The sequence below is a fragment of the Phyllostomus hastatus genome, unplaced genomic scaffold (genome assembly GCF_019186645.2).
Source record: "Phyllostomus hastatus isolate PE091 unplaced genomic scaffold, TTU_PhHast_1.1 phas_scaffold_93, whole genome shotgun sequence".
Lineage (NCBI taxonomy): Eukaryota > Metazoa > Chordata > Mammalia > Chiroptera > Phyllostomidae > Phyllostomus > Phyllostomus hastatus.
Window position 1 is genome coordinate 19,193,563 of NW_025334042.1, and position 266,560 is coordinate 19,460,122.

Consider the following 266,560-nt stretch of genomic DNA (forward strand, 5'->3'; position numbering starts at 1 on the left):
TGTGGAGACCTCCCGCTAAGCGCTTCCACCCCCGGGGGGCGGCGGGTCACAGCGGTTGTGTCGTCGAGGCCGCCGCTCCCCCTGGTGAAGTTAGTGGGAAGTGCACTAGGCCTGGACTTCAGCCTCCCCAGAATCTGAAAGTTGTGAAAACCATTCATGGAACAGTTAAGTGAGAAGTATGGGGAAGGCGGTGGCGGAATGTGAGTACACATAGCACAGTTCCTCCTGTTCAGTTAAGAAACAGGTTAAGAGGCAGACACCCACTTGATAATTATAACACAACCTGTCGGTGAAAATCAGGCTTCATCAAAGGAAAGTGGAAGTTGCAGGCACACGCCATAGGGATTTTTCGGGGTTTTCTTGGAGTTGGATGGTGTCACGACTGAGGTAAAAGAAAAACTTTGTGATGGGTTCTCAGTGCTTTCCACTAATCTGTCAGACTCACTGACTCTCTCTACCTTCAAACCTGTCTTGCTCCCCCTTTTCAAGGACAGCTTTCCCAGCTAATTTCCCCAAAGGGTTTTATGTTATTCTCTTTAAGTCTTCTGTGACCTACCAGATGACAGTGAACAAATCTAGCAAACTAAACGGGGGTGGGGGGCAGCTACTCAAAATGTGGTCTGGGCAGTATCACCTGGGGGCATTTTAGAAATTCAGCTTCAGAGGTCCACTTAGAATCTACAAGAATTCACTTAGAATTTTAGCAAGATCCTCAGATGAGTCCTATAGCCATTAACATTCTAGAGCCCCTTGTTTTCTAACCTGGGAATAACCTTCTTGGGGGGAACTTTTCATGTAGAAAGGAGCAGCAGACATAGAATTTAAGAATGCTAAACTAGAATGCTCCATATAGTCTCCCAGGAGACTGGCAGCTCTTGGGAGCGGGGACTATGCCTTAAACATTTCTCTATCCTGAGAACATGGTGCTTGGAGTTTGCTCATTAATATTTGTTAAATGAATAAACAAATGCCCAAGGTCAATTATAGCTAATGATGTCTGGTATCTGTTTAGCACTTTATAACTTATTAAATGGCTTTATTCCTATTATTTTGAATAGAAAACAACCACGTGAAATAATTAGAATACTGCAAGTGAGGAAACTGAGGCTCAAAGAATTAAAAGATTTTTCCAAAGTCATGCAGCTGTAAGCCAAGGGGTCCCCATTTTGCATTAGACTCCAGTTCTAGTTCCAGCCCTTGGAGTTAGATAGAATAAGATCAATTTCACTTCTATTCTGAAGTCAGAAAGCCTGGTTTTGGTATTTTTAGGTTAAATGGGTGTGTCTCACTCTCCTTACAGTAATAACAGTACCTACCTCACGGGGTTGTAAAGATTATAAAAGCACTTATAATAAGTGTTCAGGAAATCTTACTGTTTTCCGACAGTTCCTCCCGTTTCTTTCTAGAATGTTTAACCCTATTGGCCCTAGGTTCAGGCAGGCGCAACATTGACTCTCAAGGCGCAACACTGACTCTCAAGGTCCTTTCTGACTTGTCTTCTCCTGGAGGTTTTCCAGCCAGCTGTCGTTGTCACAGTCTATATTTTCCTTGGGGCGATCCACAGGCCTGGGAGGGTTTAATTAGGTACTTCCCTGAACGTGGCTTATTTTGGGGATTTACAAGCGCTGAGAGAGTGGGAGAATGTGTTGGGGAATTTGGAACTCGGAAAAACAGCAGACCCACAGGGAAAAAAACCTGCCGGACCCTTAACTAGGAGTTGGCCCTACTGATGAGTCCGCGCCGTTCCCCCTCCAGCCGCCAGGTGGCGCGCGAGGAAGCTCTGAAAGTCTGTTTCCGGACTACGCACGCATCTTTCTCTGTCATTCTCTTCATTTGCGCTGAGGTTTGCGTCGGCGTTTGTCCTAGGCGGCTATCCGTACCTTTCCGAATCTAGCCCGGGAACTAAGAGGAGCAGGCTCCGGGAGTTCATCGATTCCAGACGTCTTCCGGCCTGGCAAAATGTGTTCGCTGGGGTTGTTCCCTCCGCCTCCGCCTAGGGGTCAAGTCACCCTATACGAGCATAATAACGAGCTGGTGACAGGCAATAGCTACGAGAGTCCGCCTCCTGACTTCCGGGGCCAGGTGGCCTGGGCGAGAGGGGGGGTACCTACTGGTGTGGGGCGTAGTCTTAGAGAACGGGGGACCTGTGGCTGCGTGGCAGGAGCGAGGTCGCGGTCCACACCTTGGCTGACTCCAAACAGCTTGGCCGCGGCTGGAGAAGGATGGAAAGGCGGGAATGTATTTTAGGGTTGTGATTGGAGGATGAGGGATGATGACCTGTGGGGAGGCCTAGAGGGAGTGGAGAAAATGAGAGCAAATCGAAGGGCTGTGAGGGTGCAGGGCAGGAGAAGTACTGAAAAGTTGGGGACAGTCCTTGGGAGAACTGGGAAAGCACAACCTGAAGCCTTTTCCCTCCGTGTTCCTGGGAAGGAGAAGGAAGAAATACTGACATTTACCGAGCGTTTGCTTTGTAAGAAGGATATTCTGAGTCAGATGTTCACAAGTATTATGTTTTAATAATCACAGCAACCCTATGCAATATTATTGTAGTTTTACAGATAAGGGAGCTAAGACCTGTTTTCTGGTTTCTGAAGTGTTAAATTTGTGGAAATGGGAAACAGCTCCCTGGAGCCTCTTACAGTTAGTCCAGCCATGGGTTGGAGATGGCAGGGAGTTCAGCGGAGATCTGGGGAAGAGACTGACTCACTTTCACACCTCTCACTTCTCGGCTATAGTGGATCAACTTTCCCGTCCTAAACTTGTCTAAAGATCCCCTGAAGACCCCTGGGAGACTGGACCATGGCACTAGAACTGCTTTCATTCATCATCGGGAGCAAGTGTGGAAGAGGTGCATCAATATTTGGTGAGACGTGGCAAAGGGTCTCCTGGAGAAAATGAGGTCACCACCCCTCTAACTTGGGCAGCTAGGCTCCCTCTAGTTCAGAACCGTATATCATGCAAATTATCAGTCCTTATTTTAGAACTCTATGCCATGTAACAGTATTTTCATTTCATCTCCGATGACTTGCCTTGCTTTATGATTTGATTATGTGAACCTGCCCCCTACCCCCACCTAATGTTATTAACACTTCCTGAGCCTTTACCTGAAGCTCAGCAAGGTGAGGTGTAAGGTTGCAGTGAATAATCTATGTAAGTCATTCATTTTGCACATGTAGAAGTGAAGCAATAATGCCTGAATTCAGTTCCTGGCTGTGTCACTTTTTAGCTATGACCTTGGGTAAATTAATCACTCTGCCTCTCAGTTTTCATCATCTACAAAATGAAACCTGCCTTACAAGGTAGTAGTAATGATTAAATGAGTTAGTAGATGTTAAACACTTAGAGAACAGTGCCTGGCCCATATTAATTCCTTCAAAAGTTAGCTCTTATTATCATTGCCATGTGTAGAGTGAATTCTACAAATGAAGTAGCTAGGTTCAAAGGGTGTTTTCATTTGTAACTTCAGGTGGTGTTGTCAAATAGTCCTCCACTGAAACTGTGCATATTTACAGTCCTAGCAGCAGGGTATGTGAATTCCTGTTTCGCCACCCATGTGCTATCAAACTTCAATATTTGGTATTACAGTATGGTTTAATTTGTATGTCTCTATGTAGGAAGTTAAACATCATTTCATTTCTTTTAATTAATTTTTTTGCATTTAATCCTTTTTGCATTTTTCTTCCATTACCATGTAGTCCACTTATGCCCCCCTCCTCCCAGCAATCACCACACTGTTGTCCGTGTCCATGAGTCCTTTTTCTTTTTCTTTCTTTCTTTTTTTAAGGTTTTATTTATTTATTTTTAGAGAGGGAAGGGAGAGAGATAGAGAGAGAGAGAGAGAAACATCAATGTGTGGTTGCTGGGGGTCATGGCTTGCAACCCAGGCATGTACCCTGAGTGGGAATTGAACCTGCGACACTTTGGTTCGCAGCCTGCGCTCAATCCACTGAGCTATGCCAGCCAGGGCCATGAGTCCTTTTTCTAAACATCATTTCATTGTCTGAAAGCCATTCAATCCTGGACCCTTTTTCACTTTCTGCCTCTCCAACTGCTGCTTCTCTTCACACTGTCCCGTAAATACTGGTGTCCTGGGCTGGACTTGCAATTGCTGCTCCACACCTGGGTGTTCACTTGTCTGTCAAACAGCCCCTCTAATATGCAGCCACACTGATCTTTCTGAAATGCCAATGTGGTTAGTCTGTTCTCTACTTAATGTCCTGCCATGGCTTTCCACTTACTGTCTTAGGGCAAATCTTCACTCCTTGACCTGCTCACAGAGCCCTGGGAGACACCTGAGCCTGAGTTGCCTCATTGGTAAAATGGGCAGGATACCCATTTTAATGTGATAATTAAATGACAGGACAATCTTTAAAGTGCATGGCAAATAGTTGCTACTCAATAAATGTGAATCCTCTTATGTGTACACGTGTTTATTGAGTGAATGAATGAAATTTGTAGAAGGTAGCCTGAAGAGATCAGAGAAATTTGACTCACAGCTTCCTCTCCTCACCAGGCGAGACATGGGTCTATTTGGGGTGCTGAATGAAATTGCAAACTCGGAGGAGGAGGGTAAGTATTTTTTCCTCCAGCCCTCTCTAGTTTTGCTGTTGGCATCTCCCCTCCATATTCTCCCTACCTTGTCCTGGTACCTGTTGGCCCAGCCCCTTTCCTTTTATCCCTGTTCGTCCTGGCCCAGTTGTCTGCATTGCAGCCATCTTCGCTTCTCCCCTCCGCCTACCTCACATACCCCAGAGTGGGTGTCCAGAAGCACTTGTTGGGTGGAAGGACCTGGGGAGTGCTCATCTCTCACCAAAGAGGGTGTGCAGTGGGAACCCTGTGAATGGTTTAATCAGAGCTGCTTCCTCAACCCCACAGTATTTGAGTGGGTGAAGACTGCATCCAGCTGGGCCCTAGCACTCTGCCGATGGGCCTCTTCCCTTCATGGGTCCCTGTTCCCACACCTGTCTGTAAGTTTGGCTTCCTCCCCTGGCCTTTCCCACTCCCACCCCTCTCTCCACTCTCCATTTCCTACCCCTTAAGGGCAGAATGGGGTGGGAAGCCTGTAGAAGGTGGGAGTGGTCCAGGGGGAACACAGAGGGTATGCGCTCCCTGTGTCCCCGTGCATCCTCTATCCGATTTGATCTTACAGCTCAGGAGTGAAGATCTGATTGCTGAATTTGCCCAGGTCACAAACTGGTGAGTGTACCAGCTCTGGGGCTGTTGTAGGAAGCAAGTCCTGAACCTTGCAACTTCTTCTGGGGAGAGAGAAGTCTGTGTATAGACTCCTCCCACCTCTCTCCTGACTGCTGCCCACATTCTCACTCCTTCTACCTTCCAAAAAAAGAAATAAAAGAAAAAGTGGGGGGGGGGAAGTAATGTCCTCATATGAAAGGGAACCTGAGTTTCTAGGCCGGAGTAAGGGTAGGTGTAGGTTTGGACTTTTCATGCTCATTCCCGCCTCAGGTCCAGCTGCTGCTTGCGGGTCTTTGCGTGGCACCCCCACACCAACAAGTTTGCAGTGGCCCTGCTTGATGACTCGGTCCGTGTATACAATGTCAACAGGTGTGTGGGGGCCTTCTGGGCAGGTTCTGACTCTTTAGTCTCCACAGCTTAGCCTCCACTTCCCTCTCCAACCTTGCTCTTAGGGGAGTCCTGCAGTTCCTGGGCCTGGCCCACAGGGCTCCTTCCAGACCTGGCTGTGTCCTCGACCCAGATTAACCATTATCTTATCCTTCTGTCCCACAATACTGCCAGTCCTTGGATGGTCAGCCTTCTTCTCTGTGGATTTGCCTCTCAGCTGTACTCAGTCTCCTGAGCCTTAGTGTCCCTGCTTTGACACAGTCCCCTACCCTTTCATTCAGCACCATAGTCCCCTCTCTGAAGCACCGGCTGCAGCGAAATGTGGCAGCTCTGGCCTGGAAGCCCCTCAGTGCGTCTGTCTTGGCTGTGGCCTGCCAGAGCTGCATTCTCATCTGGACCCTGGACCCCACCTCCTTGTCTACCAGGTGAGTCCCCACTCTGTCTTACCTTGGCTTGAGGTTGTGGCCCTGCCAAGGGCAGTGAGGAGGTTTGGAAGGAGAATTTCTGTGTCCTCACAGCAATTCCCATTGGAGGAGTGGACATAAGGTCAAGGTGGAGGTGCTGAGAATACTGTAATCTAGAGAAAGGAACAGAAGTAGAGGCTTCTGGGATTGTGGGAAGTGTGTATCTGAATTATGGAGTTAGAAAGACTCTCTTTTAGAGGACTATCAGATATAGGTTTAAAGGAAGGTGGGAAGGGAGTTAATATAGTTAGAAGTTGAAACCAATGAAATTGGAAAAATAATACCTAGGAGAACTAAATGTAAAACCAGAAACTGGTTATGAGAGTTCCAACTGTCAAAGGAAAGATAATCTCCATAGTATTTGAACTAATACAGATCATAGAAAAATTTGGAAATTCTCCTGATTTTTTTCTTTTAATAAACTTAATTTTGGCATAATTTTGTTTTATTTTATTTATTTTTATTTTTTTTAAAATCTGCAATTTATTCTTTTTTTTTAAGATTTTATTTATTTATTTTTAGGGAGGGGGAGAGACAGAGAGACACAGAGACACAGAGACAGAGACACACACATCAATGTGTGGTTGCTGGGGGTTATGGCCTGCAACCCAGGAATGTACCCTAGCTGGGAATCGAACCTGGGACACTTTGGTTCCCAGCCCGCGCTCAATCCACTGAGCTACGCCAGCCAGGGCTCTGTTTTATTTTATTTTTTAGATTTTATTTATTTGTTTAGAGAGGGTTAGGGAGGGAGATGAGAGTGAGAGAAATATCAATGTGTGGTTGCCTCTTTCTTGCTCCCCACTGGGGACCTGGCCCACAACCTAGGCATGTGCCCTAGACTGGGAAGAAAACCAGCAAACCTTTGGTTCACAGACCAGCACTCAATCCACTGAGCCACACCAGCCAAGGCTAATTTGGGCGTAATTTTAGATTTTTAGAAAATTTTAGAAAAGTTGCAAAGATAGTACAGAGTTTTGATCCTAGCCAGTATGGTTCAGTTGGAGCATCATCACATACACCAGAAGTCTGGGGTTCGATCCCTGGTGAGGGCACATGTAGGAGGCAACCAGTCTATGTTTCGTCCTTCTTCTCTCTCTAAAAATCAGTCTATCTATATCTATATCTGTATCTATATCTATATACACATTTTTTTAAGATAGTACAGAGTTTTGGTATACCCTTACCCAGTTTCCTCATATTTTTTTTGAAAAAATTTCTTTCATCCTTACCTGAGGACATGCTTATGGAAGGTAGAGAGAGGAGAATGGAGGGAGAGAGGGAGAGAAACATTGATGTGAGAGGAAAATGTTAGTCGGTTGCCTCTCGTACACGCCCCGATTGGGGACCAAACCCATAGCCTAGGTATGTGCCCTGACCAGGAATCCAACCTTCAACCCTTCAGTTTATGGGATGATGCTCCAACTAACTGAGCCATACCAGTCTTAGCTAGTTTTCCCATTTTTAACATATTGCCATGTTACGTGTGTCAAAACTAAGGAACTGACATTTGTACGTTATTAACTAAACTCCAGACCTTGTTCAGATTTCACTACTTTTTCCATTAATGTCCTCTGTTCCAGGATAGCTAATGTAACCCAAAATCTAAACTTGACAATAGTTAGTACAAGAAAGAAAATATTTGAGCATAGATTCAAAAATCCTAAAAAAATAAGAGTAAATAGAGTCCAAAAGAATATTTTAAAAAACCTTAACTAAGTAGGATATTCCAGAAATTAAAGACTATTTATCATTAGGAAATCTCTTCACATGATTTTTTATTACATTAGCAAATTAATGAAGAAAAATGCTTATATCAATAAGTGTCCTCTTCCAAAAGCAGATGTTCCAATTGAAAACACAAACAAAATAGGGATACAAGGAGACAACCTAAACATAAACATATGTACTCAAAATCAGTAGCTACCATATAAAACTGAAATATGAAATACTAAAGGTATTTTCAATAATGTCAAGATAAAGACAGAAATATCATTGTCACCATTATTAATCAACATTATTTTTGGAAGTTCTAGTGAGTACAATAATAAAAGAAAAATATAGGAAAGTCTTAAAAATGATAAGAAAATAATTCTTATTTGAAGATGGTAAGATTTTTTTGAAGATGATTCAATTTTATACCTTAGTAAAACAAGAGGTTCAACTCAAACTATTTGATCTAGTAAGATATTTATTTATTTATTTATTTATTTATTTATAAAAGAAATTCAGTGTGGTTTTTTTTTTTACATTTTATTTATTTATTTTTAGAGAGAAGGGAAGAGAGGGAGAGAAACATCAATGTGTGGTTGCCTCTCATGTGGCCCCCACTGGGGACCTGGCCTGCAGCCCAGGCATGTGCCCTGATTGGAGTTGAACCTGCGATGCTTTGGTTCACAACCCGCGCTCAATCCACAGAGCTACGCCAGCCAGGGCCTAATAAGATATTTAAATATAGTAAGGTGACTGGATCCAGGCTGCTGAAAATGTAATCACTTTCCTGTATACCAGCAATAATCAGTTGAGAAATTGAAACCAAGGAAATATTCTATTTATAATAGGAGCAACAGTTACTAAATTACTAGGAATAAATTGTTACATTTATTCAATGTATTAGACATTGGAAGAAAGTTGTTGAATATTAAACAACAGCTGAATGAATGGAGACAAGCTGTATTCCTGGATAGGAAGATTTTTGTCTGCTTGGATACAATTAAGTACCCAACAGACAAAAAACAAATGTAAAAATAAATAAAGGACTAGAAGAAAATATAAAGATATCAAATTAAGTGTACTTCCAATCAGAATTCTGCTGGGTTTTGTTTGCTGTTGTGAACTGGAGAGAATTAGAGTTTTTATGAAAGAATAACTGAAAAAACTGCTAAGAAAAAAGTGTGAAAAGGAAGACTATTGAGAGGAAACTTACCCTACCAGGTAATAAAATATCTCATGAAGTTATAGGACCAGAAGGTTACTGGTGTAAGAATAGGCGTACAGATCAATGTAACAGGGTAACTCTCAGGAACATATCTAAGAATATATGGAAATTTAACAGATCATAGATTTGGCTTTTCATTGCAAAAAAGTTTAGATTTTTTTTTAGTGGTGTTGGGATAATGGTTATCCATTTAGAAAATAATAGGCCTTGCTTCACACTTTATATATAAATAAATACCAAGCAGAATACATGTAAAAATAAAAGGATTAGAATATTTTTTTTTGCCTATTCGGAATGATAGTATTATTAAGATGTTCAATAATGCCTAGTACGAGCAAGGGTAGGAAAACAGGTACTTTTGTATACAGTTGATGAGAGTATAGTTGTGCAAACTTTTCAGAAAATAATTCGTTGGCATATTTATTTTTTAAAGGTGCAAGTCTATTTTTACCCCCAATTCCATGTTAGTACTATTCTGCACAAATAATGACGGGAGCAAAGGTACAGAGTACATTTTTGCAGCATTGTCTGTCATAGACAAAATCACACACAACTGAAACGTCCCTTTGTGGAGGCATGCCTGAATAAGTTAATCTGTTCAGTGGAATTCACTGGGGCCACTGAGGAGAATGAGATTGGTCTCTGTGAACTGGAAAGGTAACTATAACTTACTGTCAAGTTTTAGATCAGTGGCCTAGGACCTCATTGGAGCTAAAAGTGGTTATAGTTAAGTGGAAAAGGGAGAGGGTGGCACTAATTCAGGCAGTAGCCTGTACCCGTCAGGCCAAGTGTGTGGCTCTGGAGATGCAAAGCTAAGACACAGTGGTGCCCTCAGGGAGTTCCCAGCCTAGAGCTGGAGGCCATCCCACAGGCAGCATCTTTATGACAAGGAGAAAACAATGCAGGAGCAGGGGGGTGGGGGCTGATTTCTGACAAGGAAAGGCAGGCTTTGGAGCACAGGCTGAATTCTGGGAAGAGAAGAGATCGGACCCTTGAGGTAACCTCATGGATCATTCCAGGCCCAGACAAGATGGTCCTGTGGGGAGGGCTGTCATCTAGGGCAGAGCATGACATTACCCCAGCTCACCATACTCTAGCTGACAGATCAGAAAATTTTTTCCTCCTGGAGGGCTATAGTGAAAGCTTACTTCCTTTACTCATTGTCCTCCGTAGACCTGGTGGTGATGACATTGCCCTTCTTATTGATTTTTAATTTAACTTTCACAGTCCTTACTAATTTTCCCCAACCTGGATTAAACTCTGAGGGGCCATTGGAATTGGTAAGTTTTACCAGCAAGAGGCAAGGAAACAGAATCATGGGGCTTTCTTCTTGTCTTCTGACCCCACACCGTGTTTTCCCTGGCAGACCTTCTTCTGGCTGTGCCCAAGTGCTCTCTCACCCTGGACACACACCTGTCACCAGTTTGGCCTGGGCCCCCAGTGGGGGGCGGCTGCTCTCGGCTTCCCCTGTGGATGCTGCTATCTTGGTGAGCTGTTCCCCACCCCTCTTTCGGTCATTTCAGCCATCTCTCAGATTGAGGAAAGAGCATTCTTTGCCTGATGGTGGAGAGGGAAAATTATCCATTCAGTCTTTTTTTTTTTTTTTAATCCTCACCTGAAGCCTGAGGACATGCTTAGGGATGGAAAGGGAAGAGAGTGAAACATCAATGTGAGAAGGAAACATTAATTGGTTCCCTCTCACTCTTGGCCTTACTGGGGACCACACCTGTAACCTAGGCATATGCCCTGACCAGAAATTGAACCTGCTTCCATTCGGTTTATGGGAGGCCACTTTTACCAACTGAGCTACACCAGCCAGGGCTGTCCATTCAGTCTCAAATTTACCCGTGGAAGGAGCTGTATCCTCCAGACTCAGATTTCAAATTCTGCCTGCTATAATTGTAAAGATAAAACCTATTTCCTCCTATTAAAAATTTTGTTTATTTATTTTTAGAGAGGGGAAGAGAGGGAGGGAAACATCAATGTGTGGTTGCCTCTTGAGCACCCCCTACTGGGGAGGTCCCTAGGATTAAACACAGGCATGTGCCCTGACTGGGAATCCAACCAGTGACCCTTTGGTTCACTTAGTCCACTGAGCCATACCAGCCAAGGCTATTTCCTCGTTTTAACAGCCCTTTTCCAGTTCTTTGTACCTTAAAGAAGGGGAGCTCCCTGTGAGATGATAGGGGTACTTGAGTTTCCTCTCTCTCTCTTGCCCCCACTTTCCTAGGTATGGGATGTCTCAACAGAGACCTGTGTTCCCCTCCCCTGGTTTCGGGGAGGTGGGGTTACCAACCTGCTCTGGTCCCCAGATGGTAGCAAAGTCCTAGCTTCTACTCCTTCAGCTGTCTTTCGGTGAGTGGGAGGAGGACAGAGGGAGGGCAAGAATGACCTGTAGAAAGGCACTTGGCCCCTGGAACTTTCAGCAGGAAGGACCTTCTGTTCCCATTCCTATTCTTTAATGTGACCCTGGGACTGACAAAGGGAGGGAAGTTTAAGTTCTGGAACAAGAGGTCCTAAGCTGTGATCTGCTTCTCTCTGGCACAGAGTCTGGGAGGCCCAGATGTGGACTTGTGAGAGGTGGCCTACTTTGTCAGGGCGATGTCAGGTAACATTCTCAGAAGCCAGGGAAGAGATGGGCCCCTGGTCCCCCAAGCTTGTCTCCCCACCTCCTGTACTACTTTTCTTCCTACATTCCCCGATAGACCACTCTTCCCCTGCCTTTTGCTTCCTGATCCCAGACTGGCTGTTGGAGCCCAGATGGAAACCGACTGCTGTTCACTGTATTGGGGGAACCACTGATTTACTCCTTGTCATTCCCAGAACGCTGTGGTGAGTTGAGGGAAAGAATTTAGGATACAGACCTCTGGGGTAGTCAGAGGGAGGCAGGAATGCTCTGGAATGTTACTCTGAGGGATAAAGGGAAGTAAAGCAGCTTGGGAAATCTGAGGTGTGATGGAGAGGCAAGGGACTAGTCAGAGGCCCATTTCCTATACTTAAGAGCCTTTGTCCTTTATCTACAGGTGAGGGAAAGGGGCGAGTTGGAGGTGCAAAGTCAGCAACAATTGTGGCAGATCTGTCTGAGACAACAGTACAGACACCAGACGGAGAGGAAAGGTGAGCTGAGTGGGTGAGGGAGAGGCAGGGAAAGGTGGGAGGGACTATGCTGAGCTCACCCAACCCACTGTTCTGACCCCTAGACTCGGGGGAGAGGCTCACTCCATGGTCTGGGACCCCAGTGGGGAGCGTCTGGCTGTGCTCATGAAAGGTAAGAGGTGGGGAGGAAGGGCTATGCCCAGGCCCTGGCCATTTTCCATCGAGTGTGCCCATGCCCTGGCTGCAGTGCTCTGCCCCTGCCCCTGCCCCTGCCCCAGGATTCTGCCTCAAGTTCTTCCCGTGCCTGCATCCATTTCTTACAGGAAATCCACGGGTCCAGGATGGTAAGCCAGTCATTCTCCTTTTTCGCACTCGAAACAGTCCCGTGTTTGAGCTACTTCCTTGGTAAGTGCTAGGCGGGCCATTAGGTCTGGGCTCCTCGCTAGCCTTCCCTCACTAAACCCACATCTTGCCTATGTTCCTAGTTGCCTGCTTACCTTTTCTTTTTCCTTCTTCCCCTAGTGGCATTATCCAGGGGGAGCCAGGAGCCCAGGCCCAGCTCATCACTTTCCACCCTTCCTTCAACAAAGGGGCTCTGCTCAGTGTGGTGAGTAGGCCAGGCTCCGGGGGTTTGGGCAAGGTTTTTGAGAGTGGGGTGAAGGAGCTGAGGCCCTTGGTTGCTGTGTGGCTCTGCCATACGGCTGCCTTTGAGCCCAGTCTCTGATAAGGCTTTTCCCTCCCCTCTCTCTGCAGTGCTGGTCCACAGGCCGAATTGCCCACATCCCTATGTACTTCGTCAATGCCCAGTTTCCACATTTTAGCCCAATGCTTGGCCGAACCCAAGAGACCCCATGTGGGGGTGGAGGTTCTCTTCATGATCTGCCCCTCTTTACTGAGACATCCCCAACTTCTGCTCCTTGGGACCCTCCCCCAGGGCAACCACCTGCTTGGTCCCACTCCCCTCACTCCCACTTCTAATAAAGATTTCCTTCTGTGTTTTCCATTCAGTTACGAGACTCTTTTCAAGAGAATTGCACTGAGATGTAGTGAAGGAATAAAAGGCATGGACTTTGGGTTAGGTCTTGGTGCTACCACTTTTTAGCCACTACTGGTGAGTGTGGTCAAGTTGTTTAACTTTAGGAACTAGGTGGTTTTCAAAAGATTAGGAAAGCAAAGCTGAGAAAATATCAACAGGCCTGAAGGTCTAGCATTGGCTCTGGCACATAATAGATGTTATAGATGTTTCACTTTTCCCGTTTCAGCAAGTTCCCAAAATGGTGCAGGGTAGTAATGTGGCAAGGGCTTGGTCAGTAGGAGCCGGAAGAAGTTTTATTGGATGAGGGGACTTGTGGGAGGTTTACATGCTGGGCGCTGGGCCAATGTGGCACAGGCCATACTCAAGGCACCCTCTCGGGTGTGGTGCCCACCAATGAAGCCACTGGCGTGGACAAAGATGCAGCCAGGTATTCCACTGACCTGGTCCAGAGCCTCATCCCGAAGACCTCGCCATGACTCTGGGAGGGGCAGCCTACAAGTGAGCAGAAAGAGAAAGTTGGTGGGAGCAAATGAAGGCCTTGAGGAACAGAGCGAGGAGGAGTATACCAGAGGCCAAAGTTAGAGGCCTCCTCTGATAAGGAGGCAACAGGCTTGTAGGTCTGCAGGGTGGTTCCCCAAGGGCCTTACCTGCTCTGGAATGAATGGAGCTCCTTGGGCACACACTGTACCCGCCACTGCCCAGCCTGGTCAGTGTAGATAACAAAGGTGATGGTCACTGGGGGTGAGAGCCCAGATTCCAGGTGATAGAGGTGCTCTTTCCAGGGGCATCCACCTTTTGCCAGTTCTATTATCTCCCCACTTGGGTCCACCTGAAAGGGAAGTGGGGCATAGCTGGAAGGTTCCGGGTAGAAGCAGCCACCTGCCAGCATTCACTAAGCCCTGAGCCACAATGCCTCCTCCCAGGCCTATACCTGGAATCGCTGGGCCAGGGCCTCTTCTACCAAGGCCCGGGCTGGCAGCCAGCTGTACTGGTAGAAGTGTAGTCTCTGCAGAAACTCCTCTTGAACCAGATCCATTGCACGCTTGAACCCAGCCTGGGAATCATGGGAACCATGGCGCTGGTCTGAACGTTTGACTTTGCTAGGGTTTGATGGGTCAACCACTCTCATTTCCTCCCCTGAGGTCTTACATGCCTCATTATCTCCCCCTGGGGCCCTCCTTACCTCCGTGTCTTGGTTGGGCTGGTTCCAGGTGGGATTAAGCCGGGCAACCCGCGCACTCAGTGTAGTGGTCACTGCATATCGAGGCTCTCCCTCCTTCCACTGGGAGATCCCATTGTCTACTGCATCCACCTCTTCCACAAAGTTCTCATACATCTAAGGCAGCAGCAGGAGAAATGCTCGAGTGTACCTATAACTTGCATGGTAGTTTTACGGCTTCAAAGTTATGTGCATACACTCTTCAGTTTTCTCAATGCAGTGACCCAGTGAGGATCTCTCAACTGGGTGAGGAAAGGAGTAACTGGGGTGTCCAGCAGCTTGCTTAAGGTCAGAGAGCTAACAGTGCCAAGGTTGGAGATTGTATCATTTGTTTTCTTATCCAGCACTCATTCAACTACCATACAAAGTCGTAGTTGGGGCCAGCATGTGTGGGGAGGGAGCTGCCACCTTCTGAACAAAGGTCTCCAGTTCCATGCGGGGCCCTGTGGCCGAGGGAGGGTAAATCTCCACCAGGGCTGAGTAGGCTATTCAGTGGCCTGTTTAATGAGGTCCAGGAGGATCTGGCCAAGTGCACAAGTCAGGTGAGAAAGAATGGGTGTGGGACTAGACATCAAGTACTGGGGTGTGGTCCCAGAGAAACGCATGATGTGCCACATGGCGTCAGTTCCGCATCTCCTGAGCCTAAAGAAATGGTAGGACAATGCCTCAAGAGTTTGGGGGCAGAAACAACATGGGAGCAGTGTTTAATGCAATACTGCTCTACAAAATGGGCCTAAGTATCAACACACCTGTAGTAGGTAGAAAAAGTGCTCCTGTCAGAGCCAAAAAAGAAACTCGCAACCTGATGATCAGTTAAAACTCAGGTGTAAGGTGTAATTTAGTTCAGTTGCTTAAAAACCCCTCAGCAATAGAAGGGAAAACTAACCCAGGCAGCCTACAATCTTAATATTCCAAAATCTCCAATTTAACCATTCACATTTCTTTACTTTTTTTAGAGTTGTATGAATGCTGTGTCATAGGGGCAAAAGACAAGTAAGCTGAGAGAGAGAAAAGTGAAGTCTGTCTGCAAAAAAACAGCTGACTGAATCTGAAGTTTGACTTGTGCACTTCACAGGAGTAGAATCTAGTAGGTGTCCTCGGAATCACTGATCTGACATGCACGCCAGGGCCACTAGCTCTGTTCCTTCCCCAGCAGCAGGAATCTGCTGACCTGCTGTCAGGGGAGGCTGGTGGAATCTGAAGACCCTTCCCAACTGAGCTTCCCAACTCATGTGCCTCTGGTGAATTATAGTGGTACGTAGAATACGCTCCTCTCCCCTTTCCAGGCAGCCAGAACCTCTGAGCCATATGTTACCAAACATAAGCAGCCTCCGCTATCAAGCTGTTGAATAGTCATTCTTCATTTGAGTCAGGTCAAGACAGACTGGGAAACAACTTCTCACCACCCCAGGATGGAGGTAGAGTAACCATCCCCTTGTGAGATGAGCCTGACTAAGGGAGAGGGTGGTGGGCTAGCAATGGGCCAGGAACTCTGATCTGAGGCCTAGTCCTAAGAGCTACATGACTGCCACTCCCACTTGGCCTGATGGAGATGCATATGTGAGGCATCTCTGCTCTCAGGTCCCCACCTTGTCATAGAGGGTGCCCACCATGCTGTCCTCTTCACTAGTGCCCAGCAACTGGGCCAGCAGCTTGTGCCCGAAGTGCAGATAGACGAGTCCCGCACTGCTCAGCTTGGTCTGCCATGGCTTCCCAGGGGACAGGGAGCTCATGGTCTCTGTGAAAGACCTGAGGAGCACAGGGAGGTGGGGCTGAGGCAGTCACCCCAGTTAACCCACAGTGCAGGGGTGTCAAACTCATTTTCACTAGGGACCACATCAGCCTTGCGGTTGCTCTCAAAAGGCTGAAATAATTGTAGGACTGTATAAATGTAACTACTCCTTAACTGTTAAAAAGCTGAAATTACATTCGGTCCTTTGAAGGCAACCTCAAGGCTGATGTGGGTCCCAATGAAAATGAGTGACACCCCTGCCATAGTGTGTGTGTGCATGTGTAGGCACAAGTGGAGGTAGGAAGGCAGGGAAATACTGCAGGAGGTGGAAGGAGATAGCCCAACTGGAGAGGCTTTGGCTTTTCCTCAGGGGTCACAGAGATTGCAGTTTGGAGTCTCCATGCATGCATTTGATGATGGTTAACTCAATGCTTACCACATGCCAGACTTTGTAATTAGACATTGGGGATAAAAAAAACCCCAAGACCATGTCCCTGTCTTCAAGTTCATCTGCTAAAGGCACACAAACACAGAAACAACCAAGCAAATACTCTAAGTTATAAACAAGGAAATGGGTGAGATGGGGGAAGGAGTCAGGAAGAGAGCCTTCAAATCATACCTGAAAGATGAATTACTGGGTGTTTGTCAGACAAAAAGAGAAGGAGAAATGGCATTCCAGATAGAGGAACAACATGTACAATGGAACTGCAAGAAAGGCAGCTTAGGTGTGAGTGGCAAAAAAAAAAAAAAGAAGAAGAAGAAGAAGAAGAAGGGTAAGCAGGGGCCAGATCATGGCAGGCCTTGTGTGCCATACTTCAGAGTTTGGACGTTGATTTGTATGTAATGCGGGCCACTGGGAGATTTTAAGTAGACAGGTGCATGCTAGAAAGAATATTATCGTATCGGCAGGGAAAATAGATGCAAGGGGATTATCTGCACTGGTCTGGGTAAGTGAGGAAGGCAGGGATTTGAATAGCAGTGAGAGGGAGAACAGAAAGAAGGTGTGACAGCCGTCAGGGAAGTGGAAACCACAGTTGTAATGTGTAAATACCAATCAGAATCACCCAGGGAGCTCATTTTTTGTTTTGATTTTTATTATTAAATGTTTTTAATTCGATTTATTGGGGTGACACTAGTTAATAAAATTATGTAGGTTTCAGGGATACAATTCTACAACATCAATTGTGTACTATACTGTGTGTTTATTATTAAATATTGAGTAAATACAAAAACATTTAATATACATAAGATATAAAGACTAATAACGATAACCCCCAGATAAGTTTCAAAAAGAAGCAAAACTAAGTAAACTGAATGGAAACAGAAATATATGCTAAACTCTACTCTAGGGTATGATGAACACAAAACTGCTTTATTTCCAGAGGAGGTTGGGGGACGGGATAGGGATGAAGCACATGGGCATAGATTCAAAGGTGATGGTGATGTTCAAGTTCTTAGATTGGGAAATTAGTTCATGGGTGTTCACCTTATGTTTTATATTCTAGAAATATTAAATACATTCTTTTATGTGTCAAATACTGCATAATTTTAAAAAATGTATGTCAAATCATGAGGAAAAAGGAAGTAGTCAACAATGTCCAAGTGCCACAAAGAGGTGAGGTACGCAGCCAGGAACCTGAGCTTGGCATTAAAGTCACTGGCGCCCTATTCATGAGCATTTCCCGTGGAGAGAATGGGTGAGAACCAGCTGACTGAATGAAGGACAAAAAGAAAGAAATGAATACAAAGGAATGTGGAGCCAGAGTCAGCTCTTCTTTTGAAGAGTGGCTGAGAAGTGATGGTTGTAAATACCCTCCCAACAGCATTTATAAATAGGTACACTTAACAAAAGAGGGAGAAAAATACTTGGAGACTTAAAACAACATAAAACACTTCATAATCCCTCAAAGATAATCACTTTAAGCAGTGTGGTGTACATGAGGGAGGATTTCCTATATATTTATTTGTTTTCAAGATGAGAGATGCCTAAGCAGAGTTTTAAGCAGTTGGCAAGAAGTAGAAACACTGGTGGGAAGTCCAAGAGGAGAAAGTAATCGATTGGAAAGGGGAGAAAAAGAAGGAAGCTGTTTGCGGCACTGGAAAGAGGGAGCAAAGGATGTTTAAGTGGGAAAGAGGACGTGCTTTCGTAGGAAAAACTAAATTTCCTTTGAAAAGTAAGGTAGGGTTGCTCACTGAGGTAGGGCCTGCGGGGAGGGGAAAGGATTGCAGTGGTACTGTAGACAACCAGCTACATTTGGCAAAGACAGATTTCCCAAGGGAAGAGAGTAAATGGAGACCACATGCATCTGAACTGTTACCACCACCACAATCATGTGGGCCCAAAGAACGAAGTGGAGCAGCAAGAACACATGAATGGATTAACCCCTTAACTGGGGTGGTTAATAGTGCTAATGCGAGAAGAGTCTGAGCCAGAGAAGGTGAGCTGGGAGGGGCCTGAGGACTGACTGGCCAAGGGAGGCCTGCGCAGATTAGAGGGCTCGGAGGTCCTAGCCCAGGTAGGTGGGTGTAGAGCAGGTGCAGAGAGCTAGAAGGGTGAAGGCTCTATGTAGCCCACAGGACTCAGGAGTTTGCGTTCCAGCATGAGGCAGTCCCTTTGCTGACAGAGACCACCGCAGTGGATGGCTGAGTTAGAGCACCGAGGAAAGCTGAAGAAAAGGTATCTGGGAACCCACCTCTGGTGATGATCATATCGGTGTCTCTGAGGGTCGTACTCGCCACCCACGTCCACCACGATGTCGCAAGCAGCCAGCTTTTCAGGGTCGCGGGTCCGCACAATCTCTGCATCCTGCAGGGGGGTCACTGGAGGTGAGGGAGCTGCCAGGAGCCGTACGGGCACGGGGATTAATGTTGGGTTCCCAGGGGAGCCGGGAGGGTAGGAGAGGTACTGTGGCTGCCCGAGCTACCACAAGGGCTGGGTGAGGAGGGTACGCGCGCAGCCCTGGGCAGATCGTACCCGGTACTCAGGCAGGAGGCGGAGCAATGAGCATGCCAGGGCCTCGTCGCAATGGAAGGTGCCGTTGTGTGTCCCGATTCGGGGCGGTGCCATGAGGCTGCTGCGGGCTCTTTTCGGGGGCTGGGCAGACTCCAGGCTGACCAGGCGGTGCCAGACACAGACGGGTAGCAGGAGACCTCGCAGGAAAGAACGGCCCATGCAGCTTGGGGGCGGGCACCAACCCGGAAAAGGAAGTGCTCGCGCAGCCCCACTTCCGCCTGTCAGCTTTCCCGCGGCTGCGCCCGTGGGAGGGGCGGGGCACGCTTTGCAGCAAAGGCAATCCTTCCTACTCCTCCAGAAGTCCAGATGGAGACTCCAAGATAAGCACTGCATCAGGCTCAGGGGCGGGGCACACACTCTCGAACACCACCCTCCCATCTCTTCACCAAACCCTTACCTAATACAAGAAAAGACCAACATTCTGCCCACCTGGAACATTTATTGGCATTACACACAAAACCCTTCTCTTCCCCACCACAAAGTCCCAGGCCCTGAGGCAGGGCCCTTCTGCACGATTTCTGAAACAAGGTCTTAGGCCTTGGCAGCCTGAGTTGCTCCCAGGGCTGTGAGCTGCTGAATCTTCTGGCTCATCATCTCCATGACAGCTGTGGAGGGGAAAGAGTCAGACCCTAGTCAGGAGCTAAAGGGAAGAACCCAGAGTTGAGGAAAAGGAACAGAGATGTTTAAGTACCGGCAGACAACCAACTACAATTAATAAAACTTTTAACACAGTGATCCACTGTTGGGGACATATACTAACACAAATTTAGAATCTACAATGTGTCACTAAATATGATAACAACTGAGATATAAAGACGAACAAAATACAGTATTAAATGAGTCAGACATAACCAAAAATTGTAACGTGGAAGAGACTGTTGCTTTTAGAACAGTGGTTCTTGATCTTGACTGTGTAACACAGGGGTGTCAAAGTCATTTTCATTGGGACCCACATCAGCCTTGTGGTTGCCTTTAAAGGGCCGAATGTAATTTCGACTCCTTAACGGTTAAGGAGTAGTTACATTTATACAGTCCTAAAATTATTTCAGCCCTTTGAGGGCAACTGCAAGGCTGATGTGGTCCCCAGTGAAAACGAGTTTGACACCCCTGGTATAACAGAATCACCTGGGGAGTTTAAAAACAACAACACTGAATCCTGGAATCCTTGCCTACCCCCAGCCCCACCACTACCCAGCTTGATTTAGTTAGTTTGGAGTGGGCCAAGGCTTTCTTTTCAAATTCCCTTAATGAGTCTAATGTGTAGCCAAGGTTCCAATTGCTAGTACTTAGGGGTATATTTCTTTGGTGTTCATTTACATGTATTTTCCTCCACTCCCCCCAATTAAAAACAGAGACGTGAATTCCTTCCTCTAAATTTCTCAAGCACCCAACTCAAGAATCTACACATAGTGGGTATGTAATACACAGAATCAATCTATAGAATAACACATCAAGACACTAACGATAAAGATGCAGTTTTCATCCAAAAAGGAGACACCCTCATGGTTCACACTGCAATTCATGTTCTTTATCATCAAGGTAGAAAAGGTGAAGAGGTGTCCCGGGTCAAGCTTACCCTGTTTCATGGCATGCTTCTCCTGAAGGGCTGGCTGGATTTTCTCCATTTGCTTGGTGAGGAAGTCTATTTTCCTTTTGAAGAAGTCCTTGGCATCCTCAGCTGTCTAAAAGGTCAGAGGTGATGAGGGGCTAAGTGGAGATGCCATGCTACCTCTAAATCTTCCCCTAAACTTCCTTCCATTGCTCAGAGGGGCATCTACATGGCTCCTTCCACTCACCTTCTCTACATAGTAGCCAGTTCCCACATCGATGAGTACGTGTTCCACATCATGTAGCTTCCCAGGGACATACATCTGCGAAGGAAGGGTTAAGGGAAAACTAGCCCAGCATGAGTCATGATTCCTTGTCAGCCAGCCTGCTTGGCTTCCTAAGACTTTCTTTTCTAAAAAAGCTAGTCACAGGGACTGAATAATCTGGAAGCCTCAGAATTATACCTGTAAACTCCAAATGTGGAAAGATGGAGAAGTTGGTTCCTTATGGAGAAAATGACATACAAAAACACTCTCTTGTCCTGATCCCACTCTCCCACTCTAAGCAGGCAGTCCCTCCCAGGTGACTAGACACAATATTTTCCTACTGCTGTAGAGTAGGAAAAGTGGAAAGCCAGCCTCACTTCCCTGCAACACCCTTAACCTTGAACTAGCTAACTCCTGATGGATTTAAGGTTTGTTATGTAGCCAATCCCTGCTACACTATTTCTGTGTTTCTCTTTTAGCCTGTCAGCTCTCAGACTACAGTTTACAGGTACCCTATTGTCATAACTCGATCATTCAAGTAAAACACTCAACAGGTAGACACAATCCAAGTTTCTCAGTAATGGACAGTTTAGGACTAAGAGGCACAATTAAACTGAAACAGAACACACAGAACCAACCCACTTGTTTCTGTGCCCTATTCTATTGCTTATATCTTTTAAGTTATTAGTAAAAGTATAAACCACCAGTTTAAAAAAGGGAAATAATCACACCTCAATTATACATACTCTCTGGTGCTCACAAGGCAATAGTCAGATGCTGGCCTCAGGATATAGACAAGAGAGTTAGGCAGTGTGTGCAGTAAGAGCTTTTAGAGTCGTGGGGGCACTTTGGAGTCATCAAAACTACCCCACCCCACCCTTTTTATTAAGGGGGAGGGGGGAGGGAGAAAAGGGTATTTTCTGTGGAAAGGATACAGAACTCGTCAATGGGACAAGCAATTCTTTCCCTGTGAAAGCAATTTAGACAAACATCTGGGGAAGGTTGGCAGCTCCAACATTAAGACGTTAATGAGAGTGCCAACACGGCGCAGTGCAGATAGTATGAAAAGAAGGAAAACAGGGACAAGAGGAGCTATGTCCTGTACATTTCCATTCTAGGTAGGCAACATTCAAAATGCTCACAAAGTGGTACAGAATATGTAATGGATTGTTTCTCGTCTCAAGTAAGGAAGACTGGTTTAGTTTAGGAGGCAGGATGAGAAGCGGGCTCGCCACATCCCCTAGGCTGCCTTCGCGCGCCTACTCCATACCTTCATTGCTCTTGTTCAGCACGTTCAGGCAGTCCTTGGCTTCCACATACTTCGTTTGAACCACCTTGAGCTGGGCAATGGACGTGGACAAGAACTCCACTTCCTATAGAGTTCAGGAAAGAGAGTCAGCGTGGGCTGGAGGGAGAAGAGAGCATTGCCGGAGAGGGGGAGAGGGATTCGCAGGGGAAGGGAAGCCTCCCAAAGTGGGGAGGAATGGGGGCCGAGGGCGTACGTATGGGCAGGAGCGATGTGAGGCCGGAAGGGAGTGTCTCTGGGGCCCGTCCCCACCTGGTCCAGCTGGTTCTTGAGCATTTCCAGCTGTGGTAGATTCAGCTCGGTGATGTTGACTGACTGCGCCATGTTGGGGAGGAGGACTAACAAGGCGGAAGCCGGCCCTGCGAGCAACGCTCTAGCCATCCTCGGCGCGCATCTCGATGGCTGCGCCGGAAGGCCTCGCTGCACCAGACATCTCTATGATCCTGCGTCTTGAAAAGGAAGTCTTTCAGAGAGTCGTCTTCAGTTAAAGAGAGTAGCCCTTGCTTTTTCAAAAAACATCCCAAGTCTAGCGTAGTCAAGTTGTAGCAAACAGGACTCCTGTCTTCAGGGAATTACTATTTTTTTTTGCTTTTAAATGTAAGATTTATTAAGGTATAACTTACATACAATTAAGTACAATTGGATGAGGTTTAACAAATGCAGTCTTGGAACCATCATCACCAGTCTATATAAAACATTTTCATTACCCCCAAAATTCCATCAGGCCCCTTTGCTGCAAATCCCCTTCCTCGCACGCAGGTTTAACCACAGAAGGTTAAATTACCCACTGGACACAGTGACTTCTAAAGTACAGTAACTAGAACTCAGTCCATGTACAACAAAGAAACTAGTTTAATCCACCAAACACAAAATACAATGGGAAAATGAACTGTAATAAAGCAATTCTCAGTACATAAAATGTCAATTTGTGACCTTGTAGCACAATTACTGGGAACAATAAACAGCCTTTATTTCACAATTGCTGGGCCTTTTCACTTTCCTGGTTGAATCCACCGTCCATGAGATTTAAACTATCTTCACCTTTTAGGGGATTAAGTCCCAAATAAGGCTATTTATACCGAAGAATTTTTTAATTTTTATTTTTTGCACAAACATACTCCTTGGGCTCTATCACAGATCTAGTAAAACTTCAAAGATTCTTGTAAAAGGATCCTTTGGGCAAAGAAACACTGCCCTGTAACAATGCTAGTCTTATAAAATCTTTGAGGGGGTTTTTACTAACAGAAAGACAAAATAATGAGATATATAGAATTTGTTGTATTCTCCTGTTCATTTCTTGACCTCAAGAATACAAAAATAAGTTTGGCAAATGAATCCTCCAAAATATCTTATCACCCACTACATTTGAAGTACTTTTTATGGCTCTAATGTATTTATACCTGGCTGCTCTAGACTGAAAAACAAAACAAAACAAAAAAACCCAAACACATTTACACAACAAAGATAGCATTAACTGTGAATTTGCTAGGATACTTGCAACTTGGTTCAAATGAAGGCACTGACTTCTGATGTTTGAAATTCAAAAAACTTTTAATTGAAAATGCAATTCTTAAAACTGTACTACTAGTTAAAAATCTCTTGTTATAAAAACCCTAAAGAGTATTTCTAGATACAGCAGGAGTTCTAGGTTCATAAGACCAGATATGACTTGAGGCTATCCTTTAAATTGTAGAGAATGAAGAAAAAAATAGGTTATTTACAGAGAACATTATCTACATATGTATTCAGCTACAAATTTGGCGTCAGAAAAGACTTTTAAGGGCACATTGGAATCTTAGAAGCAATTCTCGAAAAGCTTAGTTTTATTTTCTTTGACTTTGGAAATGCCTAAGATCCTTCTTCATCCTCGATCTTGGGAGCCAGGTAGTACTTTAAATATCCCATATCAGCAATTTTATACTCTATAACAAGGGGTACATCTGCAGACATACTGAGTGTTACCAAAGGAGAGAGTGGAGTAGCTTTTGTAAAGAAGTTCAGATACCCCTGTGCAAAAGTTAGCTGAACTGGCTCATTCATCTCTATGCTGACAGCTTCCTCTTCTTTATCGACATTACTTGTTTGTGACAACTTAATATTTCCAAGTTCCCCACTTGCAGAAAATTTCACTCCATCTTTTGTGCAGGAAATTACAACAGCATCTCCAATATGACTGAGATCTCTGCATATATATGCAGATTCACCAGAAGGCATCTTTACTACACAGCTATACTCTTGTTCTGGAATTCCAAGTCGTTCAACATCTAAATCCATTAACTTCATTTCATAGTCTGAAGCCTTTTCTTGATTTGGGGCTTCGAATAGTAGTGACAATGTGTCCACATCATCTTTAGCCCTTATGGTAATAATGTCTTCATTGTCAGCACGTTTTAGTATTTTGGACATGCTGGTGAGGTTCACACCCATGGCCAGGTTGTGGTCACAGCAGTATGTTGAAGCCCTCAGAGCACAGGGTGAGCTGCACCAAAGACACATGGGACAAGTCCATGCTCTGCAGATTGACGCCGCTCTAGCTGATGCCCCAGCAGGCCTCATTGATGAGATATTTAAGTGCCTCCAGCACCTTTTTCAGGATGGAGCCCTGGACCAAGCATGCTTTGAACATGATGGCAGAGTGGACCCCACAAAGCCTGGGGTCAACGAGCTCCAGGTTTGTGGTACCTCTTCAACCTCCCGCTTTGAGGATAGAAAGTTGCCAGCCCAGAGAGTGAAAATGAAACACAATTTAAGACTATCAGGAGGGAAAGCCACCTTGTAGCCTGAAGAGAACTGCTTTAAGTGTGCCCTTTATTTTTGTTGTGGAAGTGACACATTCCTTTTTTAAAACTTAACTTTAGAAGGTGTAACAGGCATATTTTGAAAATAATGAGGTTCTTTCCAGACCACCGCAGGAAAGGCAGAGAGGTAGTAAGGAGAGTGGTGACCATTTTTTTGGAATTTAAAAACCGTAAAAGTACTTAGGCTATAACCACAACATTGCAAAGCAACACAGGCTGCTCCACGTGGGTGGTGTAAACCTAGTGACAGACAGGCAAGGAGGCTTGTGAAGTTCTCTGGTCAGGGGAGTAGCACCGGGAAACTGGTGCTTTGAGCAGGTGAAGCAGAAGAGAAGCTGGAGGTGGAGAGGACAGTAAGGAAGCATGTTATCAACCCACAAGCACAGCACAAGGTTTGTTAGCCAATACATATGTTATACTATGTGCTAGATGTGAGGGCTACATGAACGTATAAGATATGTGCTCTGAGGAAATAAATGTTAACTGGAGAGAGAAAAACCATACATCAGCAGCAGAACCCCACATAACTTGCTGCCAAAGTGCACTGCCAAGTGTTAACAGCTGTATGTAGGGAGAAAACAGAGGTCTTTAACATTCACCTGGGTCAGGGGCAGGGGAACTGAGGTATTAAGGCTGGTGTCACTCCAGGACACCTGAGGGCAAGAAGATAAGTCAGACCTGATGGTGCTGGGTCAAGGCACATTCAGTGGGTCTATCTCTACCCTTCTTGACAACTCTGTCCCAGCTTAGAGCATCTTGATGCCTTTCTTTCAGCTTTGAGGCCCAGCCAGGCCCAGCTTTGTCCTATGCTTTCGCCTTTCTTCCCAACGCCCTCAGACTGGAAGTCCTGCAAGTTGTTCTGTTTATTGTACCACACTGTGGGCGGTGGCAAAGTCTTGTCTTCAAATGTTTCTGATGAACTACACAAAATGATTTGTTAGAAATCTTTATTATATTAAGTTACAAGGAAATGTTTTACATAAAATATTGGGGAAAATCACTTAAAAATATTTATCCTGAGGGTTAAATCTAAGCATGGGAGGTATAACACAGTCTCATGGCTTCTGCCAGTGATAGGGCAGCTCTAAGGAGTCACCGCAGGGAGACAGGCAAGCCGTAGGCTACAGGTGCAGCCCCAATAAGATACTTGAGTCGGGGAGCCTGGCGGGCCTGACTGACATAGTAGAGAATGGGGGTTCCTGGGCCTGCTCCAAGCCAGCCCTGCAGCAGCGCCTCCGTGTAGCGGTCAATGTCACGGTCAGTCACATCCCAGAGGTTACCCAGAAACAGAGGACTGGGAAAAAAAGAAGGAAGAAATTCAAAGGTCTCTAAAACAGCATATATAGGAAAACACAACTGATGGTGGTGGTGGGTGAGCAGAGCTGATACAGCCAATGAGGAAGTCCCTTGGCCCATAGCTCTAGGAGGAGAGAAGACGGCAACCGGTTAATGGCCCTAGGGAACTAGGATGGGAGGAAGGTGGGGCACAAAAGAGGAAGGATTTAGACTTCAGACCTAGGAAAGAACCTGGGGGTAGGGACCTAACATGGGCCTTGCCCCTTGAGACTCACCAGCCAGCCATGATATACTTCAGCACGATGCCAGTCCCCTCTAGGTTTCCATGCACAGCCAGGGCTGCACTGCTGCAGCCAAACAGCAGTGCCACTGCCCGGCAGCTCAGCCGCAAAACAGCCTGCCCATCCAGGAAGCGGGCACCGGCCCCGTGCCCTGCGTAGCTAAAGCAGAAGGTGAGATGAGTTTGACCTAGCCGTACTAGGCCTCTGCTCTGTGTCTTGTGTCAGCCAGGGGCTTTAAAGCCCCAAAGCAAATCAAAGCAATACCCTCCTCTGGGGCTGTTTCTCTTCCTGCCCTAAGCACTCACATATATAGGTCACGCTCCGTCAGGGCTTCCTGCACCAGTTCCAGGCTCGGCACCTCCCCAACCACTCCTTTCCAGCCAGATTCACTGCCGGAGTTAAGAGTAGGGGTCATGCTGCAAGTTGGGCACAGGGAATACTAGGGAAAAGGTGGGCTACAACATTGCCTGTATGTTGTTGCTACCCTTCCCCATCCCGTTTTTCACTCTTATCCTCCTGACCTGCTAAAAGTGGCCCGAAACTGCTCCTCTGTGCTTGACAGGTTATTGTGAGGGTTCAGAACATAGAAGGTACTGCGCGGATCTACCCCTTGGCTCAGCACTGGTGAGGCCCCAGACTGAGGAGGAGACACTAGTGATTAGGATCCTGGTCTGACCGGAGGGCCAAAAAACTCCAAGCCCCATTCCATCTCTTTCCAAGACCCTCTCCTACCTTCCCAATCACCACCAATTATCTGCAGTCCACACTCCCTGAACCTTACCTCTCTGATGATAGCATAGCTGAGCAGGAAGCGGAAGGAGGGTAGCCGAGTGACAGACAGTGCTCGGAGGCTGGGCATGCTCTCCCATGGCAGCTTCTGCAGGTCCTGGGTAAAAAGCACTCAGAGGTTATGGTCTCTACACAGGCATACGCAGGAGTCAGATGGGGTGGGGGTGAGTTGGTGCCCACTGCCCAGTAGATACTGCCTCTCAGGTCCTTAGCTCCTTACCTTGTCCAGCACTAAGACAAGGTGCCTACTGCTTGGTATTGTTTGCCCCTGTAGACGTCCTATTGCCTCACTCAGGAGTTTTTGAGCTCGTTCTGGCTGGGCAGGGCACAGCCCATAGGCCAGGGCCTGAATGTCCTGGGGGGTGAGAGTACTGGCACCACTGAGCATGACCTGTAGGGGAAGACTGGTCAGTGAGTGCCATAGCTTCCATTTCCACTCGCGGTGGCAGGTGGGAAGGAGTTAAGTCTAGCTTCTTCCCCTTCCCTGATTTCTCAACTCACTTTCAGCAGAGTAGGGTCAGGGTATTTCCAGCCACATTCCTGCAGCAGCTCTTGCAGGTGGGAGGCCTCCTGGGCAGGGCCAGGGTCCTCAGTGAATGGCAGCAATAGCCCCCTCCAGCAGCCCAGCACCTCCTTCTCTAGGGAAGTGATGAGAACCTGATGCAGAAGAATAGGACCTTCAGTCTGAGATGAAGCTAAGTTTCTTCCCCCATGAGCACCAACATTTTGGAGATGAGGAAATGGGTTTTCCAATGTGTGGATTTATCTTACATATCTTTCTGCCAGTCATAAGAGACAAGGAGCTAGAGACATTTCTCATTTGCTGAGACTTGAGGGGAGTATAGGTGAGATCATCTGTTACATATCTGTGAACAGGTAGGCCATGAAAGCTAAAGCTGGGAAGCTGATACTTGGGCTTAAGTCCTTTTTCTTGTATGTACCTTTAAATGTTCCATTGCCTTAACCCCTTCAATGTGTGGGCTCTTGTTTAAAGTCCTTCCCAAGTGGCATAATTTTTTATTTAGGCCTACAATTCCAGAAAGATTCGAAGCAGCTTAGCACTGACCTGGCACCCCTGAGTGGGAAGACACTGGCACCCCCAGGTTATTTCTAGGCCTGACCCCACCCCACCCTGAGGGCACACACCTCCATCCTACGGTCCAGTTCCAGCCGCCCTGTCCACCATTCTCGCTTGTCAGTACAGCTGCTGTTTTCTTTCTGTTCCTTCTGGATGGCATCAAACTCTTTCAGGGCCGAGCTAAGAGGAAGCTTTGGGAGATGGGGCTGTGAGATTTCTGCTTGTTCACGTGATCACCAGTCACAGAATGTGAGCAGTTTGACCAGAAGTTACCCTAGTCCAACTTTGCTCCCTGGCCCAGGAAACGTACCTTGTTCTGGGCAGTGGGGATCTGTACAGTGACTGGGGGATTGTCTTTTTCCAGTCGGGTCAGCAGGAGGGTGTTGCCCACCGTTCCAGGCTGGAGCGTGGCCAGGGCCAATACACACACAGTCACCCCTGACACACAGAACACACCCAGAGTCATTTCAGCTATTACAAGGAATTCCTTTCAACGTCTTCCACCCTCAGTCCCTGTCTATCACTCAAGACAGCTCTAAGAAGTCTGCCTTGGTCACTAGAGTTCAAGGTATTCTCACTTGCCGTAACAGCTCCTGGGGACAGAGGCCATGTCTTGTACTTCTTTGTGTCCCTCACAGAGAATAACAAAGGGCCCTGCACAGAAGGACATGCTCAAACAGTCTGTTAATGTGTTTCATGTCAGCATGCGGAGCCCGTGGACATCTGAACGTACGCTGAATAAAAGACATTTAATTGGCTTGGAACTCAAAGTTAAAGTTAAAAAAAAAAAGCTTCCAGATGTAGGGGATGTCTGCTTGGTGAGAGTAAGAAAATGACTAATCAATGAAAAGGTATGACAGGCCCTTCCATAAGGATCATGAATCTATGTGAGCTAACCAATGCCTTCAACACTGTCACCCAACTCTTGAGTAAGAAGGTGAATGAAAGAACAGGAGAGCCAGCCGAAGCCTGTCACCATACCACTGGGGATCAGAGTCAGGCACTGATGGAAGCTCTCCTTCTCAGGCTGGGGAAAATGGCCAGATCCCAATGTCCTGAATGAGAAGAGGTGCTGGATGCGGGCCAGGGGGACATCTCCAGGCTTCTCCTGGAGGCTCAACCCCTGTAGCTGGTCTGTTACTTCAAGTGATCTTTGGTGCTTCTGGGCCTTACTGCAAGCAACACAAGGAGGGGTGAGTTCTCCCTCCTTCATAGTCTGGACCCTCCCTCTAGTCTGCCCCTGAATAAGCCTTAGAGATGGTGGACACTCACCTGAGCTGCCTGTGGAGGTGGGTGAGCAGCTGGTGGCGACAGGTGATAGAAACAGACTCGGTGACAAGGAAGGCAGTGGCATAGGGATCCTGCTGGCCCAGGCACAAGGCCAGGAAGCGACAGAGATGAGCGTAGAGCCCACTAGGAGGGCAGTGAATGACTCCACGGAAAGCAATGCTCAGTGAGTCACAGATGGAATCCAGGGTAGAGATACCTAGAGGAAGGTCAAGACACTTGCTACACACAAATCTACCTCCCAGCTGATAGGAACTTGCCAAGAAGAAATCCCTATCTCATCTCCCACTTGTAAAGTAGCAGCTGCCATTTACAAAGGGCAACCTGCCAAGTAGGATGCTACATAACTCACATGCATCAGCTTGCCCTGTCCTCCTCAAAACCACTTTACAGTTAAGTCAAAAGAAGCTCAGGGAGGTTGAGTAACTTGCACACAGGTAGTAGAAAGAGGGCTGGAATTCAAACCCAGGTTCAAAAGCTACCGGATCCAAAGCCAGAGACAAGGACAGACTAAAAAAGCATTGGCATCAAAAGACCCAGAGGCTCAGCCCTCCCCAAGTGACCAGACCTCACCAATGGCTACAGGAGCTGAGGGGTGTCGGAGCCGAGGACCGAGATCCTTGTCTCTCTTCTTGTCCGAGCACGGGATGCACAGCTCCTCTTTGCTGGAATCCCGTCTCAACACCTCACATTCCCCTATGGCTGTGTCAGGCCCCGAGGCTGGTGTTTTCCCATCTGGGGAGAGAGCAGGATTTCTCTGTGGAGCTCCCTACTCCTGCCATCCCCTTTGCTTTCCCTCCTAGGGTCCAGTCCAGCGCCAACAAAAGAACTGTCTTTGGTGCCATTTATTTCTTGCGCTTTGGCCCCAGGGCAGCCTCCCCCAAACATATGCACCTCCACCTCCCCACCCTGCCATTGTACCCGAGGCTGAGTCTTCGCCATCAGAGCCCCTGAGGATCTCAAAGCTCATTTCCATCTGGTTGTCAGTCAGCTCCTCCTCAGGAATGGTCCTCATAATCTCAGGGCCCAGTTCCTCACAATATCCTGATGCCACCTTCTTGGCCCTCCGGCTCCTGCCACTGGGACCAGAGTGCTCAGAGCCGCCACCTGAGGCAGCCACCACACCAGTCTTCAAGCTCCGGCCCTTCCTAGCCTGGCCTGAGTCTTGGCCCCGAGAAGCAGTGCCCCGCCTCTTGGGCCCCTCAGCAAGCTGTGCCTCAACTGGGTCTTCCAAGTCACTGTCATCACTGAAGTTCACCTGGGATGGGTATGAAAGGGAGAAGGACCAAGGGGCCTTGAGTGACAAGACATTCTCTGACAGCAGGTGGCGTTGTGGAGAAACCAACACAGAGGCCATGGGGAAGACTGAAAAATGAACCTCCCACATGCACTGCCACACTCAGGGGCAGCAACTCCTGGGGTGGAAGGAGGAAGAGGAGAGGGGAGGGGTCTAAAAGATGAGGAGGAAGGATGAAAAGGGAAAGGAACCCTAGAGTTAAGCAAAGTGCCTTCTGTCTAAGTAAAAGGTAGACTGGGAAGTAGTTCTTCCCATGGAACATGTAGGGATCCTGCAGACAATAGGAGAGCTAAAGGTCCCACCAGGCCCTGGGAAACGATCCCACAGACACCTGCTCTGCAGGACTCTTCCCCAGGACCAACCCCACCCAACATCAACACCAGCTAGCCGCTGTCCCACCTCACCTTCAGGCGCGTCTGGACCCTCTGTTGTACCTTGGGGGCCTTGGGAACCTCAGGTTTGCTCTTTGTAGGAGAAACTTCTTCAAACACAGTGAAAGGGACACGAGGGCCAGCCTGCCGAAGCCGGCCAGGGGGCTTAGGTGTACAGGGTGGTCCCCCACCTTCCAGACCTTTCAGAGAGGGATTATGGAGGGGCAGGGGAGCAGAGACCCCCTGCTGGCGCCCTCGTCTGGACTGTTTTTGGCTTTTAAGCTTAGAGGGCTCTGAGCCTGGGGGAGTCTTTATAGATGGTGGCTGCCAGCCCCAGGAGCTAGCAAAAAGTTGGGTAGTGCAGCAGTTGAGGCCAGTCAGCTTCGCAAGGGCCTGAATCAAGAGCAGGCTGGCTCGCCAGGGCTCCAGGTGGGGTATCCTTGCTGCCACAAACTTCAGCCCTGACTCCAGGACCTTCTCCAGGCTGTTTGATGGCCGGCTCAGCCCTTCCTGTGCCAGCTGTGTGTATGCCTGAGCCAAGATCTCATCAAAGAGGCTCGGGACAGGGTAGGGGGCTACTTTTCGATTCAGAGAAGCTTGTAGAGCTTGGGCTAGGCGCTCAGCGGCTGCAGGGCAACCCTTCAGTACAACCTGAAGGAGATTCAGACCCTGGGCCTGATGGCCCATGGCCAGGCTCACCCCAGCGGTGACCAGTACCCAGCGCAGACACACTGCTGAGAGGAGAGGGCTGACACAGAGTGAGCAGTCACAGGTGGGCAAATGGGTCAGGAAGCCAGGGCTGGGCTGGGGCTTTGTTTTTAGGACTGGGGAGGAGTTAGTGGAAGGTGCTATGGGGCCAGGTTCCTTGGCCACAGTGGCCACCAGCTCCAGAACAGGGCCTCTTAGGAAGAGCTCCTCCTCTGAGGGCTCTAGAGGACAGGGGACCCGGGCCTGCTTCTTCCCCTTCTGCAAGTGGATTTTCTTCACAGAATCTGGGTGCTGGGCTAGTCCACAAAACTCTGAGGAGAGAGCAGAACAAGCATTACAAAACTAGGAGAAATGCCAAGTTATTATTGAGCTACCCCAGGGCCCAACTCCCTAACATATGAGTTAATTACTTACTAATTACTTATGTATATTATTGTACTAACATACTAAATATTAGTACAGACTACTTTTTTGACAAAATCCCTAATACTTTCCTTTCTTCCAATAATGGACCAACATAGCACAAAACCCCATTATTTGCAGCTTAGAAGACTGTGTGAATCTGGAAAGCAGGCCAGCACCAGAAGGCCCCTATTTTTCTTTTCTTTGTTCTAAAAATCCTCACCCAAGGATACATTTATTGATTTGGGAGAAAGAGAGAGATATCAGTGTGAGGGAGAAACATCAATTGGCTGCCTTCCATACACACCCCGACTGGGGACCGAACCCACAACCGAAGCATGTGCTCTGACCGAGAATCCAACCCATGACCTTTCAGTGCACAGGACAGTGCTCCAACCAACCAACTGGCTAGGGCAGGAGGCCCAGTTCTTAATCCTGGCTTCTGTCCCAACTAGCCCCATGATTCTGGCCCAAAACATTGAATTTCTCAACTTTCTCATTTTACAAATGAAAAAAAAAAAAAAAATCTGTTCCTACTTGACTTACCAGGGTATTGTGTAGGTCAAATGAAATACTAGAGGTAGAAGTGGTTGATAAAAAAAAAAGCATCATAAATACAATATTTTATTATTAGCTTAAGCCTTCTGAGGACGCTCCATTTGTGCTGTCCAATACAACAGCCACTAGCATTGTGAAGTGTGGTAAATGACTAAGGAACTGAATTTTAAATTTTACTTAAATTTACTTAAATAGCCAGAGTATATTAGCACTGAAACTAGAACCAGATAGAGTTAGTCCTAGACAGGCTATCTGAAGGAGGGACACCAATGGTCTGACTGAAGTAAAGAGAGCTTTGCCCTGGGACCAGAAGTCTGTTTAGAAGGAGGCCAAACCCTGCCACATAAAGATGTGTTACATAGTGTGTGTGCCACCCTTACCATTGCCCATGGACACGGGGGCACGGCTGCTCACCTGTGCAAGACTCCAGCAAGAACAAAACCTGCCGCAGGTCCGACTGACAGAGGTCGATGTCATTGCGTGCCAGTTCTAGCTCCCCCTTCAGCACCAGGAACAGGGCACACCTTATTGGGAGAGGAGGTAACAACCACTTATTGGAACTCTTGCCTTCCTGGAGAGCCCCTTTCCTCCTTTCCCAGGCACAGCCATCTCATTCTCTTCCAGCCTCAGGCTCCCTGGGGAGAGGCCCCTATACTGCTCTCTCAAATCAACTCATTCTTGTGTGTGAGGACAGGATTTTCCAAACTGCATTCCTCAAAAAATAAAAATAAAAAAAATAGTAATAAAGGATCCTATGGGCAAAAAGATTTAGGGAAACACTGTACTAGATCTCCCACTTGGAGATTTATAATGTGTATTAGCATTCTGGAGGACATGCGAAGTCCTATAGGAAATGAAGAAATCAAACACTGATTCACTCAGCATTTTCCACTTATTAGGCCACAGAATGCATTCTTCCACCAGCCCCCACACAGGCTGACGTTATTATCTATGGAATACTCTAGGAACCCACAATCATGGGCATAGGTACTGAGGTTCCAGAACTGGCATCCTCTTGGTCTCTGTACTCACTGGCGTGGTATCTGTAACTTCGTTGTGAGTTTCAGAGCCTCCAAGCAAAAGGCCTTGGCTTCACTCACACTACCCAGGTGGCCCAGGCGGGAGACCAACTTCTCAGAGCATCTCAGCACCTCTGTAAGCACCTGCCATTTCTGTACCAAATTTTCACCTGCAGCAAAGGAGACAGGCAAGACCCTGATCACTTAGTCACAGCCTGGATCTTCTGGAGACAAAACTGCCAGGCCTACCATCTAGTTTCTTCATTCCCACATGGCCTTGCTCTCCTCCTCAGACTCACCATAGTCCAGAAATGGTGTCTCCGCGGCTGCTTTTTGAGCCGAGAGCACATCGCTGCCCATGAGCAGGAGGATGATGCTTCGGAGAAGCTTATGGGAGTCAATGAGTGCTATCTCAGGTGTCTGCCAGCCTGTGCAGGTAAAGGAGGAGGGGACAAGAAGGGAGATGATTGACCTGAACTTCCACCACCTTTAACTATTAAGATAGCAAATGCAAAGTATGCTGCAACTCTTCTGTTTGTGCACCTAAGGCAGACAGAGCTAATCAATCACAGAACAACCTGAGACCACATTAGGGTCTCAGAAACCTTGTCAGTATAGCATTTCAGGCAGTCACTAGGCAATTGATTAGAGTCAGTAGAATTGAAACTCATCTGCTATCCCAGGCCTACTCTATGAAGCTTCCAAGTAGGCTCATCCACAAAGCTAGACAGCAGAGGGGACAAGGTCTGAGAAGAGATGACAGTGCACAAACCACACACATCAACCAAGGATGGCCATTCATTCTATTCCTTCACCTTGGGCACAGAGCTGCTCCCACAGGGAGGCTGAGAGGCTGTCTGAGGAGAGGCTAAGGTAGACTGCCACCAGATGCAGGGTCTGGACACGCAGCAAGTACCAGGCCTTGGATGACCTCTGGAGGGCAGGGTCCTGAAGCACGGACAGCAACAGAGAGGCGCCCTCTGTCACCTGGAAGAGGGAGGGGAAACCAGAGCAGAGCAGTGAGGTCAGATGGGCAATTTAGAGCTTGAGACGCCCCTGGAGATCCCTTGGCCCAATCCCGGGCTTTTAAGAATGATAAAAGCTATAAAGAAAACTGGGACAAGAGAGGGCATAAGACTCAGAAAAGTCACACAGCTATTGTATGAGAAAACTCAGGCCTTTAGGATCCCACTGGATTTCAGTCTAGGGCTCCAGTGTCATCCCAGTTTTTATTCAGGGAGGCCTTCCCCCTTGTCCCTGAGGAAACTGAAAAAAATGAAATGGAAAGTATCTCTGTTAGAGGAGCACTGGTGTCCAGTTCACTGGAGGACAAAGCTGGGAAACAGTACTGCTTCTTAGAGTCAGGAATATTCTTCATAGCGCCAGGGAAACTTCAGAAACAAGACAAATATCTAGAAAATCCTAAAATCCTTCCAATACCCATGGCCTTTGGGTATAACAAAGTGAGAAATACCTTGTGGCATGCATAGTAAAGCTGACTTCTCAGTAGGTCACAGGTCAAGGAAAGGAGCAGGTACGTGTCAGTGTCATGATCCAGAAGCTTCAGGCTTGATTCTGCCTCTTCCAGGTGTAACTAAGGGAGCAATGAGGGGGTGAGCATGCTGGTGAGGACATGCCGTTTGAAGGCAGCCAGAGCCTTCAAATTAAAGTGGATTAAAGCATTCGCAAGAAAAATGCCAGACGTGTGCAATTAAATATTATTTCAAATATTATAATCTACATAGGAGTTACTCACTAAAATATTCATTGAGCACCTTTAGGTTAACCATTCTGAAAGAAAGACAAAGCAAATGAGGAATAAGCAGAACCTTCCAACTAAGGGCTCGCAATGCAGTAGGTGCACAGGCAATATGATGTAATCATGAAACAATGCTGTTGGTGCTGTGGGGGCTCAGGGAAAGTGGCTGATTCTGCCCTGGAAGAAGAGGACATGTAAAATGCTTTATGGAGGAGGGAAGAATTGAGCTCAGCCTTGAAAAGAAAGTACAGGTTTACTGAATGAAAAAAAGGGGAGGGGAGAGGGTGCCTTTAGAGTGGAGAATCTAATACAACCAAAGACAGAGAGGCATGCACGACGAATATAAAGTAATGGCACAGATCAGTGTAAGGTTCGTGGTAGACAGTGTCCAGGAAAAGTGTGAACCAGGATACAGAAGGTGTTGACACAAAGTGAAGGGTCAGGACTGCCGATTAAGATGGCAGTGTTGGCAGACACGACTCACCTCCTCTCACAATCACATCAAAATTACAACTGAAACATAGAACAACCATCACTCAAAACCATCAGAAACCAAGTTGAATGGAAGTCTGGTAATTACAGAATTAAAGAAACCACATCCATCCAGACTGGTAGGAAGGGCATAGACAAGAAACCAGCTGGTTCATCACCCTTGTGAAATTTGGGAAGGAAATCTTGGGAGCAAGATTTCCAGCCCCCCAGCCAAGGGTTCCAGTACCAGGAAGATAAGTCCCCACAACTTCTAGCTGCAAAAACCAGTGGGGATTAAGTCAGTGGAAGAAACTGCTGAAGTCCCAAGCAGTTCCTCTTAAAGAACCCACACACAGACTCACCTACTCACACTCACTCCCTCTGAGCTCCTCCAGCACCAGGGTAGCAGCTTGAAAGGCACCAGTGACACACAGGGAGAAACGTCAACACGAGCAGAGGCCACTGTCCCTTTTCTAAACCCTCCCCCAACAGAGCCAGCAAGCTAGTGCTGTATCTGAAACTCCATCAACCTGGCTAACACTATTTGACCCACCTTGGATATCCCCAGAGACTCCACCCTACCCAACTTATGGACCCCCCAAGCTGCTTTTCCGAACCAATGGCTGGTCTTGGCTCATGCTTCACAACTTCCTAAATCCTCTCAAACAAGCAACAACTGGCCTCAGGGAGCCACAAGCCTGGCACTAGCAGCAGCCAGCCTAGATTCACAGCTTGGTTTTGCCTGGGAATCTCCAAGCCCAGCATAAGTAGCAGCCATCTCAGATTGCTTTATATGTCAGGCAGGGGGGACCCCAGAAAAAACATGGGTGGGAGCTAACCTTGGTCTGCACCACCCAGCAAACCCCACGGCCAGTGCACCCAGTGAACAGCTACAGACCAGGTTGGAGCACCACCACGCTGTCCCTGCACAGCTGATCCTCCACAGAGGGCAGAGCTTGGTGGTCAGTGGTCACTGCCAGTCCTTGTAGCTGACTGGCCTGGGTAAGTTCATCCCATTGACCTGCCAACAGCAACCAAGACTCAAGTACAAGGGGAGGGTGTACTCAGCTCACACCAGGGGCATACCTTGAAGACCCAGCTTGGGTGATTTTGGAGGCTGTGCCACTGGACCCTACAGGACACCTTCCATATTAGGCCACACTACCAAGACACGGAACCAAAGCAGCTCTACCTTATACATAGAAACAAACACAGGGGGCCTGACAAAACGAGGAGACAAACATGGCCCAAATGAAAGAACACATCAAAATTCCAGAAAAAGAACTAAACGAAATGGAGATAAACAATCTATCAGATGCAGAGTTCAAAACACTGGTTACCAGGATGCTCAAGGAACTTAGTGAGGACCTCAACAGCATAAAAAAGATCCAGTCAGAAATGAAGGATACAGACTTCTGGCCAAGATGGAGGCATAGGTGGATGCACTGTACCTCCACGCACAACCAAGATTGGAACAACAACAATTTAGAGGCAGAATAACACCCAGAACTGACAGAAAATTTATCTGAATGGAAATCGGACAGCCAAGAAGTTAAAATAGACCCATTCATTCAGACCAGTAGGAGGGGCAGAGACAAGCAGCCGGGCACGGGGCACGGCGTGGAGAACAGGGAGAATTGGGCGCATAAGGCAACCAACCGGGAGCCCGTAAGGCATCTGGGACGCACAACAACGCAGCGAGCAGACCCTGAGTGCGCAAGCGGCAGCTGGCAGACCCAGTGAGGCAGCAATTGTGGACCAGGGTAGAGCGCGCAACCCAGGATCCCAGGGAAGGGACTGAAGTCCCACGGAGAACGGAGCTACAGCCATTGTTCCCTCTCGACTCCGCCCTCACATACAAGTCACAATCTAGCGACTGGGGTGCCCAGCCCTGGAGAACACCTAAGGCTCCGCCCCTCACTGTAACAGGAGCAACCAAACTAAAAAAAGAGAGAGAGAGAGAGAGAGAGAGAGAGAGAGAGAGAGAGATGGCTCAAACAGAACAAATCAGTGCCCCAGAACTCATCCTTTTGAGCGACCAAGAAATAGCTAACCTATCAGATGCACAGTTCAAAACACTGGTGATCAGGAAGCTCACAGAATTGGTTGATTTGGTCACAAATTAGATGAACAAATGCAGGTTACCATAAAAGAAATGAAGGAAAATGTACAGGGAACCAATAGTGATGGGAGGGAAACTGGGACTCAAAACAATAGAGTGGACCAGAAGGAAGAAACAACCAAGCAGGAAAGAATGGAGAAATAAGAATTCGAAAAAATGAGGAGAAGCTTAGGAACCTCCAGGACATCTTTAAACATTCCAACATCCGAATTATAGGGGTACCAGAAGGGGAAGAGGAAAAGCAACAGATTGAACACGTATATGAACAAATAATAAAGGAGAACTTCCCCGTTCTGGCAAAGGAAATAGACTTCCAGGAAGTCCAGGAAGCTCAGAGAGTCCCAAAGAAGTTGGACCCAAGAAGAAACACACCAAGGCACATCATCATTACATTAGCCAAGGTAAAAATGAAGGAGAGAATCCTAGAAGCAGCAAGAGATAAGGGGACAGTAACCTACAAAGGAGTTCCCATCAGACTGTTAGCTGATTTCTCACAAGAGACCTTATAGGCAAGAAGGGGCTGGAAAGAAGTATTCCAAGTCATGAAAGACAAGGACCTATATCCCAGATTACTCTATCCAGCAAAGCTTTCATTTAGAATGGAAGGGCAGATAAAGTACTTCTCAGATAAGGTCAAGTTAGAGGAGTTCATCATCGCCAAGCCCTTATTTTATGAAATGTTAAAGGGATTGATCTAAGAAAAGAAGATAAAAAAAAAAAAAACATGTATAGTAAAAGGACAGCAAACACAATTATTAACGACCACACCTAAAGCAAAACCAAAAGAAACTAAGCAAACAACTAGAAAAGGAACAGAACCACAGAAATGGAGATCATATGGAGGGTTAGCAACAGGGGAGTGGGAGGAAGAGAGAGAGGGAAAAGGTACAGAGAATAAGTAGCATAGATTGTAGGTTGAAAATAGACAGGGGAGGGTAAGAATAGTATGAGAAATGTAGAAGATAAAGAACTTATAAGTATGACACATGGACATGAACTAAAGGAGGGAATGTGGGTGGGAGAGGGTGTGCAGGGTGGAGGGGAGTGAAGGGGGGGAATGGGACAACTATAATAGCATAATCAATAAAATATATTAAAAAAAAAGAAATATTCAAAGTTATGAAAAGCAGGGACATACAGCCAAGAATACTCTATATAGTAAAGCTATAATTTAGAATCAAAAGGCAGATAAAGAGCTTCCCAGACAAGAAAAAAACTAAAGGAGTTCATCATCACCAAACCATTATTATATGAAATATTAAAGAGATTTAAGAAAAAGATCAAACTATCAACAATAAAATAACAAAAATACATATCTATCAACAGCTGAATCTAAAAAACAATTTAAGTAAACAAGAAGAACAGAGACAGAGTCATGGATACAGACAGTATTTTGATGGTTGCCAGATGGGATGGGTATGTGGGGGAGTAGGTGAAGAGGTGAGGGGATTAAGAAGTACAAATAGATAGCTACAGCATAGCCATGGGGATGTAAAGTACAGTATAGGAAATGAAGTAGCCAAAGAACTTACAGGCATGACCCATGGATGTGAACAATGGTGGGGGAATTGCCTGAGGGAGTGGGGGGTGTTGGCTGGAGGGGACAAAGGGGGAAAAATCAGGACAACTGTAATAGCATAATCAATAAAATATAATAAAAAAAAAACCAAAGTGAAGGATTTGGACAGCACCCTTCAATTAATGAAGAAGTCAATTAAATCCTTTAAACAGGAAATAGATTAAATCAGATCTGTGCCTAAAAAGACCCCCACAGGTAGTAGTCAAAAGTGCAAAAGGGAAAAACTGGAGGCAAGGAAACCAACTAGGAGACATTATAATAGTCCTAAGTGAGCCAGAAAAGATCAACCAGGGCAACAGAAATAAGTGGGGAATACAAGACTAGCATCACATTCCTGATGCAGAATCTGTAAAGCTCAATGAACTGGTTTTGCAGTGAGAAGGAAGACACCTGCCTCCCAACCAGCATACACTTTACAAGCCTCTAGCCAAATGTGGCAGCAGAAGGCACAGAAGCTGCCCCTTCAGTATCCTATCTCTTCAGGGAAAAGATGGGTTACTACAGCCATGTCTCCCCTGCAGCCCCACTGGCTAGGCAGGCTGGGTACTCACCTGGGCATAGCTGGGACAGCTGAGTGTCAGAAGGAGCTGGGTAATGTGGCAGGAGGAGCCAGCTGCCTTCGCGTGATCCTCCAATCTCTGGGCCACGATCCGTAAAAGCAGGAGGACCTCAAGAGCCTGCAGGGGCTGGTTGGCCAGGAGCAATAAAGTTACCCAGCTCCTGCTCAAACCTCCATTTCTACCCTTTGCTCCCCAGCCCTCTGGGTGTTGGCCTGATCTCAGAGCCTGACTGGAATGTGACTACCCAGGGAGTAACCATCAGGGAACCTGAGAGGAAAACAGTGAGGGGGTCTGCAAACCATCCTACCCCTTCTGTTGGAAAGCCCAGATGCCAGTCATCATCAATAGCTGGGACTTACTGAGTGTGCTTACTATGTGCCAGGCACTGTGCCAAGAGGTTTATATGCATCAACTCATTTTATCTTCATAGCAACCCTAATCCCAATTTAATAGATGAGGAAACTGAGAATCACATAGGTTAAGTTGCTTGTCTAAATTCACATAATAGGTATGTGGTAGAGGCAGACTCAAATCTAGGGCTGGGGCAGTGTCCCAGGCTCCTTGTGCTAGAAATACAACTTAATGACTCACAGTAACAAAGGTCCTTTAAGTACAATGTTCTTTTTCAGAGGTTCCTAATGTGGAGCCCAGGGAAGAGCTTTGGGAAGTCTGTGAAACCTTCTGACATGTAAAAATGTAGAACTATGTCTATAGGCATTTATGTGTTTTTTGAGTTACATAGGTATCAAATTATCTAATAATTAATATAATAATTATGGCTTACATGTGAGTGTTCTCTTTATGTGCAACATCTTCCATGTATTATCTCATCAAATGCTAACAATGCTATGAAGTAATTATTATCACCTTCATTTTAGTTAATTTTTAAAATTTTAATTTATTGATTGTAGAGGGAGGGGGCAGGAGAGAGATTTGTTGTTCCACTTAATTAGGCATTCATTGGTTGATTTTTATATGTGCCCTGACCTGGAATTGAACTGGCAACCTTGGCGTATCAGGACAACACTCTAAGCAATTGAACTACCTGTCCAGAGCTATTACCTTCATCTTAAAGATAAGGAAACTTGGCCTTAGAAAGTTTAAGTAATTTGCCTAAGGCCATGCACTAAAAAATGATGAGACTTGGATTTAAACTCAGAGAGGCTAGTGATAGAGTCCACACTGGGTTACTTGGCTTCTCAGCAGGAACATAGGCCAAAAAAGGTAGAAGGTGCTGGGTTTCTGGTCTTTGTCAATGCCTGCCCATTACCTTTGCCACCAGCTGATAGAGGGCTGCAAGGATCTGCAGTGAGGTTGCTGTCTGTTGGAGACTCCGCACGGTGGGGGCCTGACCCTTTGTAAGCACCTCTTTCCACAGGGCCAGGGCTTGGTCCAGGCATTTGGACTGAGCTGTAAGTCAGACGAAAGAGACCAGCAATTCTCTCAGCATGAGCCATTTGGGCAGAATGCCGCTTTCTCCATAACACCCTCTGCCCGTTGCCCACCATCTCCCAGACTACAGGGCCAGCCTCTCCCACACCTGGGGTACCCGTCTGGCTCTTAGGAAGCCTTAGTGAGACTATCCCACTACACTACGTCCGTGGCCCTCACCAGCATCTGCTGCCAGGTTGAAGGCAATGTTACTGTATAGGAAACGATCTTCCTGCAGTTTATCTTCATAGTTCAGGTCATTGACTTCAAATTCTTCCAGGTTACTAGGAGCCTGGGCTCTCCGATCCCGCTCGATACCCTGGATGGGAGATCAGAGTAAAAAACAGGGCCAGTGCCAGCTTACTTAGGGCATGGGGGGAACAATTCCTGTACCCAGTGCTGCTCAGCCCCACAGCAGCCACACGCACTTCCTGTAGTTTGGCCTCTAGGGTACAGATGTAGAGCCACAGCAGGGCCTGTGCTTTATCATCCAGGAGCTGATCTTCAGCCTGGGCCTCAGGCCTCACAGACTCCAGAAGCTGCAGGGCTTCCCGGATAGCATCCAGGGCAGAGCTATAGGGAGAGGATGAACTTAATCAGAGCCTTCTGCAGAAAAGCTGGCTTCACCCTTTGAATGGGCTCCCATGGCCACAAATGGAAGGGGTTGCTCAGGGACATGGAGAGGGAAAACAGGCTCCACAAAGGGTCAGAGGCAAGAAGGCAAGAGTGGGCTCCCCACCTTTGCTCCTTACCAGTCGGTCTGCTGGGCAAAGTCATGGTAGCAGAGCACCTGAGCCAGTTCCACCAGGTGGGTAGCTCGAGCCCAGGCCCCAGCTGGTGTCTCCTCAGGACTCAGTTCCAGAAGGTCACAGATGACGTTGAACCGTTCTTGCCCTGTGTTGGCCCGCACTGATTTGTAGGCCTGCAGCTCCTCCCTGAGCAGGAGAGACAGAGTCTCCGGGTCCCAGGTGCTCAGGCTGTCTCGCAGAGTCCTGAAAGAGAGTGGGCTCAGCACCTGGCAAGTCCTTGAAACACAGAGCCTCTGCCCCATGCTAAGAAGTCTCTGCTTTGGTTTGCTGAGAGCTCCGTAAGATTCCAGTTGTGAAAGCAAGAACACTGCCTGACACCACAGTTCCCCCAGTACCGAACACAGTGGCTGGCACACAGCAGACACTCAGTGAACAATGATGGAGGACTCAGTGCCTTTTTCAGACATGAGGATGAATGTGACCATGAGCACAAAAAGCCAGCCATAGCCGTGGGGCAAACATGGTTGTCTCACCTCCCTCCAACTCACCTCAGCTGTAGCTCCTTGTCTCCGGCTCTGGCCGCATCCATCTTAACCCGGACCCAGAAGGAGATTGGCTCAGCCATGTGTTTGGGGCCACAGGGCTGCAGGGCTGTCAGCCACAAAGTCACCATCTTGCATCCATCAGCCTGTTTACCCAGTTTCTTCAAACTCTCTACATGCAGCCGGAAGCACCTATGCAACTGACCAGAGAAAGGGCACAGACCAAACTAGAGAGGGGACCCAATGAATCTGTACAGTGGGAGAGGACATGCATCCACAAGTACAATACATATACCACCTGGTGGGGGTGGATGGGGGAGGTTTCCAACCAACACCCCTGCCCCAAGGCAGCAGACACCTAAGAACTAAATACCATAGGTGCTCACCACCGGAAGCTTCCATCGTCCCATCTACATATTCATTGTCTGCACCCCTGAAAACCTCCTCCTCCTCCTGTGATGATCTCAGCAAATCACCTGAGTCAGAAATGCAAGACTATCCTCTGACTCTTCCTTCTCCCTCCCCCACAGCCATTTAGCACATTAACCTTCAACTTCTTTCACCCATCAGTTCTTTCTAGCTATCCTTTGGGAAGCTGCTTCAGTTCAGATGCCCACCCTTTCCTGCCTGGTCTGCTAGGGCAGCCTGGGTCCCCAGTGTTGTCCTTGCACTCTGTTTATTCATCACAGTGATGCCAGAAAAGTACAAGATGCCAGTCTGTCGTCATGCCTCCACTTAAATCCATTAGAAGCTCATCACTGCCCTCATGATGAAACCCTTCTTCTATGACCCACCTTGCTTGCCAGTCCAGCTGACCCCTTGTTTTATGTCTTGCTTTAAGACAATGGTTCGCACTCTGGCTGTCCAAAAGACCACTTAGGAGGACACTTTAAATGTCTAGCTGCCTGGGTTCCAGCACCAGAGATTCTGATGCAATTGGATATGATTAGCTTAGGGCAGGCATTAGAGAGTTTTTTGTTTTAAAGTTCACTCAGGTGATTCTAATGTGCAACAAGGTTGAGAATCACTGGCTTGGGAAGAAGCTAAGTATAAAAAGTGAGTCAGTTTTTAAAAATGAAGTAAATGGCAGTATAGGTGAGGTCTGAGAAATACTGTCCCAAGTACTGGTGCCAACATGTAGCTGCTAACTCCCTACTCCAAGGCAGGGTCTTTGGCAGGGCCTTTTACGCTACTCAAGCCCCTTTCTTCCCCCAACACGACCTCCCTTCCTGTCCTCGTACCTTCTCAGGAGGCACCTCAGGACAGGTGCCTGGCTTCGCCAAGCCAAGGTGCTGACAGAAGGGCTCGGAGATGGCACAGGCCTCTGCATAGAGTTTGTGACTATAGAAACTGTAGGCCAGGTTACTGGTGTAAGAGGCTGCAGGAGACAGAAAGGACAGTTGACCACAGGAATGGTTCCCACTGCCCTCTCCTCTTGGAGGGGCAGTAGAGAGAAGCTTAACCCTTGGTCAGCTTAGCAGCTTCCAGATCAGACAGGAACCCCTATTGCTAGGGAATGAGAAAGAGGCAGCACTCCTCTTCCTGCTCCAAGTCCGCCCATGCCTCCCACACCAGCCGTGCCCTCTGCACTTGTTTTATAAAAGCAGAGTCCTCATTCCCAAACGGGGCTCATCTCTCCTCACATGCCAATCTCTGTCTTCATTTTGCTCCAAAGGTCAGCATTTTAGGGAAATACTCTGGCCTGCCCCTTACTTCTCTCTTCTTCCCTCATTCTACTGAAGCTATCTATATTGTTTCCTTGCTATTTTTTGAAGACACCAGACCCACTCCGACATTTAAGGCCTTGGCTCTGGCTATTTCCTCTGCCAGGGATGTCCTTTCCCAGGTGTCTATATAGCCAACTCCCTCACATCCTCCAAGTTTTGCTCATGTCACCCTCTCAATGAGGCTCACCTTGACCATTGTGTTTTAAATGGTAACTTGCCCCACTCACTCACCTTGAACTCCTAATTCCCTTATGCTGCCCCTGCTCCACTTTTCCTTTCCCCCATATTTCTGATCACTAACATGTTGACAATTCAATTATTCTCCTGTTTATGATCTTTCCCCCCAACCAGGATGTGGGAGAGAAGCTTTTTACTGTATGCCCTTTTATGCAATTTGAATTTTGAACCATGTTTCACCTGGTTTTAAAAAAAATAAGTTGTAAATATTCTTTAAAATTTAAATATGTAGAAAGATCATAAAGTTGCATTTCAGGTACAAACATTTTCATGAGACAAATACCAAATCAGATTTCAAAGTCAATGAGAAAAAAATTAGTGTCTACTATTTTAAGTTAGTCTCCTCACTTCTCTTCTGTTGTTAAATATAGAGTAACCAATATTTATAAACACCTTTTTCATTCCCTCCTTAAACCATAAGGAGTCCCCACAGGGGTCAGAACCATCCAGCAAGTGCTATTTGCCTGCCTCATGAGTGATGACCCTCCCAAGAAGCCTGTATCTGGGCCCTTGGGCACTGACCAGTCATCCCCAGGTAGTCAGTCAACTCTAGGCCTGACAGGCCCTGTAAGGCATCCAGCATCCAGAACACAGTAGATCTGCAACTTTCCACTAGCTGGGACAGATCAGCCAAATCAGTTACCTGAAGGCAAGAAAGAAGGGTTTGAGGGTGAGAGGAGACATAATAGGTACATGGTAACACCCACCCCATCCCAAACCCAAAGCCACCCCAAAGCTCTACTGAGGGCAGCTGAGCAACCCCAGACCCTAGGATGTGTCCAGGATTTTTCGTTCCCAGTAGGTACCTTACAGCCTTGAGCAAAGTCATAAACCACCACAGTATAGAGGTGAAGTCCCTGAAATTGCATCTGAACCAAGGACTGCTGCTGCTTGGAGGAGTCCCCACAGACCTGAAGAAGAAGGGGAAGGTTGGTTTCAGGGACAGAGATAAAGCGTGAGCTCCACGCTAAAGACTGGCACAGAGTCCTGGAGAACAGACACAGCCCGGAGAGTAGGAAGGACAGCAGGAGAGACCACTGCCCTCTCAGGATAGACTAGGCTGCATGGTCCAGAAAGCAGCTTGCCAAGGGGGAAGCCAGAGCTTCTAGATCTTACCAAAGATCCCAACCTGATAGTGAGTCCACAGAACCATATTCCCACCCTTTCTCCAGGTCAACTCACGCCATCCTGCAGCTGCCGAATGAGGGAGCAGTACCCGCCAAGAAAAGCAAAGAAGCCCAGAATAGCATCAGGTCCGAAGCGCCCCTTGGTGCCTCGCTCCAGGCCTGAGAGGAAGAACTGGCAGCTGTCATACAATGCCCGCAGTGGGGGTGACGGTGCCTCCATACTGCTGTTCAGGATAGCTGATGCCTTGATCAGAAGCTTGGCCACTGCCTGGGGTCCTCCCTCCCTGACCTGTAGCAGTTTTACCCCCAGCTGGCACAGCTGGAGGCTGGGAGCCAGGCTGGTGTTCCTTAGGTAATCTTGGGCCTTCTCTACCACCCTGACAGCTTTGGCATGGAGGTGGCTCCAGCAGAGGCGACGGCAGTGTTCCAGGGTGAGCTCCAAGAGACAGAGGGCCCTCTGGGGGGAAAGAGAACTAGGAGAGTTCCTTTTCTCATCCACTAAGGCTTTAATCACATGCCTGGAGAGCAGATCATCTAGGAAATCAGCATCTGCTTCACTCAAACCATGCCCACTGGCATCAAATTGCTGATGGGCAGCTACCACTCGACAGGCTGTTGGAGAAGCAAAGTGAGGGACCTCACAAGGGGTACTCTCATCCTCTAACAGTACTAGAAAGCTTAAGGCCTTCATCCGAGCTGAGTAGGCAGCTCGCCGCTCCGCCAGGGCTTCTGCCCCTTTCCAAAGCAGAGAAAAGCTGCCCAGAGCCACAGCCTCATAGTCCTGGGGAGCAGCTTGGCGAGAACACTGCTCCAAGCAGGCATGGAGGAGCTGAGCTAGTCGAAGTGTGGCCTCTGGGATTCCCTGTGCAGCAACATTCCGCAGAAAGATGAAGAGAATCCGTTCCAGGTAGAGGGGTGGACCCTGGGGGTTGGACACCAAGTAGCCATTGCAAGCCAGTTCTGCCAGCTCCAGCAGGCTATCCAAGTGCCTATGACAAGGCAGCTTGGCAGTCAGCTGCTGGTTGCAAGCCCTTAGGATGGCATCACAAGTTTGTCTCCTCTCCGCATCAAATCTGCAGTTGGAAGAACCGGCTGGAAGTTTGGACAGGAACTCCTAGGAGGAGAGGAAGATGTGAATGATACAAAGAGAAAGGGATGAGGAAGGAACTAGAAATGGAGTTGCTACCAATCGGTCAAAAAACAAACAAACAAAAAAACCGGCTCAGCCTGGAAAGCCAGGTGTATCCACAGCCAGACAGCACCCCTACCTTCAGGTCAGACAGCAACTCTTCAGCCTCCTTCCGGCTGCTTAGCAGTGTCCCAAAGTTGACTCCTTTGAAGTTCCTCATGGCACCGGGGAGAGGGTGGTGGCTAGGGGGAAGGAGATAGACTAGAGAGTGCAGAGAAGATTCGTAGTGGAGTTAAATGAAGGACACGAGAAGGGGTTAATGAATCCCTTCAGAAATCTTAACGGAAAAAAGCCCAGGCCAGGACGCCAGGCTCCCATTATAAACCGACACTTACGCTTTTTCTTCTTCCAGACCGACCCCTGGCCTCACTACCCTCCCATCACCCCAAGCCCCACACAGGAGGCCTCCACAGAGCTCTTCAACACCTACCAGGGCGTGCCGAGATCTCCCGACCATCCCTGGCAGAGCTGTCCCCGCCTTTCCCTCAAGTCAGTTTTGGGAACCCCATTCACCTCGGTGCGTAAACAGGCTCATGAGTTCCTCCGGACCTTACTGCTCCAGAAGTCCCCACCTTTCCAGGTCTAAGACTTACCCGCCAGACTGAGTACTCTGCAAGGATCCAAAATGCAACCTTCGTCTCCGCGCCAGCCCCTCCTTTCAAATATTCCCTGCGGCCAATCAGCAAGAGTTGCGTAACTCCGGAGGGCCGCGAGGCGCACTGGGAGTTGTAGTTCATCTGCCGCACTGACTGTGATATTCCTCAGCGGGGGGTGGGGGCGGGGCGGGGCGGTCTTGCCGCTCTGGGCGTTGAGGCCTCTTGGGGGCGCGGGTTTCTCCACTTTTTCTAGTTACGGAAGAGTGCCTCCGCTACCCGTCGCTTAGTAGCTATCGGGGAGTCCAGGCCTCCGCCTCTTTTGCACCTTTATCTTCAGAGCTCAGAAAGAATTTAAATTTCAAGAGAAGAGAAATAGGCTTAACAACAAAAAGAGCTTACTTGGAAACTCACCTGGTTTGGGTTGCTAGGGAAAAAGGGCATAGCTTTTCATGGAATTCTTTAAAAACAGAGATTCTGGGGCCACTGACATGAGTACCTTGGCAACTTCCATCTAGCTCTCTGTCTCTCTATGCCTTCCTGCCTGCTCTTTGCATCAATTGGATTACATAAGAAAGACAGAGGGTCTAGCGCCCCTTGATGGAGGAATGGAGGAGGGTAATGGGGTGGAATGGGGTTGTAAATGGTGGGAAGAACTAGGAAAACTCATTCATCAGGATATCTCATAGTCTGTTTTTTTTTTAAAGATTTTATTTACTTATTTTTAGAGAGAGGGGAAGGAAGTGAGAAAGAGAGAGAGAAACATCAGTGTGTGGTTGCCTCTCATTTGCACCCTTTAGTGGGACCTGGCCCGCAACCCAGGCATGTGCTCTGACTGGGAATTGAACTGGCCACCCTTTGATTCTCAGGCCCGCACTCACTTCACTGAGCCACACGAGCCAGGGCGATAGCTCATAGTTTTTAATGACATATTTGGTAAGTACTAACTACTTCTCCAAACATACAGATTCAGTTGACTCGGCTTCTTTTTCCTTCCTCTACCAAATAATTCAATTCAAAACTCTAGCCTTGGCAGTTAGCTTTTTCCTGATGAATTCTATTAAATAATTCATCTTTCTCTATCATCGTCTTTCTTCATCACCATTAGCTTCTTTTAGGAGCTTAGAATCTAGTAGGGAAGACTATTTAAACAAACAAACACCTATGACTTCTCCAAAGAGTCTCAGCATTGGAATGGTAATATTAATGCAGGTGCTAACTGTGTGTTATAGACACTATACACATAACCTCTTGTACAGTAAAGGGACCCAGCACAGAGTTCATAAATGATCAATAAATGTATCAGTTCTCTCAGTACTCAGTTCCTCTTGCTTACTCTTTAGCAATCAGTGCTATTTACATGTCATATAGCAAGTGTTCTAGGACTTTTATCCTATGAATTATATTTGATTGTAAACACCTGAAGGGCACAGAACTTATCCCATTTTATTTATCTTCTATTTACAAGAAGTAGAAAATTCTGTAAGTATCAGGGCTTTAAACTTGAGTCTGGACAAAGGAGATGCTTTCTAGTCCCAGCTCAATTTGTTAATAATCTGTGAAATGGGGATACTAATAACAAGCCTACCTCCCAGGAGTTCTGCCAGTCTCAAATAGAACAGCCTTGAAATGCTTTGCAAAGGCCCTAACAGTGCTTTGCAGCCCTTACAAAAGCATATGTTATATGTACTGACATATAAAGATGTCAGAGATACATAAATGATTGTTATAGTTTTCCTGTGGATTTTAATTGTTTTAAAGATAAAAACAAGATATACTGTTATGTTAAAAAAGTTATGGAATAGCATAAATAATTCAATTTTTGTTTAAAAAATATTAATCCAGACCATTTAATAATAGTATGAAGAGTGGAATTAAGGAAACCTGTCATTTTACATTTTATATTTCTGTATGTATATTTATAATATATTTATGTCAATATAAATATATGTATTTTAATATAACATTATATAAACAGATTTACATTTACATTCATATTAAGTATGTATTTCTGTATTTGCATTTGACTATTTTACAATGATCCCATGTAAATTTATTATTTTTAAGATTTTATTTATTCATTTATTTTAAGATTTTTATTTATTTATTTTTAGAGAGAGGACAGGAGGTAGAAAGAGAGGGGGAGAAACATCAATGTGTGGTTGCCTCTCACATGTCCCCTACTGGGGACCTGGCCCACAACCCAGGCATGTGCCCTGACTGGGAATTGAACTGGTGACCCTTTGGTTCACAGGCTAGCACTCAATCCACTGAGCCACACCAGCCAGGGTTATTTATTGATTTTTAGAGAGAGAGGAAGAGAGGGAGAAAGAGGGAGAGAAACATCAACGTGCAAGAGATACATGGATCAGTTGCCTCCTGCACGCCCCCAACTACGGACCCAACCCACAACCCAGGCATGTGCCCTGACTGGAAATCAAACCAGCAACCCTTCAGTTCACAGACCACATGCAATCCACTGAGCCACACCAGCCAGGGCCCATTTGAATTTATTGTAAAAAAAAAAAAACACCTTAGAGGGGGTGTGAAGTATTTTTGTAACATTAGATTTGATCCCAAGCATGACAAACTTATTTTATAATTCTCTTCTGTGGTTCTGTGGGGAAGTGGTGGCAAAAAAATAATAAAAGGCACAGGGAGAACTACGCGATTGGGATTAGGTGAAGAGAGATGGTGAATGGAACCTAGACCCAGCTAAAGGGCCATGGACACTAGCTGGGAAGCCCATCCCCGTACCGAGCAGAGACTAAATTTCCAGAAAGAGGTCATCCTCCAAGCTTCGGAATCTGGTACACTCCTCATGCCCTAATTTTCCTGCCTCTTGTCCATTGGCTCCTGGTTCTTTGTGATGTTTCTGCTCTCCTCAGGATCACTTAAAAGCTCCAAATCAAATAATCATGTGTCCAGCTGGATAGAAAGTTAGAAAATCAGGAGTCTCTTAGTGAAAGATGGTGGTGTGTATCAAGTCTGACACCAAAATAACCTTCCCACTTAAAGAGGAAATGAGTTCAAGTGGAACATACTAACATTCTACTCAGCTGCTCACATACCCCAAAGTAAAAGGCCTTTCAGATAGCTGGATACTTCTATCTGGGCCAAGATCAAGGATAAACACTGCTGAGAATCACCCAACCACTGGGATGCATTGAACAGTTGTACACACCATTTTATAGCCCCATCCACTCATTCTCACACCCAAATCTGGATGGGCTTAACTGGATTGAAAAAGTTAAAAAATAAAATATAAAAGCAAACATTTATGTAGTGCTTACACTGAGGGTTAAGTACAATTCTAAGCACTTACACATAGTAATGCATTTAATTTCACAAAAGTGCTATAGGGTAGGTAGAAATTACATTATCATCCCATTTTACAGATGAGGGTACTGAGGCTCACATTTGAACCCAGGTAGTCGGGCTTTGGCTCCATGCTATTAACTAGTTCCCCATGCTGCCTCTTAGCAAAGTATCATGGGCAGCATTTTGTAGGCAGTATGTAACTGCTAAACCAATCCCTCTTCTGACCCATATAGACAGACACCCAAAAGTGGACCAGATGGCCAAGGCTACACACTACCACTCTCTTGCCCTTCTCCAGGGACTGGGCTTGGGATAACGGAGCAGGGCCAGAGGGGGAAAGGCTAGTAGCTGAAGGCCCAGGAATCAAAAGTAGTATATGTCATAGAAGGGGCACTGGGCAGGCAGCAAAAGGCAAGGTTTAGTTTTGGATTTACCACTTATTTACTACATATTCTTTCTTTAAGGGAGTTTTCCTCATAAAAAAAGTCACCAGCACTTAGTAATATAATGTATGGCATACAGTAGGTGCTCAATAAAAATATACTTAAGGCCAAATGGACAATCTCTAATATACCTTTGAGTTCTTAACACCCTGTGAGTCTGAGAGGAAAAAACCCTCCCCACTCCCTATCACCAGCGCCTTTGAAGAAAGCTCAGCAGGGACAAAGTTAAAAGGATATCATTAATCTGCCTTCCCTACCTTCCAACTTCCTTATCACTTAGAATAATGGGACCCTCTCATAACTGTATCAGTAAATAATCACTGTCATCCAAAACAACAAATCATTAACTTGGCTCTAGATTCTAGTCTAATTGCTGCCAAAAGAGCAGCTCTTGAAAAGCCAGGTGTAAGCTAGCCCATCTCCTCTCCAGACATTCACTGAGCACAAGCATGGGCAAGGCCCCCACTTGTGTCCATACACAGGGAGACAAAGGCAAAGGAGACGTAATTTCCTCTTATCCTCACAGAGATTGGAGATCGTAGTATTGTAAAGAGAAACAAAGTCTGCAACTACCTATAAAATATATCTAGGTACAGCTCACCAGGGCAGAAATAGGATGTGGAGTTATTACAACAGACTCTGTCTTAGCCTCAAGATGGGGGAAAGCACAGGTATCTGTTTTTCCATATTTAACCTCAACTTCTATTCTCTGCAGCCTGGGTGGGGGTGGGGGGGGTTGTTTTTTCTTTTTCTGTTCTAAGTAGGGGCCTGAGACCACCATCCATTCATTTCCCCAGCCTCACTCTACAAAAGCCCATCCCTGCTGCATTCCTCCAGCACCAGCTGATGTTATCTTTCCACACAAGTTGGAACTTGCAGGTCTTGGAACATCTCTCATCTTCCTGTCTGGGAAGTAGTCTGGGACCCAAGGAAAAGTTGTCAATTCCTTTCCAGAACAGGTGGGTCTCCCATGCCCATCTCAAGCACATTCCAGGACACACCCTTAATTAAGCCTACCCTCCCTCCATCTCCACCCTTCTTAAAGTTGGCTTTGCTTCCCCTGAGAAGCCCAGGTGCTGGTGGGAGGAGTAAAGGCAGATACCATCAGAGGTGAGGCAGGGAGGGACCCACAGAACTGGTGTTCCCACTGGTACTGTTTCCTGTCCTGATGGCTCCCTCACCCTCACTCAGTCTGGGTGGGGAAGAGTCAGGTACAGACAAGATGTCCCCAGTCCCTCAGTCGTCACTGTTCTCTCCCCTTGGCAGCCCTTTATTTAGGTTTCATGCAGGGACACAGGACCTGGTGGGCCCAGGTGATGCAAGACAAATAGTGCATTCACAGCCACAGAGGCAGAAGGCAGGCAGCATGCATGTGCTGAGCTGCAGGCTTCTTCCTGTTGGATGGCCCTGAATTTGCACCAAGGGGTGGTCATAAAAGCAGCCAAAGCCGCTGGAATCTTTGCTCAGTGGCTTGAGCACTCACCCCCACATGCTCCAGAGATGATCTCATCATGGATGTGGAGCAAGGGTTTCACTTGGCTAGTGGGGAGGATGTCAGTCCCCAGAGGACAGACGTATGGAGGACCTAGGAGCCTCAGGCATTTCCCACCCATTCCTGCTGAGAGAAAATTCTACAGCTCTCAGTTTAAGCTGGATACAGTCTTAGGCTAGAAATGTAAACCTTCTGCTGGTAATTCTACCTCTATCCTCAAAACCTCCAGCTGCCTTCCTACCAGAAACTACTAAGGCAGGTACAGGTCAAGATGATCAAATCAAATCAATGATCAGTTAAAAGTGTTTATTTTTAAATGAAAAGGGAAAAGGGAGTAACACAGAGGCAACGTTTGGCATCTCCTTTCTAAGCCATCACCCCCATGTGCTCCCCAACTCAAAGAACTGGCAGGAGGGGCCCCAACAACAGGCTGAGGGGCCAGATAATTGCAGTCAGTCACAGAGAAATCTGTACAACCCTGGAAAGGTGGGATTCAAGAGTCTGTCCCAGCCCCCTTGTCCTGGAACAGGGTTAGAGCTCAGGGGAGTAGGGCTCCCCAGTGGGTGAGGGCACCCGCAGTTCGGCATCGTGCCTTACCACGGTGAAGAGCCCCACCACTGCCAGCAGAGCCATAACCATGACAGCGGAGCATATGCTGAACATGTTCCGAGTGCCTGTTTTGCGATCACTGTCATGGAGGACTAGGAGCCCCAGGCAGGCCAGTAAGTGCAGGGGCACCCGGAACCAGTTGAGTACACCAGCTTGCTCTGTCTCAGGGATCACCTTTCTTCGCAGGAAGCTCATGCTGGGAAAGTACAGTCCACAGGCCAATTCGATAAGTAGGAAGGCTATGAAGGACTCCACGGGACTCTCCTGGCCTGGACTGGTGGAGAAAGTCAGCATGAAGAGGGAGAAGACGACGATGAGGACAGCAAGGGAGAGTAGGTGCATAGGCTGAAGGTGGTACTTCTTGGAGGTAGCGATGCGATACAAGGAAGAGCCGAGCAGGCTGGCTGCCATGAAGCTGGAGAAGATGATGCCTAGTGGGGCCCCATGTGGGTCCAGCACAGGTGTCCAGAGGAAAACAAAGATGAAGATGACACTTTCAAACAGGGCCTGTATGGTACCCAGCAGTAGCACACGGCGGTCTGACAGGAGGCAGCGCAGGCCCCCAGCACAGGTCCTTGAGAAGGCACGCTGCCGATCATAGTTCTCTCCCCAGTTGTGAAGGACCAAGGCTCCAGCCAGAGCTAAGAGAGGGATGGCAGCCACAAAGGGCGCTACAGGCCCCAGTCCCATCCAGCAGGCCACAGCTTCAGCTGCCACACCTGCCACTACAGCCAGCACATAGTTCCAGAAGGCGGCTCGAGCAAAGGTAGCTGGGATCCACTCAGCAGGGAAGTCATGGCGCTCCACATGTTCATGGATGTACCAGGCCTCGAAGGCAGAGAAGAGCAGGGCAGTGGACAGCCCACCAAGTGCTCGCCCTACCAGCAACACAAAGTAGTCCCGAGAGAGTTTGGTTAAGCAGCACAGAGAGTAAGTGAGGGAGAAGAGGACACAAGACTTTTTTCGACCTAGCCAATCCACAAGGGAGGAGGCTACCAGTCCAAAGAGAACTGTGGAGGCAAGGCCACAGACATAGAGGATGGCAATTTGACCTTCCAAAAAGTGGTAATGCTGATAGAGTTTATAGAGGTAGGGGGCCTGAAGCCAGTCAGCGGCCAGGGCCAGGAAGTAGACCTGATAAAAGTCCAGTTGAAACCGAAGGAAGGAGGGGTTGCTGCAGGCCCTTCCTGGGGGCTTAGCCTGGCATCTTGACAATTCCAACCCCAGGCAGGAGACCAGGAGGACCACAAAGACAAGGTAGGCAGTCACCAGCATGGCGGGCCCCCGGACGACCTGGGAAAGAAGGGGCTTTTAGAGTCACATCCATTGCCCAGGCAGCACTGTCAAGGGGCTGGGTATTCAAGCAGAAGGCAGCTCCACCCTACCCACCTGCCAACTTCACTTCCCCACCCCTCAACTCCACTCCCCCAGAACTCAGACCTGAGGGACCAGTTGGGTGGGTGGGAGGAGTGGCCCGCCAGAGCGGTCTCCTAGGACACTGTGGGGCAGGAAAGAGGTAAGAGGATCGGGGAGAAAACTGAGCATTCGCGCTAACCTTGCCTGGCATAGCAAAGAAGTCCCCTCAATAATCCCGTCCCCTTAAATTAAGAGGCAGCTGCCCTGTTCCACAACAGCTTCCGCATACTTCCTTCAAATACCTCCCATCCTTTCTGGGGAACCCGTTCTAGCCTTAAATGTCCCGTCTTCTGTTCCGGGCATCCCTCCCGTTGGCGCGGGCCTCTACAGTAGTTTCATGGTCACGCGCGTGCATCTCAGATTCCCCATCCTCCAGGTCACGGGCACCCCCTTGCGCCCCCTAGCCTCGGCCCAGCGCCCCAGGGCCGCCACACCCGCTCGCGCCTTACCCAGACCCCATCTCACCTGCTGCCCCGGTCTGCGGGGACGCTCGGGGCACGTCCGGCTCCAGGCCGCCCGCTGCCCTGCCCGCTCTACCTCCGGCTCCGGCTCTGGCCTGGGTTCTAGCAGCGTGCCCGCCCCTCACAGCCTGCTTCCGGGAGCCGGGTAGGCCTCCGGTCGCCGCCATGATGGTCCCGTCACGTGACGGGGGCGCGACGCTCAAGCCCCGCCTCTGCTCCGTCCTTACCAGCGCGCTGCCGAGGTCCGGATGCCGGTGGCTGCACGGCTACAACGGGGAAAGGCTGCTGCTGTTTTCGGTACGGCCTCGTCCGCCGCCTTTCCGTGTTACCCGGTCCTCTGACTCCCATATACCTGTTGGGCCACCTCGAAGTAAGGGCCCATTTAATCTCTCTTTCAACGTGCCGTAGGTTAAAGAGCGCAGCTGTGCGAGGGGAAAATGCCCGAAGTCCCAGAGAACCCGGGGCTGGAGCTTCCCAGGGAACACCGCTGACCTGGGCTCTTCTGTTCTCCCCTCTTTCATCGTAGTGATCTCAAGGCCAGAAGTTCGTATGGCCCAGACACCTGAGGGAGGCAGTGTGGTGTGAAGGACTTGGACTCAGGCTGCAGATAAATGCTCAAATCCCACCTGTGTAACTTAACCAGCTGTCTGGCCTCGGGCAAACCACATAACTTCTCAGCATCCCAGTTTCTTTATCTGAAGTCAAAAGAGAGCAGTGCCCAAATAAAAAGGCTAAAGTTCAGCAAGAACTTCAGCCCTGGAGCGGACCGCTCACCTCCTGCTACTTACCAACTGTGTCACCTTGGAAATTTTTAGTATGATCTTGAGACCCTCCCCAATGACTTCTCATCTCACTAAGCATAAAAGCCAAAATCTTTATAGTGGCCCACAAACCCCTCTGTTCTGCTCTCTACTGCTTCTATGACCTCATCTACCATTCTCCTTCTTACTCCTACTCTGTCTGTTCTGGCCAACACCAGGGCCTTTGCACATTGTGCCCTGTAAGGTTCTGGTTCTCCCAGATACCCACATGGTTCCTGCCCTCAGTGCCCCAGTTCTCTGTTCACATGTCACATTATCAGAGAAGTGTTCCTTGGCCTTCCTGTTTGAAATAACAACAACACCTGCATCCACCATAGTAATCTATCTGCTTTCCTTCTAACTCTCTATGAGGTCTCCTTCGCTGCATTTTCTCCGTAGCACTTAACACCATCTGCCACACTATGTGTTTGTTTATTTATTCACTCTCTCTTCTCCCTACAGATTTTTATCTGCTTTGTTCACTTGTATTTCCAATACCTAAAACAGTTACTGGTACATAAAAAATTCTATGAATATTTGATAAATAAATGAATACATTAATCCATGTGAATTACTTTAAAAGTGCTGCCCTGTATTAGCCGTTAACACTTATCAAATGGGTTATTAGGTACCTAAGCTCTATTTTAAGAAGACCTGGGCCTATGGCTATAGGTGCATTATGTCATTTAACTTCCACAACAACCTGTAAGGTCAGTACTATTGTTATCCCCCAGAGTTGGGAAAGTTACGTATGTCCAGAGTCACATGGTAAGTAGAGTCAGAACTGTGACCCAGATCTTTCCAATTCCAAGTTCGTATGGTTTCTGAGAAGATTACAGGTGATTAGTACATGTTGGTTTTCTTTATACTAAAGTTTAGAAGGTAGAGGGTGGGAGGAACCAGGATTACATCTCGAGAAATTCCTGTGATAAAGCTGAGATTTATAGCCAAGCTCCAAAGTGCCTTCATCCCTAACTGGCAAACTTCTAGTGAGTAGAAAGTGTTCGTGGTTCCCATGCATTCATTTGAGAAACACTCAGACTCAAAAATCATGACTTCCCCAAGGTCATTCAGGGAGTGTCAGCATGAATGACCCAAATGCCCTCCATCCCAGTCCTGGGCTGAAACTCCTTGAACTCATGATGCCCAGTCCCTCACTTCTAGGTGGCCCAGTCCCTCACTTCTAGGTGGTCTTTTCTTTGAGGGTGGAGGTCATCCTAAATAAAGGTAGGAAGTGGGACAGGATGGTCTAACATCCCTTGCCTTCTGTTTCCTAGGACTGAGGCTAGTTATCTTCCATTACTGAGTTGCATTTTGTTTCAAAGCACCTGGCAGAGAGAGACTTAAAGCAAGATGACATCATTTTGGATTATTTCTGTTTATTTTAAGAACTATTCAAAATAGGTTTATTCTTTAAGGTTCCCCTGGCCCTTCAGAGCTGTGAGGCTCAGCTGGGAAAGTGCCAAACATGAGGAATGTGTCAGCAGAGAACTGGAGGGGATAAAGGGCAGCCTGTGAGCACAATCCATCCCTAGTACATTCTTCCAGAAGAGGGCATGGAGAGCTGGGGTCTGTGTGTGAGAAGTCACACATGGGAGGTCTTTCAGGGCAGGTGGGGAGGATGTTCTAGGAGTTACTAGGAATCATGTTTACCAGAGGAGCATCATTTAAAACATTTACTACAAAAATGTTCAAGCATACACAGAGGTAGAGAACATAATTCTGTGAACCTTTGTACACTTAATTCAACGTTATTGATTCTGCCACTCTTTCTGTCCTTTTTTTATTTGCCAAAACATTTAAAATTAAAAATGTCACTTCACTCCATACTTAAGTATGCATCTCTAGAAAATATCCTTTTTTTTTTTTTACAGGGCCCCAAAGTCATTTTTATATCTAACAAAATCAATACTGATTCCTTGGCCTCACAAATATCCAGTCCATAATTAACTGTCCCAAACTGTCTGAAAATGTCCTTTTACAGTTGGGTTGTCCAAATCAGAAACCAAACAAGGCCCTTATGTTCCTTGTGTTGGTCACCTCTTACCTACCCACCCCCACCCCACCCAGCCATTGACAACTTGAAGAAATTGGGTCAGATTTCCTTTAGAATATCCCACATGCTGGATGTGTCTTCTTACTTCCTCATTGTGTCATTTAACTTGTTCTTCCATCTGCAGTATTTCCTGTTAAATGGAGATTAGCTCTGGAGATTTGATTAGAACAATGCTCAGTGTTTTCATTTGGCAAGAGCCCTTCATAGGTGGAGTGGAATGCTTCAGACTGCATCCCATCAGGAGGCATACAGTGTGTGGCTGTGCCCCTTTAGCAGTGCTAAGATTCACCAGTGGGGGCCGGTGGTGACAACTTGATCCCTCCATTGTAAAGTTCTCCATCCACCACGATCCTTGTTTCATCCATTGAAAATTCTTGTTTGATCAGTTATTTCATTAGGGGTTGCAAAATGGTGATTTTTCTGATTCCATATCCTTCCATATTAGTTGAAATGCTTCTGTAAATAAGTTTTCTGTACCACTTACTGTTATTTGGATATCCTGAAATATAGTTTATACAAGAGAGGCAGTATAAATGCTTAATTCTTTTTAATTGCCAACTTGCAGAATAAGAAGTTGGGAGAAGCATTATTTTTTAAAAGTTTTGGACTTAGAGCTGAACAGAGATGGATGGCCTGGATAGTAGGTGGGGAAAGGAGGAACTATTCTGGCACCTGTATCCAGTCTTCACTCGCTCTAGTGTATACGGGGTGTGGGGGGCACAGACAGATACTAAAGTGCTTCGTGTCTTGCTCCTTGGACAGCATGAGACAGGCCTGGTGTGCAGGGTGCTACAAGGGACGGGGAGAGAAAGAGAGAGAGAGAGCCAGATAGGGGGAGGCAGAGAGAAAGGTAGGAAGTGAAAAAACAGCTAGGCAGAGAAGACTGGAAGAGAGAGAAAGACAGAAAGGGAAACAGAAATGAGATCACGAATGAAGTATACCAAGAAGCAGAATAGGACAGAAAAGCAGAGTGATGTGAGGTGCCTTGAAAGACAAAGGAAGAAATTAGACTTGAAGACACAAATTGAGACAGGAAAGGGGAAAAGAAAGAGATGCATATGTTAAATGTATTTTAAATTAGAAGGCGTAATGGAGGGAGAATTAGAGAAATAGAGAGTGGGGGAAACACATGTCAAGACACAAGATAGATGAAGGCAGAATGTCCCAGTGATAGAAAAACACAAATGGAGAGAATGACCTGGAAAGAGAGAAGGAAGGATAAACTGAAAGATAAACAGAGATAGAAAGAAAAAAAACACAGGGTTCCAGAAACAGAGGCTGAGAAAAAAAAGACCGAAAAAGACTAGAGTCAGAGAACTTGAGGAATGTGGAGGGGGGCTCAGCGGCTCTCAGTTTAGGACCCAGTCCTGGGAAGATACTGGACTGTCACTTGCAGCTTCTTCTTGGAGTCTTCTTCAAACCCCTACACCCCCAGGAACAGGGGACTTATGACTAGCTGTGTGTGAATGGGATCATTGGGAACCTGTGTCAAGTGTTCCCAGCTTCCCTCACCCCCACACCAGGTGAGCATAGATGTTGCAGATGGGACTAATCCTGGAAGATTGAGGTCATGAGGCTGAGTGAGCACTCAGAGATTTGCAAGATAAGACATTCAGGCAGAGAGCGCCAGATTCCTCGAAGTAAAGGACCATGTGTGATGCCATGATATCCAAGGGAAGGGAGGAGCCACAAACCCTCTCTGCTCAGCCTCCTCTTCTGGTCCAAGAACAACTGATCATCTGTGCCTGACTGCAGATGAGAGATAAGGGGTCCAGAGGCTCCTGGGTCAGCCAGGAATATGGGTGAAGGATCAAAGGGCAAAAATGGCCCCCAAAGGATCCCCTACCACCTCTAGAGGAAGAATCTATCTTATCTATGTGAACTGCAGAGAAGCCAGGAAGGGTCTCCAGGGGAGGCTGTCAAGAGGGGGAAAATGGCCAATTTGCTCACCTTCAGGGGCCTTGGAAGAGGATCTGAGAAGAATTTCCATTCCAAAAGCTGCAGAAGAGCAAAAGAGGAGTTTCTGGAACCAGCAGGAACATGCCCAGAAACTAATTTCAAAGCAGATGCCTGTTCTCACCCCCAGAACTGAGGGGGAAGCCAGAGGCTCTGAGTAACCTTCTGCCTTTACCTTCTGGGCGAGGAGTCTAGGTGAGCCCCCTCGCTCCACCCAGAGCTTCTGCCTCTTGCCTGAAAAAGCAGCTACAGAAGTGCCCCAGCAGCCTGACAGTCTCTGTAGGGGGCAACTGCCCACCTAGACGATCAGACAGTGCCTCTGAGAGGTGTGTTGTCCTGTGAAGCAGCAACTGCGGTGGCCAATGGAGCCTGGAGGCCCCCAGGTAGGTCCTTGGCCACAGCTACAGTTGTCACTGTAGCCCAGGCAGGAGCTGGGACAGGCAGATAGGCCCTTGGTACAAGGGTAAATGGGGCAAGGTGAGGGATGGCAACAAGGCAAGTGAGGGCCAGAGCATGGGACACAGGGCCTATGGGGATGTGTTGAGGGAGGACAGGCAGGGCAGGGAGGGCAGGTGCAGGTGCAGGGTGGGCCAGGGAGTCTGGGACAGGAGGGACAGGTGGTTGTGTAAGAGGGATAGGCAGTGCAGGAGGAACAGGTGGGAGGAGGGCAGCCAGGGCAGGGGCAGGCACAGGCAGAGGAAGGACAGGAGAGACAAAGAGAGGCAGCTGGAGGGCTATGCACAGGGGGTGCAGGAGGTTGTTGCTGGGTGGCCTTGTTTCGAGGCCCCAGACGTAAGCCCAGAGAGAAGTCCATTCAGTTGCAGGAGCAGCCAGGCTGGGGGTTGGGGAAAGGGGAGGGCATGGGAAGAGTAGAAGGGGCAGACAGGCGGGCAGAGGTGGGGGCAGGATTAAGCCTAAGACACTGCTGAGCTTGCTGAGCTTTCAGGGAGCTCAGACCTCCCCAACCAGCCCTCCCTTTCCAGGCCTGCCCAGCAGTGCTCTCCTGCGGCCCTCCTCTGCACTGAAAACCTTCCAACTACACCAGCCGGGAACACGTTCTTGAAATACAACATGCACTTTCATGCCTTCAGTCCTTTGTTCACACTGTTCCTTCTGCTTGGAGTGCCTTTTCTCTTTTCTCCACCTGGCTAGGTCCTATAATCTCTGAAGTCTTTCCCTTTATTCAAAAAGTATTTCTTAAGCTCCAGGCACCTGACACCTGCCTGGGTAAGGACCCCAGTCCATTACTCTCCAGCCCTGGTGGCCAGACCAGCAGCTTCAGTCTCCCAAACAGTCCCCAAGGGGACTTAGGGAAGCAGCAGCAGCAGCAGTGGCAGCAGCAATAGGAGCAGCAGCAGAAGTAGCACTCTGAGACTGAGCTGGGGATGTTGGTGGGAAGTGGAAGTGGAGGGAGGATGCCTGGGTCCTGGAAGATTCCAAAAGGGGCAAGTCCCAGGTATAGGGGTGGGGATGCTCAGCTGTCTCTGGGAAGCTGACAATCAGCCTGGATAAGATAGCCACAGCTAAGTCTCCTCTCTTATGGAGCTCTCATAAAAGTGAGGAGTGACATGGGATGGAGACTAAAACCAAACAGGTAAACGAACAAATGTATTAGCTTATTTCAGAGCATGCAAATGACAATGAAAAAAAGAAAAAAAAAACCCAGGATGTTGTGATAAAAAGTGACTCAGAGAGGTGGATTCATCTGACAGAATGACTAGACATTTCCCAAATAGGTATGACAGCCCTTAAGGGTTTCAGGGGAGATAAAGTCTGTCTAGCCCTGGCCAACCCTGGGGGAGCTGCCTGAGGCAGAATGGAACCCAGGTATCTGGCCCATGGAGAAATACAAAGCTGAGAAGGAGATAAGGAGTGCTGGAGATTGCAATCTAAAAATGTGGTGGTCAGGAAAAGTACCATTGAGAAATGACATTTTAGCAAAGATCTGAAGAAAGTGAGGAGTGAGTCATGGAGGCATCTAGTGGAAGAAAATCCCAGGGAGGGGAGACAGCAAGAGCAAAGAGTAGTCAAGGCAGAGGTATAGAGTGAGGCGGGGGCCTTGGGAGTCACAGTGGGACTTGGGTCGTATTTTAAGAAAGAGGCAAAACCACTAAGGGTTTCAGGCAAGAAAGTGTATGGGTCTTCTTGATCCTATGACTGCCCCTGGTTAAAATGTTTTTCTTCCTGAGAAACTGGTTCAATCATTTTGGGAAAATGTTTGGCCTTATTTGATAAAACTGAGACTGCCTGGACATATACTTTGACTCTTAGTTTTATCGTCTCGAAAATCTCTTGCATGTGTGTGCTGGGAAACAGGCACAAAAATGTTCTTAGCAGCATTATGATAGTCCAAACTGGAAACAATCCCAACATCCACCAACAGTTGGGTAAAAAACAATATCGGCTGCTATGGCAAACAGTATGGAGGTTCCTCAAAAAATAAAAATAGAACTACCATGTGACTCAGCAATCCCACTTCTGAGTATTTATTTTAAAAATCCAAAATACTAATTTTAAAAGACATATGCATTCCTATGTTCACTACTGTAGCCAGGATATGGAAATAACCCATGTCTCCATTGATAAAAGAATGGATAAAAAAGCTGTGGTACATATATACAATAGAATATTACTTGGCCATAAAAAATAATGAAATCTTACCATTTGGGACAACAAGGATGGACCTAGAGGGTACTACGCTAAGTGAAATAAGTCTGACACAGAAGGACAAATGCCATATGATTTTGCTTATATGTGGAATCTTAAAATCAAAATAAATAAACAGAAGCAAACTCACAGATAAAGAAAATAAACCAAAGGTTGCTGGATGGAAGCAGGGTTGGGGGACTGGGTGAAAAAGGTGAGGGGATTAAGAAGTACAGTTTGGCAGTCACAAAACAGTCACAGGGACGTAAGTGCAGCATAGGGAATACAGTCAATAGTATTGTAAGAACTATGTATGGGGCCAGGTGGGCACTAGATTTATCAGGGGGATCACTTTGTAAGTCATATAAATATCTAGTCACTGTTCTACACCCAAATGTAATATAATATTGAATGTCAACTGTAATAAATTTTTAAATAAATAAATAAATAAATAAATAAATAGATTGTGGTATATTCATGAGACTGGATGTTATGCAATAATGAAAAAGACAGTTATATGCAACAATTTGGGTATACCTCACAAAATAATCAAGACACAAAAGAGTAATACAACATCATTCCATTTATATAAACCTCAAAAACAGGTGAAGTTAAGCAATATTATTTAGAGAGACATACACAAGTGCTAAAATGATACAGAAAGATAGGAAATAATGATCACAAAAGTTAGGATGATGGTTACTTCTTAGGGGAGGGAAGGAATTATAGAACGGACTCATGGGAGCTTCTGAGGTGTAGGAAGTACCCTTTCTTGGTAGCAGTTGAATAGGTATTTATTTTATTCCAATTCATTCTGTACACTGTTCATAATATATTTATGCACTCTTTTAGAAAGAGAAAATAAAAGCACCACTTCTGTTCCATGCCACCTCATTCAAATCATTGTGTCTAAGTTAGACAGATATTCCTAGTCCACACACCTAACTTTCCCACCTGCCCTTGAGGATGGAGACCTTTCCTGTATTTCGGGCCCCTATCACTGCCGGGTATATAGCAGATGCTCAATAACTGCTGAATTGGATTGAGTTGAATTCCCCCAAGTCTCTCATCCCATGGAGAGGCGGGTGTCTGCAGAAGAGGATGAAGTCTGCTGTGGTGAAGGAAGCACAGGATTCCTCCTGAGACCTGGGTTCACATATTAGCTCTGCCACTTCCCAGCTGTGTGATATTGGGCAAGTCATTTAACCTCTCTGGTTCTCAGCTCCCTCTTCTGTGAAATGGGGATGATAACTGCTGCCTCTCTTATTCACAGGGACTAAGTGAATAATGTACACACTCAGCACAATGCCTGGAACATTTAGGTGCTCAACAAAGGTTGGCTCCTTCCCAACTCCCCACACCAATATCACTTTTTTTTTCTTCAAAGGAGTCCACTAGAAAGAGCAAACAAATATCAAAAATTATCCCAGAGTGTGGGCCAACACCCTCAGGGCCCAGGGGCTAAGGCGTAGATGTAGTCTGGTTCAGAGCTGGCAGATAGGGTGATCTGATGGGAGCTGAACAGATCGCAGGCAGTTGGTGGGAGCTGGCAAGGTTGGGAAGACACTAGAGTCTGGGAATTTCCATCTAGGGGAAGTCCCAGGTATGGGTGCAGGGGAGCCAGACTGGCTCCACCCAATACCGTGGCCTCGGAGCTGTGGGCACAGGGAGGAAAGTGGGTCACAGCAGGGCTGGAACTTAACTCCATTGGTCCCATGACCTCCTTGCCAGTTATGGAGGAGGCACAGCCTCGAAGAAGCCTGCTCCCTCCTTCAAAGAGCCCTCAACTGCTTTTCTTCAGAAATGAAGAACCTTGGATCCCTGGGGTCCAGGCAGAAGGAACTGGACCACCGCCTCCCCCACCCTGCCCAGGAGACAGAGCAGAGATAATTCCCTAACCTGTGGATGGAGATTCTGTACAAACAGACTGTTACACCCACCCACATGGTGACTGGCGCACACTTGGAGCACTCACCTCACACTCTGGGCACCTATGGAGGCAGACATGCTCCTTGTTCCAGGGGTAAGACAGGTTAGGGCTGGATCAGAGAGGGGATTGGGGCACATGGTAGAACCGCTCAATGGAACCTCTGGTGAGACTCCAGCTAGGCAAATTCACCCTGAGGGCTTTGCCAACAATGTGGGGCCTTGTTTTCCGTGTATAACCTGAAGCCTAAACCTATGGATTCCTCGTCCTTATCTGTGCCTCTGTTTCCCTTTCTGGAGAAGATAAAAGAATGGGTGGAGTCATTCCAGGGCAAGGTCACAGGTGTTCCAGGGTCTTGCTTTGGCCATCCCTCGTTTGTAGCACATCCAAAACTAGGTGGACAGCAGGGATGGAGGGTCCCTCTTCTTTCTGAGGCACCAGTGGCTGGGAACCAGGACCCCGATTGCAGGGCCTTTGCACATACTCTTCTGCTGCCCTCCCTTCTCTCCACTCTCCCCCGCGCTTCTTCCCAGAGGCCTTTCCTGATCTTCTTGGCTGGGGGAAAAATCCTGCTACCATCCATTCTCATAGTACCTTATGCCTCTTCACGCTGGTTATCACTTGCAATGTCATGGGTTATTTGGTTGACATCTGACTGCACCCCCAGCCTAGAGGTCTGCAAGGGCAGGAACCATAATTGGGTATTCCCTGGGCTTATATGGTGTTTGACATACAGTGGATGCTTAATAAAGATTTGTTGAATTCATGAAAGGTACATGTTTAGAGGAGTAAGGGAAGACATTTCTAGAGTTGTGTAGACTAGTTCTTAAAATCCTGTGTTTTACAATCAAGGCCTTCTTCTATGTGGGATCTGGGCAGCACTGTGGCTGTTAAGGGCCATCCACACACAAACTCATTCATCAGGAGAGCCAACAAACTGGCAAGCAGCAGATTAGGCCTGGCACAAGGGGTGGAATTGAGCAAGTACAGGGGGTAGAGCAGGCACCAGCCATGGCACAAGACAGGCCTAGGGGAGGAGGGGGGAGGAGGGGAGAGGAAGGGAAAGGAGAAGATGTGATGTACAAAACATGTTTTCATCACACTCTCCCTGAGTGCCCTGGTCTCCAGGCCCCGGTGGCACTTTCACGCCTTAATGATGTCCTTGGAGGTTGTAACAGAGCTCCCTCAACCTCATCTGCTAGCCCCCTCTGAACATGGCGTAGGACAGCACCCCCCCCAGCACCAGACTTGGCATGGGAAAATTATTTGTTCAGTGTCCTGATGCTGACAAGGAGGCAGGGAGGGTGAAAATGTGGGCTGGGTCAACACAGCAGAGTCAGGGCCGGTAGGATCTGGATACCTTTCCTCTCACCACCTCTCCTTCTGCTCTTCCGGGTGAGTGGTGTAAAGGAGGCACCGTTCTAAGACCCCCAAGATACCATTTCTCTAATTTGTCAGGGTGACCTAATAGAACCACCACAAACAACAAAACCTAGAGATAGGGGTGACCCAAGAGAAATAAGGGGAGCTCTCTCCATCAGTTTCCTGAGTGGGAGGCCCTCTTCCCAAGCCTCCTCCTGGAACTCCTGGGTAGAAGACCGTCTCTATTGCAAGATAGAGAGAAGAATCTGAACCCCTCACAATGCCCCTCTTCCTTGCTCCTTAGTCCTGTATAGGGTTTTTGTTTTGACTTCCAAACCGTTGTAGCCGCCAGACAGATAGATCCCAGTCACTGGGTCCTGGGGAGGGGCGGGGGCGGAGGCTCGGCAATCCCGAGGGGCGGGACCAGCACGGGGCGGGGCTTCTTGGGCATCGCCCCCTGGCTGCGGTCCGAGGCTGGGGACTGAGGCTGTCGAAAGGGCGGAGTCACATTTACCAAGACCGATGGATGGACAAACACCCACCAGAGACAAGGACAGGGGCAGACTGACAGACAAACCAGGACAAAGAGAAGAGTAAAGCCAGATGGGAATTCCAGACCTGCTCTCTCTTTCCAGGCTACTCCAAGTATTTTGTCCCCCGTTTTATCTTCCCGGTCCCCATCTGCTACCCTAACTGCACAGCCTTAGAGCTTTTGGTCTGGGGACCAGGCCTTGAAGCCCTCTAAGATGGAGAAAGGGAAAAGTTGAGAGAGGGAAGACCCAGCAAAGAGAGCGTCACGGGGATGGCGCCTGGTTCTGTGTCAGGATGCCCAGCCAGGGGCCTGGGAGGGAGTGGTGCCCTCGCCCGGTTCATGAGGACAGGAGACTCATTCACTGTAAACCAAGTACAGATGTGCCGGGAGAGGGCGGTGGGTGGGGAATCAGGGCCACAGTCACAAACCACAGCTGGGCCCGCCCTCTTTCCCGGAGCCGCCACCCCCAGGGCAGGAGGGGTTAACTTTGCGGCCTCCTGGCAAGATCCCTGCCACACAGGCAAGGCGCCATCCCACCCCAGCCGGGACGCCTGGGTCCAACTCCCTGACACCCACCCCTCCCACACGCTCAGAGCAGCTCCCAGGGTAACCAAGCAAAGTCAACAGCAGCCAGGCCACCTGGGGACGGCACCCTGGAGTACCTATTCCCAGCTCTTCCCACCCCTGGAGTGAAAGGGAGGGCCTTGTCTGTACCCCCATTGACGTCTCCTGCTCTCCAGAGATAACTGCAGCACGCCCCTTCTTTTCCTCTCTCCTTCATCTGACTCTGGCTACCAAAAGTGGTCTTCCCCAGGGAGAGAGGACACCTGGCCCCCAGGGTGGCAGCGAGGGCAGAGCAAAGTAATTCCAGTACGGAAAGTGTGACGTGAGCAAGAGTCTGTGTGCCCAGTGCTGGCCACCCCGGGATTGTTGCTGGGGAAGGTCCTCTGGGTGTGTCCCTGCAGCCCAGCCCAGCTCAGCCCCCGCAACTGCTCCCCTTCTACACTTTTCACTTCCCCTTAATGCCTGCGGGAGTGCCTGGGGTCGGTGCACAGAGCTTGGACTTCAGACCCCTTTTCTCTTGCTCTGTTCTCAGTAGAATGGAGGCCAATACCCTGGGTTCCCGCCCACTCTAGGACTGAGTCTGTGGTGGTCATGACGAAGTCAGCGAATGTCCCCTTCAGGCACCGACGTGCAAGTGTGTGCACACCCAGAGTCAACCACTTTCGTGGCACGTCTACCAGGCAGGCAGGCGCTGGTTAAGGAGGACACACACCCTCTGCTTTGGCTTTCTCCCTCACACTCAGCCTAAGACTCCTCCTACTCCCAGCACAGTTCCTCCTGCCCTCCTCCCCAGCCTCTCCCACTCCTGGTCCGAGCCTAAAGGTGGGGATTGGCAGCCAGTTGCCCCAGCTCCCCAGGCTTACTGAAGGAAGGAGGAGAGGGAGGGGGTCTTTGAGCCCAGAACTCAGAGCTGTCCCCCGACCCTGCCACCTCCCGCCTTCATACCCAATAGTTAAATCAGTTTGCTCCTGGGTCCAAAGGACCATCTGGGGTAGCCAAGGGGAAGCAGAGACTATGTTGACCTGCAGAAGAAGGCTAAGCAAAGGGCAAAGACTGTGACATCTGCCCCAGCACACTCCGGCTCCATCACTCCGCCCCTGGGAGCACGGGGTACAGCTCCCATTGCCCGCTCTGGGGAGGCACCAGAGACTGGCCTTAACTGAGTCACAGCCTGGCCAGAAAACTCGACCAGCCCCCCTAGACGGCTGGAAGGGGGAAAGTGCCAGAGAGAAAGGGTGGCATCATGGGCCCAAGACACTGACCTCTTCTGCCAGCCTTGCCCGGCCTCCCGGGGATGGAGCCACGGAAGCCCAGCAAATGGGAGGGGCAGAGACCCAGGCGCTCCGGCCGCCTCGCCCAGCCCCCCCTCCCACCCACCCTCCGCCCCCCAGCCCCAGGGCACCAAGGAGGGAGCTGGGCAGGGGCAGGCGGCAGGGGAGGGAGGAGCGAGGGCGGGAGGGGGAGGAGGGAGCCTGACTGGGAGGGAGGTGGGGGGGTGGGGAGGGAGAAAAAGAAAGAAAATATTTTCCGTGTCCCCGCCTGCAGAGTCAGTGTGCGGTTTGGGAGAAAATGTGTCGGATATTTTGGGGCGGTCACGTGGGCGGGCGGGCTCCGAGAGGCCCCGGGACAGTCCCAGCCTAGAGCCGGTGTCCCCCCCAAAGCCCCCCCATTACTGCTAGCCTCTGACACTGCGACGCTCCAACCCCGCGACCGCCAGACGCCGGGACCTCGGGGCTCCGCGGCCTCCCTTCCTCCTCCCTTCCCCTCCAGGTGAGTCAGTCGCGGGAACAGGCTCTCCCGCCCGGGACGCCCGGTTCCTCCAGTGAGGTGGGCTGGGGGCGGGGGCGCCGAGAAGCGCTGCCGGCTCCGTCCCTTCCAGGGCTGGTCAGGCTGTCTCGAAAGGTTTGAGGGGGACTTCCTGCCCCGACTTGGGGGTCAGCCCTGATCTGGGAAGAGAATGGGGAAGAGTTGAGACAAGCTGGCGCTGAGCTAGTCTTTATCGCCCCCTCATCTCGATGAATAGCGGGGAGGGCATTTGGGGAAATATTCGGCCAGGGGGCTTCTAGCCTACTTTTGTGCTTCCAGCGTGAGGGAAGACAGTGTTCCCTCCTGTGGGGAAAGACCACTGCCTGCCCTCCCTAAGCCTCCCCCTGGAGGGTCTGAGGGGTGGATTTTTGGACCAAGCTAGTCCAACTTGCTTCTTCCCCTGTGGAGTGGCACAGCTTGGACATGGGACAGCAAGGAAAGGGCCTCTACCAGAGTGATCCTTGCCTTCTGGGTCCCGGAGTCTGGAGAGACAAGTGGATGGGACAGGGGCCTGTGAAGTTTCCCTGAACCACAGTTCAGGGCTCCCTCTTGCATATCCCCAGCCAGGGCTGTGAGTCTTGGCTTCCTCCAGCTCAGGTGAGGGGCTTCTTGAGCGTCTTCTTGGGGGAGGCTGAGTGAACAAAGGAAGAGCAGGGAGACTTGGGCAGGGACCCAGGAGTCCTAGTCCACAGCCCCATTGACACTGCCTCTCTGTTTTTAGCAATTACAGCCTGGTCCCCTCAACTTGACCCAGTATGTAGGAGGGAACCTCTGCAGGTGGCCAGAGGGTAAGAATGTGCATGGTTGTGGGGGTTAGGGGACAGGGGGACCTGAGGAGAGGTCTGGAGGGCAAGAAGCCGAGATGACTGTGCCTCTTCTGGGCCCATGCCCAGGCATTTGCAGTCCCAGTCCACAAGTCTGAGGCTCCTGCCTTTACTGTCACTCCTCAGACGCAGAGTTAAGGTCGAGGACCACATGCAGTGCCCCATATCCTTAGGCAAGAAGAGACAGGGCAGGGGAGGGGGCAGGCGGTGGTGTGCCTGCAGCACGGGTGTCCCGGTTAGACACACGCACACACTCACACATGTGTGCCCACACTCTGTGGCTTACAGACTGGTAGGCAGCACAGGGCACACCCCCCACCCGGCACACCCCCACCCCTGGCTCAGAAAGCCACCTAACTGGCACCTCCAGTTCCCCCCTCTGCCCCACCCTGTCCGTGCCCTCCGTTGCCCACACACATTCCACTGGCATTGCCTGCCTGCCTGCCTCCTGGGCACTGCCCCTCCCTGGGGCCAGTGGGGTGGAGGGAGGGCACCTGGGGATGAGAGGTGGAGACTCAAGGGTCTGGACTGCCCCCAAGGGTGGCACAAAGCCAGGGAAAACCAGCCCACCGCTGCCTCCTGGGGAGCAGGCTGGGGGCCCAGGCTAGAGCAGAGGATGCCTGGGTTCTCCGCCCAGGCTGGAGATGGGGTCATGGAAAAAGGTGGTCGTGTTTATACAGAGGGGAGGGGGGCAGCGGGTGGAGAGCAGCCGACAAGAGCAGCTTTGTTCCAGGCTCTGGAGCCGGTAGGGCAGCAGGGAGACGCTCCCCCCCTCCATCCGGCAGCCCCCTTCATCCATGCCCTCCCCTCAACTCCACCTCAGCTCTAAGAGAAGCAGCTTTGTATGGGCCCCTTTCCCCTAGTCAGCCCCACCTCCTTCTGAGGTGGCATCTTGGGAGGAGAGAAGTGCTTTCTCCCTTCCACAGGTTCCCCAAAGAACCAAGGCACCCGGGTCCCTGGTTTAGGATTTTATTCTCACTACCACTGTCTTCCGTTCCTTGGTCCCTTGCTTCACCCTGGACTTGAGACCTTTCCGTTCTCTTCCCAGCCAAGGCAGAGAAACCGAGGCTCAGAAATGGGATGAATCTCCGTCCCCTTTCTGTTTTCACTCAACCCTCAAGTCCTTTCTCTGAAGCAAAATAGAAGGGAGGCCAGGTAGAGCTGGGCTCCTCTCTACTCCTTACAGCTTCATTCCTCATTAAGGATCAGGAGTCAGAGGCGTCCTCTCTGGGACTCCCCCTGACCCTCAGTGCCCCATGTCCTCCTGCCCCACCCTCAGGTCTCTGTTTAGCATCAGTAGGTGAGAAGCAGACAAGGAGGCCTGGAGCACAGAGCATGTCCCGATCTAAGTCTGTCTGAGTGAAGAAGATGGGGGCGGGGGGGGGCTCTAGTAGTTTCTCACCCTTGGCATTAGAGAGGTTAATCCACCTGGAATGTGGCCCAGCCTGTTGAGCTATGGCCCAGGGGCCTCAGGGGCCCCGGACTCCTGGTTCTACCCAGGCTTAACCACAGATGAGGATTTCTGGGAATAGGGGAAGGAGGACAGGGACCCTGGGGGCTTGGAGCTCAGACTTTTAGAGCCTGAGGAGACACTGGGCTGAAGAATCTGAGGCTGTTGGGGACAGGGGTGGTGTCTGGTGAGGGGCAGAGCTGCTTTCTGCATGGGGACTGAGTGACATGTGGTGGTGTTGGGGTCTGAGTTCCTCCTGTAACCCCCATGGCAGTCTACCCTCAGGAGCTTGAAGGCCAAGGGAGATGAGAGATAGGAAAAAAAAAAAGGGGGGGGGAAGAAAGAGAGAGAGAGAGAGAGAGAGAGAGAGAGAGAGAGAGAGAGAGAGAGAGAGAGAGAGAGAGAGAATAAAGGTACACAGGTTGAGAGATATGGACCCTGAAGGAAAGAGATGTAGAAATTCCCATCACCTACCTCTGGGCCCGCCCGCCCTGTGGTTTCCATGTGTGTTCACTTTCTCTTGGTCTTTCTCCACCCATTTTCACCTCAGTCCATGATGGTTCTGGCTGGCAGAGGAGGTACCCAGGCTGGGGAGGCTTTCCTTCCTCTGCCCCTAACTCTCCAGAGAGGTGGGTGTTTGGGGGCCTCCAGGGAAAGCCAACCTTTCCCTTGTCAGAGCATCAGGCAAAGAAATATCTGCCTAGCCTTAGATTCCCATTTCCTTTCTCCTCCTTTCTCTCTCCCCGCCCCACCCCGCCCCCACTGTCACAGGTTAAAAATCTCCCCGGAGTGGGGGCAGCTACATTTGAGAAGGGGAGGATTCAGGGAGGGCTTCCTTGAAGCAGAGGGCTCAGAGAAGAGAGAGAAAAGGAGATGGAGAAGCAAAGTGAGCTGAGAACAAGGAGAGGAGCTCTCTGGTGTCTTACCTGATCCACAGTGGGGCTTCCATCAACATCTGTGAATTTGAAGAAGAGGGTGCAAGAATGGTTAGGAAGTGAAGGATAATTGGAAAGAGAGAGAGAATTGGGAGGGGAAACTGGAAGAGTGAGTTTTGAGGAAGATAGAGAGAGAAGGAAATGCTAATTAAAAGAGAGATATGGCCCTGGCCAGATAGCTCAGTTGGTTGGAGCATTGTTGTGATATGCCAAGGTTTCAAATTCGATCCCTGGTCAGGCATCTACAAGAATCAACCAAAGAATGCATTAATGAGTGGAGCAACAAATTGATGTCTCTATCAATCTCCCTTCCTCTCTCTCTCAAAAATCAATAAATAAAATTTTGAAAAAAAGAAGAGAAATATGAAGAGAAGATACAAAGAGAAATGAGGAGACACTTAGAAAGCATTTAGTATGTACCCTATAGTATTCTAAACACTTTACATGTTACATTTTTAACCCTTACAACAACCTTAGGAAGTGGGTCCCATTGTTATCCCCAATTGACAAATGAGGAATATGAGGCACAGAGAAATAGAAGCAACACGTCCAGGGTCCCCCAGCTCAGCCAGCAAGTGACCGGGATCTGTTTCAGGTTGTCTGACTCCAGGGTCTGTGTTCCCAACCAGAGAGGGGAAAGGCCCCAAAGTTACAACTGAGATGTTTGCTCTCTCCAGGATGGTAGAGAGTTTGAGACTTGGCTGTACCACTTACAGCCTTGTGACCTTAAGCCAGTCACTTAACATCAGTTTTCTCATGTATGAAATGGGAATCATAATTCCCATTTCACAGGACTGATGTGAAGGTTAAATTAAGTGCGTAGTCCAGTTGTACTTAATGGTCACTTCTCAGCTCAGGAGTCCTCTCTGTCAGGAGTCCTAAGACTCTCCTACCTTGGAAACTCAGCTTACCCTTCCCCAGAGAGCTTCTCTGAGCTTGCCTAAGCATCTGCCCCGCCTCCTCCCCTGTGGGCCCTGAGTCAGGGCAGTACAAACCCTAGCAGCACAGACTTCAACAGAGACAGGTCCATGGGCTTGGAATGTCAGAGTGATCGTTCTCTCATTGCTTCTTTTCTTCTTTCTCCCTAGGACTCTCGGAGACCCAGTGGGCAGGCCACGAAGGGCGGGCACGGAGGCTCCCAGGCCTTTTAGGCAGTGGGCATGGGCGGGGGCTGTGGCTGAAGACCTCCCCCGCCCACTGCAGACCCCAAGGGATTCAGCCTCCCACACTGCAGCTGCCATGGCCACCAATAAGGAGCGACTCTTTGCCACTGGTGCCCTGGGGCCTGGATCTGGCTACCCAGGGGCTGGCTTCCCTTTCGCCTTCCCAGGGGCACTCAGAGGGTCTCCACCATTCGAGATGCTGAGCCCTAGTTTCCGGGGCCTGGGCCAGCCTGACCTTCCCAAGGAGATGGCCTCTCTGTGTGAGTCTCATGGATATTGGGGGTGGGGGACAGTGGAAACAGGAGGACATTTGGAGGGTGGGTGACATAAAAAACTGGCAGGGATGGGGGTTAGCTGACGGGGTGGCTAGGAAGGAGTGTTTACAAATGAGAGTCCTCCTGCCCAAATAGGATGGGAAAGTAGCATGCCTAAATTTTGGGGACGTCTAACAGTGCCTCCTGAGTGAGTCAACTAGCAGGGGAGAACACCTTTGTACACACAGCCAAGGGGGTTTTGGCTGAAGTTTGAAGGCGCTACTAACATGTAGTGGAGGGTGTGGGGAACCAGGCTGGGAAGTAGAGGAGCCTGGGAAGCCAGTCAGCTGACACTGTGATCAGGAGGTGAAATTGTTCTGAATGAGGGGAAGCTGCAAAAAGAAGACTGGAACCTAGTGCCGGGTGTCCAAAGATGTGTGGGGTCTGGAGACTCTCTTTGTTGGTCTGGAAAGGGGGGAAACAGTCACAAAGAAGGTGCACCTTCACCAGAAGTAATACAGGGAGGTGAAGGGGGTGTTCCAGAAGTATCCTCTCTTCTAGCCATGTGGGTTCTGGACTCCTCCCCTCCCTGGAGGTCTGGCTCAGTGCCCATGTGCTGTGCAGATCCCTACTTGTCCCTCAAGCTTGTCCTCTTTGGGTTAAGCCTTTGCATGCTGACAGCTGGCCAGCCTTAGGCCTCTCCTTTTCTCTGTGGATCCTCTCTCCCCCCGATTGGCAGTTGTTCTTTCTGACCAGGTCACTATAGGAGTGGGTGCCCATGAGCTGCAGTGCTGAGATGCTGAACTTTGTGGGCTAAAGGCTCAGCATGTGAGCTGGTGTAGAGAAGCCCTTACCTAGAAAGAAGGGGAGGTGATGGAAGGACAGACAGAGAGAGGAGCAATTCCAGAGAGACAGGAACAGAGACAAAAGGAAGAGACAAAAAAGACAAAGATACATCCTTTATAGCCCCACAAGCTTGGGAAGAGAGAAACAGGTGGAAGAGAAGAGGCCATGCCTTCAGGAGGGGGCACTTGGAGGGCTGTGTGGATGTGTAAAGGGGTGAATAGCCAGGGCTGGCTGGCGTCTCTACTGGAAAGAGTGTTCTCATCTGGAGATGGTGCATGCACGTGAGCCTGTGCACGTGTGTGTGTGTGTGTGTGTAGACCATATGCAGTTGTGTGTATACTGCATATCCCTCAGACTCCACTCAGATACAGAATTCCAGTGTGTGCAACAAAGAGTCAGTGTGCAGAGGGAGGCTGGATTTAATAGGGCTGCTGACGGTGTGTCTGGTGTTTGGTGAGGCCTGCCGGTGGCAAGTCTGTAGTCCAACGGGGGTTATTTGGGTGGTTTGCAGGTGAACGAGAGAACACAAAGCTCCCCTTTTTGGAAACCTCAGCTGGGCTTCCCCTACCTCACTTACAGTCCATGAATCTGTCCCAGGGCCTGGGGAGGTGCGAAGGAACCACCATTCCCACATGAATGTACTTCTTACAGAGAACCATACAGCTCAGTCCCTTGGGACTTGATTTTCCCAGGTTTTGGGAGGGGCAACTAAAGAAGCAGGAGTAAGGAGGGAGAGGAGAAACAGATTGGTAGTGGGGAGAATGCTGAGAGTCATAGCCAGTCCCCAGTGAAGTTCTCCTTGTGGCCCTGTGCCCTGGACACATTGAGGTCAAGGTCAAGGTTCAAAGTGAGGTCAAGGTAGTAGAAGGGGCCAGACTGGTCTCTAACACCAAGGGCTGCCCTGAGGAGGGGGACTGAAAGGAAAAATCCAAGGGAGGAACCAGAACCAGGGCAGGTAGCTACTGCGGGTGTGGCTGGCAGCTGGGGACAGGCCTGGGCAGAGAGGCGTGGTGGGGTGGGGAGGCGGTGAAGGCTTGGGTTCAGGCAGCTTGCATGGGAGTGGGGCATGGAGCACCTAGGGTAAATGAGAGGGTGGCAGAGGGGCGGGGAAGGCATCCTGGAGTCTGGGAGATCTCCCACAGTGGGAGATCAGCCAAAGGGTGAAAGAGTGTGGTCTGTCATTTCTCTGACCCATTGTCCCTTTTTGGCTAGGTCCAGTTAATGGAGAGGGCTTGGAGGACAAAGTCTGATGCCAGAGCTATGCTCACCTTGAGTCTGTCTTTCTCTTCACTTTCTTGTCTCTTAGTCTATGGTGGGGGTGGGGGCGGGGGGGAGACGTCCATGAAAGAGTCTGGAACTTCTCCCTGGGGCTAACTCCTGGACCAGATGCTGGGTCCCTAACACCTTGGAGACACCTTGTTGGTATGGGAAGTCTTGTTCCACCTCTTGGGGTTCTCCAGAGGCTTGAGTGGGTGAGGCAGGCATCTCAGAACCCTGTGGTGCAGGAGGGGAGAGGGAAGGGAGCATGTGCTGCCGAGACAAGCACAGGCCTGTGTGCATGGGAAAGCAGAGGTGGGTATGCTTGCTCACAAATGTGCATGAAACCCTGGTGTCTGTGTCCCCACTGTTGTGTTGTGTTATATGTTTGCTTTATTGAGACAGCAGGGAACAGAGTATGATAGGTGGGAAAGGAAGCTTTGCCCTCCTCCTCTTCAGAACCACAGGTGGTATCTGTGGTTCTGAAGACCTAGCCCTCTTTGTTCTCCGAATTTGGTGATAGTGTCCCTGGGGCAAGGAGCCCAGACTGTACCACACTAAGTCACATGGAGAAACTGAGGGCAGTTTGGCACAGGAAGTAATAGAATTCTACTTAAAATAAACTGACAAAGAGAGACTCTGAGACCTAAGCAACATGAGAGAGAACTACACAGGTCAAAAGGCACAGCCACAGAGAGAACCCAGATGCTGGGAGAGGCAAGAGGGGACAAGCAGGCAGGTAAGAGTGGCAAGCAGGAGGCAGCTAGTCCTTCTCCAGGAAAAAACCCAGCCGACTGCCTCTTTTCCCTCCCCTCCTGGTCTCTCCTGCTCAGGCTCGGGCTCCAGCTCCAGGCCGACACAAACGGGGCTTTGATTGCAACAGGAAACCTCTGGTGTGTGTGTAGGGTGTGTGTGTGGGGGGGGGGAGCTGGGCAAGCCGCCGCCACTGGGGCCCAGGCTGCACCCCCCTCTCCTGGCCCCCTACCCGGTCCCAGCCCCCATCCTGCCAGCACTCCTTACATCCCCGCTTTGGGCCTTGTCCCTCGTTCACACCTCTATTCCCTCCACTCTTCAGCCCCCTCCTCCAGCGGCCCCTCCCATTGCCCTTCAGGTGGGACTCCCATGTTAGGACTTACCCTTGGGGCTGGAACTTCTTTGCTTTGAGATGCCTCATCTTCAGTTTTTTTGAGGAAAGGTTTTGGAAGAAAAGGCGAATTTAGCATGAGGAATTTAGAACCAGTTATCCTCAAGCTCCATCCAGAAGATGGCAGGAGGCGGGGAAAGGAGGGGTGCATAAGAAGTTAGCTGTCCCTCCCTCCACAGTTCCTCGTTGGCTAAACTCATGCTTGTCAGGGTGGTAGAGGCCCTGAGGGGTGACCATGCAAGACTTTGAGGGCTAATGGCCTGGTCAGTGGGGGAGGGGTGCCCTTCTCTTTGCCTCTGGGGCCATGCCTTTGTGGGGCTCTAGCTGGGAGGGGCATGCCCACTGTGGTGGTGGGGATCATAGGGAAGGGGGTGAGTCAGGCAGCAGCGCCCCCCATACTCCCACCAGGCTGGCGGAGAACATCTGTTTCCCATGAAATGCTAGAAGGCTAATGGGTCTAATTGCTGCAGTAAGGGCTGGGGAGACTTTGGGGAAAAGAGGGGGCACTAGAGCCCCCCATTCTCTTACCTTCTCCTCAAGGTCATACTAAGACTGTCTAGAATGAGGGGTTAGAGTTCATGGGAATGGTGGGTCTGACACTGTAATGCCTGGTCCCTTATAAGGCCCCTCTCTCCCTTCAGTGCCTGGGAAATACACAGATGGGGCAATGAGAAGTGGGGTGCATCTGGTGAAGAGAAAGGGGGGCTATTCAGGACTCATGACTTCCTGGAGCCCTCCCCCAACTCCTCCTGTGCCCGACTCCCCCCACCCTCTCTGTGGCCTGGCCACTTCTGGTTCTAATTACTAACCAGGCAGGCCTGACTTAATTGGGACCTTTCAGATTTTGGAGGGGGAAGGGTGGGTGGGTGGAGACTGACAACTTGCAGTTGACTAATCAGGGCTCTTTTCCCCTTGTTTTTGAGGTACTCCTCATTTTGCACTTAATATTTATTTCATTTCATTCCATTTTTTGCCACTGGCCAGATTCTAATTCAGAAATTTCGGTGAGGGGATGGCTGGATTAGAAATGTGGTGTTTGGGGTTGGGGGCAAGAACAGGGGGCTCACACTGGGTTGGAAAGAGCCCTGCATGCCTCTTCATCCCTGCTTCAATCCCCTCCTCGGTCAGCCCTGCCACCTCGCGACACCCCCATCCGCAAGCCAGGCCCTGCTTCCCGGCCCCCCACCTCTCAGTCCCTGGCAGCCACCCGGGCCTCTCCTCCGGCCCGGTCTTCCCTTCCCTCGCCTACTCTGGCACCCCTTCCTGCTTTTTATTCTTACAAACTGGCGCCCCAGTCCTGCAGCACCCCAGTGCGCCACCCCCACAAGAGATTCTTAGAAAAGTGCGCCCCGCCCAGGCCCAGCCACAGCCGCCAGGAGGGGAAGGGGTCGGCCGGGCGCCGCTCCCGCTTCCCCAGCGCTCCCCGTTTGAGCAGCGCTGACAGAGCCGGCTGGGCCGGCCCGCCGGCCGGCCAGGCAGGCCGCGGGCGGGGCGCGAAGGAGGGGGCGGTTTCCGGGAGTCGCCGCGGCTGGCGCTGTCCCCGGGCCAGGGTTCCCATTCGGCCCTGCCCGGCGAGGGCAAACTCTTGACGTGGCCAAGTCCCCGCCTCCTCACCTTCTTCGCCGGGCGAGGGCGCTCAGTGCCTGGCAGGGGCAACCAAGGAAACAGAGAGGAGGCAGACTTTGGAGATCTGAAGAGCACTAAGTGTGGCAATGCGGGCGGGGGCGGGGGTGGTATTGCCCGTGGATATTTAATGGCTATGAGAATAGTTAAAGATCAGATTCAGTTATTTCCAAGAGTGACACTTGGCACTTTGGCCAGTTGGCACACTAGAAACTCGAGGAGAGGGGAATTGGTACTCAGGAGGGCAGCTTCGTCTGAGGCGCAGCTGGCTCTGTAGAAACAGTGTAGGGTGGTAGTTTTGTGCTCTAAAAGTGAAGTTAGGCTCTGACCGGCGTGGCTTAGTTGATTGAGCATCGGCCTGCAAAAGCGAAAGGTCGCAGGTTCGATTCCCAGTCAGGGCACATGCCTGGGTTGCGAGCGCGTCCCCCGTTGGAGTGTGTGCGAGAGGCAACCGATCGGTGTTTCTGTTTCATACATTTATGTTTCTTTTTCTCTCGCTCTTTCTCCTTCCCTTCCCCTCTCTCTAAAAATAAATAAATAAAATCTTAACAAAAATAAAAGTGAAGTTAGGGTCGAGAAAGGGGCATTGAGAGAGGTAGTGGAGGCGCTTAAGGAGTGTCTGCCGCAGGATGGGGCTTTGGAGACTTGGAGGGAGGCGGCCCGGGACACCGCGGAGGGAGAACAGCCCTGGCTAGGAGGGGCAGACTCCCGGCCCCGCTGGAGGGTGTGTGAGGAGGGGGGAACTCCGCAGAGGCGCTGGAGACTGCCTGGGCGGGGTGGGGCGGGGCCGGGTCAGGAGGAGGTGAGCGCGCCCGGCCACCCGCCCCGAGGGGGGTTCCCGGAGAGTTCAAGGCGGGAGCGCGCTCCGGCCCTACGACTGAGGGGGGGGCGGGGTGCACGGGAAGGAAGGAGGCAGAGCTAGCGGAGCCGCAGGAATGTTCTGTTGAGTCCTGAAGCGCAAGCGCGCGCGCGCGCAGCAGTGGGAGGAGTCAGGCCTGGGAACTAGGCGGTGGAGGTAGTGCAGGTCCCCAGGCTGTGGTGAAACACCAGGCGCTGGGAACCTCCATGTTCGCCGCTTCCCAGTCATCCTCGACACCCATGCCTGTATTTACTTGTGTCAAAAAGGGAGTGTTGGGGGAAGGGGGAAACTCGGAAGGAAATGCGTTTGCTTGGTTCCTCCACTCCTTCCCCCACCCCCGACCCAGGCACGCGCCTAAGTGCAAATGCCTGCAAAGCTTCCCGGTGTGGAGAATGCTTGCAAGCATTCTTGCAAACCAGGTGTGCTTGCAAAAACGTGTGCGCATCTATGATTTTTCTGTGCGTGCAGATATGAATGTGCACTATTGCAAATGTGCAAATCGTGGTGCCTGCCAGGATAAATGCATGCATTGATGTGTGTCTAAGCAAGCAAGCGCGCCGCTGTGCGAGTGTGTATATGTGTATGTGTGCACTCCACTCCCAGCTCTGCTCATCTTGGTGCCCGGCCCCCTTCGCTCTCCAAGCCCCACCCCCCACCCCTCAGGCTTCGCTTTTACAAAAGGTCTCCCCAGTGCTAGCTGCTGGGACGCCCAGAGCGAGCCGGACCGCTGCTGGAGCGGCGGCCCCGGCTTTGCGCCCCGCCCAGTCCCTTTCCCCTGCTGGGGATCCCCTTCTTCCCCGCCCACCCCATACCCCCCATGCAGCCCGGCGCCCTATGCTAGCCCTCCCCCTCCCCCCCTCTAGGAGCGGGGCGCCGCTGGGGGAGGAGGGGGAATCGGCTGCGGGTTCTTGGTGTTCCTAGCACCCAGCTTCCCTCCAAGCCGGGTCTCGATGTACGACTGCATGGAAACGTTTGCCCCGGGTCCGCGACGGCTGTACGGGGCTGTCGGGCCCGGGGCCGGCTTGCTGCGTAGAGCCACCGGCAGCTCCTGTTTCACCGGACTTGAGTCTTTTGCCTGGCCGCAACCCGCCAGTCTGCAATGTAGGTACCCGAGCCCCAGGGTGGGGTGTGGGGTGCAGGAAAGGCAGCGGCTCACTCTTTCCATGTGTAAAAGGTGGAATTGGGGTGCAAGTGGAGATTCTGACTCTGTGCGAGGGGCGAGTGTGTAGGAAAGGGAGACACTGGCCCTTTAAACGTGGGGGCCTCAGCGATTCCTTTGGGTGAGTGCAGTAGTGTTTTCAGTGTGTGCGGTTTTTATGGTGGGTGTTTAGCTAGGACATTTGGCTGATGCCACTCCAAAGTTCCTGGGGATAGAGAGAGACCGAAGTGTGTTGGTAGTTTGTGCCCGCTGTTCCATGGCTCTGGAGGGATATGGCACCCAGGACCGTGGGTGGTGTTTGTAAAGTTCATGTGGGAAGTTGGGAGTGTAAAAATATTATTCGCAGAGCGTGTGAATTCCAAGAGAGTGCAGCGCTTTGGTTAGGTGGTGTGGGTGCGAGTGAGTTTCTCTGCGCAATGTCGCCCACCGACAGCGTTGGCAGGCACGCATGACCCTGCGTAGGGATGTTTGTGGAGTGAGGCCCGGAGGGCGTGTGCCCTTGCGTGGCTGCGGGGGCGGCTTTGGAAAGTGCTGTGTTCGAGCGTGCATCCTGTGTGTTCTCTGTGCAGGGTGGAAGGGGTGGTGCACACAACCCAGCCAAGGCTGGGTTCTGGCGCTCCCCGCTCCTTTTTATAAAGAAATGTTTGGAAATGTGTATAGGGTTGTATACAGAGAGACGTCTTTTCCCTTTGGCTCCAACACACACAACTTCAGTAGGAAGTTAAAAGTTTAGAGCAAATTCTGTGTATAGGGTGGGGGTGACCTGGAGGTGGCAAAGGCCAGGGTGCGGGGCGGCAGGGGGTGGGTGTAGTACGACTACTGGGTCCCCAAATACCCATCTTCCTTCGCTGTGAAATGGGAGATGCCAGGCCTGGGGCCCTGGAACCCCTTTCCAGAGCGGTAATAAAAAGCTGGGGACTGAGAGGCAGTAAAAATGAAGTCCAGATGAGAGGCGGCTTTGAAGCCTGGGCCCAAGTGCCTGGCGGGGGTGGGGTGTGGGGAGGAGCCGGGAGGGGAGCCTGGAACCCCCCTTCCCCCAAATTTACCGGGGACTGGGACCGCGCTCGTACCCGGGTGCGGACGCTGGCGCGCGGGGGGTTGGGGGGCGGGGTACGAGCAGTTTGGGGCATGCTAGGAACGGGCGGGCGCTGGGCGCTGGGGGAGTGCGCCCGCGGGGTCACGGAGCCCCCGCCAACGCGCCTCGCTCCTTGGCACTCTGCAGCGCTGTTTACGAGTTCGGCTTTTTTTTTTTTCTTTTGGTTCCAGGGCAGAACTGCTCAGATTTAACAACCGGGAGACTGGAAGAGGGAGGTGGCAAACAGGAGACCATACTTTGGGGTGGGGAGGGACGAGAGCTAAAAGTGTGGCATTTGAAGGGTGGAGAAAGCATGGAACTACTGCTTTGCACCAAATCCTTGTGAATTCTTAATCTTCCTCTCATTGCCCAATAGGATGCTGATTTGGGGTATGCTGGGAGGGGGGGTGTTGAGGTGGAGAATATCTCCCAGGAAGGATTTTGTGGGGGCTGCGCTGGGACCCCAGTTTTTTTCAGGCTCAGGGAGGCCCTTTGCACTTGGCTGGCAGTATGTTTTTGCATTTCAGTTTGGATCAATAATTTTGGCCTCTAGGATCTTGGTGGGCTTCATGCCTGCTCCACACATTTCAGGAAAGTCGTTTAGACCTGGGTGTCTAAACCAGGGAAGGAAAGAAGTGCTTTGAGGGGAGGGCCGCTTGGTATGTTTGTGCATTTTGGCGGCTTCAGTGTCCTGGTGCTGCATTGGCAGGCCCGGGTGTTTGTCTGGTAGCTGAGCTGCTGGCTTGCAGATATGAAGTGGAGTTCTGGGTGTTGTGTGTCCGCTTTGTGACTCGTGCGTCCACTCCCACAGGGTGGCTGAAGTCAGTGTGCCCTTATGCCGCCTGTGCCAGGACCCAGCTGTGGTAAAGGAGCCCACTGATGCTATGCCTGCTTCGGCGTCCTATGTGTTGTTGATGTGTGAGTGTGTGTGTCTCCAAGGAGGTATGTGGCAGATTGTGAGTTCGGGCTTCTCAGCCCTGGGCCTCGCAGCTGGGAGCGTTTACAGCCGGTTATAAAGAGTTTGTTTGAAGCTCCGCTCAGCCTGGCCAGGAATTTCCTCAATTTCAGCAATTTGGGCTTTAAAAGGAAAAAAACCCAGAGCCCATCCCCTCCTCCCCAGCAGGGGCCCCAGCCTAGCCCAGGAGCAGCGTCTCGATGGTGGGGGCTCCACTCGGCCACGAAGGGGATCTGTACCCAGTTGGCCTACTTCCCTCTCCCTTGCCTTTCACCCACCGGGCTGTACTTTAGGGTTCAGAGGATGGAGGTGTGCCAGAGGGATACGGAGAAGAAGTGACAGTGCCACATAGATGGGAAAAGCTGCCCTGGGCCTGTCTCCCTTCGGCCCCCAGTCTTAGAATTGGCTGGCACTGCTCCATGCCAGTCTGACCACACCCAGGCCCTTTCACAAGAGAGGAAATGAGGCAGCGCTCTGTGGGCTGGGAGCAGTCAGCACCACCCCACACAGTGGCCTGTGGCAGCACTGCTGCCCTCAGAGGACACCAAGAGGGGCTCTGAAAGGCATTCCAGCCCATCCCACATCTCTCAGCCCCAGGCCCTCCTGGAGTCTCCTGTCCCCCACCCCCACCCCACCCCCTACTCCACCCCCCACCCATCTGAATAGACTCCAAGCACCCTTCTTTCCCCCCTCCTCTCTCTCCTTTTCTTTGGGGACTCTCCCTCCAACAGGATTCTTATGTTAATTGAGTGCCCTTGTGTTTGGGGGCGGATGGGCTTTCCTCCTGTGGGGTGGGTAGAGAGGACCCAGACCAGCATCCTGGGCATTCCTTTTGCCCTTCTGGGCCATGGGGTGGACTTCTGACCAGGTGGGCTGCTGCAGGTTAGAAGGAGGAAGGTGTTCATGAGGTGGGTGCATGGGATACTTCTTAGGGAGGGTATTAGGGTTTTCTTGTGTTGCCTGGGCCCTCCAGCTTTGGGCAACAGATCCTACAAGTTGAATAATTTATAGACTTTTCCATCCTCTGAACATGAACTACACGCCCTAAAAAGGTTTACTTAGCAGCCTGCTGAACAGAGGGCCTTTTCCCCACACACGCTATGTGGGGTAGGCCTAGACCCCTTCTGAGCTGCAATTGGTTATTTGTGGCAAAGTTTAGGAGTGAAGACAGAGGCTCAGAGAGGATCCAAAGATAGCTCCCCTCCCCCATCAGCCCTGTTTACTTAGTGTCACCTGACTTCTTTGGTTTGCTACACCCTCAACAGCTTCTAGACCTGAGAATCTGAGCAAATATCTCAGTCTCTCCTTTCCAGCTTTTGTGACTCTTGGCCAGTACACTCAGAGCCAGTCAGAAGACCTGAGAGAGAGCCTGGGCTCCACTGTCAAGTGGCAGTGGGGCTGGTCACGTCCCTCTGCTGGCCTCAGGTGTAAAATCAGGTTGTTGCATAGCCTTTAACCTACTTTCCTGATACCTGTGTCCCATTTGCTCCACTGTCTTTGGTGGTTTCTGGGGAAAGGACGGTGGTGGTTATTTGGCAGGCAGTATGAGAGGGGAGAGCTTGAGGATTATCTACCCTCTACTGCTTGAAAGGAAATGAAGTCCTATTCTACCTCCTGAGTATCCTAGCAGGTTATTAAGCCAGGTGCCAGCTACAGGTGGCTTGTAATAGCCTGTCACCTCCAGATCTATTGCCTCATAAGGAGGAGGATGGTGAGAGGGCCTGACAAGGATAAACCGATGTGACAGGGAGTGACTAGAGAGTTCAAAGCCATGGGCCATAACCCCTCCACCTACTCACTTTATAGCTGAGGAAACCAAGGCCCAGAGAAGTTAACTTCCAGTGTGGCCTTGACCTGGAATTTGGAGACTTGAACAGTGTCCCGTGAGCCTCTGGTTGGCATTATTGTGGGGGGAGGTGGCCAGACTGTGGGAGGTGCAGTGGGTGTTGGGGGTGTCTGGAAGTGTTTACTATGGGGCTGTACACAGGGACTTAAAATCACTCTGTGGTGATGATGTTGCCACTGCTGAGCAGGAGGAAGTGGGAATGGGTGTGTGTGTATGATGAGGACACCGGGAGAACTGAGGGGTTCTTCTCCCCCAACCCTCATCTCACACTGCTTCCCCCCCAGCGGTGGAGACACAGAGCACTAGCTCTGAGGAGATGGTGCCCAGCTCACCCTCACCCCCTCCACCTCCTCGGGTCTACAAGCCATGCTTCGTGTGCAATGACAAGTCCTCTGGCTACCACTATGGGGTCAGCTCTTGTGAAGGCTGCAAGGTGTGTACGTGGTGGGGATTGTTGGGGGGATGCATTTGGGCATCTGGAGTCACTTGATGAGATCAGAGACCAGGGCCCAGAGCAGAGGGGTGAGGCAGACGCCGTGTATGAGTAGGCATCCCTCTCTGAGGTGGGAGGGGTTAATAGGTTGGGTCAGGCCTGGGGCCACCTACAAGGCCTATGAGAAGCTAGTGCTCCCAGTATCCTGCTTCACTGACACTCTCCCCACCCCCTACCGCAGGGCTTCTTCCGACGCAGCATCCAGAAGAACATGGTGTACACATGTCACCGAGACAAGAACTGTATCATCAATAAGGTGACCCGGAATCGCTGCCAGTACTGTCGGCTACAGAAGTGCTTTGAAGTGGGCATGTCCAAGGAAGGTAGGCAGGCTCTGAGCCCTGGCCTCGGCAGGAGCACTCCTGACCTAGCCTGTGTTTGCCACGCTCTTTCTCCTTCTCTGACCTCTGAGATCTAGCTTGTGCTGGGGTGTTGCCTCCTTCCTAGACAGTCCTATTTGATTAGCTGCATTCACCAGGGAAGCTCTGCCCATTTTCCTGTCTCAGAGCTTAATTAACCCTTAAGTAAATGGGGGTTATCATCTCACATTCCCCTGTTCAATGAGAAGTGAGGGGGGCTTGCCAGTCCCCTCCCCTGCTCCCAGGACTGAGCCTGAGGTGGATCTGGGGTGCCCCCCTCCCCTGCGCCATTGTGCTGCCAAGGCTATAAGTGGATATCCTGCCGCTTGCATATCCTGCCCCCCCCCTCAGTTCCTGCAGGGTGACAGGAAGGGCAGGATGGAGCTGAATGGCCTGGGGAGGGAGCAGAGGCTGTAGGCCCTGGGTGGGGCTGGGGAGAACCAGCTTGGAAATGGGAGCTAATGTAGGAGATGGGGAAACTGAGGCACTGATTAGGGTTCCAGGGTGAGTAGATGTTTATGATAAGGATGAAGCACATTAAATCAGGGTGAGAGGGTATATCCAGAGGGAGGTTCTGAGGGTCCTGACCCTCTCCTTGCACCTCCACCCCCAAGCTGTGCGGAATGACCGGAACAAGAAAAAGAAAGAGGTGAAGGAAGAAGGGTCGCTTGACAGCTATGAGCTGAGCCCCCAGTTAGAAGAACTCATCACCAAGGTCAGCAAAGCCCATCAGGAGACCTTCCCCTCGCTCTGCCAGCTGGGCAAGTACACCACGGTGAGGAGTAGGCAGGGCCTCAGTGAGGGCGGGGGATTGTTCACCTTGGGGAATGGGGAGGGGCTGTGCTGGAGGCCATGGTCTGATGCTGAGGGCAAGAAGGGCATCAGAATGCAGAGGGGAGAGCTTGGCGTGTTGGCAGAAAGAAGAAAGCTTGCGGAGTGGGTCTTAGCTTGCATTCTCATCTGTCCTCCCTTCAGAACTCCAGTGCGGACCACCGGGTGCAGTTGGATCTGGGGCTGTGGGACAAGTTCAGTGAACTGGCCACCAAGTGCATCATCAAGATTGTGGAATTTGCCAAGCGGCTACCCGGCTTTACAGGGCTCAGCATTGCTGACCAAATCACTCTGCTCAAGGCTGCCTGCCTGGACATCCTGGTAAGTTAGTAACCCCATGGCCTGTCTTCCGCCACAGCCTGACCCTTGTATGAAACCAAGGAGTCAGTCCTCACAAAGATTTTATTTCTCCTCCCCGCCTCCAATCTGGGACTCCCCAGATCTCCTTTAAATTCCAGCCTTTTTTTGTCTTACCCCTTGACCCTAAGACCTGATCCTAGACTTCTGGAAGCCCTCCCTCCTTCTGACTTCTGTTTCCTCTCTGAGCTCCTGACCGTACACCCCTCTCTGCCTTCCTCCCCAGGCTGCTTCAGATTGCCCTCCTTTTGGACCTAACTTTCTCACTCTCTGCACATGCACCTCATTCCTTCTCTGCCTCAGCCCCAAATGTGCCCCTCTCCAGAGACAGCGTTAACCCTCCCCTCCCCCACCACTAGATGCTTCGGATCTGCACAAGGTACACCCCAGAGCAGGACACCATGACCTTCTCCGATGGGCTGACCCTGAACCGGACTCAGATGCACAACGCTGGCTTTGGACCCCTCACAGACCTCGTCTTTGCCTTTGCCGGGCAGCTCCTGCCACTGGAGATGGATGACACTGAGACAGGGCTGCTCAGTGCCATCTGCCTCATCTGCGGAGGTAAGGGTGCGCCCCCTGCTGTTTTCTCGTGTTCCTTTCCTGCCATGCCTCCTAACTGATCTCTCACCAGGCTGGAGACCTTTGCCCCTGCCCTTGGGATTGTTGTACTTGGCCCCATCCACAGACTCCTTAGATCCTGTGTAAGCTCCCTGAAGCCTGGAATGTGGGACAAAAGGGGGCAGAGCCAGGGGGAGCTAGAGAGACCCCAGATACTGGCACTGGGATAGGGGTTGGGCAGGAGTGACTTACCAGAGCCAGCCTCTTACTGAAGGGGAGAAGGTACAGGGCCTGGGCAGGGGAGATGGCCTGGGAGGGGTTCAAGGATAATAGTTGAAGGACTGATGGGACAGAGTTTTGTCGGCTGGAGACCCATAAGGCAGGCCATTTGGGAATCAGCCGCATGTCACTGTCCTCCCCACCTCTTCCTTTCTCCACTGTTCTTGTCCTCACAGACCGCATGGATCTGGAGGAACCTGAAAAAGTGGACAAACTACAGGAGCCACTGCTGGAAGCCCTGAGGCTATATGCCCGGCGGCGGCGGCCCAGTCAGCCCTACATGTTCCCGAGGATGCTCATGAAGATCACCGACCTCCGGGGCATCAGCACCAAGGGTTAGTTACGAAGGAACCTCCCTTCTCTCTTCCTAGAGGTGCTGGTCTTCCAGGTCACTCAGGTGGACAGGTAGAGATAAGAACAGAATGGGTGAGAACCAGGGAGCCTTCAGTAGAATCTAGGTGTGCCTTGTTCTGCTGTTTGTAAACTGAGCTATCCTTATCCCTGCCTCCCAAGTTGCTGTGTGGTCTAAATTAGTTAACATAATGGGCCTTAAACTGCACTGAATGAAAAACTCAGTTCCTCAGTGGCAGTAGCTGCATTTCAGGTGTTCAGTAGCTGTACGGGGCTACACCTGCTATTCTGGACGGAGTAGATATTTCTGTCACTGCTGAAAGTTCTATCAGACAGTGCTGGTTTAGAAAGATGCCTGGAAGATAGTTAGTGTTTGGTAAATAACAGGTATTGTTATAAGTGTTATTAACAGCAGGTATGTATTAGAGGGTGGGATCCCCGGGGAGTGGGGCTGGGTGTTGGGCATAGTGTGAGCTTTGAGAAGACAGCCTGAAAGAATGGGGTGAATGGGCAGCAGCCTGGCAGAGAAGACACACAGAGGCTCCAGGCAGAGAAGTGGCCCCCGGGAGCCCTAAATTAGGGAGAGGGTAAGCTGGAACAGAAGGGTGGCAGGCCTGTGCTGGGAGCCCCCAGAGGGGAGTCGTAGGGCAGTTAAGAAAGGTTGTGGTGGTGGCCTCATGGGGCATGCAACTTTGTCCCCCAAAACTCTTTGCCCTTTCATTGTAGGAGCAGAAAGGGCCATCACCCTGAAAATGGAGATTCCAGGCCCGATGCCTCCCCTGATTCGAGAGATGCTGGAGAATCCTGAAATGTTTGAAGATGACTCACCGCAGACTGGTCCCCACCCTAAGGCCTCTAGCAAGGATGATGTTCCAGGGGGCCAGGGCAAAGGGGGCCGTAACCCCCAGCCTGACCAGGGCCCCTGACTTCCCCACCATGGGGGTTGGGGCTCCAGGCAGCAGACTGACCATCTCCTAGACACTGCCCGTGACTGGGGGAGGACCTGCTCTGCCCTCTGCCCAACCCTTCCAATGAGCTCCTTGTTTTTGCCAAAGTTTCCGGGGGTGCCTCTGTGTTTGTCCCCTTCCTGCTCTAACTGGCTCCCTTTCCAGTCTTGGGGGTCTGCCCTGCTCCCTCCAGGAGAGAGGACAGAGGGGCGAGCCTAGGTTTGGACTCTAAAATCTCAGCACTGCCCCTCAGACTCCAGGGTCCCAGGCTCCCCAGGGCAGGAGGAAGACCCTGCCATTCCACAGCCCCTTCCTCTGCCAGGTGCTTAGGCTTCTGGGAGCAAACAGGAACACTAGAGACCAAAAGGAGGGTGTAGGGGGAGGGCTGAGCCCACCCTCTAGCCCCTGCCCTTGGTGCCTAATGCTGCGTAATGCACCTGCCAGGTGCATGCTACCCTTGTGCCCCATCCTGTGCCAGGTCAGGGTGGGGCAGGCTGGGCCCTGCATTTCTGGGGGGGACCAGAGGGTGAAGGCCACAGATGCAGGCCCATTCTGCACCTCTTTGCTTGGGCCCAGAGTTTACCTTGTGCCCTCCATTATAAGCCCCTCCCCAACCCTGTCACGTGCCTTGGGCTCCCCCTGCCCCCCATCTCAGCCATGGGGCAGGGACCCTCCTACACTACAGAGGGACCAGGGGACCCCTTTCCCCCTAGTGCCTTTCCCCCTGACCCACCAGAGCAGCTTGGCCCAGGGAGAGGGGGGGTGGGTGCTGCTTAGCTGATCCTGCCCTGACCCAGAGGAAGCCTCTATTTATTTATTAGCTTTTGTTTACACCCTGGAATTGACCCCTTCCTCTAGGGGTCTTGGGAGGGGAAGCCCAGGGCCCCTGTGACCCCCTCCCTTCTTCCTCCAATTCCCAGTTTGTATTTAGCTGCCAAATAAGATTCCCACTGGCTCCCCTTTTTCTCTGGGGGGTCAGGGTGCTGTCCCCTCCCCTCTGTTTACATTTCCCCTCCACCCCGCTGTATCGCGTATTGCTGAGTTTTCTATTTTTGCAAAATAAAGTGATGGAAACTCATGAGATGTGGCTCCCTTGAGGAGGTGGCGGTGGGGGAAAGGACCAGCGGGCCTGAAGAGGGACTGGGTGAGGAGGGTAAACTCCCAATCGACTGGATTTTTAGCTTTCTCGGGGGAACCGGGAAAACAGTGTAATGTGCCCGGGTGGGAGGGTAGTGGGGGAGGCAGACGGCCCACAGGCCCACCCTGAGTGTCTGGACCACCTGTGGCCACCAGTGTGGGCTCTTGGCTCTGACCTCACAGACCTGTGAGGAGGCAGAAATGAGCCTCGAAGGTCTTTAAACTGTCCCCACCCACAATTACGTCTATGTGTATCTCTGCCCTCGGGGGAGGGGGTTCACTGGAGTTTCATTTAGTTCTCATGAGGGTCTCTGGTCCCAGAAGAGAAGACCCACAGCCTGCATCTAAGTTAGTGTTTGTTTTATATCAACCCCTCACTCCACGAGCTCTCCCACCCCTTATGACTCCACTCTTATCTTAAGGGTCACTCCCTCTGTCCCATCTGACCCCACCCTTCACCCCATGACCTCCACTGAGCTTTCATGACACCAGGGTTATCTTCTGTCCTAATCTCCCCCTGCCCCTGTATGCCCCACTGCCCTTGGCCTCCACCACCGCACCGCTGCACTCCCTCATCATCACTCTCCCGCCCCGCCCCACCAGGGTCCACTTCTTCCCCGGGACAGGGCCTTGCCTACCTTCTTCCTGGCTTTCTTCACTGATGACCTGTGTGTATGGGAGAGAGGGTGAGGATGTGGAACAAGGGGAGGAGAGAAGAGTGGGGGAAAGCAGAAGAAGAAAGTGAAAGAAGCTCTAGAGGAAACCACAGGGCCTATGGGGTGGGGGGCAGTCATCACCATGATAATCTCTGCTTGTGGGGGAAGGGTACCATGTCCCATAGCCTGAGGCCAGTTCTCCCCAGTTGCCCCCACCAGCAGCTGCACTCCTACATTCCACCTGCCGTTTACCAAGCCTCCCCTGGGAGGTGGGCGCTTCGCTAGGTGCTGTGGCTTCAGTTAGTCCTGCCTGAAAGGAGTGCTCCTCCTGATAAAGGAGACACCTGTGAACACAGACCTCTTGTCCAGTTCCTTCTCAAAGCGCTCTCTGGTCAAGTGTGGGCGGAGGAGAATTTTTCCACAGCCCTGTCTTCCTACAGGCCTCCTCCTTGCTCCGGCTCCAGTCCCACCTGCCATCCTGTACCCCTGCTTCTCCTGGGTGGCTTCCTCCACCCCTTTCCCAGGCTCCCATGCTGTCGTGCCTCCTTGGCCCAGTCTCCTCCTCTCAGCCTGGCCTTGTGCCTCTCTCTCAACTTCCCAGATGTCTGGACCTTGAATTTCTCAAAGCCTCTCCACTTTTCACTCTGTTACTTCTCATTCACTGATGCTCTCATCAAGCCCCTAGTATGTGCCAGGTTCTCTTGTAAGCAATTGATATGAATTATCTCATTCATTCTCAGCAATCCTATGAGTTCCACTTGAGAGATGAGAAAATAGCCATGGGAAGGACAAACAACTTATCTAAGGCAAGTGTTACAGAGCCAGGATTTGAACTGAGGCCATTTGGCCCTGGAGCCAGTGTTGTTAAGCACCCACTATGGTACAATGGGCGCTGGGTTTTCAGAATGAACAACTGTCACTAATTTCCCCCTCTTTGCAGTACTTACTGCCTCCATATTTCTTCCTTCCTATCATCTTCCTCTATAACAAAGTGGAGAGATCATCACAGAGGGCAGGAAGGCAGGCAGACTTGGATTTGAATCCCAGACCAGCCAGTTACTAGCAATGTGACCTCTAAGCCTCTACATCTGTAAAACTAGGGGGACTGGGGAAATAGTACCACCTGTGTCTTGAGGTTCCTTTGAAGATTCATTATAATATCGTGATACACCAAGCACCGATTAGGTGCTCAACAGATGACCTTCCAGATCCCTGCATCATCAACTCCCTTGGCCCAGTTCTACCCCTATCTGCTCTACTTTCTAGATCAGTCACCCCCACCATCCCCAAGTCCCCCCCACCCTAGCGGGCGTGTCACTTCCTCCTCCGCAGCCTCCCAGAGCAGTACACAAAGGCTGCCGCTGCCGCAAGAGGAAAGGCTGCTCTGCTCCCACCTGTGAGTACCAGGGCACCAGCCCTCCCGCCTCTCCTTACTAGTCCAGGCCTCAGCTGGTTCCAGCCTCCTGGGGAGAGGGCTCTGACCCCAAGACACTCAGAATTCAGCTGAAGCTGGAAAAATGCTCTGAACTCCTTTCTGCATTCCTAGTTCCCCTGTCTTGTTCCCTCCTCCAGTTTCACAAGCTCTCCTCTCCACCTACTTCTGTTGCATCAGTTTCCCGAGAACGGGGCTGGAGGGAGGAAAAGGAGGCGAGGGAATGCATGAGTGCTATCATCTGAGCACCTGCCTCGTGTGGAGGATTGTGTCAAGGTATTCCCCAGGGTTGCCCCCCAGCCACACCTGCTGCTTCAGGAGCTCACAGTGGGGGTCAGGGGTGCTGCACAGCTCAGGCCTCCTCTGTGGCACCTTAGCCACAGATCCCACACTCCCGTGGGACTGTGTAGCCCAGTGGCTCAGCTGTCTTTCCTCCTGATGACTCCAAGTGGGCAGCAGAGGACTCTTTGACTTGGGAAGATCTGGATGGATTGGGAAGTAGCTCTGTTTCTTAGCTGCTGAGGGAATAGTAGGGTGTGTATTGCAGTCAGAACCGAGTCCAGGAATGGGACAACCATGATGGGGAGGAGGGAGGCTAAAGAAGACCTCCCTCCAAGGAAAGAGAAAGGGACTAGGTAGGGGCTCCTTGGGGAGAGGGCACTACTCTCGAAGATGATGGTGCATGGGTTGGAGGGAAGGACAGCAGCCCACCAAACATGGGGCCTAACCTGTCTCCATCCCTGCTCTGTGCATGGTGTGACTCTGAGCAAGCCACTCACCACTCTGGAATTCAAGTTTCTATTCACAGAATGAGGGAGTTGAAGTAGAAGATTCTGCCATGTTGTAGTTAGGATTGGAGAGAAAAAGAAGCAAAAGACAGGTTCGATTCCCAGTCAGGGCACATGCCTGGGTTGCAGGCCACGGCCCCCAGCAACCACACATTGATGTTTCTCTCTCTCTCTTTCTCCTTCCCTTCCCTCTCTAAAAATAAATAAATAAAATCTTAAAAAAAAAAAAGAAGCAAAAGAGAACTGTGAAAGAAAGTGCAGAAGAGAAAAGCAGCAGATTAAGAGAAGTGGCAGGTTATGTATCCACAAGGAGGAGAGAACACGAGGGGGGCGATTAGGAGAAGTGGGTTGGGGAGGACTGTCCAAGGAGCCCCAGGGCTCCCTTTACAGGAGATGAGGGGGGCCTGAGGTTTCTGGGTTTGTCCTATCTGGGGAACCAGTGTACCATGGGGGCTCCACCTATGAGAGATGAGTCAAAAGTGGGCTTTGTGCTTCAGTATCTCCAACCTCCCTGACCACAGACGTGCAGAGCAAGCAAGGCTGAGGTTACACTGAGGCTGAGCCCTTGGCTGGCCTCTCACGGGAGGGTGGAGCCTCTGTTATATATACATTCTACACCTGAGGTCACAGGTGGTAGGGAGCAGGACAGGGTGGCCAACGAATTGGCAACACATCCCTTCTCCACATTCCATGCAGAATATCAGAATTTAAGTCTAGGTCCAGGCAAGGAGGAGGCAGATGCCTCAAGTGGCAAAGAGTTAGCTGGCCTTTTTCATACACCACTGATGGGGATGTGAACTGGCATAGCCCCTGAGTATGTTGGCAATACTCAGCAATGTTACAAATGACACCTAGTTATTGACTTTACAAATCCTCTCCTGGGAATTTATCCTACAGATTCACTTGCACACATGTGACATAATAAATATAAGAATTTTTACTGCAGCATTATTTACACTAGTGAACAATTAGAAACAATTTATATCCCAATCATAAAGGACTGCAATACAATATATTCATGCAATGGAAAACTATATGGCTGTAAAAATGAATAAGGAAGTTTTTTATTTTCTTGGGTAGCAGGATCTCTAGGAAGTTTTAAAAAAAGGTAAGATGTAAAACTGTGTAAAGTGTTCTACCATTTGTAGAATTCTATCATTTGATTCTTCCATTTAAAGAGTATATATACTATATATACACACATATGTATATATATGTTCATATTAGTTTGTATATATATAAAACAATCTCTAGAAAGACTAGAAGCAACAAAATACAAATAAAATATGGTTCTTTATTTGGAAACAGGTGGGTAAGGGCTAGGACTGGGAGACTTCTGTCTTATCTACCTTTGATTTTTTTATTATGGTAAAATACACATAAAATTTGTCATTTTAACCATCTTAAATGTATAGGTCAGTGGCATGAAGCTCACAAGGCCGTGCAACCATACACTACCTAGTTTCAGAACCTTGTCTTCATTCCAAAATGAAATGCCCATTAAGCAGTTTCTCCCCATCCTTTCCTCCCCAGCCCCACACCTGCAAACCACTAAACTATTTTCTGTCTCTATGAATTTGTCTAGACAGGCTATTTCATGTAATTGGACCCATACAGTATGTGGTCATTTGTGACTGGTGTCATTCATTCAGTATAATATTTTCAAGGTTCATCGATATTGTAGTATGTGTCAATATTTCATTCCTTTTTATGGCCAAATAAAATTATATGAATATACCACATTTCATTATATGAATATACCACATTTTGTTTATCCATTCATCAATTGATGGATATTGGGTTGTTTCTACCTTTCAGCTATCAACATCCATTGTTTGAAAACCTGTTTTCAACTATTTTTTTTTAAAGATCTTTAGAGAGAGGGGAAGGGAAAGAGAAAGAGAAAGAAACATCAATGTGTGGTTGCCTCTCACACATCCCCACTGGGGACCTGGTCCGCAATCCAGGCATGTGCCCTGACAGAATCGAACCAGAGACTTTTTGGTTCACAGGCCAGTGCTCAATCCACTGAGCCACACCAGCCAGGGCTGTTTTCAATTATTTTAGGAATATACCTAGGAGTGAAATTGTCAGGTCATAGGTTAATTCTATGCCTTAACTTATTAAAGAATCACCAAACTGTTTTCCACAGTGGTTGTACCATTTTACATTCCCGCCAGCAACAACAAAAGTCCCATTTTCTCTACATTCTCATCAACACTTATTTTCTATTTTTCTGATTATAGCCATCCTAGAGAGTTTAAAGTGTCACCTCATTGTGGCTTTGATTTGCATTTCTCTGACTGCTAATGGCAATGAGCATCTTTTTATGTGCTTGTTGGCCATTTGTCTATCTTCTTTAAAGAAATGTCTATTTAAATCTTGTGCTCACTTAAAAAATAGGATTACCCTTTTGTTTTGAGTTGTAAGAGTTCTTTATATGTTCTGGATATTTATTAGATATATGATTTACAAATATTTTCTTTCAAGTTTTTTTTAATGATTGATTTTAGAGAGAGAGAAAGAGGAAGGGAAAGAGAGAAACATTGACTCGTTGTCTCACTTATCTATGCAATCTCCGGTTGCTTCTTGTATGTGCCCTGACCAGGGATCGAACCCACGACCTTGGTGTATTAGGACAACAGTATAACCAATTGAACTACCTGGCCGGGACCTCATATGCAAATATTGTCCCCTGTTCTGTGGTTGTCATTTCACTCTCTCTATAGTGTCCTTTGATGAACAAAAGTTTTAAATTTTGATGAAACCCAATGTATCTATTTTTTTCTTTTGTTGTTTGTGCTTTTGACGTCATAGCAAGAATCCACTGTCAAGTCCAAAATCATGAAGATTTACCTCTGTATTTTCTCCTAAGAGTTTACAGTTTAAGCACTTTCTTTAGGCCTTTGATTCATTTGCAGTTAACTTTTGTATGTGTTGTGAGGTAGGAGTCCCACTTCATTATTTTACATGTGGATATCCAGTTGTTCCAGCACCATTGGTTGAGGACTGTTTTTTCCTTGTTGAATAATTTGGCACCTTTGCTGAAAATTAACTGGCCATAAACGAATGGGTTTATTTCTGGACTCTCAATTCTATTCTGTGAATCTACATGCCTGTCCTCACACCAGCACCACACTGCCTTGCGGCATTGGGAGGTGTCAGTCCTCCTAGTCTGTTCTTTTTCAAGATGGTTTTGTTATTCATGCAATTCCATATGTGTTTTAGAATCAGATTTTCCACTTCTGTAAAAAAAAAAGGCCACTGGCATTTAACTTTTTGATTTTTGAAGCATGGTAATGGATTGCCTATTTAAACTTTGAATTAATAAATAAATATTTTAAAATCAGAAAATGACCTTCTGTAGAGGTCATGTCTTCAGGCCCGCTTTTTCCCACTCTAGATGCCCTTTGCGTAAAGAGAACATTTTACCACCCCCTACCCTTCCTTCCTCTGTTAGCCCAGACCTTGGAAAGTTCCTGTGATCTGCTCTTTATTCTACTTGCTACCACGTCAGTCATATAGCTAACCTTCCCTGCCTCTTTCCCTGCTCCCGCATCTGCTCCAGCTTTTTCTTCCCATTCTCACTCCCTGACTTCCTCCCTTACTTAGAGCCTCTGACCCTCTTCCCTTACATCCAAGATTATAAAAGCTACAAGAGCTTTCAATTGATTATTTAATGCTGTCACTTTACAGATGTGGAAACTAAGGCCCAGAGAGACTTTGACTTGCCATACAGCCAGCAAGTGACTGGAGCAGGACCAGAGTCTGGTCTGTTTCCTATGTGGCCGTATTCCCACTCTGGCTTGGAGTCTTGGAGAGCAGACCTGTGTGTAGACCTTAGTGCCTGCAGGCCCAGTCCCCAGACTCTTGGTTAGGCCATTTGCCCACCTTGGCTTCTTGAAGTCTGCACACAGGAGGGACAGGTCTTCTCCAAGGTCCCTACCACGGCTTGGTACTTGCTCCTTCCTGCCATTTTGAAGGAACTGCTGACTCCACATGGGGAAGTGAGACTGAGGGGAGATGAAGAGTTGGGGTAGAGTTTTGACAGTGACAACCACAGGCTACCTTTAGAGGTCCTCCATAATGACCTTTGTGTCCCCCTTTATATCCTATTGCAGACCATGGTCACTTTGTCAATGGTCCTTGTCTTCCTGCTGGTTCTGAGCAGAAGTGAGTGTGAACTTGACGCCAAGATATCACCCCCAGGGGAGGCCACAGAATGGAGGGATCCTGATCAGTCCCTGCCAGGATCCTGCCAGCCAGCCCCCTCCTGTCAGAAGTGCATCCTCTCACATCCCAGCTGTGCGTGGTGCAAGCAACTGGTAAACATGGGCCCATGGTCTTTGAGCCACGTGTAGGGGTATGTGCAGCCTGGAGATATACATGTATGAGGGTGTGGGCATGTGTGCGACTTTTCCTGGGTGCACTCTGCAGCCCTGTGTGAGACTGACTGATTTTGTACACATGGGACCCTTGTGTGTGTGTGTGTACAAGTATGTGCATACTGTGTATTTGCATATACATGGACAAGACTTGTGACTATGAGCTTGGAGGAAGTATGTTCTTGTTGGAACTCATTCTTGTGTATAGGTAGAGGGACCTACTGTACATGTATACATGTGAAAAAGTGTCAGCTTGGGCCGCTGTAACAAAATACCATTGACTGGATGGCTTAAACAACAGGAATTTATTTCTCACAGTTCTTGAGGATGGAAAGTCCAAGGCACAGGTGTCAGCAGATTTGGTTCCTGGCAGATGGGCTACAGATAAGCTCTCTTGTGACTTCTGATAAGGCACTAACCCCAACATGAGGGTTCTACCCTCATGACCTCATCTAACCCTAAGTTCTTCCCCGAGGCCCTACTTCCAAATACCATCACATTGGGGGTTAATTCATAACAGAAAGTGCATGACTGGGTCTCTGGCTCTGGTGTTGGGGGTGGCGGGTGTGTTCCTAGGTGTGTGTCAGCCTGTGACTGGGAGGGAAGAAGGGAAGGAATTGGAAATCCGTGGGTTTGGGTGAAAGGCATGAGCTACCTCAGTGGCCAAGAAGGATCCTGGGGAGTGAGTGTCTCTCTGGCTGGTCAAACAGAGCTGTTCTGTTTATGTCTTAAAGAGACAGGGCTCATGGAGTGGCAGAACATGAAGGGTGCCTGAGATGGGGATGGGGTAGAACACTAACAGAAAAATGGAAAGTTAGATAAGAGTTGAGAGCAAACTCACTAGGAGGCAGAGCTATAGAAGTTGAGTAGGCCCAGGAGAACGGCACACAGTGAATCTGAGAGGACCAGAAGACTCAGTCTGCAGTAGGCACAGGGCAGAGGTGCCAGGTGGGTGCTCTTGGGACACTGTGGTATATGTCTGCCTCCCCCAATCCCCAGACCAGAAGCTGGCACCTGGGCCAGCTGAGAAGCCACTCTAACCATTTCCTTCCCCTGTGGCTTCCCCGCCAGTCCCAGGGGTACCAGACATATTAAGAGGAATAGGGTTTCCTCTACTGTCCCTATCCTTTCCTCTTCTCAGAAACTGTGGGTCTTAGCCTGCTCCCCTTCCACTTTGGCCTGATCAAGCAGAGGATGTTGGACTAGGAGACAGGGCTCCTCCTTTTTTTCTTTTCTCTGTTCCTCTGTGTCTCTCTGTCTCTCTCTCTCTCTCTCTCTCTCTCTCTCTCTCTCTCTCTCTCTCTCTCTCTCTCTCTCTCCCTCTCCAGTGAGGTCTCTGAGATTTTGAAGAGGAAGTCAGTCTGTGGCCCCATTGGGAGGGAAAGGGTAGGTGGCTGGGGGAAGAGGGCAGTGGAGATAAGGGAGGAGAAGGGAGGGTGCTATAGGAAGTGGGTTCTGACAAGAAAGAAATGGTCAGGAGTTCAAGCATAGCTGTAGAAGGGAGGAAGGGGAGGGAATCAGAGGAGATCAAGGAGAGGAAGGGTTAGAAGTGGCTAGGATTGTAGGCTTGGAGCAGGGCTGGGGTTGTGCCAGTGGTGGGGCAGGGGCAGGGGGCTACGGTCGGACTCCAAATCCCTACCCTTGTGATGCAGAACTTCACCGCCTCTGGGGAGGCAGAGGAGCGACGCTGCGCCAGGCGTGAGGAGCTACTGGCTCGGGGTTGCCCCCCTGGGGAGTTAGAGGAGCCCCATGGCCAGCAGGAGGTGCTACAGGACAAGCCGCTCAGCCAGGGTGCCCAGGGCGAGGGGGCCACCCAGCTGGCACCACAGAGGGTGCGGGTCACCTTGCGCCCGGGTGAGTGAGGGTCAGAGGCGTCAGTGCAGAGGTCTGGGCACAGATCACAGCTTGAACTAGCCCTGCTGATCCCCTGCTCCCCCACCCGCCCCTAGGGGAGCCCCAGCAGCTCCAGGTCCGCTTCCTTCGTGCAGAAGGATACCCTGTGGACTTGTACTACCTCATGGACCTGAGCTACTCCATGAAAGACGACCTGGAGTTCGTGCGCCAGCTTGGGCACGCCCTGCTGGTGCGACTGAAGGAGGTTACCCATTCTGTGCGCATCGGTGAGTGCAGCGCTGCCCCTCCACCTGCCAGCTCTCTGCCTTTAACTTCAACCGCCGCCTTGGCCTCTGCCAAAGCCCTGGCCACATAAGGGCCCTACCTGCCCTCTCAGTTTTTAACGGGCCACAGGTTGCTGGCATCTCTTCCCAAAGACATCATCTTCTAGGTCAGAGCTGGAGGGGATTTGAGAGACTGTCCAGTAGGACCACTCATTTTACAGGAAAGGCATTTGTGGCGGAGAGTCTGGAAAGACTGTGTTCAGACAGCTCCCAGGGGCCAGGCAGTGCCCTGGACTTACCAACTCGATTGTTGCCCTGATGCCAGTCTCAGCCCTGCATCTTTCAAACAAGGTCTAAATGTCACTGTCCCTTTGCTGCACATTCTGTGCTCACCTCTTTTCTGTTCACAATCCCTTCCTTTCCTTCATGCTGCTACTAGATCCTACATCCCACCTTCTTCCTCAGCTTTCAGGAACCCCCTGCCTGACCCTCACTGTGCCCTCCTCTTAATTTCCTCCATTCCCCACTTCCCTGAGCTGGTGGACTCAGCCCTTTGCCCCTGCCGGGTCCTGGGCCCCTGCCCCTTAGCACCTCATGGCTCCCATCACTCCTCCAGGATCATCCCCTACTCCCCATGGTTTCCTCCCTTCCTAGTCCTCAGCAGTGGCCCTACCATCCCAGTGCTGCTGTCCAGGGACTTCTGGCACAGTTTTCACACCTCCTCCCTTCCAGGCTTTGGCTCCTTCGTGGACAAAACGGTGCTGCCGTTCGTGAGCACAGTGCCCTCTAAGCTTCGCCACCCCTGCCCCACCCGGCTGGAGCGCTGCCAGCAGCCTTTCAGCTTCCGCCATGTGCTGTCTCTGACCGGGGATGCTGCGGCCTTCGAGCGAGAGGTGGGGCTCCAGAGCGTGTCTGGCAACCTGGACTCACCTGAAGGTGGCTTTGATGCCATTCTGCAGGCTGCACTGTGCCAGGTGAGGAGGTGGGGCAGGAACCTGAATCTGCAGGACTGTTTTGAGCCAAGACTGCCACCTACGGTTGTGCAGTACACAGTTCTAGGGTGTGCCATTTGTATCACAGTCACTGTAGTTTGCATATCTATCTGGGCAACCTCTTAGTGAACTGGAGTGACATATCTTGAGGAAGAGGCATGTTTTTCTAATTCACAAGGAGGCCTCCACTACAGGGAAAAGAAGCAGGGGAGCTGGAGGCGGGGTATAGGCAAACTGACTCAGAACGAGGGTGCCCAAATCCTTGGCTCACTTTGCTGGCTAGGGTGGCTCAGGGCCACGCCCAAGTACACAGCCTACCCCCCACCCCACCCTAGGAGCAGATTGGCTGGAGAAATGTGTCTCGGCTGCTGGTGTTCACTTCAGATGACACATTCCACACAGCTGGGGATGGGAAGTTGGGGGGCATTTTCATGCCCAGCGATGGGCACTGCCACTTGGACAGCAATGGCCTCTACAGTCGCAGCCCAGAATTTGTGAGTCTCCACACTCCCTCAGGCCCTCCCCATCTGAGCCACACCTCCTTTCCTCCCGGGATCCCCACGCCTAGCCTCATTCTCCTGACTGGTAACCGCCCTGCCATCTTCCCCAGCAGTTCCACTCCACACTGGTTAGACTCCCAAACCCCTCCCTCCCATGCCAAGCCTCCAGGGCTCCTCTAGCTGGTGGAACCCCAGCTCCTGGATTTCCTGGGCTGAAAGCACCTTGCCGTGTCGTGGAGGACCTGCGGTGCTCACTTGTTCCCGCTCCCTGTTCCAGGACTACCCCTCTGTGGGCCAAGTAGCCCAGACTCTCTCTGCAGCAAACATCCAGCCCATTTTTGCTGTCACCAGAACCACACTGCCTGTCTACCAGGTGAGAGCTGTCTGGATGTCAGGCCCTCCCACCCTGAGCCTTCCTCAAAGGCCCATTCTCCTCTCCCCTACATACCCTCCTTCCAGGCCCCCAGAAGCCCATTTCTCTGGAGTCGTGACCCACCATTTCCCTTAACTCCTCATAATTCAGGAGCTGAGTAAGCTGATTCCTAAGTCCGCAGTGGGGGAGCTGAGTGAGAATTCCAGCAACGTGGTACAGCTCATCATGGATGCTTACAATGTGAGGGGCCAGGGTGGGGGGGAATGGTGTGGGCAGGCATTGGGAAAGGTGGGAAGGGGCCCTCAGGAGGGGCGGCAGAACTAAGAGGGAATAATCACTTTTTGGGCAACACTCCACAGCTCCAACCTGCAGTTTGCATATGGCTGTCATTAAAATAGTTCACTCACTCACTCAATCTTACTTACATTCAGAAATCTTAAGTGTCTGATTTGTGCAGAGAACAGAGCCCAGCTCTGGGCAAGGAAGGAATAATATTGATCGAGCTTTTATTACATGCCAAGCACTCTCCTAAGTGCACATTCTGTTGCTATCTCATCTGACCCCACTAAAACCCCTGCTTGGTAACTATACCACCCTTATTTTAGAGATGAGGACGCAGATACAAGGAGGCTAAGTGACTTGCCCAAGGTCACTCAGATAAAAGACAGAAGGGCTGGGATTTGCCCCCTAGTCAGTCTGTACATAAAGAATGTAACATCTGGAGCCTGCTTTCATTAAACATAAACAATTCAGATATTCTTCACAGGAACCACAGAATTTTATAGAGGGAAGGAACCATAAAAATTCCTAAGTGTTTCGTGGGTTTAGGCCTAATCTTTGTAACTAGACCACAGGCTTCTTGATGACAGGAGCCATGTCCTAAGACCATGGTCAGAAAATGTGAGACAGTATCAAATTTCCCAGGACAAAGTCTAGGAGAAGTGCCCCTTAGACCTTGTATGGCCGCAGGTTGAGTGTCCTGATTTGGGATTTGAAAACACAGCCACTGCACATGCACAGTGCCTGGCCAGCCCTGACCCCCAGCAGGCCCTTGCCACAGCTGCACTGAAATACTATTGGAGCCCTTGGATGCCCCTGTCCGCCCCTCAAGTTTCTCGAAGGTTCTTCCTCCAGAAACACCTCCAGAGTAGGCAGAATGGAAGGAACCCCAAGGCGGGCTGAGGGTGGGTTCTAGCAGAATCTGGAATGGCTGAGGGGGCATGAGGTGGGGTCAGAGTCCCACCTTTATGTGGTTACTCATTCTCTCCCCACAGAGCCTGTCATCTACTGTGACCCTCGAACACTCTCCACTCCCTCCTGGGGTCCACGTGTCTTATGAATCTCAGTGTGGGGGTCACGAGAAGAGAGATGGTGAGGCTGGGGACCGTGGCCAGTGCAACCATGTCCGAATCAACCAGATGGTAAGGCCAGTCAAGATAGGCGGAAGGAAGTGGGCATGCATGGGAAACTGAGGCAGGCATGACAAAGATGGCAGACAGGCAGAGAACAATGCAAAAGCACAGGACAGTCCTCCATCCATCCTCTCTGAAGGATTTAATGAGCGGCTTCCTCAAGCATGTTGCTAGGAGATGTGTGTTAGCATGACCCTGTCCCTTAATTTCCGAAGGAGTGGGGTTCTGGATGGTCAATGGGTTTGGTATGTATGCGTGTGTGTACACAGGCGCGTGTGATCTTAGTCTGATTTCAGCTCTTCCTGTCCTCAGGTGAATTTTTCGGTTACTCTCCAAGCTGCCGACTGCCTCCCAGAGCCCCATCTTCTGAGGTTCCGAGCTCTTGGCTTCTCAGAGGAGCTGACTGTGGAGTTGCACACTCTGTGTGATTGTAACTGTAGTGACAACCAGCTCCCAGCTCCCCACTGCAGTGACGGTCAGGGGCACCTACAATGTGGGGTGTGCAGGTGAGTGCCTCTTGTTTCCCTTCACCTATGTGGCTTCCCACAAATACAGCCCCTGTATTCCTCTTCCTTCCCTTCTTCCACTGGCATCTCTAGGCAAGTTTTACCTAGACATCCCTAGACTGCATCCTGATTTTCATCTCAGATATGCTGAGACCTTCCCCTCCACCAGGACTCCCTTTGCTTTTACTCCTTGGTGCTTCACTATATTCCACATGCCTCCAGCCACTCATCTATCTTCACCTCTTGTGAGATCCTGGGAAAGACAGGTCAAGGGATGGTCGAACTGTCTGACCCACCTTTTGCACCTCTGCCTTCCCCTCCCAGCTGTGTTCCAGGCCGCCTGGGTCGACTCTGTGAGTGCTCCGAGTCTGAGTTGTCCTCCCCAGATCTGGAATCTGGGTGCCGGGAACTCAACGGAACAGGGCCCCTGTGCAGTGGGAAGGGGCGGTGCCAGTGTGGACGCTGTAGCTGCAGTGGACAGAGCTCTGGGCGCCTGTGCGAGTGTGATGATGCCAGCTGTGAGCGACATGAAGGCATCCTCTGTGGAGGTACTTGGGAACTTTTGGGAGGGTTGGGTCAGAGTGGCTCTTCCAAGAGTATTTATGCTCTAGCACCTTCCAGGCACTAAGGGCAGGTATTAGAGATTCTGGTATTAAAAGTTGGAGCATGCACCAGCATACTTGAGGGAACTGGATGCACAGGACAGATCAGCTGTTAAGCCTGTGATGTCCATTGTCTGCGGGGAATATGGTTGTCACCGTGTGCATGATTCTGCCCCAGGTTTTGGCCACTGTCGATGTGGCAAGTGTCACTGTCATGCCAATCGCACAGGCACAGCATGTGAGTGTAGTGGGGACATGGATGGCTGTATCAGTCCTGAAGGAGGGCTATGCAGTGGGCATGGCCACTGCAGATGCAACCGCTGCCAGTGCTTGGACGGCTACTACGGTGCCCTATGTGATCAGTGCCCAGGCTGCAAGACACCATGCGAGAGGCACAGGTGAGGCCTCAGATCTTGCATTTTGGGGGAAGGGGCACAGTGGGGCTCACTTAGCCACTGCCACCTGCTTGCTTTCCTGCACGTGGAGTGGGTGATAATTGCCCAGTTGGTAAATTATTGGCATACACTGCACAGGGACTGTGCAGAATGTGGGGCCTTTGGAACTGGCCCCCTGGCCACCAACTGCAGCATGGCTTGTGCCCATGCCAACGTGACTCTGGTTCTGGACTCTATACGGGATGATGGCTGGTGCAAAGAGAGGACCCTGGACAACGAGCTGTTCTTCTTCCTGGTGGAGGATGAAGTTGGAGGCAAGGTCACGCTGAAAGTGAGACACCAAGAAAGTAAGTGGGCAGGAATGCCTTGGATATGCCAAATGGAGCCCTGGAAGTCTGAAGAGTAGGGACTAAGAGCTCAGGCTGGGAACCAGGCTAGGGGTTGAGGTAGAGCTGTGAATCCAGGCAAAAGTGTAGGTAAAAGGCCTACTGAACAAGGGTAAGGAACTGGGCACTGAAGATAACCCTGCTGGGTTCCCTTTGTTTTGAAAGGTAGGGCTGGGAAGGCTGGATTGGGCTGCGTGCAGACTGTGGACAACTGCTGATCAACTCTATGCCCCAAAAGTCTGTGTTGTTTCACCCCCACAGAGGGAGCAGACCGCACCCGGGACATTGCGCTAGGCTGTGTGGGGGGCATTGTGGCAGTGGGGCTGGGGCTGGTCCTGGCTTACCGGCTCTCAGTGGAAATCTATGACCGCCGAGAATACAAACGCTTTGAGAAGGAGTGGCAGCAGCTCAAGTGGAAGCAGGTGAGACCACCTCACAGCCCACTGGGCTGGGTTTTACTTGCTTCCCTTGGTTAGGTCCTTTCCTCTGCTTTCCCACTGGACCCTCAGCCCCCTCACCCTCAGCAGATCCTCCCACTGAGGCCCCACCACCCCTCACCTAGGTGTATGGGGCCTGTCCCACCCCTCTGCTAATATCCATAGGTTCCTGGGATCTGGCTCAGGTTCTAGGTTGGCTCTTATGACTAGAAAATAGAGTCCTCAGACTTTTCCTCATCATTTCCAACCTTTTCCCCCCAGGACAGCAATCCTCTCTACAAAAGTGCCATCACGACTACTATCAACCCCCGCTTTCAAGCAATGGAAAGTCCCCTTGCCTGAAAGGAGGTACGGATACTCACCCAGGGTTGTTCCTACTGGGAGGGTGGTGGGAGTTGGGGGTATGGGGTCTGTCAGGCAGCAACCTGGCAGAGGACTAACCACCACCTACTTCATTTTCAGAGTGACACCCTGCTGCCTTCTACTGCAACCTTGCTTCCCTCCCTCACAAGGATTGGGGGTCACCCCACCCACATACATGATAAAGTCTTATTTCAGACTGCAGATGTCATTTGCTTTACCCCAAAGCCAAAGCAGCCCTTGCCTTTTGCCACCTAAGGGCAGGAAGAGGAGCTCAGTCTTGAGTGTGTGGGAGAGCCACTATGTGGCTACCTGGGAAGCAGCTGGTGGGCTGGGAGAGTGAATTCCCAGCTAATGCTGGTGGAGCACAAAGCACACTCTAAGCAGCACTGTCTAGCCCTGGCTGGTATAGCTCAGTGGACTGAGCACTGGCCTGTGAGCCCTGGGGGTCGCCAGTTTGATTCCAGATGGGGGCACATTCCAGGTTGGGTCCCTGGTTGAGAGTGAGAGGCAACCACACATTGATGTTTCTCTCTCCCTTTCTTGAAAAATAAATAAAATCTTAAAAAAAAATACACTGTCTGTTTTGGTTGCTGTTACCTAACCTCATTATGTCTTGTTTTGCAGGGTTTTTCCCTTTTAATCAGAATTTATACCTGTTTTTAATTCTACTTGCTAATCACCTATGGAGAATTTCTGAAGTACCAATCTGTAGAGCACTGTAACTTGTAGGACGAACGGTTTTATTTGGGGGGAAAAAAGGAAGGCTTCATTGGCCCCAGAGAGAAAGCTTTGCCAAAGAATGTTCTTCTCAAAGATAAGATAGTACGTAGAAAAGCCCCATTTTCTTTTTATTTAAATATTCTAAATATATCACGAAGGAACATACACTGCACTTTAATGGTAAAAAGATACAAGTTTATAACATCTTATAAAAACTACCATTTAAAAGTGATCTTGTTCATTTGATATCCCCCCCATAGCAAAATAAGTGTATTAAAAAAAAAAAAGAGGGTGGAGAGAAAGAGTAGGAGGGATTGTTAAGATAAAAGCCCCAGAGCTACAGCAGAGGCAAAGAGCATCTAGGCAGAGAGTTAAAAGTTGTGGCGAGACTCTGCGCCTCCTTTAACCCTCCAATGTCAAGCCATGGGGCACAATCAGTAGCTAATGATGAAAAGAGGCTGTTGGGGGTGGACAGAAAAGACTTGGGGTGCTGGGAAGGGCAGGGCTGGTAGGGCCTGGTACAGCAGCTCATCCAGGAACTGGTGCTACTCTTTCCCAGGTCCCCAAATTCCATGTCCTGGTCTCTGAGAACCTGCCCTATCTCCCTTTCCCTTCACTCCAAACACACCTGAGGCATCTTTCCAGTGCTAGACCCTGTCCCAAAAAATGAAGGGTGGGGTATCGGGCCCAGGAGCCTTCACAGCGGTCTTTGTCTGTGGCTTCCCTGGGGTATAAGTGGGGCTCCTGGACCCTCTGGATGCTAAATCACTCCTTTCACCTCTTTGCTCCTCTCTCCTTACACATCCATGGCCCCAGAACATCAGCACCTGGACAACTGAACCACCTGCTCCTGAGTCTTCCCCACACCCAATCCTCGGCAGGGGTGGTGTCCTCTCCCCCACCCTCTCAGGCAGGAAGCTGAGGCCTGCTGGGGGCCAAAGCACATTTTGACCTAAATACACATTCACTCAACATGATTCTCTCCACACCCACCCACCCCAACCCACGAATTAGCTGCAAGTGGCAGGGAGCAAGGCCTCCCATTTTCAAAAGCACTCTTGGGAGGAAGTTTTCTAAATGTATCCTCCCCAGAATATATTCCTAGAGGTGAATGACAGACAAATTCCAGCCTGAAGAGCATTCTCACAGGAAGGGGGCTGGCTCACATGCAGAAAGGCGCCCTGCTTACAAGGACCACAGGGCAGATCCAAGGACTGAGGTCTAGGTCCTGGACACAACCAATGGAAGTGCCAGCCTAAAGCTAGAAGAGCAGAGGGCGGCAAACACGTTCTCCAGTTTCCCCCAAAGGGCTTCAGATGCTGTTAAGGAAAACCTCAAGGGTTCCATGCCTCTTTTCTTTCCCTGAAATCCTTACACCTCAGAGGTATGGAGGACTGGGCCCCATCCCTCCCTGCTGTTTCTTCCAGAACAGGTAACAGCAAGGAGTTTGTTGCTACTGTTCCCTACATTTTCTGGGAAAAGAAATCACATTTCCTAGAGGTTGCCATCTCAGATCCCCACTGACAGCTTGGTCAGGTTCATCAAGTCTCCATGATTACTCCCCACCCCACAGCTCAGGGCAGGCCGCAGAACACAGGCCACAAACCCTAGAACCTTCTTCCATAAGGATCCTCTCCTTATCAGGAAAAGGGTTTTTTATTTCATTTTAGAAAATTCATGTTCACAAACCCCTGGCTTGGGTTAGAAACACCCTAACCACCAGTCTGTTGAAATCAACCTTAAAAAAACAAAACAAAACAAAACAAACAACCCTCCAAAACAAAGCCCTCTAGGTTCCCTAAACTGAGTTCCTCGGCTCCTGCTGGAACCACAAGCACCCTGTGGGTTGGGGGCAGGGAAGGCTGCTTTATGCTTGTCCTACCCTGCACAGAGGGCCACAGAAGGGTTTGGCTCAATAAAATGCCATCTCCAAGCATACAAACATGAAACTCACATACCACACACACACACACCCCCGATCACTTTTTTGAGGGTGAGCAGGCTAGTGGTGTTAGAGCAAAGAGGAGCAAAAAACATGGTTAAGAATAAAACCCACATTAGGTTTTTTCCTCAGACCTTTCTCTGTAGCACCTCCCCCCCTAATTCTTCAATGGGTAAGAAAGGCCATCAAAAAGGAAGCCAAGATCTTGTTCTTTGGGACCAAAGGCCAGAACCTCATTTCCTCTACCTAAATACAGTGATAGGACTTGGACAGAGTGAACAGCTCCCACTGCTCGACAGTCAGGTCAGGGGACACCAAACTCCTGTTTCCTGAACAGTCGTTACTCAACTTAGGAGTAGTCTTGGGTGGTTCCTAAGAGGGTACAAGGAGGAAGAACCTACTTTGAGATCCATGACTCCCCTCTGTCTGGCTTAGGAATCAATGGCAGCGAGGTAGCCACAAACTATTTCCAAGGTTAACTGCCCAAAGAGAGAAGGAAAGGGTTTCATCAGCCACCCTCACCCAAGTTTCCTCCAAAAGGCACTTAGGCTGACCCCATTAGGTACCTGTGTGGCATGGGCCATTACAACACCCACGGGCACAATTCTTACTCTTCCCCAGAGGAAATAACAGGTACCTGTCCACTCTTCTTGGATCCAGCCCTCGTCTGCTCCTCCTACTGGTCTTCCTTTTGTCCCTACAGTGTATAAGGAGGCCAAAGTAAGCTCAGCTGCCACCCTGATCCTGTTCTCCTTCAAACAGGAGGTGAGGAGCAGGGCTGTGGGACACTGAGGATCAAATGAAACTAAAAACTCAACTCTGGTGGAGGGCTGGACCACCCATAGTCCCTGTGACCGTGGCTCTATGCTCCAGATGACCTGTATCCACAGTGCACCTGCTGAGATTGCTTTTGGATAAATAAAAACAACAGGACAAACAAATAAACAAATCCCTCTCTCCCAATCTCTTCCATTTTAGCTGCCAGCTGGAGTCCAAGGTTGTGGGAGCCACACTTCAGTCTTGGTCCTGTACCTTGAATCCCCCACCTATGATCTCAGCCAAGGGTCTAGGGACTAGCTTTCCTACCCAGGAATGCTGTAGGAACTTCCCCGAGATACTCATAGTCTCAGATTATTTACAGAGCTGAGGCTCTGGGGCTGCCGTCCCCTGGTGCACTCTTCTGGTCTCCTGGGTCCACTTCTCCAGAAGGGGACAGGTACACACGGGGTGGTGGTGGGACCATCAGACCAGAGGGGGGTTGTGTTCTTCGGTAGGTTCTTCTGATCACTCCCACCACCCAGGACCCCTTGTGCTTATAGAGAAAATTGCCCGTCGGAAGTCTTGGACTGGCACCCTTGGCACATCCGTTTGTGTCTGAGTAATCGATCTGTCCGAGAAAAACACTGAGAAAAAAGAGAGGGTTAAGTGCCTGAGAGGAGAAACTCAGCTACCTGTCGGCTAGATCTGTCTTCCTCAAACAGAGGGCCCACGACCAATCCTACATTGCCTCAGAACCTACAGAGATGGCATGAGCGCACAGTGGTTAAGAACAAGATCTGAAGTCTGCATCCTGGTTCTATCACCACGTAGTTGTGTGACTTTGGGCTAGTTACCCAACAGTTTTGAATCTGTAAATTCATCTGTAAAGTGGGGCTAAAAGTACCTACTCAGAGTGTGGCTCCTTTGTTCATCAAGTTTTTGAGTATCTATCTTAAGACAGATACAGTTCTCCGGGCTGCAGACAGAGTGGAGAACCAGAGGGATGAAACCTCTGCCTCATGGAACTTTCATTCTATTGCTTTGAAGATTCAACAGAAGAGCATGGAGCAAAGCTTGAGACTAGTCAAGTATCCAGGAGGTATTGTTATCATTTCTTGAATCTTATTCTTTGCTTTGGTCCTGGTTCTTACATTCTTATCAGATCAGATACTGATCCCCCAGTGCACAGAATACATTTCTTCATCCAAAGTGCACCGGCCCTGAAATTTGACTGAATATAGGCTCTGCCCTTAATCTGTGTATCCTCAGGAAGCTTAACCTCTTTCAATTTCAATTCTTCCACATGTGAAATGAGGACAACACAACTACTTTATTGAGTCAGTGTAAGAATAAGCTATGTGAAGCAGGTTCTCACAGGGCCTGGCATAGAGTAAGACCTTAAGAAATGCTATTATTGCCCTGGCTGCTGTGGCTCAGTGGATTGAGTGCTAGCCTGCAAACCCAAAGGTCGCAGGTTCAATTCCTGGTCAGGGTGCATGTCTGAGTTGCAGACCAATGTTTCTCTTCCTCTCTCTACCTCTCTCCCCTTCTCTTCAAAAATAAATAAATAACATCTTAAAAAAAAAGAAATGCTGTTGTTATTATTGTGATTATTCCAATTATTCCAATGGCCCCTCGCCATGATCAGCTGCGTAAGGCCAGGGAAATACACCTCACCCTGAGGTACTAACTTGATCATGGCCAGGAACACTAGGTGACACTCCATCAGGCTGAGGGTGGGGGCTGGCCCTGGTTCTTTGGGAAGGAAAAAGTTTCTGTTGGGGGGTAGGTGGATGACATGTGAGCTTACCTGATGACACCGTTCACACTGGTAGGGCTTTTCCCCACTGTGCACACGCTTGTGACGCTCCAGGTGGTACTTCTGGATGAAGCGCATATCACATACATCACACTCAAATGGCTTCTCACCTGGACCAGGTGGAGAGTAAAGTTAGTAACAGGAGGTATACATGGCAAAACCTCATTTTAGGTATTTCCCCAGACAGTTTCATTTTTAGCAATGTGCAGACACCTAATGGGGAAGGGTCCACAAAGCTGTTGGTCTCAATGACACTAGATACAGCGCCACACAATCTATCTATCTCACTCATTTACCTTCTTCCTTTATTTCTAGTGCCATTTAAAGTAAGCCCAAAAAGAACTACATTCTCCCCAAACTACAGACTATTCTCCCCTCCTTGAGTATAAGAGACTTACCAGTATGAATAAGGATGTGCCTCTTGAGGTGGTAACTGCTCCTAAAGGCTCCAAAGCAGTGCTCACAAACAAAATTTTTGGGAATCTTTACTTGAAAAGAACCATTTTGTTCCACTACCACCACCTGGGGGCAACAATCAGGCATGTCATGAGGCTGCCTCTCTGCCCTCTTCTTGCCCTTCCCTAGCCCCCAATTCTACTCAGGGTCTATTTCCATCTGCTGGACAAGATAACCCCTCTGAGGCTATCATCTCCCACACCTCTTAGAGTTCAGAAACCCTCTGAGAAAGAAAGGGGGGTGGGTAAGCTGTCTGCCTTGTCAGACTCAACACTTTCAAAGGGACCTGAGGGGTGGTCTGCCTGTCCCTTTGCCACAGGATCTCATGCTCCCCTAACCTTCCTTCCCTTACCAAGGATGTTCTGCAGAGGATGGAGGTCAGTTACCAAAGTGGTCTCTGGATGAAATCAGGGTGACACACTCACTGGCTGTGAGGGACCAAAACATCTAGGGAGGGCTCCAAGTTGAGCCACAGGAGGAAGAAAGAGGAGGATTACCCCATGACCAACTACGTGTTTGCAGATAACCCCATTACCTGCCTTTTTAACAGTCTTTTTTGAATGAGAGGCTTCAGCCAAGCTATCTTCATCTTTGCGGTTCCGGGATTTATCGCTGTCTTTTCGGTGGCCCTTCAAATACAAATCAAATCTAAACTTGTAGTCCATCTCAGAAAACGAGAGAGAAGACCAAATGCTGCTTTTAAGCAACTTGTTAATGAGAGTAAATCACGTGCCCAAAGGTTTAGAGAAAGTACTCATCCATTTCTTCTCCAAGTACTCTAGTTGGAGGTACAGAAGAGACCTTCCTTAGCTCTCTAAAATACCCATATTCATTCACTCCCCAGCTGGATTCCCTTACCCCACTTCCCTAAAGAGAAGCACTGAAGAATCAAAGCGTGGCATCTCCTGGCAGAGAGCTCGGGCCACCCGACCCCCAGGGGCCACAATGGACTCAAGCGCTGTACCTGACTTGAGCACCTCAGCACATCAGGGCTACCTGCCCGCTCTCCATTCTCGGCCTGCTTGCTGGCAATCTGGCTCAGCATCATCTTCTTGCTGGCTGCAGTGGGAACCAAACTCACACCTGCTAGGCCTTCACAAGCCAGGAGACTTGCCTAAGTTGAAAGGAGATGAGGTGTCAGGTCACCTGGCAGGGCAAAAACAGGGACCTGAGGGGCATTTTTCCTTTATTTCTAACTACAAACTGCTCCTCTCTGGGGAATGCCTCTCACTGCAAAACCCTGCTTCCTTCAAGAGTCCTCCCTAACTCATCTCACCAGGAACTAGTTATTTTGTCATCCATCATTCAGACATAATAATCAAGTATTATTGACACTTCTATCGTTAGCACTGCACTAGGTACAGTGTGTCTAAGTATTATTTTAAAGCAGCTCTAGGCCTTATGAGTAGGCATGAGGGTCTGTCCTGCTGACCCACTGAAATGGGAGATTTCTAGAGGAACTTCCTCCTTCCTCTCTCAATGGCACCAAGCTTCACAGATGCCTCTGGTGCCAAATATATATTGTCAAGTCCCACAAATATATTTATCAGTAAAACTAGGTCATTTCTCTCTTCAGACTTTAAATTCCCTAAGTGTTGTCAATTATAACATATAAAAATTAAACCACATGTAAGGATTTTGAAGTTGAAGATACAATTTCTCTTGACAAACCACCAGGCCATTTACATGTCTGCACACCCATATTTTTTCACATTCCCTGCTCTACATACAGATAAAAATTACATGAGCAAGAAATGTTTAAGAATATTTCCTCCTTCCATTGTTACAGTCTTCAAATTGACTATTTAGCCAGCACTAGAGAATATACCTTTTTTTTAACAAAAGAAACTTTAAAGAAATAGTTGTTAGCAAACTTCCACAAGTAATTTATAAAAAAATTCATTTTAGATGATCAGTATATCCCGGAACCCCTTCTTTCACCTTCAAGGACTTTGGACTAAATGGCCTGGAGGCAAAAAGAAAATAAAAAAACAAAAAAAAAAACTTGCTTTACTGTTTTCATTATATAATCTTGGGCAAATTCCTCTACCTCTTTAAGCCTAAATTTCCTTAAATGCCAAATGTTCCCATAGTATCTATCTCCACAGGGTTAAGAATTAAACTAGGATGTAAAATGCTCAGCAATGCCCAGTACAAAGCTAGTGATTAGGGAAAGGAGGAAGCTATGCATGCAGCTGGAAGAAAGCCAATTACACTGTAATCAGGCTACCATCCTGGTGAGACTGATAGGGAAGGGTCCCTGGAAGAAAGCTGAGATCCCTGCACATAGCTTTCCTACCCAGACAATGAAAATAATGTGACAATAACCTATCAGGTCATCCTGTCTATGCAATCCACCCTGTATCCCCACAATGGCCATTACCTCCTACATAAACAGATCTGATGCCACTCTGCTAGATAACATTCTTCAGAATTCCCACTCCCGATGGAATAAAGTCTAACCCTTTATTAATGCATAAAAGGCCCTTGGCTTGCACTCCTTAATTCCCAAGTAAACAACCCCCTCACCCCAATTTTTCCATCACTATCCACCCAATTCTCCTAACCAACCCCCATTCAAATCCTTTCCTCCTTAACTAGCAAACTATCTACAATACTCCCAACCTTATCACATTCTCCTATACCTCTGAGCTTCTGCTGAAATTCTCCTTGTCTGAACACCCTGTTCTGATTATTTATCTAGTAAAATCCTTTGCATCTTTCAAGATTTATCTTTTTCCATTCAGAGGTATCATTCTCTCTTCTACAGTATACACATCTCAATTATTGCACATTCCTTCAATCAATAGATTCACTGAGTCTCTACTACTAGTCAGCCACTATGCAAGGTGGTATGCACATAAAGATAAATAACACTGTCTCTCCATCTTCCCCCAACCCAAACACACCTAGCCTAGAACCGTGCTGGGGCCGTATAATCTTATTCATTTTTGGATCCCCAATACAATGCTTTGCACATAACGACAGCTCAATAAATTCCTGTTGAAGAAAAAACAAACAAATGAAGCATTCACAAGACTGTTCACTCTGTCATGTCCCTTAGCACTTAATGTACCAAGTGTAAATTGAGTAACTGCTGCTTTGCAAATGTCCCATCAGTGCCTGTGATGCAGTATAGCCTACCTCCTTCATTTGACTGGAAGCTCCCTGAAGGCAGGGGCTGTGGCCTGTCTCCTTTCCTTCCTCTAGATCTCCCCCTGGTGCTTAATACAGAGCTTGGCTCACTGGGTTGGTCAATACGGTGGTGACTAAGGCAGCATTCAAGACTGAACCTGTGAACACACTTCCCAGTGATCTTGAAGGAGGACTCTAGAGCTTTTTACCTGAGCCATGCTGATTTCTCACTTAATTCAACCCAAAAGTTCAGGGGTTTCTTGATCCACTTTTCCTTAAGTCACTTTTGTTTGAAGAACTGTCACCAAATCACTGTAACAACTCCTTCATGTCCCTTCAGTCCTGCTGCCATATTGAACTGCCTTTGTCTTCAAATAAAACTTAGTGTCCTCCAAATGGAAGATAGATGATCCAAGAATTCCTGGACTCTGCCTGGCTCCTGCCTATTGTCTGAAGAGTGTGCCGGCCTTGGTTTTCCAACTGAATTCTCTCCACGAAGTTCACAATCTTGTTTCAGAAACCTGAAACCAGAAAGGGAGATGGGGCTGTTAGCTACAATATCCTCAAACCATACATACAATCTGTAGTGAGCTGAAATTTTTTTTTTTTTTTGGCCAGGCCTTCTATGTGAAACTCAGAAAGAGGACATTAGTCAAGCAGAATTATCTTTCTAGGTCGAGAAGAAGAAACTGGTTTCTTGGGCAAGGGGGAGGGAAAAGTCAACAACAGCAAAAGTAACTGGGGTCTCTTCTGGAGGAACTGCAACAAGACAAATGCTTGGATTTGCCATTTTAGGAATGGAAGAAGGGACCTGAGGCCCTTAGGAGAAGACGAGCTTCGAGTTTGGCCTACTCGTACAAAAGCTCCGAGCAGGCCTAACGCAAAGCTCGTATTCTATTAAGGCGGCCAGAGCTGGGATGGAGAAAAACTCAGGGGCTATCGTTGGGCGCTTGGACAGCAGGAAGAAACCAGACTAGCAGTGTGCATCGGGCCGGACCACACGTGTGCCTTTTCCGAGTCTGCCCGAAGGTGCAGAAACTCACTGCGGAGGTGGAAGGCAGGCACGCGAAGCCCGGCGCAGTGCGTTCCCTCCCTGGCTCCCTCCCTCGCTCGCTCCCTCCCTCCAGCCAGCCAGTCGCTGAGCCGCTAGAGGAGAGGAGACACGGAGAGCGCCGAGGGCCGTGCAAGGTGCGTGCTCGCGCCCGCGTCCCCTCCAAGCAAGCTCCCCCCGCGCCCCCGCCCCCAGATCAGTAACGCTGCCCGCGCGCAGGCGGGGGGCGGTGCGCGCGCCGACCCTTCCCCTCCCCACGGAGCCCCCTCCCTTCGCTACGCGCCCCTCCTTCCTTCCCCTCCCCCTCCCCGCGCGGCGCCCCACGGCCTGCGAGCTGCTGAAGCGCTGCCGTCTGCCTGGACGACTCTGCGCTCCCTGGGGCGCGTTCCTACCTGCCAGGCGCGGCCTCCAGCTGTCTCACCCGCCGTGCGATGCCTCCTTCAGATCCCAGCACACTGTGCCAACACCGTAGCCACCGCTGCCCCCGCCGGGACCGAGACAAGTTTACAAACACCAACCCTGGGCCTGCTTCCCCGGAAGCACTTCCCCCTCCCCCTCGTCCTCTCCGTCGATCTGTTATATTCACTTCCGGGCTCAACTGGCCGGGGCAGCCAGAAAGGGGGCGAGGCCGAGGACGCAGGGAGTGAGTTGCAGTCACTGAGTGGACGGTGCTTTCACGAGGAAAGACGGAAAGAGGGAGGGCCGGCGGTGTGGCGCGTGCGCCGTGATGTGGCCGAGCTCTGGCGGCCATTTTAACTGAGGGCAGGAAGGAAGACCCTACGAAGGTCCTGAGCAAGGTGCTCCTTGAGAGATTTGGTAAAGACTTCTCGAAAAGGCACTATCACTCTATCTACCTTCCTCGAGAACTTTCTCTCTGTCGTTTCTGAACTTGGACCCCCAAATACAGCCAGAATAGTTTGTACCCGGCCTTTTCACGTACCTCGGCCGTTTGTTACTTGAACTTGACAATCAGGCCCAGATGTGCAGATTCTGGGGCCGCCCTGTCAACTGGGAGAGGAGTTAACTTTCTTTGCACACTTCTGTCGTGTACACTCAACTTCTCTTTGAAAATGGGCGTCCCGGTGGTGATCCGCCCACCCCGAGGCCAGTCTGGTTATCTTATACCAATTCCGCTTTTATTCCAGACCCTCCAGCGTCTGACGGCTTCGCTTGGAAAAAACCCTTAGGACTCCTCGCAGCAGGAGACTAGTCTCTTTGGAGACCGCGATGCTGGAGGGCCGAGGTCCTGGCTGCATTAGGAAAAAGGAAACGAGCCTTTCTTCAATTTTAGCTGTTAGGGAGTGCTTAAGGTGGACTATGCAAAGTGCATTTGATGGAAGGAAATGTCCATTCCATTTGAGTCCCAGCTTCTGTGGTTAGATGCTGTCAGGTGGTGAGTTTAGGAAAATTAATGGAGATAGCAAAAGAAAGAAGATCTTTCTTTATGAAAGAAGATAATTCCTAGCCATTTTTTGCACAGAGGCTTCGTTTCCCTGAGCATTCTATTATTTGAACCACTGACAGCGACTCCTTGAGCTCTTAGGATCCTCATAAAATTGAGAATGCATAGAAACAATCAGAAATAAGCCTTTAATTTTTTTAATTAGCTGATTTGTTTGAACAAATTCACACACAACAGAGGAATAAAAGCCAAAAAATGGTTGTTTCCCCCTCTACTATCCAATGTGCATGAAGGCAGTAATTTTATCAGTTTGCTTTATATACCTCCAGGCTTTTTCTATGTTCACACCAAAAAAATTGTTTTCGTTTAGGACATATTTTTTGAGTCCCTACAGTCTGCTACACTGTGTATTTTAGACATCTAAGTTCACATTTTAGAAGTTGTTGGCATAGTATTCTAGCTTATGTTTGTACTTTAATTTGTCTAGACTCATTCTGATGAAGATTTAGGTTCCAGTTTTTTTTATAAACCATGCCATAATGAACATCCTTATATAGTTATTCTTTTGCATTAGATAGATTTGTAGATAGGATATGTGCATTGTAAATTTTAATAGATTCTGTGCAGTTAAATTTTAAGAGTTTGTAACTATGCATTCACTCAGAACTATGTATGAATGTTCCCACTTCCTACAAACTTCTCAATACTGGATGCTATGAATTCTTTATACAGCTGTTAATTGGATAGGTGAAAAATAGTAATTTTATTGTTCTAATTTGCATGTCATTAATAGCGAAATTAAACATCTCTTGTTTTTTTACCATTTTCGTTGTTTTTGTAAACTGCCTGTTCATCTTCTGCTCCTTAAAGGAAAAAAGTAGGTCATTTGTCTATTTCTTATTGACCAGTAGGAGTATTCTCTATGTTATATTAACTTTTTGTCATATGCTTTTAAAATACTTTCTCTTGGATTTTTATTTATCTTTCATCTTTTTTTTCAGAGCAAAAGTTATGCTTTACGAGAAAATATTTGAAACTTTCCTATATAGGAACAGGACAAAAATGTTTACCATCTAAACTAATGTTCTACTAGAGCTTCTGGCCACCCCCCAAAAAATCTCATTATACTCATATGATATATTCATCTACAAAGAGAATTGATTGACAAAATAGTAAAACTAGTAAGTTCAGTAGCATGACCAGAGGCAAGATTTAACAAACAAATTATATAATAAAATGTAATGGTAACAACCAGCATAAGAATGTCATAAAATAATATCAAGCAGAGTAAACCATATTACGTTTCTAGAAATAAACTTAACAGGAAACTGCAAGTTATATAGTGTTTTTTAAAATTAGACTATTTTAGAGAAAGTCAAAAGGGTCTGGTTAAATGAGTTTTAACCATATCCATTAGGAGGAAGACTTGATATCATAGAGACCTGTTTTTGCTGTATGTTAAGTTAAATTCTACTTAAAACAGAACTTTTCATGGAACTTAAACTTATTTTTAAATTTACATGGAAAGAATTACAAGGAGAGGAAAAACCAATTGAAATACATTGAGTGGGTAGAATAACGAGTGTGGGAAAATAAAGTCGTCTGTTATTTTTAACCAATTTAATGGTGTCTTTATTTACACAGAATTTAAAAAGTTTTACCTAGTCAAATCTGACAGTGGCTTTTGGGTTTTAGTGACATGCTACCTCAAGATTATAAAAATATCCCTGTACTTCCTTCTGGTATTCTTCTAGTTGTATATTTTTAGTTTACATCTTTGTCTCAGCTGCAGTTCATTTTTTGTGTATGGTAAAAGGTAGTGAGAAATGCCATACTTGAAAGGGACCAATAATGTAGTGGCAGAGGTACTATCCTAGAGGTCAGAAAGCAGCGATATAGGCTTGCTCCCATATTACCGTTGTAACCTTGGACAAATTAATTCTCTCTTTCTGGCCCAAGGAGCCGTCATCTTGAAAATAGGGATAAATAGCCCTGGCTGGTGTGGCTAAGGGGATTGAGTGCCGCCTACTAACCAAAAGGTCGCCCTTTTGGTTTCCAGTCAGGGCACATGCCTGAGTTGCAAGCCAGGTCCCCAGTTGGGGGTGTGGGAGAGGCAACCACACATTGACCATTGACGTTTCTGTCCCTCTCTTCCTCTCTTCTCCTCTCCCTAAAAATGAATAAAATCTTAAAAAAAAAAAAAGAAAATAAGGATGAATAAATAAATGCCTTTCAAGCTGATTTCTAGCACTACTGTGAGAAAATAATGACATCATAGATGAGAAGGCTTTGAGAAGAAAGAAAAACCCTTTGCAAATCCTTTAAGTTATCAGTAATACAGATTTTTGGTTTAGGCAAATCAAATATAAGGGGAATGCAGTATTATTTTTCTGTACTTGAAAATGGTTGGTTGAGGAGGATGGGTTGAGATGGGGGTAAAAGTCAGAAAACTACTTGAACAACAATTAAAATAAAATTAAAAGAAAAAAAAGTTGGTTGAGCCCTGACTGGTGTGGCTCAGTTGGTTGGGTGTTGTCTCTTAAAGCGAAAGGTGGTAGGTCTGATTCCTGGTCAGGGCGCTTGACTGGTTTGCAAGTTTGGTCCCGGCTGGGGTCAGGACACACGAGAGGCAACCCATCCGGAGTTTCTCACATCGATGTTTCTCTCCTTCTCTTTCTCCCTCCTTTCCTCTCTCTCTAAAAACTAAACTAAACTAAAAAAAAAAGAAATCCTTACTCAATCCATCACAACAGGCTAAGTGAGTTTAAAATAAAAAGTTGGTTGATTCACCAAATGTTTATTGAGTGCTTTTGTGCAAGACCTTGGGGGAAGGGAGTGGAGAGTGGCGAAGATGAAAACTAACATTTTTTTGAGTGCTTATAAGAATGATAAAAAACTAGTTCTACTTCCCAGGGATTTACAGTCTAGAAGGGGAGGAACCAGTGACCTCAAGGAGAAGAGGTACCTCTATTAAGATGGATGTTGAGTCAGTAGATAGCACAGAATCTGTGTTTTCACTTTCTAACAATAAGCCTGGTTTGAAAGTACTTTAAGAAGCTACTTCCCTAGTCCCTTTGTCCCAGGCAGGCCCCCTCCTGTGAGATCTTCCCTGACTTCCTTGGTATACTCTTCCCTCTGGCCCACCCCATCATTTATTCAAATAGTACTGTAATGAATACCAATTTGTGTTTTCCTGCACCCACTCTCTATAGCTTTAAGGAGAGGCTGAATGTTTTCTCTTTGAAGGCTACCCTGGGTCATTTGAGCTGAGTTCACCAGCCTTGCCTTTCCTTCATTCTATTGTTGTGAACTCTATTGTGAACACGTCTTTATTTTACCTGCCAGCCTCCCTTCTGGTCTGTTAGCTGAAGTAGTGCACCGGGGCGACACAGCACCCTGGGTAGTGACAGGAAACAGAAGCAGATACTCAGCCAATGTTTGCTGGACTAACTGAACCCAGTCCTTTTTCTGAGAGCCAGCTAGGCTGTGTGATAGAAATGAGCAGTATATTGCTACCTTTGTTACTCAGACCATTTTGATGATAGTTGATTGGGAATTGGGAAAACACATGATGTACTAGGGTCATTCCTTGACCCTTGCATTTTGTGTGTTTTGGAATTCTTGTTGCCCCTTAATTCCTCCCTAATCTTTTTTGGTTGCTTAAAAATAACGTTGAACCTTGGCCAAGTAGCTCAGTTGGTTGGAGTGTCATCCCACACATCAAAAGGTTGAGGGTTTAAGTCCCAGTTAGGGCACATATCTAGGTTGCTGGTTGATCTCTGGTCCAGGTTCATACAAGAGGCAGCCAATTGATGTTTCTCACATCGATGTTCCTCTGTCTCTGTGTCTGTCTGTCTCTCCCCTCATCCACCTTCTCTCTAAAACAACAAATATGTTCTTGGGTGTGAATTAAAAAAAAACAAAAACAAACTTTAGTTATATAAGTAATGTTAACCCTGGCTGGTATGGCTCAGTGAACTGGGTGCTGGCCTGTGAACCAAAAGGTTGCTGGTTCGATGCCTGTCAGGGCACATGCTTGGGTTGTAGGCCAGGTACCTGATTGGGGGTGTGCAAGAGGCAACCACACATTGGTGTTTTTCTCCCTCCCTTCTCTCTCTAAAAATAAATAAATAAAATTTAAAAAATAGAACAGGAACAGAATCAGAGAAATGGTGATCACCTGGAGGGTTATCAACAGGGAGGGGTGGGGGAGGGGAAAGAATGGGGGAAAAGATACAGGGAATAAGAAACATAATTGGTAGGTACAAAATAGACAGGGGGAGGATAAGAATAGTATAGGAAATGGAGAAGCCGAAGAAGTTATATGTACATCTCACGGACGTGAACTAAGGGGGAAAATGATGGAGGGAGATAAAGGGGAGAGAAAAATGGGACAACTGTAATAGCATAATCAATTAAATATACTAAAAACTTAAAAAAATTGAAAATATAATGAATGCAAAACTGTAATAATAATAAAGGGGCAATGCCAATTACAAGTGATCATTGCTGCCCTGACCAGTGTGGCTCAATTGCTTAGATGTCATCCTGTAAACCAAAAGATCACCGGTTCAATTCCTGCTCGGAGCACATTCCTGGGTTGCAGTTCAGTCCCTGGTCAGGGCACATACAGAGGCAACTGATGGACATTTCTCTCCTACACTGATCTCTCCCTCTCTTTCTACCTCCCTTCCCTTCTCTCTAAAAATAAATGAAATCTTAAAAAAAAACAAGTGATCGTTGCTATTTATTAATTTAGGTCCAGTGTTTCTAGGTCTTCTGACTTTTTTTTTTTTTAAAGATTTTATTTATTTTTAGAGAGGGAAGGGAGGGAGAGAGAGAGAGAGAGAGAGGGAGAGAGAGAGAGAGGGAGAGAAACATCAATGTGCGGTTGCTGGGGGTCATGGCCTGCAACCCAGGCATGTACCCTAACTGGGAATCGAACCTGCGACACTTTGGTTCGCAGCCCGCGCTCAATCCACTGAGCTACACCAGCCAGGGCGTCTTCTGACTTTTTATACCAGAAGCTGGAACTATCTCTAAAAGTGACAACTATTTTTTAAATATCTTAAAATATACTGTGTGAGCCCTGGCTGGTGTAGCTCAGTAGACTGAGTGCCAGCTGTGAACCAAAGGGTCACCAGATCCCAGGGCAGGGCACATGCCTGGGTTGCGGGCCAGGTGCCCAGTAGGGGGAGTATGAGAGGCAACCACACATTGATATTTCTCTCCCTCTCTCCTCTCTCTAAAAAATGAATAAATAAAATTAAAAAAATAAAATATACTGTGTGAGCCATGCAAAACCTTGTTTGAGGGTGGGAGTTGGCTCACCATCTTCCAGTCTGTGACCTGTACTTAAGGCTGTGAACTTCATGAGGGCAGGGCTGTAGTCTTTTGCTCTCATTTGTGCCTCCAGTAGCCACCAAAGTGCTTGGAAAATACTAGACACTGAATAGATACTGAAGGGGTCCAGAACTCAGGAAACAAAAACTTGAGAGAGTCTTGATGGCTTTTATTTTCTCTAAGAAATTTGAAATGAGGGGGAAACAAAGTTGATAGGTCAGTAATTTGAGAAGTGTATAAAATTTTTATTTTTTTATTTTATATTTTCATTTTATTTTATCTTATTTTTCAGTCCTCATCTGGGGAAATTTTTTTAATTGATTTTAGAGAGAGGAAGGGAGAGAGAAAAAGAGAAACATCGATTGATCAGTTGCCTCCTTGATGTGCCCCTACCCAGGATCAAACCTGCAACCCTAGGTATGTGCCCTGACCCCCAGGATTGAACCGGAAACCTTTTCATGTAGCGGATGGCACTCCAAACAACTGAGTCACTGGCGGGTGTGGGCGATTTTTAAAATAATTACTACAGAGAATTAGAGATAGAGCTGACAATAGAAAAACAGTAATGTTGTCAGGCAGTGTTAAATTGAGCATAATCACTGCTGGTTTTTTCCTCTGAAGATGGCTACCTCTCTCCTGTGACAGAAGTTTGGTGTGGCCTGATTCTCTCTCCTTTGTCTATGGTCTGGTTTGAGTTTGTTTGTTTGTTTTGTTTAATCTCCAGAAGTCTTTGGATTCTCTATTGTTTTGAAACAATACAATGTGAGGTAAAAGTAGGTTTACAGTTTTAAGTACTTGAAACACTGAATTTATTCTTGTGTTATTTATTTATTGTATTATTTTCTTTTTTTTTAATATTTTTTTTAAATATTTTATTTATTTATTTTTAGGGAAGGAAGGGAGGGAGTGGGAGAGAGAAAGAGAGAGAAAGAGAGAGAGATCAATGTGGGGTTGCTGGGGGTTATGGCCTGCAACCCAGGAATGTACCCTGGCTGGGACTCGAACCTGGGACACTTTGGTTCCCAGCCCGCGCTCAATCCACTGAGCTACGCCAGCCAGGGCTATTTATTGTATTATTTTCCATAGCAACAACTATGAACCTACTTTTGTCTTTGTGTTGGTCATTCAGTGGATGCTTTTATTTATTTTTTATTTATTTGTTTATTTTTTCAATAACTCAAGCAATACTTAATGACAAAGATTCAGAGTAGGTTCAGCTAATACTTTTAATCTATCCCTCTCTAAAGCTTTCTTTGATATTTTTTCCTTTCTCTTTCTGGAACTTTTATTTGTTGACTATTGAGCCTTTTGGATTGATCTTCTAAAATTATTATTATCCATTTCTATATTTTTATCTTTCTATATGATTTTCTTGGGTTCATTTTCTTTTTTAAAATTTTATCTGTTGATTTTTTAAAGAGAGAGAAATAAAGAGAAGCATTTATTTGTTGTTCCACTTATTTATACATTCATTAGTTGATGCTTGTATGTACCCTGACTAGAGTTTGAATCTGCAACCTTGGTGTACTGGGGTGACGCTCCAACCAACTGAGCTATCCACCCATGTTATTTCTAATTTTTTTCATTTCAATTGTCATGTTTTTAAAATACTAGAGCTTCTTCTTGTTCTCTGAGTATTCCTTTTGGAGAGCAATCTTTTTTTTTTTTCTTTTCTCCCCCCATGGATGCAATGTCTTCTTGAAGTTTTAAGGCTTTCTTTTGCTCCCTGCATCTCTCTTCTTCCACCAAATGCCTTTTTTCAGTTTGTCTGTTTTTACCTCTGTAGTTCATGTTAGGTGTTCTCCTTAAATGCGTGATAACCTTTGGCTGTCTGTCTGCTTATATTTAAGAGCAAGGCACTAGGCATATTGAAGGGCCCATGTGCATGGATTGGCAGTATTGGAGTGTGGTCAACACTGACTAGGTGACTGACCAAAGACTGAAATAAGAGCTTCAGTAGGTTTATTCTCTGGGGCTATTGAGGTCAGTTTCTCTAGAGAGGAATCCTTCAATCTGGCTCTGGGGGGTTTACCTTTGGCTGCTGGTTCTGAATGCTGATTGGGAGAAAGGAGTTGATTCAATTCGTAACTTTTTCCTAATTCTTCCAATTTTAGTGCAATGCCTCGTCCTCACCTCCTGCTATGTCTGGTGTCCCTAAATCCAGGCCTCCCTGTTTCAGTTTCTCTAGAAAACAAACCTCATGCTTCTTTGGAAGTATTGGGAGGGGAGTCACCTGGCTGAATGGGTAAGGGGAGAAGAGTGAGGATTTAAATGTTCCTTTTGCAAATTTTCCATATTTTTTAGCTGTTCCTCCTGCCTTCCAAGATAGCTAGTGTTTTTAATTCCTGAGCCTCTTTGGGCTACCCGCGCCCACCAGAACCAGACAGTTTCCCATTGGCATAGCCCTCTGCATACATACTGGTTTTCACTTTCTGTCATTTGCTTATCCAGTTACTTTTTATCTGCTTTTCATCTTCTACCATTATTGACATCTCTTGCCTCTCCTCTCCTTTCATTTGCCTTACCCTTCTGGAATTAAAATTCCACTGATGTAAGTAACTTCAGTGGGGTTACAGGAAGGAGGAGTGGTAAACATATGTGTTTAATCTGCTGTGTTTAATTGGAATGAGCACAGAGGCCATGAATTTATACCAGTGCCAATTTGAATGGTTAGGTGGTTTTCACTAGCGGAATCCAGCAGTCCTGGTGCATTTGGTAAGAGAAGGACTGGTCAGTTGGGTTAGGGTTTTGCCAGGTGGGTTTGATGGAAGGACAGTAGGGCTGGGAGTTGAGGATTTTGGACAAAGAGTGGTTGAAATGATTGACCATACAATCTAGGTTGTATTAGTGAAGGAAAGACAGATACAAAGGAGTTGATGGTTACAGGAGATTATGGACTAGAGATCCCATGAAGTCAGAACAAAACCTGTGACTTGTGAAAAAAGCAACATCTCAGCCAGGGGCTAAAACACTGTTCCTAGCCCTGTTCAAGTCTTTTTGCTCTATCATTCTGTATTGCAGGTTAATGTCCTTCTTGCTTTTCAAAAGTAAAACTCTCTGCGGGAGGAGTTCTTCCCTCTTTCAGGTACCCGGGACAGGATTCTGTACGGGGAACAAGGGTAGTGATGCCTCACCCTCCTGTTTACCCCTGGAGGAGACTGGGGGTGTCCAGGGCCTCCAGATTTCATTTCTCAGAGGCAACTGATGTGGAATGAACAAAGAAGGTGCCAGGTGGACGGAGCCAAGGTCTTCTCTGCACACCTTCCCTTTAGAGCTATGGGAAAGGTCTCCCTCCAGCCAGCGGTTTCTCTCTCTTCACTAGCCATTTCCTCCTGGCAAACCCCTTGCAACCTGTTTTCTACCCAGGAAGAGACAGGGATGTCTTCCTTGGCCTGCTTGCCATATCAAGGGCCTAAGTTCCTATGAACACCAGCAGATGCCTTGGTGAATCTCTCTTTAAACCCCTTATGTTACAGATACTGAGATCCCGAGGTATCCTCACTCCTGGCCCAATGGCCTTGACATCACAGCAAACTCAGGGCCTGAGAGAGCTGCACATGAGACAATCAAGCATAATGGTCAGGGTTAGGGGCTTCACAGCCTGACTCGCCAGGTTCAAATCCAGCTCGGCCACATACTGGCTGTGTGATCTGGACAAGTTAAACACGTAGTGTCTCTGAAATCTCAGTTTCTTCATCTTCAATTGTCGGTAGAAACTATACCCCAAACAGTTGTGAAGATTAGAATACATGTGAAGTATGTAGTGTGGCATATGGTGAGTACCTACTTCAATGGCACCTATTTTCATTAGCTTCTGTCCCTTAAGCCTCCCAACGTAAACACCTCACTGCTGCCACCCAACAGGAGACCTAGAGTGAGTGCCAAGGAAGGACAGGCTCTCATTCCCAAGTCCTAGGCTAGCTTGTTTATTGGCCCCAAACCCAACCTACTGAGGAAAAGTTTAAGGCTAAGACCACCAGTGTCCCTTGGACCTTTGTTTTCAACTAGTGTGGAGTCCAGTGGCTGTTGCCGGGATGGCATTAGAGCAGCCCACCTTGAGGAAGGTTCCTCCCTTTCCACATTTTTTGAATCCTCTTGCCCCCTCATCTGGGGGATTTCCCAGGCCTTGGTGTTTGCCCCTCTTTCCCAGGCCATCTCTCTGACTCTCCCCTCCCGGGGCGGTGGAGTTGAACCCTGACTCTTAAATCTGCTTTCCATTCTAGCCTCTTATTAGAGCCCTGGGCCTGCCTGCCTCCCGTATGAGTATCTGTAGTCCCATGACACCTCCATTTGGATGAGTGTTTCCAAGAAATGACTATTTTACTTTTCCCTCTGGCTTCCCTTTTCTGCATTCAGTTTCTTTCAGGGGCACGATTATTCTTCCAGTCACCCATGCTTGAAACCCTAGGGTCACCTTTGACTCTTCCTTCTCCAACATAGATTCCATAAGTGTTCATTCAATTCAGTGCAACCTAGTGAGTGCCAAGCCTGCATATTCCTCTGTCTGTCCTTTCCTAATGACACCATCCTAGTCAAGTGTGGATCACCTCATGTCTGGTTTCTGAAAACAGCCTGTTACCTCTGCATCCTGCTGCTATACACCAGTCTTCTGAGAGTAGCAGCTTCATCACATTTTTCCTTGACACACAATCTTTCAGTGACTTCCCATTTTCTGCGGGACAAAATTTAGATTCCTTGGCCTGGCTGGCACTCCAGGCTCCCCATAAGTTCATGCAGCTGTGCACCTGTATCACTCTTGCAGACCCTCCCTCCAGCCAGCTGGACCTTCACTGACCTTAGAACAAGCCACACTCATTCCCAATATAAGCTTATGGCAATCCTCCCCTACCCGTGCACGCCTCTCTTCCTCCCTTTCAGCAATTTCATTTCTCCTGCCTACTTTGAGGATTTGGCTCCAGTCCCCTCCTATCTTCACTAGTCTTCAGTCTTCACCCCTCTCCTCTTTTCCTGAATAGCCCCTTGGAGTCAGCATCCAGCCGAGCCCTGGGCGATAATTGTTGCATGTGCATCTGTGTCCTCCCAGTGGGACAGGGAGGCTTTCTCAGTCCCAGCACCCTGTCATGAACACAGCTGGTGTTCACTTCAAACTGCCACTCCCTGTTTATGGAGCACTCTCAGCCTGCAAGGCACAGGGTTGCAGTTACTTAGCAAGATTCTTCCTCGGTGTAACCTTTTCTTCCTGCTTTGGGAGAGAGCTTTAGAGATTAGGACCATTCTGAAAAGACTGGGCGTTGGGATGCAGAGATAGGCCTCTGAAGCTTGCCTAAACCATTTCACCTCCACTGGTCTTTCTCGGGCTCCCCTACCCCCTCAGCCTCCCCTCCCTTTGCCCTTCTCTGCCTGCCAAACATCTCCCAGGAACCCCACTCTGGACTCTTTGCTTCAGGGTGGGAAGCCCTTCTTCCTGCTGGCTCTCTGCTTCTCTTAACTCTCTGGTTAAGGTGGCCTGTGTTTTTGCCTTTTATCTCATTTTCGGCCTCCTCCCTATCAGCTAATGATTATTCAGGGTACTTAACCTATTGTCCCTATTCCAAATCTGTGTACATTTTTCTTAAGGGCAGGGTCATGAGAGTGATGTCACAGCCATGTGACTGCTGCTTATACCTCACTCCCTCTGCTGCCCTGGTCTTAACATTCTGAAAATCGAATCGTGTGCCCTGCCTCCAGCTTGCCTGAACAGAGACCTGAAAAGGAAGGTAAGCCGCTGTTGTTGCCTTAGGTGGGCAGTGGCCACTAGATTTCACATGCTCAGTGCTAACTGGCTTGTTCCCTCTCACTTGTTTCAACTGGCTTTCTCCCTGGACACTCTCAGTCGCCCTTGTCTGCACAGTGAAGGCTGGAATCGAGCTGCAGGACTGGAGCCTTAGGCGCATTAAGACGTTGGGATTCTTGCTGGTTAGGTCCAGGTTGGGTACACAGTCTGAGTAGGGAATAACTCCTGCTCTGCTCATAGATTTTATCCTGATGGCCGACTCCCAACCACTCCTCTCCCTTGACTGGGACCCTGTGGCTGCAGAAGCCTTGCTCCGGGATGTGTTTGGGATTGTTGTGGATGAAGTCATTTGGAAAGGGACCAGTGCTACTGAGAAGGTGGGTCCTTTCTCCCTTCTCTTTCTGTCCATCAACTTGGTTCAGAACTTTGCTCCTTCCACAAGACTTCTCCCCAGACTTTATTACCGTCTCACTGTGTGCCTCAGGGATTGGGTACTGGGTCTGACTGTGCTTATTTACCATTATTCATGTGTTGCTTTAAGTGCACATTGGTGGTGTCTTGTGTATACTGAGATGTCGTTTGGACAGCCAGTTGATAGAATGTCTAAGGGCCCCCAGAATCTCCCGCTTCTCCTCCGAGGTCTGTGAGTGGAAGGAGCCGGAGGAGCTGAAGCAGCTGCTGGATTTGGAGCTGCAGAGCCAGGGGGAGTCACAGGAACAAATCCTGGAGCGGTGCCGGGCTGTGATCCGCTACAGCGTGAAGACCTGTGGGTCCTGGCTGCTGGTGGGAGGAGTGTTTGGAGTTTGTACCCAGCTCCACTCTGAGCTCCCTGCCCCCTTCTCCAGGTCACCCTCGCTTCTTCAACCAGCTCTTCTCAGGGTTGGATCCTCATGCTCTGGCCGGGCGCATTGTCACTGAGAGCCTCAATACCAGCCAGTGAGCCATGCCAGGGGCCCCACCTACCGCTCCACGAAGGCTATGGATTTGCACGAGACTGCCCTAGGGGGAGGGGAAGAAAACGGTTTTTGCCTCCATCTCGTTTTCTGAGAATCTCTGCTGCAGAGTCTTTCCCTTTTGTGCTATTCAGGCTCCCTTTCTCCAAGCTCTCTCCTGTCTCTTGATCCTAGTTTGTTCTCATTCTTGCTTCCTTGTTTTTTTTTTTTGTTTGTTTGTTTTTTTGTCACCAACTCCTTCCTTTCTGTGGGCCCTTCCCTTGCTCATTTTCACCACCTGCTCTCTCTTTGACTCCTCTGAGAATCTCACCTGGCATCCCTCCCTGTCCCTTCCCTTTTCTCGTTGTTCCTTCTCCTGGCAGGTACACTTATGAAATCGCCCCTGTGTTTGTACTCATGGAAGAGGAAGTGCTGAAGAAACTTCGGGCACTCGTGGGCTGGAGCTCTGGGGATGGGGTCTTCTGCCCTGGTATGTGAGGAGGGGAGTGTTTTTTGGCCTTTTTAAGGGCTCTTCCTTCCCTACAATGCTCTTGCTCTAAGCTGGCAGGGAGGGGGCATTCCTCTTTGTTTCCTCTCCAGCTGGGCTCTGGCCAAACCAGAAAGAGGCTGCCCAATACTCTGTATCCCTGTGTTTGCCAAAAAGTCCCTGAGATCAGTGCTCCTGTGCCTGCTCCCCCTGGGTGGGGGCTGTTTTGGGTACAGCCCAGGATATGTTGGGGGACAGTCAGGGATCTAGATCCCTGGGCTGTTCTTGGCTATCAGTCCATTTGTGGAGCCCTGTGAATTCGTGACCAGGGGACCAATCAGTTGTGTTGTTGTTGTTTTTTTTATCAGTTCTTCTGGGTGGAGAGGTCAAGAGAAGCAAGCTCCAGTTTTGACCCACTGTCTCTCTGTCTTGCCATCATCCCCCTCTGTGACAGGTGGCTCCATCGCCAACATGTATGCTATGAACCTGGCCCGCTATCAGCGCTATCCTGATTGCAAGAGGAGGGGCCTCCAGGCACTGCCACCCCTGGCCCTCTTCACAACAGAGGAGGTGGGGAAGGGGCACAGGCCTTCGCTAAGCTCCTGATTCTAGCCAGTGGGATCTGGGATCTGTCAGGTTTTCTGCCTGTCCAGACTCATCTCCTCCAAGCCCAGCCTGCCCTCAAGCATCTGTGCTTCCTTCCAATCAAGGGGGCTCCCATTCACCTTGCCTTCAGTCTGGGGAGTGGGGAGAGGAAGGGTCAGCGAGTGAGGCAGGCACAGTCCACACGCTTTCCACACAGAGTGTAGTCCATGGACCAGCAGCATCAATATCGCTGGAGCATTTATTAGGAATGCAGAATCTCAGCCCCTACCCCAGACTTATCGTATCCGACTCTGCATTTTAATCAGATACCCTAGCACTTTGAAGGCTCATAAATGCTTAAAAAGCTCAGGTCTACAGGGGCTCCTCTATTATAGCTCACACTTGACTTTTACTAGTCTCTTCCCTCTCCACCCTCCCTGCCCTCCCAGTCGTAGCCTAACGTGCTCTCTGCTTTCCTCCACAGTGTCACTACTCCATCAAAAAGGGAGCCGCTTTCCTGGGCCTTGGCACCGACAGTGTCCGAGTGGTCAAGGCAGATGAGAGGTGACAGTCCTGTCCTTGTGGCCCTGACTGGGCTTGGTGCTGCATACTTTCCTGCTGTTGGAAGCTCTGGCTGCAGGTCCCCCCCTCTGCTGTCCCCTCTCTGTTCCTCAGAATTGTTACTTCTGTCTCTCAGTGCTAGAGTCTCCTGCCCTGTCCCCTGAGATGTTCACCCCTCTTAGGGAAAAATCAACACTGTGGCCTTTGTATTGCTAAACCCATATTACCCTGATCTCAACACTTCCTAACCTAGAGAACCAATTACATCTTTACCCGTTCAACTTTCTTTTCCAGAGGGAAAATGATCCCTGAGGATCTGGAGAGGCAGATCTGTCTGGCCAAGGCTGAGGTGAGTGAGTGAGGGGCACTGGGGTACGCAGCAAGGTGTGGAGCTGGGCTGTGTCCCTTTCTTGGTGGGTTCTGTGGGCTCTCCCTACTCGAGGCTTCCCTCATCCCTCTTCTTGATCTCTGTGCCTGCCTCTTCTGTGGGCTGGAATGATCCATGGGGAGCCTGAGGGGCCAGGAGACTCTGTGGTCCTCTCAGGGACTCTGCCGAGACCCACAGGCAGGATCTGACTCCAAGAGGAAGGAGCATGACTGAGTTACTGAGTGGAATCCCACGGCGGCACCACAGAGAGGGTGCTGGGGGCCGGAAGTGTACTGTGGTGGGTTTCTCTGTGCAGGGAGGGTCTGTACAGAGAGAACTTTGGGAAGATGTGCAGGCCAGTGGTGAGGAGTGCGACTCTGAGCTGTGGGAAATGTGGAGGCCCGGCACCCCCTCCACACTGGGGGGCTATGTGAACTGCTGCAGCCACCGTGGAGGGCATTTTGGTACTGTATATTATATAAATTTTAAAAGTATCTGGCCACTGATACAGAGTCCCATTGCTAAGGTTATTCTATAAATCATCATAGTAGTTTGAATTTTGTGCACTGGAGCAAAGTGTAAAATTTTAAAAAATTAATGTCTATCAGTAGATAAATTACGATGCCATATCTGTGTGTCTTGGTTTGTAAAATGAACATAATGTAGAAGTTACACATAGGACTGGTATAAGGATTAAATGAATTAATATATGTGAAGCAGTTAGAGCCCATGAAGCACTGTATAAATATTAGCTACTATGTGTTATTGTTATTACTGGAGTACTACATAGACATTTAAAAGAATATGGTGGGAACATAAATACTAACATGAAAATACCTTCACTGTAGCCCTGACTGGTGTGCCTCAGTTGGCTGGGTGTCGTTCCACAAAGCGAGGGGTCACTGGTTCAATCTACAGGGCACGTGCCTGGGCTGCGGTTCCGTCCTTGGTCAGGGGCACGTGGGGCGCAACTGATTCCTGTTTCTCTGTCACGTCGGTGTTTCTCTCCTCTTTCTCCCTTCATCCCCCTCTCTTTAAAAATAAATCTTTTTTTATAAGAAAGAAAATACCTCCACTATATATTTAAATCTCTCTATAAAAAGAATATATAGCAAGTTGCAGTAGAGGAAGGACAGTTTGAGCTTATTATTATTTAGAACAATATGAATTTATTGAATAGGGATGTTGCCTCTGAGGAGCACTATGAGCAGTGGAGATCAGTGGAGTATTACTGTTTATTGTATAAGGTTTTTTTGGTAATAGCTTTATTGAAATGTAATTCCATTTATATGCCTTACAATTTACTCATTCATAGTGTACAATTCGGTAGTTTTTAACGTATTTACAGAATTGTGCAACCATCATTACAATAAACATTAGAACATTTTCATCAGCTCCAAAAGAAACCCCATACCTTCTAGCTGTCAGTCACCCGCACTCCCACACTTCCCATTGGGCTACCACTAACCTGTTGGTGTCTCTGTGGACTTGCTATTCTGGACTTTTCATAGGTGTGCAGTCATAGTACCCATGGCCTCTGGTGATTAACTTCTCTTACTCAGCATAATGTTGCCAAGGGTCGTTCCTGTTGTAGCACGTACCAGTTCTTCATTCTTTCTTATTGCTGAATAATATTCCATTGTGTGGATATGCCACATTTTATTTGTTAATTTCTCAGTTGATGGACTTAGGTTTCCAGTTTGGGGCTATTATGAATACTGGTGCTCTGAACATTTGTGTATACATTTTCATGTGAACATATGTTTTTCATTTCTTTTGGTTATATACCTGGTGGTGAAATTGCTTAATCATATGGTAGCTCCATGTTTAACGTTTGAGGAACCATTAGACTATTTTTCAAAGCAACTGCACCCACCCTGGCCAGTGTGGCTCATTTGGTTGGAGCATCGCACTGTAACCAAAAGGTTGTGGGTTCGATGTTTGATCCCTGGTCAGCGCGCATGCCCGGGTTGCGGGTTCCATCTCTAGTCCGAGTGTGAACGGAAGGCAACCAGTTGATGTTTTTTTTGTCACACCAAGGTTTCTTTCTCTCCCTTCCCCTCTCCATTCCTCTTTCTAAATAAATCAGTGAAAAAAATGTCCTCAGGTGAGGATTTTTTTTAAAAAGTGACTGTGCCAGTTTATAATTCCACCAGCAGTGTATGAGGGTTCCAGTTTCTCCCCATCCTCGCTGACACCTGTTATTTCTCATTCTGATTATACCCATCTTAGTGGGTGTGAAGTGGTGTCTTGCTGTGGTTTTGATTTGCATTTCCGTGATGACTGATGATGTTGAGTGAGCATCCTGTCATGTGCTTATTCAATTCTGTTCAAGACATAAGTAAGTCCTTTATCAGATGTATGATTTGTAATATCTCCTTCTATTCTCTAGTTTGTCTTTTCACATTCTGGATGGTGTCCTTTGAAGTACAAAAGTTTTACATTTTGATGAGTTCCAATTTAGTTTTTCTTTGATTGCCTGTGCTTTTGATGTCATATCTGGGCAGTCTTTGCCCAACTCAAGCTCCTATATCTTCATATAAGAGTTCTGTAGTTTTAGTTCTTACATTTAGTTCTATGATCTGTTATGAATTAATTTTTGTGTATGACGTGAGAAAGGGCTTCAACTTCATTTTTAAATGGCTTGTAAAAATTGAATTTATTGGGGTGATATTGGTTAATAAAATTATATAGGTTTTGGGTGTACAGTTCTGTAACACCATCTGTATACTCTATTGTGTGTTCATTACCTCAAGCCAAGTCTCCTTCCATCATCATTTATCCCCCCTTACCCTCTTCTACCTCCCCCAACCCCTTTCTTTCTGGTAATCACCATACTGTTGTCTGTGTCTGCGAGGGTTTTTGTTTTTTGTTTAATCCCTTCACCCTTCTTACCCAGCCCCGAAAACCCCTCTCCCCTCTGACAGCTGTCATTGACTTCTTCCCCCCACCCCACCCCCCCGCCGCCCCGTATGTGGATATCCAGTTGTCCCAGCACCATTTGTGAAAAGACTATTCTTTACCCCAGTGAATTGTCTTGGCATCCTTGTTGAAAATGAATTGACTGTGAATATGAAAGTTTATTTCTGGATTTTCAATTCCATTTCATTGATCTGCATTCTATACTGTAGACCACATTGTCTTCATTAACGTAGCCTTGTAGTGAGTTTTGAAATCAGTAAGTGCAAGCCCTCCAACTTTGTTCTTTTTTCCAGATATTTAGGTTTAGCTTGTCAATTTCTGTCTGCAAAGAAGCCAACTGGGCTTTTTTTAAATAAAGATTTTAAAAATTTATTCATTTTTAGACAGAGGGGAAAGAAGAGAGAAAGAGAGACAGAGAGAAACATTGATTGGTTGCCAGCAGTATGAGCCAGAATCAGGGACTGAAGCTGCAACCCAGGCATGTGCCCTGACTGGAAATCGAACCAGAGACCCTTTGGTTCGCAAGCTGGCACTCAATCCACTGAGCCACACCAGCCAGGGCAAAACACTGATTCGTTGTTCCACTTATTTATGCACTCATTGGTTGATTCTTGCATGTGCCCTGACCAGGGATCAAACCCAGAACCTTGGCATAACAGGACAATGCTCTAACCAACTGAGTGACCTGGCCAGAGCTATCAATTCTTTTTTAAATGTTTAGTAGAATTCATCAGTGAAACCATCTGGGCCCGGGCTTTTTCTTTATGACTTTTAAAAAATATACTAATTCAATTTCTTTATAAACTTTTATACTATTAGAAATTTTTAAATGACATTTGATCTTCCAGTAAGGCACTGAAATTTGAAAGAGTATGAGCTTTGGAGGTGGACTGTCAGACTGACGTAGGTTTGGATTCCATCTCTGGAGCGTCAGCTTGGGGGCAGGTTTCCTCACACCTCTGAATCTTAGTGTTTCACCTGCAGATGGAAGGAGATAGAGGTGCTTTGTAAGGTTGAAAGGGCCCAGGTCAGGCACGCAGAGAGTTTAGCAATGGGCTCTGGCACCAGTTCTCTGGGTTGCTTTTTAATGACATTGCGGCCTCTTTCTCCCTCTGCATGTTTGCATTAGGGTGCTGTGCCGTTCCTGGTCAGTGCCACTTCTGGCACTACTGTACTGGGGGCCTTTGACCCCCTGGAAGCAGTTGCTGATGTGTGCCAGCGTCATGGGCTGTGGCTGCACGTGGACGTGAGTGGGATGTGGGCCTGAGGGTGGGCTGGGCTGAGCCGAGGCCACACCCATGCTGCTCCTTCTGCCCCACAGGCCGCCTGGGGTGGAAGTGCCCTGCTGTCACAGACACATAGACATCTCCTGGATGGGATACACAGGTGCCTGCAGCTCCCACTCCCCGAGTCCCACCATTCACATATTTGATCCGTAGAACAGTCGCCGTCTAGGGGCAGTGAGGAAAGACATGGGTGGGAGGGGGATTGGAGAGATGGTTGATTGGGACTGGGAGTTCGGGTGGCAGACATGACAGCTCTTCTCGACTGCTGGGCTGGGGTGAGACTAAGGCCCTTTTGCTGAGGTCTGGGAAGGGAGAGGAGCTTAGTTGGACAGCTTAAGGAGGAGCCAGGTGACCCAGCTGTGCCGTACCCACCCCAGGGCTGACTCCGTGGCCTGGAACCCCCACAAGCTCCTCGCAGCAGGCCTGCAGTGCTCAGCTCTTCTTCTCCGGGATACCACGGTGGGTCTGCCCATGCCTCTGGCCTTGTCCCATCTCTCAACTTAGACCTCTGTCTTCTTTTCTCTCTCATCTTAGAGGGGGTCCTGGCCTTACTGTGTTCTCCTTACCATCCCACCTGAAGCTGCATATCTTCGACCACCCTAATTTCCTGTTATGGGCTCTCTCAGTCCCCCATGGCCTGTCTTCATGCAAAGGAAAAAGTTTCCAGCTTGAAGTTGGAATTGAAGGGACCTGGGTTGAGTTTGGGAAGAACTCTGGGTATTGGGAGGAGATTAGAGGAAAGGATCTGCGCCGGATGGCAGCTGTCCCACTAGGGAAAGAGGAGCAGCCACTTGGTTCCAGGGAGAGGAGCGGGCGGACCGAGCTGAGAGGTCCTCCAGTAAAGTGCTGGAGGAAAGCTGGGTGGGGAGGGTGGGTCTGACACCTTCCTACCCACCCACAGAATCTGCTCAAGCGCTGCCACGGGTCCCAGGCCAGCTACCTCTTCCAGCAGGACAAATTCTACGATGTGGCCCTGGACACAGGAGACAAGGTGGTGCAGTGTGGCCGTCGTGTGGACTGTCTGAAGTTGTGGCTCATGTGGAAGGCACAGGGCGGGCAAGGGCTGGAGCGGCGTGTGGACCAGGCCTTTGCCCTTGCCCGGTAGGAGTGGGCGTGGTTCCAGTTCTCCCCAGGCCCCTTCCCTGAGACCCCTTACTGCTCTCACCACCTCTCCAGCTCATTCTCTGGGTCCGTTTTATTTTCTTTCCTCCCCCACCTGTGATTTCTCACTCTCTGTTCGAAGTTACCTGGTGGAGGAAATGAAGAAGCGGGAAGGATTTGAGTTGGTCATGGAGGTATGACCTACCTTGTGCTCTTTGTTGCTACACCCCTAGCCTGTCTTACAGGCAAAGCCCTGATGGAGGAAGAGGAGCAGTGAGAGGGGACACCCCCTCTCCTGAGCTTATACCTTTCTCTTCCGCATTCCTCCCAGCCCGAGTTTGTCAATGTGTGTTTCTGGTTCCTGCCCCCCAGTCTGCGGGGGGAGCAGAAGAGTCTGGATTACAGTCAAAGGCTGGCTAAGGTAGGCTTTCTCTCCCCCCAGGCTCTGGTTAACCCAGTGAGGGAACTAACGCAGCTTGTGTATTTACGCCACCTGCTGGTTTTGGGTGGCATGGCCTGTCCCTTTGCTGATCTATTGCTCCTGAGGTGGGGGGACATAAACTGGAAAACACCAACTTGTCCTCATTGCTGTGGGGATGGGGATGGAAAATAAGGTGTTTTTCTGGGAAGTAAGATGAAGACAGAGAGGGACGTCACAGGGTTAGTCACCAGCGTACATAGACCCGTGTGCTGGGACTTCTGCAGGGAGCTCAGGTCCAGGGCAGAGATGTGAGGCAGGCAGGTCATGGAAGAGCCTTACTTACTCCCTGATACTGGGGACAAGCAACCCAGTAGGTCCAGCCCAGACATGCCTCCTAGAGGTGAGGAACTACGTCATGGGTCCCTAAGTATAGGTTGGTAGTAGGTGCTGCAGATGATCTGAAAGGACAAGAATGTTCTTGTCCTAGAGAAGCAATACTTAGAAAACAAGACTTACCAATTTGAAACCGATGTGTTCAAGGAACTCTTGTAAATACACATGTTAGATTACAGGGTACAGATAAAAAAAAATTACAGGAATTCAGAGGGGGGGGAGTGTTAAGGATGACTGGGGCTTGAAGTTAGACTAAAGCAGTGTTATACATCAGGGAACTCAGGATTTGACAGGAAATGGCCCAGAATATAGGCAAGATGGGGAATAAAGCAGACGGGAGAGAAGGCCAGGCAGGTTGGTTGTGGCAGAAAAGGTAAACTGGGGCCACAGTCAGGATCAGAGCAGGGGGTGCTACCTCCGGGGGGTACCTGGGTGGGAGGGAAATGCATCTTGGGTAACTCGCTGGCCAGGAAGCCCCCCACCCTCACCTGACCCCAGGCTGCAGCTGGACATTCTGCACCCCTTCCACAGGTGGCCCCGGTACTCAAGGAGCGTATGGTGAAAGAGGGCTCCATGATGATTGGCTACCAGCCCCATGGGACCCGGGGCAACTTTTTCCGCATGATTGTGGCCAACCCTGCACTGACTCAGGCTGATATGTGCTTCCTCCTCGATGAGCTGGAGCGGCTAGGCCAGGACCTCTGAGTCCTCTCCTTCCACTGTCGGCCTTGACAGCCCCTCGCCCTCACTGGCTCCGCATATTCCCTCCCTGTGTCCTCAAGACCAATCTTTTTAGAAAACAGAATGGCTGTAACAGTGTTTATATCACTTGGCCCACTAACTTTCCTATTAAGTAGTTGATATTAGGAGATGTTTAATAAACTATAGTGTATCCTTATGATGGACTTTTAGTCTGCCTTTAGAATTATGTTTAAAAAGAGAATTTTAATTGGTATGAAAAAAATAATTTTGTTATGTTGTAAAATCTGGATATAGTACTTTATTATAGTAATATCTGAGCTATATTAAAAAAATACATAGGAAAAGAGTGATGAAATATGCCAAAATTGTAAGTTTTTTTCCTGTAATGGGATTATAGGCAATTTAAAAATTAACTTCTTTATGCCTTTTGTTCTCTCTCCTTTTATTATATAATGAATATACACTACTTATATAACAGAAAAATAATAAAGTTAAATTTCCACCTATATTATTGTGTTATGTTTTCAAGTTTGTTACCTTTTAACCAAAAAGTGGAGAATGCAAATTAATTTTTTTTAAAAAGCAGGTGAAAGATAGAAAAATTTTATACTTAAAAATCTTTAGTGGAAGGGGAAAGACCAAAAGTGGAGTCCCAAAATTCATTGTATTTTAGTGACGTTGAAACAAAATGGGCGCTGACTGTGTCTTGAGACCAGAGACTTCTCCACTTATTATTTTTTTAAGATTTTATTTATTTATTTTTAGAGAGAAGGAAAGGGAGGGAGATAGAGAAGGAGAGAAACACCCATCGGTTGCCTCTTGCCAGCCCCCACCAGGGACCTGGCCCACAACCCAGGCATGTGCCCTGACCGAGAATCAAACCGGTGACCTTTCAGTTTGCAGGCCAGCACTCAGTCCACTGAGCCACACCAGCCAGGGCCCCACTTATTCTTGAAAAACTCTCACAAAAACAACAACAACAAACCCAGAAAGAAAGAATTTTCCTTCTGTAATTTAAACAGAAACCAAGTTAAAAGTAAAAAACAAACCAGCAACCAAACCAGTATTGCATCTTCTGTTATTGCTACTGTCTTACATAAGAACATCTCTTTTACACTTATAATCTGGGCTGGTGTTGCTCAGTCACTTTCTGGGAAAGAGGCAGTTAGTTACACAAGTTACTGAGGACAAGTGGCAAGTCTACCAGAACTTTCTGTTATTTCCAATTCCTAAAAATACCATTTAGGAAAACAGTGACATGGCCATGTACGAGTCATCCAGAGTTGTTTGCAGAGGCAAATGCTAACTACCCAAACCACCGCAAAAGACCATCCAAATCCCAGACCCAATTCTCTCGACCATTTGGGTGCGGGGGAGAAGCATTTCTATTCACATTTATTAATAATTCTCCTATAAATTGTTATTCTTGTTATAAATGGTATTTTAATTTTTTCCAAATAATAAGATCATTTTGAAAGTATTAATAATTTGAACTCCAAGCTTTCATCTTTAAAGAGGTCTAAATATCTACAAAATATCATAAATATAGTAAAAAACAAACTAAAAAAACCCTTATTTTCAACTCAAAGCAAAGCCAAAAAGCAATATTAAACACAAAATCTTCAAATTCCTTGAATCATCTGCATTTGAGAAATATTTTTAAGAGAAAGCCGGAAAGATGGGACATAAAATCAGTTAATCACCTGTTCTCTAGCTTTAAAATTGTATTTATTTATTTTTAGAGAGAGGGCAAAGAAGGGAGAGAGGGAAAGAAATACTAACGTGTGGTACATATTGCACACCCCCTACTGGGGACCTGACCCACAACTCAGGCATGTGCCCTGACTAGGAATCAGACCAGTGACCCTTTGCTTCACAGTCCCATGCTCAATCCACTGAGCCACATCAGCCAGGGCTGTTCTCCAGCTTTATAAACTGATGCTTCTTTTACTCTGTTCCCAAAATTCAACCTCAAAATCTCTGGGTACAATATTACAGTCCCTCTTTTGCTTCCTGTCTCCTATTGACATTTACTGAGCTCCTCCTGCTTTGTGTAATTCCTCCCTCTGCCCTCAAAGAGTTTGAGACGTAAGCAGTCATCCCTCAGCCTGGGCACATCCCTGCACAAGGGCCTGTGCATGCGCCAACTGTCCCCTTTTCCTCAGTGTTCATTCATCTTCATGGTTTGTTCCCTCGTTGCCTTGAGATTTTTGTTCAGATATCGCTTCCTTATTGGAGCTTTGAATATTCTATTTAAAAAGACACTTTCACCCTCTATTCTTTTTTTAATGTTTATGCTATTACAGTTGTTCCCATTTTTCCCCTTTGTCTGCCTCCACTCAGCCCTTCCCCAGCTCCCTCAGGCAATCCCCACACCGTTGTCCATGTCCATGGGTCATGCATATATGTTCTTTGGACACTCCGTTCCCCATGCTGTACTTTACATCCCCATGACTATTCTGTAACTACCAATTTGTACTTAATCCCGGCACCTTTTTTGCCCATTCCCCCAGCCCCTGTCCCATCTAGGTGCTTGGTTGATACCTCCTTTTTTTTTTTAGCTTTTTTCTTAATGTGCATTGGAACACTTTTCCAGTTGGATTTCATACATGGTGGGGCAAAAGTAGGTTTATAATTTGGGTATGCAAAATACAGAGTTTATCCTTATATTATTATTTATTAATTATTGCAATATTTTTCATATGAACAACTGTAAACCTACTTTTGCCTCACCCTGTATAAAGCTGGCAATGTTCTTACAACCCCTGGTTTAGTGTTAGCATTACAAATTTCATAGAATTATAGGTCTTGGATCTAAAAGGCCAGCACAAATACTCATCTGATACAACCTTGGACTTTAGGAAGCTTTTCTTTTATTCTTTTGAAGATTTTATTTATCTGTTTTTAGAGAGAGGGAAAGGGAGGGAGAGTAACATCGATATACAAGGGAAACATGGATTGGCTGCCTCCCACACGCTCCCAACTGGGGACCCAGCCTGAAACCCAGACATGTGCCCTGCCTGAATATCAAACCCGAGCCCTTTAGGTTTGCAGACCGACACCCAGCCCACTGAGCCACACCAGTCAGGGCTAGGCAGCTTTTATTTTAATCTGTGTTTTACAAATAAGGAGTCTGAGGCAGGGCAAAGCTAAGGTTCTTGACAAGATCGCAAGAGAGTTTGTCTCTGAAGCAAAAGATGTATTTTATTCAAAAGAGGGATATCATTTGTTTGGACAGGCATCATCCCTTTAGTTTTATTCCCCCAAAATAAAATAGTTCTGTGCTGTCTTTTCTAAACTGATATGGTGTCAGTTGTTTGAGATCCAGTTCCCACATGTTTGAGGAGTCCTGTGGCCTGATGGCCTAGTTTTGAAAATGTTCACAAAGTTCATTTTTAGCAAATTCTCTGGGGCCAATAATTAGCTTTCACATTCCCTTAGTTTGTAGCATGTTATTTTTAGCTTATTCTTATAATCATATACATTTTAAAGTTGGCTCAGAGGTTTGAGTGTTTTTAATGTCACCTGGAGTTATGTTGCTGCTGTTCCCTTGTGCTAGTGAAAACAGATTTGAGGGTTATGTATACCAGGTATTGATGATGGGATATTTTGGGGGGAAGATTTTAAACTATATATTTAACCCCTTTGATAGGCTCTTCAGGGCTATTTCTTCTTAAATAAGCTTAGGTACTTTTTGTCTTTCAAGAAATTATATATTTCATTTAAGTTGTGGGGTTTATTGATATAAACTTGATTCCTGACCTGGCTCGTGTGGCTTAGTGGATTGAGTGCCGGCCTGTGAACCAAAGGGTCACTGGTTTGATTCCTAGTCAGGGCGCATGCCTGGGTTATGGGTCAGGTCCCTAGTTGGGGGTATGTGAGAGGCAACCACACATTGATGTTTCTTTCCCTCCGTTTCTCCCTTCCTTACCTTCTCTCTAAAAAAATAAATAAATAAAATCTATTAAAAAATAAACTTGATTCCTTATTATCCTTTTAGTATCTGTAGACTCAGTAGTATTGTCAGCCTTCTCATTTCTGGTATTGGTGATTTGTGTCTTCTCTCTATATATTTTTCTTATTCACTTAGTTAGAGGTTTATTGCTATTGATCTCAAAGAACCTGTTTTGTTTCTCTGAATTTCTTACTTGTTTTCTATTTAATTGACTTCTGCTTTACTAGTAATTGTTACTATTCCTTTTTTCTGCTTCCTTTGGGTATAATTTACTCTTCTTTCTCCACTTTGTTTCTTTTTAAAGATCTATTTATTTATTTTTACAGAGAGGGGAAGGGAGAAACATCAGTCAGTTGCCTCTCACATGACCCCAACCAGGGACCTTGCCCTCCACCCAGGCAAGTGCCCTGACTGGAAATCAAACCTGTGGCCTTTCAGTTTGTGGGATGACACCCAACCCACTGAGCTACGGCAGTCAGAGCTTCTTTGTCTAGTTTCTTGAGGTGGAAGCTGAGGACATTGATTTTAAATTTTTCTTTTTTTTTCTAATGTAGGTGCTCAGTAATATAAATTACCAAGTACCACTTCAGTTTCATCTCACAAATGTTGATATATGTTGTGTTTTAATTTTCATTTGGTTCAAAATACTTTCTAATTTCTCTTTTAATTTTTTCTCTTTTAATTTATTTTTTGATTCGTGGGTTATTTAGAAGTGTGTTCTTCAGATCCATATATAGTAGTCCCCTGCCACCGACAGTTCGCAACATACATTCCAGGGTCAGTGGTTTCCTGAAACCAGGGTTAGTACCAAACCCTATATACTATGGTTTTTTTCTATACATACATACCTATGATAAAGTTTAATTTTAATATTAGACACAATAAGAGATTACCAATGATAACTAATGATAAAATAGAACACTTATAACAATACACTGTAATAAAAGTTATGTGAATGTAACTAATATTGTACTAGAGGTTTCAGCTGGATAATAAGGCAAGGAAATAAAAGACAAAGATTGGGAAGGAAAAAAGTAAAATTGTCTTTATTTGCAGGTGATATGGTCATCTATCTAGAAAATTCTAATGAGAGCCCTGGCTGGTGTGGCTCAGTGGATTGAGCACCAGCCTGTGAACGAAAGTGTCGTGGGTTCACTTCCCAGTCAGGGCACATGCCTGGGTTGCAGCCCAGGTTCCCAGTAGGGGGCATGTGAAAAACAACCACATATTGATGTTTCTCTCTCTCTTTCTTCCTCCCTTCACCTGTCTCTAAAAACAAATAAAATCTTTAAAAATAAGAAGAGAAAATTCTAATGAATCTACCAAAATGCTTCTAGAACTAGCTTAGCAAGGTTGTAATATACATCAGTATACCAAAAATCAATTGTAGTTCTATACATTAGCAACAAACTATTAAAAGTTGAAATAAAAAAACCCAATATCACTTATATTACAAAGACATAAAACAGTTAGGGACAAGTCTGATGAAAGATGTTCAAATCTTTCACTAAAAACTAAAAACACTGCTTAGAGAAATTAAATAAGACAAATGGAGAAATACACCATATTTATGGATTGAAAGATGCAATATTGCTGAGATGTCAATTCTCACCAAACTGATCTATAGATTCAATGTAATCTCAATCAAAATCCCAGCATGGTTTTTGTAGAAACTGACAGTTGATTCTGAAATTCATATGGACATGCAAGTGATCTAGAATAGCTAAACCAACATTTAAGAAGAAAATGTTGGAAGACTTACACTACCTGACTTTAAGACTTAATATAATCAAGACAGTGTGGCGTTAGCATAATAATGACAAATAGATCAATGAAACAGATGTGCAAGTCCAGAAATAGATCCACGCATATATGATTGATTGATTTTTAACAAAGGTGCAAAGGCAGTTCAGTGGAGACAGGAGAATCTTTTCAACAAAGAATGGTGGGACAACTGGCTGTTTATATGCAAAGTTGAGTTAGATACCGCATGCTCTGAAACCGAGGAAACAGGAAACCTCAGGCACTTATGGTGAAAATGTAAATGACTCCAGTTCTGGCCATTGTGGAGAACATCTGCTCTCTCTTAGTGGAATTAAATATGCCTTAAAAACTAGTTCACAGGACATCTCACAGAGAACCACTGTCCCCTCAGGCCCATTCTAAATGTCCACGACTAGGTTAAGGCATATATAGAATGTAGTGTGTGCATCTGATGGAATACTACACAGTCATCAGCAGAAATGGACTAACCTAACTACCTGTACCACCACTGATATATCTTGAAAAATAGTGAGAATTATAGCATACATTATTTTATACAAATTCAAAAGGTACAGGACAATACTATGTTTTTCAAGAATACATATACATTTGTCACATGTTAGAGTGGATGGCTATAATATGAAAGGAAGTGACAGGAAGGGATGAGTCCTTGAGTAAATAGCCCATACGAAAATAGGGAGAGGCACCTTTGTAGACCTATGATTAACACAAAAGTGAGTGGAGGTGAGAAACCAGCAACAGTGAGCACAGACACCTTTTTCCAGAAGTTTGTTTATGACAGAAAGCTGACAGGTGGGACAGCTTGATGAAGATGTGGGGAGAAGAGAGGGGAGATTAAGGGGGGCACAGTGGAGAGGCATACCAGATGCTGATGGGAGCAGTTTGGAAGAGAGGAGATCGGAGGGGGTGGTGCCTGGAACCATCAAAGAAGCTGCGTGTTTAAGATGGTGAGAGAGGGAGAGTGGCCTTTGATGTGAAGAGGGCTAATTCCTCCAGCACACAGGAGGGAACTGCAGTAGAGGAGAGCTGAGGTGTGTGTGTGTTGCGGGGAGGTCTGTAGACTTGGAGATGGATGGTGGGAGGAGAGAAGGAATGAAGTACTTTTTGGGGCAGTGGGATGGGATCCTACTGATAAACAGTAGGATCATCGGACATTGCTGAAGTGCCCGTTTGAGGTCTGTGCTCTAGAACAGTGGAGTGTGTGACATGGGAGGGGGCCTCCAAAGGGTAGAGCAAGGAAGGAATAATGTGGGAGGGCAGAGCTCTGAATAGTGGTGTAGGAAGTGTTATGGATGCCATAGACCCCCAAGCCATGCAGATTAGAAAGGGGCCACAGGTGAGTGGAGTGGGTGTTATAATGGGGGTGGGGTGTGGAGTCCCAGGATAGGCAAGACTTTTGGAGAGAAAACTGGACAAAAGCATCAAAGGGTTGAAGGGAAGGTATTTGAAGCAGGAGGGTGAGTGCAGAGTTTGGGGCACACAGAAGGGGCAGTGGTGAAGAGACTCGACAGGAAGACAAGGTGGTTCCTGGCCAAGGAGGAGAATCCAGCGGTGCAAAAGGTACGTCCCAGTGCTGTCCCTGCCTTGCACGCACACCCCGGTTCCAGGCGCTTTCTGCCCCATGTCCCCACTGACCCTGGTGGGTCCTGGAGGGAGGGCTGGGACAGTCCCACTGCTGTCCTGTGGATACAAGAGTAAAACAAGGCTACCACAAGGAGAAAGGAGTCTTGAACCTGTACATAGGTGGGGCTTTCTAGTCTGGCTCATCACTACTCTAGCTCTACCTAGGAGCATCCTGCTCTGGGTGCCTTTGACCTCTGCCAGCCCCCTTCTCAGACCAGGAATCAGGGCAGCAAAGTACCCATGAGGGCTCTGGTGGAGGAGGGACCTGGATGGAGCCCAGCCATGCTGAAGCCTCAGTACAATGAACAAGTTGAAGGACCCAACATAGAATAAGGAGGCAATACCTTCCTGACATGAGATGCATTTCCTTAACACAGGAAAGGTATAACTTTGGAGAAGAAGGAGAGGGCTTGGTTTAGTGTATTCCAGTGTGTGGTTCCTACATCACATCATCAGCACCCCTTGGGAACTGTTAGCAATGTAAATTCTCAGGCCTCAGCCTGGGCCTAGTGAATCAGAAACTCCTGGGGTGAGGTTCAGCTATCTATATTAACATGCTCTTGAGGTGCTTCAAATGAATGCTCAAGTTCCAGAACCAAGTTCTAAGGCAATTTCCACCCCATCTTCAAATACCTGCCTCTCCGTGGCTATATTGCTGCTGGGGTCAGCAGTCATGGGGCACAAGTGAAGGCATGAACTGGAGATTGGTAAGGGGAAGGCCTGGTGTGGAGACCTGGTAGGGAACTTCCTCGTTCTCACCACACAGAAGCTTGGAGACCAGCTTTGGAGGGCCCCTGAGCAGATGCCAGGGCCGGGAGGCTACTGGAAGAGTGTGACTCAGAGGGCCTTGGCCCGACAGGGATGAGGTCATTATAGCTTTTCCTGCCTACCAGACAGCACAGGAGTGGAACCACTGAAGAAGTACATGGAAACTTAAGAAAATATTAGGAACACTTAAAGAAATTCAAGTAGTATACCAGAAAAATATTTTCTGGAACTAAAAACCATTATTTTCAACAACAAAAAAATCCTTATAGGTATTGAAAGAGAGAAGTCTGGTAACTGCCAGCCAAGACTCAAATTAGTGGCTTGGAACAACACATGGAAAAAATATTTCAAAGCAGAAAGGAAATAATATGAAGAGATGGAAATAATGAGGAAAATATGAGACTTGGAGAATAAATCCAGTAGTCCTAACAGTCAAATACATTAGTTCCAAAAGAAAGAAAAGGCATGGATGGAGGAAAGGCAGTAATTTAAAAATAGAAGAATATTTTGCCAACCTGAAGAAACTTTTGAGCTTGCAGACTGAAAGGGTACAAAAAGATATGAAAAGAAAAAACATACACATAAGCACGAAACTCCAGAATTCCAGGTTAAAGAAAAACTATTTTAAGTTTGTAGACAGAAAGAGAAAGTTATCTAAAAGGGAAAAGAATCAGATAAGGGAAAAAGGCTAGGACTTTTCATCTGTAACATCGGAAGCTAAAAGCAGGAGCCCTGAGAGAAAAGGATGGCTACTCAGGAATCTCATACCCAGCTGGGAAAGCATTCACCTGTCAGTGAGAAAGAAAGATATTTGAAGATATGAAGAATTCCCATGTTGAAGAAGAAGAAGAAGAAGAAGAAGAAGAAGAAGAAGAAGAAGAAGAAGAAGAAGAAGAAGAAGGGAGGGGAGGGGGAGGGGGGGAAGGGAGGGGGAAGGGAGGGGAGGGGGAAGGGAGGGGAGGGGGAGGAAGAAGAAGGAAAAAGAAAAGAAAAGAAAAGAATTCCTATGGTGCATCTGAAGAAAATATTCATGAAGAAATTGGCTAGAGTACAGAGAAGTGAAGATAAAGATGGCCCCAGGCCAACTGAAGTTTTTTTTTTTTTCCCCTTCTCTCTCCCTCTTTCAAATCAATTTTTTAAAAAAGATCTCACTCAGATATTCCTTCTGTTTAAAAAAGAAAAGAACCCTGGCTGGTGTGGCTCAGTGGAATGAGCACCAGCCTGAGAACCAAAGGGTTGCCAGTTCGATTCCCAATCAGGGCAAATGCCTGGGTTGTGGGCCAGGTCCCCAGTGGAGGGTGCGTAGCAGGCAACAACACATGATGTTTCTCTCCCTCCCTTACCCTCTCTCTAAAATAAATAAATAAATAAAATTTAAAGAAAAAGAGGAAGAGGAGAAAGACAAAGCAGCGAGCAATAAATCTGGCAAAATATTATACTGTTAAATGTTCATGGAGATGGATAGTTGTCTAATTATATCTACAGCCATAAGCACTATATTATTTCATCAAAACCTAGGAATTGGGGGGAAAGTGGCAAGAAATAAAACATCTTAGTGGAAGAAATAAGTGATATACTTGTATTTTCTTTTTCTTTTTCTTTTTCTTTTTTTAAAGGTTCTATTTATTATAGATAGAGGGAAAGAGAGGGAGAAACAGAGGGAGAGAAACATCAATGTGTGGTTGCCTCTCACATGCCCCCAGCTGGGGACCTGGCTTGCAACCCAGGCATGTGCCCTGACTGGGAATTGGACTGGTGACTCTTTGCTTCGCAGTCCAGTGCTCAATCCACTGAGCCACACCAGCCAGGGCTGTATTTTCTAATAATGGTAAAGAACGATGTATTTTATTATTAGTGAGTGCTGAGAAGGAAGGTAACTATCAAGGGACTGGAAAAATAGAGCAAAACTTCCAAAAATTGCAGCAAAAAATGAAATGATTAAAGAACAAACAAAAAATGGAAGAGATGAACATATTGTAGGATCATAATTAATTAAAAAGAAGGAACAAAGAACAGTAGGACAAGTAGAAAACAATGAAAAGATGGTAAATTTGAATCATACCAATAATAATATTAAATAGAAATGGTCAAAACATCCCAATTAAAAGGCATGTATTATCACATGGGATAAAAAAGCAAGGCCTAACTATTTTCTGCTTATAAGAAATTCATTTTAAATAAAGACATATAGATTGAAAATAAAACAATTGAACTAAGTCCTTAATCTTGCCAAGATGTCTGGTGTAAGAGAGCTTGTGGGAAAACTCTGTTAAGAAACAAAATTTAACCTTGGCTGGTGTAGCTCAGTGGATTGAGTGCAGGCCTGAAAGCCAAAGCATCGCAGGTTTGATTCTCAGTCAGGGCACATGCCTGGGTTGCAGGCCATATCCCCAGTATGGGGTGTGCTAGAGGCAACCATACATTGATGTTTCACTCCCTCTCTCTCTCTTCCCCATCTCTCTAAAAATAAACAAATAAAATCTTAAAAAAAAAGAGAGCAGGTTAAAAAAAAAAGAAGCCAGATAAAAAGAGTACATACTGTATGATTCCATCTATATACAACTCTAGAGAATGCAAACTCATCAAATGTGACAAAAAGCAGGTCAGTAATTGCCTGGGATGGAGATATATAGAAGAGATCATAAAATGGGTAGGAGAAAACTTTCCGGGGTGATTGATATGTTCATTATTTTGATTACAGTGATGATTTCACAGATGTATACCTATTTAAAACTTATCAAAATGTACACTTTATTTTTTAAATTGATTTGAGAGAGAGAAGAACATCAGTTTGTTGTTCTACTTATTTATTCATTTATTGGTTGATTCTTCTATGTACCCTGGCTGGGATTGAACCTGCAACCTTGCGATGAAAAGCATGAACCTATGAGGATGATGCTTTAACCAACTGAACTACCTGGCTGGGGCTCAAAATGTACACTTCAAATTATTCAGTGTACACATATTAGTTATGCCTTCATAAAATGGTTAAAATATATTACTCAATAGCTACATTATGTATAAGCATACATTGTCAAATCCATTTTTTAAAGGGACAATCACAATTATTTCTATGATCTTGCAAATACTCAATATACACCCTGGTTACATGACAAACATCAGTCCTGAAGTCTAAATTATCCAAATTCTTTAAGCTCGTTGTTAATACAAACACCAGGCACCATGTGTTTCTGCATTTCCTCAAAGCTATAAGGAAAAGGCCAACAGTATTTAAAGGAAAAAAATGATCAAATGATCTTAAACTTAATATGAAGAACATGTTCCCAAGAATATCAACAAAAAAGTAAAAAAAAAATAGTAAAAGGGGATTTGTACCAGACATCAGAACATTCTCTAAAATTCCTGCAACTAAACACTATGGCACTGAACTGAAAATAGATCGGTGGGTATAATATAGAATCCTTTAGTGGATGCCAATATATGTGAGCATTATTTTTAGGTAAAGAACTTCTCCAAGTTTACAAAGCTTAAAATCCCTGGGCAGACAGTGGACCCAAGTCTCACTAACTCCTAAACTTTTTTTATTTTTATTATTTTCTTTTTTGAGTAGGTAATACTCAAAATACCATTTTGCATATTACAAAATACAAAAGGGTGAAAACTTTCCCTGTTAAGCTCCCTTGTTCTCCAGCAGCCCTGTGTCCGTCTGTGAAGGTAAATAATGGGACAAGGCTCCTGTCTGTCATTTGAAGAATATACAAATAAGCATATATTTCAAAAGACACCATTAAGAAAATAAAAAACCAAGATACAAGCTAGGAAAAAATTTTATATTACATATATATATATCTGTAAAGGATTTATAACCTGAATATATAAATTTTTTTAAAGAGAGAATTTTTTTTAAAGATTTTATTTATTTATTTTTAGAGAGGGAAGTGAGGGAGATAGAGAGAGAGAGAGAGACATCAATGTGTGGTTGCTGGGGGGTCATGGCCTGCAACCCAGGCATGTACCCTGGCTGGGAATCGAACCTGCAACACTTTGGTTTGCAGCCCGTGCTCAATCCACTAAGCTATGTCAGCCAGGGTCTGAATATATAAATTTTTAATTCCTACAAATCAACAACAGAAAGACAACTCAATTTTTTTTTAAGTGAGTAAAAGACTGAAATAGATTCTTTATAAAAGAGGACACACTAATGGTCAATGAAAAAGTGTTCAATGCCATTAGTCATCCAGGAAATGCAAATTAAAATCACACTTCACTCAAATGACTACAGTAAAAATAAGCTAGCAAAATCAAATCTTGATGAGGAGTCCTGTGGGTCCAATTAGAATTCTCCTACATTGCTGGTGGGGTGTGAAATGGTAAAACTACACTGGAGAAAAAAGTTCTGCAGCTTCTTATAAATTGAAGCATACATCACTTCTATGACCAGGCTTCTTGGTATTTACCCAAGAAATGAAAAAAAACTTATGCACAAAACAATTTGTGTATGAATCTTAATAGCAGCCTTATTGGTGATAACCCCAAACAGGAAGCAATCCAAATGTCCATCACCAGGTGAATGAATAAACAACTGTGGAGTTTTCACAAGTGGAACACTACTGAGCAATAGAAGGTACAAACAACCAATGTATGCCAAACATGGGTTAATCTTGAAAACATGTTCCATGAAACAAGCCATTCATAGAGGAGTACATACCATAGGGTTCTATTTATATGAAGTTGTAAAGCAAACAAAACTAATATGTGAGAGTAGAAATCAGAAAGTGATCGCCTCTTGTTGAGTTGACTAGACACGAATGAAAGAGAACTTTCTGGGGGCATGGGAAGTTTCGATGACTATATGGGAATATACAAAATTCATGAAATGAAACAGTTAAGATCTGTGCATTTTATTGTGTGTAAAAAAAAAAGTGAAACTAAGAGATGGAGTAGGGACCTACAGATGAAAAGAAACTTACCTAATTGCAATGTATAGCGCTTATTTGGATTCTGATTCAAGCAAGCAAACTAAAAAAAAAAAAAAATTGGAAATTTGAACACTGATGGCTTCTTTGATGAGATAAAGAACTTGTTACATTTTAAAGATATGGTTACCTTAAAAAAAATAAAGCTCGGGAAATGGCAAAGTTATAGAAATGGAGAACAGATTAGGGATTCACAAGGTCTAAGGAAGAGGTGAGGTGGGAGAGAAGTGGGTGGGTGTGGCTTAAAAGAGCAACATGAGGGATCCTGTTGTGATGGAAATGTTCTGTATATTGTGATGGGAATGTTCTGTATATTGACTAAATTGTTGTGATATTGCATACAATTGTGCAGAGTTTTGCAAGATGTTACCATGCAGGGAAGTAGATAAAGGGTCCACAGAATTTCTCTGTATTATTTCTTACAACTGCATGTGAATCTATTATATCTCAAAATAAAAACCTTATTTAAAATAAAATAAAAATTAAAAATGTTTAAAGTTTGGATAGCCAGTCAACATAAAAATGCAAATAAACAAAATAAAAAAAAATAAGATATCCAGCAGAGCACAGAGGATTTTTTAGAGTGGTGAAACTACTGTGTATATTATAATGGTGGATACATGCCATAAATTTGTCCAAATCCCCTTGACAGCATTATGTTAAGTGAAATAAATCAGACACAGAAAGACAAATACTTTATGATTTTGCTCATATTTGCAATCTAAAAAGGCCAAACTCACAAAAATAAAGAGTAGAATGTGGCTGCCTGGGGTGGAGGGGGGAGGAAACGAGGGGAAGGTCAAAGGGTACAAACTCCCAGTTACAAGATGAAAAAGTTTGGGGGACCTGATGTACAGCACACTGACTGTAATTAACCATACTGTATCGCATACCTGAAAGTTGTTAAGACAAAAGATCATAAATGTTATCATCATAAATGCAAGAAAATGGTAGTTATGTGAGGTGATGGAGGTGTGAACTAACCTTGTTGTGGTTATCATTTCACAACATGTGCATATAGCAAATAACCACATTTTTATACCTTAAATTTATGTTATACCTCAATAAAGTCTCAGTAAGGCTGGAAAAAATGAAAAATAGAAAAAAAATTAATAAATTAATTTTTTCAAATCAATTGTGCAACCAAAAAGAGTGAACCCTCATGTCAGCCATGGATGCCGGGTGATGGCGACAGGTCGCAGCAGGTTCATCTGTTGGGAGGGGTGTACCGCTCTGGTGGGGGATGGCGAGAATGGGGGAGGGCAGGTATGAGGGCTGGGGAGCAGGGAATGTATGGGAAATCTCTATCTTTGCTCAATTTTGCTATGAACTTAAATTCTGCTCTAAAAAATAAAGTCTATCAAAAATAAATAAAATATTAAATAAAAATGGTTGGTACACACAGGAAAATATATTCAGTTTTTTCAAACAGTAAGCACAGTGCAAAAATAAAAACAACAGAAATGATTTTCTGCTTATCAGATTGGTAAAAATAAATAAGCCAACAAAACCCCAAACTGGCAAGGGGGTGGGAGGTGGGCGGCAATATCATGCACTGTAAATGCACGGGAGCTTTCTAGAGGGAAGCTGGGCAATGTGCACAGAATTTGAATAAGCCCACCCAAAGTTCTAGTAATTCTGCTTTTAGCACACTTCCCTAGGAAAATGCACAAAGATGTATATATACGAAAGACAGTTCATCTTGGAATTGTTTTAAAGAGGGAAACATCAGAAACAATCAAAAGGTATGTAATTAGTTAAAGTATACTACACACATGCAATGTAATGCCATGCAGTACTTAAAAAGGATAAAATATATCTATAATTTGACATGAAAACATATTCTGTAGACACTGTGAAAATGTTTTTAAAAGTATTCCCCTTCAGGAATTTTAGTTGGTTTGGTCCCCAGTCCCCCTGGAGCTACTATTGCCCCTTCCCTGACGCAGATGCCTCCCCATCACCAGGTTGGGCGAGAGATCTGTGCAGGGAAGACAGAGGTGACCCTCTCCTTGGAGCGACCACACAATCTGACTTCTGGAATGGCCCTGAGTATGAACATTTTGGCCTGTTGTCCTCATACAGTTAAGATACGCCTAATTTTAATGTCAATTTTATAGCTGTGGAAAATGAGGCTCACCGAGTTGAAAAATTTGCCCAAGGTCTGTACAGGAGGTTCATCCCTTGGGTCTGCGGAAGGAAAGGGGGCCTACTGTGTGCACTCTCTCAATGCAGTGGCGGTTGCCGTGAGCAGAAGGATTAAAGGGGTGAGGAAATGTGAGCCGAAGAGGAGTCAAGGTGGAAGAGGGGGCGGGGCCAGGTTTGGGGGAGAGAGGAGTGTCATAGAGAAGGTAAAGGCAGGATGTCGCCCAAGACCCTCAGCTCCTTCTGCTACAAAGTCTTGCCTCCGCAGACATAGCTCTTCAATGCCTGTCAAAAGTGAGCCTTTGGCAAATGATGAATGAATGAATACACAAATGAATGAATAAAAAGAAACACAGAGTTTATTATTGTGTTTGAAGTACAAAAAAAACCACCCCCAAACCAAACTCTTCTCAGACCTTGGTGGTCCCAGGTCTCTCTAAGCCTCCCCACATTCACCAAATATGTGAGGTCTTTCAAGTGTCCTCAAGTCTGGACAGACATGGAGTGGGAGGGGGCCCTGTGCCCAGTTTATGGGGATGGAGGCTCAAGGGCTAGCACCACTTTGGGTCTTTGCTCAGCTGCCTACAGGCCCACAGATCTCAGTCTCTGGAGTTCTCTAGTGGGGTCATGCATGCTGAGTCCTCTTGCCTCAGAGGTAGGTCTTGACGTGCAAAGAGATGAGCCCTGGTCCCAGGCTTTGCAGGCAGAGAAGGACTTGGTGGTATCATCAGGGCAGTGAGAGTGCCCTGGCCTCTAAGTATGGCAGGACCAAGATCGAGGTGTCACCAGCCCCCAGAAGGTTGTCTGTGCAGAGAAAGGTGAGTTGTGAATGAGGTCCCTCCCATTGCCCACTCTGTACACTCAAGACATGGGAGCCTATCACCCCCAAACTAGGCCCAGCCCCTGATCTCAACTATTGAACTGGGCAAAAATAGGGGCTAGCTGTCGGGAAAGGGAGGCATACACCCCTGAACGGGGAGGTGATGTGGATGTCGTGGTTCCTTACCTGGGGCAGGGGACAGTGCTGCCGTGCATACCACTCCTGGCAGTACAGGCTGACCTGGATGCCCTGGCCCAGAAACAGCATGGTCCACATCAGCACGTTCCACGCTGGCCCAGTGTGCCGGTCATGCATCATGAAGTTCATTGGTCCTGAGGCAGGAGAAAAGATTGTCACCCCAACTCCAGATACCTGTGCTTCACATCCCTGGCTGCTGTCCATCCCAGGGCACTAGGAAGAGATGGACCAGGAAGGTCCCATTGGAAAAGATCTGGAACCCAGCTCCAGGAACCCATGGAGGTCTGAAGTGACTCACAGAAAACCAGGATTCCTCAGTTTACCCTTCAATAACCTGGATCTCATACTGAACCTCCCAACCTCCACCAGTTTTCTCCCCTTTGTCTCTCTCCATGTGTGTCCCGTTCAGATGCTCCTCTGGAATCAGAAATCTTCTCCCACATTCCCCAGGACACCTCCTTGCTGCCACTCGATGCTGCCTCCCTCCTTGCTCCCAAGTCCCTTCTGTCTTGGGTGTATGGCTTCCCCCATAGTTTGGATTCTCTAGGAGCAGGAGCACAGGCCTACTCCCTCTGGATGAACCCCCCGCCAGTGGCACACAGAAGCCAAGCTCACCTCCAAAGGCAAGGAAGAGTATCAGCATGACAGGGTAGAAGAAGCCCAGGACAAAGCAGAAGATGTATTCATGGACAACTGCAGAGACCACGAACACGCCCAGCATGGCTGCCCCGCGGGCCTGGCCACCAAGGAGCTGGCAGGGGCAGGGGAGGAATGTGGAGTGACTCTCCTTAGGTCCCCTCTATGAAAAGCCCCCTCCTTAAGGAAGTCAGGAAGGTATGTATGTGGTGCAATGAAAAGAATATGGGATTTGGGGTCAGAAGGGCTGACATGTCTTACTTTAGAGCATTTCATTAGCCCATTGGGCCTTATATGCAATTTTAAAAAGAGGATATAATAATACTTACTTGACAGGGTTATTGTGCAGATTAAACATATGTAACAATTCTTGATAACTGAAAATTGATACAGGCATGTTCCTTAGGAGGGCAGAAAGCCCTGTGGAGGGGGTGGAGTTAGGGACAAGGAAGATAGGGAGTTAGATCATAAGAAGAATTTTCTACCCATTGGACTGGGTAGAATGGGGCAGATGGAAGCCGAGGGGCCCTGAGATTGAATGGTGCAGAGGGAGGGAAGGAGGGGATGTCCCAGAGAGGCTCCATTAACTGTGGGAGCTGAGGAAGGTCCGCAGAGCCCATACCCACAGCCCATCTTGATATACGTAGCTGTACAGCCAGTCATGGACCACCACGTTCCAAGTGCGGTAGTAGTTGGAGAAGGATGTGGAGTTCCACCAGTCCTGGGGAAGGGGAGGGGTCAGAGTTGGGGGAGGAGGTGGGCATCAGGGCCCTGTCTCTTCCCAGGCCCAGCTTCTCAGCTTCCCACACCTGCTTCCTGCCCCCATCCCAATGTTCTCCCACAAGGGCTGCCTCCAGGCAAAATAGAGACAGCAAGTACCGTCTCAGCTCTCTCAGTTCTCTCTTCTGGACCTGGGGTCCTTGCCTTTCCTGTTACTCCCCCTCTTTCCGAAACTCCCTCTCCATCTACACAAGAGCAGTTAGCCCTGACTAGTCAGGAGGTGGAGGGGTGGCATTTTAACCACACCCAGAAGGGCACATTTCTCATCATGGGAGATCAACAGCACAGCTGAGGCAACACCCAACATCCTCCCCAGATCCCTCTCTATCCCCCCTGCCTCTAGCTCTCAAGTGGCCCAGGTCTAGGCCTCACCCGGTAGAACATCCTGTCGCCAAATCGTAGCATCTCTGCGAAGGCGTTGAGCCAGCAGTGAAGGAAGGCGAAGAAGATGAGCAGCAGCATGAAGATGCCTGGTGAGTGAGGACAAGGGCCTGCAGGTCAGACTGACCCACCTGCAACCCCCAGGAAGATCTGAGGAACCCTCGCCCAGCATCTAGGGCCTCAGTCCTACCCATCATTTATCAGCGATTTACTAATTCATGCATTTATCAATTCACACACTTGCTCATGAACACCATGCCAGATATTGGGGCTATGAGATGATTCTCAAAGCCCCTGGCCTTTGAGAGTTCACAGAGTGGTTGGAGGGAGAGAGAGAGAGAGAGAGAGAGAGAGAGAGATATGTGTAACCACACATGAAGGTCAAATGTATCGGGAATTAAGCATGGTGGCCACAGATGTGCTTGGGAATGCAGAGCACAGAGCAGAGCACGGTAATTGATGGCTGAGACAGGGAAGGTGTCCTAAAGGAGGACCTCTCACATGGGCCTCCAAGAAAGGACTGCATTTTACAACTGTACAGTAGTGAAAGTGCATTCCAAGCTGAGAGACTGGTGTAAGCAAATGCCTGGAGGCATGAAAGTGCATGCCGTTCAAGTGAATGGCAGGACTTATGGTAGAATGTGATGCATGGGAAAGGCCTGGAATGCCAGGCCACCGTTCGATCTTATCTGGAGATCCCAGCAATGGGGAGTCACTGGAGCTTTTGAAACAGGGTCAGGAATGATTAATCTGTAGAAGGGAAGTCCATCTGGACAGCAATGTTCTCAGGGGCAGATGGGAGAGGAAAGATTCAGGTGGGAGGGACACAGGTTGGGAAGCTAATGTAGAAAGGGGGAGCGGATGGCAAATTGAACTGATACCCTGAACGATGAGCAGTGATAGGAGGGGACAGAAGCGAAGAGAGATTCAGAGGGAGAAGGTGTCAAGATTGACTGAAGGTAAAGAGCAAGGGGAGTGAGAAATTCCCAACTAACCTTCCCACAGCACGGCCTTCTCCAGTCCTGCTTTAGTGGGCATACCTGGCAATGTGGCGTGCATGACAGAGAGCACCAGGGCACGGATGCTGAAGGGCTCCCGGCTCATGTTGGCAAAGACAGGAACACAGAGGCGGCCCAGGATGAAACAGGCATAGAGGATGCAGCCCAGTGCCTGGAGAAGGAGTGGTGGACACCTAACTTTGAGAAGGGGTACTGGCAGCTGCCCCCTCATCCTAGAACTGGACTCTGGCCCAGCATCTCCCTCCTCTGCCCTCTGCCCTTCTCCCCAGGCTTCCTCCACCCTACTCCCAGAAATCTCCCCTCAGCCACCGTGAGTCACAGGTGGTCCACCCTTCTACCCCATCTTCTGACCTGAGCAAAGTTCTTGGCCACGTAATTCCACCTGATGTTGGGTGTCCTGCAGCAGCAACAGGGATTATATGTTTCTTGTTCCTTGTTCAGGCCTGGGAGGGTTTTCTGGGGAGATGGGAGTCTAGAACATTTTGCACCTTCCATAGTAGAGATGGCAAGTGGGATTTTAGCGTGGGTGTCAACTAAGGTGACCAACCATCTGGAGTTTGCTCTGGATTGAGGGATTTCCCAAAACCTAGAATTTTTTTTCTTTCTTTTAAAAAAGATTTTATTTATTTATTTTTAGAGAGAGAGGGGAAGGGAGGGAGAAAGAGAGAGGGATGCGACAAAGAAACATCGACCAGCTGCCTCTCACATGCACCCTGACAGGGACTGAACCCACATCTTAGGCCTGGGCCTTGACCAGCTGGGAATTGAACTGGCGACCTTTTGTCTTGTGGAACAATGGCCAACCAACTGAGCCATGCTAGCCAGGGTAGGACCTAGGATTTGCAGTGCTAAAACAGGGACACTCCTGAGCAAACCAGGACAGTTGATCATTGTTGTGTCACCATGGATGGGGCAAGAAGGTATAGCCAACTTGCCACTTCTTTCTCAACTCAGTGATGGGATGCTTCCTGAGAAGGAGTCTGGGGTGAGGCTAGGGGCCTCAAGGAGCAGAGAGGAAGAGGGCAAGGCCCTCGATGGGCCTAGGCATCCGGGGAAAGGATGCAGGGTCTTACCTGGGGTAAGTCTCCCTGTAGATGAGTGTGGGGCAGAAAAGGAAATAGAGGTAGCTGGAGAAACTGGGGGCGCAGACCCCCTCACCTGGGGAGAAATGAGAAGGGCCAGCAGTGATCAGGGAGGGAGAGAGGGCAGAGGTGAGGGGACCTGGGACTAGGGTGTGGAGGGCTGGATAGGGATGGGATGGGTGAGGGGTTGGATATTGGGTCTGGAGGGGGTGGGGGAGGTGAAACTGGGCAGGAGCTGACCCTGCTCTCTAGTACCTTTCTCTTATTTCCATTCCGGGCACCCCATTTTCTGGTGCAGAACCTGTTACGGCTGAAGCTCTATCTGGCACCCAGAAGTCCCTCTACCCATTCTCCCTTTCTCTTCAGGCTAGGCCTGGAGGGGGGAAGCACCGACGGTACTGGGCAACAAAGGTACCATCTCTTGGAGTGGGACCCCAGGCCTAATGCTAAGGCCCACAGAGGCCGGATAGGGCCAGACCTGTGCCCAGTGGGCAGGGTGGGCTTAGGAAGCCAGAGCTTTTATGAGGATCCTGCCACTGCTGGCTTTATGCAACCAGCCCAGAGGCTTGAGTTTACAATGTCCCAGCGGAAGGCCTCACCTCCTCGGGCTCGAAGGATACCAGGCACAGTCTCTCTCAGGAAGGAGTAGCTTTTCATCAGGAGTCTGACCTGAGATGGAGTGGAAAGGAGGTGAAGTTGCTGTGTGGCTTTAAGCACATCACAATGCACAATGTCTGGATCCCCTCCGTTGACAGTGGGGAGGGGAGAAAAAAGGAAGGGGAGGAGAGAGAGAGAGAGAGAGAGAGAGGGAGAGAGAGAGAGAGAAAGAGAGAGAATGAGGCAGGCAGTTCATAAAATATGTGAGGTTAGAGCACATACTTTATCTTTTTGTCGGATTTCCTTATTGCTGGGATGAATGGAGGGTAAGGGGTTACTGAAAAGGCCAGAATGGATGCTTCACTTGGCCAGTTCCCCGTGATTCTGCAGAGCCAGATTGCATTTGCCTATCCCGGTCCATTTGGTTTACATTTCTCTGGAGCCTCCTAGTTGCTCAAATTCCTGGCAACGAACTCCACCTCTAGTAACTAGCTCCACCCTGTCAATTCCGTCTAGGCCTCCACAGCCCTCTGGTGCTCCCCAGCCTGCAGCCTGCGTGCTGTTGGCCCCACCCATCACCTGCTCAAAGACGAGGATGCTGCTGGAGGCAGGAGGGAGCTGATGCTTGGCAGCCACGTGGACCGGGAGTATGCCAAGCACTGCAGCGTGAGCGGCCAGCAGCACAAAGCCCAGGCCCGCCCCCAGCGTCCAGGCCCCTGCGGCCTGGGGCCTCGCCCATAGACGGAGGGACTGGTAGGGTGCCAGCAGAGTGGACAGGAACATGGGGACCCATGTCATCAGAGCCAAGGGCAGCTGTCCGAAGCTGAAGATCAATAGGTCAAACTCCAACAGGAGCCTGGGAGTGGGAAAGGAGAGACAAAGTAGACAAATGTGTAGCCCAGCCTTTCCCCCTTCGTCTGCAGCCACAGTTCTTAGAAGATAGTAAACTGAGGTATCCTGCGAAGGCTGTGAGCTCCTCATCTCTGAAAGTGTTCAAGAAGGCACCTCTGTTGCCTAGACTTCTAGTGCAGGGTGTTGCCTGAAGAGACTCTATTGGGAAATGGGTTTTCCTCCAAACTGCTGTTAGAGCCCTCTGTGAATAGTATGGTGCTGCATACAGAAGGGCTCTGTACTTTGCGTGCCACAGGTATTAGGATAGAAGGTATGTAGTGTTTAACTTGGATTTTTGTTAGTTCTGTCCACGGCCATACAACCCCAAATGCACCCAGTCTCGTCTGATTTTTGTTAGTTCTATTCTTTTTCAGTGCCAGCAGGTTGTTGAGTGTTTTGTTTGTTTAGATTAAGAGTATACAGTTTTGCTCCGGCAGGGTGGTTGAATTGGTTGGAGCAAAATCCTGTACACTAAAAAAAAAAGTTGTGGGTTCAATCCTCAGTTGGGGCAGGTACAGGAGGAAATGGATGGAAGTTTCTCCCTCTCTCTCTAAAATCAATAAATATATCCTCAGGTGAGGATTTTTTAAATAGATATTTTTAAAAGATTTTATATATTTATTTTTAGAGAGAGGGGAAGGGAAGGAGAAAGAGGAGAGAAACATCAATGTGTGAGAGACACATTGATTAGTCACCCCTCACACGCCCCCAACCTGGAACCCAGCCCACAACCCAGGCATGTGTCCCAACTGGGAATTGAACCAGTGACCTTTTGGTTTGCAGGCCAGCACTCAATCTACTGAGCACAACAGCCAAGGTGGTGAAGATTTTTTTTAAAAGGGTATACAGTTTTAATGGTGAAAAATTGGGAACAACTCACATGTCCATTAGGAAAGGACTAATGAACAAGATCAGCAGCGCCCGAGGCCTCCATCATTAAAAGCAATGGACTGACTGACATGGGAAGATCTCTGCACTAGGTCGTTAGGGAGCGAAAGCAGGACAATAGTGCAGTACGAGTCTTCTTTATGTAAACCACCACAAAATACATCCCTTTGGTTCTTACATAGATATGGATGGAATGCATGGAAACTGCTTTGGAGGGAAACTCTCAAAATGACTGAAAATGTTACTTTTGGAGAGTGGTCTGGGATTGAGGGGGGTGGTCAAGAAGGACTGTCACTTTACATGTATTTGGACTTTTTGCTGAGATTTGATCCTTCTACTACTCATATAATTAGCAACAATTTCACCAAAAGAAAGTGCTGTTGCTGAATTTACGGATCCCTGGTCCTCTTCCTTTTAGTGCTTCCTAAGCTCCCTACTTAGCAGGGGTTGTCCTGCAAATACAGACCCCAGTGATGTAAAGCCTTCTGAAGCTTCTCCCGCAGAGCGGGTGGTGCTCTCTGGGGGAAAGGGCCCAGCAGGGCACTTCTGTGTGCATGTCCGTCTTCCTCACCAGACTGGGAATGCCTCACAGATAGGGATGAGGCCTGCCCCTCCTCCCTACCTGGTGCCCAGGGCTGGTCCTTGGAAGATGCTCAAAGGAGGTTACTTGAATCGAACAGCGCTGACTTGAAAAAGAGCAGGGTGGGAAGTGTGTGTGCGCACACATGTGTAAATCTGCCTGAAGACAAGGTTCCTACTGAGAACTATTTGAATGGCTGTCCCCAGAGGGGCTGGCCCTGGGGGGACAGACCCAGGGCCATCCCAGGCTGTGGAAGGAAGATGCTAAGAGTATGTTTTAGGTGGGAATGTTGTTGGAAGCCACACTGATGTGTGCACAATAATTAATGGTAGGTGGAGTCCTGGGGGCCCCGGGGGTCTGATCTGATCTGTGTGCCTATCCTGGGCAGAAGGAGGCCTACCTGCCCTCGTCAATGAAGTCGATGGCCAGGGTGCTGATAATGAAGACACACAGGCCAGCGATGAACATGTGGTAGATGGTCCGGAAATGCTGCACCTTCATCAGCTCACTGGAGGGAGAGGGTCCTGACTGTCAGTGCAGAAGGGTCCTCAAGGTCATGTGGACTAGCGCTGGCATGGTACACATGTGGGGACTGGAACTTTTAAGGGCTGGGATGTGACTGGGACTAACCCTTTCCAGCCCAGACACTGCTTATTCTGATGGCCTTTCTTCCACAGTCACACCCAGGGCAAATGGGGAAACTGAACCTTAAAAACCCTTTCTAAGACCTCTACCAAACCACCTAGAGCCTGGGGATGGCACTGAGGTATCCTGGACCTCCAACCAAAGCCCCTTCTTTCCCTCCCACCCTCTGACTTACTCAAGCAGGGACTCTCGGATGACAAAAACTTTCCGTTTTCTCAGGGATGGCTCCTGTGTCCTGAATTGAGACAGTTGTTCTGGATCAGAACCCAAAGGAAGAAGGCAGTGGGCAGAAGGCAGGGCCTTTCAGAAGATAAATACTTAGGAGCCAAGGGCAATAGTAGCAGAAGGTCAGGGCCAGGAAGGCAGAGGCAATAAAAGGCACATGTGATGGTGCTTATGGCTTATAATCATACAGTGGAGGAGTCTGCTCCAGGCATTCCTCAGCCCCTGGCTCCTCAGACTCTTACTTGCTCAAGGAATCTGGAGGAATGGTAGGCAGACGTCTGCCTTGTGGTGGGTAGGATTGCACGGCCTCTGACACGGCCTGATCCAGCAGCTCCAGCAGCTGTCTCTGTGCTTGCTCCAGCAGCTGCATCTTCACAGCCTGCAGGACAAGCAGCGCCCACTCTCCCTCCATCCAGTCCGCCACCCTCTCATTCACCCAACATTTACTGAGCTTCTCTCCATGCGCACTAAGTGCTAGGTATAGAAAACGTGGTTTCTGCCCAAAGGTTCCCCAATCATTTATCTCCCTCTGGCTTCCCAGGGCAGCAGTGATGATCAAGGAGTAATAAATAGCAGGAGCCACATTTCCAGTCCCACCCATCTTGTCATGACTGACTTGACCGTCTTCTCCCTGACCCCAGCCTTCTCTCTCCTGACCTCCAGCCCCACTCATGAGACTGTTCGCTGGCTGCCTTTTGGCCTGTGCCCTCATGATGACCTGTATTTCAAATCTCTTCATCTTAACCCTTAGCTCTAACCTGAACTGAGGACCTTGAACCCAAGAACAAATTGTCTTTATCACCAAACCTGTCCTCACCTCTACCTCCCTCCACTCCGGGACCTGTCCATCTTGACCTCTGACACCTGAGGTCCCTCACCTCCATATGTTGGGTCCATTGCACCAAGTCAGGGCCTCCATTCACCTCTGAGTTTCCTAGGAGGAGGGGTCAAAGGACACACCCAAGGGGGAGGAGTTAGGGTTCTGCTGCCCTGTGTAAGCCCAGAGACATCCTCTGCCAGGAAATACTTTCTGTGTGCTCAGCAGCCTCCCAGCCCCCCTAGTCAGAAGACATCTAGTATTATGGGTGGGGCAGTCAGAAGGGGAAGTTGTTTTATCAGGGGGTGAGGAGGCCACTGCTAAGCAGGGACCCTGGTGACATCGCTGGAAGCAGGCTGCTCAGGAAACAGGAAGCTTCTCCACTCACCCTCTGAGGTTAGAGAGTCAGAAAGACAAGGCAAGGCCACAGCTTTGAATGCCCCTTTTCTCCCCAGTCTCCCAGCTGGGTGGTTAGGAGTGGAGGCCAGAGTTTGCCTTCTCTAGCCTCTCAGGACAGCAGGAAGGGTTTCAGGCAGACAGCAGGAGACCCCTCTCACTAGGTTATACTCATCTGAGCTTTCTGCACTCCCACAGGGTGGCTCACCTTCTCCGGAGGGTGGGTGCTCCAGCCTTCTTCGAGACCCCGCTCTCTTCTGCACTTGGGCTGCCCTTGGCTCCATGCTGTGAGTCTTGACTGGGCAGCAGGTGGTCTCTGCAGTGTTCCCACCTTTCCTTCACCACCTGCCAACCCTCTGAGTTCCCATGGCCCAGCTCAACTGACAGCTCCAACTGCTAAAGTTCTTTCAGGAGGAAGGGGCCTCCAGGAACATGGCAGGTTATCTGGTCTGGAGGGCAGTGCTTCCCAGCTACAGTCTCTGTGGGCTGTTGCAGGGATGAACTGGACACAGCTCCCGAAGGGCCCAACTGCCACCCAGATGCCCAGCTCTGAGCAAGTGTGCTCTCCCTCTCCTGGGAACAGTGACCACACATGTGGTTGGAAGGGGGACTTTGCCTCTCTGAGGCTTATCACCTCGCTTGGCTCACCTTCCCAGCAGGCCGAAGGTCTGGGTGGAGTCAGAAAGCTCTTCACACATCAATACACTTAGCTCCCTTCAGCCATGAGATAACATGTGTGTCGAACTGAAAGTACTATATGCATGTGATAAATATTCGGATGGGGTTGGCACCTGTGACAATTGTGTTGCTGTGGTTTCCCCAGGAAAAGCTGGCTGCCAGGGTCCCTGAATGTAACCCTGCCTGGGTTAGCATGTAGGCAAAACAAACACACACTCAGCACCTGAGGAACACCAGATGTTGTCATATACGGAAGAACTAGATTTAAATCCTCCCTCTATCATTTCCTGGATGTGTAATTTCAAGCAAGTGACACAAATATTTTAAGCCACAGTTTCCTCCTCTGAAAAACAAGGGCAAAAGTCCCTCCCTCACAAGGGTACTGTAAGCACGAAATGAGGTAGTTCAGGTAAAAGCACGTGGTCCAGGGCTCACCCATGAGGGGAACTCAGTAAATAATACTGCCCTTCCCTTTTAAGTAGGACGGAACAGGTAACAAAAGGGTAAGGACTCTGAGAGTTCCTCTTTGTTAAGTTCCTGCTGGGGATTAACTATTAATTCTTTCTCTTCCCTCTGTCCAAAGTTCAGTGTTAGAAACAAGATCACAACCTCAGACCAAGGTCATGGGCTCAGTTTCTCCCCACCTCTACCTCCATTCCCCACCCCTCTACCCCCCAACTCCCTGGTCGGTAGTTGGGTGAGGCTTCAGGCCTTGGAGCTGCTGCCAATGGCTGTCTCCTTTGTTCCAAGGGCAGTGGGAAGGACCGAAAGTAGCCAATAGGAAAAGGGAACTACTATGGGATGTGGGTGGGCTTTAAAGAGGATAGAGAGAAGGGCCAGAGGCTCCAGAAATGGGAGAGGCAGACACAGAGACAGAGACCAGAGACCCCCAACACAGCTTTATTAATACCCAAAGTCAATACCAACAATTTTCCCATGTGTGAGATCCCAGGGTTAAAGGGGACAATGGGGCAGAGCCCGAAGGTAGAGTGTGTGACTCAGGGCCCCTGAGTAACTCATTACTCAACAAATGACCCAAGATGACAGCCTCGTGCTCCTGCCAGTGGCCCTGCAGGCCCCCACCCAGCCTTAGCCACTGCTCCCAGTGGAGCAGGGGGAGCCTCCATCGTTGTCTGAGGATGCTGGCAGGAGCTGGCCCATCCGATCCACACACCAGCAGGGACCTCGGCGCTGCCCCTGGGAGGAGCGGCACTGGGGAGAGAGGCATGCAGATCACAGGTGAGGCCAAGGCTCCAACAGGAGAGATAGGAGGGTCCTGTGGGTTGGGGATGGGCTGTGGACTCCTGAGTTTGAACATGCAGACACGTCTAAGAGTTCTCAAGACCACGAGGCCTGCTGGGTTTCCCTCCCTTGCTTCTCTTCCCCACCCACAAAATTGTGCTGGTTCTTCTGCACCAGAACAGTAATTCTCAAAGGGTGGTTCCCAAACCAACAGCATCGGCATCACAAGGCATGGTGTTAGAAATGCAAATTTTTCAGGCTTTGCAGGTGGAGCTCAACCACCTGTGAGTTTACAGCTCTTTAGGTGACTCTGATGCGCCTCACATATGTGTACCCCTGAGTTAGGCATTCCTTAGACAGTCTGACTCCTCTACTACAGTGTGTGGTTGGTTATTCTGTTTGTGTGGGCCCTGTATAAGCCCTGCCCCATCTCTGGTAGCAGCCTTGTACTGATGGACCAAGGGGAAGGAAGGAGTGGCCTCACCTGCCGCTTCCGGTAGAAGCCCCGATGGTCACAGTTAGGCACATAGAGGTTGTGAGACCCTCGGAAGACCTCGTTCTGGAGTTGCTGTAGCACCGAGTCCAGATGTCTGCGGCACGGGCCCTGGGGGAAGGGAGAGCAAGCAGCTTAGAACCACTCCAGCAGAGCTCCACCGCACAGTCCCCTGGCCCCACCAGCCAGGCAGGCGCCCAGGGCTAACATGGGAGACATCTCTGAGCCCAGGGTTCCCCACCCCTCTTTCTCCCTGCCAGCCCCAAACGCACCATCTCAGTGTCTTGGACACCCCCAGGACTGGGCCTGGCAGGAGTGGTAGAGGTCCCTGGATTCCTTTGTTGGTCTCTGCGGTTCACGTCCTGTTGGCGAGTGGTCCCCACTTGGGGTTTACTCTCCTTAGGATTCTCCCCTACAGCCACAAGAGAATGGGGAAAGAAGAGGATGGAAATCAGACAGATGTCAAAGACTAGAGCCAGGTGGAAAGGAACTTTGCTCACCTCTACCCACTGAAGTGAGAGACAGGGAGGCTTTTGAAGCAATAGAAGTGAGGGGGTTAAAATCTGGCTCCATCCTTAGCTTTTCCTGGCCTCAGCTTCCTTCTCTGGCAAATGGTATTATTACCTTTCCTGCCAATATCCCCAGACTAGTTGCAACGTATGTAAAGAAGAAACACTTTGGAAAGCAAAAATCATGAACAATTGCAAATACAATAATAGCTCTTTATCTGTGGTTTTACTTTCTGCAGGTTCAGTTACCTGCAGTCAACCATAGTCTGAAAATATTAAATAGAAAATTCCAGAAATAAACAATTCATAAGTTTTAAATTGTGAGTAGTATGATGAAATCTCTTGCCCTCTTGCTCCTTCCTGCCTGGGATGTGAATCATGCCTTTGTCCGGCGTCTCCACACTGTATGTGCTCCCCATCTGTCAGTCACTTATTAGCCATCTGTTCTCAGATTTACAGTCCTGGTTTCATAGTGCTTGTGTTCAAGAAATCCTATTTTACTTAGTTTTAAAGATTTATTTGTTTCTTTTTTTCTTTATTTTTAGAGAGAGGGGAAGGGAGGGAGAAAAAGAGGGAGAGAAACATCAATGCGTGGTTGTCCCTACCAGGGACCTGGCCTGCAACCCAGGCATGTGTCCTGACTGGGAATCGAACCAGTGACCCTTTGGTTTGCAGGCCAGCGCTCAATCCACTGAACCATACCATCCAGGGCCTATTTTACTTATTAATGGCCCCAAAGCGAAAGAGTAGTGGTGCTGGCAATTCAGAGATGCCAAAGAAGCCAAAAAGTGCTGCTTTTAAGTGGAAAGGTGAAAGTTCTTAACTTAATAAGAGAAGAATAAATGTCACATGCTGAGGCTGCTAAAATCTACAGTAAAATTAATCTTCTTTACATGACATTGTGAAGAATGAAAAAGAAATTCACGCAAGTTTTGCTGTCACACCTCAAAGTTAAAAATGATGGCCACAGTAAGTGCTTAGTTAAGATGGAGAAGACAAGCCCTGGTGGGTATTGTCCTGCAAAACCAAAGGTCACCTGTTTGATTCCCGGCCAGGGCACATAGCTAGGTTTCAGGGTTTCAGATTCGGTCCCTGGTCGGGGCGTGTAGGAGAGGCAACTAATTGATGTTTCTCTCTCACATTGATGTGTCTCTCCCTCTCTTTCTCCCTCCCTTCCCCTCTCTCTAAAAATAAATAAAGTTCTGACTGATGGCAATAAAAAAACACTGAGCCTATACAAAGACTTCAGCAAGGGGTCCCTGAAATGAGTGACGCCAAGACATTCACTCCAAGTAAGGCATAGTTACACAGATTCAGGAAAAGGTTTGGACTGAAAAATATAAAAATTATTGGAGAGGCTGCATCTGCTGATGTAGAAGCTGTTGCTACATTTCCGGAAGAGTTGAAGTTGATTAGGGTTTGGTACTGTCCTCAGTTTCAGTCACCCTCTGGGGGTGTCTGAATGTATTCTTCAGTGGATACACCGGGACTACTGTACATGGAGAGGCCTTGGGCTTGGAGTGAAAGACCTGAATGTTCCACCAGTGGCCAGGAGGGGGTGCACCAAGCCAGGGAGATGGGGCATAAGAGCAATGGATGTGGGAGGGGTCAGCAGCTAGCCAGTGGAATGTGTGTCCCTACTGTGACCCTGCTATGACTCAACCCACCTCTCCCAGGCCTGATTTGTGGTCACTTTGGGGGCAGTAGGGGCCTCTGCCTTCTGGTCATCTGTGGCTCGGCCCACCTCAACCCCACTGGTCTCAGGAGCATGTGCGATTCTGCCCTTGACCAAGAAGGGCAGAGGGAAGGTTGCAAAGGTGCAGGAATGTGTGGCTTCCAATCTGCATTCCTCTCCTGGGTCTGGAGAAGTTTCCCATATGGTGTCTGGGGAGCCCAGGGTGAGCTCAGGATGGAATGAAATGAGGAAATAAGTCAGGGCATTAGGGCAAGGGAAAGGCAGGAAGGGGAGCATGAACGGCTTGGAATTCGCGCAGCTGTAACATTAGGTACTATGACCCCTGAAGGGATTGTCTCTCCTTCTCTGGGCCCAAAGCAAGCTCTGCTTAGATGCCCAACCCTCAAACCTAGACAGTGCCCTCATCTGCCCACTACTCACAACTGGAGCCACTTCATCTTCAGTCCTGAGTCTGATAATCCTTCCTCCACACTCCTCAGCCCTTGCCCCTCCTTTCCTCTGTTTATTTTTATTTTTAAAAAGATTTTATTTATTTGATTTTAGAGAGAGGAGAAGGGAGAAAGAGTGGGAGAGAAACATCCATATGTGAGAGATACATCAACTGGTTGCCTCCTGCATGCCCCCAAATAGGGACCTGGCCTGCAACCCAGGCATGAGCACCTGACTGGTGCTCAGTCCCCTGAGCCACACCAGCCAGGGCTCATTTCCTCCATTTAACACCCTCCCGTGACTGTGCTCCTACTGCCTCCTCTGACCCATTTGGACCACCACTTTTAGGAGGACCCTTAGCAGACTGGATGCATTGCATGCATTTGGGACTGAAAGGAACTTCAAGTAGACTTCCTATTATCCCCTTCCCATGGAAGGAACCAGGAGCTCAGGTGCCCTGGGGTGGGGAGTGTTTGCATTTCTTGCCCTCCCCATCTTTCTGCTGCCCACTATCTTTCAGGTTCTGACCCACTTCTGTCCTGCCCACCCACGAACTCAGACTTTCATTCTCCACTCTGGAGTCAGATGGAGTGAGGTGGATGGAGGATTCTGAGCAGCTTTAAATCATATCCCTGATTTGGCAGATTCCTTCTCTTCCTACCTCTAGTCCCCACCACTGGGACCCGCAGCACTGCCCTCTGACCCTGGTGTAGTCTGAAACAGCTCTGGATCGGGGGCATCTTCTGTTCTAGGCCCCACCCATGTTCAGGTGCTTTGGACACCCCAATATTAAAAGGGGAGAAGGAGGTATTTCTCAATGTGTGTGCAGTATTTGGGAGCCTGGGCTTTCCTTCTCTCTTTCTCCAAGTGGAAGCTGAGAATATCTGGGGCCCTTCTCCAACGTGGGGGAAGCACTGAAGGAGTTGGGTTGCTGTGACACATGGCATGACCATAACCCCTTCCATCTCCCCACTTTTTTCCCCTCAAGAGAAAGTAATAGAGGGGGCAAAAAGGATGAGAGCTCCGACACCGCCCAGCTTTAGCTGCACCCCAGCCTCCTAGCTGCTTCCCCACACTTGCCCCGTTACCCCTCTAACGTGCTCCCCAGGGTTGGGGCGGGGAAGAACCGTCAATGGCAGGCCCCAGAGGCTTGTAGAGCTGCCCGCGCCCACCTCTCCAGGACCCTGCTTGCGGAGGAGCGGGCCTCACGTGGGCGGGGCGGGGGCGGGGCGCAGACTCACCCGTGGGCGCGCGCGCTGGGCGGCAGCGGCCCCGACCCAGCAGCAGCGCCCGCAGAGGAGCCTCGTCTTCCTCCGGCGGCTGGCACTGCAGTCCTGGGGCGCAGTTAGGGGTGTAGACCCCGCACTGCTGCCCCTCCCTCCTGACGCAGCCCCCTGCTTCCGCACAACCCCCTGCCGGCAGCCCCGCATCCTCCGCTTCAACGCAGCCCCCAGGACAACCTGCCTGCACCCCCTGCCCGCAGCCTGGGCACCGTGCCAAGGCACCTCCTGGGCGGGCAGCAAGCAGAGTTAGCAGCAGTAGTGCCGGAAGCAGCCTGTGGGGGGTCATGGTCAGGATTTTTAGCTGGTCCACTCCTCTCAGAGCAGTCGTGGCACTGCTGCTGCCTGCCGCCGCCCCTCTGCCTTAAATAGCCGCGGGTCAGGGGCCCGGCCCTTTAAGAGCCAGGTGAAGGAGGGGTAGGAGGCAGAGGCATTCCCTAAACTGGGTGGGACTGGAGAGGCCCCCCCCACCTGGGTCCTTCCCACTCTTCTTCCCCCCTCCCTTCCCAGTTTCTGTTTACTTCCCAAATTACTCTGATTTTTCTTGCATTGTTCCCGGGAAACTCGCCCGGAATTTGGGAGGACAGTTGGCTCCAGACACTGGAGGACGGGGAGGGGTGAAGGGAGGAGAGGAAGGCAGTTGGGATGAAGGAAAAACCTGAAATCCAGCTAGTGTGCAGGTGCGGGAGGATACAGGGGACACAGGGGTCCCCCTGGGGAGTGAGAAGATAGCAGTCTAAAGGTGGGCGGGGAAGGGGTGGTGTGTGGGGGTCAGGAGAGGGATGGGGGTGAATGAAGAGAGAAAAGAGCCGGGATGATGGACAATGGGGTATTGGGAGCATCGGCTGGGAGAAAATAGACCGAGGGCAAGCAGAGAAAGAGAAACACTCCCTGGAATGTGACTGTGGGAGAAGCGGGTGTCAGGGGTCCACAGTGGGGTCCACAGTGGGCTGCGGTGAAAGAAGGGTGGGGAGCGAGGATGAGGTGGGGGCACAGCTCGAATGACCGTCAGAGACCCTAGGACTGTGGTGAGCCACGGAGGTCTGGACACCTGGGAGGTGGGGGGAAGGGGAGTGACCATTTGAAATTATGTGGGGCGGGGGAGCAAAAGTTATAGGAACCCATACTCTGGGTGCTCTTGGGAACAGTGGCCAGAGAGCAGGACACCCCGCCACCACCATCCCCAGCCTCATGCAGGCCAGCCTACCCACATTCTTCACCTTTTCCACAGCCTGCCCCTCATTCCAGTCCCACCAGGACAGTATCAACCAGCGGGTTATTGGGATTCATCAGGCTGTGCTATGCCCAGGGGTGTCCAGCCATGTCTGGTCTGAGTGATGCTGTCTGCCTGCTCCAGGGCCTTCACTACATAGGTCTGTCTGTTCGCCCACCACAGCCCTTACCCAGGCCCTGCTCACCCCCAGCCTTCCTAGCCCAGCCTTCCTTCCTAGAGGGAGGAAGAAGGACAGTTTTCATCAGCAACCCACACCCTTCTGGCTCTGGGTTACGCAACAGCCATCTCATTCTTTCCTAAAACAAGGGCTCTGGGCAGTGACTAAATTTAAATTCTGGGCCTCCAAGCAAGAATGTCAGGCCTCCCTGAACTTTTAGGTAAATACAAAATAAAAGAACCTCATTCCCAGCACTGCCCACCAGGCCTACCTACCCTGGGACTCTAGCACCACATGTGGGAAGTAGGGTCTTCCAGCGGCCCTGAGACACGGGTGCAGATTGGACAGGTAGGGAGGGCAGGGGTTGGGGGGTAGGAGGAGGGAGCTCTCCTCCACTCTGTGGAGCCTCTGTGACCTCCTGCCTCAAACTCTGGCCCCAGGGTGCAGAGCTCTGTCTTGTCCCCAAACCCTATCACTTTATTTTGCCCTGCACACCATCTGGCAAGGGCTTTTCTCTCAGGCTTCAGCTCCTTGCTCCTGAATAAGACAGAAAGGCATGTCGGAAGTTGGGATGGGGACGAGATGGCTGTGCTCCCTGCAGGATCCCAGTGTAGCTTTTTAAATATTTTTGTGCTCCTCCTTTGTGGGTTATATTGCAGAAAAACTCAATACTCTGCTAGCCCTTCATATCCATCACTCTCTTTTCATTACTCCCTTCTCAACCTCTCCCTTCCCCTTCCCACACCACTGTCACCACCACCACCCTTACAGATTTCCCATCTAATGCTCCCATCTGCCCACAGTGGTCTAAACTGGGTTGCACAATCCAGTAGCACCCTGCCCTCCAGCACTGCACTTCCCCTCTCTCCATCCCTCTAGCAGGGAAGTCCAGAGCTGTATGCTGCCAGTGCTAACGTCTAACCAGGCTCTTTCTTGCAGACTGAGACTCATGAATTTTGTTTCTCTTCCCTTTGAGATGCCCTCCACCTCAGCATTCAGAGCAGGGATCTGGAGCACATGGTGGGTACCCAAGATGGAGTGTGGGCCAAGGTGCAAACCCCTTGGAGTCTGTCTGGCCTTTGCTGGAGAGGAGTTTGATGAAAGCTTCTGCTGGGGCTGCGAAAAGGCCGGGCAGCTTGGATTGCCGTAACAGTGAAAAATTATAATGGTGGGAAATTGTAACCCACCCCACCATTCTTTTCACATTGTTTCTGTAAGTGCTGACTCTCACTAATACGTAGCTTATAAACAGAATGTTTGTATAAGAATCCTAGGAAATAACTTCAAAAGATACAGATTCGGACCTTCAGGCATCCCAGCTTCAGGAAATTCGCTGGCCTTCAACCAGGGATCCAGGATACATGAAGCCAGGATGACTAAACCAGGATGACGCACACCAGACCATCACCTGCCTTATCGGAATGGACTGTGCTCACCTGCACATAGGGAACTTCTCAACCCCCTTCTTGGTCTCTTTGTTCTGTTTCCCTTTCCCTCCTTACAAAAGGAGGGAATCCCTGCCTCTAGATTATGGCTTTTGTAGTGGCAGGCAGCCGGATTACACTGCTACTCAGGCTTTCCCATAAATAAACTCTGCCTGGACTTCCTCCTCCTTTTGAATGTTATATTCTGTTCTCTTCATTCCTTATGCTCTGCATCTCTCACATCCAGCCCCTCCCTCCAAATCCATAGTGGCTCCGGGTGCTGATATCCTTTTGAGAACAAGTATGTAAAGAAGGGGCCTGCCTGCCTGGACCCTTTTGATCTTGAGTCTGAAGAAAGACAAGTGGTGGCATAATCCATAGACAAAAACAAACAAACAAACAAACAAACACCCAGAGAGGAGTACGGGTGACCACATCACGATGTGGACTAAGTTTGGTGTGGGCCCCTGGGAACTGCTGTGATAACCTCAGCCAGTCTCCAGCCTCCATTTCTGCCATCTAGCCCACGTATAGCCTCCCAGCTGGTCCTGCTGAGGCACAGTCCTGCTTGTGTGACTATTTCTTCCTTAAAGTCCTTCGGTGGTACTCCATGTCCCCCCAGCTCCCCACCTGTCCCACAGAGCCTGAGCTTCCACCTGGCACTCATGGCCCTGTGGACAATGACCCTGTGAGCACACCAGCTTCAAACAGCTGGTTGGATCACCCTCCCCAGAACCCCTGGCAGTTCCCATCTCTGGGTCTGAAATGAAAGGGAAGTGAAGGTGGAGCATAATTGGTGCTCAGAGGTAATTTCTGGCCCTGGACTCCAAGCTTTCAACTAATAAGAATTAATTAAATCCTCCCTACACTATTGAATTCTACCATCTCTTCCCTGACCTGCTTGGCCAGCTCTCTGCCTTCCGTTGAATTCATCCATATTATTTTGTTGCTATCTTCGTTTTACTTACGCTTTTGTGTGTCTTATTTTTCCAGTTAGAATGTGAGTGCTTTGAGATCGGGGACCCCACACCTTCTTCATGTCTGGGCCCTCAGTTTCCAGTCCCCATGCTTGGAATTGATATAAGTAAAGGTTACTGGTTTTGGTGGGAGCAAAGGCATTCTTGGGGAAGGGCATAGAGAGTTGAAAGGAGAACATTTAAACTCTCCAAGGCTTCATCAGTGTTCTGTATTTCAGAGGAGCTCAGACCACCCTAGGGGCGCTTTTGGCCCTTTTACTCCTTCAGCCTCTCCTCTCCCTTTTCTTTTTCCTCCTCTTGCTCTCAGAGTTCAGAGGCCCAGAGCATGTTCAGGGTTCAATAGGAGAGGGAAACCAGGCCCCAGGATAAGTCAAAGAGGGCTTCCTGGAGGACAGGCTTTTACAATAGAGTTTGGGAGAAGAGACAAATATGGTTAAACAGGGGGGCAGGTGGACGGTGTCTCAGGTAGGAAAGCACATCTTTGTGTAACAGATACGAAGGTAAAGGGCCAGGGGAACAAGGTAGCGTATGTGTGTATGTGTGAGCATGATGTATAATTTGCTTAGATTCCCAGTGGTTTCCTGGGGATGGGAGTGTCCTGGGAACAGGAAGGAGGGATTATAAAGGAGCACCAGTACACTTTTGGGAGTAATGGTATGTTCCCTATCTTGCTTGTGGTGTCATTTTCATGGATGTATACAAAACTTATCAAATTGTATGCCTTAAATATGTATGGCCTATTTTATGTCAATTATACCTCAATAAAGCTGTTTAATCAAATATATTTCTGTATTAAGCACAAATTATCAGTAGGTTCTGAGAATGCCAACAGACTGTGGATTCACCAAAAAGGCCAGCCCCACACTTGGAACCTAAAGATGAGGAAATCCTGAGTAGAATCACCAACCATCTACACTTCAGAAATACTTTCTTCTGCCATCTCTGTATCAGACCCTAGCCAGCTGGCTAGTTTCTGGAGGAAGCCAGGAGACCCAGTGTGGCATGGCCACAACTCTGGGAGCTGCCCTGGCTGGTCACTCTCTAGCTGCCTTTGGGAAGAGCTGAGTTGACACTTGAAGTCTTTTCATAGCTCAGGAAGAGGAGGTGGAAGAGAAGAAATGAAGGAGACAGAAGGAGCTGGAGGTGAGTTGGGGAGAGGAACTATCCAGAACTATGTAATCTTAGGACTGGAAGGGAGCTAAGAGAACACATGCCTCAATAATCCTTTTTTGATAAGAACAAGATCTTGAACTTTCAGTCACAGAATTGGGGCTCTAACCTATGTTTCTCAATTTCCCATTTACACCTATCTCCATCACCTACTTCCGGTATGCCAAGTGATCACTGTTTGTGATGTAAGAGATGATGGCTTTCATTTCATTCAACATTTGTAGAGCACCTATTTATGGTAAGAATAAGATAAATCCCAGAGTGTGAAGTAGCTTACAGGTTAGCAAGAGATAGATCTGCTACACAGAGGTAATTTTTAATCATATAAGTATGATTGTAAAAAGTGCTATAAATGAAGTGCAAACAACTTAGTATGAGAATACAGACGGAGGAGAAAACCTTTCTATTTGGAAAAGGGATTCAGTGATGGGAGAAAATCGCAGAAGTGGTCCTCAGAATGACAATAAACACCCTTCAGTAGGTATTCAACCTATTAAATCTAACTTTTGTTTTGTTTTTTTAAGGAGAGACAGACAGACAGACATCTATGTGAGAGAATAGATCGGTTGCCTCCTGCACGTGCCCCCACCAGAGATCGAATGCGTAACCCAGAAACGTGTACCTGGTGGGAAGGTAACCAGCGACCTTTCAGTGCATGAGAGGACACTCCAACCAACTGAGCCACTCTGGCCAGGGCTCAACCTAACTTTCTTAAGTCACACCAAACCCCTTTCTTCCTGAACCGTTTCATGCCACTGTGCTTTTTGCATTTGAAACTCTCTCCTCCTGGAATGGAATGTCCCAAAGCCAAAGGTTACATGAAATGGACCTCGGGGACTATAAGGCACATAAATAGTGTAGCTCAGGAAAATATAAAGCATGTGGTTACATTAGGCCCATGGACTATGGAGGCCAGCCTCAGGCTCTTCATTTGCAAAAAAGTAACATTCATTTCCCAACGCTGTTGAGTGTATTAAAAAGGACAACCCCACAAAGCTTTTACCATCACGTCTGCCGCAGACTAGCGCTCAGGAATCGCGCAGTCTTTGTTGGGGTGCTACAACCTTTTCCGCCTGCCCCTCCCAGCGCAGTAGCCACCCCTTTAACGCCCCGTCAGCGCCCAGACCGCCCAGCCGCGTGCGCGCCGCCACGTCGCCACCTCCCACCCTTTCCACACCGGGGTTTACCAAACCCGACCCAGAGCTAGGTACCCGTTTCACCGAACCGCGCCCGATCCTGTCTGAGCTCTCCTATTGGCTCTTACAAGTGCCTGTCGTCCTAGACTGTTTCAGATTAGCCGGGGGTGATGGTGAGAGGCGGGCCTTGGGGAGCGTAGGAAGGGCGGGGACCCGGATGTGTGTGGTGGCGGCGGCCGAAGAGCTAGAGTGCGAGCTGAGAGGCCTATGGATGAGGAGGACGCGGCGGCCCCGGTAGGCGGGGATCGGGGGCGGGGTCCCAGCGATCTCGGGTCTCCCCGGAACCTGAGGCCGGAGGCAGGGGTCTTGGGCGAGGGCTTCGAGGTTATGGGCGGTGTCTTGCACTGTGGTCTGGAGGCTCACCCCGTTGGGACCTTCGGCCCGGTGCCGGGATGGGCGAGACCGTGCGTTGTTACACTGACAGGCCGGCTGTGTTGCCCCTGCGTGTCGTCTGAGTGACCAGGCCATGCCCAGAGTGCAGGAGGGTGCTGGTGCGGCCTCCACTTGCCCGATGCCGTGGCTGTGGGTTTCTGGGCAAGCAGATACCCCTGGATCTGGGGCGCCAGTGTCTACTTCGGATTGAGCCCCGGGCCACGTGGTGGCTGGTTTGGGATTGAATTCAGCCCTGCCAAGGTTTATTAAAGCACAAACTTCGTGCTGTCAGGCCTTGATGGAACCCCTGTCTCAGGGTTTGGGGGATAGGAAGAGAGAAGTACCTCACCTTTTTTCTCACTTTCAGCTCCCAGGAAAAATTCATTCATTCATATGTTAGCACCACTGGTGGTTCAAAAACCCAGGTCATTTTACTCTCCATCTTCACTTCTGCCATCCTAGTGGATGCTATTTCTCATCTGAACTGGTGCGACGACCTCGTAGTTGTTCACCACTCTCTCTTCTCTTATGGTCAGTCCTCCAACCAACAGCCTGAATGATCTTTAAGACCTGACAAACCTTAAGTTCATATCATTTCCTTGCTTAAAACCCTCCACAGGTTTCCCATCACACTTGAAATAAAATACAGACTCCTCACTGTGGTCTCTAGGCCTTAATCTGGCCCCTGCCTTCTTCTCATCCTCTTGTGTTATCTCTCCTCTTCCCTACACACCAGCCACCCTGGCCCTTTCATTTCTCTACCAGGCCAGGTACCTTCTACCCCCCGGGACCGGTGTCCTGGCTGTCCCCTGTACCTGGAGTGCTCTTTCTGTGACTTGTCACATGTTTGGCTCCTCAACTCAAATGGCACCTCTTCAGAGACACCTTCTTCAGATAGAGTTCACCCCATTTCTTTATCACCTCACTGTTTTTTCCTCAACTGGCAAACATGATTCTATCTGTTGTCTGTCGTGCCTCCTTACACTAGAACAGAAGCTCTATTAGAACAGGCATCCCGTCCATCTTGTTCATGGCATGTCCCTAGCACCTAGAACAGTAAATCTTTGTTGAATGAAAGGATGAGGATGGAGATAAATCCTCCTGACCTTGCTGAGGTCAATCCGGGCACCTGGCTTCAAGTCCAGTGCTCGTACCACGTTCCTGGTAAAACAGGCTGGGATGCTTTGCTAAGGGCCGGCCCTGCTTCCTCCTCAGTCCCTTTCTCCCCACCTGCAGGTTTGTTCTCATGAACAAGATGGATGACCTCAATCTGCACTACCGGTTTCTGAACTGGCGCAGGCGGATCCGAGAGATTCGGGAGGTTCGGGCTTTCCGGTATCAGGAGAGGTTCAAGCACATTCTTGTAGATGGAGACACTTTGAGGTGAGTTGAGGAGAGTTTTCCTACATTTTCCTTTTTGTGCCAGATCTTAGAGATGAAAAAGGGCATTTTAATTTTTGTAATCCTCACCCAACAGTATTTTTATTGATTATAGGGAGAGAGAAAAGAAAAGAAGAGAGAGAGAAACATCAATGTGAGAGGGAAACATCGATTTGTTGTGCCTTATATGTGTTCTGACCGGGGATTGAACTTGCAACCTTTTTGGTGTATGGGGCAATGCTCTAGTCAACTGAGCCACTTGGCCAGGGCAAAAAGGGGCTTTTTTAGAGCCAGAGGACTGTCTACCCTGCACTGGGAGGGAAATGCTGGTGACTGTGGAGGCCTTTCTGAGTGGAGCAGCGTGCTGCTTCCACCAGCACTCCCTTCGGCCTGCGTCTCTGGGTCACTATCCTGGTCTGCATCAGAAGCAATCATGTGAGAGATGGGAGGCTCCCAGGGGTCTCAGGAGGCGCCAAGTGCTGTTGAGAGGACTCCAGTGGGCTGTGGGGTGTTAGGGTCTCCTTCTGCCTGTGTCTCAGGGGTTGCCTTAGATGAAGAGTGGCCATTTCAAAGGCAGTGGATTTCCTGTTTGGGGAAGGACAGTTACCTAGTGCATTCCACTCACCACCTTACAACCCTTTGGATTGTGTGTTTGTGTTTATTTTCTCTCTTTTTCCTGGCTTGAACCTCTCCCCTGATTCCTTCTGAGCCTAACTCTCTCACAAAGTTGTCACTGAAGGGGGGAAGGAAGTCGTGCCATTTAGCCTGGAAACAAGAAAGCTGAGGAGTGGGGACTGAATAACTGTCTTCCAATCTATGAAGGGCTTTGGTACAGAGGATAGAGACCAGCCGTTCTCCAGCTCCACTGAGGACAGAGCCAGAGGAAAAGGGCCGAAGCTGCAGCATGAGGGATTGAGGTTAGACAGGGTTGTGAGATCCCCTAATAGGCAACTAAGGGAGGCTCTGCTTTCTTTTGCCCCTGGAAATGAAGAAACCAGGCTTGCGTTGGTCTGGTCTGGGTTGGATCCTTATTGGAGACAGCGGGAGGACTGGGTGACTTCAAGTATCTTATGTTGTCCGTGCAGCTGTCCTGAAGTGTGTGGCCTAGTGGATTCTCCTCTGTGCTGACCTTCATAGGGTGGGGGTTGGAGATGAGGCCCTTCTCCCAACTCCTGGGCTAGGTTGCTAATGGAATTTCCCACTCATTTCTTCAGTTACCATGGAAACTCCGGAGAAGTTGGCTGCTACGTTGCTTCTCGACCCCTGACCAAGGACAGCAATTATTTTGAGGTGGGCAGAGCAGGGGGTGAGGTCATTAAGCTCTAAGGACCCTTTTTACTAGATTCACTGTCTGGGCCTTTTATTTCCCATGGGGCTGTCCTGTTGGCTGAGGAAAGGGCACAGAATAGCATGGTGCCTAATCTGAGCGATAGATACCCTGGAGTCCTGTCATGCTCTCCTGCCTGTCATCTCAGTAGACCTTGACCCATATCCCAGACTTTGATCCATGTCCTTTTCCACTCCCTAACCCAAGCTCAACATCTACTGCATCTCCTATCCATTAATTGGAAATTATTTTCTAAGTAATCACGGTAAAGTAGGCCCACTCTCCCAGTCCTCCCTCTGAGTGCCCTCTCTTTTTCTCTGATGCCCAAGTCTGTTGTCTCTTTGAGCCTCAACCCCCTTCGGTGTCTAACTCCCCTTCCCTGAACCCCAGCAGTTCCCATCTCCCTTCTATGCTAATTGTGCCCTGCTCTCCTCCTTCCAGGTGTCCATTGTGGACAGTGGTGTCCGAGGCACCATTGCTGTGGGGCTGGTCCCGCAGTACTACAGTCTGGATCACCAGCCTGGCTGGCTGCCTGACTCTGTAGCCTACCACGCTGATGATGGCAAGTGAGTGCACTCTCTGGAACCTAACCCCTTTCCTGTGGATTTGGGGGGCTTCGATATGAAGGGGTACCTCAGAGTGGCTTTTGCCCTTCCTTCACCTATCTTAGGGTATTTTCATAGACTTTTCTGGTCAGATAGGAAGGTAGCTTTTCGGCCATTACTAAGTCTGGTTCGCAGACTTAGAGGAAACGGTGGGACTCATGCCAGGACATAGGTGGATGCTTCCGCAGAGTGCCTGGGAGCAGTGGGATGAGGCCTCAGCTCCTGGCACTGGGGAGAAGTTGGGAGGCTCAGCTCAGGTCCTGTTTCTGTGCTACTCTGTCCACAGGCTGTACAATGGCCGAGCCAAGGGTCGCCAGTTTGGATCGAAGTGCAACTCTGGGGACCGGATTGGCTGTGGCATTGAGCCCGTGTCCTTTGATGTGCAGACTGCTCAGATCTTCTTCACCAAAAATGGAAAGCGGGTGAGTGGGAAATCCCAAGTTGGTGTTAAGCAGTTTGAAGGTATTGAATAATTTGTGGGAGGAATTAGAAAGAGTCCGCTGGCTGGGGCTTGCCCGGGGACCCACAGGCTCAGTTCCCGTCTCCTTCAGTCCAGCCTCAGGTTCTCCTGAAATTTCCTACCTGTAGGAGAAGACGCTTTCCCTGCCCAGGGGAAGCTGGGACATTACCCAGACAGACGACAGATGCAGCGGGGCAGTTAGTGCAGTAGAGGATGAGCAGAAACTGTGGAGGTTCAGAGAGAGACTAGTAGTAGTGAAGAGATGGGATGAGAGCATTCAGCAGAGAGAGCCATCCAGCACCATCTCCCACCCTTGGAAAACCGCTTTCTTGGGCCTTGGCTGAGAGGTCGGACTCGCACTGCACCCAGGCCTCAGCACTTGCCTGCTTTAGGGCACACTCGCTCATACCAGAAGTATTTGGCAGCAAGTTGAGAGACCTGTGCTTGCCTTGTAGCTCTGTGGATACCTTACTCATCCAGGAGTACTTTGCAGGCTTAACATTTTTTCTGTACCTGTTTTTCTGTCTGTCAGCATGTGCAATAGTCATTTTTTGCATCATCTCAAGAGTACCCTGTGAGAGTTAGGTGAGCTATGGAAAAGTGAGCTGAGGGCAACCCCCTACCGCCCGCTGCAGGTGGGCTCCACCATCATGCCCATGTCCCCGGACGGGCTGTTCCCGGCAGTGGGCATGCACTCCCTGGGTGAGGAGGTACGGCTGCACCTCAACGCCGAGCTGGGCCGAGAGGACGACAGTGTCATGATGGTGGACAGTTATGAGGACGAATGGGGACGGCTGCATGATGTCCGAGTCTGTGGAACTGTAAGTAAGGGGCAGTGGTGTGGGGGGCAGGGAGAGCTGCGCAGGACACGTGTGGGCCACATAAACATGTCTGAATTGCTTAGAATTGGGAGTGAGGACAGTGGCTTTTGTAGGGTTTTAGGAAATGGGAATTTTGGCAGGGTAGCCTGGGGTCTCGACGTGATTCTTTCTTTCTTTCTTTCTTTCTTTCTTTCTTTCTTTCTTTCTTTCTTTCTTTCTTTCTTTCTATTTATAGAGAGAGGAGGAGGAGATAGAGAGGGAGAGAAACATTGATGTGTGAGAGATACGTCACTTGGTTGACTCTTGCACACACCCAGTTGGGGACCTGGCCCACAACCCTGGCATGTGCCCTGACCGGGACACAAACTGGCAATCTTCTGGTTCACAGCCGCTGCTTAATCCACTCAGCAACACCAGCCTGGGCTTGACATGATTCTTTGGTCTATTTTCTCCTTAGCGTTGATTTGCTTTCTTCCTATCCCCTTCATCTGAGACTTTACTCTCGGAACACGCGGTAGTTCTCCTTCGCCTTCTTTGGTCCCTTCAGCATCAGGTGTCCTCTGCTGCCCTGGGGCTGATTGGGAAGCAGGATGCCCGGATCGCCCTTTGGGTTTGATCTCAGCTTAGCTGGCCCAGACTTTCCACTCACTGTGCTGTGGGGCAGGTGTGTTCACAAGTTCCACCTGTGTGGGAAGGTCCTTGGAGGGTTTTTTTGAATAAGGGTCAATGTCAATCTCTTCCGTCTTCCCCCTACATTTTTTGGAGGGTGAGAATAGAGGTGCAGGGAGATCAATGAGAATCCTTAACCCTCCAAAGCTTGTTTTTTATACATCTTCTTGTCATACCTTCTTTATTAGTCTTTCCCTGGATTTCAAAGATTTTATTTATTTTCAGAGAGAGGGGAAGGGAGGGAGAGAGGGAGGGAAACATCAATGTGTAGTTGCTTCTTGTGCTCCCCCTACTGGGGACCTGGCCCGCAACCCAGGCATGTGCCCTGACTGGGAATTGAACCAGAGACCCTTTGGTTTGCAGGCCGGCATGCAATCCACTGAGCCATCCCAGCCAGGGCTCTTTCCCTGGATTTTAAACTTTCTTAGGTAGTGTGTGGACCTTGAGAAAGGGAAATTCTTCATATCTACCCTCTGTACCTCATGCCGGGGTGGGAGTGAGTGGAGGCTGAGCCAGGCGTCTGGGCCTGACCTCTAGTGGACTGCTCGGCCTCCCACTTCGAATTGTCCCTCTGCTGCCCTCTTGCACCTGACTCAACCTTTTCTCCACCACTGGCCTTCTTGCCCCAAACTAAGCTGTTTTCAATTCAGTCTTTGATAGCAAAAGAGAAGCAGTGGGAGGTAGGAGTGGATTATGAGCAAGCTCCCCACCCTGTCCCTCCTTCTGGAGTTTAAGGTGAGTCAGACTCAAGGAAACTGGCAGAAAGTGTGCTGTCCCGCTGCTCCTGACACTCGGTACCCCTCCTGACACTGGGGTCCAAGGGCCGCAGTGCCTGTGTGCCAGGAGGGCTCAGATGCCCACTCTTTAACTCCTAACTCTTCCCTTCCTTTTTCCCTTTTACCATCATTTTGGCACCATTATTTTGACAAGAGAGTTGAACTTGGGGCTGAGCCAGGGCGATGTTCCAGCTCTCGTCCCTGACCTCTCCTCAAGAGTGTTTTCTTGGCACCCTTTCCCTGCCTGGACCTGTCTCCACTTTGCTCCCCGCTCCTCCCAGGCAATCTTTTCTAACTGATGCAGAGTCCTACAGACATTTATAAATAGCCTTCATTCCTCTCTGCCCTCCCCGCAATGCCCTCAGGCCATGTAATGAAGGTTTTTTTTTTTCTTTCTTAGACATAAGCTGTTGAGTTTGGCTTTTCTCTCAGACCCTCACTCCAGCCCTTGACAGCTGGCAGGGGGGCACACTGCTCTCTGAGCTCGCCTGGGGAACATGCGCCTCTCTCTGCCCTAGTCCTGCCAACTATCCCGTCTTTCAGATGAGGGTGACTGACCCATGTTCTTCCATCCCCGTGGCCCCCTCCCCCACTTGCCTCTTGCTCTCCTCCCCTCTGTGATCGTGCATGGAATTTCGATCCAGCCCTTGGGACCGTGCCTGCGCCTCCAGGTTCTGTGTCCAGCACAGCTGTTTCTTCTCTGCCCCTCCTGTTTTTTTCTTCTGTTCCTCTCTGTGGGGAACCTCACCTGGGACCTCAGACCTTTGCTGCGTTCAAGCCTCTTTCTCCTGCCCTGGGTGACCTTCCCAGGAGAGCACCCTAAACGTTTGGGAGATGCTTTTGGTGCTGTCCAGTCCAGGGTTTCTCAGTGCGAAGGCTGTGGGCATTTTAGGTGAGAAAGTCCCTTGATGGGCAGGATGCTTAGCATCCTGCTCCTAGACGTAGGACGCCGGTACCCCTCCCCTAGTCATTGTGGCAGCCACACATTCCCGAATATTATATTGGGCCATTGATAAGAAAAACAGTCTCAGAGAAGTTAAGAGACTTGTTCAAATGTCAAAAGGTGATTTAGTGGTGAAATGAGGCCCAGATATTCTTTGACTCCCCACTCCCTGCCTTTCCACTGTCTAATGTGTGCTGTTACCTCTCCGCATGCCCGCTGTCCTCTAGCCAGCCTCTCCCCTCCTCCTGCCCCCTTCCTCTCAGATGAGTCTGTAATTTCTGGGCTTCAGTTCCCACTTCCCCGGGATTCTCCTGTCTGCATTCTACAGCCAAGGCCCTCCCTGGGTGGTTTTATTTGGCTGCTTTGGAATTCTCTCGCTCCCAGCCCGTTTTCTCAGTTGGAATTCTCAGTCACCTTTTTTTCTCCCTCTTAACCAGTTCTTCCCATAAAGAAGAGCACAGACTCAAGTCCTCACCCCTTTTTCTCTCCAAATTCATTTAAAATAATTTCAAACAGCTTGGACTGGTATAGCTCAGTGGGTTGGGCATTGTCCTGCAAACCAAAGGGTCGCTGGTTTGATTCCCAGTTGGGGCACGTGCCTGAGTTGCGGGCCCAGTCCCTGGCTGCGGGTGTGTAAGAGGCAACCAATAAATGTTTCTCTCCCTCTCTTTCCCCCTCCCTTCTCCTCTCTCTAAAAATAAATAAATAAAATCTTTTAGAAAATTCAAACAGAACAGAAAAGTTGAAAAAATAATAGAGGGAACACTCATGTACTCTCTACTTAGATTCAACAGTTGTTAATTGGTAGTCATGTTTGCATAATCTGGGTATCTCTATATAGCCAGACCTGGCTCTTTCTTGAGTGGAATTCTTCCCCCCCCCCACCCCCCACTTCCTGGGGCCTGGGTTTCTCCCCCTAAAGAGTTCCCCTCCCCCAACCTCTGGGGGTGTCGAAGTATTGCTGCTGCGTTGCTCAGAGACGGGAGTGTTGCCCCTCACCTCATCCCTGCCCTCAGGCTTTGCACGGTGAGGTAATGGGTGCAGGGTGGGGGGCATCAGTAAGGCTGGGGGATTAGACTCATTCTGTCTTTGTTTCCTGTTCATTGCTCCTCCGACAACTCCTTAGAGACGGGCAACAGCTTCGGTACACAAAGTGGGGTGAATGAGGCCTCACCCTCCCAGGGGTCCTTCATGGACCCCACCCAGGAGACCTGTGTTGGGACCTGAGCTGGCTGGTGGGGAGCATGTTCTTGGTTCCTGTCTCTGCTGCTTCTGGGCCCTTGGGGCACCGAGCCTTGCCTTGCTCCTGTCAAGAGGGATTAGAGTTTCTGCTGATGAGAGGAGGAGGGTGGATGCCAGCAGGAAAGCAGGAGCTGAGGAGGTGCCACTGATACAAGGCGGGGGTGGCGTGCACGCTGCAGCCTCCTCTCTGCGGCGTCGAGTCCACCTGTTCGGCCTCTCAAGGCTTTGGTTGTGTTCGGAGGGACATGTGAGAGGCAGTGGGGCTCGAGAGTCCCGAGGAAGAGGTCCCCACCATGCCACCAGAGATGTGGAGGCACATTCCTGCAGATTGGGCATTATTTGAAGAGACACACTGGGCGGAGGAGGACAGTTGATCGGTTGGGGTGGAGTCATCTGGGAAGCGGCCATCTGTACCATTGTGGAAACAGTACTGAGTTCTGGGACTCTGAGGGCCCATTCCAGTGGGACATAAAGGCCAAAATGAAAGATCATTTCGTGATTTGTGATCGGCGTTTCCAGTCTGTTGTAGCTTTGGGGTGACTGTTAAAGTTTAGGGGGCACTAATATGTTGGCGTGGTCTGTTATAACCCCCATTTCTGATTCAGGGAAAGGTGGAAGTCTGTGTTGATCGTGTAGTGGGTGGGTGTCAGGCTCTCCGTTAAGCACTTGACACTTTGTTTAGTCTTCTCCCCTGTTTTTGGAGATGCAGATGGTAGTATCCTGATTTTACTGATGGAAAAACTGAAGCTTAAAGAAGTAAAAGTCACTTGCTCAAGGCCAGTGGCTAGCAAGTAAGGAACCCAGTCTGTTTGATTTCTCTTTCAAACTAAGAGGCATTTGAGGCGCAGATTAAGGGACCGGCATCAGGCTCCTAGCAACCAAGACTCTAGGGACTTATCCTACCATCTCCTCTAGGTGCCTACTAGCCCTGGTCCAAGGAGGGGAGGAGTGGACTCAAGCAAGGATCTGTCAGGGAGGCCGAACTTCCCCCGACTCTGTCCCTCTAAGTGCTCTGAGAAGGCTCTGGAAGGCCTGGGGGGACTTTGCCCCAGAGCAGGAGGAACAGATGAATTTAAGTGGCTTCTATCCTGAGGGGCTGGTGGTTCCTCTCTTGACAAGGGCAAATTGTGCTGGGATCTGGGCTTGCAGGCGGCCAGCAGCCTGTCTGAACCGCTCCAAGGAGTGGGGAGTGGGTTTTGGAGTCCCAAGTTGGTGTGCTTAATTTTCTGGGCCTTTAACCTGAAGAAGCACCCCCACCGGGTCCACAGGCGCCACTGCAGCACTCCCGTTCTCGGCGCTGCGGCAGAGGAATGGTTGGGCGGGTTTTTCCCAAGGATCAGGGTCTGGATCCGCTCTCTTGGCTCTGAAGGTGGAGAACATTATGTTTCCTGTGCTGAAGCCAATTGGATGGAGTGGTCAAGGGCAGCTGTGGGGCCCCCCACCCAGTGGGGAGGGTGAGCTAGGGGCTGCTTGGACCGGGTGGGGTAGAAGCTCGTTAGTGTGCATCGGCCTGTGGGGAGAGATTCAGAGGGGAACCCAGGCCGGGCAGAGAACACTCAGAAGACCATAAACAGAATTCAAACAGTGTGGGCCTTAATTAGTATCCAGAAATTCAGAAGGTGATGCAGGGGACCGCTCTCTGATGAGTCAAAGCAGTGTGATATATGGAGAAGATGGGGCTAGGAGTGTAAATAGAAAAGCTGGTGTTAACCCAAGACGGGTAAGACTCTGGCTGTAGGAATGAGTCAGCCTGGGTGTGAAGTTAGGTGGTCTCCTGTACATCTCTGGCTTTTACCCTGACCAGCCCCCACCCCGCCAGACTCTGCCTCCACTTCTCTTTGGAGAGGAGAGGAAGATGGACTTGGGATGGCAGGGCTTTGGGAATCCGGAGCTGAGATGGGGACTAAGTCCCTTCATTTACTCTCGGAAGGGGGTGGTAAGGATGCGGGACTTGCCTCTGCTGAAGTCAGAGGTTTCCACACTGGTGCCAGTGAACATAATTCCTCTCCTGTTCTGGCAGGAGCTCTTCCGGGCGTGAGAGGCCAGCATCTCAAGGCTTGCCAGGAAGAAGTACAGGAGGTCCTAGGGAATGTGTATTCTTCAGGGCTGGAAGGGTGGGAGGGTTAAAGAAAGTTTCAAGGGGTAGTTGGGCTAATTAAAAGGGGATTAAGGAATCCCAGGTGATGCTGAAAGGTGGGGTGAAGAGGGGATGGAGTTGAGTCATAGGCCCATTATTACCATGACAACTGATAAATAAATCCTCCCAGATTGGGGGGTGCTGCCCCATCTTGCCCTGGCAGGACCATTGTGGGACTCAAGAGCCTCAAGAGCCCGTCAGTCATCTCCCCTCGTTCCCCTCCACACTTCTACTCTAGCTTAAAAGAGCCACAGGGGCTGGGAGTGGCAAAACCTGCCTTCTAGCTTTGTCCTGCATGCTCCCCTCCCTCACTTTGCATGAAGGAGTAGAGTTGGTTCTTCTGAGTTCCTTGGCTCCTCTCAGCAGCCCCCTGACCCCGGCTGTGAACAGCTCTGTCCGAAGCCAAGCACAACAAAGACCTTGAGAAATTGTTTCAGGTCCATCCCAGGCTGAATTGGCTTCTGAGCTTGTCTCCCCTCCCTGAAACATCTGGAGTTGGCACCTAACCTGTCCCCATTCGGCCCCCGGTGGAAGCTGCCACGTTCGCTCTGAGCCTAGCCTTCACTTCCCTTTTTCTCTTGCTCAGGCTCCCTGGGTGTACCTTTCCCAGCAGGGTTCCTCGGGGAAGTGCCGATGTAGCCTGGAGACCCCTAGTGTGGTTCCCAGCACTCAGCCCTTGGGATTGCTGTGCTGCTCTCTCTGTCTCCCTCCAAACCGGCTTTTCCTACTGGCTTTGGCTCAGTAGGCAGGTGGGTGCAATATTCAGCAAGGGGCCCTGCCCTCTTGTTCATGCAGCCCCTTTGCTCCCGACCCACTCCTGTTCTCCCAGGTCTGTCTGGGACAGGGAGGCCCACATTGTACCTCTAGGATCCTTTACCTTGCAGCCAGGTTTTTTTTTGTCAGGAACAGGAAACTGGTCCCCAGACTGCTTTGGGACCAGGTTTCCAGGGTGGGTTTCAGCCTGCCTCTTTCTCCCTCCTCCTCTCTCCCTCCACAGCTGCTGGAATACTTGGGCAAAGGCAAGAGCATTGTTGACGTAGGGCTGGCCCAGGCCCGGCACCCCCTGAGCACGCGTAGCCACTACTTTGAAGTGGAGATCGTAGACCCCGGAGAGAAATGCTACATCGCCTTGGGGCTGGCCCGGAAGGTGAGCACAACTGTTTTTGCCTGTGGAGCTGCTCACTTGGGGGCTGTTGGGTGGGTCTGGGGGCCAGTCTGCAGAGGGAGGGTCTTAGCCTGAGACAGGACGTGGTTGTGTGGGTCTGCTGTGTGAGGGTGCCGACCCCAAGTGACCTGAGAGAGTGTCCTGACTGCACCACATGTAGTGTGCCCAGGATGTGGGGCCCGGGCAGCCTGCCGCCCTGGCCAGGAAAGCCAGGAACCCCCTCGCCTTCCCTGCTGCCCCTGCAACCTCAAGTGCCTGAAGTGGGTGAGGCTGCGGAGGTGGTGAGCAGCTGTCTGGGTTGCAGTTTATTTCAGAAGACTGAAGGTTCAATGCCACTCTCTCCTCTCCTCTTTTGTGCGTTGTACCATAGATTTCTGTTTTTCTCCCTTGTGCAGGATTACCCCAAGAACAGGCACCCTGGCTGGAGCAGAGGGTCTGTGGCTTATCATGCAGGTGAGCAGAGGCTGTCCTGGCGTAGCTAGGGTTGTGGGGATGTGGAAACACGGACATCGAGCTTCCTGACTCTCTCAAGTGGCATCTCCTCCAGCATTTGGCTGGAGAGACTTTCCCCTGCTGACATCTCCTTTTCTTCCAAAGCTGCTTTCTCCTCATCCGTGTTTTTCCTCCAAGCCCAAAAGCCAGGGAGCAGAGAAAGGGTGGGGGATCTGGGCCTAAACTGGACATTCCTGGCCTCTGAGTTGGCTCCCTTTGTGCCCTTCCTGAAGATTCTGCATTTTCTTTTTTTTGGTCAGCTTGATTTCCTTTGGTGCTTTCTTTAGAAAGGACAAACCCTGAGTTCCTGGTCCCACCTCTTCCCTCCAACCCCTGGCCCCTCTCCCTTCTCTGATCAGCTCCCTGAGAAGTCTCCCCCTTAGCCCCTGGAATGCCCACATTGTCTCTCTGTCCTTTTTTGTTTTCACAGATTTTATTTATTTATTTTTATAGAGAGAGGAAGTCAAGGAAAAACAGAGGGAGAGAAACATCAATGTGTGGTTGCCTCTCACATGCCCCCTACTGGGGACCTGGCCCGCAACCCAGGCATGTGCCCTGACTGGGAATCAAACTGGCGACCCATAGGCCAGTGCTCAATCCACTGAGCCACACCAGCAGGGCTCTCTCTCTTTTAATCTGGTGCCCTCTTCCCATTTCTGTCTCTACATCTTTCTGTCACCTATCTCCTCCCTTCCTCTGGCCAGAGAAGGAGGCAGGGAAATGTCACCTTTAAGCCAGGGCTGCTCTCGGGGGTGTAGTGCCAGCCCCTCCTTCACCCTGTGTTCTCTTCTCTCCCTCCAACAGATGATGGGAAGATCTTCCACGGCAGTGGTGTGGGGGACCCCTTTGGGCCACGCTGTTACAAAGGCGACATTATGGGCTGTGGAATCATGTTTCCCCGGGACTACATTCTGGACAGCGAGGGTGAGTGGGGTGGGGTGGCCAACCAGGCTGGCTGGGCAGAGGGTGGGGGCAGTACCACAGGAGCTTAGGTTTCCTGGCCTCCTAGGTGACAGTGATGACAGTTGTGACACAGTGATCCTTTCCCCGACTGCCCGAGCTGTCCGGAATGTCCGGAATGTTATGTACCTGCACCAGGAAGGGGAAGAAGAAGAGGAGGAAGAGGAAGAGGAAGAGGATGGAGAAGAGATAGAGCAGGAGCATGAGGGCAAGAAGGTGGTGGTGAGTGTGGAGGGTTGTGGACTGGGGCTCTTGGGTCGGGGCAGGGCTGGTAGTAGTGGGAGCAGAAAGTAGAGCCCTGGTAGGGAAGCCGGGAAGCCGGGAAGGCCTGGTGCTGTGATGGGTGTGTTCTGTACTGAGGTACTGGGAGGGCTGAGTGGGAGACTCCGGGTGGGAGGCTGATTTCCAGCCTTAGGATGCCCTCTTGTGGTCACTTCCTGCATCACCCCAAGTCTCTACATGCGTTGCTGGGAGTAGGGAGTGTACAGGGTTTAGGCCTGTGTAGCTCCAGCATCCTCCAACGGGCCAGAACTGCCTGCTCCACTCTTCTCTCCACCTCCACCCCAGGTTTTCTTTACTCGGAATGGCAAGATCATCGGGAAGAAGGATGCTGTTGTACCCTCTGGGGGCTTCTTTCCCACCATCGGAATGCTGAGCTGTGGGGAGAAAGTCAAAGTGGACCTGCACCCCTTGAGTGGCTAGGGACTTCTCCTGCACACCAGCTCCCTCTCCCTCTTTACAGGACCAGGTACCCAGTTCCTGACTCCCCTGAGGATTTGTTTGCCTGGCAGGTCCCAAGGGTATACAGTCACTGTGCCCCTACCAGGTCAGGCCCCTGCCCAGCCTTTCTGTGCCCAGGTTTCTGACCTGGCACCACTCTTACTGTCAGTCTCTGGGTCTTAGTTCCTTGTGGGACAGGAGCAGACCCAAAGAACAGTGTTGTTGCATCAGTGGGTCCCGCTTGCTTTGGCCAGTGGGCTCCACACCCCGCTTCCCCCACTGGCCCGTGTGAGTGGAGGGAAATGAGCGCTCTGTCTAGGCTGCTGTTTGGGCCCGAGGTGCGCAGAGGGTAGAGACGAGACAGCCCCCTGCCTCCCCTATTTACCGCAGTATTTCTCCTTGCATCTTCTCTTTTTTGTTCCCGGTCCTCATCATGTGAACCAGTTGCTGCTGTCGTCCCCCCTGGCTGGGCTAGGGGGGCTCTCTTGGGCCCTCTCTCCTCCCACTGACTGCTGTCCCAAGAAGACTGCTCTAGGGCTTCTGTTCTTTCTCCTGAGCGTCGGCTTGCTCCCTCACCACCTGGTCAGGCACCAGAGTTCCAGAGACGGAGTCTTCAGCTCCCCCAGCTGGACACACATAAACGGGTGCCCACTACTTGTTTAATGGCATACAGAGGGGCTGTCACGGGAGGCCAGAGACTCGGGCCTTTGTTCCTATGTCCCCCTTCCATCCTTGGTCTACCAGTGGCGCCCTTGTGTCTAGTTCCCCAGGACGCAGGCTGAGACTCCAGAGCATGTTTCTCCTGTGGAAGGGAGGGCAAGACCCCGGAGCCCTCACTGAGTACCCCAGAGGGCAGCTGGGCCCCTCACTCCCCTTTCCGACCCTGCTTGCTGCCTGTGCCAGTTGTCCGCTTCGCTGCAGTGTTTGATTCTAGCACTCATATGTGTGTTCCCCCTGCAAGCCCTCTTGTCTCCTACCCCCTTGACCTCTGACCCCCTCCCATATAGTGACTTCTCCTGGGAGAAAACGAGGACAGGAGCTGTTGGCCTCGGTTTGCACAGAGTGGGCAGGGCTTGGGGGGAAGGAGGGGTAGCTGCTGGGACCTCCCCGTGGGCCGCCCCCCCAGGCCCTGCACTATGATGTATGAATTGTATGTACAGACAGAGATGTTTATACAGCCAATAAAGACGGAGTTTCCATATTTATCAGCATGGCCAGGACATGGGAGTTCTTTCCAGCACATGTGGCTAGGGACAGGGCTGCAGCTGAGGGCAGCTGAGGGCAGCTTGCTCACCAGGACATGTGGACCACTGTGAGGCCAAGGATGGGGACCGCGCATGTTCCATGGACCTGGACTGGGAAGGGGATGCCCCTGCACCAGTGCGCCCCAGGAGGCACGAGGCTCGGCCCTTCCTGTGAACAGGCACGACTCCAACCCCAACTAAACGTTATAGAAATTCTTTATTATTAGACAAAAATAGACTCTTCCCCCCCCTTTCATGTGTTCCCACTCTGATCTCTCTGCTCAGGGGGGAAGGCAGAGAGGGAGCATGCTGCTCCCCATCCCTCCCCCTCTCCCTGCCAGGCTGGGACCTGCAGCTGGGTGGAGCTGGCTCCTTTCCAGGGCTGGCTGCTGTTGTGTAGGTGGGGCTGCCCTGATCCCCTCCAGGGCACAACTGCTGGTGCCTCCTCACCCTTCACATGCCCATCTCTGTCGTCTGCTCACGTGCAAGGTCATCTCACGGGCCCGTCCACTTGGCTTAGCAGGCTGGGGGCGGGGAAGGAGAGTGGCGTCCCAGGCCAGGGGAGGTGAGGGCTGTGGGGTGCTGGGAAGGGCGCAGTGTTGCTGTGGGCTCTGAGCTGTGGCCTTCCTTCATTTTCTCTGGCCCAGTAAAACTTTGGTGATGAAAGTGACAATGGCGCCTGCAGGCTGATCAGGGTCAAGCTCTGCGAAGAGGTGACACACATTCTCCCAGGGGCTTCCTGGCTTCTTGGCCACGAAACCGAAGATCCTAAGGGTACACAGGCAGGGTCGGGAGAGGGCTCCGCACCCCCTCCACAAAGGACTGCAGAGCTGGGGTTGGGGAGGAAGGAGGCACCTCGGTCCCGTGTGGGGAAGAGGTTGCAGTAATGGGGAGGCTTACTTGGAGGTGGTCCCGTCGGGGTTGGTCCATCTGCAGAAGGAAGAGAGCTGTGAAGGCACGCACCCCCGGGAATGGCTACCAAAGGAGGAGCTGGGGCAGGGGCTGGTCTGTGGGGCTGTGTGAAGACAGGGTTGGGAGGGAGGGTCACCTCCGGTCCTGAGGGTCAGTGCTGGAGAAGGTGATGCTGTTCACTGGGTAATGGCGGCGAAAGAAGAGCCTGTGAAGAGGAGGGAGGGGGGAATCACCCAGAAATTGGGGTCCCAAGGGTCTAAGATTGGGGGGTTCCCAGGGGCTCGGCACACATACTTCCTTTGGTTGTCTGTTAGTGTAATGCCCTGGGCTGAGACCTTGAAGTGGACAATGGCTGGTGTCGGACGGGAGCTGCAGCTCAGGGCTGCAGAGCTTGCGCGGGCTACTGCCTGGGGGCCCGTCAGTGACTCGGTCTCCACTGAGGTCAGGTAGAGCACACTGCAGGCTATGTGGGTAAGAAGTGGGTTAGGGGGCACGGTCTGTCATTCCCAGATCTCTCCCCCTAGTCCCTCCACCCCACCAGCTTTGTACTTTCCCTGGCTAGCACTGCTCAAAATGCATTAGCATCACATAAATAACCTGTTAAAAATGCAGATTCTATGATTACTTGAGATCTACAGTCAGAAACACTGGAAAAGGCCTGAGAATCTGCGTTCTAATAAGCCCTCCTCCACAGGATTCTCATGCTCACAAAAGTTTGAGAACCTAGCCTGAGGGCCCTCTTATCCACCCCTGCCTTTTGGGGTTTACAAGCACCTGCAGGGCCCATCTATCTCAAGGCCTTTCTTTCAGTGTCTTATGCCTCTACCTGCAGTGCCCCCTTGGCGCCTAGGGAGAGGGGCAGGCGGAGGCAGAGAACCCTACCGGCACCCTGACGCAGGAGATCTGCCGCTGTGCTCATGTTGGCGGGCACGGGGGCCTCTGGGGTCTCCTCCAGGGGATCTGAGGGAAGCGGCCAACAAGGCAGGTCAGCGGGGAGGTGGTGGCATTCCCCGGGAGCTGCACAACTCCCTTCGCCGCCCCAAGGGAAGCCAGGCCGGGAGCCAGGCCCCAGGATCCTGCCCTCGGCGGCTGTGGGTGGGGAGAGGTGGGCGAGCAGACAGCAAACACCCACCTTTGCTGGGGATGCGCAGGCAGCAGGGCAGGGACAGCGGGGAGATGGAGTGCTGGGAGACCAGGGCCGACAGGCTGCCTGCAGTGACGGGTGAGAAAACTCCTGAGGTGCCCCTGAACCCTAACTTCCCCCACACCCTCCTGTGATCCCTCGGCCGCCCTAAACCAGCCTGGTGCAGCCTCCCCAGCCTCCACTTCTCACCAAAGTAGGGCTCACTGGGACAGCCCTTGATCTTCACGCCTTTGGGCCCAGTCTCAATGAGAAAATGGCGGACCAGCTGTTCCAACGGGTCCCCTGAGAGGCCGGGAGAGGAGAGGAAGTCTTTATCAGATTCCAGGTTCCTGCCTTCTATTCTGTTGGGATTCTTTCCAGAGTGTGAGAGTCACTTCCCGTCCCTCCCCGCGGAGAACTGGCGTGGCCCACCACTCCTTGTCTTGCCTCTGTACCTGCCCCACTCCGTTCCCCTTCTCGCCTGGGTTTGGGCACTGTGTACCTTTCCAGGGCTGTGCACTGGGTGGGGGTGTAGCCACCTTGAGGGCCAGCCCATAGGCTCCTTGGAATGAATGACTGTCCCTGATGAGGAAGGCTCCGGGGTCCTTGTCCTTCAGCAGGGCAATGGCTGGGGGAGGTGGGATGAGAAGTTCGCTCAGGGCTGACTTAGCCCCAGACAGCCACCCTTCCGCTCTGCCAGCCCCCCGGCTCCCGGGCCCTCGCCCCACCAGTGTGGCGGTGCTGGGCATCCAGGAACAGAACTGCAGCGTTCACAGGGCAGTGACCACATTAAGTCCAGCCCTTCTTGGGCACAAATCCCAGAATCACCTGCTAGTGTGAAGCTCAGCTCAGAGTAAACACTGAGATGGGAGGAGGCAATAGGGTGTCAACTAGAAGGCTGGACTGGGTCCAAAGCCCAGACAGAGCCCTGGAAGGTGGGAGTGGTGGGCAGGCTGGCTCCTCACCTTGGTCACGGGACAGGTGTGGCTTGTACCAGAACTTGGATGTGTCCTGGACAAATTTGACGTTGCTCTGGCTCTCTTGCATGGGGGGCTCTAGGACAGGGAGGAACTGAGCTTAGCCCCAGGGCTCCCAAGTCCCCACACCATGCCTCTCCCTGGGAAAAGGGTTCTCCCGAGGTGGTTTCCCCTCACCCTCTCCCTCAAGGCCTTCGTACCTGGAAGTTGAGGGGTATTATCTGGGAGCTGAGGTGCAAAGGTGACATGGTGACTGGTGCCTCTGGCTGGTGGTGATGCCTGCTCTGGGCCCCAGGGGCCAGACTGCTGCCCAGGCCCCTGCAAGTGGCGTTTCTCAGGAAGGGGGGGCTGGACGGGGCCGCTGATGTCGTAGGATGCCGCCAGGGGGAAGGCAGGCGTGGGTGAGCTCTGAGGTGGCTCTGGGCTGGCCACAAGCCAGGGCATCTGGGTGGGTACCGGGGTGAGGGGGGACCCATCTGGGCTGTCTGGGGGCTCTCGAAGGCCCTGCCAGGGGGCGTGACGGAGGCCGGGTAGCGTAGTGGGCACAGGGGCCCTTGGACTGCTGCCGCCTGAGCGGCCCCCCGGACTCCTCTCCTGAGGCCAGTCGTTGGGTGAGCTAGGGGGGGAGGTCGGGGAGAAGGGGCTAGGGGCCGGAGGCTCAAGCCCACTTCTTGCTGGCAGCTCGGGAGGCTTCTCGACACCTCCCTGGGATACGGGCAACAAGGCCTCGCCAGGACTCAGTCTCTGAGTGGGTGCCAAGGTGGGGGACCTGGCGTCTTGCCGTCGGGTGCTGCGGGGAGGGAGGGCAGGTGGTCAGCAGGGCCTCCGAGCCCCTGTTGTGAACTGCGTCCACCCCCACTCTAGCCTTCAGTGTCTACTTGGAAAAGGAGGTGCTCGCCTACCTTTCCTTGCCCTGGACTGGGCTGCTGGTGTGCAGGGGTGTGGACGGACCAGACATCTCGGAAGAGGCACTGCACTGGGCATCTTGGGAGGACCGAGGCAGGGTGCTGTGCCTGCTGGGGCCCTCCCCCCAGGACGCTGGCTCAGGTGACTCTGCAGAGAAGGGGAGAGCAGAGGCTGTGAGCCTGGAACAGGCCTTCCGTCTGGCTTAGCTCTTTCTCACTCTGCTTTCCCGACCATAGTCCAGAACCCTTCTCTGCCCTAGGCACTCCTCACCCCAGTGCCCCTCACCTGCAGACGTCAGGGGTCCTGCTGGGGCCAGGTGCCCAGGCAGTGGATACCTGTCCCCTCCCTCCTCTGCAGGGATCTCGTAGCTCAGCTTCCTGGATGGTGGGTAGGGCGGGCTGCCCGGGGAAATGGAGCCAGCCCGTGGGGAGTGGGCACCAGGGCTGGGATACCTTCTGCCCTCGCCTGCAGAGCCACAGCTGTGAGGCACCCGGCCATATGCTGGGCAGTAACTGGGAACTGCTCCTCCGTAGCCGTATGTCACCAGGGCAGGGTAGCCTGGATGCCCATACCTGCCTTCAGGGAACACAGTGTAGGAACAGCCCTCGTGCCCTTCCTCGCCTGCCTTGGGTGGCTTCAGGCAGCTATAGTCAGGTATTGGGGCATGGTGATGTCCGCAAGCTGACACCAGCAGGGGCAGTGGGTGCCCGGCCCGCACTGGGTGCAGGAGAGGTTTGCCGGCCTCGCTGGCCCACCGCTCTCCAGCCTCCCTCTCCAGCCGGAGCCCGTACAGAGCTGTTGTGGGCAGTGCCAGCTTCTCTTCACAAGCAGGGCAGGAGCACAGGGCAGGGAGACCAGGGTCCTCCAGGATCACCACTTCCCGGTAGCCTGGGGAGCGGTAGCTGAAGTCCCCACCGGTTGGTTTCCCCAGCTCAGGGGGGTAGGGGTACGGCCCCTCAGACAGCGATCTGCAGAGGCGCCTCTTTTCTACAGAGGCATCGGCATAGCTCTGGGTGGGCCCCTCGTACCCCCCATAGGCCAGCCGCCGCCTCTCCAGGGTTCCCTCTGGCTGATAGTATCCTCCATTGGGGACCCCGCAGGGTTCCCGGTAGCCCTGGCGGCAGGAGCAGTGGCGGCTGAGGGCAGGTCTGTGACCTGCATATGTTCCAAGGTGGGCACCTCCGCCTGCAGGGGGCTGTTCTTCATCATCCAAGATAGCTGTCTCCCGCCCAGCCCCCCGACCCCCACTGGCCACTCCACAGCCTCCCAGGAGGCGCTCTAGCTCCTGCCGCTCAGCAGCCGTTGGGGGTGGCCGGCCAGGGGACTCTGTGGCTGGCTCCGTGGTGAGTGTGGATGAATGGCCGGAGTCGCTGCTGACGGACAGCAGCGGGGGTGCGGGCGGCTCTGGAGAGGGTGCCGGCGGGGTCTGGCGGGGAGCCCGTTGCACCTGGGCATAAGGACTGCCATCTAGAGGGCCACGGGTGTGGGTCAGGGAGCCTAGGTGGGCAGAGGAGCAGGCAGGGTAGAGAGAGAGGGAGAGAGAGCCTTAATGAGAGGGGACAGCCCTGGAGACTGCAGCTCAAGAGGTGTCCCTTGGGAGGCAGGTTTGTCTGGGGAAGACGGAGTGCACCCCCAAACCTCCACTTCCCACCACCCCTGCGCCACGGCACGCACCATCCACACTGTCCTCGTGGTGCTGGTTGAAGTTCTCGTAGGAGTCCCAGCGCACGGCGGGCTCTGCTGTGTTGTAGTCAACAGTGACTGAGGGGTCGTTCCGTGGGGTGCTGCCTGTGGAAGGCCCCAGTGGTGAGGAGCAGGGAGGGGGACAGCCTTCGGCCTTGACCCCAGGATCTGCTCTTACCTTTGATCTTCTCAGGGCTGGAGGAGAAAACGAACTCCACCGAGGCTTGGAAGGGGAACCTCTCGTCTGTGAACGGTGGACAGTGAGAAGCCGGGTCCCCACCTGCCTGCCTGCTTGCCCTCCCTGGCTCTAGCCCTCAGACCACCTGTGCCCTGCTCACCAGTCCAGGCCTCATCCAGCTGGTCCTTGGGAAAGGTGAGCCGTGGCCCGTGGATGGTGCATGTGTGGAACTGAACTCGGAACACAAGAGTCCGGTCTGTCCCCTGGCCGCCCTTGTGATAGCATGTCACCTGGGCGAGGGATGCCGGGATCAGGCACTCATGTCCACTTATACTTCTTCTGTGCTTCCACCCTGGAGACTGCTCGGCCACAGCTCTGCCCTGCCTCAGCCTCAAGGCGACCCAACTAGGGGACTCCCTTTTTGCCCTCCCATCTGGATTGAATTTACCATTCGTCAGAGATTGTGCTGCTGGCAGGAGACGACACCACCCCTCACCCCATCGCCAGGACTCCTCGTGGCCAAGGCCCCCTCACCATGACGTCGCCTTTGAGAAGGAGGGCCGGCTCTAGGCTGATGCAGAGCTGCTGGGGACTGGGGCCTGCAATGTGACTGTGGAAGAGAGGAGGAGGCAGAGCTGGATCAGCGGTCCTTGGGCTCAGGGCCAACTGTGAAGAGGCAGGAGGGAGTGGGAGATGGGCGCCTGAGCCCTGAGTGAGAGACCTTTAGCTGAGCCTCAGCTTCCCCATCTGTAAAGTGGACTCCATGGTGGTATTGGTTTTCAGGTACAGTGGCTAGAGCTGGAGGCCCTGGTGTTTGGGGAGGCTGGAGAAACGGGGGGCTGGGGCCCAGGGGCGCAGGGGCCTGGGAACACAGCACTCACTAGATCCCGGATGTGTAGACGAGCTGCATGGACTGGTAGATCTTGAGGAAGGGCTGAAAGCCTGGAGGGGCAAGAGGGCACATGAGAGGTGCTGAGTTGGAGGGGCGGGGGAACAGCCCCCCCATGGGGGACATTCCAGGCAGACTCGCCTGTGCCAGGTTCAAAGGCTGGCAGCACGGGCACCAGCACGTAGTGCAGGAAGAGAGGGCTGCTGTTCATTCTGATGGAGCCAGAGAGCAGGCCACTGAAGTAGTTGATGTATCTGGGGGGTGGGGGGGGATCAAGAACATAAAGCCCTTCCTGTGGCGGTCCCCTTGCAGCATTTCACCCCCACCCACCCTCGGAAGGCCTGCCCTTCTCCTCAGTACTCCCCTTCCGTTCCAGCCACCAGAAAGCTCTTCCCTGCATCAAACCTGAATCCTTCTCGCTGCCTCCAAGGTTTTGCACTTGCTGTCTGTCCCCTTTGCCTGGAATGCTCTTCCCGCAGACCTTATAGAGGCAGGCCCTCCAAGTCTCTCTTTATCATAAGACTCCACTTTATTTTCTTCATAGCACTTGTCATCCCCCAAAATGACCTTTCCTACTTATCACAGGTTTATCGACTTCTATTGTACTCTGTAAGAGCAAGGACCTTGTTTGTTCTGAATTCTCAGCACTTGGCAGTGCCTGGCACATCAGAGGTGTAACATTAAAGTGTGTGATGTGAATGACACGCACTTGGCCTTGGTGGCCATGGGTCCTCCGGCCCATCCCCACCCAGGCTGCTCACCGGCGCTGGGAGGGCTGCAGCTCGGCCGCCACTTTGTCCTCGCAGAACTTCCGCATGGTAAGAGTAGCCAGTGCCTGGTCCGCCCTGGGGAGAGCAAACAAGTGCAGGGGTGCGGGGCTGGTCTCCATCCTGGTCTCCTATCCTTAAGCCCCAGGGGAGGAGGAGTGGGGTGACCCCCAAGTCTAGAGGAAGCCTAGAATGCTGGTAAAGAGAACCAGAAACCCTACATACAGTCACTTTACTAGTTGTTGGACCTCAAACAACTGTTCCCTGAGCTTTAGTTTCCTCATCTGTAAAATGGGGCAATGAGACCATGTTATGGGTTGAACTGTGTCCCCCAGCAAAAGATATGTACCTCAGAATGTGACCTTATTTGGAAATAGGGTCGTTGCAGATGTAATTAGTTAAGATGTCATACTGGAGTAGGGTGAGCCCTTAATCCAATATGATTGGTGTCCTTAGAAGAAGAGAAGAGACAGAGACACAAGGAGAAGGTCAAGTGGTGATGGAGGCAGAGATGGGAGTGATGCAGCTGCAAGCCAAGGAACACCGAGGACTGCTGGCCACCACCAGCAGCTAGAAGGAGGTGAGGAAGGGTTCTGCCCAGAGTCCCAGAGGAGTGAGGCCCTGCTGACACCTCGAGTTCAGACTTCCAGCCTCCAGAACCAAGACAATACATCTCTGTTGTCTCAAGCCACTTAGTTTGCGGCACTTTGTTACTGCAGCCCCAGAGAGCTGTGGTGAAGTACAAGTGAGAAAAAGGAGGTGGCAATGTCAAATTTATTGTAAATGGCTCTCTGAACACAGGTGGGGCTTCAGGGGACATGGGCTGGTCAAGGATCAGCTGGAGGAAGGGCCATTGGGGAAGGGGCCACTCAAGGGCGGGGAGCCTCACCCTGCAGAGATCTTGCTGTAGTGCATGTAGGCTGAGACGATGACCCCAAGCTTGCTCTTGCTCCCCTGAGGACAGACACAGGGATAGAGGGCCTGCTGGGGCTCCAGGCTGGGGGCCCCTCAGCCCTGCAGACCTGAGGTCGCAGCCCACCTTGCAGTACAGTACGACCACGTGCTGTGGGTCAGCACTGAGCCAGGTCTCCATGGCTTTGCAAATGGAGCACAGCTTGTCCAGGGGGGGTGCGTGCATCTCAGGCCAGCCAAAGTCCTGGACCTGGGTGGGGGGCACAGGGTGAAACCGGGAGTGCGGGCCATGAGCAAAGACAGATAGGTGGAAAAGGGACAGGGTGTAGGGGTCTGGGGCAAGGTCAGACCCTTGGCTGTCCACAACAGCCTCGACACTCTCTGCACCTGCAGAGTGGGTTGACGCCCGTTGCACCACGCTTTGTGGTGTCTCAAGCATATGTCATATGGGAAAGTGCTTAAGAGGAAAATAGATGCCAGTTGCTCCTGTTAATAACCAGGAGGTTGGGGGCGTCTGGGGTGGGGATGATTCGGTTTAATGGCTTTAATCCCCTCCTACCTTGGGGTTTAGGCGGGTCAGGTCATGTCTTTTTTCTGAAAGGTTGAAGAGCTGCAAGAAAAGTGGGGAGGCTTTAGGCCTGATGCAGCGAGGCGCAGTGATGCACGGAGGTGGTATCATCTGCCGTGATCCTAAGAGTCTCTCCAAAATGAGGAGGTTGCAAAGGTCCTGCCCAGCTGTGATAGATAGCCCGGGTCCGGGTTCCAGGTGGGTTCCAACTGCTCCTCGGGGCCCCTACCCGTGAGAGCCCATCCCGCCCTTCCTCCGAGGGTCTGACGTCAGGGTGCAGCCAAGCCCATCTGGACCTCCCAGACCTCTCATTGGCTGACAGCGGTAGGCCCCACCCCTCACCAGGTACTTGTCTCGGTGCTTGGATTGCAGCACATGAGCCAGCTCACGCAGGTGGCTCTGGTGTCTCTCCTCGTCGGGCCGTGCAGGGAAGGCGGCGGCCAGGATCCGCTCAGTCACGTAGGTGAGGTCCAGGTCCCAACGGCGCTCCATGAGCGGGTCCAGGCTGAAGCTCCTAGAATGAGTGAAGCTGCGTAAGAAACGGAGGGGCGGGCTTCCGGAGGGGGCTGGTGTGGTGGAAGGGTGTCTGGCCGGCTGCAGGTGAGGCTTCCCGGGTCCTGAGGGTGGGTGGGACCACTTTGGGGCCTGAGGCTGTCCCGAAGAACTTTGCTGGGGGCCACTGCCCTGGGCTGCGTGAGGAATGGAGACTGCGAAAAGGGCTCAAGTGGGACCACCTCCAGCGCCATCACCTACCGGGGCAGAGTGCTGCGCTGTTTTGAGTGATTCAGAGACTTGGTGGATCCCTGGTGGATGAGATGAGATGATGAGCAAGCATCTCTTTGGGTGTCCCCCCAAATCTAGGATCCCCACTCCAGAGCTTCAATTACTTTTGTCCTCGGAAGAAACCCAGGTCCTTACTCCAGAGCTGCCTGCTTCCGCCCCCCCCGCCCCCTCTAGCATCACCTTACCAGGTGCTCTATGCGCCTCACCGGAGCGGTGTTTCTCCGCTGGAGGGAGATGGGGGAAAAGGGGAGTGGTTAGGGCGGGAGCAAGGACCAGTGGAGGCCTGGGGAAGGTGGAGACGGCCCGCCAGTGTCCCTGTGAGGGCTATATTGGACAAGGGGAGAGGAGTCCTAGCCCCCAGCAGGCCCAGAGGACAAGAGCAGAGGGCTCAGACATTTCCTCCCTCTCAGGATGACCAATATCCACAGCAGTTCATTCAAGGTAACCCTCTGGGGGGTGGCCCTCTGTGGCCACCAGCCCTTTGGACTCCACAGCCAGGTTAGGTTCCTTGCCTCCCACACCCTATCCCAGAGCACACTCACCAGCTCTGCAGGAGGCAAGGCCTGACAGGATGAAGTCACCTGGAAGGAGACCCGAGTGGGGGGCTAAGCTCCTGGTGAAACGGGCTCTCCTGGCCTTAAGGATGGGGCCACCCCTGAGCTTCAGCAAGGTGGAGGGGCTGTCAGGAGATGGGTGCAGGCTCCAGCTGAAGTTCCTCTATTTAAGGGAGCCTCCCCTCTGGCCTCTAGGTCCCTCAGCCTGGGCCCCCCACTTGTTGCTCTTGGCTCCCAGCCCTGTGCCCACACAGACCCCCATTCATCCAGCTGCAGGGCAGAAGTTATATATAGAGCCATGCAGGCAGGCCATGGCCAGGGACGGACACTGGCCCCTTTCACCGGGAGACCCCGCCCCTGGGCACGCAGCTTCCCCAAGCCAGCTCCATGGACCTGGGAACCCCTGCATTGCAGGAGGGGGACCAGGGAATCTCCTTGGAGATGGGCTGTCTCAGGTCCCCAGTGGACAGTGGGTACTATCAACAGTTTGCACCTTCTACCTAGCTTCTCCAGGGCCCAGGATGAGACCCACCCAGGCATCCTGAGGTCCCTTCCCCCGAGGGAAGGCACAGCCCATCCGGCTGCCCAGTCTCTGAAATCCTGCTCCCTCACCCACCCACCCCACCCTTCCTCCTCCTCATTCATTCCCCACCCCCCACCCTCTTGCCAGCTGCAGCCTGGGCATAGCACCAAGACAAACGCTGTCTAGCTGTCCACTCGCCTGGGCCAGCCCTTCAGGGGGTGGAGTAGGGTGGTTCTTAAAGGGCCCAGTACAGCACCCTCTCCCACCTCAGCAGGGGTTCCCTAGTGATGAGACGGGGGGGGAGGGTTTATGCTAGTGTGGCCGCATGAGCCTGTTTCAGAGGAGGAATGGACCCTAGTCCCATTCCCCCCACCAGGTACCCACCTTTGCTTCACATTTTCTGTGCGTGGCCACCTTGCAGACTGGAGAGGGATAGGGAGAGTAGGGGTTAGCAGAGGTCTCCTGGGGCAGTGGAAGGAGTGGCCCTTGCCCATCTCCCCAGGCCCTGGGACCAGACCCTGGGACTTCCAGAACTCCAACTGCCTTGTGGTGGAGTTGGGGAGCAGGGGCAGAGAATGGCAGTGGAGTACTACTGCCCAGGTCGGGATGGGAAGGAGCCAGGGCAATGTTCTAGGGTGGGTGGGGGCGAGGAGGAAGGGAGAAAAGGAAGCCCCCAGTCACAGGTCAGGGCGGGAAGTCCTTGTACGGGGGTCTCCTGCATTTCTGGGAGTGTTTGTCATGGGCAACAATGGCTGTTCAGAGGGGAGGCAGCGGCCCCTCGGCTCCTGTGTTGCCCAGCAGAGGGGCAGCACACACACTGTTCACATCCTGTGCGTCTGCTGGCTGGAGCGATGTGACACTGTGGTGCTGGGTGGAAGCTCTCAGAGTCACAGAGCAGGGTGCCTCACCTCTGCACGAGATGCCTGTCCCATCGATGGTCACCTTACACACTGCACAGACTGGTGGTTTCTTCCGAAAAACCTTCTCCCGGAAGCTATGTGGCTCAGCTTTTCTAGGCTATGGGCGGAGGGACAGGCACAGATAGAAGTGTCCGTTCCCAGTGGGCCCATCTCTGGGGCTGGGCCTGGGCCTGAGCACTACTGGTTCCTTCCTTCCCCCAGCCCAACCGAAGTCCCTAAACTCATAGGACACACTTGGCCACAGCTGTTTCCGGCCAGTTGTGGGGCCTGTCCTTGACAGTGCATGGAATCTGGCCCTTGCGTCACCCTTGCTGGGTCAGCTCCTCCCCAGGGGATCACTTAGGTCCCTCACGTGGCCCTGGTGTGTGATATCCTTGTGGTCACTGCCCTCCCCAAACCTGAGTGCTCTCCTCCCGGGGGTGCTCTTACTGTCCTCTGTGAGGCCCCCTGTTTCTCCTCCCAACTTGCCCTCCCCAGATGAAGGCCCTTGTGCAGAGTGAGCAGCAGGGAGTCCAGGCATGAGTGTAGGATGATGGTCACGCAGCAGCACCCAGACTGACCTGGCAGGGGTGGCCTCAGCCAGTCCTGCTTCCCTGGCTCCTGTCCCCAGGCTCTAGGCAGCTGACATGCTCTCCCCCGCCCCCGCCACCCTCCCCCCCCCCCCCGCAAGAACAACATGTTTACTCATTGTGCACTGAGGCTGCAGGCAGCAGTTGTGTAAGAAGCGGGCAGTGCTGCTGGAGGGAGAGGCAGACAGAAGCATGACACCGGGGAAAATATGTAGCTGCCTTGCTACTTCTGTATGTAGTGAGCACCCCATCATGTCATTTGAGAAAGCTCAAGTGGGATTCCAGCACCGAAGGGGGGAGGACTGGGCCAGATGTCGTGTGGGTGTGGGCCCCCTCCCTACCCAGAGGTGCGGTGGAGCAGGAGGCGGGGATGCTCCCTCACAGCCCAGGCACACCTGAGTCCCATCCCTCCCACTGTGGTTCGCTCCTCCCATCCTCCGCCTGGGGACCATCACCTCCTTGCCTCTACTCTCCTACCCATTTTTCTCCTGGAGTTCAAGTTCCTGTTCCCTTCACTTCTATAGTATTATCTCACGCTGCTTTTGTGATAAGGCTGAACAAATGTGGGGAAAGGGAATGATGGGGTCTCCAGGCCCTCCCCGCCTGGGGACCCAGGCAGCACCTCTGGTCTCTTGACCGTCTGTCCCTGAAGAGCTGGATTAAAGCAGCAGCTGAACTCTCCTAAACGGGAGCGGACTTGCTGGACCCACTAGGAAACTTGAGTGCATTTGGCACACACACACACACACACACACACACACACACACACAGTATCAGCGGAAAGCAAACCCCCTGTGTCTAAGGCACTCCTGAGACTGAGACCTGGCTGCCTCCCTCCCTTCCTCACCGCTGCCCACCCCATTTCCCCCAAACTTCTCAGCTTGGGTCTAGCCTTATTCTGGAACTCTAGGGTAGTACTGGAGAAGTCCTACAATGAAGTATACCTAGACGCAGGTGTAGAGGGCCAGGACCCCCCAGGGTTGGCCTGGACTAGGGTAGGGAGGTGATAGAAGAGCCAAAGCTGATACTGGTTCTGCTCTAACCCAAACTTCTGCTGCTTGTGCCACAGCCCTGGCTATAACCAAAGGGGCAGAGAAAAGCAGAGATGCAGGGCAGGGGGAGAAGGCTGAGGAAGAGGGTCTGGCCTGGGAATCTGATCTCCTGGCCCCCTCCCCCACTGCCCACACCTCCACCCTTGCCCCTCCTCTGCCCAGCTGGTGGGCACTCCTACCCTGCTGGTGGCCCGGCTGCTGTCCCTCCTCCCTAGGGCTCTGAGCAGCCTCTCCACGGGGCCGCTGGACTTCATGGTGTCCCTCTGGCTGGGGTGCCGGCCACGGGCCCCAAACAATGCTGGGGCCTGGCCCAGGGCTTCCTGGAAGCGGCCTGGCGGAGGCAGCCGCTTCCCCTGGGTGGAGGGTAGGCTGTCTGGCTGGTGTGAGGAGAAGCCCAGCCCTGGAAGCGGAGGGGAGTACAGGCGGGAAGGGGGCAGGTCGCTACTCCAGGAAGTGGGGGGGGGGAGGATGTGGGGGAGGCCAGGAGATCAGATTCCCAGGATCTACCCTGCTGGGAGTGTCAGCCCAAGATCTTCCCGCCTGCCCCCCCCATCCCCTTGCTCTGGAGCTTCCCCAGGCCCAGGGATCTACCCTATCAAGGGATCTGCAAGAAACCTGAGATCCAGTCCCCTCCCCCTACCCGCCCCACCCTGTGTTGTGGGGCAGGGTGGGAATTTAGGTCTCATGGCAGGGCTTAAGGGCCAGCGGCAGGGAACACCAAGTCCTGTCCAGGCCAGCCTCCCAGCCTGAACTCTCAGGCTCTCTGGAGACTTCCTGTGGGAGGTGGGAGGGGACCTAGGAATCACGATCCTGGCTAGCCCAGGATCCGAGGATCAGGAGTGCATCCTGAGGGTCAGGAAAAATGATACCGAAGGCCAGTTTCCTGCCTCAGTTTCACTGGTTGTGAAAAGGGAAACATGCATGCTCCCCCCTTCCCCAGTTCACACTGGAAGGTCAATTCCAGCCAGAAGGCTGCTTTGCCCACAGGAGTGATCCATTCTCCTACCCCAGCCCAAGGCATTTGAGGTCCTCCTCCTGACAGCCCCCAGCAGCTCTGCTCCTGACACAGTCTTCCACTCACTCATTTTCTGGGCTGGTTTCCACCCAGCTTCTCAGACCCCTGGCCCCTTTTTGGAGCCCTGCCACTTAGGCCCTCCAGCCCAGGCCCTAGGGCTGCCCCTCCCCCAAAGCCTGAGTACTACCTTCATGGCTCTCCTTGCTCTGCTGTCTTTCCTGAGCAGCTGTCCCAGGACCTGAGGACTGGACAGGAGGCCCCCCTCCCGCCACAGATTCCACATCCCTCCATGGGCCTCCTGCCTCCCTCCTGGGAACATGGCCAACTTCCTGTCCCCGGGAGTCTAGGGAAGGAGGTGGATTGCGGCCTTAGAAACGGGAAAAGTAATCTTCCCCAAACATACAGTAGTCTTCCCCAAATATAAGGGGTTCATGGCCTGAGGGGTCCTCAGCCCCAAGCCTTGGAGAGTAGCCCCTTGAACTTGCAAGAGCTGTCACTTGAAAGAATGTGCAAATATTGCCACCCTTCCACTGCCCCCTCATTTGCATGGTATTTACTGAATGTCCCAGAGCTCAGGCAACTCCCTCAGCTCTGGCATCTCCCACCGGGTCCTTCTGACTTCCCTCTGCCTCCCTCTTGCTCCTGGGGTTGGTCTCATCCTGACTTCTCTGGATGAATGTCCTTATGGGATCCCACTCAGGACACTTCCGTGGACCTGCCTGGGCTGGGCCCAGCCTGAGCCTTCTCTCGGAAGTTCTAATTCTTCCAGGTCAGGAAGTCTGTCCCCAGGGTACCTTGCCCAGAGGGAGGCATCTGTGTGGCAAAGCCTGGGCCCCTAGCCTGTAACTGGAGAGGGGCACTGGCTCTGCAACCCACTCCCACCCCACCAGCTCTGGCCGGGTCCCAGGACATTCCAGGCCCCTGGCCAGTGTGGGCAACTGGGCCTGGCCTCATCCAGTCCCCAGGGGGAAGGAGGGCACTGTGGTAGGGTGGGTGGCCTTTCTCTGCCCCTATTGCCCAGGACCCCTCCAGCATGCTCCTCTCTACTGCTCCCTCCAGAGGGGCTGAAAGTTCCCTCACCTAGCAGTTGCCCTCATCTGCAACAAGTCTGCAAACATCTTCTGACCCTCACTCTTGTGTCCTGGGGGGTCACTAACCCCTATATTGGGTGGCAAGGGAAGCACAGGTTTGTGTCCTTCCCCACCTTGTGGGGCACCTTTGAGGGAAGATGGAGACAGAGAGCACTGACTCCTCAGCCTGTGCTGAGAGGAAAAGTAGCTCACTGGGACAAGGGCTGGGAAGGCATTGCCCGACCCTGGAGGACCCTCGCCCTTCTCTTGCCTGGAACATTCCAGTCTGTCAGCCTCTCCCCCAGCCTGGTCCCCATCTCACACTGAAGCCTTGGGTTTGTTTGGAGAAACCCCTCCACCCACACTCCCCCTTCCTGGAAATAGCTGTGGTTGGATGAGAGGCTAGGAGCCTGGCCGCCACAGAGGAGGGGTGAGGCCCAGGGAAGGAGAGAGGGGCGGAAGGCGGGGTCTATGGTTGTGCCCAGGGGATCTGGAGAAGAGAGGAGCAGCACAAGGGGGCCCGAGGAGTGGGGCTGGAAAGTGGAAATAAGCCTCTTCTGTGCCTGCTTTCTGCCTCAATTTCCCGGGTGTGAAGTAGAAAAGAAAACTCTTACAAGCATTCCCAGGCCAAGGCCTCAACTCAGCTGCCAGTTCCCGCCAAGTCCCGGGCCTGTGTGCTGGGTAACGTGCCCCACGGCTCTAGAGGAGCCGTGCCTAGTGCGGGTGGGACGTGCGTGGCGGGGCTGAGCAATGCCGTGCCGGTGGGGGGAGGTGCGTGTGCACACAAGTACTCCTGAAGGCATGACGGCCCCCACTGGAGTGTGGCCGCGGCCCGCGCCCCGCCCCCTGGTCACCTTCCTAGCTGCCAGCTGTTTGGGCTCGCCTCGACCCGCCGATCTCGGACTCCCAGCCCGGGGCGCCAGCTTCGCTCCCCGCGCCCCCTAGAGCCCCGGCGGCCCTGCGCCCCCTGGTGACCGCCCCCGGCACTGTCCCTAAGCCGTGACGCACAGGCCACCGCCCTCCCGCCCAGCACCGCGCGGCCACTCACCTGCGGGGGGCGCCCGGCGGGGCGGGGGCGCGGCGGGGCGGGGCAGCAGCAAGGGGAGCCCCCGGGCCAGCCCATCCCGGCCCGGCCCGCGCGAAGCGGCCGCGCGGGAGGCGCAGGAGGCGGGAGCGGGTGCCGCGCTCCAGGGCTCCCTCCCGCCCCGCCGAGCCCGCGCCGCCCTCTCCTCCCTCCCGCGCTGTTCTCCTCCCTCCTGCCCGGCTCCAATCCCCACCTTCCGCCGGCTCCCGCCCCTCGCCCTCCTCCTCTTTCCCTACTTTCCCCACCTTCTGCGAACCCGGCTCACAAAAGAGCTGAGGGAAAAGAGCGCAGAGATGTCTAGAAACACTCGGAGACAGAAAGACTGAGAGATGGGGAGAGATTTTGAGGAAGGTGGACAGAGACGACAGAGGCCCAAAACCCACACGAACCAGAGAGAAGCAGAAGAAAAGCTGGACACAGGTCCCAAGGTTCGACAAACAAGATGGAGAACTACCTCGGCCTTTCTCAGACTGGCCTCTCCATGGGAGTGTATTTGGGTTTGGGCCTGACCCCAAGGTGTGGACCCACCCGCGGCCTGCCCTGGTGGAGCTTGCACCACCTAACCTCGGGAGCACTAGATTCGGATGAAGATACCTAGTGTCACCTATGTCACAAGTCTCTGGACACCCTTCTCTGGTCCTCTGCCTCATGGGAGACTTCTCAGGTGTCACCTGTTTTTCCCTTTCAAAGGACTTAGCTGAGGGCCTTCACATCACGTCGTCCATCCCCCGCCCCCACAACACCTTCACTAAACAGTTCCAGTCAGCTCATCTATCGCCCTGCTTCGGAGCTGGACAGTCACTCCCACACCCTAGAAGACTTCTACTAAAGTCTTCCTCACATTTAACTCAAGTCCCAGGCTTCCAATGGGTGTGGAAGTTCATTCTGTGGTTTAACACCATTCCCCACCCACTATCCGCTCGCCCTTTTTTTTTTCAGTGTCTGGATCTGGTACTGGATAGGAACTTCCTGGAATTGATGTAATGGGCCATCAGGTTGGTTTGAGTTGTGCCACCTTGGAAGGGAAGGGAAAGGGAAAGGATGTCTTTCTAGAAGCTCTGAATCTATTTCCATTCTCAGATTCCCCAATGTTCTTTAGCAATGAGCACTTCCTGAACCTTTCTCCCCTCCTCCTCCTCCCTACTGGATTTTCCATGATGAAACAGGGCAGGGGTGGGGGTGGAGGAGGCAGATTCTGAGGAGTCAGAGCCCAGGGCTCAATGCCAGTGTCTCCTCAAAGCAGCTAATACCACCAGCTCTGAGGCCCTCCATCTCTGAGACCTTTCTGTGCTTGCCTTGCCTTTGCTAAAGGCTGGGAAGTCAGTCAGGTTTTGCTTAGGGGCGGTGGAGCACCTGATTCCAATCTGGTGGCAAGGAAGAGGCTGTGAACCAGCACATGGTGACAATGTGGGTCCCCCAGAAACTGGCATTTGGGAGGGGTGGGTGTTGCTGGGACTAGGGAGCCTCAATCTTACTGCTCTTGGCTGAGTTGGTGTCCAACAGGCAGTCTCAGAGGCCAGAGCAGTCACTGGGGTCTGGAGGAAGGGCTTGGGGATTGGAATAGAGCTGGGGAGGGAAGAGGCTGGGAGGAGAGGTAGGAGTTAGGGGAGCAACTGGAATCAGAGGCTACTGGGGTGGGGGTGGGGTTGAAGGTCATTCTATGTACTTTGGCAAGATTTAATTATGTAATTGAGATATATGTGCTATGAAAATTTGTGTTTTGTTTTTTGGAGGGGGGAGCATACATTAGTTCTTTTTAACATCTTGTCTTCCCAGGGTTCATTGGAGTCTTTGGTTGGGCCTTGGGGTACTTGCTACCGGGGTGGGTTCTTCTCTCCAAAGGATGGGCTGGGACTGAACAGAGGCACTTGGCTGAATCTCAGGGCTATGGCCTCATGCTCATGCTGGTGCTGCTGCCCCTGAAGAGGAACCCCTTCCGAGGTTGTCAGGAATTGGGAGGGTCACAAGATGGGAAGCTGAACTCCAGCTCAGACTTGATGGCTGCCACCAATGTAGGGACCAGGGGGAAGGAGGCTGCAGAAAGCTGACGAGAGGCTGAGAATGGAAACTTTATACAGGAGGTGGCTGGGTGGGAGTGAAATAAAAATGGGTGGCACATGGGGCTGGCCACGTGGACCAAGAACTGCAGAAAGGGAGGAGAGTCAGGATGATGTTAGTAAAGGTGAAACAATTTCGGGAACAGCTTCTCACCTCCCTCCATGCAGGTTTTCTTACCTTGATTATGCAGAGGGCAGCCCACCTTGGCACTGATAGCTGAACCCCCTCTTCCATGGTCTGCGGTGATCCCATGCCTGTGACCCAGTGTGCTGAGATCCCTGAGGTGGGGGGCGATGGGAGGAGGGCATTGAGGGTTGGAAGAACACTGGGCCAGGGGAACTTCACCAGAGGGCAGGGCGCTGGAAACCGGGAAGAGTGGGGGGAAGAGCAGAGCTGACTCGAGGCAGCTCTCTGGCTGAAGACAGAGCTTGTATTGTCCAACCGGGAGGTTGCTGAAGCTGGGCGGGGAGCAGCACAGCTTGCCTTTTCCAAACCCCTTCTTTTTAGTGAGGTGGGAGGGTGAGGGAAGGCGAGTCCCCCCTTCTCCTGTGGCCCTAGGGGCTAGGATAGTTGCTGAGCAACAAGTTTCGAGAAATAATGCTTCCCAGCTTCCCAGGAGCAGATGTGTAGCCTTCCCACTTCCTGAGAAGCCAGATGCTGTGAGCTCACTTAGCATTTGAGGCGAGGCCCTCTGCACTAACTGGGATCCTCACTGCCTTGGGACCCAGAGGCTTGTTTAGGAGAAACCAGGCTTTGTGGCCTGTTACACACATGGGACCCAGCCAGCCTGAAACAGATCCTTGTAAAGTAGGGTGCCATACCTGCATCCTTCTGGTGGCCCGAGATTTACAGTAGGTTGTCTGTCAGTCAAGGCTGACCAGTTCTGGGGTCCCTTTCTGCCACAGGGCTTCTGGGGGTCATACTGGGGCCTTTCTCTCTCGGGACACAGCAAAGGGAGTTCCTTTCTCTCTACCCTTTCCGTGCTCAACCAACATGAACCTTCTTCAAGTTAGCCTTTCCCACTTTCCGGCATTCACCCAGACCTCAGCTTGCACAGCGAGGGGACTGGCTAGAAAGACTTGGACAGTGTGACTGAGACTGATTCCTGCGTGAAGCCACAGTAGCAAGCGCTGCCTTTTGTAACGGCAGGGCCTTTTCCCTTCACCTAAACCCACCCAGACAGGCCCCACACTGAGCCTCATCCCTCAGCTTTGAAGAGATCAATGAACTGGCAAGAAACCATGAGAACAGCTGCTGCAGTTGGCTCAGGGGAAAGCCACTCGTGTAACTGTACCTCCAACTCCCTTCACTTCCACGTACCCCCTTCCCTTTGGCTCCGAGTCCCCCAAATTGTCTGAGGTTTCCTGTGCTCTACCCCCTTGTGACCTTAGGGATTCTCTGCCACTGTCCTAACCTTTCCTGCCTTGCAACAATGAACAGTCTGTCTGTCCTTGCTGCCTGGAAAATTCCCACTAAGCCAGAGTGATGATGGAAAGTAGTAACTCAGACTCCATTCTGCCTGTACACTGTAACCCAGGAACGCAGAGGCAGCATCTGACTGAAGAGCAGAGGTTTATGGAGGCATTGCCTCAAGGACATGAAGATTTTATCCTTGGAACTTCCATTTGTCTTAGTAAATGGACTGCAGATGCACTAAAATTGTATTGAAAGTTAGTACCCAGCAAAAATACTGGAGGGGAGTTGATGTGAGTTCCCAGTTCTTGGGCCTCAATGAAGCCATTCCCCTCGCAACCCCACCACCCTCTGTGCTCTCACAAAATGGCACCCAATCAGAAGTAGGAAGGCAGGGTAGCAGACTCAGTGGTGAGTCAAAAAACCCAAAAAACCAAAAAACAATAAAACGGGGTGGGGGTGGGGGGCTGGGAGCATGGAGTGTACTGTCAAAGAATTTCAGCATGAAAATGAACTTTAAAGATTAGATTTATTTGGAGAAAACAAAAAACCCCACAACCCAAAGGATGGGATTCACATCTCAAGACATCTCCCAGGTAGTAAGTCTACAGATTACAAATCATTTTCATAGAAGATATTTTTGTACAAATTTTACATGTATTGAGGAGTGGGACATAAATCCCTGTTTCTGTTTTAACAGGGGACAAGGTAGGGGAGTGGGGGAAAAAAAAAAAAGCCTTTTTGGATACAACTATTTGGAAGGAGACTTGAAGAAGGCAAATCCTATCTCGTCATCATCTACAGCAAGTGGTTTCTAAAGAAAAACCCCTTTCAACCTTGGGTATCTCCCTAAAAGCCACTTCCTAGCTACTAGCCATCCAAGCCAATTATTAAAGTTATTTCACTTGGTATGTCTTCTATATCCACTGGGTAAATGATTTGTTATGCCCACTGCTGCAGCACTCATAAACCAACACCCCTGTGTGGCTGGACAGGGCCTAATCTAGGACTGATGGGAGAAGGGCTTGCAAACAGGAGACCAAGGTGCAATTTCTCTGTAGGTACCCACACTGCCCATGAGGATACCACCTACCGCACTGACAGTACAAAGGTGCACATGAAAGCAGGCAAGTCAAGCTACTGTGTTGCAAGAGAAACCAGGACCTTGTTAAATAGTTCTCTCCATTATCATTTATTCTCAAGGGAAGCTAAAAAACCAAACCAAACCAAACCACACATTGGTCTAGGCCACATTATAAATCTGAACATTGGTGTGGGATTTCAGTGGAGAAGGAAACATGTTTTTTTTAAAAAAAAAAGAGAAGGGGGAAAAAAACCCAACCCCAACAACAACCCACAAAATAAAAAGCCCCAAACAAAAACCCTAATCAAGGTCACAAGAAAGGCTCCCAGCTTTAACTGTCCTTGTTTATCTGCCCTCACTCACCAAGTAAGACCATCAATCCCAGAGTGTTCTGAGGTGTAAAAGGGGTCAAAGAAGCAGGAGCAGGAATGGATAGGAGTCAAAAGACAAAGAAGCCAAGATTTACTTGAGAAAAGCAGTGATTCCTCATTTGACAGCTCCCAGGGGCTGATACAGAATGCCTAGGAGACTGGGTATGTGGCTTAAACAGAAGCTATTTTTTGGGAGGTAAGAGGAAAGAGGAGATGAGGAACATAAGATGAGTCTAAATTTGTAAAGCTTCAAGATTTCAGCAAAATGTGGATTGAGCTGAAGTTTCAAAAAGGATAATGTTTAAGAAAGGGCAAAACCAGGACATGTAAGAGACCTGGGAATTCCCATACCCCCAAGTGCTTCCTGCTGCAGGAAGTAACCACTCATGTATTCATTGGAGGTCATACCATTTTCCCCTATTACTGGTGCAAAATAATTCATCACCTCCTCAAAGCTTCTTTTAAAACCACGATTTCCCCACTTATTTTGGTCACCAAGCAGTCCTATTCTTCAGTGGCCTGTAGACTCACTCCCAGCTACCCCCCTGGGGGGTAAAAATGAAGGAATTCCCCCTAGGCTGGCCCCACTAACTCAGAATTAAATAAGAGGAGGGGCTGGCAGCCTCCTGGAGACTAAAATTTCAGAGACTAAACCTACCTTTCCAAGAATGGAGAATTTATTTAGATGTTTGAGAATTAATATATGCCACATTAGGATAAGAATTAAAGAATCTCACACTCTTCTTCATACCTGCCCTATTGCCCAACCAGATTCCAGACATTGTATCACTGTCATTGCCGTTTTCCTAAATGGAGTCCTCTAGGCACTAATCGCACAGGCAACTGCATGTGTATAAAACTGCACAACTTTTCCGTTAAAATATGTCTTTCTCTCTGGTTATATTGGCGATTCTCCAGTTAGTTCAATACTTTAAAGGCTGCAGCAGCATGCAAAAGAATTTCATTTCATTTCATTGTTTTAAAAAAAAAGTTAAGAAAGGTCTCCAGGAGATGGTGAGTTTTATTTTGTCTTGTCTGGATAGAGGTTTGATTTGCTCTCGATGTTCCAGGGTAGAGAGAGACTCGGAGAAAGCACAGGATGTCGAGGTCTATTCGGTGTAATCTTCTTCCTCGTTTTCATCTTCACCATCAACTGAGAGAGCAGCATACTTGCTTGCAGAACTGAACTTCTGTAACAGACAAGAGTGATAAAATGACCAAGGCCTTGAATTCTCATAGCAAAATCCAGGAAACAGGATACTGTTACTTTAGTCCAGACCACAACCACTTGCTTGCTCATTAGCATTTTCCACTGGAGCATTTTCCATAGCCAGGGAGAGCTGTCAGAGGCGCATGTGTTCTTTTGCAAGTCATACAAACACGCTTTATCTTGACAAGGGGATGAGAGTAGTGAAAGAAAGGTATGAACAGAGAAAAACACTAATCTAACTGTTCACTATTTTGAACGAGCAGCAGTGCCTTATTTCCAGTCACTCTGTAGCCCTAAATGTAAGGGAGGTTTTCAAAAGGGAAAGCTAAGGGATGTTGAGGGCAAGCCTTTGACACTTACAGAGGCTGGATTTTCTTCAGGTTTCTTTGGCTCAGGTGCAGATCGGGAGTCTTGATCCTTTTTGCCATCTTTCCTGCAGAGATGTGAGTATAAGACCGCATCTTTATGGGAGACCACTCTCCCATCACCCATGAACAATTTTGAGGCATTCAACAGGCACCTCCAAGCCCTGGCTGGTGTGGCTCAGTGGATTGAGTACCAGTTTGTGAACCAAAGGGTCACAGGTTGGATTCCCAGTCAGGACATATGCCTGGGTTGTGGGTTGGGTCCCTAGTGGGGGTTGTGTAACGGGCAGCCACACACTGGTGTTTCTCTCCTTCTCTTCCCCCTTCCCTTCCCCTCTCTAAAAATAAATAAATAAAATCTTAAAACAAAACAAAACAAAACAGGTATCTCCAGTTAACAGTCCTTGCTATCTGGACATTTTGTTTATCTAGATTCTCAGAATTTAACTGTCTGTATTGGCTGACTTTGGCTTGTTCACAGTAGGAGAAATGGTAATGCTTAGAGAACACGCATACCTGTCTGACTCCTTCCAGTGGTCTTTGTTCCCTCCGTCTCCTGGACCCCGGCCGGAGTTCCCACTTTGGCCTTTCGGGACACTCACCCCATCCACTTTATTTTCATCTGCTTGAGTAGAGATGCAAAAATAAACTGAAGGCAAGTAAAACAATTAGTCTCCCTCTCCTAGGTTTCCTAAGGGCTGGAGAAAAATGTGCTCATATGTACTGATGGAAATTCAACCTCACCCCAACCCAGACTTCCCTTCTAAGCCCTTCTTCCCACATACTCTCTCTATATATATCACACCTACCCACCCAACAAGATCCACTAAAAAGTTCCACTTCTGGGTTATGCCATCATGAAAAGCAAACTGGCAATAAAAGCTATGATGCTGTGTAATGGCCCTGGCCTTGCAGATGGTGACATTTCTAATCTGTACTGAGCATGTTAATTTCCTTCCAAGTCTCTCCCCCGAAATGTTCTACCAGGAAAGGGCAGGGCTCCATGCTTTCTCCAAAGAGACCACTCCTGCCCTCTACTGGCAAGAAAAGGCAGACAACCTATGAACCTTTACCACAAAACTGGGTACAAAATACACCAAAGTTCAGTGCTTCATGGCTCCTTTACAGGCCTTTTAATTTAGGCCTGTAAGTGGAAAAACCCATTCCCTTTTGGTCTTACCTTTCCTTGCTGGTCCTTCCTCAGATGGCTGAGCTGGAAGTACTTTGCCCCCAACACTAGAAGGAAAACATGTAATCACATCATCAGCTGTCTTAAGGATGGAAAAGATAAGAAACTATAATCATTCTCCTAAGTGCAGTAAGCTTTACAGAGAGCCAAAAATACATACTTAACACTGTGCAACTTTAGACTATGGGAAAGACAACAACAAAGGCAATTACTTAAACAAACACTAAGTGCCACGTCCTTTAGAATCATCACAATCACGCAAGGTTCATGTTATTCTCTATTTTACAAATGAGGACTCTACGACTCAGGGAGGTAAAATCACCACAAAGGATATACTGCCAACACTCAGTGACTGCTGTGTGTTCTCATTTACAGTATTTGCAGATTTTGAGTAACCAAAGTGATGTCAACCAGCTATCAAAACTCTAGAAAATGAACAATTGGGGCTTATGAGGCAGCTCCAGTATATCACCGAATCTGAACTACAAGAGCAAAGACAATGTAAGATGCTATCCCAGGCCAACTCCCTACAGGACACTTCCCACCATGACATCACAATATTTTTAAAAAATTTATTTAAGATTTTTTTTTTTAATTTTTAGAGAAAGGGGAAGGGAGGGCTAAGAGAGAAGGGAAGGGAGAGAAACATCAATGTGTGGTTGCCTCTCACGTGGCCCCTACTAGGGACCTGGCCTGCAACCCAGGCATGTGCCCTGACTGGGAATTGAACTGGTGACCCTTTGGTTCACAGCCTGCACTCAAACTACCAGGGCCTAAATTGTTTATTTATTGATGAGAGAGAAGGAGAGGGGGTGGGGGTGGGGAATGAGGGAGGGAGGGAGGGAGGGAGGGAGGGAGGGAGAGAGGGAGAGAAAGAAAAACATCGATTTGTTGGTCTATTTGGTTATGCATTCATTGGTTCATTCTTAAATGTGTGCTAAGTGGGGACTGAACCCTCAACCCTGATGTATCGATCAGGACAAAGCTCTAACCAGATGAGCTACCTGGCCATACTGTGACATCACAATATTTAGGATTCTAGAGCTAACCAATTGCTATGTTTCCCAGCTGACTCACCTTGTAGGGGATTGCTGCTCTGTGTCTGAGCTCTGAGATCGAGCAGGAGGGTTAGAACTTCGCTTCACCCACGCATTCTCCTTTGGTGGAGGGGCTGGCATTACCTTTAGAGGCTGTTCGGGTTTGGAAGGCTTGGAAGTTGGAGAGTGACAGTCTTCCTCCTTACTGAGTGTTTCATTTTCTAGAGACTTCTCACTCTCTCTTCTTCGCACATCTGTGAAATCAGAGTCAGAAGGTCAAATTACGGGGGGGGGCTTATTTGTATTAGGATTACAACAGTGGGAAATAGTCCACATCCACATTTACTGCTTTCTATCATTTTTCTTAAATACAGACTCTAATTTGGCTCCCAAAATTATGACATTATCCCTAAGCCAGTGGTTCCCAAATGTCATTTTGAGAAAAAATGTTTTACTGATGCAAGAGAAATAGAAAAAGTGACTCTCTAAGGGTAACCACCTGATCTTTCCTAGGAATAAGCGAGTATTCTTTATTTTAGGATTATAGCTCGTCTAACCTCAATGTTAAAATGGTCATGCTTGGAGAATCACACACATGCACAAGCTCAAACTCCAGAACCACTGACCAACTTAGAGCCTCAACACACACATGAACTATATAACAAAACATGATACAAACAAATTTTTACATTTATGAAAACCAGAACATACTCATGTATTTTTTTTAAAGCACCAAATGTCTCCTTAAAACCAGGAACTTATTCTGTCAGATTTTTATATTTTATTCAGAAGCAGGGATACAAATCAACCCAACCAATATACCCCCCCAACTGGGTTACAAAGAGGCATCACATCCTGTTACTAAGAGTCTACTCCAGTATGAACAATTTCCAGAAAACGTCTACACCACATGGATGACTATTTCCAAACCACCCAAGCCTTGAGCCATGTCTGAAAAGCTCAAGTACAAATCAATCTGGAGGTGGGAGCAGAAGCCTTAAAAACAGGCTCACAATACAGGGAGGGAGGTGTCACAACTGCACCGTTCAATTTCCAAAACACCGAGTGTGCTTGCGCCCAGTCAGTCAGATTCAGTCAGGAAGAGAGCCAAGAGCACATCATCATCACTCGAGACACCACTCTGGTCACGTATGACATAATAAAAGGCTGGCCCTGGGAGCAGCTTAGAGAGCAACAGGACCATAACTGCTCTGAATAAACAAAACTCTGAGATGTCAACACATAAAACGAAGGGACAAACATAACAATCAAGTATACTCTCCAGTGAAAAATTAACACATCATCCAAGTTTCCCTCTGGTGCCCATTTCTCAGATTTTTCAGAGTAGGAGACGTAAAGCTCAGATCAACCCAGGACAACCCAAATAGAGCCCACGACTGAATTTAACACCCCAAAGTCTGCATAATTTGGTCATGGGTAGGTTACAGAAGAGGGCAATAATATGATACCCACCCTGGTCTGACTTACTTCTGCCAGAAGTGGCTGAGGTCCCAGTCTGTGACGACTCACTTCCTGTCCTTGACCGTTCCCGTTCCTGAGTTTCTTCGCTTCGCCAGCTTGGGTGTCTATGTAAGAGATATTAAAAATGCTTCAGTCCAGCTCAGGTGAAGGCCATCTGGGACCCATGCTGACCCCTTAAGAGCCATCACTTATTAATATTTTATCACACCTGCTCTGTATATAGGCAGGTATATGCATCTGTCTCTCGAACCAAATGAAAACTGTACACATTAAGACACTCTGGCTCTCATCACTTCAGCAAGCATCAGCTGGAGTTAAGAGCATCCTCCTAGTAATCTACAACCTTACTGGTAGCACAATTCCGCAAGCCATTCAAAGCTAGAACTAGTTTTTCAGAATGTTAGCGAATGTCAATAAATATTTTGTAATGACTCTTGGCATCCTGAAGAAACACTTGACAGTATAACCAACATACACACAAGCAAAAATAAATGAAAAATAGTTCACAATCCACACTTACGTAAGTGAAAACATTTTCTACTTTACCCCTTGTGTAAATTGCAAAGAGCTAAATCCACTTACCTCACCATGGTGGAGTTTTATTTTATATACCAAAGCAGGGTTTGCAAAGTATTCTTAAAGGCCGTGATAAAACTGTACTAGTAAAAACAGGCCCAGGCTACAATTTGCTGACCCCTGTATTCAAGTACCACCGATTTATATTAGTTGTAGGTCAAACCAAATAGACCTTTTGAAAATTGTGTGATAGGCAACGACTCTTAACTGGGTTAAACTGTCCATGTGCTATGGAGCACCTAGCGACTGGAGCCTCTGCACACCAAATGCTGATAAACGACAACCAGTATCATTCACACAAATGTCCCGCGTGTCCCTGGGAATGTAATGCCCCAATTAAGACCCGGTGGATTCAAAGACGGGAAATTCATTGATGACAACCTCACCTCTCCCGAGGCCGCCGTTCTAATTTTGGCTCATCCAGCTGCCGCTGCAATTTCTCTTGTTCCTTCTGTAGCCGCTCCTCTACTTCTCGTTCTCTAGCAGCCGTGTCAACAGGCTTAGCCCCTCCAAAGATAGAGGCCGCTCGACTGGACTGGGAGGTGCTAGCAGAGGAATCATCTTCCTTAGGAGTGCTCCGAGGCTTTAGATTCAGTTTGGGTCTTTGGGGGGGACCTAAGTTAAATAAAACTCTAAGTAATAGGTTTTTCAAAATCAGAAACTGATGGCTGAAGGCCAGATTCCCAGATAGTCCTTAGACGGGATTCAGATTAGGGGCCCAGCCAGTACAGCAGAGAAGGTAAGGGCGATTAGAAAATGCATGGTTTAAATAACCACGTCTACTCAGTCCTTCCACCGCCACATCCACGATGCAGTACCAGACTATGAGAAAGACTAAAAACAGTAATGATTTACACAGTAAACCAATTATTTATCACGATCACTATTATCAGGAGGAAAATTTCAACTATGATAAATTACTGGATAAAAGTAATCTTGTCCAAAAATGTCTCTGGAAGATGGATGACTTCAGTACGTTAAGAGCTTGTGACATGTGACAGCGCAGACCCTAGTCCTACACTCTGTGTCTCTGTGTGTAACACAAATGTGACAGTGCTTCACAGGGCAAAGCACGCAACACTGAACATCTGAATATAAACTTTAGGGGGGCTTGATTTCTCCCTGGATTCAAGTCGTCAGCACATTTCAAGATAAACTTGAGTGTTTCAAGGAAACTGTGTTTCTCAAATTCAGTGTTTAATGTTTCAGACATACAAAAGATACAGAAAGTAAAGAAAGCCTACGTGTACCAGCCACCTGGCTGAAGTAATAAAACATGAAAACCACGGAAGCCTGAGTATCCTTCCTCTGACGACACACCTAGCTGTGCTGAACTTGGTGTTTATCGTTCCCATTCTTGTCTTTATCCTTACCAATGGTTAAAATCTGTATTAATGAAGCAACTCTTACTGCTCGTCTCCCTTTCTTCTTCCTTTGATAGCTTCCATTTATTTGCCTACTCAACAAACAGCTTGTGTACCTGTATTTCAGGAACCATACCAAGGCCAGGACTTCGATGGTTGGTTAAGTTTCTAGTTTCTGTTTGCAAGAGGCCCCATTTATTGGGAGGATCAAAGTTAAAGAATACAGCATGCTAAGTTCTACAAAACAGACTCATTCATATGAAAACCATAGACTGGGTCCTGGCTGGTGCAACTCAGTGGACTGAGCGCTGGCCTGTGAACCAAAGGGTCGCCAGTTTGGTTCCCAGTCAGGGCACATGCCTGGGTTGCAGGCCAGGTCCCCCAGTAGGAAGTGCATGAGAGGCAACTGATAGATGTATCTCCCACACACTGATGTTTCCCTCCCTCTCTTTCTCCTTCCCCTCCCCTCCCTCTAAAAACAAACAAACAAACAAAATCTTAAAAAATCATAAAACTGGGATGCAGTTTGGGGAAGCCTGTGAAGTTTTCAAAGTGCTAACACTTGAGAACCTTGAGAGCTCGGCATGTACACATCAGGCTGGATATGGAAAAGATGAAGACAACCCTGAAGAAGTAAACTGTAGGCAGAACAGTGAAAGTCCTTATATGTCAGAGGTACAGACAAAAAGATACCTTTCAGACCACAGTGAGACTAAGAAGGTTTTATTTTAAAATTTTATCCTTACTTGAGGACATATTTTTCATTGCTTTTAGAAAGAGGGGAAGGGAGAGAGGAAAAACATTGATGTGAGACAGAAACATCAATCAGTTGCTTCCCATATGTACCCAGACCAGGGATCTTATATGCCTGAACTGGGAATCAAACCCACAACCTAGGTATGTGCCCCGATGGGGAATGGAACCTGCAACCTTCCGGTTATGGGATGATGCTCCAACCAACTGAGCAACAGCGGCCAGGGCTAGGACTAGGAAAAGTTTTTAAAAAGGGAGAATCACAATTAGATCTTGTTTACAAAGACAATTTGGGACACTGTGAAGAATGAAGCAAGGCAAGAAAATTTATTAGTAATGTGGGTACAACAATGAAACCTGAACAAAGGCAGCAGCAATGACTTGGGAGACAAGGGGGCAGGTCAGAGAGGGAGTAGGGGGTAAGATCACTGGGGTGGGGTGGGGGGGAGAGGCATACAGCTACTGGAGGGAACAAATGGCATGAGAACAGGTTAGGAGTCGAAGACAAACTGAGGCCCATATCCAAACTTTCACTCTTCTCACCAGTAATGCAGAAGTGATAATTTTACCTACCTATACCAGACAGAATTCTTAGAATTATATAATATTTGTATGAGAACTCAGCTCACTGTTGGTACAGAGTAAATGCTCAACAAATGCCAGCTATTGTTTCTACGTTTCTTGCATGGAAGTAGATGCCTTTAACAGCAATGCTTTTAAGAATCAATTAAAAGTTTTGTAGAAAAGACTAAAAATGTTATTTTCATTTTGTGTTTTTGTTTGAGGGAGGAGGAAAAACTTTACTCAAGTGGAATTTCAATATGGCTCTCATGACTTTTGTCACCTCACTGTGTTTTTTAGCTGTCCATGCCTACCTTTCTTACTTGAGGGTTTGCAGGCAATGAGGAGTATATGGCACTTGCCAGCAAGTCAGGGCTGACAAAGGGGTGTTAAAAGGCTAGGACTGCTTCTAAAAATAGAGAGAAAAATTCTCGGCCAGATACCTTACTTTTTCAATGATATCACTAAAGAGAACCCAAATGGTGGTCACTTAGTAATACTTTTTGAGAGGTCAGATTTATAATACAAAGTTTTATATAAATGTAACATTACTGTTTTTTGTCCTTTTGGCTAAGATCAAGTGTAGTATCTGTTCTTATCAGTTTAATAAATGTTGTAACATTAGGAACATAATTTTAGAACAGGTACATTAATGCCTCAGCATTAATTAATAAACAAATAAATAAACAAACAAATAAATAAATGTCAATTACTATAGTAACTAATAATGGCTTTAAATCAGCAACACTTGATTTTTAACACCATATTGCCAATTACTGGCTATGAGACTACATCACTGCCTTCATTAGAAAGACTGGGCCCTGGCTGGTGTGGCTCAGTAGATTGAGCTCTGGGATGCGGGGCAAAGGTCGCTTGCCAGGTCCCCCAGCAGGGCGCATGTGAGGGGCAACAACACATGGATGTTTCTCTCCCTTTCTCCCTCCTTTCTCCTCTGTCTAAAAATAAAATAAACAAATAAAATAAAACCAGTAAAAATATCCTGGGGGGAGGGAGGGAGGGAAGGAAGGAAGGAAGGAAGATTGGACCACCACCATCACCTAATTTAACTGTAGTTTATTAAATGAGATCACACCATAAAATGTCTGACAATGTTTTTTATCCTTTACTACTTTTGTTTCCTTAATACATTTTAACTGAAAAGTGTGTGTGCTATGGGAAGTTACAACCAGACTTTGCTTTACTCCCATCACATCATCTGTATCTAGTGCTCTTTCCATTATGCTCTGCTACCTCCTGTACAATGTGTAAGTTCTGTCTGTGCCCACTTAAGGGGTCTGAACATACCTGAAAAACCCAGTTGGTTTGTTTAGTTGTCTGCCCCATCAAACAAGCAAAAGAAAATAATTACCTCTGTCATCACGCCTATAATCATCCCGAGAGTAGTCATCTCTGGAACTCCAGGACCGGTCATCACGTCTGTCATATCTGTCCTCATAGCGGTCCCCGCCTCCTCTGTAGTCATCATCCCTACGGTACCCACTACCAAATGCTCTTCTGCCACTGCCTATCCTGGAATCATAGCCTGTAAATAAATACACCCCAAATTGTGATCATCACACTGGAGGGAAGAAAAGGCAAGAAAGAAATTCTTAAAAGAAAGCAATTTAACTCAATGGTGTTTTAAAATGACCTCTATCATAGTCTCTGCTGCCTCTGTCATCGTAACGGTCCCGGCCACTGTACCGATCCATGTCCCGGCGTGGGCCATCACGGTAACTGTCCCGAAAGCCATCACGGTATCGGTCTGAATCGTAACGATCTCGATACTCTAGAGGGAAGAGAGACAGGTAATGTCATTTCTTTTTCCCTTTGACACTAAAGAAACATAATAGCCAGTTAGACCAGTTTGATTTCATGAGTTCATATTCACTGCTGTGTCCATTTTTGTAAAAAATAAGCCACATTGTATCCAAAGTGGAAGAATTTCTACTGCACTAAAGTATTCTTGGTATTTATTTGATTTAAAATTTTTTATCTAGTAATTCAATATACACTGCTGGGCTAACAATTTAGAAGGAAATTAGAAGAAAAATATATATCCCATAATAATTCCCAGGAGTAAAGGTTGAGATATTAAAACATGTAAGTACAAAACGTTAGAAGAAAATATAGTTGGAACCAGAGATCACTTAAAAACGTTTAGCATGGAAAACCAATACACATCACAAATCTGAGAGGCAAAGAAAATTAAGAAAAATATATGTAACATATGACAATGGGTTGTCTATTACTTAAGTAACAGAAACTAAAATTAATAAGACATCATATTCCACTACCAAAATAGCAAAGATTAAAATAAATGACCTATCCCACACTGGCAAGGCTTAGAGGAGAAAGTAAATTCCTACACTGTTGACGTGTTTAAAATAGTACAAACACTCTGAAAGTTGCCTAAGAACTATGTATTAAATTATGTATACCCTCTGGGCCAACAATTTCTAGGAATTTTTCCTGAGCAAGTAACTGGACACATGTACTAGGAGGTTCACTGCAATGTTTCTTTTAGATTAAATCAGGGGGAACCCATACAAAGTAATTATTAAAAACAATGAGAAATGTAATAACTGAATGTGTTCACTACATACGATTACATACCTACGTGAATACCAATGTCAGAAGCATCTAAATGCCAGAAATTTGCATAAAGTAGTAGCTCCAGTGGCAACTAGATAGTGTAAGTCATTTTTAAAAGGGGGTTATGGCTCTTTGGCTTCAGCTGACTTGTTAGATCTTACAATTTTCTGGGAGAAGCTGGGAACCCAGATGCGTGTACCCTGACCAGGAATTGAGTCCGTGACCTTCTGGTTTATGGGACGATGCTCCAACTGAACCACACTGGCCAGGGTGAAACTGAAAACATTTTGAGTTTAATAATTGATGCATGCAGGCCAAAGAGGGACCTAATGTTATGGCTGCTTCCTTTTAAACAATGATTTCATTTTGTGAAGAATATCATTTTGTCTATGTAAACAGACATTTCGTGGTAGTTTAAAATTTGTAAATTAAAGGATACACTAACATTAGTGAAACAGTTACACACAGAAGAGAATCACCCTGGCTGGCATAGCTAAGTGGATTGAGCGTGGGCTGTGAACCAAAGTGTCACAGGTTTGATTCCCAGCCAGGGTACATGCCTAGGTTGCAGGCCATAAGCCCCAGCAACCACACATTGATGTTTCTCTCTCTCTCTCTCTCTCTCTCCCCTTCCCTTCCTTCTCTAAGAATAAATAAATAAAATCTTAAAAAAAAAAAAGGTAAAAAAAAGAAGAGAATCAGAAATGGAATTCAAAAAAAACAAACATACAAGAAAATATGCCATGTGTTTTATTTTGAAATGTTTTTAATTTCTGGAGAGACAGTTAACTCTGTATGAGTTTTTGCTGAGATTTTACAGTATTATTTATTATAATACCCCCCCTACCCTGGCCCTTAAAGTATCTTATGGGCCAAATGCTTGGGATAGGAGTCTGTAATCTCTTGGTATAATCTGGGGCCTCTAATATACTGACAGAGCTGACTTTGGGGTCATAACTCAGTTTTACAAACACGGCAGGTTTGGATAATAGCACACTTAATTTTCTTGGTATCCATCCTGCTTGCTCCAAATTCAAGTTTGAGGTAAGAAAATAGCCATGGCCCTTGATTCAAAACAGGACCCTTGTCTGGCACGTCTGCCTTTTCTTTTCTTTCAAGAGCCGTTTCTTCCTGTTAATAATAGAACCTTATGCATAAATGCTAAATAAGTACCTGAGGTAGTTCTCTCCACAGCTTTGTTGGATCAAAAAGACTTGATGGTAAAGTCAGATAGAAAATTAACTTAAAAAGCAGAGTATTATAGATGTAGCTAAAGGGCTCCCTCCACTCTCCATCCACAATCATAAGGGTGCTTACATTACCATGCATTCATTTTTTCAACTTATGTATTAGTACTATATGATATTGTTTCAAAGTTTGTACATTTTTGCTCCCTCAACAGGTTTTTAATTTTATCCCCATCATAGCATGTATGTTATATTATAGAGTAGTCCATTATACAAACCACTACTTAGTCATTTCTTTACTAAACAGGTTCTTTACATTTTGAAAATACAAAGTATTACCCTGGTTGGTGTGGCTCAGTGGACTGAGTGTCAGCCTGTGAACCCAAGGGTTGCTGGTTCGATTCCCAGTCAGGGCACATGCTGGGTTGTGGGCCAGGTCCCCGGTAGGGGTGTGCACAAGAAGCAACCACACACTGATGTTTCCCTCTTTCTTCCTCCCTTCCCCTCTCCAAAAATAAATAAATAAAATATTAAAACAAACAAAAAACCCCCTCAAACACACAGTATCTCTTCATGTAGTTTAATAAGGTTGCATAAATTTCTGCACAAATGTTTTACAAAGCTCTTGTTGGATTTAGGTGGTATATGTAGAAGTTGCAATTTACCCCAGCTCCCATCCCAAGACATGCTTTATTCACCACTCTACATTATCTTTTATTTGCAGACTGTTTATCTTCCTTATTATAAACAATGTCTAGTGAGGACAGGATTTTTGTCTGTTTTGTTCAGTGGTATATCCTGAACTTAGGACAGTATCATGCACATGGCAGACATTTAGTATTTTTGAAGTGAATTAATTTTGTTATTAAAAGGTCTCATTAAAACTTTACATTTTGACTGTTTGCTGCGAGTAATGCAACCAATTTTTGTACAGCAGGTTCTCCAACAACATAGGAACTTAACTCTTGTTTCTATCAATTAGCCTATGGTAAAACTGGTTTAATTATATGGTTTAATTAAAGTTGCAGAACCTATCGACAACATTAAATGAAGACTTACTACACCCACTCTTAACCCATCAATCTTGCTGATCTGTTGTTAATGCAAGTACTTTACTTTGTAGAATCTGTTGGGTTTCTTTCTAAATAACTGTGTCCAAATCGAGAGGAAAAAACACAGAAAAAAACTTAATGAAAGTGGTGACTTTCATTGGTGACTTAATGAAAATGAACTTACTGTCTCCAAAGCTGTCATCGCCTCTTCTAGGTGGGTAGTCATCAAAGCTGTCTGTGGCAGGGCGCGCCCTCCAGTCTGTATCTGTTTTGTCAGAATCCCGATTTCTGTCTCGGCCAAAAGAACGATCATCCCTGTCTACAGACACACAAAACAAAAAACCCACAAATGAGCTCACAAAACCATTTGCTCAGAATTTTTTGCATGCATAAAAAACTCCCCTCAATTCATCGTATTCTTACTCATACCACAGCACAGTTATGAAGTTACCCCAGACTCTCCAACTCAACTGAGTGATGCATTTCCTCAAATTTACTCCTACTGGCTTAATGCTTATCTGCCTCAACTTCTATACAGGAGGAGCCCTGATATACACCTAAAGCGGGCCCCCTTTTGGGTCTAATTGCTATTGAGTACCTGATCTATTTATTATACATTTAACACTCACCTACGTCAATTAGGGTTTTTCAATCTCAACACTAGTAACATTCTGACTAGATAACTTTTTGTTGTTAGGGGCTGTCCTATGCATTATAGGATCAGTCCCTGGATTCTACTATACGTCAGTAGCACTCCCCACAGTTACGACAATCCAAAATGTCTCCAAACATTAACTAATGTTCCATAGGGACAAAGTCATCCTCAGTTAAGAAAAACTGCTCTATATTAAGGTAGAGCTACCATCTACCTCTATTAACATTTGCTGGGAAAGGGTCCCTCTGGCTTTGTTATCATCCTACGACAGTAACAAAACAGGAGAACCATCAGCTTTCTTACCTTTATCCTGGGCTTGATCAGCAACGTCCACTCGAATTCTCCTGTTACCTAGAGACTGAGAGCATAGGACCATATTAACCAACCTTTTGCCCCATTATGCACAAATCTCATGAGTGACCTTGAACGTCTGGGCATAGCAGAAGCACTGGGGGAAGGAAGATAAAGGAAAAACACTGTAATCTAGCCAACACTCCAATTTGTTGGCTAAAGAATCCTTTATAAAGACTTGAAAACGGAAATAATCCCTTAGAATTAACAAAGTTAAATTGGGCTTAAATGACGTCAGGTCAATTAACTTACTATTTTAATAAAGCTGAATTTCACAGAATAGAGTTAACTTTTTAACTATCAAAAGCAACTTAATAATATCAAGTGTGATAAATTAAAAAAAATTCCCAGACAACTAGCTAAATAAAACATATTTGGATCCAGAGTAACTAACTATTCATTCAAACATTTATAAAGCTCTTATTATGCACCACAAAGATGCTTAAAGCATGGTCTCTGTATAATGTCAAGTTCTTTCATTCAGTATTACCTTTGGGTAAATCAGTTCCTGCAGGATACCCTCTGATTCCCCTTTCTCCCATTATTAAGTATATATTTTTTGAACCCAATTAATTCTACTGCTGATTTTTCCTCATTTCATAGTAGAATCTACAGTTGAAGAAGGATAACAGTGAATTTTAGTTGAAAACACTCAGACTTGTATTAAATAGCATTATAATAAAATCTTTAAATACACAGCAACTCCTAAATCTGGACCGTAAGAACATTTTAACAGTTACTCCAGCAAACTTCAGATAATAACTGTATGCTATTCTTAAAAAAATTATTGATTTTAGATAGAGGAAGGGAGAGGGAATGAGAAACATTGATTTACTTGTTCATGCATTCATTGGTTGACTTTTGCATGTTCCCTGACCTGGGACTGAACCTGCAACCTTGCCATATCTGGACGATGCTCTAACCAACTGAACTACCCGATCAGGGCTATATGCTATATGCTTAGATATATGCTAAGATATGCTTAGATATGCTAAGCATATGCTATATGCTTAAATCTAGACTGAGAATTTAAAAATGAGTAATGTTAATAAAATCTAAAGATTACCAAAGAAGAAATACTTCGGAACAATTTCAGCTTCTCATAGATTTAGCTAAATGTGATTTTTAATTTCTAACTAATATTTACTTCAGGTTATCAAGTGGTACTCAATTATAAGACAAGAAATATATTTTAAAAAGATTTTGATTTTCATCATTTCAAGTGGCTGATCTGGACCACAGAATTATGGCAGAAATGGCATTGGAAATTGCCTTCTCAACAAATAGTGGCTTCTGGAATTAAAAGAGAGAAAATAAACATGCTTTTTTCCTTCCCAGATATAATTAGTTTGATTTCTAAAGTTACTAGAGGTAAAAAAGCAGTTCCTAGATTAGACACTCGCACCACTCAAAGGTAAATAAATGCTTTACCATCCTGCTTGGGCCAGCCTAAACATCGTCACACAGCACCAATCATGTAATAACTATTACAATTAGATTTAGTCTCTACTTCCCCTCACATATTAACAGCTGAATCTCTTCTTCCTACAGGACCTCTAAACGTGTCTGGACAGAAAAACACCTACAGGCAATGTTAAAAAGCAGAAGGACTGAATGTTTACTGTCATTCTTCTATAAAAGATTTCTAGGGGGATGTATTTATTGCAAATGACATCTGGGTGAGAAATGTTTCCAAACCCTTTTAAAGCCAAACATACCATTACTTCTCTGAAATGAGAAAATGCCTCTTAATACTAACCTCATTAACACGATTTTTCTATTTGGCTTGATCTGGTCAGATTATTTTGAAAAAGCAAACCCACGAGAGCTGAGGCAAAGCTGTGAGTGAACAATGTGAGATTCTATTAAAAGACTTAGTGTGGGTGGATTTCTTCCACAATTTTCCTCCTAAGTACCTCCCTGGATTATTGTGGTCTGTTGAGCTTGCTGAAGTGAGGTGTGATTTTTAAGTCTTATACTATTATTAAATAACCCAGGCTTTTCTTTGTAGATGTTCTGGTAACCTTTCAAACAGCTACTGACCTAACTTAAAATACGTAAGTTGGGTAAACACCAGATTTGTTAGCTCCCACCCCTCAAACTCCCCACCTTATTTTCTTTACCTCTTCATTGAGGCTCAGGGCATTGAACAAGGAATCCAGGTCCTCGAACTCAGCATAACCAAAACCTTTCAACCTTTCTGGATTGCTGGGTTCACGTGGTAAACGCACTGCACTGATCTGAAGGAGTAAACAAACAAAGAAATATTTCCCAATTCAATGTTCTTTCTTCTCCTTTCTTTGATCATTGTATATACAATAAATTTCTTTGAATACACAAGAACCTGGTTGTCTCCAGCCTGAAAATTGGTGCAAAGAGATAGAAGACAGACTTCACTGAATGTTCTATCAAACTCTTTTAATTTGAATATGAATTTACCCCTTAAAAACAGTTTGGTGGAATCAAACACTGGACTGTAAACCCTCACACCCCTACAACACCCTCTGCGGAATTCTGAGATGATAAACCACTGAATTTTTACTTTTTGAAGCACTGGAAAAAAGTCATACCAACCTGGTTTTAATTTGACATTAACTTGTGTTTTCTAATTATAAATGCAGAATTCTTCCCTGTGAAGTTTCATGAAACATTCCCTGGCACTAACTTTTATTAATTAATTATTTACAACAGGTTTATGTACAATTTTAGGATCATTTTCAAATACTTTCGACTATTTTCCTGCCACCTTCTTTCCATCATCCACATCTGTTTTCCTTACCCCTTTGACTTACTATATTCAAGTTTATCTTCTGAATCAATGACTTGACATTTTATTCTGGCTCCTTAGATAAGAGATTTTGTTATAGTCTCTTAAATTCTAGTTTAATTCAATTTATGAGACAGCAGAAAAAGGAACAAAATATGAAAGGGGGAAGTAGCTGAAGATCACTGTGTTCTAGAACATAAAGGTGAAAAACCTGAACAGAACAGACTTTTATAACATTCTACAGAAAGCAGCCATAAGAGGGAAATAAAAAACAAGCCAGCCTTCTAGTTGATCTACATAATTAAACAGGGAGGAAAATATGTAGGTGGCAGTCAAAAACAACCTTGTCAGAATAACCAACTACAGAAGTTAATGGCTCACTGCAGAGAACAGTACCTACGAGGGGAGTCAAAAAACAGTGGAGGGGGCAGATTCTTAGAAGAAACACACTTCTTCTTAACGTTTAATGTTTTCTCATTGGCAAACACTGGAGAAAACCCTAACAGAAAACTGTTATTCACTGTTTCATTTTTTTAAGTGCTAAGTGATTTTTTCAAATATTTATTTACTTTTAGAGAGGGGAATGGAGTAAGAGGAAGAAAAACATCAAAGTGTGGTCGCCTCTCAACCGCCCCCTACTGGGGACTGGGCCCACAACCCAGGCATGTGCCCTGACTGGGAATTGCCCTCACAACCCTTCAGTTCCTAGGAAAGCACTCAATTTACTGAGCCACACTAGGCAGGGTTATGTGCTAAGTATTTTTTAATCAAAGTTTGAAAAAAAGAACTGAGCTCCTCTATACTCTATAACTTTCTAGACCAGCATTTTGAAACATACCTTCGGAATATACTCAGCCACAAGAGATGAAATGCTGCCATTTGCGACAACATGGTTGGGCCTTGGGAGTATTATGCTAAGCGAAAGTAAGAAAAAGCTAAGAAGCATATGATTTCACTCATATGTGGCATATAAAACTGAAACTCATAGACACAGACAATAGTAGGGTGGTTACCAGAGGGAAGGTGGTGGTGGTGGGGCAGTAAAGGCGGCTAAATATATGGTGACAGAAGATGATCTGACTTTGTAGTATGTAAATCATGTATCACAGAAATGTACTCTTCAAACCTACAGAATCTTATTAACCAACATCACCCCAAGAAATTTAATAAAAACTATACATCTAGTCCTGGCTGGCATAGCTCAGTGGATTGAGCGCGGACTGGGAACCAAAGTGTCCCAGGTTTGATTCCCAGTCAGGGTACATGCCTGGGTTGCAGGCCATAACCCCCAGCGACCGGACATTGTTGTTTCTCCCCCCCCACCTCCTATAAATAAATAAATAAATAAATAAGAAATAAAATCTTAAAAAAAGTCAGTAACATTTTTTTTTAAATTTAGTTTTTAAAAGATCCTATTTATTTTTAGACAGAAGGGAAGGGAGGAAGGAAGAGAGGGAGAGAAACATCAATGCGTGGTTGCCTCTTGTGCCCCCCCTACTGGGGACCTGGCCCGCAACCCAGGCATGTGCCCTGACTGGGAATAGAACCGTCCTTCTTTTGGTTTGCAGACTGGAGCTCAATCCACTAAGTCTCACCAGCCAGGGCAGTAATTTTGACAAAAACCTGAATGTCATTAACAGAATGGCTAAGTTCAGAGGAATTTTCTTTCCACCTTTTAACATTCAACTGGGTAGAAAACTTTTAAGTTTCTTAAAACAAGAAGGGGTACAGGTTTGAGAGACTCGATCAATAAGGTACTGTTAATTTTGCTAACATCGTCCAATTGGTGCTGGACGGTAACTTTCTCAGCCAAAGAACCTAAAACACCATTTTATTATGTATCTGTTTCTTCCAAGCCTAGACAGACGCAAACTTAGAATCTTTCTCAGCATAGAAAATCAGAGACAGTCACTACCAATATGCTATCCTCCATAACTAATTAATTGCTTAAACCCTTCAGACTTACATTTAATCCTCTAAAGAATTCCTTAATGGAGTCTTCTGTCACATCATAGGGCAGGTTCCCTAGAAAAGCTGTGTAGGGTGGCGATTTGGGAAGACGGCTCCTGTCAATATTGGGTTCCCGAGCAGCCCGTGGAGCAGTGGGTAGGATGGAACGGTCAATTGGAGGTGCCCTATACACATCATCATCATTACTGTGCCAAGTGGTTGAAACTAGGACAGAAAAGTAGACACAAATTAGAGGAAACTTCCCCCAATGCTGTTGTAGAATAGGAGGACCCATACTAGGTGCCAAGTATTAAATAGGCTATGTCAGGAAAGAAACAGGCAATGTCAGAATCAGAACAGCATGCAAGAAGTCTTAGTCTCTTTGTCTCTCAGTGTTTGACGGCCTTTCAGGGCCCAGGCTTTTCTTAACAAAATCATGGTGACTCATTCTTTACGAAGAAAGAAAGGACAGAAAGGAAGAAAAGAAAGAAAAGAAAAGAGAGAGAGGGAAGGAAAATGAATATACCAACTACTATTTATGGAATATTACTATGTATGTAAGCTACTTCATGTTCATTATACCCCATCATATCTTTTTGACAACCCTGTGAGGCTGTTCCCCATTCTACAGAGGATACTCAGATTTTAGGAAGGTCCGGTAATTCGCCCAAGGTCACAGACATCAGGAGCAGTACACAGTAATCCTGGTATAGCTAGGATTCCAACTTGGGTCCCCCTCACTCCAAATGTATTTAACCACTACGAATAGCTCTCATTCTTACCTTTCAGCTGTAGGAAGTGTTTTCTTCAGCCCTTTATTTTTTCAAAAAAGAGATCAATTTCGTCCCTATTGTTCTACCCATGAATTTACACATCAGGTATCAACACTTGTGGAAAGTACAATCCATGTGAATGTCATTATGAAAATAGGTTATGGAAGAAAAAACATTCTTCAGTCCACAATGAAAGCTTTCAGGGAAAAATGATGGGCAATCCCATTTATGTCATATCCAATGATTATATACAGTTCCTGCATGTTCTTGGCTACTCCTCGAAAGTACAGAACTTGTCCAAACGATAACCCTGATGACTCTTCTGTATTTTTCCACCGAAATTACTTGTCCTATTCCCTCTCCTCAAATTGCTTTTATTTATTCAGGGACAGCTCCTGGAATGAATTATTCCTTGACTCTGAGTATAAACATCATAGATTACATTGTGACATCACTTTGTGAGGACATAATAAAATTTAGACACAAAAGGAAATAATCTAGTCCTTACTTTTCAAATGAAGAATGAAACTTAAAAAGGACAATACTTTTAGAGAAATCTATTAAGAGCCGGAACTAGCTCTCTTAAATCACTTTAGTCCTTATCACAAACTCTTAATTAAAGCCTAAACCTAAAATTCCTTAACATACATGAACATAAGATTTCAGCTTCAACAAAATGAGTGAGCCACTATTATGGAGTAGACTTTGTCTAGAAGATAATGAAAATTCCCAGCATGATGTAAAATAAAAATTACCATCTCCTTCCAAGTCATCTGTTTCATCAGCCCAGCTGACTGGTTTGGGGACATAGGTGCTTCCTCCGCCAGTCCCTCCATCCTCGGCCAGAAAGTCTGTTAGGGAGATAGTCTTCCCCTTCTTATTCTTCTTTTTTGCTTTTTAAAAAGGCAAGAAAGATTATTTATCAATACTTGAGTATTCACAGGGTTATACATTATACTATTGCTAAATATATTTATAAAGAAAGCAACATAAAGGTCTATCAAAGGCTTGGACTATGGCACATTTATGAAGGAATACTATGCACATAAAAATAAGGAGAAAGTAAAATATACTGGCACAGGAAGTCCATCAAGAAGTAAAAAAAATAAATAAATAAAGTTTCAGAATACATATTATGGAAATCCCTTTTGTTTAAATGCACATTTATCCTTATACATGAAAAAAGGTCTAGAAGAATTTTCAAGTGTGCCTTTTGTGGCGAAAGGCAGGGGTGGGGCAACCTTTTATCTCCTACAATATTCACTCATACATCACTTGAGATTTTTAATTTAGCAACTAATTGCATTTAAGACAGGTTACATTAGTTGCTCCTGGTATTCAAAGAAATGAAACAAAATCCCTACCCCTAAGAATGTATTCTGTATGACACTTCTGAAGATTGTTTGATACTTGTAAAATAACCACGTGAGATAGGAATCACTGCTATCAAAACTTACAGAAAAGAAAACTAAGACTCAGAGATTAAATAACTATTCTAAAGCTACAGAACTATTAGATGGCAGAGCTAGAATTAAACCCAGGGTTTTGGATACCAAGTCTAGGGCTCTTCCCATAGGAGCTCCAGCCTTGAAGAAGCTTATTAGTTTTATGACAGGTTATAACAATCATGATAAAATGTACTCACTGTCATTTGAAAGTGTTCAAATGGTAAGATTCATATACACAGCTGGAGCTCTCTGCCCTGTAGAAAAAAAATTACCTCCTTCCCCACCTTAACATCATATATGAAGATGAAATACAGTGCTAAAGGGAATGAATAAGAAATCCCTAAAAACCAACACATTTAAATGTTTTCCAAGGTTATGAAATCTTCAAAATCTCCACCTGACTTCATTTTGTGGACTGACCTTGGCTCTTTATCTAGTCCTCAGAACTTCTGAGATGGCATCAATCAACAGCTAATGCAGAAGAGCTGAAAGGACTAACTGAAGTTTTAGAACTGGCCCCTGAGAGCAGCCACTACATGGTAAGAAAAAAGTAAAAAGCTTTGTTGTAACAAAAATCAGTTTCATGGCCTTTAGTCATGAGTTCCTCTCCACGTTCCAATTCTCATTTAATTTGCAATCCAAGAGGACCAAGAATCTGTAACTTGATACACCATTTGTTTAACTAAAAAGGGTGCTCTCTCACTTGGTACCTGCCTTTCTTTTAAAGCCCCATTTACAGTAAATAAAGACCTCTTCAGTCCTGGCTGATGTGGCTCAACAGATTGAATGCCTGCATGCAAAACCAAAGGGTCACCAGTTCGATTCCCAGTCAGGGAGCATGCCTGAGTTGCAGACTAGGTCCCCAGTGGGAAGCACATGAGGTAACCACGCGTTGATGCTTCTCTCCTTCCCTCCCCCTCTCTCTAAAAATAAAAAAATTAAAACCATAAAAAAAAGGACTTCTTTAGTATGAATGTTATAAACGATCTTCTGGACACAGTAATAACTTAAAGTAATATGGTTTCTTTTCAATGTGCAAACCAGATGAACTTGGCTGTAGTAACACAGGGGAAAAGATGGCCTTGAATGTGAAGTTTCCACGTTTCTCTTAAGTGAATCAGTACTATTCATACTACAGCCCTGGCTGGTATAGCTCAGTGGATTGAGTGCAGGCTGCAAACCAAAGGGTCGCTGGTTCAATTCCCAGTCAGGGCACATGCCTGGGTTGCAGGCGAGGTGCCCAGTGGGGGCCACGTGAGAGGCAACCACACATTGATGTTTCTCTCCCTCTCTTTCTCCCTCCCTTCCCCTCTCTCTAAAAAGAAATAAATAAAACCTTAAAAAATACTATTCATACCCCAAAAGTATAATTTATGATTAACCAGGTTGTATTTTGGATCTATTCTATGCTTTCAAAGAAACCAATAACGCAGAGGTTGGGTCCTATGGCAGTGACACTGCTCCTGGCTCATATGCAAAGGCCCGGGGGAAATTTTAAAAAATCCAATCTGAGTAAGACATAAAGAATACCTCTGAGGAAGAATACTTATAATATATGTTTATTTTAGTCTTCATATCATACAGATCATAAATAGTGTCTGGGACTAGTAAAAGGCTAGCTAGAGAACCTTACCCTCACAGGACTTAACCTAGTATCAGCTATACCTAATTATTAACCTGTTTGGTTATTGGAGCAATCAAAATAGAACTAGTGGTTAGTCCATACAAAGAGGTCAACTTCAACATAAGATTAATAAGAATTTGATTAAAGTATCCCTTTCCCCTTTGTTCTATATACATATCTAATACTAAAACAACAGAATATGAAATTAACTTGCCCTTTGGTCTGATATTGGCTTAAACCAATGTTCTCAATCAGGGTTTCTCAACTTTTACCTGTTAACTCTTGACAAACAAGTCTCATGCTCTCCTTTAATGTTATTTGAAATTTCAAAAATAATAAACTAAATACCATGACTAAAAATCATGTCAGATGATGACAGGTTTCATTTAAAGACAGGCTAAAATTCTTTCACAAGATCTCTAACTCAGGTTTCTTTAAATCTAGCAGTACTGACTTAGTCACAACACATCGTATAAGTAGATTTAAAGGATCTAGCCTTTAAAAAGTAAAATCAATACATCTAAAATGGGTACCAATGTTTGCTTCACTATTTTATCCCCAAAACTGAAAAATGATGTTATTTAAATTTTCTCTGCCCTTTGTTCCTCCAATATCTAGCCCCACAGTATGTTTAGGATTTCAACAGTGTTCTCCTCTGTAAGTAAAACACTGTTTAATACTCTAGGTTTATCAATCCCTTGCCACAATTATTGAACTGGTCCAACTCTTAAGATTTTTGTTTTAAAATTTAAAAGATTTTAATTTAATTTTAGAGAGAGGGGAAGGGAAGGAGAGAGGGAAACTTCAATGTGTGGCTGCTTCTCACACGCCCCCTACTGGGGACCTGGCTTACACACCAGCCATATGCTCTGACTGGGAATCCAACTGGCTACCCTTTGGTTCACAGGCCAGCACTCAACCCACTGAGCCACACCAGCCAGGGCAACTCCTGGTTTTCTTTAGTTTAACTAGTTAATAATAAGTCAAACAAAACACCTCACGAAGCAAACAAAACATGCCCCAATTTAAAACCAAACCCACGTGGACTAAGTGGGGAAAACATGGATCTCAGAAATTTTATTAACTCCTCTATCTACCTGCTGCCTCAATTACAACTGTAATTTATTGAACAAGCACTGGGTACAGTGGTCTCTCCATATCCACGAGTGACTGGTTCCAGCCCCACCCCCAACCAAAATCCTCAGATGCTCAAATCCCATAGATTAAATGTCATACTATTTTAAATCAGCTGTAGGTTACTTATACTACCCCAAACAATGTAAATAGTTAAACTGTATTAGGGAATAATGACTAGGAAAAAAAAAAGTCTGTATAGCCCTACTAGTGTGGCTCAGTGGGCTGGGCTTTGCTCTGCAAACTAAAGGGTCAATTGTTCAATTCTCAATCAGGGCATATGCCTGGGTTGTGTCCCAGGTTCCAGTTGGGGGCATGAGGTAGGTAACTGATCTACAGGGTCTGGCAGCACTAACACCTACTTGAGTGTAGTTGGTAGGGTAATAATGTGGGTGTAGTAATTTATAGTTTTAATTTGAACATTTCACCTAAAATGTCATATGGTGTGCTTGAGTGTGATATTATGTTACAGAATGACATACTTATGATTCTGTAATAAAAAAGTGGTGTCATTTGTGCTGGACCCTGTATGTTTCTTTCCTACATTGATGTTTCTCTTCCTCTTTCTCCCTCCCTTCTCTCTCTAAAAATAAATAAAAAGTTCGGCCCTGGCTGGTATAGCTCAGCAGACTGAGTGTGAGCTGTGAACCAAAGAATTGCTGGTTCGATTCCTAGTCAGGGCACATGCCTGGGTTGTGGGGGCCATGTGAGAGGCAACCACACACTGATATTTCTCTCCCTTTCTTAAAAAAAAAACAAAAAAAAAGTCTGTACATTGTCAGTACAGGTGCAACCATCGCAAACCTAACTACATAGTACACACCAGCAAACATAACCTTTTCCCCCTAATATTTTTTCAGTCAGCGACTGGTAACATTTACCAATGTGAAACCCATGGATATACAGGACCAAAACTGTACTTATGAAGTTCTTTGTAACATATAGGTTAATTAAAACATCTTAAAAAGGCAGCATTCTTCAACACTAAGACTGCAAGTCCTTAAACGAGACAAAACATTTGCAGCTAACCCTTCTTAATAAACAGGGTTTGTAATGATAGATATAAAACTTAACTGTCAGTTTCTCAATGTCTACACCACTGACATTGTAGGCTGGGTAATTCCGTTAGGGGGCTGTCCTGTGCATTGTAGGACGGTTACCAGCATCTCTAGCCTCTTACTCATTAGAGGCCAGCAGGAAAGTCCCTACCCCACTGTGACAACCAAAACCGCCTCCAGACATTGGATTATCAGGTTGCAGCATGAAAAGTTTTACTTTTCTCAGAATGTTTTCCTGTTATTACTTCATCAGATTGGTAATACTGTTATCTTTTCTTTAGGAAGGGGAATTCATTTAGCTCTTAACATTCAGATGAGGCTTTGTCAAAAATTAAGTTAGTTAATTTCAGATCTTGTCAGGCTAAGTCCTACTTATTTTATAGGGTTATCAACTCTTCTGTTTTAGTAACTACAGGTTAAGAAAGTCAGAAAGTATCATAAAAACCTGTATAATATCATAGCAACTGATGATATAGTATCATAATAGGCAGTGTTCATAATGGCAAAAACATGGAAACAACCAAATGTCCGCCAAATATCCTGATGAATAGATAAATTTGGCAATTAAAGACTGAGTTCCCATACCTCTTATAATACAGATGAACCCTGAAAACATGCTAATCGAAAGAAGCTAACAATAAAAGCCCACATATTATATTATTCCATTCGTATAAAAGGTTCAGATCAGGTAAAAGCAAAGAAATTATAGCCTTGGCTGGTATGGCTCACTGGACTGAGCATCAGCCTGCTGCCTGCAAACCAAAAGGTCACCGGTTCGATTCCTAGTCAGGGCGCATCCCTAGGTTGCAGGCTAGGTCCTCCATTGAGGGCATGTGAGAAGCAACCAATCGATGAGCCTCTCTCTCACATTGAGGTTTCTCCCCTTTCTCTAAAAATAAATAAAATCTTTAAAAAAAATACAAATTGTAGATTAATGCCGAGGGCAGGAGTGAGAATAAATGACTGCTAATGGCTAAGGTATTTCCCTTAGAAAGTAAATCCTGCCAAATCCTCCAGAATTAGAACTACAGTAATTATACTGCTAGAGTCTTGACATGAAAAGAGGTTTCATACAATGCAGTATCATCATGTTGGGAGGCTTCACCTTTACTGCATTGTAGTTTGGCATAGTAGAGCATAAAGGTTAAGTCAAGACCAATAAGTCCCACCACCTCAACCTGTGTTCACTTATATATGAACCCCTCTTCTCTGCCCAATTTCTTCATCTTGACACAATCTGAGGAAAATGCCTATTTCCCTTTCCTCACCTCTTCAGATACTCAATTTGATAATTTACATTAAATATTTTTAAAAAAGCATGTAATACACATCATGCTAGTCATTACACAAAATTCTTGGAGTTTCTGTTAAGAGAGGAACTATAAAAATTCAAGAATTTTTGGTGTAGTCTTGCTGTGGGCATTTTCCTACCATTAGGACCACCTAAGAAACAGACTTTGGTGTGTGCAATTGTATATGTATACACATGTAGTTAATTACAAATAAGTACTCGGGTAAAACAAATACACAAACAACCAAATCAAACCCTTAAGTTCATTCTTTCCCTCACCATCATGACAGAATTCTAGGATGTTTTAAGCAGTAGTAGGGTCTTCTATCTCAAGCCATATACATATGGTATGTGATCTATACCTCAAAACTGTTTATATAGCCCTGGCTGGTGTGGCTCAGTGGATTGAGTGCCATCCTGTGAACCAGAGGGTCGCTGATTCAATGCCCAGTCAGGGCGTATGCCTGGGTTATAGGTCAGGTCCCCAGTGGGGGAATGTGCGGGAGGCAACCACACAAAGATGGTTCTCTCCCTCCCTTCCCCTCTAAAAATAAATAAATAAATAAAATCACGGGGGGGGGGCAACAACATCCTGTTTATGTATATTTAAATGACATTACTTAGAAGCACTGTTTTACTTTGACACCACTCTCTGTATTTGTACTTGAATTTTCTTAAGTTTTAGTCTTGGCCTTCTGATTCTGGGTATATTACTCACAGAGTAACACATGGTCAAGGGCAGGATTTGAAAATAGGTAATATGTAAACAGCATAAATGGCAACCAATGACTACTATTTTTAACTTAAGGTTTGGCATTGTACAAAAACTACCAACAGACACCACCCTTTCTATAAAAATAAACAAGATCCTTCATATAACATCAATTTGAAAAGTGTCATGCAAATGAAAGGCCTTCATGAACATACGCATACCATACCCAATTTTAAAGCATTCTGGTCTCAAACATTAACCTGTATCAAAAACATTTAACATCAAGAAGTATACTGAAAATACACTTTGGGAGTTTTATAACCTTATTAATACAGCCATGTTGGTTGAGTGACCAATATGTGGGAATACTGATCATTCAATGGAGTCAATGCAATTGATCTGAAAAGATTCTAAGTGTGAGAAAAAAATTTGACAAATCCCAAATTCAAGGGTAGACCGTCAGATGTAACCTGTGCTCATACACTAGCACAGTGTCCTTTACGGTACTACACAATCTAAAAAGATTTATGAGATTAAAGGAGATGAAGGTTTCCAAGGAGGCAAATATGGAACATCAAAATTCTAAGCAAATTCTGTTAACCAATCTGGATTTCACTCAACTCTGTAAAATGAATGACAAAATTGCTAATGTGGCTTCCACTTCTAAAAAATTCCACAAAAGTTACAGAGAAAGGGAGTATAGGCTTTTCACTAATCATGACCCTAAGCTGTCAAGATGGCAAATCCAGGCTGAATAAGCACTTTGCTTCAGGTGAAACTTTTGGACAAGACCCCAAACTTATGACATGAAGTCAACGTTGTTATTTCCAAGCTGACAATGGAGAAGAGTCAGGAGGCTCAAAGACTTCGACCTTGTTCTGCCACCTGCATAGTGTGACCTTGAACAACAAATAACTTCTTCTTCCTCAGCTAGGAGATACCACCACTTGCCTACATTTATCTCACAGAACATCAAATGAGACAAGAAACATAAAAGTGCTTGGTCAACTGTCTAGTGCTAGACCAATGAAAAGGTTCAAATGCACTTCAATTCCCTCAACATTTCCCAAAGACATAGACAATCCTTAGCCTCCTATGTAATAATAGAGATGTAAATTCTTGGGGACAAATGAGTGTCCAGAGATAGAAGCTGTTCAGTAAATGTTTTGTACAATGCAAGATCGTGCCAGGGAAAAAGAACTACAGTTGATTGATCCTTGATACTGTAGGGGGTTGGTTCCAGGACCTCCCTGGATACCAAACTCCTCATATGCTCAACTTCTCCATGTAGAATGGCATAGTATTTACATATAACCTACACACATCCTCCCACATACTTTATATAATTCCTAGATTACTCATAATACCTAGTATGTGAATGCTATGCAAAAGGTTGTTACACTGTACTGTTTGGGAATAAAGAGCTCTTAGTAGTTGCGCAATTATCTTAAAAAAAAAAAGGGCTAAACCCCACTGCTTAAGTTATAAACATTTAACCAAAGTGAGAGCTGTCAAGAGATCTGATCTCGTTCATCACTGCATCTTCAACACCACGAAACATGCCTAGTATAGTTTGCATTCAGTAAAAGTGTTGACTGAATTAAGAGAAAAAGCCCAGAAGTAATCCAGGTCTTCACCCTTGTTTCCTCTCCTCCAGCACGTGGGCACACCATAGTGGGTTTCCCACTCCCACCTAACTCGAGTACTTCAACCTCCCAACCTAACACATACCCTTGGAACACATGGGCCGGGCCACACTCTAAAACGGGAAGAGCAGATGTGTGAGGACAGAAAAGAAAGCAACACAGGCGCCTAAAATCTTGCCATCTGCGCTCGCGCGTGCTTTTAAGGCGCGCCCGTCTCCACTACCCTCGGCTCTTCTACGGCGCACGCGCACCGCTGCCATCCCCCGCCCCTTCACCGACTCGCGCTCGCGTTCTAACTGCCCCCCCCATTCCCCTGCCCCCACTCCCGTCCGCAACGGCCTCGCGCCTAGGAGACCTAGGCTAGTGTGCACCAGTCCGCGCGGCAACCGTCTCCTTTCCTCCACGCTTTCACGGCGGCACAGTACTTCAAGCCTCCGAGAAGGCCTCACGCCTCTCGCAGATCTTTCTGCGTCTCCTCTTCATTCCAACTCCAGAGAGAGTCCATCATTACTCCCCGCTCCAACCTCGCGCAAATGGGGTGAAAAGGGTGTGAGGGGGAGGGTGTCCTTCCCCTTCCCCCAAACATCCCAAGGCGATAACCTAACGTGGCCAAGCCTCCAGCCTGCCGCAGCCCTCAAATCCGAAGGAAAGCAGTGCCGCCCATTCCCCGACTCCAGGGAATCAGTGGATCAGACTCAATGAGTGGCTTAGGAGCCCGCTCCTTGGACGCACTCGGCCGCTCACTCACCTGAGGCCGCCATGTTGGGAGAGGGAGAGAGAACGCAAAGGACCCGGATGAAGCAATCACGTGATTATAGCGGGAGCGCCAGCAAGGAGACGCGAAACTGGAGGGGGGCAGGGAGGTGAGGAGTGAGACAGAGGCGGGGCGTCGCTGATCTAAGTTTGTACAGCAGCGCGAGGAGGTGGCGCAGCGTCCGACGGGAAGACCTGCGCGACATGTGGCCGAAGGGGTGGGGCCTGGGCTGTCGCGAAACCCCTAACGCTTTACGTAGACCTACGCACGGACGAGGGGCAAGGCCTGAGTCCCTGACGGGGTCTGTGGATTCGCGACTTCCTGTCGGTGGGGTAAGCGGAAGCGGCCGGTCCGCTCTGGCTAGGGTCGCGTATGGGGGCGGAAGGGTAGCGGATTGCAGCTCAGAACAGGTGTACCACAATTGGTTTTCTGAAAGCGAGTATTTTGAGTTTCTTTTTAAGTCCATTTTTGTTGATTCAAAACAAGCCCAAAATCCTGCGTAATGATGGGTTTAATTTTGTTTATTTAGAAGAATAAAGTAAAAAATATAGAACACTTAATTGCCAAAGGTTTTCACGTCATTTAATCCTTTACGTTACTGGATAGTTCAAACTCAGGCCCGTGATTTCAGAGACGAGTGCTATCCGTCCTTCTCCGGCTAATGCTGCATTTTATCATATTAGCACTTTACTCAATGAAAAATTGCATTGGTTATCTACCATGAGTCAGGCACTGTTAATGGCTTTTTTTGAGTGCAAGAGATAACAAAACCTCCCCAAAGGAGGTTATAGTCCAGTGAGGAAAGATAAGCACTCTAGGTAATTAAGGTGATTTTGATAAAAGATGACTGGCTGCAACTTTATTTTTATTTATTTATGCCTCACCCAAGGATTTGTTTTATTGCTTTCAGAGAGAGAGGAAGAGAGAAACATCATGATGTGAGGGAGAAACATTAATCAGCTGCTTCCTGTATGGGGCCCTGACAAGGGATCAAACCTGCAACCTTTTGGTGTACCAGTGGAGCCTCCAACCAACTGAGCCACCGGGTTAGGCCCGACTGGGTGCGATTTTAGATTGCCTGCTCAGGGAAGGCCTCTGAGGAAGTGACATTTAAACTAAGATCTGAGAATTACAACAGCTAGCTCTGAGAACATCTTTAGGAGGAGCTTTAGGAGAAGGCAGAGGATGCAGAGCTAGATCAAAAGTTCCGAGGCAGGAACATCTTGGCAAGTTGAAGAATTTGAAGGCTGATAGTTGGGGTATGGTAAGGGAGGAGTATAAAATGAAGTTTGAAAAGTAAGTAGGGGTTGTATCATATGTGACTTTGTAAACCAGGTTTAGGAGTTCGGATTTTAAGTGAGTTGGGGAAGCATGGGAGGATTTTATATGAGGGAATGTCATGACTTGAAATAAAATTTTAAGAAAGATTAGTATCAATTTGGGTAGTGGTTATACAACTGTATATTTATGTAAAAAGTTCATCACACAGTACACTTAAGATTTGTGCAGTTGACTTATAGAAGTTGTACTTTAATGTGAAAAAAACCTGCCACAATAAGAATACTCAGGCTATTGAATGGAGAGTGGATTATACAGATGCAATAATGGAAGAGAAAAACCATTTAAAAGGTTGCTGCCCCCACTGCGACTTTTCATGAACTCTAGGCATTTCTGCGCTCATAGGTTCCTTTCTCTATAAAAAAATATTAAAAATTATATTTTATGATTGTTATAAAGACAAATATGTTGATACTATACATTAAGACATTTTCTTTAACCTGAATGGGTTTTTCCCTTATAATTTTTAAAATAAACTAAAATGTTTTTGAGGTCTCCTTAAAGTGTGGCGGGGTCTGGGCACTGTGCCTGCTGTGTCAGCTCAATTAAGCCAGCCCTAGCTGCTGTAATCCTGATGAGCAAAGGTGGTGGTCTAGACATAGTGTAGGATGGAAAGGGATATATGCAGGAATATTTTGGAAGTAGACTTGGTGCTTGCTTAGACATAGGACACAGGAGAGGGAGCTATCAAAGATGACTCCCAAATTTTTGGCATGAACATGTGGCTGATACAGTTTACTTAGATGGCAAAGCCTGGGGTGGAGCAGGTTTGGAGAGGGTGGGTGGGCTCTGTTTTGGCCCTATTAAGTTTGAGGTAGCTACCAGTTCAGTGCTTCCCATATTTTAATGTGCTTACAAATCTCCTGGGAAATTTGTTAAAAGCTGTGTTCCAAATCAGTAGGACTGGGGTGAGCCTGAGATTTTGTATTTCTCCTGGTTTGGATCATTAAAATGGAATAATACCTGAGAATTAAGGAAAAAAAGCATTGTCCCAGTTACCATTGGAGACAGTAGATTTCAGAAAGTTCTGAGAAAAGCCAGATAAGATAAGGATATACAGTGTAGGGAGAAACTTGCAATTACTAAGCCCCTGTGTATTTAAGGGTATAATACAGGCACTTAAAAACTAGTTTGTGTAGTCCTCACAATGGCCCTCTAAGGCAGCGGTCCCCAACCTTTTTGGCACCAGGGAATGGTTTTGTGGAAGACAGTTTTTCCACAGACTGGGGTGGGGGGATGGTTTCCGGATGATTCAAGTGTGTTACATTCAAGCTCACCCCCTGCTGTGAGGCCCGGTTCCTAACAGGACCGGACTGGAACCAGTCCCTGGCCAGGAGCTTGGGGACCCCTACTCTAAGGTTAATGTTATTAATAGTGTTTTAAAATAATGACTCAGGCTCCAAAACAGTAAGTACCTTATGTGCGAGCACACAGCCAGCAAGTGGTAGAGTGGTGGACCCAGAACCGTCTTTCTCAGGTTTCTGTCCTTTCCAGTTTCCTAGAGACTGCTTTAAAAAAATAAAGAAAATGCCCTGGCTGCTGTGGCTCAGAGGATTGAGTGCTGGCCTGCAAATCAAAGGTCACCAGTTTGATTCCCAGTCAGGGCAAATGCCTGGGTTGCAGGCCAGGTCCCCAGGTTTGTCTCACACGTTGATGTTTCGCCCCTAGTCTTTCTCCCTTCCACTCTCTGAAAATAAAATCTTAAAAAAAAAATAAAGAAAACTGTTAAAATCTCATGAGAAGTCTATGACAACCACTTTGTAGCATTTGTTCTGAAGAAACCCGGAAGAAACAAACTGGTAGTTATCAATTGCTGTATAACAAATTATCCTAAAACAATAAACATTTATTCTCTCAGTTTCTGTGGGTCAGAAATTGGTTATTGAAAATCACTTTCCAAGTCCTGACATTTGCAGTGTCTCTTACATTCATATCCTCTTCTCCATTTTCCTATTATTTCCCTTGTCATTTTTCACTCTCAATACTTTGTTAGTCTCCTAATGAGTCTTCCTGCCTACAGTCTTTCCTTGCTTCATTCCATGTCATGTGTAGCTACCAGATTTATTTCCCAAAGTATAGGTCTGGACAGGTATAGGTCTGCTGCTAACAAACCTCTCATGATTCTACATGGCTTAGGCAGACATTCAAGACTACCAATCCCAAATCACTTCTTTCCTGCTATCCTCTCTATTTGCTGTTACGTTCCAGCCAGCTACACCTGTGCTTTCCTGACCTCGTCTTTTTTTTTCCCCTTTGCTCTTCCTTCTGCTTGGAATATGCTTTCCTCCTTCACTACCAAATGGGTCAACAATATAAGGGCTTTTCAAACGTCACCTTTTCTAGGAAGCTTTTGCTGAGCTTCTTTCTCCGAACACCCCCCCCCCCAGGACTGTGCCTGTATCTTTTGGCATTTGTCACCATTCTCCTTGAATTGCCTTCACTTGTCCATCAACTCCTCAAGGGCAGAATCCATGTTGATTATCACTGTTTTCCGTGCTTTAGCACCTGGAACATTGCTGGTGCTCAGTATATATTTGTTGGTGCTAAAGTCAGACTTTCAAGGAATTATAGACATTCATTGAGGAGGTTTTCAAGAAGTTATTGTAACACATTGATTTGTATGCTTGGATTTATTTCATTGAACTGGGAAATGTAGCCCTTAAAAACAGTGGTTTCCTTCACAGGAAGAAAGCAAAAATTTACTCCTTTAGGATTTTTCAAACTGAAAAATGTTTGGAAACTAAGTTAAAGGAAACAAAGAAATGCACATAAGTATATATTTGTCTTCCAGTGTCTGAATTTACCAAGCTAATTAGCTTAAATTAATATTTAAGGTTCTTACAATAATTTGGTTGAAATTGTCCAAATTTCCTTCTGAAGACCACCCTGGGTGTATGTGTGTGTGTGTGTATATAAAATTACACATATGTATATATAATTATACCTGACTTTAAAAATTTCAACATTAATAATAATAATAAATTTTTGTTAAATCATTCCCTTGTTTTTGTCTAAGCCTTAGAATTCTTATCTGTAAAAGGAGGGCATTTAACTAGATAATTTCAAAGATCTTTTTTGTCATTTTTTGAATCTGTGATGCTAATTGTGGATATTATGATCTTCCTTCTGGTAAAGCTGGCAAAGACATTTTTCAGATAACCAGAGCTAAGCTAATCCATTAATCAGAGAATGTGGTTCATATGCCAGGTACTTCTTTCGTTCGGCTTGTGTAGCTGAAATAATAGATTATCATTGTTTTCTGCTTTATGTTCACACAATCCAAGCGAAGTATATCACTACCTTAACGGTGTGTATTTCTCTAAAATGTTTTTCTAATCTCTGAGTTTTGAATGTGTAAGGTTAATTTTAAATATATATCAATATTATATAGGGGTTCTGTTTTGGGTATGGTGAATAAGTTTTCAGTAGATTTACCCTGTCATAGATAACAGTAAACTCGACCACCACCGCCACCACCACCAACAACAACACCTAACAACCAAACCTACAACTCTGCAAAAGCTGTGAGAAAGGCAAGCAGATTTTGGAGGAGAGACAAAACTGGGAAGAAGGTGCTGATGTGGCGTGGCACAGCCCAGTATGGCTGAAGCTTTCCTGGAAAAGCTACCATGTTTCTGCCTTTAGGAAGGCATTGCCCAGGGAAGTCTCTGCTCTCAGAAAGTGTGTGTGTGTGTGTGTGTGTGTGTGTGTGTGTGTGTGTAGGGGGGTGGGGGGTGGGGGGGCAGGGAAGAAGGGAACCAGAGTTCTGCTGCAAACAGTTCAGTTGAGGAAAGAAAGAGGATCAAACTGAGATCTGAGCTGCTGTCGTCTACCTCAAATGAGAGTTTGCAGTTTGGGTCTAATTTAATGGCTTGCTAAAATAAAAAGGCGAATGTCTTTGGAGGATATGTTAGTTTCCTCTCCTGCTATAACAAATTACTACAAACTTAGTTTTATTCTCTTTACAGCTCTGGAGGTCAGAGGTCTGAAATGGGTTTCACCGAACTAAGGACAGGACTGGAAGCCCTGGGAGCGAATCTGCTTTCTTGTTGTTTCCAGCTTCTATATACTGCGCACATTCCTTGGCTCATGGTGCCCTTCCTCCATTAACAAAGCCAGAGAGTTCAGGTTGGATCCTTCTTACATCCAATGCTCTCTCACTTTTTTTGGCGATTTTTATTGTATTTTTTTCCATTTGCATTTAGCCCCCTTATACTCCTCTCTCCCTACTTTCTTTCACTCTTAAGGACCCCTGTAATACACTGGGTCCACCTGATAATCCAGTATCGTCTTCCAATTTTAAGGTCATCTGGTTAGTAGCCTTAATTCCATTGTAGCTTTTCTTCCCCTTTGCCATGTAACATAACATACAGATTCCAGGGATTCAGATGTGGACATCTTTGAACAGGCTGTTATTCTGCCTACCACAGAAAATATATCTACAGTCTCCACGACATAACATTCACAATGTACAGGATACAATAAAAATATTCAACATATGAAGAACATGGAAAATGTGATCCTTTTCCCAGGAACAGGAAAATCAACAGAGGCTGACCCTGAGAAGACCTAGATATTGAAACAATCAGACAAGGACTTGAATGCAGCTATTGGAACTGTACTCATTGAGATAAAGTAACATGTTGTTGGAATGAATGAAAAGGTAGAAAATCTCAGCAGAGAAATAGACAATATAAAAAGCCAAATGGAAATTTTAGAATTAAAATATCTGAAATAATTTCATGAGATAGGATTAAGAACAAAATTAAGAAAGAGTCAGTACTTGAAGGTCAATCAATAGAAATGATCAAAACTGAAGAAGGGTGGGGGAGTGAATAGAGCCTTAGGGACCTGTGAACAACATGAAAAGACATCTTATGGAAGTCTCAAAAGGAGAGGAAAAAGAGAGAGGGTGGAATAATATTTGAAGAAATAATACCTCTATGCTGCCCACATTTGGTTAAAACTCAAGCAGCTCAGCAAACCCTAAAAAGCATAAATGTGAAGAAAATACTCTTGTCACAGAATACTAAAAACCAATGACAACAAGAAGATCTCAAAAGCATTCAGAAAAAAGTGATGTCACATACATGAGACCAATGATTTGAATGGCCATGGGTTTACTATAAACTATGGAGCCTGGAAGACAGAGGAACAAGATTTTTTAAGTGCCAGAAGAAAAAGAAAATTCCCTAAGGTGTAAGCACCCTGGAACTTTGTATCCAGAGAAAATATCATTTGGCAATAAAAAAGAGTGAAGTGTTGATACATGCTGTGACATGGACGAAACTTGAACACATTTTGCTAAGTGAAAGAAACCAGTCACAAAAACCCACATATTTCATAATCCCATTTATATGAAATGATCAGAATAGCCAAATCTATAAAGACAGCGTATCAGTGGCTGCCTAAGACTGGGGGATGGAAGGAATGAGGGATGACTGTTAAATGGTATGGGGTTTCTTTTGGGGGCAATGAGAATGCTTTAAAATTGATTGCAATGATTGCACAACACCATGAGCTTAACTAAAATCCCCTTCAGACCGCTGTAGGAATTGTTCTACTTCACTTGTTCTCCACCAGATCTACTCGGCACACAGCAAGCACCTGATCAAATTTCCTAAAACGGGGCTCTGTGATGGGTACCTTTATGCATCAACTCAACTGTGAAGGGATGCCCAGATAGCTGGTAAAACATGGTTTTTGGGTGTTTCTGTGAGGGCGCCTGTGGGAGAGATTAGCATTTGAATTGGCAGGCTGAAGAAACTATCACCTTTACCTATGCTGGTGGGCATGGTTCAGTTCGCTGAGGGCTTGAATGGAAGAAGGCAGAGGACAGGTGAACTCACTCTCTGCTTGTGCTGAGACGTCTATCTTCTCTTGACTTTGGGCAACGGTGCTTCTGGTTCTTGGGCCTTTGACTTGGACTGAATTCTATTACTGGCTTTCCTGGTTCTCCAGCTTGCAGATAGCAGATTGTGGGATTTATCAGTTTCCATAATTGCATGAGCCAATTCCTATAATAAATCTTGTCTTATATATCTCTATATGTCCTATTGGTTCTCTTTGTTGGAGAACACTGACTGATACACACTCCATCTCTTTCCAAGGCTCTACTCCCTAGCATTGAAAGCACTTCATAATCTGCCTTCACCTTGCTTCTCCAACCTCATCTGTTGCCCCTAACTTCTGCCTTGCCCAGAGCAGATGCTAGGCTTTCTCACTGTTACTGGTCTTTTCATGAAGTGCATGAGGTAAACTCTTTGTTGCTTTGTGTCATTTCCCAACTAAATTATAAGTCCTTTGGATAATATTAATAACAATAAAGCAGGTAATGTTTATTAAGGATTGTTATGAGCTTGGTACTATGATAACATATCTATATATTTTGTCTAATTTCATCCACCCAACAGCCCAATGGGGAGATACTGTTATTATTACCATTTACACCTGAGGCTATTATGTTGTAGACTAATTTTCTAAAAGGTAAAATAACGACTCATACAAATATGTAGTGAACACACATCACAGATTTTATTTAGCTCACTAATTAAGGAGGAAACCTGTAATTTGTTAAAAACCAATTGAAAGGAGAATCTGAAGAGCAGACATTTGTAGGCTATCAGGAATGCTGAAATGAATTTGCTAATAGGTACAAAACTGGTTAATATCCTATAGGTATGAAAATGTAATATTTGGAATCATCTTGTCTACTGGGCACAAACCAATTTTATCTCACTGGACAAAGTTCATTTGCATTCCTATGGACAAAAGTCATTTGCATTAATGTCAGTTTTTCCAACTTAGAAAACTGTGAGTCTAGGTAAACACAATCAGAAGTTATACTGAACACACTGCTTATCTTCTTGGTGTGTCTGAAAATAAGATGTTGAAGTCCTAGTGAGAGTCTTTAAAATAAGTTATTTTTTATAAACTTAAAAAATGTCAAAGGCACAGACCCTTACAGATTCAAATGACACTGAAGGGTCCCTGGACAAAGCCCAGAATTCAATTCCATTGAAAAAGCACTCAGGGAAACTTTTGCTCATTTCAAATTCTTTCACCAATTTTCTTGCACAAACTGGCTCTTAGAGTTCTTTTATTCTTCAGCATCTAGCGCAATACCTACTGCATATTAGGTGTTTAATCATTGTGGGCTGGTTGATTGATGAGAACTACTGAATGGTGGATTATAAAGTGTGTGGTGTATTGAAAACCATGACCAATGTATTTTGCATCTTTTTCATCAAGAAGTAGAGTCTATTTTTCTTTTTTTTTAAAGATTTTATTTATTTATTTTTAGAGAGGGAAGGGAGGGAGATAGAGAGAGAGAGAAACATCAATGTGCAGTTGCTGGGGGTTCATGGCCTGCAACCCAGGCATGTGCCCTGACTGGGAATTGAACCTGCGATGCTATGGTTCACAGCCCACACTCAATCCACTGACCTACGCCAGCCAGGGAGAGTTTATTTTCTTACTCCTTGAATCTGGAAATGCCTCGTGACTTGCTTTGGCTAATACATATGTCGAAAGTGACAACGTGTGACTTCTGTATCTTAGACTTCTAGAGGCCCTGCTTTCACTCTCTTGGGACCTGCCATCACCAAGTACAGAACATAGGCTCTTCTGCTGGAGAGCCACATGGAGGAGAACCGAAGCATCCTGGCTGACAGCCCCAGCCAACCACCCTGGTTGTGAATGAGGCCATCCTGGACCAGGATGGTCCAGGTGACTCCAGCCACATGGACAGCCACATGAACAGCCACATGAACAACTTCAGATGAGACCAGCAGCAGAATTGCCTGGCTAAAAACTGCAGATTTATGAGTAAATGGTTATTGTTTTAAGCTTCTAAGTCTTGGGGTGTTCTGTTACACATTGAGGGCTAAAGTGATACAGTACTGTCTGTGCAGTGAGAGTGCCATCCAGGGGAGGGGCACAAGTGTTTCTTTGGGGTTATAGGCTGCTCCTCATGATTGGATTTCCTGGCCCAGCTGTCCTGCACCCTAGCTGGTTGGGATGCCTGTGGTGCTCCTTGAAGGAAGTGTCACTACCTGGCTATGTGGTTTGGCCTCAAAAGGTGCCCACGCTGCCCTTTTGACAGGCTCATTATCTGTACTGAGCTGGGCACTTGTAGAAAAGTAGAAGCCAGCCCTCTTTAAAAGGGAGGCAGTGAACAAGTAACACTCTGAGGAAGTTTACATCTGAACAAAGTACAAAGTTAACCCTATCATAATGTTTTGCCCTTCCTTCCTTGAATCTGTACAACACTTTTACTTTTTGGACATCTTTCTGCTTAGCTTGTCTGAGTCCCAGCCTAGCCCAGTGAGTAAGAAGGACAGGTGGGGAGACCAAGAGATTGGCCCAGCACCACGCAGAGGCTTAATCGTGGGCCAGATCTCAGGCCCCCTGTTAGAGTGCCCAGTGGCCCAGTGCTGGGTACTGCCCCAGTCAGGTGCCATGTGTAGCCCTTCTTTCCCCAAGATTCCTCAGTCCAGGATGCAAACCCAGGACATACATGTGAACTCAGGATGATGTCAGGGTGGCAGTGTGGTGTCAAGGAAAAGATCTAGTTCAGTCTGTTAGCTCCATCAGCTGTGTGATCTCAGGTAGTCACTCAACCTCTGTAAACCTCAGTGTCCTCAGTGAGATTAAAATTACATCTATCTATAAATTAAAAAACGTGTATTCCCTGGCTGGTATAGCTCAGTGGATTGAGCGCTGGCCTGCAAACTGACAGGTCGCTGGTTCAATTCCAGTCAGGGCACATGCCTGGGTTGCAGGCCAGGTCCCTAGTTGGGGGTGTGCAAGAGGCAATCAGTGTTTCTTTCCCTTTCTTTCTCTTTCCCTCCTCTCTCTGTGAAAATCAATAAAATCTTTTAAAAAAGTGTAAATGATGATTGCATCTAGAGTGAGGTATGGGGCCTGGGCATCTGGGCTAGGAGGAAGACTTATTCTTCATTGTGTATTTTTTCTACTATTTAACTTTATAATTGTGGTGATTAATTATGCATGTTAACTGGGTTAAGAGATGCCCAAGTAGCTGGGGAAACATTATTTCTGGGTGTAAGTCAGGGTGTTGATAGAAGAGATGAGCATTTGAATCAGATTGAGTAAGAATCATCTTCCCCACTGCAGGTGGGCATCATCCATTCTGTTGAAGGCCTGCATATAACAGAGGCAAAAGAAGGGCAAATTCACTCTCTGCTCGAGCTGAGACACCCAGCTACTCCTGCCCCCAGACACTGGTGCTCCTGACTCTTGGGCCTTTGGATTCAGACCAGGACTTGTAGCATTAGGTCCTGATTTTCAGGCCTTGGACGTGGAATGAATTACACATATGGCTTTCCTGGTTCACCAGCTTACAGACGGCAGATCAGGGGCCTTTTTGGCCTCCATAATTGTGTGAGTCCACTCCCTTAATAAATCTCATATATATGTAGGTTCTGTTTCTCTGGAGAACCCTGACACAGTAATCATAGGGCAAATGTTATCCACTTAATAACAATACTAATTAACCAAGAAATAAATTATTAATCCATAATAATTCTAATAAATATCTAAAAAAATAAAATTTTGTCTTTTCCCAGTGGTAGACCTAGAGTATTTGACACTTCTACCTCTAAAGGACAAAATTATTTTTAGAAAGAATAATTATTTTCTTGATTCATTTTTCAGCTGTAGAACAATTAAGAATTTAAAGATATTAATTAACTTAAAAGATATTTGAATCCTGTAAAATATTTCATGTATGAATTAAAGTTTGCATTGCTCAGCAAAATTATTACACCTTTCAGTTTGCACTGACATTATTTTACATTTTGAACACAAATGAAAATTCTAACTATCCACATAGGATGGCAGAATTGGAGTAACAACTGTTTTGTCTTTTGTTTTTTACAATCACTGTGTGTATAGTTGTATATTTCTCATCTAGTGTTTAGAATTTTTTAAAAAGATTTTATTTTTTATTTTTAGAGAGAGGAGAAAGGAGGTAGAAAGAGAGGGAGGCAACCACATCAATGTGCACGCTCCCCAGCTGGGGACCTGGCCCACAGCCCAGGCATGTGCCCTGACTGGGAGTCAGACCAGTGACCCTTTGGTTTGCAGGCTGGCACTCAATCCACTGAGCCTCACCAGCCAGGGCTCATCTAGTGTTTAAAGCCAGGAATATGGACTATCACAGGAGCTGGCTGGGTGAGTGGTTGGGCAATTCTGAACTGTAACAAACTTTTCTCAAAATGAATGGGTATAGTAGAAAACATTGGGTATTCAGTCCATATAAATAAATAAAGTATGATAATATGAAGCTTACCCATTTATTGTTAAAACTCAACAGTAATTACAGCGATGGTGTATAACTTATACCAACAGAAGATGCTCTCATGGAGTATTTTATCACTGACCTTGTTTAGAATTGCCCACACATGAAGATAATAACAACAGACTTTTAATCAGTTTTATTGATAGTTTAAAAGTTTTCTACAGACAATGCACTGGCTTGTTGCCAATCCAGGTTGTACTACCCCCACAGTCCTGCCTTCCTTTCAAGGTCCTTGTTCAAGATCAAATGGGATAATGTTTTCAGGGATCTCAAATTCAGTGTGGTCAGGAGTCAGAGAGGCAAGCATGTGAAGTGGTGGAAGTCACAGTCACAGAGCTGTGCAGACTGTGAAGACCCAGGAGCCTGTGCCCTGCTTAAAGGCCTTCACGTTCAATGTCCCTATTTGAGACACATCCATGCGGTGGGCTGAAGCTTGTGCAACTTGACCAATAAACAGTTCAAACAGGTCTGGGCTGAATTCACAGGTCTTTCCACCATGCTGTTGGCCTTGATGTAAACCCCAGTTTCCTCTTCCCTAACATGGGGCCACTGATACCTACTTCTCTTGGGAAGCTTAGGAACAATTTAGTTCAGATTCTAAGCACAGTACCTGGCACACAGTAAGCACTCAAAGAGTGACTGGTAGCTCCATATAAAACAGCTGTTAACTGCAAGACATAATACAAGTATTAGGTATATTATAAAGGACCTAACCACCAGGGTAAAAATGTCACCTTACTTTGAAACTAATTCATAGATGGTTACTGATTTATGTCCAGGACCACACTGAATTTGAGATCCCTGAAAACATTATCCCATTTGATCTTGAACAAGGACCTTGAAAGGAAGGCAGGACTGTGGGGGTAGTACAACCTGGATTGGCAACAAGCCAGTGCATTGTCTGTAGAAAACTTTTAAACTATCAATAAAACTGATTAAAAGTCTGTTGTTATTATCTTCATGTGTGGGCAATTCTAAACAAGGTCAGTGATAAAATACTCCATGAGAACAGAGTAAGACATGTGGGTGCCCTGGGGAAGCCGAGAGGTGAGGTGGGCGGGAGTTAGGTGAGGAGCCTACTGTCCCAGTGCTCACAGAGGGCAGGGGCGAGGGCAGGCGAGGACTGTCATGGCTGGAAGTGTGTCTGCCTCAGGGCAAGAAGGGCGAATGAGTCTCTCTCTGGGGTCCTCACGGTTTAACAAGGTAACATGCCACGCACAGGAACACTTACAGTTCAAATTACTTTAAAAATGGCCACAGGGAGGTTTGTTGCAGTTCACTTTCTGATGGCAGAAAAATGAAAGCCATGTGAATGTCCAAAACAAGGACAAATAAGCTATGTCCTCATTTGGTTATGGTTAAGTAAGTTATGCCGTCTCCATGTATTAAAGGAATACTGTTGAATTCTTAAAAATAATAGTATTAGCCCTGGCTGGTGTGGCTCAGTGGATTGAGTGCTTCCCTAGGAACCAAAGGGTCATGAAGTCAATTCCCAGTCAGGGCACAGGCCTGGTTTGTGGGCCAGGTCCCCAGTAGAGGGAAAGCAAGAGGCAACCACACATTGATGCTTCCCTCTTTCTCCCTCCCTTTGCCTCTCTGAAAGTAAATTATAAAAAATCTTTAAAAAATATTATTAGAACCTATGTAGACAAGGCAAGAAATCCCCATTGTATGTGTTGTGTGTAAAGAGATTACAAAACGATGGATACAAGTCAGTCTTACTTTGGTGAAACAGAAACAGGTGTATGTTAAAAGATCTCGAAGGACATACATCCAGGTGGTAACAATGGTTATCTTTACGTGGTAATATTCTGCAGGTTTTAAACACTTTATTATTTCTGCTCATCTGTGTTGTCTACTTTCCACAATTAACATGTCTTGCTGTTATAGTAAGGAAAAGAATAACATTTACTTTTAAAAGGGTGGTGAGAGACAGGTGGGCCAAGATCAAAGATTGCGTCATTAGGACTGAGCTAATCTGGAAAAGCTCCTAGTAGGAGACCCCTGACTTCCCATGCAGGGTGAAGGATCCTGAGAGGTGTGGTGTGTATGGGGAGGACCAAAAGGGGAAGGACCAGGAAAGCTGGGATAGTTTGGGTGCGAGGGAGATGTCGCAGGTTGGGGGTCCCACTCCTGGCACTCATATTGCCATCTCCTTGACTGCTAGACCATGGTCATTTGCCTCTATCCACACCTCCAGCATGGCTCCCCAGAATGAACTTCAAATATGGGATAAAGCTCTGGGTGGGTCTTTAGTCCACTGTTGTGGCATGTATTCCAAGAGGTCATGAGTCTACAAACTCTGTCCACTGGGAACATTGGAAGGAAATTGGAGGTGAATACAGATGGAGAAGCCAACTACTAGCAGCTCTGGTCAGATGGTAGTGTTTATAAGGCAGAAAATAAAGTGTGGCGTAGCAGTGCTGTATTAGGCAGGAACAGCCATCAGCACCCGGAAAGCCACCAGGGGGCAGAGGAAGATTAAGAGTCGTGCTGCTTCCCTAGGGCCAGCTGGAATAACAGTCAACAACAGCCATCAGCTGCTGTTTAGTAAATGGAATATTATAACAATGAAGTGCCAGAAACAAAACAATAACTCAAACAGGTGCAGATCGTGAAACTAAATGCTTAAAGGGACAGCTCAAAATACCGCTCCAGGCTCATCCCTCAGGCCTTTTTGCTTGCTCTAAGCCCCACACTCTTACCACGGTCTTTTCCTTCCCTCCCTCTGTCCTCCCCTCCTTCTCCCACATTCACTGAACATCTTCTGGGTATCAAAGCATTTAGCCAGAGCCTGGGAAGGTAACGGAAAGATCCCTGTGGTTGAGAGGGGAGGGAGCAAAGTGAGGGACAATGTGTGTGTGTGGAGTGGAAGTATCAAGTCTGATCGGCAAAGAGGACCACACTCCCAAGTCCTGGGGATGGAAAAGTGTGTCTGGTTAGAAGGACCAGGAGAAGCCCATGGGGGCTGCAGACTGGTCAACAAGGAGGAGACTGGAAAAGCTGGGGCTGGAGAGAGTCAGGAGCCTGACCATGAAGCTTGGGCATTTCTGAAGCCATGGAAGTATTCTAAGTAGGTGTGGGACATGATGAGGTAAATTTTTAAAGATATATATAGTTTGCAGGGGTACAATTTTTTAAAAAAGATTTTATTTATTTTTAGAGAGAGGGGAAAAGGAGGGAGAAAGAGAGGGAGAGAAACATCAATGTATGGTTGCCTCTCATATGCCCCCAACTGGGGACCTGTCCCACAACCCAGGCATGTGCCCTGACTAGGAATTGAACCTGTGACCCCCTGGTTCATAGGCTGGCACTCAGACCACTGAGCCACACCAGCTAGGGCCTGATGTGGTTAATTTTTAAAGAAGGCCACGCTGGGTGGTGTGTGGAAGACTGTTAAGGGGTCGCTGGTGACCAGGAGATCTGTTAGGGAGGTGTTGGATACAGAGGATAGATGGCTGCAGCCTGGACAAGGTGTGCAGATGAGGAGAAGGGAACAGGTTTGAATGTGTTTTGGAAGTAGACTTCTGTTTCATAATTCATTAGATGTAGGGGAGTCGGGCAAGAGAGACAGAGGGGTCAAATATGGTTCCCAGCTTTAGGGCATGAGCAATTGGGTGGACCATACATTTACTAAGATGAGCAATAATTAAGAAGGAGATGGTGGGGAGACTAATGTCAATAATTCAGTTTTGAACAGGTTGAATTTGAGATACCTAAGAGACATTTGAAAGGAAACATCAAATAGAAAGCTCCATGGACTGTTCAGGAGCTCAGGAGGAAGGTCTGAGGGGGTCGCCTAAGTTTGGAAGTCTTTAGTGTATAGAAGATTCAATGAAAGCCATGGCAATGGACGAAATTACTCGAGGAAGTAGTACACAGTAATGAGAAGGTCTAGGACTCAGCCCAAGGAGCATCATATAGGATGTTTATAGACCATATAGGAACATCTAGATCAGATAGGAACATGGATGTTCATAGAGTAGATGAAAGAAGCGAACTGGGGAAGAGACGGAGAAGGTATGCTTTGAGGAAAACCTAAAGTGAGGTGCCAGGGAGAGAGAGTGTTTCAAGGAGGGAGCATTCAGCTGCTGAAAGCTAAGGGGTGTAGGAGTCTCTGGGATTTACTAGTGCAGTTTCCCTGGGGCGGTGGGAGCCCAGGCCAGCCTGGAGGGGGCTGAGGAGTTAACCGGGGTAAAGAAGGGGAGAGACTGTGAAAGGGGACCGATTGCTAGGGAATTTGCTGCTGGGGAAGGTGGTCAGGAGAGTTTGTTTGAAGGTGGGAGGTACAGGTTTGAATGCTGACAGGAAGGATCTAGCAGAGTGAGAGAGAAATCTGACGTAGGAGAAAGAGGACGGTCAACGGGTAGTGTCCAGTTCTTCACTCCTGCTTTTCCCTCTGCCCACGATGCTCACCTTGTATGAATCCTTTAAAGACTAGCTCAGATGTTACTGCCTCTGGGACTTCTACAAGACAAAACTTTGTCTCTGCCCTCTCACAGCATGTTTACAGCTGGATTCTAGCTTCTTTCATATATTATTGGGAACGGAGACTGCCACAGAACGGTCTGTATTCCAGTGTTGTGTCTGACATGTACATTGGGTTGGCCAAAAAGTCCATATGTTTTTTTTCCATAAAATAAAAGACACATTTTTTTTCATTTTCACCAATAACTTTATTGATTTGGATATTTTGAATATGTTGACTATCTCCCACTCTCCCGAGTGGTGTTATGTTGGTTGTTCTCAATTAATGCCTCAGTTTGATCACTATTGATTTCAACTGCCCTACCCAACTGTGGAGCATCATCCAGGGAGAAAGCTCCAGCATGAAACTTCGCCAACCACATTCGACACATTCGCTCAGTCACAGCACCTTCTCCACACACCGCACAAATCTTTTTTGCGTTTCAGTTGCATGTTTACTTTTCATGAAATAATAATGCATAATATGCTAAAAAGGGGTTATTTTTTCCAGCTTCAATATTAAAATGGCTACACAAAAATTCACCCATTTTGATAAAAGTTTTTTTTTTAATGAATGCTGTTAGAACAGCTTTCACAATACATTCTAACAAAATTGTTTTCTAATGACGTTAAAGACAACAAAGCATGACTAGAGCCATCTTATGGGGAAAAAAAACCAAGCTTTTTGGTCAACCCAATAGTGATAAGGGACTCAGTTGGAAAATTTTAGTTTAAGGTAATGGTTAATAAGTCTAGTGGGTAATGTGTATGTTAAAGCTATTGTTTCAGGAACTTAGGGTGGTGCCGCCTACCCTGACTCCAGGGACAGATAGCCGACCGCCTGGGGCACAACTGGAGACATCAGAGACAGGGTGTTCCAGGGAGAGACGGACACCGCCTGCCCAAGGGCGACAGCTAACTGCCCAGGGCGAGAATACTCCAGTTTTTAATCTAATTTTCCCAGAATTTCAAACCCCCTCACTGCACTGTATTCTCTGTCATAAAAAGACTGCTTGGAAGGAAATGTAAGATGATCTGTTGGGATACAAACCCACTGTCTTCTCAGATCACGGCTGTCTGAATAAAGTGCCCATAAAAGATTCAATCCTTGTCTCTGTTTATTGGGTCTGGTAAGTGACAGGCAGCATGAACACTGGCTTTTCTGGTTTCAACAGTCGACCCTAATAAGTGGTTTTGAGTGGACAGCCGGATGGGTGTCCACTCAAAACCACTCAAAAGTGGATGAAGTGGATAGAAATGTCAGCACAGTTGATATCATGGTGGTAGAGTAACAGGCCGATTGGGTGGGGGCTGGTAGGCTGAAGGGGCTATTTCTGATTTTTTTTCCCCTGCAGGAGTGGAGTCCTGACAGTTCCCAGGCCCTCTTACATTATCTACCAAGTAAACGAAAGGATCAACCCACTGTAGACAAAGGAACAAAAATGCAGACAGAGGTCAGTGGTGAGGGGAGCAGGACTGGGTGGAGGTCAGGAGAGGCATTTGGATTCCTTCCTCCCAGCACGTAGCAGGGATCTTCAGGTATTTTCTAATTAAGGTGAGAAGAGCCGCTGGGGCCCTCTGGAATGTGCACATCAGATAAGATCTCGACTCCTCCTTTCTGAAGCTTCCATTTTCGTTCTTGTAGGGTGAATATCACATTCTTTCCCAGGAACTAGTTTCTGTCCTCTGTAGTCCCTGCAGTTTATCCTCCCCCTGGGGGGATATTCTTTCTCTGTCCCCTACCTCAGCCCTCAGCCCCAGCTATGGGTCTCTGCATGCCTTATGTCTCCTTAGTCTTGTACAGGGCCTGGGCTTTTGAACATGGAGGGAGGCCTTTCATTTTAACCATTACATGGACATCTCGGGTTCTGGCTGGGGGTTATTGACCCCTGCTATGTTCTTCTCTGCTCTGTCCCTTCTAGGACGGTAGAGCAGGTGCCATGATTGGACCAATACAATGCCCATTCAATAATCAAAGCCACCCACAGATGAGGCCAGGCACTCTACGTACTAAAAGAACAAATTCAATGTGTGGTGCTAATTTGAGGTGTCCAAAGAAGGAGAGGACATCAGCAGTGGGTGCTAGCTAGAGTTATGGGGAGGGCTTCAGGGAGGAGGTGTCATTGTGCCAGCTCTGGAGGAAAGTGTGGGATGGAGGAGATAGAGGAGCAGGGGTAAACAGAGGAATGGGCAGGAGACAGTTTGGAGAACATTGTTAGACATCAGTCCAGGTGGAGCAGAGGTTTTATAGAAGAAGGAGGCTGGAGCATTAAGTAGGGAGGCGGATATGGGGGTGGAAGGAGAGATGGAATCCAGGGGTGAGGAAAGCAGATTTTATACTTTCCACAATGGGAGGCCATCAGAGGTGTTTACAGTGAAGGAAGGGGAGCGGTGATGAGGGGACAGATGTGGATTTAAAGGTAATTCTGAAAGCGAAGTGTGGATTGGTGTTCATGGTAGAGAAGTGAGGGTCTCAAGCTCCCCCGTCACCCCCATTCTCTACCATCAGCTCTGGCCACTCTCCCAGCAGGCCCGGAAGTACCTCAGGTGCAGGACCAGGGTGGTGGGACTGAGGGAGCAAGAGAGACACTGTCCCTCATCTCCGAGTCTGGGATTCTTGGACCTTGTGTCTGCACCTGGCCACAGTGGAACTTCGACCTCAAAGCCTTCCCTACCTCCCAGATAGCAGAGGACAGGATGAACCGTTCTATGTCCAGGGAAGACCTCAGTTTGCAAGTGCTACCTGCCTCCTTCATGCTCTCACCTCAGCCCAGCCAAGGGAGGTGGGAGTGGGGAATGGAGGAGCAGAGGGCAGAAGTTCGAAAGCAAAGGGGATGGTTTGGAATGAAATCATTAGGTCTGTGGGGACATCCCAGAGGCTCGGCTCACTCACAGAGGCTCCCCAGAGTATCTCCTTTCTCTCTTTGTGACCCCCACACCCAGGCCTCAGTGACCTCCATCCCTCCCCTTTCTTCCTCTCTTGCCCCAGAAGCCAGGGTTGGGGTGGGGAAGAGCTCACTGGACTGCAGACCCACAGTGATTCCTGGGGTCTGGGAGAATGTCTCAGAGGGAGGTGGATGGAGGCAATGACCTTTCTAGGACTGTGCTCATGGGTGTAGGCTGGGCTTTTTGAATTCTGTCCAGTAACATCTCTCTAGGAATCTGAGACTGGGCTGTTTGGAGTTGCTAATACAAAAAGGGAAAAAACATTTAACAGGAGTTCTAGGAATCCAGACCTTTGAGTCTTGATTCATCCCCAACACCTTGTGTCTGAGGGCAGGCCACTTGCCTTTGAGGTCCTGCTCCCCACACCCATTCCACTTCTCCTTCAGACAGGGCTGGAAATGCGGCAGATGCCGGCCTCACCTCTGAGCTTGGTGCAGGAGTGCTGTCTGCAGGCCCTTCATTCAGTCTTGCTGTGGAGGTGTCCCCTGGCACCTACCAGAGGCTCAGGGATCAGAGGTGCTATGTATACAGGTGGTATCCAGCACAAATAACGCCCCCTGTTTTTATTACAAAATCATAAGCATGTAATTCTATAATATATTGCTCAAGCACACCAGTGGCATTTTAGGTGAAATGTTCAAATTAAAACTATAAATGATCACACCCATATTATTACCCTACCAACCACACTAGCAGGTCTTACGTCTGCCAGACCCTGTGTATATATACACGCTTCCAAATGTGGGGAAGGAGGAGGTATTGCCATGATTAAATCAGTGATCCGTGTCCCCACTTCCGTGATCCCTAGGTCCCCTCCAAGAACGGCCCCTGCTCTACTTCTGGAAAGGGAAGTAGACTTCCCATTCAGGGACTAAGTAGGTGACACTTCAAGCCCTTACTCAGTGCTTCCCACCACTGCTCCCTGCCCCCATCCTCTGTCCATTTACTTTTCAATCATCCTTGCTTATCAACGTGGTGCCCGCCACTTCCAGGAAGCCCCTTCCCCTGCCTGTCCTCTTCTCTGCAACCCTCAGTGTACCTCTCCCTTCAGGCTCTGCTGGGCTTTGGTCCCTCATGGTTTCTTGTGGATGGGCCAGCCTAGTGTTTGCCCAGCCACACTTCACACTCCTCCACGGCAGCAGCTGACTCCCGGACTGGAGAGGGGAGTGGGGACACGAGCTACTTCATTAACCCTGCTAGCCCTCGTCACCACTAACCTTCGCCCACACTGATTATATTCTGCTCTTTGGTGTATATTTTGCATTTCATTTTTAAAAAGATTTTATTCATTTTTAGAGAGAGGGAAAGAGAAGGAGAAAGAGAGGGAGAGAAACATCAACGCGTGGCTACCTCTCTCACACACACCCTTCCCACATGGGGGATCCGGCCTTCAACCCTGGAATCGAACTGGAGACCCCCTGGTTTGCAGCCTGTGCCCAATCCACTGAGCTACACCAGCCAGGGCTGCATTTCATGTTTTATGTGCACAGATGACTATAAGTTCCCCTGTCTTGCCATCCAGGCACCCAGTAGGATATTTCTGTTCACCAGCGTCCTAGGCCCCAACACTTCATTGAAGAATGAGAGTTCCTGCCTTGCTGTCTTCTAGACCTGTGCCAAGGATGGAATTAGATGGAATTGCCCCTTGGTAAGCTGCCAAACGCTCTGCGGACACCAGGCCTCTCTTGAGATTCAGCTTATGGAATCCCGGCCCTTTGGATGGGCAGGGAACACATGGCTGTCTGCGCCGACTCCCTGCCAGGTGCCCAAACCTCAGACTGCTCTCTGGGATGAGGATGCAGCAGGCAGCCCTCCTGACTATAGGACAACATTGTAGAAAGTCCTTCATCTGAGCAGATATATGCTTCTTGAGGCTTCCACTCTTTGGTCTGCTGCACCTCTGGGAATTGCAGAGACTAGGTCTAATTTCCCTTCTCCTAAATGACAGTCCTTCAGATATTTGGCCTCACAGAGAGTGGAAGGGAACTGAAGGGAGATTGGAGGCTAAACCTACATTTTGCTGATGAAGAAAAATGGGGCCCAGAACGGACACGTGCTGTGATGGCACAGTGTGTCAGCCTGACCGGGCCTGGGTCCCCTGATGAAGCCCAGTGCTTCTGTTCTCCAGGACAAACTCTCCCCGCCTCTGAAATCTTACTGTTGCCTACCCAGTCCAGTTGGCTTCTACTTGTCTGTGTACATTCTGTCTTTCTCCTTGAGCTCACCCTGCCATTTAAGCCTTGTCTTGCCCGCAGGGGCCTAGCGTGCTAAGGAGTGGTCAAGAAACATTTACTGGATGAAGGAACAATCAGAGTGGCTGACACCCACTGAGTTCCTTAGGTGTACTACACGCTTCGTTTCATCCCCACCCAGTGCTTCGTTTAAATGTTGAAGGAAAATAGCTGACGAGGTGAGGGTATAGTCTGGCCCCAGAAGAGGTGAAGCCACGGCTCCTGGACAGCTAGCATACCCCTGCACTGCTCTTGTGAAAGCATCAAAACCTACACTCGTGTCCCGGCTGGTAAATAATCACTGCCTGAGCTGTCCGAGTCCCCTCACTGCATCTTGTCCTCCTAGGAGCCCTTCCTGCCGTCAGCTCTAAGGAGTAGGCATTCAAGCTTGAAATCCTTTTGCTGTAAACTTAAGCCTGGGCTTATGTTCTAAGACCTTATTCCCTTCACCTAACCCTTGAGTCCAGATGACTTGGGATTCAGCATCTTTTACATTTCAGAAAGGACACGTAATATATGTAACATATAAGGAAACCCACAGTAGGATTTGAGGTGGCACCTGGAATCATGGAATCAGACGTTCATATTTCTGCAGTGAAATGTATAAACAGTCACACTAAATGGGATCTGTGAAAACTATAAATAGTCTCATGCATGTGAATTACAAAGAACTTTTGGTCTTTAGAGGTTTCTGGAGTTTAGAATTGTTGGATAAAAGACTGAAAAATATGATACTGCCTTTTAAGGATGGGAGGTTGAACAAGCCAGAGAACTTGCCGGGAAGGGCTGGGGTGGGGCGATCAAGGCCCTGAAGCGGATGGCACATACAGAGATAGCTCCAGGGGACCCCGAGAAGGCTTTGATTTGAGCAGAACTGTGACCGTCCAGCCATCCTCAGTGCTGCCAGCACGGGGCCCTGATGGATCTGAGGAAGGGGGTATAGCTGGGCCTGGTGCCAGGTGGGGCTCAAGGCAGCGCTAAGATAGGCAGCAGGCAGGAGGCCTTTGAGACCCTGGCTGGGCAGAGCCATGTTCTGTAGGCAGGATGCCACTTTCTTTTCAGGCCTGGGCCTTGGAGCAGCTGGAGGGTTGGCATCGCAGATAGTAGCAGCAGGGACAGGCTTTCAGTTGAATGACTGAGCTTTTGGCCCAGCTCAGCCCCACTTATGCCCCTGCTGCTCCTTCCAGCTCAAGGTTATCTCCCTGGGCATGTACTACCTGAGGCTTGGCATTTGCCCCCCCGCCCCCCCCATGCTCTCCTGTCTCTGTCACAGCCAAGAGCAGGCTCAGATTCTCTGGGGCCCTTTTTTTACCCCATGAACATGTGTTTATTGAATACCAGCTATGTGCTAGGCCCGCTGTTGAGCCTTGGGGACTTTGTCGTCATTATTCCCTCTTGTGGAATGCACACCTCTCCCACTTCACAAGCCCTGGCACCCCCAGGTGCCACTTCTGCTGTGACTCATGATCACCATCCTTCCTCCGAATGCTGGTAGCATTTACTGCCCTGACATTCTTTGGCTCTAAACTTGCTCTGTGACCTTTCCTGTATCCTCATCGTATGTTTTGTTGCTTGAATTTTTATTCAACCCTCCTTTCTGTGTTTGGAATTGATAGGGGACTTAAGGGTTGGAAAATTTTAGCTTAAGTAATAGTTAATAAGCTTGGTAATCAATGCAAGTAAAAGCTTTTGTTCCAGGAACTGAAGGTTTGACCCATCCTGACTCCGGGAGACTGTAAGTGGTTCCACCTTTGTTCTGAGAAGGACGGCGAGCAGCTCGAGATGATGTCTGAGCCATTGTACTCCAGGGTGCAATGGCCACCGCCCAGGACACAGCTAAAGACCACCACCCGGGGTGCAGCTTAAGACCACTGCCCAAGACAAGAATGCTAAAGTCATTTTCTTTTTAATCCAATTAACATTTCCCTGAATTTCAAGACCCCTCACCACACCTTGTTTATTCCCTGCTATAAAAACCTTGGCCTGGAAAGAAAAGACAAGATTTTGTGTTAGGGTATGAACCTGCCATCTTCTCAGATCACCGGCCGGCCATCTGAATAAAATGCCCATAAAGATTCGGTCCCTGTCTCTGCTTACTGAGTTTGGTAGTTACAGGCAGCCCGAACTCTGGTGTCTTTTCTGGTTGCAGAATCAGTTAGGGCTAACTGTCCCTCCTTCCTCGAACATGTGTGGAATGCAGGGGCGACCCCTTCAGAGGTGCCCTTCAAAGGTGAGGTGGAAATGGTGCCTGGGGTATTTAAGTATTTGCACTGGTCATTCCTAAATGACAGCGAGATTTACAGTTTAACATGTTCCCATTACAAAGGCTGTTTAAGTGACTCAAGGAGGCTGCAGTGATTTCTGTACCTAGAACATTAAACAAAATAGTAGTGACTGCTTATGTGAGTTTAGTATTCATTCAGCATACTTGAATGTTCATTCAATAGCTTTTGTAACATTCAGGTCTTTCTTCTTGCTAGAATGACTGAGGGGCCTGCTGGAAATCTCCTGGCATTTCTTAAAGTTCTGAGGGTTGCGAAGTGGGGCCACAGACTGAGGAAGTTCAGCCATTCTCCCTCTAGGTTCTATTTCTCAGTACAAAAAGGAGCTACAAAGGAAGAAAGATGCCTGCTAACAGCTTAAAAGATCCCTGTACTCTCCTTTCTCTTTCCCTTCTGGATACAGAGCTCATCCTGGTAGGTTATTTGCTCGTGTATTTTTATTTTATTTATTTATTTATTTTTAGAGAGAGGGGAAGAGAGGGAGAGAAACATTAATATGTGGTTGCCTCTCATGTGGCCCCCACTGGGGGGCCTGGCCCGAAACCCAGGCGTGTGCCCTGACCGGGAATCAAACTGGCCACTCTTTGAATCGCAGCTCACGCTCAATCCACTGAGCTACACCAGCAAGGGCTCATGTATTTGTTTATTCATTCATTCATTTGTTCTACAGCTTGTGAGAGCTGTTAAATTCAGGAATTTTGCTTGCCAGAACTAAAGCATTAGTAACTTGAAATTGACCGCAGTGGGAATATTTACATTGTGGAAATTGGCAAATGCTATAGGCCAGGGGACTTGATTTTGTCTCAGAAATACCCCCTTCCTCACACACTGTTTAGTGATGATTTAACATGTGCTGGAACTGTCTAGGTCCCAGAGGTGCAACAGTGAACAAGACAGCCTGGTGTCTGCCCACCAGGACCTTATAGCCTAGCACAGCACTGTCCAACATGGGAGCCATTAGCCCCTTGCCACTACTGTAGCTATTTAAATTTAAAATTAATTAAAATTAAATATAGTCAAAAATTCATTTCCTCAGTCATGCTAGCTACATTTTAAGTGTTCAACAGCTACTTGTGGTTAGTGGCTACCACATTGGACAGCACAGATGTAGTATATATTCCATTACTACAGAAAGTTCTACTGTTCCATTGGATACTCTGTCAAGGCGGGAGGAGAAGGAAGAATGGACAAGGTGAATGGGCCATGTATGCAGACTCAGACCAGACCTTCAAAATGATAGAACCAGGTGCTCTAGACTGTACCTTTTAAAGTTTTTTGATTAGACTTCCGGCAAGATGGAGGCATAGGTGGGCACACCGTACCCCCACGCACATT

The 266,560-nt window shown here is 48.2% G+C and overlaps 15 protein-coding genes, 1 long non-coding RNA gene and 2 pseudogenes across 40 annotated transcripts; 7 read left to right on the forward strand and 11 right to left on the reverse strand.

Moving 5' to 3' along the window:
• Nucleotides 1-1,844: 1,844 nt before the first annotated feature.
• Nucleotides 1,845-13,085, forward strand: AAAS (aladin WD repeat nucleoporin). Of its 4 annotated transcripts, none has more exons than XM_045829454.1 (16): nt 1,845-2,082; nt 2,736-2,863; nt 4,514-4,569; nt 4,876-4,967; nt 5,150-5,196; nt 5,464-5,562; nt 5,862-6,005; nt 10,349-10,469; nt 11,213-11,337; nt 11,530-11,590; nt 11,724-11,814; nt 12,006-12,099; nt 12,183-12,250; nt 12,402-12,483; nt 12,601-12,685; nt 12,832-13,085. In XM_045829454.1, exons 1-16 carry the CDS (start codon nt 1,960-1,962, stop codon nt 13,054-13,056), a joined length of 1,641 nt encoding a protein of 546 aa, XP_045685410.1. In that variant the 5' UTR covers nt 1,845-1,959; the 3' UTR covers nt 13,057-13,085. The 4 variants fall into 4 exon arrangements, with proteins under 4 accessions (XP_045685410.1, XP_045685411.1, XP_045685412.1 ...); XM_045829455.1 differs by having other exon boundaries at nt 5,186-5,196; XM_045829456.1 differs by lacking the exon at nt 1,845-2,082 and adding an exon at nt 2,260-2,470.
• A 300-nt stretch (nt 13,086-13,385) lies between these two features.
• Nucleotides 13,386-19,456, reverse strand: MYG1 (MYG1 exonuclease). The gene is made up of 7 exons (XM_045829458.1): nt 19,040-19,456; nt 18,759-18,871; nt 15,923-16,082; nt 14,298-14,450; nt 14,046-14,168; nt 13,762-13,943; nt 13,386-13,606 (listed from the first exon to the last, which is right to left on the reverse strand). The coding sequence occupies exons 1-7, from the start codon at nt 19,454-19,456 to the stop codon at nt 13,408-13,410; spliced, it is 1,347 nt and encodes a 448-aa protein (XP_045685414.1). The 3' UTR covers nt 13,386-13,407.
• A 41-nt stretch (nt 19,457-19,497) lies between these two features.
• PFDN5 (prefoldin subunit 5) lies at nt 19,498-22,581 on the reverse strand. Its single transcript, XM_045829459.1, has 6 exons — nt 22,451-22,581; nt 22,163-22,265; nt 21,828-21,859; nt 20,875-20,949; nt 20,655-20,760; nt 19,498-19,683 (listed from the first exon to the last, which is right to left on the reverse strand). Exons 1-6 carry the CDS (start codon nt 22,577-22,579, stop codon nt 19,610-19,612), a joined length of 519 nt encoding a protein of 172 aa, XP_045685415.1. The 5' UTR covers nt 22,580-22,581; the 3' UTR covers nt 19,498-19,609.
• Nucleotides 22,582-24,046: 1,465 nt separating this feature from the next.
• Nucleotides 24,047-24,824, reverse strand: LOC123813038 (annotated as a pseudogene).
• Nucleotides 24,825-25,941: 1,117 nt separating this feature from the next.
• Nucleotides 25,942-48,214, reverse strand: ESPL1 (extra spindle pole bodies like 1, separase). Of its 2 annotated transcripts, none has more exons than XM_045830154.1 (31): nt 48,169-48,214; nt 47,655-47,757; nt 46,442-47,500; nt 46,066-46,170; nt 45,782-45,902; nt 44,537-44,673; nt 43,302-43,495; nt 42,757-42,996; nt 42,433-42,577; nt 42,185-42,323; nt 41,844-41,983; nt 40,565-40,699; nt 35,557-35,676; nt 34,898-35,069; nt 34,382-34,510; nt 34,096-34,252; nt 33,478-33,587; nt 31,429-32,414; nt 30,649-30,985; nt 30,301-30,462; nt 29,713-29,926; nt 29,422-29,612; nt 28,751-28,878; nt 28,509-28,631; nt 27,864-28,019; nt 27,583-27,753; nt 27,355-27,459; nt 27,095-27,210; nt 26,879-26,962; nt 26,568-26,732; nt 25,942-26,290 (listed from the first exon to the last, which is right to left on the reverse strand). In XM_045830154.1, the coding sequence occupies exons 2-31, from the start codon at nt 47,733-47,735 to the stop codon at nt 26,089-26,091; spliced, it is 6,324 nt and encodes a 2,107-aa protein (XP_045686110.1). In that variant the 5' UTR covers nt 47,736-47,757; nt 48,169-48,214; the 3' UTR covers nt 25,942-26,088. The 2 variants fall into 2 exon arrangements, with proteins under 2 accessions (XP_045686110.1, XP_045686111.1); XM_045830155.1 differs by lacking the exon at nt 48,169-48,214 and adding an exon at nt 48,089-48,163.
• A 5,499-nt stretch (nt 48,215-53,713) lies between these two features.
• MFSD5 (major facilitator superfamily domain containing 5) lies at nt 53,714-56,074 on the reverse strand. The gene is made up of 2 exons (XM_045829324.1): nt 55,915-56,074; nt 53,714-55,326 (listed from the first exon to the last, which is right to left on the reverse strand). The coding sequence occupies exon 2, from the start codon at nt 55,306-55,308 to the stop codon at nt 53,956-53,958; it is 1,353 nt and encodes a 450-aa protein (XP_045685280.1). The 5' UTR covers nt 55,309-55,326; nt 55,915-56,074; the 3' UTR covers nt 53,714-53,955.
• A 2,019-nt stretch (nt 56,075-58,093) lies between these two features.
• LOC123812837 (sperm mitochondrial-associated cysteine-rich protein) lies at nt 58,094-61,548 on the reverse strand. Its single transcript, XM_045829721.1, has 2 exons — nt 60,717-61,548; nt 58,094-59,265 (listed from the first exon to the last, which is right to left on the reverse strand). Exon 1 carries the CDS (start codon nt 61,534-61,536, stop codon nt 61,021-61,023), a length of 516 nt encoding a protein of 171 aa, XP_045685677.1. The 5' UTR covers nt 61,537-61,548; the 3' UTR covers nt 58,094-59,265; nt 60,717-61,020.
• A 7,727-nt stretch (nt 61,549-69,275) lies between these two features.
• RARG (retinoic acid receptor gamma) lies at nt 69,276-90,205 on the forward strand. 3 transcript variants are annotated; one of them, XM_045829714.1, is made up of 10 exons: nt 69,276-69,523; nt 70,281-70,347; nt 73,857-74,191; nt 85,234-85,382; nt 85,624-85,765; nt 86,416-86,576; nt 86,777-86,953; nt 87,349-87,553; nt 88,006-88,164; nt 88,907-90,205. In XM_045829714.1, exons 3-10 carry the CDS (start codon nt 74,008-74,010, stop codon nt 89,104-89,106), a joined length of 1,377 nt encoding a protein of 458 aa, XP_045685670.1. In that variant the 5' UTR covers nt 69,276-69,523; nt 70,281-70,347; nt 73,857-74,007; the 3' UTR covers nt 89,107-90,205. The 3 variants fall into 3 exon arrangements, with proteins under 3 accessions (XP_045685670.1, XP_045685671.1, XP_045685672.1); XM_045829715.1 differs by lacking the exon at nt 70,281-70,347; XM_045829716.1 differs by lacking the exons at nt 69,276-69,523; nt 70,281-70,347; nt 73,857-74,191 and adding an exon at nt 80,727-81,015.
• A 2,004-nt stretch (nt 90,206-92,209) lies between these two features.
• Nucleotides 92,210-106,178, forward strand: ITGB7 (integrin subunit beta 7). Of its 3 annotated transcripts, none has more exons than XM_045829422.1 (16): nt 92,210-92,316; nt 97,262-97,465; nt 99,178-99,379; nt 99,475-99,645; nt 100,375-100,616; nt 100,970-101,128; nt 101,412-101,507; nt 101,658-101,747; nt 102,782-102,928; nt 103,232-103,425; nt 103,750-103,973; nt 104,206-104,425; nt 104,561-104,769; nt 105,070-105,230; nt 105,507-105,593; nt 105,708-106,178. In XM_045829422.1, the coding sequence occupies exons 2-15, from the start codon at nt 97,265-97,267 to the stop codon at nt 105,585-105,587; spliced, it is 2,397 nt and encodes a 798-aa protein (XP_045685378.1). In that variant the 5' UTR covers nt 92,210-92,316; nt 97,262-97,264; the 3' UTR covers nt 105,588-105,593; nt 105,708-106,178. The 3 variants fall into 3 exon arrangements, with proteins under 3 accessions (XP_045685378.1, XP_045685376.1, XP_045685377.1); XM_045829420.1 differs by having other exon boundaries at nt 92,234-92,316; nt 104,257-104,425; XM_045829421.1 differs by lacking the exon at nt 92,210-92,316 and having other exon boundaries at nt 97,368-97,503.
• Nucleotides 106,179-106,423: 245 nt separating this feature from the next.
• ZNF740 (zinc finger protein 740) lies at nt 106,424-116,038 on the reverse strand. 4 transcript variants are annotated; one of them, XR_006784595.1, is made up of 8 exons: nt 115,883-116,038; nt 114,649-114,960; nt 112,269-112,418; nt 111,844-111,933; nt 111,247-111,370; nt 110,840-110,958; nt 108,908-109,673; nt 106,424-108,749 (listed from the first exon to the last, which is right to left on the reverse strand). XR_006784595.1 is itself a non-coding variant. In XM_045829029.1 (7 exons), the coding sequence occupies exons 2-7, from the start codon at nt 114,655-114,657 to the stop codon at nt 109,584-109,586; spliced, it is 582 nt and encodes a 193-aa protein (XP_045684985.1). In that variant the 5' UTR covers nt 114,658-114,960; nt 115,883-116,038; the 3' UTR covers nt 106,424-109,583. The 4 variants fall into 4 exon arrangements, 3 of the variants coding, with proteins under 3 accessions (XP_045684985.1, XP_045684988.1, XP_045684986.1); XM_045829029.1 differs by having other exon boundaries at nt 106,424-109,673; XM_045829032.1 differs by having other exon boundaries at nt 106,424-109,673; nt 112,269-112,450.
• CSAD (cysteine sulfinic acid decarboxylase) lies at nt 115,567-138,076 on the forward strand. Of its 6 annotated transcripts, none has more exons than XM_045829025.1 (15): nt 115,567-115,627; nt 128,210-128,346; nt 128,609-128,735; nt 128,815-128,905; nt 129,285-129,391; nt 129,843-129,958; nt 130,458-130,537; nt 130,829-130,883; nt 134,953-135,069; nt 135,145-135,209; nt 135,487-135,568; nt 136,011-136,210; nt 136,353-136,404; nt 136,542-136,631; nt 137,556-138,076. In XM_045829025.1, exons 2-15 carry the CDS (start codon nt 128,221-128,223, stop codon nt 137,727-137,729), a joined length of 1,482 nt encoding a protein of 493 aa, XP_045684981.1. In that variant the 5' UTR covers nt 115,567-115,627; nt 128,210-128,220; the 3' UTR covers nt 137,730-138,076. The 6 variants fall into 6 exon arrangements, with proteins under 6 accessions (XP_045684981.1, XP_045684979.1, XP_045684982.1 ...); XM_045829023.1 differs by lacking the exon at nt 115,567-115,627 and adding an exon at nt 116,162-116,306; XM_045829026.1 differs by lacking the exon at nt 115,567-115,627 and adding an exon at nt 116,234-116,287.
• A 15,196-nt stretch (nt 138,077-153,272) lies between these two features.
• On the reverse strand, nt 153,273-163,534 carry SOAT2 (sterol O-acyltransferase 2). 2 transcript variants are annotated; one of them, XM_045830032.1, is made up of 15 exons: nt 163,103-163,534; nt 162,560-162,615; nt 161,924-162,060; nt 161,632-161,691; nt 161,212-161,319; nt 159,032-159,308; nt 158,455-158,524; nt 157,847-157,931; nt 157,125-157,170; nt 156,795-156,924; nt 155,746-155,843; nt 155,216-155,314; nt 154,573-154,708; nt 153,946-154,091; nt 153,273-153,743 (listed from the first exon to the last, which is right to left on the reverse strand). In XM_045830032.1, the coding sequence occupies exons 1-15, from the start codon at nt 163,176-163,178 to the stop codon at nt 153,693-153,695; spliced, it is 1,575 nt and encodes a 524-aa protein (XP_045685988.1). In that variant the 5' UTR covers nt 163,179-163,534; the 3' UTR covers nt 153,273-153,692. The 2 variants fall into 2 exon arrangements, with proteins under 2 accessions (XP_045685988.1, XP_045685989.1); XM_045830033.1 differs by lacking the exon at nt 161,212-161,319.
• Nucleotides 163,535-164,456: 922 nt separating this feature from the next.
• On the reverse strand, nt 164,457-169,600 carry IGFBP6 (insulin like growth factor binding protein 6). Its single transcript, XM_045829563.1, has 4 exons — nt 169,183-169,600; nt 165,580-165,719; nt 165,299-165,418; nt 164,457-164,784 (listed from the first exon to the last, which is right to left on the reverse strand). The coding sequence occupies exons 1-4, from the start codon at nt 169,508-169,510 to the stop codon at nt 164,662-164,664; spliced, it is 711 nt and encodes a 236-aa protein (XP_045685519.1). The 5' UTR covers nt 169,511-169,600; the 3' UTR covers nt 164,457-164,661.
• A 5,873-nt stretch (nt 169,601-175,473) lies between these two features.
• SPRYD3 (SPRY domain containing 3) lies at nt 175,474-190,656 on the forward strand. 2 transcript variants are annotated; one of them, XM_045830165.1, is made up of 12 exons: nt 175,474-175,613; nt 176,988-177,134; nt 178,346-178,421; nt 178,900-179,024; nt 179,350-179,485; nt 180,159-180,344; nt 187,109-187,258; nt 187,672-187,729; nt 188,573-188,692; nt 188,778-188,950; nt 189,296-189,476; nt 189,893-190,656. In XM_045830165.1, exons 1-11 carry the CDS (start codon nt 175,537-175,539, stop codon nt 189,428-189,430), a joined length of 1,383 nt encoding a protein of 460 aa, XP_045686121.1. In that variant the 5' UTR covers nt 175,474-175,536; the 3' UTR covers nt 189,431-189,476; nt 189,893-190,656. The 2 variants fall into 2 exon arrangements, with proteins under 2 accessions (XP_045686121.1, XP_045686120.1); XM_045830164.1 differs by having other exon boundaries at nt 189,296-190,656.
• A 234-nt stretch (nt 190,657-190,890) lies between these two features.
• On the reverse strand, nt 190,891-207,309 carry TNS2 (tensin 2). Of its 4 annotated transcripts, none has more exons than XM_045830161.1 (29): nt 207,142-207,309; nt 202,376-202,484; nt 201,852-201,889; nt 200,933-200,971; nt 200,576-200,614; nt 200,361-200,410; nt 199,950-200,121; nt 199,599-199,649; nt 199,167-199,289; nt 199,017-199,081; nt 198,122-198,205; nt 197,502-197,614; nt 197,353-197,413; nt 197,006-197,081; nt 196,632-196,761; nt 196,472-196,537; nt 196,285-196,398; nt 194,896-196,107; nt 194,607-194,757; nt 193,905-194,494; nt 193,693-193,782; nt 193,230-193,355; nt 192,938-193,030; nt 192,737-192,814; nt 192,487-192,564; nt 191,899-192,067; nt 191,741-191,809; nt 191,593-191,622; nt 190,891-191,460 (listed from the first exon to the last, which is right to left on the reverse strand). In XM_045830161.1, exons 1-29 carry the CDS (start codon nt 207,214-207,216, stop codon nt 191,322-191,324), a joined length of 4,230 nt encoding a protein of 1,409 aa, XP_045686117.1. In that variant the 5' UTR covers nt 207,217-207,309; the 3' UTR covers nt 190,891-191,321. The 4 variants fall into 4 exon arrangements, with proteins under 4 accessions (XP_045686117.1, XP_045686118.1, XP_045686116.1 ...); XM_045830162.1 differs by lacking the exon at nt 207,142-207,309 and adding an exon at nt 206,708-206,725; XM_045830160.1 differs by lacking the exon at nt 207,142-207,309 and adding an exon at nt 204,188-204,402.
• Nucleotides 207,310-211,158: 3,849 nt separating this feature from the next.
• EIF4B (eukaryotic translation initiation factor 4B) lies at nt 211,159-241,751 on the reverse strand. Of its 4 annotated transcripts, none has more exons than XM_045829059.1 (15): nt 241,632-241,751; nt 232,726-232,863; nt 231,214-231,422; nt 228,604-228,720; nt 226,433-226,487; nt 225,659-225,793; nt 222,292-222,429; nt 222,010-222,183; nt 218,349-218,577; nt 217,393-217,490; nt 215,945-216,158; nt 214,859-214,914; nt 214,195-214,300; nt 213,674-213,746; nt 211,159-213,293 (listed from the first exon to the last, which is right to left on the reverse strand). In XM_045829059.1, exons 1-15 carry the CDS (start codon nt 241,642-241,644, stop codon nt 213,213-213,215), a joined length of 1,836 nt encoding a protein of 611 aa, XP_045685015.1. In that variant the 5' UTR covers nt 241,645-241,751; the 3' UTR covers nt 211,159-213,212. The 4 variants fall into 4 exon arrangements, with proteins under 4 accessions (XP_045685015.1, XP_045685014.1, XP_045685013.1 ...); XM_045829058.1 differs by having other exon boundaries at nt 214,195-214,303; XM_045829057.1 differs by having other exon boundaries at nt 217,378-217,490.
• LOC123813167 lies at nt 221,191-221,293 on the forward strand (annotated as a pseudogene).
• Nucleotides 241,752-241,831: 80 nt separating the features above from the next.
• LOC123812397 lies at nt 241,832-250,821 on the forward strand. Its single transcript, XR_006784597.1, has 3 exons — nt 241,832-241,969; nt 242,548-242,933; nt 250,536-250,821. It is a non-coding gene; the product is annotated as an uncharacterized LOC123812397 (long non-coding RNA).
• Nucleotides 250,822-266,560: the final 15,739 nt, after the last annotated feature.

Bases quoted from the DNA above. Each gene is read 5' to 3' on its own strand.
- AAAS (XM_045829454.1), top strand. From the start codon at position 1,960: ATGTGTTCGCTGGGGTTGTTCCCTCCGCCTCCGCCTAGGGGTCAAGTC. The intron at 4,570-4,875 runs GTAAGTATTTTT...TCAACCCCACAG, and splicing joins TGCAAACTCGGAGGAGGAGG to TATTTGAGTGGGTGAAGACT. The intron at 11,591-11,723 runs GTAACATTCTCA...TCCTGATCCCAG, and splicing joins CTTTGTCAGGGCGATGTCAG to ACTGGCTGTTGGAGCCCAGA.
- MYG1 (XM_045829458.1), bottom strand. From the start codon at position 19,456: ATGGGAGGGTGGTGTTCGAGAGTGTGTGCCCCGCCCCTGAGCCTGATG. The intron at 13,944-14,045 runs GTATAGGCCTGG...CTTCCCTTTCAG, and splicing joins CCCTGGCCCAGCGATTCCAG to GTGGACCCAAGTGGGGAGAT. The intron at 13,607-13,761 runs GTAAGGCCCTTG...GCTCACTTGTAG, and splicing joins CTCCATTCATTCCAGAGCAG to GCTGCCCCTCCCAGAGTCAT.
- PFDN5 (XM_045829459.1), bottom strand. From the start codon at position 22,579: ATGGCTAGAGCGTTGCTCGCAGGGCCGGCTTCCGCCTTGTTAGTCCTC. The intron at 22,266-22,450 runs GTGGGGACGGGC...TGAACTCTATAG, and splicing joins TCAAGAACCAGCTGGACCAG to GAAGTGGAGTTCTTGTCCAC. The intron at 20,761-20,874 runs GTGAGTGGAAGG...CTGACCTTTTAG, and splicing joins CTGGCTACTATGTAGAGAAG to ACAGCTGAGGATGCCAAGGA.
- ESPL1 (XM_045830154.1), bottom strand. From the start codon at position 47,735: ATGAGGAACTTCAAAGGAGTCAACTTTGGGACACTGCTAAGCAGCCGG. The intron at 35,677-40,564 runs GTGAGTACCCAG...TTGCTCCCTTAG, and splicing joins GCTGTCCCAGCTATGCCCAG to TTACACCTGGAAGAGGCAGA. The intron at 30,463-30,648 runs GTACAATGGCAG...CTCTCTCCCCAG, and splicing joins TGGCGAAGACTCAGCCTCGG to ATGGGAAAACACCAGCCTCG.
- MFSD5 (XM_045829324.1), bottom strand. From the start codon at position 55,308: ATGCTGGTGACTGCCTACCTTGTCTTTGTGGTCCTCCTGGTCTCCTGC.
- LOC123812837 (XM_045829721.1), bottom strand. From the start codon at position 61,536: ATGGACTTCTCTCTGGGCTTACGTCTGGGGCCTCGAAACAAGGCCACC.
- RARG (XM_045829714.1), top strand. From the start codon at position 74,008: ATGGCCACCAATAAGGAGCGACTCTTTGCCACTGGTGCCCTGGGGCCT. The intron at 85,383-85,623 runs GTGTGTACGTGG...CCCCTACCGCAG, and splicing joins GCTCTTGTGAAGGCTGCAAG to GGCTTCTTCCGACGCAGCAT. The intron at 85,766-86,415 runs GTAGGCAGGCTC...TCCACCCCCAAG, and splicing joins AGTGGGCATGTCCAAGGAAG to CTGTGCGGAATGACCGGAAC.
- ITGB7 (XM_045829422.1), top strand. From the start codon at position 97,265: ATGGTCACTTTGTCAATGGTCCTTGTCTTCCTGCTGGTTCTGAGCAGA. The intron at 103,974-104,205 runs GTACTTGGGAAC...ATTCTGCCCCAG, and splicing joins TGAAGGCATCCTCTGTGGAG to GTTTTGGCCACTGTCGATGT. The intron at 105,231-105,506 runs GTGAGACCACCT...TTTTCCCCCCAG, and splicing joins AGCAGCTCAAGTGGAAGCAG to GACAGCAATCCTCTCTACAA.
- ZNF740 (XM_045829029.1), bottom strand. The intron at 111,934-112,268 runs GTACAGCGCTTG...TTGTATTTGAAG, and splicing joins TGCTGAGGTGCTCAAGTCAG to GGCCACCGAAAAGACAGCGA. The intron at 109,674-110,839 runs GTAAGCTCACAT...CTTTTTTCTCAG, and splicing joins AGTGTGAACGGTGTCATCAG to TGTTTTTCTCGGACAGATCG.
- CSAD (XM_045829025.1), top strand. From the start codon at position 128,221: ATGGCCGACTCCCAACCACTCCTCTCCCTTGACTGGGACCCTGTGGCT. The intron at 128,736-128,814 runs GTGGGTCCTGGC...CCCCTTCTCCAG, and splicing joins CCGCTACAGCGTGAAGACCT to GTCACCCTCGCTTCTTCAAC. The intron at 136,632-137,555 runs GTAGGCTTTCTC...CCCCTTCCACAG, and splicing joins ACAGTCAAAGGCTGGCTAAG to GTGGCCCCGGTACTCAAGGA.
- SOAT2 (XM_045830032.1), bottom strand. From the start codon at position 163,178: ATGGAGCCAAGGGCAGCCCAAGTGCAGAAGAGAGCGGGGTCTCGAAGA. The intron at 158,525-159,031 runs GTGATGGGTGGG...ACTCCATCTCAG, and splicing joins GCATCCTCGTCTTTGAGCAG to GTCAGACTCCTGATGAAAAG. The intron at 154,709-155,215 runs GTATGGGCTCTG...TGCCCCTGCCAG, and splicing joins TATATCAAGATGGGCTGTGG to CTCCTTGGTGGCCAGGCCCG.
- IGFBP6 (XM_045829563.1), bottom strand. From the start codon at position 169,510: ATGACCCCCCACAGGCTGCTTCCGGCACTACTGCTGCTAACTCTGCTT. The intron at 165,720-169,182 runs GTGAGTCTGCGC...TTGTGGCTGTAG, and splicing joins CCCAGCGCGCGCGCCCACGG to GGGAGAATCCTAAGGAGAGT. The intron at 165,419-165,579 runs GTGCGTTTGGGG...CCCTTCCCCCAG, and splicing joins GTGTCCAAGACACTGAGATG to GGCCCGTGCCGCAGACATCT.
- SPRYD3 (XM_045830164.1), top strand. From the start codon at position 175,537: ATGTGTGTGGTGGCGGCGGCCGAAGAGCTAGAGTGCGAGCTGAGAGGC. The intron at 175,614-176,987 runs GTAGGCGGGGAT...CCCCACCTGCAG, and splicing joins AGGAGGACGCGGCGGCCCCG to GTTTGTTCTCATGAACAAGA. The intron at 187,730-188,572 runs GTGAGCAGAGGC...TCCCTCCAACAG, and splicing joins GTCTGTGGCTTATCATGCAG to ATGATGGGAAGATCTTCCAC.
- TNS2 (XM_045830161.1), bottom strand. From the start codon at position 207,216: ATGGGCTGGCCCGGGGGCTCCCCTTGCTGCTGCCCCGCCCCGCCGCGC. The intron at 197,082-197,352 runs GTGAGTGCTGTG...TCTCTTCCACAG, and splicing joins GTCTACACATCCGGGATCTA to TCACATTGCAGGCCCCAGTC. The intron at 194,495-194,606 runs GTAGGCGAGCAC...CCCTCCCCGCAG, and splicing joins CCAGTCCAGGGCAAGGAAAG to CACCCGACGGCAAGACGCCA.
- EIF4B (XM_045829055.1), bottom strand. The intron at 226,488-228,603 runs GTAAAGAAAATA...CTATGCTCTCAG, and splicing joins CCCTGAGCCTCAATGAAGAG to TCTCTAGGTAACAGGAGAAT. The intron at 214,304-214,858 runs GTAAGACCAAAA...TCTCTACTCAAG, and splicing joins GGAAGGACCAGCAAGGAAAG to CAGATGAAAATAAAGTGGAT.